This window comes from Vanacampus margaritifer, chromosome 6, assembly GCF_051991255.1.
Source record: "Vanacampus margaritifer isolate UIUO_Vmar chromosome 6, RoL_Vmar_1.0, whole genome shotgun sequence".
In the NCBI taxonomy this organism is placed as follows: Eukaryota; Metazoa; Chordata; class Actinopteri; order Syngnathiformes; family Syngnathidae; genus Vanacampus; species Vanacampus margaritifer.
This window is the reverse complement of record NC_135437.1, coordinates 6,422,311-6,624,499: the sequence shown is the minus strand read 5'-3', so window position 1 is coordinate 6,624,499 and position 202,189 is coordinate 6,422,311. Positions and strand designations below refer to the sequence as shown.

The 202,189-nt window shown below is 40.6% G+C and overlaps 6 protein-coding genes and 3 long non-coding RNA genes across 17 annotated transcripts; 8 read left to right on the top strand and 1 right to left on the bottom strand.

Moving 5' to 3' along the window:
- The first annotated feature begins 11,306 nt into the window (after positions 1-11,306).
- znrf1 (zinc and ring finger 1) lies at positions 11,307-66,316 on the top strand. Its single transcript, XM_077567059.1, has 5 exons — positions 11,307-12,339; positions 42,262-42,357; positions 62,516-62,621; positions 63,113-63,203; positions 64,906-66,316. Exons 1-4 carry the CDS (start codon positions 11,946-11,948, stop codon positions 63,168-63,170), a joined length of 654 nt encoding a protein of 217 aa, XP_077423185.1. The 5' UTR covers positions 11,307-11,945; the 3' UTR covers positions 63,171-63,203; positions 64,906-66,316.
- Positions 66,317-68,012: 1,696 nt separating this feature from the next.
- Positions 68,013-76,781, top strand: LOC144053838 (uncharacterized). 3 transcript variants are annotated; one of them, XR_013294528.1, is made up of 3 exons: positions 68,013-69,971; positions 72,842-72,989; positions 75,114-76,781. It is a non-coding gene; the product is annotated as an uncharacterized LOC144053838 (long non-coding RNA). The 3 variants fall into 3 exon arrangements; XR_013294527.1 differs by lacking the exon at positions 68,013-69,971 and adding an exon at positions 70,529-70,852 and having other exon boundaries at positions 72,842-72,984; XR_013294526.1 differs by lacking the exon at positions 68,013-69,971 and adding an exon at positions 70,529-70,852.
- A 16,023-nt stretch (positions 76,782-92,804) lies between these two features.
- On the top strand, positions 92,805-99,644 carry LOC144053955 (uncharacterized). The gene is made up of 7 exons (XR_013294559.1): positions 92,805-92,969; positions 93,878-93,976; positions 94,168-94,266; positions 95,483-95,587; positions 96,093-96,155; positions 98,572-98,616; positions 99,189-99,644. It is a non-coding gene; the product is annotated as an uncharacterized LOC144053955 (long non-coding RNA).
- Positions 99,645-100,983: 1,339 nt separating this feature from the next.
- On the bottom strand, positions 100,984-105,845 carry LOC144053956 (uncharacterized). The gene is made up of 2 exons (XR_013294560.1): positions 105,140-105,845; positions 100,984-102,299 (listed from the first exon to the last, which is right to left on the bottom strand). It is a non-coding gene; the product is annotated as an uncharacterized LOC144053956 (long non-coding RNA).
- A 509-nt stretch (positions 105,846-106,354) lies between these two features.
- On the top strand, positions 106,355-109,131 carry gins3 (GINS complex subunit 3). The gene is made up of 3 exons (XM_077568917.1): positions 106,355-106,619; positions 106,981-107,214; positions 108,676-109,131. The coding sequence occupies exons 1-3, from the start codon at positions 106,419-106,421 to the stop codon at positions 108,904-108,906; spliced, it is 666 nt and encodes a 221-aa protein (XP_077425043.1). The 5' UTR covers positions 106,355-106,418; the 3' UTR covers positions 108,907-109,131.
- A 10,232-nt stretch (positions 109,132-119,363) lies between these two features.
- Positions 119,364-166,526, top strand: ndrg4 (NDRG family member 4). Of its 7 annotated transcripts, none has more exons than XM_077567447.1 (18): positions 119,364-119,529; positions 142,930-143,021; positions 143,727-143,882; positions 147,896-147,934; positions 152,164-152,269; positions 154,365-154,485; positions 154,647-154,709; positions 156,038-156,098; positions 156,188-156,274; positions 156,395-156,451; positions 156,536-156,639; positions 157,095-157,151; positions 157,346-157,397; positions 159,369-159,416; positions 160,665-160,700; positions 160,779-160,830; positions 160,964-161,002; positions 162,156-166,526. In XM_077567447.1, exons 2-18 carry the CDS (start codon positions 142,944-142,946, stop codon positions 162,308-162,310), a joined length of 1,311 nt encoding a protein of 436 aa, XP_077423573.1. In that variant the 5' UTR covers positions 119,364-119,529; positions 142,930-142,943; the 3' UTR covers positions 162,311-166,526. The 7 variants fall into 7 exon arrangements, with proteins under 7 accessions (XP_077423573.1, XP_077423571.1, XP_077423575.1 ...); XM_077567445.1 differs by having other exon boundaries at positions 143,724-143,882; XM_077567448.1 differs by having other exon boundaries at positions 119,383-119,529; positions 142,942-143,021.
- Positions 166,527-172,469: 5,943 nt separating this feature from the next.
- Positions 172,470-173,465, top strand: LOC144053882 (apelin receptor B-like). The gene has a single exon (XM_077568754.1). The coding sequence runs from the start codon at positions 172,470-172,472 to the stop codon at positions 173,463-173,465; it is 996 nt and encodes a 331-aa protein (XP_077424880.1).
- A 9,877-nt stretch (positions 173,466-183,342) lies between these two features.
- Positions 183,343-184,383, top strand: LOC144053138 (apelin receptor B-like). Its single transcript, XM_077567250.1, has one exon. It carries the CDS (start codon positions 183,343-183,345, stop codon positions 184,381-184,383), a length of 1,041 nt encoding a protein of 346 aa, XP_077423376.1.
- A 10,728-nt stretch (positions 184,384-195,111) lies between these two features.
- On the top strand, positions 195,112-196,203 carry LOC144053137 (apelin receptor B-like). The gene is given in 1 exon segment (XM_077567249.1): positions 195,112-196,203. A coding segment is annotated over 1 exon segment (1,092 nt).
- The last annotated feature ends 5,986 nt before the right edge of the window (positions 196,204-202,189 follow it).

Below are 202,189 nucleotides of genomic sequence, written 5' to 3'. Positions count from 1 at the left end.
CATCAATCATTTGATAGATCTTTCTGGAGTGAACTGTATCCATGTCAATTCTCTCATATGCCTTATTAAGGTGCCATTTTTGTCAGTATGTATAATGTTTATAAGGCTTATAATATTGCTTGGAGTGCATTATTATTGTGCTGTTACCAGCATTATACAGGTACCTGCTAACTCAATTTGGGCGGTATGATGTCTTTCTCCATTATGGTATTTGATGCAAATACTTATTTTACACACTTGCCTGCTATCATCGACTGAGGAAAATTTAATTATTGTGATGATTATATATTATTGATTAGCACATTAATATGGTCTGTTTATTCCTGCTGAATATAGTACAACATAGAGCTTATACTTACTTGTGTGGAGTTGATTATATCGTCGGTCGTTTGTTTTCACAGAGTAGAGGAAGTGTTTGCATTGCCTGTAAAAAATACCCGTTTGCCTTCTTGTAATGAACAACAGTCAATGTTATTCACTCTCATACCCTTGGTCTGTTTGGCTACCAATTTATCTATTTATTTACTAATTGTAGCAATAAACCTAGAAAGGAGAGGCTGAAAAAGGAAAGAGCAAAGGAGCTGGCAGCCAAGGGAAGCAGATCTCTCCTCTCTTGGATGAAAGCAAAGCCAAATGAAGATGTAAGGTCAGAGTCAAGGCCAGAGAGAGTCATGTTAACTGTTTAGCACCTTTTAAAGCTCCCATTTTAATATTGATTCAACATGTGTGCAGAATATATTTTTTCAATTCACACTTAAATAAGGTATTCCATATATGCAAAAGCGCTTGCCCCCCAAAATGTTTGTGCACGCCACTGGTTCCGCCCTCAAAGCGTTTGACAAGTATATCATTATTCATTCAGTTATTCATTTGGATTACGTTTGTTTAAAGCTTTGTTTGATTGCATTTGTAACATTTCATTTTTTTATGTAGTTTTGCAAATGAATGCTAAAGCATACATGAAATAACAATTGCAAAACAAAGAGAGAAAACTCAGAACAATAAAGAAAATGTAACACTTTGCTAATGAAAGACGATAATAATATATAACACTGGTCTGCACCCTAAAATAAAGAAGGATGTGGTACCATTCATGTTGCCCCATAATATGTTAGACGTGATATATATGATGATATACATTAGCTATGGTTTTGTAAGTTACTTCCCTTCAACTGCTGTTTTAGTGATCTGACACCAAAAAGTCAGTGACGTAACATTCCAATGGTTTATTTGAAGCATTTGTATGGTGCCCAGGGAATCCTGGGAATGTACTGAAAGCCAGTATCTCACTGAGCGGTGAAGGCTAGCGAGGGTGTGCGCATGTAGAAAGAGTTGTTTTGTTTTTGTTAGGGTTTTTTTCAAGATTGCGAAAACGTTGCCAACATGACACACACAAACGGGTCTTATGCTCGCAAACTGTTTTTCTTGTCACCATGCCATCAGATTTTTTAGTAGACCACTAGGCAGCCTAATCCTATAAGGCCAAATGTATCATATTAAATACAAGACATTTTGAGCCCTCTATTTCATGAGTATAATATGTTTTGCCCCATTAAAACCTTGATGTATATGATCTGACACATGCATTGCAGGGATAATTCGTTAGAGGTCAGTATCACCCAGCTGATGGCTTTTCCAGCAAAGATAGTGGGAAATGTTCTTCCTGATTTTTGGAAATACTCATATGTGTGATATGTCTGTTTATTATTATTGTTGAATTGTTGTCAGGTGTTCTTAATTGACGTGACCTACTTCTGGGAGCGTGGGCGAGGTTACACACCGGTGTTCATTCAATGAATGGCTGCGCGCTCATTCACAAATTGAGTTGCATGCAGGGGAAACGCAAAAGCTGTGTGTCATGTTTTTCCTCCATCTATCTATGGCTGCGCCAACAATGTTCTTTTTGACAGTTATAAATGTATGAATTTAAAGCATTGTGACCAGATATAATAAATATGACACAAATCAAAAGTCATATTGTGATTGAAGTTGATTTAAAGGTCCCATAGTATGAAAATGTACTTTAGTGGGGTTTTCTATCAATAATATGCATCTCCGCCCTGTCTACAATCCAACCAGGTATGAAAAAAGTCCATCCATGACTTCTTTAGCTTTCTCCTCCTTTCTAAAATGTGTGCTTCAAACGGGCAGATTAAACTTTCGTGATTTAGTGACATCAAAAAGACGACCCAGCCTCCTCGGGTTAGTGGCACCACCTCTGCTAAAGCTTTGTCACGCCCACTGAAATTCGAGAAGCTGGCTGCTCCTTTCTTTTTCTCCCCGTGCTCGCAAATGCTCCGTGGAGAGGGGAAAAAATGATCAGGAAAAAGTGGTTGCTTTCTTTGTCTCTAGTCTTTGAGAAGACAGTGGATTAGTTTTATTTTTGAAGGACGTGTACCGACATAATTTCTCAAAGGACTGTTCTGTCAGTGAAAGCCTATTCAGAGCTGGATTTGCAACACGTTTAAAACCCGTGGCCGTTATTTTATTTTGATTAAATTCTTGTAATTTTTGCCAAAATCAGGCATTTCCTTTGAAGTGAGATAACTTAGTCATTTATGAATATTTTTTTCACTTTCGACCGCTCAAAATGTTCACTGGCATCAGACTTATCTATACATATATAGTTTTTATTTAATTGAATTTTTTTAATGCCCCCTATGGACAATAATAGCGGTATTATGCTAATCGCAAGACTAACTATGCTGTATATATATATATAAAATAAAAGACTAATTTGAATATTTCATATGACATATTTAGAGGCTTGAATAAGTCCATAAGTCATAACAATATAATTTTTTCTGCATGCCCAGTTTTCACACAATGGCAGTTTTCCGAATAGCACAAAACTCTTGTAATTTTGCCAAAATCAGGCATTTCCTTTGAAGTGAGATAACTTAGTCATTTATGAATATTTTTTTCACTTTCAACCGCTCAAAATGTTCAGTGGTATCAGACCTATCTACACATATATAGTTTTTTATTTTTTTTAAATTCCCCCTATGGACAACAATAGCAGTATTATGCTAATACCAAGACTAACTATGCTGTATATATATATATATATATATATATATATATATATATATATATATATATATATATATATATATATATATATATAAAATAAAATAATATTTTGAATATTTCATATGACATAGTTAGAGGCTCAAACAAGTCCATAAGTCATAACAATAGATTTTTTTATGCATGCATTTTGTATTCATTTATTAGCCTTTGGCGCCACTTAGTGGATTTTTGTGTTAACACTCAACAGACAAATTCCTCTATTTTCATGTTTATGACTCATCAAAGAAGCGATTGCATCAGTAATCACGGAAAATGCATTATAACACATCAGGTTTACAGCATATCGAAAACTGTGATTTATAATGGGAGTCAATGAGCCAAAATCGGGCATTATTACAAGAATTTCATGTAAATCTCTCCCTCCTGTTTGGTAGTAATTATAAATTACAGCATGGCGCCAATTTGAACTTCTACATTTTTTAACAATCCTGGTAAAATGTCAGGTCCCGAGTGTATTTTTTTCAAATGCTTTTTCTTTGATGAAACACAGAAAAACATAAAAATGCCAGAAAATGGACAAATAACGCTCGGGGGTTAAACATAATGGATCGGTCTCAACAGTGTGACACTACGGCAAACGGGAATGATGTAAGTTTAATATTTTTGATTTAGCTTGACTTCCTATCCTTTCTAATAAGAGATGTGCAGCTTCTACCATATTACTGGTGGAAAATTGGAGACATTCACGGCAAAAATAATGTTTGTGGGAGATTTACTGGTTACGGCAAAATAACCATTGCCTAAACAATCACAAACTAACACTAGAAGATAGTCTCTGTAGTAACTTTATGCTACTTTTTCTTATGGTAAAACGTTATGCCACTTATCCACATATTAAAATAGTTGTCAAATGTGTAAAAGACATGTCTGTATTTTTCTGCTCCCATGGCCAGTCGTTTCCATTCACAACATTAGCACATGGCTACCATGACCGAAATCACTGCCCCTTCGAGAGAGAAGGGTATGGCCTAGGCGTGGCCTGGTGCAGCTATTTACATAAAAGTGACACAGGCTGTTTTGAACAGAGCGTTTTTTGGGTGATTTAGGGACGGCAAAAATATTAGATACAAAGTCAATTTTGACGAATGCATCTCACAGACATGTATTTTACACATTTGAGAACTATTTTAGTATGTTGAAAAGTTAAATGACATGACAGTTCCAAGAAGGCCACACTGAACAAGTTACAATACATGTATTACATGTTTCTCACGCAATAAATGTGTCATTGTAGTGCTATCATACTACTAAGTTGATTTTTTTGCAGTGTCCCAATTGTTTGTGCATTAAAATTTGTTAAAGTTTACATAGGTGTTAATGTGTTTGCTACCATATGCAAGAAACTTTTATTAGCTTTAATTTGGTATCACGTTCAATGTTATAGCATCAACTTCTGGGAAGCTACAATGAAAACAAGGACATAATATCCCAAATTTTTCAGCGTTTTTGAAAAATGTCAACAATAAAACTACATGGCTCTTGAGGCATTCAAAGCCAAGGTCCAAAATCACAGTAACTGGTATATTTGGTTAATTTAGACTTTGGAGAAAGGGAATATCAGTTTGCATATGTTTGATGAAAAAAGTCAAATTTGAAGTGTGTGTGTGTGTGGGTGGTGGTGGTGGGGGGGGGGGTCACCATTGTAACTAAAGCCTGGCGCCATAAGTGCACGTATTTTTGCTGATTTTTTTTGTCTTATGAGACATTGAGGCGAGTGTTTAATGTTTAATCTTGGTTTTAAAACAACACTTCTCCATTGTGAGTTATGACTTTTCGGCTGCCGTAATGTCGCACGTTTGTAGTGATGGGCAGATGAAGCTTTTTGAACACTCGATGTCACGGTGTGGTCATGGAGCGGAGTGGTGTCTGTCGGCGTGTGGAGTAGAGGTCCCAAAGTGCAGGGAGGCAGGAGAACCACGGCAGGAGTGCAGGTTAGACTGACGTACTTTATTTTACAACAAACACTAACCAGGGTACTGGTTAGTATTAAATAAACAAGGAACTGAAAATATACAAAATCAAAATGACAGACAGAACTCCGGGGGTGACCGTGACAAGTGGCAATGATCCCACACGGACTGATCACCACCCGGGAACTAAATACACCCACATTAATTGGGTAACTAGCCACACCTGGGGCCAGGCACAAGTGGCTGAGGGCCCGGATTGGTCAACCCGCGGAACGGCGGGAACCCACTCAGGGCCCTCAACCAAAGCCAGATCCTCCCAGACATGACACTCGAAGCTTTCCATCAAATTGGTTCACAAAAAGGTTCTGCTTGTGAGGCTTCATGTGCACACAAACCTCCCTGGTGGACGAAATTAAAACTGTTTTACTGATCTACTTTGCCTTTTTGCTTGCAAGTGTTGGTTTAGGAACAATTACACATGCTTTAGTTGCCAATTTGGGGCCGGCTCTGGGTGGCGAAGTGGTACCGTCACTTGCGTCCCCCCCACAATAAATATTGCCAATTTGTATTTTTTATTTATTCATCAGTAATTGAGTAATATTTGTTTTGTGTATTGTTACTTTGGGTATTGTTTTTATTAGTTTGTTTTAACCCTGGAGAACCCACGGGGTTAAATTTGGCCCCTATAAATTCTGCTACTCAAATAACAAAGACCTTTTTCTTTTTTTTACAAATTTAACTTCAAAAGTCCAGAGTGCCACTTCTGACCACTGCATGGGGCCATCTAGTGGATGAATATTGCACTTACATGAGCCAGAGTGGTGGTGACAAGATGGCTAAAATGCAACAAACAAAACAAAAAAATTACATTGTTCAATGTAGCTGTGTATTTGATTGATTATTTTCTTAATTTCTAAATAGTTTACTGACAGTTTTTGTTATTCTGATTTTTCGAAATGATACCCCTAAATACCAAAGGGTCAAATGTCACCCTAATCCTAAATTAGGGAATAAATTTAAAAAAACATTGAAAAAACATATATTTTGGTGTTCAGTGAACTTATAGCAGTCATTTAATGTATAATTCATAATTTTCCAAAGAAGAAAAGGGTTCATGGGTTCTCCAGGGTTAACATGCTGAAGTTGCTGAACTGTACGTTTGTTAAAAAAAAAAAGAGTAGGCTAACACTGTGTTACACTCATGCAGTAAATCAGTGCATTAATATTGTGTGAGAAATGCCATGTTATGAAAAAGAGTACAGTAATCCTATAGGAAAATGCCTATAATAGCAAATAATGAGTCATTGATTGCATGGAAACTGAATGGGGACTGTGCTTATGGATACTGAAGTGATGGGGATTAATTGTGTTTATGAGTACAGATAGTTTTGATAAATGAATGTTTAACAAATCTGATTGTTTGTGTACGCCATTAGCGCACAGCAAGCACTTCACCTTGCAATGCAAATGACATGTGAATTTGCAAAGTAACGCGTCATTCCATTAGTGTTGCCAAACCGAAGATAAGCCAAATTTGCGACGTTCAAAACACCCACTGACATGCAACTTTTGCAGAGAAGCGTTGCACTTTATATGCTGTGCGAAACTCTTCAAAAGTCGAACCACTTCCTGAACCCATGAAGTGTCTAACACCATCGGTGACGTCATTTGCCCGGAATGAATCACGCCTCGACACACGCTCCGAAGCCCCGGCATATTACGTCCCATCACTAGCGTTTTGTAAACTGACAGTACACGCAAGTGTGCGGCCGGCAGCAGCTGATAAATTTGAGTTTTCCTATATTTTGAGGCTAAATAGGTCTGTATGTGGGCATATGTTGTGTTGTCCGAATTCATGAATGAAAATTAGGACGGACAAAGTGATTATTACTCGTCATTTAGGTGCCGCCGCTGCCGCAATCTCTTTTAACGTACATGTATTGTAGCGTTGGTGAACTAATCAGGCCAAGCGGCGAACAAACAACAACTCTTTAAAGGTGCATTGTGCCGTTTAAAAAGGTAATTTTAAAGCTTTTTCTACATCATGCATGCTCCACCAATGCCCAGATGAGTACGAAGAGCCCTGACTGTTTTACTCTGACTGCACCTATCAGCTTTTATAGTGTGCGGACCCGGATAGTTTCTTTGGGGAGGGGCGGAGTTTTTCTGACCTCATTTGAAGTCATGTCTTTGTTTGTCAACTGTGGCTGTCGCTTTAAGATCGTACTCGCACGTGCACCATGAACGAGCCTGACACAGATGCTGCAGTTACACTGGGCCAGAGGTGGCAGTCGTGAGTAAGAAAGTGACAAACTGCACAAAGATCCTTTAATGAAAATTTGCAAGTTACTGTCGGCCATAACCACGCCAGAACACAGCATCTCAGAACGCGCTTAACTTCCCAAAACAATAATCTGTGTTGCGTTTATGGCCCACGGAAACTATGCCCAACCCACGACTCACCCACTAGGATTGCTACAGAATGCTAGTGGTTTTTGAAATCAAATCCGAAAATGTTACGTCATATAAGCAAGTATAATTTTAATTTGCCTACACTTTAGCACAGCCTATGCCCGCGCAAACTAGGTGGTCGCCTAGGGCGCCATCTAGTGGAGGGGGGCGCCAAATTGCAGGGCAAAAAGATGTATTGCAGAATTGCGTTGTTTTATTGTGCTATGATAATATAGTTGATACTTTTATTTTGAAGGATACAGGAAAAGATCTCATAAACCGGTAGGAACTGACGTAAGTATTCGACGTACTTAGCAGCGCTGTTTTCTAAGTGCAGAGAAGACGTGTGGAAATCAGAAAAACTGAAGTTTACAACTAATTCAGTGAACGATTCTTTAGCACCTGGTTGAGAAGGGAACGAGGTTCGTATTGGAGCAATGTTTCATTGTTGAACTAATGTTGCTATATTTTATGTTCATTGTGTAATTTACTGCATAGTAAAACATTACCGTTTTTGTCCACTGGAGTGTGCTAACGCTCTTTGATAAATATTTAGCAATGCTATTGCCTAAGAGTCTGTTTTATTGCCTAAGAATCTGTATTTCTGTATGGTTTATTTTTGTTTTAAGGTATTTATAAAGGCAAAATTAAAATGTTTATTTACAATATCAATTGTACTCAAGAGATTGTCAAGACTATAAAAGGTAATAATTTAAGACAATTCATTTATAGTATATGGGTGACCAAATGTGACCTCATTTAGCAGAACAGACCATTTTCTTAAGTTCTGTTGGGGCGTCTGGGGGTTTTAGAAATTCATCAAAATGTCCGCTTGGTATTACATGACTATTAGGAGGTGAACTACACTGTGTAACTGCGACTGGTCCCACAATTTCAAGGCCGGGATAAGTGTCCTCTTTTTTTAGAAATAGGAATATGGTCAGCCTAGTATCTGGCTTAAATACAGTAAAAGGATACGCAAAACATACAGGTTGAGTTATTAATGGAAATTTTGTTTATTTGTATTGTAGCTCTTACAGTGTGTTCACACAAAGGAAGGTTTAATAAAAGTTGTGAACCATCAGTTGGAGAGACCACCTTTATTTCAACCGAGGATGCTACATAATAAAATAAATAAATATGAGATCATGACCTGGCACCCTGATTCTGACCTGCTGCTACTGTTTACAGTGAAATGTAGGTGGATCATCTCAGAGTGTTAGCGCTATTGATAGATGGATGGCTCGCTCATGTTGTTGTCTATGCATCAAAAACCTTTACAATGAGTAGGTCCAAGCCCTCAGGTACTGAGTTAAGAAAGCGGCGAAAGGAGGAGGAGGAGGAGGAGGAAAAACGGGCCCAGGGTAGAGGCATGTATGTCAGTCGATCAAAATTGTCTATAAAAATAAACATTAAAATAGCATTAATTTTCGTTAATTTTTCGAAGTTTCCCGTCAATTGTTAACAAAATGGGCGTCCGTCATTGACCTCATTATTTGTATTACTTTTTATATGTATCTTACACAAATATATTGTACATAGTTTGAAAACATTTTGTAGTTTATAATGTCAGCACAAATTGCACTGTACTTATGCGATTTATTTGTATTACTTGTAATTGTCTGGGGGGGCGGGGGGGGGGGGGTCTACACTCTACACTTTCGCCTAGGGCACCAAATCACCTAGGGTGCTTTAGCATGTGTGAGTTTACTGACTGGAGAACGCTAAGTTTTCCATCCATCCATTTTCTTAACCACTTAGTCCTCACAAGGGTCGCGGGGGGCACTGGAGCCTATCCCAGCTGGCTTCGAGCAGTAGGAGGGGTACACCTTGAACTGGTTGCCAGCCAATCCAGGGCACACAGCGACGAACAACCATCCACACTCACAATCACACCTAGGGACAATTTAGAGTGTTCAGTTAACCTGCCATGCATGTCTTTGTAATGTGGGAGGAAATCGGTGCACCCGGGGAAAGCTCACGCGAGCACAGGTAGAACATGCAAACTCCACCCAGGAAGGCCGAAACCCGGACTCGATCTCACGTCCTCTGCACTGGGAAGCAGATGTGCTAACCAGTCACACAACGCCGCAACGCTAAGTTTTATTTTTTAAATATGTATATTGAATTTATTTATTGATAAATGCAGTGTTTAAATGTCATGTTTCATTCATTATGAAAAGTTGGATATGTTGAAGTGGTAAATTGTAACTAAATATAGTGATTTTAAGGCCTCATTTGACTTTATCTTAAAATCCTGTAATCTATAATAGGTCTGATATTGTTTATTATAATTACATTTTTGTTGGGTAAAAAATTGATTTAAAAGGACCTTGAACAAAATCATCGCATATGATATCGCAATCACAATTTTGGAGGGAAAAATTGTAATTAGATTATTTTCCATAATCGTTCAGACCTAGATGAAGCACAACAAATGTTCACACACTAGACTTGACTGTAGTTTGATTTATTTTGATTTAGTACATATATTGTGTCTTATAAACTGATTGCAAGTAAATCATAAAAAAATGTGATAGGATTATACTTAAAGGTACACTTATGCTCAATAAACATGGAAGCAAGTTCCAACATTTGTAAAATGAGTCTGGTTGCTGGATTTAGATCAAGTAATCCAAACACGTTGATTACTAATCTGGTAACTAATGACAATTAATTTTTGACAATGCAAGCAGACCGTTTAATCTTTAAATTGAAGTTTGCACAAAATGTGCATACCAATAAAATATGAGACTCAGACAAAAACACCTCACCTTTAGGTTTAAGGTGACAATACTGTGCAGCACTTCAAAAAAAGGGGCAAAATACATTCAGGAGAACACCATACCCCCATAACCCCCCGCCCCCTGGGCAGTTTGTGTTGAAAGTTGACTTCATACAAATTCTCCACTCCATGCAAATGATTGAGGTGTTTGTATTCCATGCAACGTTCTATCCTAACGCCTTGAACTTTACATGAATTGTACAGTTTAAAATGTAATCTTCCATGACAATGTACTTTCCATTTTCAACAAAATCACGTTCTTGTTTCTGTGTCAGTCCCTCGGTGCTCAGAAAAATAATAATAAACAAATCTAGTGGCGGACATTTTTTTAAAAGTGACTTCAGCTAATAGCTCTTGATTCAAATGATCAGCTCATCAGATCCTCACCTATGTTGGAGGAGGGAGACATCTAAAACACGCAGGACTGCGGCTCTCGAGGACCGGGGTTGCCTGCATATGATGCAGTGATGAACAAAATACTGGCTCTTGAGACCACTAGACAACAGACCAGTACAATTTGGCGTTGTGACATTGTTTTTAGTTCAGGAGTGGCTTGAGTCATGGAGTTCTAACCCATGTCTGTACACCACATGGTGGTTCTTGATGCACTGGCACCAACCTCAGTCTCCTCCTTATGAAGCTAATAATTTAGCACATGGTGAGAAATTTGCCATCATGGAAATGGCGGAAATATGAGATGAGATAAGAAGCATGAAGCAAGAGAGTACCATTGCCACTTGATGATGTCCTCCAAAATCAAGTATTCCAATTCATTGTACTGTAAGGTTGGCATAGGGCCTAATGTAGGCTCTAAATGTATGCCCATTTGAAACAAAGGTGGATGACACCCAGTCCCAGTGACAAGAAGTCTACTCCTCAAAGTTACTTTCCCCTTGAAAGTTAATTTCACTGGCATGTTGATTTTTGCTATAGAGGCTGGCCTATCACAGATTTTGCCTAATCTTGACCAGTAGTTTAATAACCTGAAGTGATGCCTTTTTGCATCTAGGACAGTCTAGTATTCAGGCCTATCTATATTTATTATCGGAGTTTGCGCACTGAGCGCTTGCTTCCATTGTCTGGCGGGTGGCGGTGGCGGAAGGTGCACGAGCCGAGCGCGGGGGAAGCGATACCAATTTACAGTACTACTGCATGCTTGGAGGCTGCCAGATCGAAGAGAAAAAGGCCATCGCGGACATATTGTCGTGTCACGGCGGCCAGACAGACAGCAACAGTTGTCACGATGTCTGAGCTGAGATGAGACGGGAGCGGCGGAGCGAAGATTGCGGCGCTGCTGCTCGGCTGCCGCGTCCCGCCTGCTGAGGGGCAACCTCGTTTATCACCTGGGACGGCCACGGCAGCGTTGTGTATGCGTGCGCGTGTCTTCCTGGGATATCTGCGTCATTTAGCGTGTCAGCCTCCTCCCGGTGTTGTCTGCGGGGAGAGCTGAATCCAGACGCCCGGCTGGCCAATGATCCGCTCAGCGGGGAAACGAGCTGTTGCGTCTGCACAGAGTCATAGCTAGCTGACGAGCCGTCGGAGTCGGACACACACAGGCGCCAGGACAGACAGGCAGACAAACGGACAGGCGGGCCGAGACAGACAGGAGCAAGAGGAGGGGGCGACAGCCTGTTACGGCTCTCTCGACCCTTTGCGGTTCGAGCCGAGCCCCCTCCCGCTTCGACCAACAACCTCCCGTTTGTTGGATGGGGGGGAAGCAGAGCACGGCGGGGCGGTCCCGGGGTGCTTTCCCCGGCGTTTCTACGGATGACAGCGCGGTACCACCATCGGCCCATTTCGGCCACTACCGGTCGAGCGGCACCATGGGCCTGCGGAGCCGCTCGGTGAGCTCTGTGGCCGCGATGGGCATCGAGCAATCCCCCACGGTGCCCTTCGGCTTTTACACCCCCAGAGGCACGGACTCCGATCGAGCTGGAGGAGGGTCTGGGGGCACCCCCGCCGCATCTCACGGAACTGGCTACCAGGACAGTGGCGGTGGACGGCATCACACAGACGGGGTGCTCTATCTGGGGTCCCGGGGGTCGCTGGCTGACACCTTGCCCCTGCACATCGCTCCCCGCTGGTTCAGTGCTCACAGCGGTAAGAGCGGTCGGCACACCTCCGCACATGAGAGTCAATCAGGCGTTCGTTGTCGCGCGTGTAGACTCCCCTCACGCCCCGTTCGGTTGACATGCTGGGCAGGCGGCATGCAGCCAAATCGTTGATGCACTTCAAAGGTTAGACTTGCCCACAGTTTGTTTGATGCAGACTGAAATGAAAATAACTACAGTAGTGTTGCAAATTGCAATTTTGCTTTGTGTCCCTGTAGGCTACTATCATGCGGTGAGGTTAAAACAGGTACTATACATGGCATATATTTCAAATGTTTAATTTGCAATGTGTTTGCTCAGTCTTGATGGACACCATGAGATATTAATTTAACAATGTTTTTTTTTGTTTTGTTTTTAGCATGGGATGTACTGTAGTTTGCAGTGACCTTGCATTATAGAATTGTGTCTAATATTTATTTTTGGCTCATAGTAAGCACTATATAAAAATAAACAAATCCAAAAACATACACTTCCAGTCCAAAGTCCACCCTCAGTAATAAACCTACCATTAAACAATGTCAAGCTGTCTGACATTAGCAGAATTCAGCGTTAATGAGTCAGTGTTTGACCGGGTTGTGTTGAACTTAACATTGCATGTGCGTTCTGTGTGAAAAGCACTGTTGCACTGCCTGTATAGGTCATCCCTTGTTGTGTGAAATGACACTAATAAGCCTGTTGCTAAATCTGGCTCAGTCAATTAGCTCAACGATTAGAGTCCAAGGAGGGAGGGAGCAGAAACTGGAGATGATGGAAAATAGAGTGAGGCGTGCAAGGATGAAAGGGAGGGAGCAGGTTGAGGAGGATAAAAATATTTCCGTGTGTGACTTGTCAAGCGCAGGTTTAATTACTAACCACATGGTCACAGTAACTTCAGTGCATGTTATGTACAATGGATGTACAGAAATCCACAAGGGCGGCGCGGACCAACATCCACAGCAGACACAATCAAGCCCCCAGGCTCTCATTACTGAGGCCCCAGCCGGCGTACAGCAGGGGAATAACAACTTGAATGTCAGCAGCTCAGTTGTTTTGATTTTGCCCTGCCATTGATCTTATAAGTGTGAGGGGAAGCAGTCAGTAGGTTTGAAAAGACCCCCTGTTTGAAACCAGTCCATCCATTCGCTGCATTGTTATACTATTATAATGATTATTATGCATGGGCGAGTACTGAGAGCAGGCATCGGTATCAACGGTCTTATTTGAAGGTATTGGTACTTGCGACGGCAGCCGAGATTCTTGTGGCTGTTGTATGATAAGGAATTAGAAATGAGTAGAATAGGAAATTGAAAATTGCTATTATTTTCATGCAAGTTTAAAGAAAAATACGATATTAGGATATGTAGGTCTTATTTTTAAAATTATGTGTCGTTTTGAATATTTTTATCGTGTTTTGGTAGCACAGAAATGACTATTTCTTGTTGAACAATCTACAAATTACATTGTTTCCATGTTTACATTTTGATCCTTGAACATTTTAAAGTCGGTATCGTAAAGATGGCAAAAAGTAGTATGGCATGGACTGGGTATCAACTTTTGAGAAATGCAACATGAACAATTGTGTGCATACTGAACTGAACAGTCCCTGTCTGTTGTAATATCAGATCTCGGACCAGGTGCACAAGTTATATGCGAGTACTTTGGGCTCCTCCCACATGAAAAGAAAAAAAAAGAAAGACGTGTGTTGACAGTAGTGCCGCATGGGCGATATGGACTAATTTTTCAATGATGATATAGGCTATTTTATATCACAATAACGATATGCCACAATATATTTTCCGTTATTCTTTAAAAAATTCTACAACACACTATGACTGTTTACGTTTTCTCATTTTATGTTTAAGTGACATTAAACAGATATGTATCAAATGAGAAATGCATCCATTAGGAGTGCTGCTATATATAAAATTATCGAATGCAAACAGAAGAGGGACAGTGACATATCTTTAACAAAATTTATTCATCTAAATAAGAGGGATTTAAAAATGTTCAGACAGAAATTGATTAAAAATAATACAAAATCATGAGCTCTACTGTGTAAGGTAATTTTGAGAATGTTTATTGTGTAGATTTCAAAAGCCAAAATCAAAACTCAGGACTACATTGTGAAAACAAATAACATTTAGTGATATTAAATGTATTCACTTTAGTATATCCATCAATTTTCGGACACGCTTATCAATATTAATAAACGTTTATCCCGGCTGACGTACATGACGCCGTAACAATCACATCTTATCTAAGTGTGTAGCATGAATTTGCTAAATGTGTATCATTAGTTTCTCTCTCTTAAATTGCCTGCTATTTTGCTGTTCAAAGTTAGACACGCTCCACTTTAACGCAGTTCCAACGAGGCTTTTGTGAAGTATAATCGATCACCCGAGCACTTATTGCCACGTCCACAATAGCATTAGCTGGTTAGCATAGAAGCTAGCACGGCTTCTCCGTCTTTCTTGCTTGTTAATCACTCCTCATAATCGCTTTGTGAGAATGTCGGTACTTGCAACCTTTATACGCCGCCATGGAGGCTGTCATTATAAACTCTAGGAGCGAAAGCGCAACCTGTTTACAGTATATGCAGTTAGCCAACTGAAGGTTGTTACTATGCTAGTAGAACCGATCTTGTCTCGACTTGAGTAATGAGTAACCGTGTGTAGGTAATGTAAACATCCCAGCGTAGCTTTTGGGGATGCCCTCGCCGTTCACTTTTTGGAAAAACTCAAAAATCCTTGTTTTAATGAGGCTAAAAATGCACATGTCATAACGACAAGCAAACTGCTATGCGAAACAGATTATTTGAAGTCTTGTGTTGGCCGAAAGGAGTACCCAGCATTCTTTGAGGTGGCTTTTCTTTTTTTTCTTTTTTTTATGTATTCATTTTTATTTATTATTAAAAATTAATTCACTGCCATAAATTCATTAAAAAAAAAGATTATTAAAAATTAGGGGCAAGAAGCGATTACATTTTTTAATTGTAATTAATCACATGACTTCACTAGTTAACTCACGATTAATCACAAATATTATATCGGTTCTAAATGTACAATAAAAAAATTATAGGTTTTCATACTCTTGTTAACAAAAGTGGGAAATAAATGTTAAACTAATAGAAATAGTTAAAATTATTTTTGACATTTATAGCCGTCAATGGCAGTGAATAAATAAAAATGTATAAATTTTTATTTATTATTAAAAATTCATTCACTGCCATAAATTCATTTAAAAAAAAGATTATTAAAAATTTGAGGCAAGAAGCAATTACATTTTTGAATTGTAATTAATCGCATGACTTCACTAGTTAACTCGCGATTAATCACAAATGTTATATCGGTTCTAAATGTACAATAAAAAAATTATAGGTTTCATACTCTTGTTAACAAAAGTGGGAAATAAATGTTCAACTAATAGAAATAGTTAAAATTATTTTTTGACATTTATAGCCGTCAATGGCAGTGAATAAATAAAAAAAAGAAGAAAAGATAAAAAATTAGGGGCGTCAGGCGATTACAATTTTAATTGTAATTAATCTTATGACTTCACTAGTTAACTCGCGATTAATCACAAATTTCATATCTGTTCTAAATGTACAATAAAAAAAATCTAGGTTTTCATACTCTTGTTAACAAAAGTGGGAGAAAAATGTTAAACTAATATAAATCGTTAAAATAAATTTTTAATGGCAGTGAATGAGTAAATAATTATGGGTTTGTTGTTTTAGTTAAGTTTTTCAAAGTAGTAGGATTCCTTATTTGCATTTACTCACCTTGTTTTCTATAAATTTTCATTGACTCTAAGTGGTTCAAATAATGGATGGATGGGTAGATCATAGTTGGCGCCGTAAGCTTTTAATGTATGACCACACTATGTATCATCATGATTCACTGTTATATGTTGTTAAGGCTGCCCCCTAGGGACAGCTATGTGAAAGAAGCATGCATATGAATGCTTTTGTCTATCAAACAAGCATTCTGTCACTTATTTTGTTTGCTGTTAGTGAGAAATCCTGATTGACACAATAGGAAAAAAATGAAATGTAAATAAAGACTATAAACTGGCCATTGGTGTAAAAGTGAAACGTCGATGTATGTTTGTTTATACGTGCCCTGAGATTGGCTTGCCTAATGTCAGCTGGGATAGACTCCAGCTCACCCACAACCCTAATAAGGACAAGTGGTCTAGGAAAAAGATGGATGTCCATCATGTCCCCTCCGAAGTTTTTGCTGTGTCTTAATGCAAAGGCATCCTAAACTGGATTTTTCTGGGTCAATTTAATAAGTGAAAGTGCCCATGCTAGGTGAAATGTGAAGGCATTTCTGATGAGGTGTGTGGTTTTCAAATATTTTGGCTGCATTCCTTCACAGGTTATTTCCCCCTGAGGAGGCCCATGTATGGTATACTAGTCACATAATGCAATGCAATAGAGAAGTAAAGTCACACATGACTGTATGTCTTTATCAACACAACAGCAGTATCGCATGAAAAAATAACTTGAAAAATGAAACAGAAAATTATCAAATTCAGGCATTTTCGGGGTCCAACAGAAGTATAAAAAAAATGAAACTTTGCTTTAAAATGCCTTAAAAGGTTTGAGATTTCATTGTACTGTTCACATATTAAAGAGGACCTCAAGCCCCCCCCCCCCTTAAAAAAAACCCAAACAACCCTACTTTCTGTAGTAAACCAGTTCGCATGTTAGCTGAATTAGCATGATGTGATGCATAAAGTAATTTCAAACATGGTGGTTTTAACGCCACAAGTAACATATATAACCACATATAACCTTGTGGCTTACCGGCGGTTTAGGAATTCCTGGTGAACTTGCATCCATGAATATTGCCTTTAGCCAATTTAGAATACTAATTTAACAACAGTCCAAAAAACAAGATAAAAAGAACCAAACAAACAATAGAACAAGACTCGACAAGACTCGACAAGACTCGACATGACTCGACGACATCGGGACGACGTGACTACAGACAGGAACAGAGACAACCAACCCAACGTGACTTGGACTGACTACGTTAACCAGAACACAAACAATTTGTCAGAATCAGCCATCTTTGTTGTCTACATTTGCCACGAAGACTTTGAGGTCAGACCTGGGAGAATCCAAGTGGGATATGTCCGATTTCCCACCTTCCTGGAATAATACAACAAAAACACAGATCATGACAGCCACCTCTGATGCATTTGTCTATGTACTTTATACTGTATACACATGGGAATAAACTATATCGATATGCAAAATTTAGAGTGTCTTGAGAATAGAAGAAAGACACGGCAAGCTATATTTTAGCGGAAACAAAATAACAATATGGGCTGTCCATATCCTTGGCTGCACTGTGAACACATCCATCTGTTCTTGACTATGTCTAATCTACAAATATGAGTGACTTATTTAAATGTATATATATATATATATATTAGAGCTGTCAAACGATAATTTTTTTTTAAATCGGATTAATCACATCTTAGAATTTTGATTAATCACGATTAATCGCTGAATTAAAAAGGCTTTTTACCAACATTTTTCCCCCACCAAATTTAAAGAAACCAGTTATGTGTCAATTATTTGGATCCGTCCGTCCGTCCGTCTTCTTCCGCTTATCCGGGGTCGGGTCGCGGGGGCAGCAGCTTTAGCAGGGAAGCCCAGACTTCCCTCTCCCCAGCCACTTCAGCCAGCTCATCCGACGGGACCCCAAGGCGTTCCCAGGACAGCCGAGAGACGTAGTCTCTCCAGCGTGTCCTGGGTCGTCCCCGGGGCCTCCTGCCGGTAGGACATGCCTGGAACACCTCCCCAGGGAGGCGTCCAGGAGGCATCCGAACCAGATGCCCGAGCCACCTCAACTGGTTCCTCTCAACGTGGAGGAGCAGCGACTCGACGCTGAGACCCTCTCGGATGACCGAGCTTCTCACCCTATCTCTAAGGGAGAGCCTGGCTACCCTGCGGAGGAAACTCATTTCGGCCGCTTGTATCCGGGATCTTGTTCTTTCGATCACGACCCACAGCTCGTGACCATAGGTGAGGGTAGGAACGTAGATCGACCGGTAAATCGAGAGCCTTGCCTTTCGGCTCAGCTCCTTCTTCACCACAACGGACCGATACAGCGTCCGCATCACTGCAGACGCTGCACCGATCCGCCTGTCGATCTCCCGCTCTAACCTACCCTCACTCGTGAACAAGACCCTAAGATACTTGAACTCCTCCACTTGGGGCAGGACCTCCTCCCCGACCCGGAGAGGGCACGCCACCCTTTTCCGACTGAGGACCATGGTCTCGGATTTGGAGGTGCTGATCCTCATCCCAACCGCTTCACACTCGGCTGTGAACCGCTCCAGTGAGAGCTGGAGGTCACGGCTTGAAGAAGCCAACAGCACCACATCATCTGCAAAAAGCAGAGATGCAATGCTGAGGCCACCAAACCGGACCCCCTCAACGCCTCGGCTACGCCTAGAAATTCTGTCCATAAAAGTTATGAACAGAATCGGTGACAAAGGGCAACCTTGGCGGAGTCCAACCCTCACCGGAAACAAATTCGACTTACTGCCGGCAATGCGGACCAGACTCTGACATCGGTCGTACAGGGACCGAATAGCCCGTATCAAGGGGCTCGGTAACCCATACTCCCGAAGCACCCCCCACAGAACTCCCCGAGGGACACGGTCAACGCCTTCTCCAAGTCCACAAAGCACATGTGGACTGGTTGGGCGAATTCCCATGCACCCTCGAGGACCCTGCTGAGGGTGTAGAGCTGGTCCACTGTTCCACGGCCGGGACGAAAACCACACTGCTCCTCCTGGATCCGAGATTCGACCTCCCGATGGACCCTCCTCTCCAGCACCCCTGAATAGACCTTACCTGGGAGGCTGAGGAGTGTGATCCCTCTAAAGTTGGAACACACCCTCCGGTCCCCCTTCTTAAAAAGGGGAACCACCACCCCGGTCTGCCAATCCAGAGGCACCGTCCCCGATGTCCACGCGATGCTGCAGAGACGTGTCAACCACGACAGCCCCACAACATCCAGAGCCTTTAGGAACTCCGGGCGGATCTCATCCACCCCCGAGGCCCTGCCACCGAGAAGCTTTCCAACCACCTCGGCGACTTCGACCCCAGAGATAGGGGAGCCCACCTCAGAGTCCCCAGACCCTGCTTCCTCAAAGGAAGGCGTGTTGGTGGAATTGAGGAGGTCTTCGAAGTACTCTCCCCAGCGGTTCACGACGTCCCGAGTCGAGGTCAACAGCACTCCGTCTCCACTATACACAGTGTTAACGGTGCATTGCTTTCCTCTCCTGAGACGCCGGATGGTGGACCAGAATTTCCTCGAAGCCGTCCGGAAGTCGTTTTCCATGGCCTCACCGAACTCCTCCCATGCCCGAGTTTTTGCCTCAGCGACCGCCAAAGCCGCATTCCGCTTGGCCAGCCGGTACCCGTCAGCAGCCTCCGGAGTCCCACAGGCCAAAAAGGCCCGATAGGACTCCTTCTTCTGCTTGACGGCATCCCTTACCGCTGGTGTCCACCAGCGGGTTCGAGGATTGCCGCCACGACAGGCACCAACCACCTTACGGCCACAGCTCCGATCGGCCGCCTCAACAATTGAAGCGCGGAACATGGTCCACTCGGACTCAATGTCCCCCGCCTCCCCCGGGACAATGGAGAAGCTCTGCCGGAGATGGGCGTTGAAACTCTTTTTGACAGGGGATTCTGCCAGACGTTCCCAGCAGACCCTCACAGTACGTTTGGGCCTGCCTGGTCGGACCGGCATCTTACCCCGCCATCGGAGCCAACACACCACCAGGTGGTGATCAGTTGACAGCTCCGCCCCTCTCTTAACCCGAGTGTCCAACACATACGGCCGCAAGTCCGATGACACGACTACAAAGTCTATCATTGAACTACGGCCTAGGGTGTCCTGGTGCCAGGTGCACATATGGACACTCTTGTGCTTGAACATGGTGTTCGTTATGGACAGTCCGTGGCGAGCACAGAAGTCCAATAACAAAACACCACTCGGGTTTCGATCGGGGGGGCCATTCCTCCCAATCACGCCCCTCCAGGTATCACTGTCATTACCCACGTGAGCGTTGAAGTCCCCCAGTAGAACGAGGGAGTCCCCAGGGGGTGCGCTCTCCAGCACACCCTCCAAGGACTCCAGAAAGGGTGGGTACTCTGAGCTGCTGTTCGGTGCATAAGCACAAACAACAGTCATGACCCGTCCCCCCACCCGAAGGCGGAGGGAGGCTACCCTCTCATTCACCGGGGTAAACCCCAACGTACAGGCGGCTAGCTGGGGGGCAATGAGTATGCCCACACCTGCTCTGCGCCTCTCACCGTGGGCAACTCCAGAGTGGAAGAGGGTCCAGCCCCTCTCGAGAGGATTGGTACCAGAACCCAAGCCGTGTGTGGAGGTGAGTCCGACTATATCTAGTCGGAACTTCTCAGACTCGCACACCAGCTCGAGCTCCTTCCCTGTCAGAGAGGTGACATTCCATGTCCCCAGAGCTAGCTTCAGTAGCCGGGGGTCAGACCGCCAAGGCCCCCGCCTTTGGCTGTGAAGACATTTAACATTTTCAATTTGATGTTTTACTGTTTTTGAATTTACTTATAGGCATATCAATGTGATATAATCATGAGTGTTTAAAAGAATACAGTGGGTCGGTGATTTGGTGGACTTTATTTGATCTTCGTACCCTCAATGCTGTTGGAAGGGGAATGTGCATGATGTGTCAGAGTCTCTTAGGGACTGAAGGTTTGGGGTCAGATCAATATTGCATCTGTTCCCCCAATCAAGAAGGGGAACTGTATAAAGATGTCTGTTTACCATCAACCTTACACCTTTGTTCAATCTAGGAGATGACATGTCTGCCCTTTGTTCAATCAAGAGCCGGGAGGAGGAACCTTTTATCTTTTTTGTATAAATGAGTCGATGTTCTGTAAATTGTCACACACTTGGGATCATCACTTGGATTCAGATGTGATGTCCTGACTGTGTCTTTAGAGGCCTCTAAATAAATTCTTGCAAGAAAACTTCTTCATCAGATCCTGAATACAATTATTTGGACAGGCAAAGATTATAATTAATATAGTAATTTAAATATTCCTTCAGCTGCCACCCAACTCACTGCGCACCCGACCCCTTTGGCCCCTTCCACCGGTGGTGAGCCCATGGGAAGGGGGACCCACGTTGCCTTTTCGGGCTGTGCCCGGCCGGTCCCCATGGGTATAGGCCCGGCCACCAGACGCTCGCCTTCGAGCCCCACCTCCAGGCCTAGCTCCAGAGGGGGGCCCCGGTGACCCGCGTCCGGGCAAGGGAAACGAAGATCCAAGGTTTGTGTTCGTCATTGGGGTCGTTTGAGCCATGCTTTGTCTGGTCCCTCACCTAGGACCTGTTTGCCTTGGGTGGCCCTACCAGGGGCATGAAGCCCCGGACAACATAGCTCCCAGGCTCATTGGGACACGCAAACCCCTCCACCACGATAAGGTGATGACTCACGGAGGGAGTTATTAATTAACTCAATTAACTTAATTAATTAAGTTAATTATTTGGATTTTAATGTTATGAGGACGTCTTCAACATTTTTTAATCCATTAAATGGGAAAGAATGACCCCGATAGTTTGACATGAACAAATATTCTGAATGTCATATGTCCGTCCGTCCGTCTTCTTCCGCTTATCCGGGGTCGGGTCGCGGGGGCAGCAGCTTTAGCAGGGAAGCCCAGACTTCCCTCTCCCCAGCCACTTCAGCCAGCTCATCCGACAGGACCCCAAGGCGTTCCCAGGACAGCCGAGAGACATAGTCTCTCCAGCGTGTCCTGGGTCGTCCCCGGGGCCTCCTGCCGGTAGGACATGCCCGGAACACCTCCCCAGGGAGGCGTCCAGGAGGCATCCGAACCAGATGCCCGAGCCACCTCAACTGGTTCCTCTCAACGTGGAGGAGCAGCGACTCGACGCTGAGTCCCTCTCGGATGACCGAGCTTCTCACCCTATCTCTAAGGGAGAGCCCGGCTACCCTGCGGAGGAAACTCATTTCGGCCGCTTGTATCCGGGATCTTGTTCTTTCGGTCACGACCCACAGCTCGTGACCATAGGTGAGGGTAGGAACGTAGATCGACCGGTAAATCGAGAGCTTCGCCTTTCGGCTCAGCTCCTTCTTCACCACAACGGACCGATACAGCGTCCGCATCACTGCAGACGCTGCACCGATCCGCCTGTCGATCTCCCGCTCTAACCTACCCTCACTCGTGAACAAGACCCCAAGATACTTGAACTCCTCCACTTGGGGCAGGACCTCCTCCCCGACCCGGAGAGGGCACTCCACCCTTTTCCGACTGAGGACCATGGTCTCGGATTTGGAGGTGCTGATCCTCATCCCAACCGCTTCACACTCGGCTGCGAACCGCTCCAGCGAGAGCTGGAGGTCACGGCTTGAAGAAGCCAACAGCACCACATCATCTGCAAAAAGCAGAGATGCAATGCTGAGGCCACCAAACCGGACCCCCTCAACGCCTCGGCTACGCCTAGAAATTCTGTCCATAAAAGTTATGAACAGAATCGGTGACAAAGGGCAACCTTGGCGGAGTCCAACCCTCACCGGAAACAAATTCGACTTACTGCCGGCAATGCGGACCAGACTCTGACATCGGTCGTACAGGGACCGAATGGCCCGTATCAGGGGGCTCGGTAACCCATACTCCCGAAGCACCCCCCACAGAACTCCCCGAGGTACACGGTCAAACGCCTTCTCCAAGTCCACAAAGCACATGTGGACTGGTTGGGCGAATTCCCACGCACCCTCGAGGATCCTGCTGAGGGTGTAGAGCTGGTCCACTGTTCCACGGCCGGGACGAAAACCACACTGCTCCTCCTGGATCCGAGATTCGACCTCCCGACGGACCCTCCTCTCCAGCACCCCTGAATAGACCTTACCTGGGAGGCTGAGGAGTGTGATCCCTCTAAAGTTGGAACACACCCTCCGGTCCCCCTTCTTAAAAAGGGGAACCACCACCCCGGTCTGCCAATCCAGAGGCACCGTCCCCGATGTCCACGCGATGCTGCAGAGACGTGTCAACCACGACAGCCCCACAACATCCAGAGCCTTCAGGAACTCCGGGCGGATCTCATCCACCCCCGAGGCCCTGCCACCGAGAAGCTTTCCAACCACCTCGGCGACTTCGACCCCAGAGATAGGGGAGCCCACTTCAGAGTCCCCAGACCCTGCTTCCTCAAAGGAAGGCCTGAATGTCATATGCAAACATTTATTAAATGCTTTACTTTAATGCATGTAGTTTATTGCTCAAACACAACCTTTAACATAACCATCCACTGTCAGCTAAAGGATCATCTGCGATCAAAATTAATTGTGCGATTAATCTTCATTAAGACATGGTTAATGCGATAATTTTTTGTGATTAATTAATTAGTTAACGCTTTATATATATATATATATATATATATATAGAGAGAGAGAGAGAGAGAGAGAGAGAGAGAGAGAGAGATAGATAGATAGATACATCTATATCTATATATATATATACATACTTTTTTAAGAAACTCTAAGAAACAAACTGCACAAATTGCTAGATTATTATTTTTTTCATTCTCAGCATCCTTTGAAATGATTTTCAAAAGCGACTTTGAATGATGCATCCAGTAGGATGTGCATACTGTTGATACAAAGTACTTTATTGTTTATCTTGCACGGCTTATTTTTTAAATCCTCTCAAATGTTTGTGTTGTGTTCAATATTTGATCAAGAGAGCCTGATGGCTCTTTTTTTTTTCATAACTGAGCAGCCCTAGCCTATGAGTCTTTTTTTTTGTGTGCAAAAAATATTTTTTTTGCCTAAATCATCTCCTCACAATGCAAATGGTTGATTTTTTTGTGTTTCCTGGAAAATCTGAAAAAATGATTTAGGCGATTATTTTAAGAAGGCGTCGATATGTTTGTCTTGGCTTTAAAAGTTAGCACAATTTCCAATATTCAGATTTTCTAGCCTGGCTCGCGCTGACTAGAACATCCTGTCACAAACAATAATTCACTCTCCTCACCCTTCTAAAATGCTCTATCAGCTTTTGTAGCTCTCTAATCTCTCACCATCCATCCATTAATTTAGCAAAATACTTGTCTATTTATGCTCTCATGGTTATTAAATTGACAATTCCCTTGAGTCTGAAATAGTCTAACACAAGAGGAAATACAGCTTTACCCATCCATTCATTTTGTATAACGCTTGTCATCATCTGGGTCATGGGTGAATAAAGCCTTTCCCAACTGATTTTGGGAAGTTTTCATACTACTTAACATAAAAATGGGAAAAACAATTTAAACTAATAAAAATATGGTCGCACCTTTGAGTCATTGATACAATAATTTCCTAATAATTCATAAAATTTAGTTTAAAAAATCGACTGTACTGTAAAAAACTAGTGCGATATTGATTTATGTTGAATTCATATTTCTGCCACTAGATGGCATAATTGCATTTGTAAGACATTGGTGACAGCTCAGTGCATTTTTATTTTCATATTAAGAGCTATCTAATGTTTAACATGAACATTTTCAAAATTGTAAAATACAACTTGACCCCAGTCTTCACAAATAAATGCATTATTATTGCATTTATTACTGCTAAATTTTGAAGTTGACGTCCCCAAGTAAAGGGTAGTCATTAATCGCAGGTTATATTTTTTTTATGGTGGTGTTAAAGGAACTTTAAATGAACTCAAAATTAATTTTGACACCCCTAATTATTACATTTGGTCTGCAGCTGGACTCAACCATGTACCTGCCTAGCTCCAAAGCCCAACTCCTTACAGACGAGCGACTGCCGCCCAAAAGAAAAAAAACATCCTCTTAAAAATGGTGGGGTGGGGGGCAACCCTTTAGTGGAGGTTTTTATTCTCTGAGGGATCTTGGCAATATTCTGTTTTTCCTTAACAATAACTGTCAGGAATAAGGACTGATAAGGTGTCTGACGCCTAGAAGAATCCTCCATTACTAAATTCTACACGAGGGAGTCCGTAGCTGGCTTAGAAATCATCTTTCCCGACAATGCCACACGCTAAGAAATGGCAATGTCACTAATGTATGTATGTGGGACACGCAGACATCGTGTTGTGTTGCATTGTGTTCACCCAGACTGATGTTGTGGCTGGACCACGCATTGGAGGCTTTCAGGAAGACGAAACAAATATCTGTGCTTCTTTGCGGTCTGGGTGTGGGATTCAAACATCCACTGCAATGTTTTTCTTCTTCTCTCATACACATGTATGAGGTGCATCTGCATACTCACGATTAGGGGTGGGAATATTTGAATGTCTCACGATTCGATTCCGATTTTTGGGTCTGCGATTCGATTAAGAATAGATTTTCGATTAAGAGCGATTTTTGATTCAGAATGATTTGATTGACTATGATTTTTGCTTCAATCTATAGATGTGCAAGGAATTGTAATGATCTACTCCAGTCTGACTCGCTAATGCTAATTAGCGTGCTACTCGCGGCACTTTCATCACTCAAAAGAACGGCTCTAGCTGCAAAAAAACAACTTTTATTGGAATAACTTGATTGTGACTTTTTCCTTCTACTCTCTAATGTGGCTACAACTTAACAGTGTATTAGACCGCGTGGAACCACATACACTAAGTGGCCAAACCGGGTACAACATGAACAGCGCTCCAAATAAAGGCACACACAGACAAAGGCAAGACAGTATAAAATAATTTAAATAAAATTGATTTTGGGACATTTAAAATCGATTCTGAATCGTACTAAATGAGAATCGCGATTCTTATGAAAATCTTTTTTTTTTGGCACACCCTACTCACGATGCCTCTCTGTCTTCTCCGTGGCTTCGCTGAGCAGTGCAATTCACAGAAAGGGGCACACACACATTCTACATTAAAAAAAAGCTGCAGAATTCTATCAAGGGTAAAGAAGGAGGATGAACTGCAAAGTGGCTGCATGAGATTTGATTGATGTGTTTTTGTTGCTGTGACAACAACATAAAAAACAATGGCTTGTTGTTATTTTCATTGCTAATACGCACACAGTAACTGCATTTCATTTTAAAAACGTATTCACTGCAACGATATTCAGTGATTCATCCATTTTCTACCACTTATCCGCGGTCGGGTCACGGGGTAGCAACTTTAGCAGCTAGGTCAGACTTTCCTCTCCCCAGCCACTTCATCCAGTGCCTTCCCGGGTCAAATATGAGACAGTGGTTGGGGGTCGGGGGGTATTTGTGGCGGGGTGGTCACTATTTTTTAACAAGTGAACGGTATATGCTGCTTTGAACACCCCCTTTTTCTTTTATCGCTCAGACAGAATCCGGTCACTTTTCAAAATATATATTTTTTTAAGCCTCGGCCAATCAATTAACCGGAAGTACAGTACATTTTTTTATTCTTTCAACTGTGTAAAAGGGCCCACGGCACGGTACCGGTCCACGGCCCACTGGTTGGGGACCACTGTTTTAGATGATTTTTGTGGGCTATATTTACCTCTCTCCAAAATCTTTTTTTTAGAGTGTAGTGTACTACTCAATGTTATTAATTTAACTTGATTGATTGCAGCACTAAATAACTTCTTCCTTGTTTGTTAAGTAAACTCACAGTACAATCAGCGCTGAAAATATTTGTTGACAGACCTGGTTGGAAACATGCAACACCTTATTTTTAACTGCCGACTCTCAGGGGTCCCGCATAGCAGCTTGTGTGAAGCCACCTTTTGATTGCTGCTTTGCCCGAGAAATGTTGTTAACGAGTCCGCTGTGCTCTCTGTAGAATATGTGTGGCGCTGACTGAACGTTCATAAACTCCTTTGGATTCCAACGACCTAATTTAAACCCTGATGGTGCCAGATTATACAAATGCAAAGCACAATCTACGTCGTCTTCAAACTAGATGATTATGACCTTCCTTTTGCGCTGTTACCGTTCTCCACGCTACAGCGTTTATCCATAGTAGGACTCATCGCCTATTTGACACATAAAACAACATATGTGTCGGCTCTCGCCAACATCCATCCTCTCCACTTCCTCCGTCTCCCTCTGTCTATTTTTCCCATTCTCTTGTTCTGTCCTGTTGCCATGGAAACGGCTGCTTTTTCCAGTAAGGTATTGAGAGGTTTTTGGTGAAGAGTTGCACGAGTTGTAAGGGATGATGTAATCGAGCCAGCAGTTTTCAGGGATGCCGTTTTTGGACATTGTGGCGAGCGGCGGCCGATGTTCAGCTCTGAAGGGCTTTCTGGAGTGTTGGTTTTGTGCGTGTGTCGATGTGTTTGTGTGTGCATCAGTGTGTGTGTGTTTTGAAGTGCTGTCTTGGCTGTGAGTACATTTATTTATATAGCGTTCCAGGCCACTTCCCACTTTGGTTAGGAACATTTGTGGGGCACTCCGGCTCACTTTCACTCATGTGTGCTTATTCTACTAAATGAATGAGAGCTTAACAAATAATGACATGAAGTCAGACACACTAATTGACGAGCTTTTCTCCAGAATATTATGAATTAATTTTGTCAACATGTCCAACAACAGCAAAACCTAATGAGGAAATAACAATACCCAGCCATTTTCTACACCTCTTGGCTTTATTAGGTTGGTGCGTGACCTAGAACCATCTGACATTTAGTAGTTGACAGCCAATTGCAGGTGACACTGAAAAAAGAAAACACTAGATGAACTTAAAAATATTGAAGTAATCCGTCATGGTCAATACTTAGGCTTCAATCAATTGGTGTAACATGAAAGTTTTACTTTCTATTAATGCCGTATATTTTGGCCAGGCAAACCCATTATTTTTGGTTGTCCTAACTTAAAATAATTTGGATCAATTAAATAGTACGAATCCTTTTTGTTTAATTTAATGTTTAACATTGGAGCAAAGTAGATATTTTTTCATTGTTTTCAAAGATTTAAAAGTGCCATAATGTTGAGGTTTTTTTTTTTTTTAGAGTGTTAGGCAAGGCAAGGTAACTTTATTTATGCAAAGCAATACACGTACGTACAACATTTAAAAGCATGCAAACAAGAGAGCTAAAAACATTTAAAACAAAGTACAAAAAAAAATATGTTACCAAAATTACTTAAAGAACACACAGTGCAAGAAAAGTTCTTTTAATTTAATTTAATTTTTTTAACTAAAAAATGCTTTATAAGAGCTCAATCATAGGCATAGGAAGAATAAGCATATAAACAAACAAGATGTCCAAACCTTCTTTGTTACGAGTTTTCAATTTCAATTATCATGTGAGAGGCAAAAAAATCCATGCAAGCAAGGACAAGAATTAGCTGTGCATTTTGTGACATGCAGGAAATATAATCTCAATAAACTACATTGCTGTGCCTGATAGCTTAGTTTTTGATTCATTGTCAAGTCTTATTTTTGATAGTTTTCCACAGAAAAGGGAATTACTGTTGTATTGTGTTGTATTCTAAATGTGCATAACTTTTTTATCAGCTGTTGTTGACTTACCAGTAACACTATTCTACAACTACTACTTTACTAACTCTACTTTAAGTATTTATCTTTAAAGCCACAGTGTGTGTCTTTAACGCCATGTAGCGGTGAACTAATAATTCATTTAATTGAAAAACCCACTATTGAATACGCAAGAAATATGTTCTACCACATCAATGTACATTTTGTTTATATAATTGTAGGTCGAGTAATCGATAATTATATTACATGGCTCAACTTTTAAGAGGCTGACATGTTTCGCCGCCATCTTCCTGCTACGGATGCCCAAAGGACAACTTTGATGAGTCAAATGATTTGGGCTCCCGTCACTTGTCACCTTCTGCTTTGCTCTTGCAAGCTTTTACTAGCTTTTTTTTTTTTACTAGCTTCTCCTGCTAGCCACCCGTGTTAGCCACTCCAGCCTCTGGCTCTGACGAACTCCCGCTAGCCACCCTTGTTAGCTACTCTAGCTAAATCCGGCTCGCATCGAGTGTCTCGACCGCCGCGCACCTTCCACAGCTGGGGGCCTGCAGGTGGTCGTCGATGAGTCACATGATTCGGGCTCCCGTCACTTGTCACCTTCTGCTTTGCTCTTGCAAGCTTTTACTAGCTTTTTTTTTTTTTACTAGCTTCTCCCGCTAGCCACCCATGTTAGCCACTCCAGCCTCTGGCTCTGACGAACTCCCGCTAGCCACCCTTGTTAGCTACTCTAGCTAAATCCGTCTCGCATCGAGTGTCTCGACCGCCGCGCACCTTCCACAGCTGGGGGCCTGCAGGTGGTCGTCGATGAGTCACATGATTCGGGCTCCCGTCACTTGTCACCTTCTGCTTTGCTCTTGCAAGCTTTTTACTAGCTTTTTTTTTTTTACTAGCTTCTCCCGCTAGCCACCCGTGTTAGCCACTCCAGCCCCTGGCTCTGACGAACTCCCGCTAGCCACCCTTGTTAGCTACTCTAGCTAAATCCGGCTCACATCAAGTGTCTCGACCGCCGCGCACCTTCCACAGCTGGGGGCCTGCAGGTGGTCGTCGATGAGTCACATGATTCGGGCTCCCGTCACTTGTCACCTTCTGCTTTGCTCTTGCAAGCTTTTACTAGTTTTTTTTTTTTTTACTAACTTCTCCCGCTAGCCACCCGTGTTAGCCACTCCAGCCTTTGGCTCTGACGAACTCCCGCTAGCCACCCTTGTTAGCTACTCTAGCTAAATCCGTCTCGCATCGAGTGTCTCGACCGCCGCGCACCTTCCACAGCTGGGGGCCTGCAGGTGGTCGTCGATGAGTCACATGATTCGGGCTCCCGTCACTTGTCACCTTCTGCTTTGCTCTTGCAAGCTTTTACTAGCTTTTTTTTTTTTTACTAGCTTCTCCCGCTAGCCACCCGTGTTAGCCACTCCAGCCTCTGGCTCTGACGAACTCCCGCTAGCCACCCTTGTTAGCTACTCTAGCTAAATCCGTCTCGCATCGAGTGTCTCGACCGCCGCGCACCTTCCACAGCTGGGGGCCTGCAGGTGGTCGTCGATGAGTCACATGATTCGGGCTCCCGTCACTTGTCACCTTCTGCTTTGCTCTTGCAAGCTTTTACTAGCTTTTTTTTTTTACTAGCTTCTCCCGCTCGCCACCCGTGTTAGCCACTCCAGCCTCTGGCTCTGACGAACTCCCGCTAGCCACCCTTGTTAGCTACTCTAGCTAAATCCGTCTCGCATCGAGTGTCTCGACCGCCGCGCACCTTCCACAGCTGGGGGCCTGCAGGTGGTCGTCGATGAGTCACATGATTCGGGCTCCCGTCACTTGTCACCTTCTGCTTTGCTCTTGCAAGCTTTTACTAGCTTTTTTTTTTTACTAGCTTCTCCCGCTAGCCACCCGTGTTAGCCATCCAGCCTCTGGCTCTGACGAACTCCCGCTAGCCACCCTTGTTAGCTACTCTAGCTAAATCCGTCTCGCATCGAGTGTCTCGACCGCCGCGCACCTTCCACAGCTGGGGGCCTGCAGGTGGTCGTCGATGAGTCACATGATTCGGGTTCCCGTCACTTGTCACCTTCTGCTTTGCTCTTGCAAGCTTTTACTAGCTTTTTTTTTTTTACTAGCTTCTCCCGCTAGCCACCCGTGTTAGCCACTCCAGCCTCTGGCTCTGACGAACTCCTGCTAGCCACCCTTGTTAGCTACTCTAGCTAAATCCGTCTCGCTCTGTCTTTTGGTGTCGCTCACCGGGCTCTACATCGGCTGCCAAGTCGCCGTCGCTCGCCGAGATGTTCGTTTGCTCGCGCAAAATAAGAATGGCTTGCGGAGTGTGGTCTCTCTGAACCACGGTGGTGTTCATGCTTCTAATGCCTTCTTTTGACATCTAGTGTTCACATATTACACACTGTGCCTTACTTTCTTATGGGGGCAGCCATTTTTGGTCTTTTTACTCTCCTCTCATGTGATTCACAAGAATGCGACGTATGTTCTCCAATTCCAGCCAACAAAGAAAACCATACAATTAGTAAATATTTAGCAATGAAAAGTGATGTACAGTATTTTATGTCATTACATGTACAATAGCTACATAGTAAACCATGATCATAAATGTGACAAAATGTCTGTCAGCTGACACAGTTCAATATGGTGATTTTTTTTAGCGGGCAAGTCGTGCTTCAACACCGCTTCTGGTCTGCATCTGATGAGGGTTTTGTGGCCCTTATGTGGATGAATTATTCCATTTAATTCTTACTTGTGATTTGGCTGGGGCTGGCACAAGCATTGTATTGTTGTAAAAATAATTTGGAATATTGCCTATAAACTAATGGGAATGTTTATCAGTTTTTAGTGGTACACTGAAAAGTTTTCATTTCCATGTCATTTTTCAAAATGAAATGGCCTTCCTTTGTCTTCCTCCCTCACTTTATATCTCCTATTCTTTCCTCTGCCCTACCTCATCATTCCCATGATTCACTCTTTATGTAGTCTTACTTTTCTGGATTGCTCCCAAGTGCACTCATTTCATCAGTTACACCCTCAACTTGACGCCTTTGCTAGGTTTTCTCTTCTTTACTGTCGTCCTATATTTTTTCCCAGTGCCCACCTCCTCCTAACTAAGGCAGCATAAAGTAGATGAATCATCTCCCTCCCACTGCCCCCTTCTGATCCTTATTTTACAGCACAACTTAACCAGATCCCCCCTTCCTCCCATGTCTACATGTCCTCTTCACTTATTGACAATTATCAGCCATGTCTACTTTTTAAACAGATAAGAGGCTGGTCTAAGAAGTAAAGAAGACATCATGTGCTTGGTATATGATATTTTATGTAAGGTGTAATTACGGTCAGGCTTTTACAGTGCTATAATTGATCATGACCAGGGAGAGTTGTTTGAGTATCTGTTAGCCTCCCAGGCACTTTTACTGTTCTAAACTGGCACCGTTTGTGACTGTGCCTCTCTACGTATAGCTAATATAGCCAGCATGTGTTTAGTTATCATAATTTTGAGCCAGGGTGAAGGCCAAGTGTAGATCCTTTTTCACATCATGTGAGAAAAAAAGATGAATGGACCATTTTCATATTCATAAGAATTGTTCTCCGAAATATCCTTACATAAAAATAAGTGTTTTTAATTAGGGATGCACGATAATATCGGTGGCTGATAATCATCGGCAATTATCAACCAATTTGACGTCATACAGATAAACCAGATAATAAAGAAATCCGCTGATAATAGACATGCCACGTTGGTCCATCTGTTGTGTTTGTGGCTCAAGTTGTGCCCAACTCCTCAACCCCTCCCCTCTCCTATGGTGGTGTTGCATATTTGTGATGTCATAATGCGTGCGACCTTGTGTTCACAAAAGATGCATCATGGCGACATTGCAGTCGCCAGCGTGGGCTTTCTTTACTGCGTCTGCCCAAAATGTTACCCAGGCAGTTTTTTGTTGCATTTTTAAAACATGATTGTTTTGTTTTGGCAAACTCAAAATGAGTTACTGGTTGTCTTTGAAGCAGAGATATCAATAAAATTCAGCTTCATGGTTCATTATAGAATGTTTCAATGTATTTGTACACGTTAGAACTTGAAAGTATATATATTTTTTTATCTGTTTCCGTTTTGCTACAATTCGCATTAGAATATAGCTAAGTTTCATCATTATTCACAAACCTGTTTGTGAGCTTGTTGCAGCATGCCCCCGACTGATGTATTATATTCTGCTGCCACCTGCTGGCCGTTTTTTGTAATGACTATCATCGCTTTAAGCAACCTCTTCGGGTCAGTGGCTGCATCAAAGCCTTCTGTATGCTCTAGCATTAAAAACAACAACATAAAAAAATTTCATAAACACGTTTTTGGGACCATGGCACAATTTAAAATAGAACGTTTTTATACGTTTTTGGGAGCAAATGAGTTGGAATCCAGTACATGGCCTTATATGAATTTATACTGCAAACTTTATGAAATTTCTCATATTTTGGTTAGACATGATCATTTTCATTATATTCTAATATATTCCAGTACCAGAGTGCTTGGGTAGTCTGCGCTTGAGTGACACACTCATACATGCTACACTGATATACAGTACATAAGCACATATAAACATTTGAACAGAACGAGGTTAAACGTGAGAGGTGTCCTTTTCATGTTTTTTAGGACATTAGTCAACTCATTAGCAAATTCTCAATTTAGGTTATTACTGTTAAAATTATTCTTAGTGTTTATATATGGCTGTAGTTCCAATATGTTTGTGTATATTGGGTAACATGTTTTATTATTATTATTATTATTTAATTTTTTTCCCTCTAGGAGTTGGTCCATCATTATTTGTGTATACACATAGTCTGAGGCAAATTCAAGTGCGACGATAACGATGGATCACATATTTGAATCACAATTTTTGCATACATACGTTTACGTAGTAAATTATAGCCACTGTGTGTACAGGTCAAAGTGAAATTGGAGTTATGATTCTTCTCCACTTACACTCTATTTGCCTACATTTTGATTTCAAAGTCATTATGCTCAGAGCCCACCTCCAAAGTGTTTTAGCTCAGCATATGTTTGTCTTAGATTTAGTAGGAGCAACCACCTCCAGATTTTCCAGGTGAACTTGTCCAGAAGTTCGTCAACCGTCTCTGCATTGAAAGCTAGGATTTCCATAAACTTAGGGCTGGTTGTCTAAAACCTTTAGGAGTACAGTATTTATAGTTGCGAGAACACAGAAATAATCCGAGATAGCCGCATCCTTTACGTCAACAGATAAATGTCAACATATTTAGAGATAACCAGGTCAAGAATGTGTCTTTGAGTGTGTTTCGGACTTTTCACTTGTGAGAGACCAAAAAGTACCCAGAAAGTGCATGGGTATTCCTAGCCAAATAGTTGTCAGCACCATTGTTAACGTTATGTTATGACTAAAAAGTCATAGTCAATATAATAGTCAACTGACAGCATTTCTTCAAACTCCTCCATTAATTTGCTGTTATGTTAAAAAAGTCCATAAATGATCCCCTTTGGATCTATTTTTTTTTTTTTACTAAAAAAAAAACATACACAGAGATATTCAAAAGAGTTCAAGTCACCCAACAACATTTATTGACAGTGGATAATATCTTAGAGACATTATTGTAACTGTGCTGGCTCTACAGACTTGGGCCAACTAGTGGAACCCAGAGTTCAAAGTAAACATGGTGAAGCTGCATTTAGCTGCTATGCTGCACACAAATGCCCCAAGATGCCAGCAGAACCAAAGAGTGTAAATACTTTTAAATCCAGGTTAAAACTTTTGCTTTTTTCACATACCGTTGATTAAGGTCTTTTAAACATTTTTAAATCATGTTTTTTTTCCTTTTAATAATTAAAAAAAATACTTCCTTAGCCTAAATGTTTTTAACTCATTCACTGCCATTGACGGCTATAAACGTCAAAAATTAATTTGAACTTTTTCTATTCGTTTAACTTTTTTCCCACTTTTGTTAACAAGAGTATGAAAAGCTAGACATTTTTTTAAATTATCTTTTTTTTTTTTAAGAAAATAAAATAAAAAATTAGGGGGGTCAGGTGAATAGATTATTAAAAATAAGGGGCGTCATGCGATTAAAATTTGTAATTGTAATTCATAGCATGATTTCAATAGTTAACTCATGATTAATCACAAATTTTAGATCTGTTCTAAATGTACAATAATTTTCTCTTGTTAACAAAAGTGAAAAAAAATGTTAAACTAATAGAAATAGTTCAAATTAATTTTTGACGTCTATAGCCGTCAATGGCAGTGCCTGAGTTAAAATGTAATCCATTACAGTAACAAATTACCTGCTAAAAAAAATGTAGTTAGTAACGTAATCCAAGTACCATAATATTAAAGTAATGTAACTGGATTACTTTTAGATTACTCCAATATTGAGTATGCTCTTGAAGACAAAAAAATATCACCACAATATATATTCTATACAATGTGTCCCTGCTAATTGCGGGTGATAGGGACCCGGGCAGCCTACACATCACAAATTTTAGATCTGTTCTAAATGTACAATAATTTTCCTAGGTTTTCATACTCTTGTTAACAAAAGTGGAAACAAAAAAGTTAAACTAATAGAAATAGTTGAAATGAATTTTTGACGTCTATAGCCGTCAATGGCAGTGAATGAGTTAATGTTTGTGGTCTGATGTTTTAACATTGTCAATGTATGCTCTTTTAGTACATTTTGTTACCTACTTTTGTTTTCTCTTCTTTGCTTTTGAATGTTGTTTGTTAACTGCTGTGTTTGTTGATGCTTATAGGTGTTGTCTTTCTTTGTGTAAAGCACATTGAGTTGCCTTGTGTAGGAAATATATGAATACAAATAAACTTGCCTTGCCTTTGATAGGAATGGGAGAGTCGAGCTAAAATTAGGCTCCATTATTGGTATGTGTGTAAGGAAGACAGTTGCAGAATACAGATATCACAAGACAACGTCTAATAGAAATGTGGGAAGATTATTATTATTATTTTTTAATTAATTAAATAAATTATATATATATATACTGTATATATATATATATATATATATATATATATATATATATATATATATATATATATATATATATATATATATATATATATATATATATTGTAGTGCTAGTAGCACAGACCACTTGAACACATTCATTCAGATTACATGCGCTCTCACTTTATCGTATGACCTCAAATTTATTTTTATCCCAATTTGACAGTATGCACACTCTGAGTAATAACTGCTTGCTTGGGTTTGTAGCATGAGGCTCAGTTAAAAGGAGAAACTATACTGCATGCAGTCCACGAGGGGATGCACTTCCACACCTAGGCATGCCCTGGCTTTTTCTTATGTCCTAATGATGCCTCCCTCTGTTACCATCTTCTCTGAGGAAATTCAGCCCTACCTCGAGTTCCCCGTTCCATCGGGCCATTGCTCCCAGTTCTCAGCAGGATTCGCCCAATGAATGCCAGGTCATTGACAAACTAAACTTTTATTTAGAAGGATTTTCATTTGTGACATAAACTTGGTTTCAGTGAACTTTTGCCACCTGACTGTGTTTTAATGGGTAATTGGTCTTTCACTTGTGCGCTTTTCCACTTTATCACTGTCTTCATTTACCTACTGTTGATGCGGCATCAGGAGCAGCTGGTAGTTCAGTATCTTGTTTTTGGGTCTTCCACCTCAGCCATGTTAAGATCCCAAACTGCTGGTCCATGATATTTTAGCCAGGGAGATTTTTTATATCAGTTAAGCTTTCCTTGTTAAATAATAATAACAAGGATGTTATTATGTATATCAGGATATATATTGCCATGTCTGCAATCTGTCTTTGATGCATGTAAAGTTGTTGTCTTCTTCCGATACAGTGTAGGGAAAAGGAATTTTGATCAATCAATCAATCAATCATAATAATAATAATAATAATAAAGGAACACTAACAATGGCTGTGATAAAATAGATAATAATAATAATCGTAATAATAATAAACTATAAAATGAGCCCCTAGTGCACATTAGACAAGAACATTCACTATCTATTTTTTTTTTTAAATGCCTTAAAGCACATTTTTAATCCTTGGCTTTCAACACAGCTTGAGACTCTGCCATCGTTTTAGTGCCTAATGTGGTTTTATTGTCTTAACTTTGTTTTTGTTTTATTGTTTCTATATTGTATTATGTTCAATTCTCTTATGTCTGACTTGCATTTATGTACAGCGCTTAGTTTCAGCTGCGGTCAGTGCGCTAAAATGAGTTTAGTTGAGTTCTCCTGCTGAAAAACCTGACACATAGGGATGGGAATTGATACGATTTTTACAATTCCGTTTTTGATTCTTTAGCAATTCTCTTATCGATTCTTTTGGGGGGAAAAGCTGAATAAACATAGATTAGCATCCACTTTTTTATGTCTTAGTTGTATCTGTAAACAAGAGACATGTTTAAAAGTGAAGTTTTAAGATCCACATTCGAGGACTATTCAATGGGGTTCCCAGAAAAGAAAGAAAGAAAGAAAAATTGAAAATAAACACAACAATTTTTTTTTAATCATCTTCTGTAGAAATCTACAAAATACAACCTAGATTATTTTGTGACAATAATGTCCAACGCTGAGCACTCAAAAACTCCTCCTCCCTGCCTCAGTCAAAACCGACGCAGCCAGTAGAATGTGTGGAAGAGCAAGTGTTGCTTTTAAGTCATGGTTCGTTCTGTACATCTTTGCACGTTTTGCAACCTTGAATGAACCCTGATGAAAAACAACAACACAACACTCGCGGGCCCCGGTGTTTATCCTTGCAAGCCGGTGCTGTTTAGTGAGATACGGGATTTAACATTAACAGTTACTAACGGCATGTTTCACTTAAAGGCAAACTGGCGCTAATATAGTTACTACCAGTACCTGCGTGTTGATAGGAGAGAACTCTTGCATTGCTGGTGGGCATTGCTGCTGGTTTGATTCCACCGGGACTCTGGAGCGCTCACAAACATGACAGACAGTCATTGCATGCTGCGTGTGCAATTGCGTTTGCATTGTGGTAGTGTTTCCTCCCTTAGACGAAATATCCAATTTGCAAACATTGCAAGTTGGCCTGTTGTTAGCTTTTCTTGGACGATTTCAACAAACTGTGTGGCGCCATGTTTGTTGCTCGGCGCGAACGGAAATGTCGCGCGACTCGCGCGCGTGGTGACGTCATCGTCCCACACCAAACCGATAAGGGAATCGTTAGCATAAACGGCAAACGATGCCAAGGAATTGAAACACTGGGAGATGGTGCTCAACAAGAACCGGTTTTCGATTCCCATTCCTACTGACATCCCAGTCAAGCTTAACTTATTCACTTTCAGCCATTTTCACTGAAGCAACCCCTTTTGCTCCCGGCTGTTTTACTGGATTTTGACAGATTTTGCAAGGCTCACAGAATATTGTGTTCTATTGCTCTAAAAACATGGAACCTACCAAAAGAAAGATTAGAGTCTCTTCTTTCATCAGGAAAAAAAAAGGATATTTCTATCTGTTTCCGTAATTAGCATTAAATATATGTCTAAGTTTCATCATTATTCACAAACCTGTTAAAAACACTAGCAAAAAGAGCTTTTTGGCCCTGGTTTATCTCTTATGCTCTGCTGCGACCTGCTGGCCGTTATTTGTAATAACTACCATTGCTTTAACCAACCTTTTCATGTCAGATGCTGTATCAAAGCCTTCTGTATGCTCTAGCATTAAAAAACATTTTAAAAAATCAACAATGTATAAATATGTTTTTTGGTAGTGCAGGACAAAGTATTAAACATTTATTTATACGTTTTGGGGTTTGAATGAGTTAAGCACACTCTGGAGCAGGTTTTCAGCCATTATGTCTGTACATTGCTTAAATCATATTTCCCTTAATACTGACTACTAGTCTCCTAGTTCCTGCTGCTGAAAAACATCACAGCATGATGCTGCCACCACAATGCTTCACTGTAGGCATGGCATTGGCCGGGTGATGAGTGGTGCACGGATTCCTCCAAACTTGGTGGCTGGCATTTATGCCAAAGGATTGACTCTCATGGTCTAAGATGCATCCTCCAATGAACAATACTGAGCTCTCTCAGAAAAAAACAGATGCATCCTCCAAATGCTTTTGGGCAAACTGCAGGTGTGCTGTTATGGAGTTGTCATTCTGGAAAGCTCTTCCATAGAGAAAAGCTGAATCTCTTGACAGTCTCACCCAAAGGTTCTTCAGCTCCTCGACTAAGGTCAACTCTTCCCAGTCGCCTTGCTCTGATGATCTATGAGAAGTCTTGGTGCTTCTAAACTTCTTCTATTTACAGATGATTGAGGCCACTTTGATTGGGACTATTAGACATTTTCTGTACCCAGTCTGTGCCTCAATAAAATAAGGAATACAAATAAAATACCATTTTTAAATCCTGTCAGAGGTCTCCAGGCATCCATCCCTCCATCATCTGCCTCTTATCCGGAGTCGGGTCGCGGGGGCAGCAGCTTAAGCAGGGAAGCCCAGACTTCCCTCTCCCTAGCCACTTCAGCCAGCTCCTCCGACGGGATCTTAAGGCGTTCCCAGGCCAGCTGACAGACATAGTCTTTCCAGCGTGTCCTGGCTTGTTCCCGGCGCCTCACCTCTCCAGGAAGGCGTCCAGGAGGCATCCGAACCAGATGCCCAAGCCACCTCAACTGGTGGAGTAGCGGCTCAAGACTGAGTCCCTCCCGGATGATCAAGCTTCTCACTGTATCTCTAAGGGAGAGCCCGGACACCCTGCGGAGGAAACTCATTTTGGCCGCTTGTATCCGGGATCTTGTGCTTTCGGTCACGACCCACAGCTCGTGACCATAGGTGAGGGTAGAAACGTAGATCGACCGGTAAATCGATAGCTTTGCCTTTCGGCTCAGCTCCTTCTTTACCACAACGGACCGATACAGAGTCCGAATCACTGCAGACGCTGCACCGATCCGCCTGTCGATCTCCCGTTCACTCGTGAACAAGACCCCAAGATACTTGAACTCCTCCACTTGAGGCAGGATCTCATCCCCGACCCAGAGAGGGCACTCCACTCTTTTCCGACTGAGGACCACGGTCTCGTATTTGGATGTGCTGATTTTCATCCCAACCGCTTCACACTCGGTTGTAAATCGCTCTAGTGAGAGTTGGAGATCACGGCTTGAAGAAGCCAACAGCACCACATCATCTGCAAAAAGCAGAGATGCAATGTTGAGGCCACCAAACTAGCGCCTAGAAATTCTGTCCATAAAAGTTATGAACAGAATCGGTGACAATAGGCAACCTTGGTGGAGTTCAACCCTGTCATGTTTATTTTCAGTCTTGTTTACTCCCTGTCATGTTTTCCTTGTGTTTTCCCCTTGTCTTGTCATTTCCTGTTTTATTGTGAAAAGTCTGACTCCTCTCGTTTCTGGTCACTTGCCCTTCCTCATGTGGTGTCTGTGTCAACCCTGATTGTGTCCACCTTTCCCCATTACCCTCATGTGTCATCCAATCAGTGCCCTCAGCCAGGTGTGTCTTGTCATGTCATTAGTGTTGGTGTATTTAGTCGGTTGTCTCCCCCCTGTCTGTGTCGGTTCATTTTTGCTGTTGCAACTGTCGTAAGTCTTTCGCCACGTCACGCTGACCTCTTCGCCTGATCAGGATCCATGTCATGTTGTTAGTCTCGCCTTAGTTGTTTTGTCATGTTTAGCTTCATGTTTTGTTAGTTCAATTTATTTTGTATTTTGAAGTTAGGTTTTTTTATTAGATATTAAAACGTCTTTTTGGACTGCACCTCTGCCTCCTTGCCCTGCCTTCCCGCATCTGGGTCCTAAAGCCCCCACCTTACTGACAAACCCTTACTGGAAACGAATTTGACTTACTGCTGGCAATGCGGACTAAACTCTCACATCGGTCGTACAGGGACCGAACAGCCCGTGGTCTCCAGACAATTCCTTTGAATTCATACTTTGACGTGTACTGTCAACTGTCTGACTTTATATGTAGGCAGGCGTGTAACTTTCCCAATCATGTTCAGTCAACCACAGGTAGACTCCAATTAAGCTGTGGAAACTTCTCAAGATGGGTAATAGGTTGACTTTTCTTTGTTTTGTATTTGTCATAATTTGTTATAATCTTGAAAAAGATAAAATACAAAAAACGTTTTTTTTTTACATTCTTATTTTGGGACATTGTGTGTAGCATTGTAAAGGAAACATGAATTTATAAAAACATTTTGAATAAGGCATAACATATAATGTAAACAATAAGTGAAACGGTGAGAATATTTTCTACTGTATTGTTCATACTGCAGGAGTGGCCGTTGACGTTTGAGGTGCGCAAAACTGACAAAGGAAGAGAAAAGCTTGGCTGTTCAGCAATTCATCAATGCCAGCTCCATGGGTGCAGATGTTATGATAGTAACCAATAGAGTTCATATAGCGTATTTAGCTGTTTTGCAAGAACAGAGTTGGTAGCATTACTCCCATTACTTTATGTCCTAATCAATTTGTGGCCAGGTGGAGGGCATCCCTGATGATTTTATAGCAAAACATTTTGACAGTCAACCTGTTTTTATCTCAGATGGTAATTTTCCATGCTCCACAAATAGCTGTTCCTCACGATGTGACTCATTTACTTACTACAATGTTGTAACTTGTAATATATACTACATTTTGAATACATATATTAATTAATCATAGCTTTTATCCTATATTTTGTGATTTAACTGTAATGAATATAGACTAAGCGAGTAAAATATGTAGAGTTCTGCTGTACACACAAATAACATTTGCATTAACAATTCACTAGTGATCAATTGTGCTAAATGTGACTAATATACAGTATGGGTCAAAATGCATCCACTAGTACATATTAAATTGTAAATATAATTCAGCGTTGTAAAACGATTATGTTTATTGTATATACTGTATTTTTATGACTTTGGTGCTGGCTGAAAAAACACAAAATGGGCGTTTCTTCTTCTGTAGTTGCTTCAGGTCTCTCCGGTGCACACCTGTTGATATAGCGCCTCCCTATGGGCGCAACGCTGCAACTGCAGTTAAAATATATTGCTGCCGGGCTCAATCAACACAGCTCAAGAGTGCATAGCTGGAGCGCTGTGTTGAGCAATATCAGTCGCTCAGGCTGGAGGCAACAAATTAATTAGGTGGAGGTGGCCGCCTCCGAATTTTGAACACGGGAAAATCCCTGCACACATTATCCTTGTTTATTCAATGTCTTTAATGAGCAAGAATTTTGAACGTCTGTTGCTATGTATGTGATGTCAACAGTCAGTATCACTTTATAAGCAGGGTATCCTTAAATTAGATGATCTTCAACAGGGTATACAATGCTGAATAAATCAACACATCATACTGGCTTATCTACAAAAAGACACAACAAATAAAACAAGAACTAGACCTCATACAGTTGGTTTCTATTAAATAAATATATCTCAGTAAAGTCACTGTATGTGATTTTTTGTGTGTGAGTGTGACTATTCTGTGGTATTCTTTCAGGATTCAAGTGTCCTGTGTGCTCCAAATCTGTGGCGTCCACTGAAATGGAAGTTCACTTCATCATGTGTCTCAGCAAGCCTCGACTGTCATACAATGGTGAGCCTCAGCACTTTATTTGGGTTTCTTATTAGCAAAATTGACTGATTTACTCTTGAATGAAGGTCTTGGCGGCTGCACTGACACTTATCCATGAAAGCAGGTCTGGACTGGGACAAAAAATTGGCCTGGCATTTTTACATAGGCGTGTCGGGCCTAACATGTAGTTCTGCCACTGATGTGTTTATTGATGATGTTTCAGTTTGCAATCTATATTTGAGTTTCTTGGGTTAAAATGTAATAATCTAAAAGCACTGCATCGGCCCCAAAAGAGACCGCTCTACCGGGCATCTGCCCTGTATACCAGATGGCCAGTCCAGCCCTGCATGAAAATAAGTGTGGACTAAAACTTGGTGCAAGGGGGCATATAGTTTTTAAGTATTGAAAAACACTCTTGGTTTTCTTACAAACAAACATGTGGCATGCTATTCTCATAATATACTGAAGATTAAGAATTATAACACACTCATTCATTTAAATGGGCGTGGCAAATAAAAAATTTAATCAGAATTTGTGGACTTGGATCAGATGGTGTGACGTCACAGGAATCTGTGTTTTGTTTACATGGTAACTGTTTAGCGTGAGTCCACTTTCTATTAATCCAGTTACAAACTGAAACCATTTAGAAATGCCAGTTGACACATCTTAAAAGAGGATGTGTATGGAGTCCATACACATGAAAACATACTAGATCTTTTGTTCTATTGACAATGCTATGAAAATCTTTTCCGATTATTTGACGTATAGCAAACATGCGCGTGTTGACCCCAAGGCTTTATTCCCCCCCGGATATCAATTCAAACGGCAACAAGTTGCCAAGCCATGCAAGACATTTTGAAATGCTATGTGATCGTTTAGAAAATCGGCCACCGGCATAGATATCTCTACATACAGTGATAGAGCCCTCACTCTAAGTGGCTGCTGTGTTGAATAAGGAACCCAATTGATTAGTCTCTATGTTAAATCCCCGATTATAAAATAATATTATAGCTGCACATCTGGTGTTTGCAACAAACCAATCCGTGTCAAAATTGCTAAAGAATTTAATGATTAATCAAGAACTTATTGTAGCCAACTCACGCTAAGGTTTGCTCTATAGCAGGGGTCCCCAACTAAATTGGCAAGAGGTCCACTAACCCGATCAGCCCAAGTAGACATAGAAAACGCCCAACCGCACTAATTTAATTTTCTGCTTTTTTTATTCAATTGTAAACATGTCAATTAATAGACAAAAAAATAAATTTCTTAAATACTGTAATTCAACTTATTTTTAGTCTATTGTTCAAATATTTTGTTCATTAATTTCTTTTTTGTGCAAATATTCAATTGCTAAATCTTTCAAGGAAGGGTCCCCATCACGAGTTATGAATACAACAATTTTCACATTATGTCCTTTCTCTTTCAGCATTTCCTTTACGACCAAATATATGTCCTCTCCTCTCGTATGTGTTTTCAAAGCTGTGATACCCAAAATGTCCTCTATAAATGTTTTGGTCTACTCGTGCTAGAATCGGACATACACCAAAAGCTGAGGATTGTCACTTACATCAGTTGATTGATTTATCCGCAAGTAACGCAATACACCGGGTACTTTGGATGGCGCTGTCCATCTGGGGATGCACATCGTCCGAGTGCAGCGCTGCTCTTGTTGTTGATGTTGTTGTTGTGAATGACAAGGGAATTTGACGGACCTTAAGTTGCTCTCCTTTCTCTTCAAATTGCTTTAAAATATTCCTCGGCCATTCCGAAGTCTAAAAGGATTTTTGTGTTGCGCCCAAAATCTGCTGCACCCGTAGTGAGCACACGTAGGCAGATACACAGGGCTCGTAGCGCTCGATGCCGGTAAAATTAAAGCATATGCCTCAGTCCATTCACTTTGACAACGCCATACTTCATCACGTTTGTCCTGAGAATGCGTGTACCCCTAAAAACAAAACAAAAGTTTGCGAGCTTACCGGACTCTGTCAAAGGACCCCGGCTCAAGCACAGCTGCCCTCGCACGTGCCTATTCAAAAATCGGCTATCGATAAAACTGAATATATCCACAAATACACAAATTTACAACTTATCCAATATAAAATTATCCATAGAACATACATTACTCAATATATGATGAAGAAAATGGGACTCTCCGACTCCGACATTTGTCTCCAGTGTTTACAAAACACTACAGACACTTATTTTCATGCTTTATGGTTATGCACTCCGGTTATGTATTTCTGGACTAAAGTCTTAGAAAAACTTTCCGCTATCTTGGACTGTAGGATATCTCCAAACTTGTATTTGCTAGGTGACCTAACAACAACTGACTTACCACATAAACAATTTCAATCTACACTTGTAGCCCTTACTATCGCTAAAAAAACAATTCTTGTTAACTGGAAAAATAAACAAACTCGGAATATCGGCCAATGGTCTAACCTCCTCATAAATCACATTTTAATGGAAAAAATATCGGCCTCAAATAAAAAACAAATATCAAAATTCATAGAAATATGGTCTACGTATATAGAATATTTTAACCTAATTCTGGTTATTTAATTCTGCCTGTTAGCGAGAGCCACCACATCGTGATAACTAACATTGATGTCTCTGCATTTGGCAGTTTGTAACTAATGGTTGTGTTTTTATAGTCAGAACCCAGTTGCTGACAACAGGATCGAGCAGATTCACCTCCAATGGGCACTAAGGGCTAATATTCGGATTCACTGCATGCCAGGGGACTAACTCTACAGGTGCTGTCCCCCTCTGGCTGGGCGTGGGCGGGTCTGCCCCTCTGTTGGCTGCTGGGTGGCGGCTGCGTCTTGGTCGTTCCCTGGGTCTCGTGGGGGGTGCTGTGTTGCGGGGCTCTCCCTGGTGTTCGGGGCGGCGCCGCCCCGGCGCGGTCCGTCGCTCTGGGCCCGGCGACGCGGTTCGGGGCCTGTGGGCGGCCGGGGTGCCCCGTCTCCGCTCTGCAGCTCCCCTCCAATTTTAATGCACCACACAACTGGGGGGGGGGGGGGGGATAGGTTGGGGCAGGCCGCAGTATGGAGCAGTGCTGTGGTCCCCCCATCTCCCCTTCTGCCCCTGGTGTTCTGTCCCTCCGCGTGGTGGGGGGTGGGGTGGGCGCGGATGCCCTCTCCGCCCCGCTGCCCGGCCCCTCTTCGGCGCCGATGCCTGGGTGCGGTGTGTCTCTGGGGGTCGGGGGCTGTCGGTTGGTGGGGGTGGGGGCGGGGGGCGAGGGCGGCTTGGTTGGGGGGGTGGTGGTGGTGTGGGTGCTGGGGTGGGGGGTGTCTGGGGATTTGGGGACCTGGGGGCGGTTGGGGCTGGGTTGGGGTGGATGGGGGGCGGGGGGGTCGTGGGGGGAGCGGGGGTGGTGGGCCGGTGGGGTGCCTGGTGGGCCTGCAGTGCCCCGTCCTGCTTCGTTGGGTTGGGGGCGCGGGCCGCGTTGGGGTGGGGGGCGCTCCTGCTCCTGGGTTTGCTCTCCGGCCGGTGGCCCCTGCGGGGCCCGGGGGTCGTCCTTTGGCGCTGCCGCGGCCTGGGGGGCCCTGAGGTGTTGCGCTTGCTCTGTCCTGGCGGGGGTCGACGGCTCCCCTCTTTGGTGGAGATTTTCATGCATGCCAGATCCACCACACCAGCATCTATCGAAACTCAGACACAATCTGTTTCTCCCTCAGGTCATTGAATCGGTGGAGGCTGGTGTCTGTGGATCTCACTCTGCTTCGTCTGTCCTTTCTACCTTTCCTGAGTTTCTCCTTTGGGCCCTTGAGGTCTCCCTGATTTGTTGGAATTTAGATGTCTCTGGGGTTGGTGAAGGACTCTGGTTAGTGGCCCGGTGGGTGGTGTCTGGTCGGTGCTGGGCTTCGCTTTTCTTTGGTCCCTCTTCGGGTCTCCTGGCGGCCCCACGACAAGTGTTCGGTTTAGGTGAACGGTATGGGATTTTTTTTTTTTTACACGCACGCACGCACGCACACACACACGCACACACACACGCACAAACACACATTCCCATACAAAAAAAAAAAAAAGGGAGAACAATGATGATGACATGTCAAATGATCAATACTGAGCTCTCCCAAAGAAAAGAAAAAAAAAACTGAATATATCCCCCCCCAGTACATATTCTTGGAGGTCTGGATGAAAGAGGTCTCCAGATCTGGACCACAGTCCGCCATTTTGTGACCCCTGCTCTATAGCAATTATATCTTTGGTCTCTTCAGCACTAGCTAGCAAGTGGTACCAAGTAGCATGCAGGCTAACACATTCAAGATGTTTGCCACAATGACTATTTATTATAATATAAAGACCCTGTAAAGCGACAAAAATATGTATGCCACAACCCACAGAAGAGTAGTATTAAAAAGTTTTTAAAATTTGAATGAATAAGACAATTTGCCAAGTCGGCATATTGTAAAGTAAGGCTCTAAAATCATGAAAAATGGAAACCACCTTCCACCTGAAGGACTGTGTGGGCTAGGGCTGTCACAGGACAATAAATTTTTTAAATTAAGTTTCCTATCAATTATTCCAACAATTACTCAGGTATAGGCTAACCCTAACCCCGACCCTGCATTATGATTCCTTATGTGTGTAAAAATGTATGTGAAGTTGGTGAACCAATGTCTAATGATTGTGGCAGGTGAAACTATTCATTAAAAATATATTTTAATACATTTTCAACAACATGACGTAGGTAGTTTTATTAATAATAATAATTATGTCAGAAACAGCAAAAATTGTACCTGATAATTAGCATGGGGGTGCCCAAGCATCTGATACTTACTCAAAGAAATGATCCAAGAAAACACAAGTGACACTGATCGCTCAAATTGTATTTTTGTATAATTGGGAGTGTGTGGATTTACTTGATGATCCAAGAAAACACAAGTGACACTGATCGCTCAAATTGTATTTTTGTATAATTGGGAGTGTGTGGATTTACTTAAAAAAAAAAAGTCCAAACACACCTATTGTGTTTTTTCTCTTGTTGGCTGTTTAGATGCTGAGTTTCCCTTTTTAATTAGGTGCTGTGTTCCCTCCTCCATGGGAGATAAAGTATGTGAATGACAGCTGCCATGCTAATTCATTGTCCCAAGCAACTCTGTGGTTGACAGTTACTTGGTTGGCTCAAGACTGTGCAAATGTACGTACCCTGATATGAACCAGAAGGTCATCTTGTCGATGCCAGTGTTCTTGTATTTGTGCTAATGTTGGATTTCTGATGATAATTCTAATCATGTAACCTCACACAGTAAAAGTGTGTGTGTTGGGGGGGACTCTACAAACAGCTGCCAGTGTGGCCCATGAGACCATTGCTGTAAAAAAAAAAAGCAATACAAGTTTAAGGCCTACAGCTGAATTCAGGATGTGAGGCAAAAGTGAGATTGAGTGACAGAGACAGAGCGAGCAGTGTAAAACTGTCTTTAAGAGGATGGGATCCACAGTGATGGAGTGCCCTGATGGCTGATAACGAATGAGACAAGAGGGGGTAAAAGGAGAAAGTGTCCCATTACTCCTCTTTTTGGTCTGAAGCTCTATCTATCCACTCATTTTTAATTTAACCTCTGGAATTCCTGTTTCTTTTCTTTTCTTTCCGTTGGTTGTAATTTTTTGGTTTTCACTCAGAATGAGACCAACAAGACAAGCACAAGCTTATCTTGTTTCCCAGCATGCACAGGGGGTCTATTGTCGATCACCTGGGACTACTTATTGTTGTTGTACATCCATTATTCCCACAAAGACATTCCTTGTAAAATAGGTGCTGGAATATAATAAGGCATTTAAATGACTATAGCCTACCAATTTTCTTGAAAAGATGCACTGTTTCTCATTGTGAGTATCTAATTTGCATATACACACATAACAGGGACTGTGTCAGCGCTTTTTCCAAAATTGATGTTGTCTTAGATATAGTCTTTAACTCTTTGACTGCCAGACGTTTTCAGAAACGGGATGTCGCCAGTGCCAGCCGATTTAAGCATTTTGACTGATCTTTCAAGGTCCACAGAAAATGTTGTGTTTGGACTATGGAAACACACATACTACCAAATGAAAGATTGAACTCTCATCTTTCATCAGAATTTTTTTTTTTGTTTCTACCTTATTCCGTTCTTCAGTAATCAACAATAGAAAATGGTTAGTTTCACCGAAATGCTCTGTTTTGAAACAAAAAGCGGAGAAAAAGAATTTTGTGAAACGATGTTATTTCATGCACTCTAGTGAATTCTACACTTCTTTTTGTCCATGAATGGTGCCACAAACACATTAAATAGTGCTTTACTTCTGTAAAACGCTATCACCAACAAGGAAAAAGTGTTTTTTGATTGCAAAATACGTTTATTTCCATTCAACAGTGTAACAATTTGACAAAACAATTTCGCAAACTATTTACAAATGTGTGCAACTGTGGTACTATTTACAATTATGTGGATGTTTCAAATACAGTTTTTCTTTTTGTAACGCTCCCATGCGTGCAAGGAGACGCAGCAGGATTTGCACAACAGATTAGTTTCACTTGCGATGGCTCCTTTCACGTGCAGACGTTACACTTTCTTGACGGCCTCTTTTTCCGGGCAATAGCAAATAGCAGACTGTACCCACTACTCCGATGAATATGCATTGGACTCGGGGCACTCTTCGTCGTCCGATTGAACGTCCGCCTGAGCGTGCTCGGTTGTGCTCTGCGTTTTCCGGTGTTAGCATCGCTAGCCCGTGAACCTTTATGACGTCGTCATAGCCGCCGCGTCAACGCTTCCAACTTCGGCGTCAACCTCGGAGTCACCATCATCATCATCGATGATGATCATCGTCGTCATCAATGTGCTCTTTAGCGTTGGTCGATGCCTTTCGTCTTTGAAAAAAATTCCCAAGTGTGAGCTGCTTGCAACCGGTCGCCATTGTTCGCTTCTTCAGCCATCTAGCTCCGCCTCACGTCTTCTACTGCCGCGTCAATGCTTCCAACCTCGGAGTCACCATCATCATCATCGATGAAGATCATCGTCGTCATCAATGTGCTCTTTAGCGTTGGTCGATGCTTTTCGTCTTTGAAAAAAACTGCTCCAGCGTGAGCTGCTTGCAACCGGTCTCCATGTTCTCTTCCCTTCCCCAGCCATTGTCCCCTCTAGCTCTGCCTCACGTCTTCTACTGACGCCTACCCAATCTTGTCAAAAGAGAGTCATTGCTGCCATCTAGGGGCCAAAAATAGTCATTAGGCTAACTAGATCTACTTGAAACTTTCACCACAGCTGGCGAAGGCTTTCCTCCACCCGTTTCAAAATTATTATTTTTTTTAAATTGGATGACGTCTTTTAACGTCATTGGCGGCCCTCCGTAGGTTTTTACTTGACGTCTTTTAACGTCCATGGCAGTCAAAGAGTTAATATGTATTTGTGCTATTTATGAATTAAAAAATCTTCTTTTTTTTACATTGCACAATATTGACTGATCAATCAGCTTTAATTACAGACTCATGATCCAGACATATACAACAATACACAAGACACCAAAAATAATCATAAAAAAACAATACAATACTTATTATACAAAACAAACAGGATGGAGCTGGGACTGGTATTGGCGTAGTAATTCAACTTATGTTTGACAAATACCTAATGAATATTTGAAGTTATTTATCAGATATATTTGTTGCTCCACTAATCAACGAACGTGCTCTTTGCTACAATAAAGGGTTCATTTATTTCTACAGTTCTTTTTAACAAAACTCCTAAAAAACACAAATTCAACATGATTTGGTTCTCAAGCTTCAACTGATGAATTCTATTTCCATTCATCTTGATGGGAATGATTGCCAAGACAATGTTAACTTCACCGTTTACTTTACTGACAAGATAGTCAAACATTAACAAAGATTCACTGGTTTCACGAGTACAGATACTGAGTGCAATTATATGTTGTGACGGTACAAGATTGTATGACTTGCTTGATTTTTGGTGACTTAGGACTTGCTTGAATCTTGCGGATTGCGACATGAGACATTACTTGTTCATATTGTATGTGACTTATTCCCACCTCTTCTGATGGCCCTTTTTTTTTACCTATCCGTGTTCTGTACCACTTATCCTTTTCAGGTTCACTGAAGCTGTAGCCAATCCAAGCTGATTGAGCGAAAGGCAAACTACACACTTTACTGGTTGCCACTAAATCATAGAATGTCTTAAGACAATCTCACTACATGGCAGTGACGTGCAGTGAGCTCTATGTTTGGGTAAGCAGGCAGTCGCAAATTGAGACGCACACACCAATGACAAATTTGTGTGTCGGCATGCGAGTGCACAACGTATCCTAGGATGAATTTTAATTTCCCAAAAAAAGAGGACACTCAGCCTGACCTTGAGATACTTGATACTCAGATACAAGATGCCATACAATCATTCTATTTTAACATATGCCTCCTCTGTATGGGTATAAAATAAAACAAAAAATCAATACTCTCGTTTGAAGTCTTACATTTTTTGCTCCGCAATCTTTTTTTTAAAAACTTTTTTTTACTTCGAGCGGGGTCCGTACCCATCGCCTCCAGTGCGGCAGCTCAACACTTGCCATTCAGCTGAAGTTCAGGGCCACCGTCAGCCAGTGCGCTGCCAGCCACAGTAAACGTTGTGCCTTCAGGAGAATAATTTTTGCAGCATTTTTGCCTGCAGGCCAGATGAAGTAATGAGTCATTTTTAATTGAAGTATAAAAATCACCAAATGTTGTTACTTTTAAACCTATAGGTAGTGTAGGCCTTCTGAAATAAAATAAATAATTAAAATAAATAGAAAAAGCCAAACCGTTTCAACTTTCATTTCAGCCTGGGGTAGGCAGTGCCTACCTTGCCTGACCGCACGTCACTGCTACATGGACAAGCTATCATTGAGGTGGAATTAAACCCAGATACTCAGGAGACTGAACCACATAATCTCATCAATTAATGGTTACTCGAGTTACTTACTTGAAACTTAAAACATTTATAGAAAACATTACTTATTGTGTTACAAAATAAATATTTGTGCTTTCAAATATATCTGTTAGCCTATTAACCTCCTACACTTTGGGCAGCAGCAGCTCATCCGTCAAGTTTGGGCTTCAGAACCAGAACCGTTGCAGGGATGCAACTTGCAAGTCTGCTTCCTGACTTGTGTCCATGTGACCTTGGGCAAGTAAATGATCCCACAGCCCAGCTCAAGAGATGCTGCACTGCATGCTTGTGATCTGATTCTGTGTGGGTTACAAAACAATTATACTGTACAGCAGTAGTGTAGTCTCAAATTCCCATTGAGAGATTACGATGAGTATAATTAATTGAATAGGAAAAATATGTATGATAGTTTAGAGTAGCTCACTGTTGGTGTGAAGAACTGAGACGAGGGAAACTATTTTCTTTGTAAAATATATGCGATACAAAATGCAACTTTATATTCGTTTACATATATATTTTTTAAGTTATTCTTCAGTATTTTCAGATTATTGTAAATGCAGAGATTCATTTAGAAAGGGAAATCAGAGGCTGGTTGATGGCTACAGACGATAGCACGTAAAGTGACCGCCAGATCTTTTTTTGGCTCCGACTTTGCATGATGACATTTTAAGGCCTCTCCGCTAAATATAACCACTCATACGGATAGCAATGGCCGGGCGGGATTCTCATTCTAGCAAACTGTAGAAATCAGGCAAGGAGAGGCAAGAAAGGATTTCATGTGCAGGTGCGGTCATGCGAGGACAGGCTTATTGGAAAGTTGGGAACATAGTGTTGGGATTCAGGAAAACACAGTGTGTCTTTGTTTCAGTTGAATTTATATAAAGGTGCTGGTTGCCAGCCTAAAAGTCATAAGTAGGACAGGTGTGGGTGGGCAGCCAGAGAGAAAGACAAATTGAGTGCCCATATGTGCAGTTTCACTCACAGTGTCTCCAAATGAAGTCGCCATTCTTGTGACTGGAGAAGCATCAGCAAAAGTATAACCTTGCTCTGTACACACGCAACCAGAGGTGATGAAAATGGAGCAGCAGTTAGCATCACTGTAACGCTCCCAGCTGTGTTGTAGAGCAGTCAAATCTAAAATGTTTGTCATCTGGATATCTGCCATGATCCAGCAGGATTGACATTCTAACCTACGGTATCATCAGTGTGCACTGGAGAGGAAGTGTGACGTGTTAGCAATACTGAAATATGTTTAGAATGAAGAACGTCTTCATGTTCTCCATGCTTGTGTGTGTTTTCTCCAGATACTCCAGCTTCTTCACATTTCCACAAAACATATGTGGGGGGGGGTTAAATTAAGTCTGCAAATGACACACAAGTGCAAATGTGGCTTCCTCTCTATGTGATTGGCAACCTGTTTAAGGTGTACGTACCTCCCCTCTCGTCAGCTAACATTCCTAATTAGGGCAAACTATGTCTAGTGGTTCATGCTTATGAGACAGGGCAGTAGATGCTTTCCATCTAAAAGCGATATGTCTGATCTGTGGTGACACAACTTCTCATTCTCCCATACATATTTGTAATATTTATCACATTTACATAAAATCAGATTTTTCTTATTTTCTACAAGATTGTGCAAGAATTATTTTTTGTAGAATAATTAGAACTGGCTTCCTCTTTTCGCATGTCGGTCTTGCTAAATACAGTAATCAGACCAGTGGCTGGTCTGCATTTGGGGCAGGAGGGCATAGACCTACCACATCCAGACTAGTTACATCAACCTAAGTTTGCCGTTTAAACAGTCTTGTGGATAAACACATTTTGTTATTGGGCTTTGAGGCACAGATGTGCACCAAATTCTGCAGCTGCAAATGTGTGGCGTGACGAGTAAACACAATTTGTTTATCTACATTGGTGCATCTGGTAATTAGCTATCAAGCAGTTTTTGTTATGAATTTGGGTCTTTGATGGATCAGGATTTCACCAGACCAGCCCTCGAACCAGCCTAAGGACACTACAGCGGCGTGTCTGGGGGATGGTCTTGAACGGTGTCCCCATGATGGCATCTGACGATCTTAACCGCTTGGCCATGTCTGCTGGCCGTCCATGGCCATAAAACAAACTGTATTGTTGATTCTATACCCAAACTAAACAACCATTTTGTTTCCCAACGCATACCGGTAACAAAAGGTTTTGTACAAAACCATTGCAAAACACATAGGTAAGGAAAACACAACTGCTGCTACTACCACTACTACCGGTACTGGTAAACAACAAACACAAACCACTTGAACAATATACTTGCAATTTCTATTACTGGTTACAGTCCAGAGTCAACTCCTGGGCCCAGTATATCAAAACATTCTGAATCAAATTGGTCTGGATAGAGTTAAATGTCAACATTTGGTAAGTGAAATCGGATATGTGATCATGTTTCTAGTAAAGTTTGGCATATGGCCTTGGCAGTGCAGTCCTACCCAGAATCTTGATCAAATGCTGTTCTGGGGCATTTCAAATCTCCAAGGTGGAGATTCGGATAGTTTTGATGCTAAAGATCAGGAGTATCCTGATCCTACTGGAAGGGGGCATCAAGTAAGGATTCAAGGGTGTTATGATGAGTCGACATTCACCTTGTATCCTTGAAACCTCTTATCATGTGTGAGATGTTAGGACACATGATAAATTGTACGATGTACTTAACGCCAGCCGTCAGGCTTGACAGAGGGATACGAGCATTATTCAATTTCCAAGAAAAGATTGATCAGAAATCAAATGCATGGTATTACGCCCCATTCAAAGGACCAGTTGGCGCAACATAAAATTAAGTCACATAGTAATAAAGTGATCAATAAAAGGAGGTTTATTACCTCTCACACACAGGACAAAAGAACAGTCAGTACAACAATTTACACAAGAAAAATAAAACGTTTTTTTCAGTGTAATCAAAGGCCAAAATGACAATGTAAAACATATCGAACTTCCACCAACCAGTCATCTACTGTAAACCGTACTTGAGAGAAAATGGAACCAAAAGATATTCACTCAACTTAACTTCCTATAAAAGAGAACAGGAGGAAAAACTGTTTAAAGAAAATGTCAGCTTACCCTTTTGTTTTGTGCTCTATTTACAGGTAATATATATATATTTTTAAAGTGCTTACCAAATTCTCTTGACTATTAACTAACAGGACACTGTGTGTGAGAGTTAATGGTGTTTTTTTCAAGTGTGCGTCCACAGTGTTTCCCTCAAGGTTGCTGCTATTGTCACCGACATCCTCTTTTTTTTGTACACTAATACGTGCCACAGCATCTTTAGTAACAGACACCTTTTAAAGTTAGCTGATGGCACGATTGTTGTTGTAAGTCTGCTACAGTGGAGTGAGCACTGAGCAGTGCAGGAACATAGGCCTGGTGTGTAGTGCGACGCGTTCTCTTTTGAATTCAACATGTCGAAAACCAAAGCCATGATTACTGATTTGGGGAAAATTACCTGTATTCCACCTTCTTCTTTTCCTTTCGGCTTTTCCCTTCCGGGGTCGCTACAGCGAATCAGTTGTCTCCATCTAACCCTGTCCTCTGCATCCGCTGCTCTCACACCAGCTCAGTGGCCGAGTGGTACAGTGTCCGCCATGAGACTGGGAGGTCGTGGGTTCAATTCCCGGCCGGGTCATACCAAAGACTATAAAAATGGGACCCATTGCCGCTCTGCTTGACACTCAGCATTAAAGGTTAGAATTGGGAGGTTAGAGCACCATATGATTCCCGAGCGCGGCTGCTGCTGCTGCTCACCGCTCCCTCAGGGGATGGGTTAAATGCGGAGAATGAATTTCGCCCCACTTAGGTGGGTGTGACAATCAGTGGATGTTATCTTTTCTTATCTTACACCAACTACCTTCATGTCCTCTTTAACTACATCCATAAACCTCCTATTCGGTCTTCCTCTAGACCTCCTGCCTGGCATTTGGAAACTCAGCAACCTTCTGCCAATATACTCACTATCTCTCCTCTGGATATGTCCAAACCATCTCACTCTGGCCTCTCTGAGTTTATCTCCAAAGCCTCTAACATGTGCTGTCCCTCTGGTGTACTCATATCTCATTCTATCCATCCTGGTCACTCCCAAAGAGAACCTCAGCATCTTCATCTCTGCCACCTCCAACTCTGCCTCCTGTCTCTGCTTCCTGTCTCTTCCTCGGTGGCACTGTCTCCAGACCAAATAACATTGCTGGTCTCACCACAGTTTTATAAACCTTTCCTTTCATTTGAGCTGAAACTCTTCTATCACACATCACACCTGATTTTTGGGCGGCTTTTCTCCGCCCTTGCCTGCACACGCTTCTTCACTTCTTTTCCACACTCTCCATTGCTCTGGGCAGTTGACCCTAAATACTTAAACTCCTCCACCTTCTTGGTCTCTTCTCCCTGTAACCTCACTCTTCCACTTGGGTCCCTCCCATTCACACACAGATACTCCGTCTTGCTACGACTAACCTTAATTCCCCTCCTTTCCAGGGCAAACCTCCACGCCTCTAACTTCTCCTCCACCTGTTTCCTGCTCTCACTACATATCTCAATGCCATCAGCAAACATCATAGTCCATGGTGATTCCTGTCTAACCGCGTCTGTCATCCTGTCCATTACCATAGCGAACAAGAAGGGGCTAAGAGCTGATCTCTGATGTAGTCCCACCTCCACTTTGAACTCCTCCATCACACCTACAGCACACCTCACCACTGTCTTAAAGTCCTCATACATGTCCTGCACCACTTGAACATACTTCTCTGCCACTCCAGACTTCCTCATACAAAACCACAGTTCCTCTCTGGGCAACCTGTCATAAGCTTTCTCCAGATCGTTAAAGACACAATGCAGCTCCTTCTGACTTTCTCTGTACTTCTCTATCAAAATCTTCAAAGCAAATACTGCATCTGTGGTACTCTTTTTTTTTTTTTGGGGGGGGGGGGGTGGGGTTATGAAACCATACTGCTGCTCACAAATGTTCACCTCTGCCCTCAGTATAGCTTCAACTACTCTTTCTCATAGCTTTAATGTGTGGCTTATCAGTTTTATTCCTCTGCCACAACTCTGCACGTCTCCCTTGTTCTTAAAAATGGGCACCTGCACACTTCTCCATTCCTCAGGCATCTTCTTACTATCTAAGATCCTGTTGAACAACCAAGTCAGAAATTCTACTGCTACCTCTCCTAGACACTTCCATACCTCCACAGGTAACCCTAACCCATTAGGACCAAGTGCCTTTACACACTTCATCCTCTTCAATGCCCTTCTCACTTCATCCTTATTAATCTTTGCTACTTCCTGGTCCACAACAGTCACCTCTTTTATTCTTCGTTCTCTCTCATTTTCCTCATTCATCAACTCTTCAAAGTACTCTTTCCATCTTCCCATCACACTACTGGCATCTGTCAATACACTTCTATCCCTATCCTTTATTACCCTAACCTGTTGGACATCCTTCCCTTCGCTGTCTCTTTGCCTTGCCAAACCTGTATAGATCAGTCTCTCCCTCCTTACTGTCCAACCTAGCATACAAGTCATCGTAAACCCCTTGTTTAGCCACTTCTACTTTCACCTTACGCTGCATTTCCTTGTACTCCTTTCTACTTTCTTGAGTCCTCTCAGTGTCCTACTTCTTCTTAGCTAACCTCTTTTTCTGGATCCACTTCTGCACCTCCTCATTCCACCACCAAGCCTCCATATCCCCTTTCCTTCCAGATGACACACCAAGGACTGACCTACCTGTCTCCCTGATCACATCTGCTGTAGTTGTCCAGTCATCTGGAAGCACCTCCTGACCATCCAGAGCCTGTCTCAACTCCTTCCTGAGAGTCATACAGCACTCTTCCTTTTTCAGCTTCCACCATTTCGTCCTCTGCTCTGCCTTTGCCGTCTTTGTCTTCCTCACCACTAGAGTCATCCTACACACTACCATCCTATGTTGTCTGGCTACACTCTCACCTACCACTACTTTAAGTCGCTGATCTCCTTCAGATGACATCGTCTACACAAGATGTAGTCTACCTGTGTACTACTACCTCCACTCTTGTAGGTCACCCTGTGTCCTGCATCTTCTGGAAGAAAATATTCACGACAGCCATTTCCATTCTATATGACGCATACCCACTAACAACATTGATCATCACACCTTCGATTCCTTCAGGCTTAGAGTTAGAGTTAGCCTCCTTCACGATAACTCCTACTCCATTTCTCTTCCTATCCTACACCATGATATAATAACTTGAACCCTGCTCCTAAACTTCTAGCTGTGCTCCGTTTCTACCTGGTCTCCTGAACACACAACCTGTACCCTACACACAGTATGTCCACCTTCCTCCTCTGCATCATGTCAACCAGCTCTCTACCTTTTCCTGTCATAGTTCCAACATTCAAAGTCCCTACTCTCAGTCCTAGACTCTTGGTATTCCTCTTCGACTTCTTCCTACAAACACACCTTTCTCCTTTTCTTCTTCGACCAAGTGTTTCCAACCTCCACCCCCAAAAAGGTTCATCAATGGTTGTATACTTCCGAAGAGAAATGAGAGCCTTCCAAGTTTCTTCTAAGATGAAGACTCTCTATTACATAAAGTTTATTGAATCTGTCTTATCCTTATATAATGCTATTGTGAATTGTCCTAATCATCCACTGATTTGAGCTTTAGCCGTCAGGCCGTCAGGTTTAGGGCTCCTAGGGCAAAAGGCTTCAGGTTTCATTTATCCCCAGTGCAATTGGTTTACTTAATGGCAACTAGCGCTTAGGGTAATCATTCACTCCCAGCCATTTTTACCTAAGCAACCCCCTTCGCTCCCAGCTTTTTTTGCAACATGGCCCTGGTTGATCTCTTATACTCTGCTGCCACCTGCTGGCCGTTTTTTGTAATAACTACTATTGCTTTAAGCTTCAGGTCAGAGGCTGTATCAAAGCCTTCTGTATGCGCTAGCATAAGAAAAATAATATTAAAAAAAACATCTAAATACGTTTTAGGAACAATGGCAATATTTAAATTAGAAACATTTTGGGGAGAAAATTAGTTAATCATGTTCTCAGGTACCATTGCTTACTTTGTATTTGTACATCTGCAATTGTGTTTTTATGGTATTAGCTCTGGACTGAACGTGTCAGCAATCTTGTATACAAACATTTTCTTTTTTGTTGTTGTTTTTGATTGGGTCTGGCTTTTGGTTTTGTCCTCACTGTTGATGTTGTCATTTTAGCACTAGGGGTTGGATAAAGACACTTGAGAAGGTGAAATGTCTTAAAGGGGTCACATGCACTAGTATAAACACTGCAAAACACATGACACGACATGACCACGACATTTCCACTAAAGGTATTTTTTTACTTGAACCCGCGAGGAGCTGTCTTCCAGCCTCTCCTGACTAAAACTATTTACATGACTTCTTGTATAAGTCTAATACAAGTTTGGCAGCACATAATAATTGTAAAAATAAAAATATCAAAAATTTTAAGCAGGCGTCTTTTATATTTAGGTGAAAATGACTGTTTATCACCCATCATTGTGTACCTTGTCCTTTGTGACTTTCTGATCCGCTTAACTAAACAAACAACAATCTTACTAATGACAGGCTTGAGAAAACTCACAAGAAGTACAAATTCATAGCGATGATGAGGAACATGACGGCTGTCAAACGAGCTTCTCTTCCCAATGACAGGAGCACGATTTGAACATCGTGTCTCCTAGCAGCAGCCAATCACACACACACACACACACAGACCCTCACAAGGAGATGACGTCCCACTCCAGTCCCTAATCGAAATTGGCTGGAGCCGTAACACACATTGCACAAATATGGGCCTACCAACCAACCAATTCAAACTTAACTCGAATATTCACTAATTATGCATTTTTCGATCTTTCTTTCTCAGAGGTGATTACCTCTATGTACAGTAGATTTTTTTTTTTTACCCTCTGATTGAGCTAGGTCCGTTAGATCTGCTCCTTTGCTGAAGGGATCTGCAGATTCCTCTGCTGACTGCTTCCTTCCTCACAATATCCACATAGCCATTTAGACATTTGGATGTGTCTCGAAGCGGCACGACTTCTGTACTGACGCTCATCTTGTCGTATTGTGGGAGAGGTTTTTGTGCTTTGCCTCCTCCAAAGTTGATTGGATGAATGTCTCTGTCTCTTCTGACTCACTAGAATCTCTAATGAAGTTTCCAATTCATACAGTCCAGACACACCACTTTCAGAGACTGACTGAGATCTTTCTCCACCAATGCTGTCACTGAACACCACCCTGCGTTATGGCTCAGACACAAAGAAAGATATTAGCCGGGTTATTGAAACAATTTGTTGTCACGAACGATCCTCCAGATCGGGCCTGACATATTTTGCCTGAAGTGACAAAACTCCTTATAGTGTGACATAAACCACAATCAATGATTTTGCATCGGAGAAGCAATACAATGCTAAAATGAAAAGACTAGCATGTTTGATTTTTTTTTGTATACCTGGCTTCAAATGAATGAATGAAAAGCCGTGCCCCGAAGAAATGGGTGAATAATTGACACATTTTCCAGTATTTTTGCTTAACTCTTTGACTGCAAGACGTTTTCAGAAACGGGATGTCGCCAGTGCCAGCCGATTTAAGCATTTTGCCTGATCTTTGAAGGTCCACAGAAAATGTTGTGTTTGTGTTTGTTTCTACCTTATTCCGTTTTTCAGTAATCAACAATAGAAAATGGTTAGTTTCACCGAAATGCTCTGTTTTGAAACAAAAAGCGGAGAAAAAGAGCTTTTTGTGAAACGATGTTATTTCATGCACTCTAGTGAATTCTACACTTCTTTTTGTCCATGAATGATGCCACAAACACCTAAATAGTGCTTTACTTCTGTAAAACACTTACCACCAACAATTAAAAAGTGTTTTTAGATGTAAAATATGTTTATTTCCATTCAACAGTGTAACAATTTGACAAAACAATTTCGCAAACTATTTACAAATGTGTGCAACTGTGGTACTATTTACAATTATGTGGATGTTTCAAATACAGTTTTTCTTTTTGTAACGCTCCCCTGCGTGCAAGGAGAGGGAGCAGGATTTGCACAACAGAGTAGTTTCACTACCGATTGTCCCTTTCGCGTGCAGACGTTATACTTTCTTGACGGCCTTTTTTTCCGGGGAATAGCAAGTAGCAGACTGTACCCACTCCTCCGATGAATATGCATTGGACTCGGGGCACTCTTCGTCGTCCGATTGAACGTCCGCCTGAGCGTGCTCCGCGTTTTCCGGTGTTAGCATCGCTAGCTTGTGAACCTTTATGACGTCGTCATAGCCGCCGCGTCAGCGCTTCCAACTTCGGCGTCAACCTCGGAGTCACCATCATCATCATCGATGGAAAAAAAAAAAAATCATCGATGATGATCATCGTCGTCATCAATGTGCTCTTTAGCGTTGGTCGTCTTTGAAAAAAAATGCTCAAGCGTGAGCTGCTTGCAAACCGGTCGCCATGTTCTCTTCCCTTCCCCAGCCAGTCCCCTCTAGCTCCGCCTCACGTCTTCTACTGACGCCTACCCAATCTTGTCAAAAGAGAGTCATCGCTGCCCTCTAGGGGCCAAAAATAGTCATTAGGCTCACTAGACCTGCTTGAAACTTTCACCACAGCTGGGCAAGGCTTTACTCCACCCGTTTCAAAAAAAAATAAATAAAAAATGGGTGGACGTCTTTTAACGTCTTTGGCGCTCCTCCGTAGGTTTTTGCAGAACCTCATTTAACGTCTTTGGCAGTAAAAGAGTTAATACATTAATTTTATCATGTATTGCTAATTGGGGACCAAAGAATGATGGCTGGAGTAACTCTCCTGAGTGTAATTAAGAACATAAAGACAAAAGAGGATATCTGTCTCACCCATATACTATCTACATCTATGATGAATGTCTTCAAAATCAGCACAATACTTCACCTTTAACAACAGATCAACATGAAATTGTCCAACTAAAGTTATGATTTACACATTTAGCCTTTTTAAAACTTGTCAAATATAATTTATTTCGACATCTGGAAAGTAGGACTGTAGCCTTGTTTTTATTTGAGTGCAGAATGCTACCCTCTGTATTTCTGCAATGACCCAGTTTCAGAACTGAGAAGGATATTTTTAGGTCACTTGTGAGTCAAAGAGGGGTTAACAGATGAATGTAGTTGCAATGAAAGGCTTTATAAATTAGCTATTACATCTTTAAAAAATTTAAGATTTCCGGGGTCAATTGATGTTGATTTGAGGCAATCAATTCACTCTTATCTGCTCTATTTAAAGGAGCAATTTGGACCCACAAAATGATGTTGGATGTTTTTTGCTGAGCTTCTAACTTGATCTAAATCACACTGAGATTTTTTTCTAAGGCAAGTGTAAACGGCCTGAGCTAGTACCTTCAATTGAATATTAAATCTCAGGTCAGTCAATCAATAGCATTTGGGGAGTGGATTAATCTCTGTTTCCTATTTGGATTTGCACACTAGAGAAATGTGGATGGGAGAGGGGGCCTGCTGCATAGACGATGTGCTACTGCAATTTCGTTGAGGTGTTTTCAGGGGGATGAGAGACGCTGAGGGAGAGCTACCGTGAACAATAGGAAATGGGAAGAGAGGGAGAACAGGTTGATGGGAGCTTGTTTGAGCAACTAAGCTGATTTGCAGTCAGAGCATATGTCTCTTGTCTCTTAGTGCATCTCACAGTCTATCCCCCTGTCCTTATCTGCCCTATATTCTGCCTGGAACGCTGCAAAACACCTTCTGTTTATCTAGCAACCTGTGAGTTACAATTATGCTATGATGATATGGTATGATTTATATGAAGAGGATTTTTTTTTCTTTTTATTGTGTTTTTCTGAGCAGTGTCCTGGTTATATTGACGGCAATGACAAAAGGTCCATTTTAAACCATTGTGTGACGAATACCTGGTATTACATTAACTTTTCATTTTCGATTATGAGCAATGGTATTGTTATGCATGGTAGCAGTCAGACTAAAACATGCTATTAGCTTACATCTCAGATGCTAAGTTGCAGTTTTCAAAAATATCCAACCAATAAAATATAAAATAAAGCAATAGTGGTTGACCTCAAATTTATTTCTCTCAATCTTAACAATGTGCTAGTGTGTATTGTACTGCTTGTGCTTTATCTCCATACGGCTAACTGACCCATGTGTTAATTTTAAAATTGTTGCTGTCTGAGCGCATGTATCTGGTTTGATCTGTTTGTGTGCTCTCGCCACCTTAGATGACGTGTTGGCGAAGGATGCTGGCGAGTGTGTGATCTGTCTTGAGGAACTGCAGCAAGGAGACACCATAGCCAGACTGCCGTGCCTCTGTATCTACCACAAAAGGTGAATGCAAAGAGAAAAATAACACCTGTTGCTATTTATCCTAATTATGCTTTAATTTTACTGGCCCGGCCCACTTGACAGCAATTTAGGTTGTGGCCCCTGAACTGCACTGAGTTTACAAGCCTGCTAAATTACACTGTCCTAGCGTATGTACTGTATGTTCAAATATGAAGTAATGTAGCAATTTAAAAAGGTTTTAAACAGTTGTTTTTTGTTACAACATATTGGTAAATAATTACTATAATGTACCCTTTTTGCATCTCCTCCTTTTCACTGCATTGTCTTTAAGATGGTAGTGCATCTTGATTATGTGCTGTATGTGTTGAATTAATTATATTTTTAGGGAAATGTAGATGCTAGTATTTACTCACAGCTTTCAATACATTAATTGCGCATACATTGTCCCATATATAACTTGTTATAAGTTCCTGTAGAGCCACCATTTCACGGTAGGTGTGGTTTTGTGTGTGGCTATGTGTGTATCTTTGCAGCTGTATAGACTCGTGGTTCGAGATTAATCGGTCCTGCCCTGAACACCCATCTGAATGACTGACCACAGGCCCATTGACAATATTGTTCAAGGTGAGGAACACATGTGCACTGTGAATACAAAAGCTGCACTGAATATGTAACCAACACACATAGGTAGACTTTAGCTTTGCATATTATGTCACAGTTCATTTCGCCTGTCCTAACTGCTATATTAACCATGTATCGAAGGAACTCATTAATCAGAACCTATTTTTCATGCTAAGTCACCGCTTCACAACCTCGACATAACGCTACCATGTAAAGTGAAAGCCAAGTACCAACAAACAGCTTCTCAGGGCCTGAGCTCATCTGAGATGGATGACACAAGGTAGTGATGGTAAAATGAAGCTTCATGAAGCACTTGCGATAGTTTCTTACTCTTTGTTTAAAGATGCGGTGGATGTTTAATCAATTTCCATTGGACTAGCCTTTATCTTCAAAACAAGAGTACCATCTAGAGGCAAAGAAATTAATAAATTGCAGTGTGTGGCTCATGAAGCTTCATTTAACCATCACTAAAATCTAAAAGAGTCCTGTGGTCTGACGAGTCCACATTTCAAATTGTTTTTGAAAAGAAGAGATGGTCATGCCCTCCAGGCCAAAGAGGAACATCTGCATTTTTATCAGAGCAAAGTTTAAAAGTCAGCATCTGTGATTGTAAGGGGCTGTTGGTGCTCATGGCATGGGTAATGTACACAGTGAAGGCACCATTAATGCTGAAAGGTACATACAGGTTTTGGAGCAGCATTTGTTGCCATCTAAGCATTGTCTTTTTCAGGGACATCACAGCATATTTCAGCAAGACAATACCAAGACAAATTATGCACACGTTCTAGACGGGCCTGCCAGCAGTCCAGACCTGTCTTTCATTGAAAATATGTGGCACATTGGAAGCATAAAATATGACAATGGGAAGACCCTGAACTGTCAAGCAACTCAATGTTGTACATCAAGCAAGAATGTGAAAGAATTCCACCAACAAAATGTTATCAATTTATGTCCTCAGTTCCCAAACACTTACTGAGTGTTGTTAAAGAGACACTTGACGCATTGAGCCTTTTTTTTTGCAGTAAGAACATAAAAACATTTTTTTTTAATCAATTTTCTACTTGACTTCGACTGAAGATGACATCACCCGTGCTCAGGAAAAAGGTAACCAATCAGGGCTCATTTTGCTGACCAAGCCCAGAAAAGAGGTGAGCCGTGTATGGTCATGACCTATTTCCTCAGCTTGCGTGATGTCATCCTTAGTCGACGGCATATGGAAACGTGTTTTAAAAGGTATTAATTTTACATGGAAAAATAATGAATAACTTCAATTAATTCCGGACAAAATATTAACTTTTTACTGCTGAAAAGGGCTCAATGAGTCAAGTTCCGTTTAAAAGGAAATGTGATGTAACACCATTATGACCCCCAAAAAGTTTCAGTATGAACATTAGGATCTTATCTCTGTAGGTTGAAAAGGATTTTCAAATCATTGTACTTTTTAGTTATGTTTATTACACAGCATCATAACTTTATTTGAATTAGAGCTTGCATATTAAAATTGGAAATATTTATGTAGGGTAATGCCATTTGATTTCAAAGCCCAAAAAAATGAACAAGAAAGTTATTATTAAAAGGTCCAAAAACCTATGTAAATGTGGTAGAAGTGTTTTTTTTTATCCATCACTATGTCGTTCAATCTACCTTGTGTATTTGATGTGTTGACCTCCAGACTTACAGCACTCTTTTCTCTCTCTCTACCTAGGATGGCTCACGGTCATGCCATGGATGTCGACACTGGTGCAACTAAATCAGAAGAAACAGTAAAACAATTATGTATAAAAGAATCTTTTACCCTAGGAAGATAACTACACGAAACGAACCAACCAAAATATTTGCCACATGAAAAAGTGGCTCATCATGAGACCTTCCTTTCTGCCAGAGACCTTATACAGTATCTGCTAAATAAACTGAAGACAACCCTAACAGTCCTACAAAGGGCTTCACCTGCCTCATCTCCCTCCCCAAACGTGTGCGTGGCAACTTGCCTCTCAAGATGGAGGTCTGCCAGGACTTTGTCTCCAGCCCTCCTCATAGCCTTAACTTGAAAACGGAGAGGAAGCAGACTGACAGGAAAGGCAATTGAGCATGGCAGGAATGAAATCACACCAGGAAGCGGGAACAGGAGCACAAGACAAAAACATGTTTTCATGAACGAGACCGAAGTAACTTGTACTGTACATTATTCAGTGGGTCGCTCAGCTGTCAACTCCTTCTCAATGATGAATCGACGCCATAACATGGGCCTCATTGTGCAGCCATTCTTTTTCCCCCCCATACACACTTCGACGCTCTTCCTTGCCAGTTTGACAAAGAATAATCTGAACGCTCCTTAAACAGCGAGCGAAGTTGATCAGGATCGAGGGGAGGTCTGTCAAGAAACAGTCTGAACATGCACTGTTCCAACTTCCCATTTAAAAGAAGGCAAGAAAGGCCAGCAATGTAGTACGCTACACTCTGCGTAACATTTTTGGGATACTGTCATGTCAGGCTTTCGTGCATGTGTGTCTGAGTGAAAGATTGGAGGTTGACTGGGGCAGTGCTTTGCGTGCCTGTGAGTCGGTCTGCGTATTCAAATGTTTACAGCTAGATGTTGATGTTCCCTATGTGTGACTGGCAGTCCTCCCTTTACTTTGCTAATGTTTACAGCTACTGAGAAGCGATGTGGCATATTGTACACATTACACATGTACCTCTTTTGGTTTGTCTTTCTTTTTTTTAGACGAGCCAGACTTTTCATATGGTTGTTTCCTTGTGAAAGCCTCACGAGTACGAGTGTCGCAATGTGTGTCACTTTTTGTGTGTTTGAATCAAAAGGCGCTTTTTGATTTATGCTACTGTTTGCTAGCGTAGGTCAGACTGCTCGAGGCTGAACCGGAAATGTGAGCCACTTGGACCCCAAAATGGACTCTGTAGTCCCATTGTAGGTGGATCTAAAGGGGCTTCTTTGCTTATTTGTTCATATTTAACAATATTTGTTTAATATTACAATCATGTGAGATGTTACTCACTCTTCAGAATGCCAAGAGCTGATTTACGAAGACTATTACAAAAGAAAAACATGCATAAACAAAGCTACTGTAAACAAATGGTGGAATAAATTGTGCTAGAAGACATTCTGCTTTGATTTACATGCGCTAAGTTTCTCAGTAAATGTCTTAATCGTGTACTCGCTGAAATCTTTACATCTGCCATATATCCAGACGATTGATCCACTTTACAGTACAACATATGGAATAGTAAATTATGTACTCACTGTAATTGTTGATAATGCATGAAACACAAACCTACAGAGAGGAATTCTGCATTTATTTGCCTAGGTGATGAGTCAATTATACGTTTATACTGACATCAATGTATGACTTTGGACAGTAGCCTGTATGAGGGTAGTTACATTCAAATCAGGTGAACATTGTAGGAATTAATCCCACTTTTTAAGGGATCACAAGTTAACTCTTTGACTGCCAGACGTTTTCAGAAACGGGATGTCGCCAGTGCCAGCCGATTTAAGCATTTTGACTGATCTTTCAAGGTCCACAGAAAATGTTGTGTTTGGACTATGGAAACACACATACTACCAAATGAAAGATTGGACTCTCATCTTTCATCAGAAAAAAAAGTTTGTTTCTACCTTATTCCGTTTTTCAGTAATCAACAATAGAAAATGGTTAGTTTCACCCAAATGCTCTGTTTTGAAACAAAAAACGGAGAAATCAAGCTTTTTGTGAAACGATATTATTTCATGCACTCTAGTGAATTTGAGACCTTTTTTTTTCCATGAATGATGCCACAAACACCTAAACAGTGCTTTACTTCTGTAAAACACTACCGCCAACAATGAAAAAGTGTTTTTTGATAGCAAAATATGTTTATTTACATTCAACAGTGTAACAATTTGACAAAACAATTTGGCAAACTATTTACACATGTGTGCAACCGTGGTACTATTTACAATTGTGTGGATGTTTCAAATACAGTTTTTCTTTTTGTAACACTCCCCTGCGTGCAAGGCGACAGCAGGATTTGCACAACAGATTAGTTTCACTGCGATGGCCCCTTAGCGTGCAGACGCTACACTTTCTTGCTGGCTTTTTTTTCCGGGGAATAGCAAGAATATACTACAGTGTGTGTTTGGCCATGTTGCCATCAAGTCTACTCTCAGGATCATGATACGGTGACATTACGGTGGTGTTACGTCTGGCTTCCTCATGTCCTTCAGTTCCTATACCGGGTGGTTGATCCATCTTATCCGCTCCATTCATGGTGGCATCGTAGTCCATAACCAGTGTCTTCTCCGTGATCAGACTGTACCCACTCCTCCGATGAATATGCATTGGACTCGGGGCACTCTTCGTCGTCCGATTGAACGTCCGCCTGAGCGTGTTCGGTTGTGCTCCGCGTTTTCCGGCGTTAGCATCGCTAGCCGGTGAGGCTTTATGACGTGATCATAGCCGCCGCGTCAACGCTTCCAACCTCAGAGTCACCATCATCATCATCGTCGTCATCAATGTGCTCTTTAGCATTGGTCGATGCTTTTCGTCTTTGAAAAAAATGCTCAAGCGTGAGCTGCTTGCAACCGGTCGCCATTATGGCTTCCTCAGCCATTCTCCCTCAACACTCTAGCTCCGCCTCACGTCTTCTACTGACGCCTACCCAATCTTGTCCAAAGAGAGTCATCGCTGCCATCTAGGGGCCAAAAATAGGCATTATACTAACTAGATCTGCTTGCTACTTTCAGCACAGCCGGCCAAGGCTTTCCTCCACCCGTCCCCCCCCCCCCCCCCCCCAAAAAAAAACTTGGTGAACGTTTTTTAACGTCTTTGGCGCTCCTCCGTAGGTTTTTACTAAACATCATTTAACGTTTTTGGCAGTAAAAGAGTTAACAATTATAAATCAAACTTTCATTTTTTTAATACTTGGTAGAAAATAAATTACTGCCTCAAGCCTGGAATGCATAGACAAACATAGACACTAGACAGCAGATTTCATCCCTGGTGATGCTCTGCCAGGACTCTGCAACCGTCTTCAGTTCCTGCTTGTTCTCTGGTTTTGTCTTCAGCAGTTTCCGGTCATGTGACTGATTTGGCTCGTGCACAACATTACACTTATTTGCCTTAAAAAACATTTATATAGAACTTTATTACCTTACCAGGCACTCAAAGGGCTTCACATTCACCTACTGATGACGCAGCATCAGGAGCAACTGGTGGTTCAGTATCTTGCTCAAGGATACTTTGATGTGGTCACCATGGCATGGGATCGAACCCACAACCTCTAGGTTGGAGACAACCACTCACCCACTGATCCACGCCGCCCCACTTACAGACTACATGGCTAGTCTCTCTCCCTTGTATAAATCATTAATTTAGCTGGAGTTCTGTCACAGATCACCTGACACTTGCGCCATCCATTCTATCGTGCCTGTGCTGGCTTCTTCACCTCACTCCATTTCGATGGGAAGCTGATCCCGAATACTTGAACTCCTGCACGTATAGACTACCTCTTCTCTTCATTGACATGCCTACTGAGGACTTCTCCAATTACCACTCTCCTTTCTGGGAATAGGCCTACTCTCTCTCTACACTTATTCAACTCACTCCAGAACTTTTCATTCCCTTCAACTCACATCTAACCTGTGGGGCACAAGCAGACAACATTCATCATCACACCTTAAATGTCAAGCTTCACAGTCAGCACCCTGTGTGACTCTCATTTCACCTTGATAACATTCCTTGCATACGTTTCCTCCAGAATCACTGCTCTTTCTATCCAGACCATGATATTACAAACGTAGACATAAAATGTCTACCCTTCACCACGGCGTCTTATCAGTCAGAGTAAGATCTCGCCTCTTTCCTGTTATCTTGCCTACATTTAATGTTCCAACTCCTCTGGGTCAGTGGTGTCCAAACTTTTCCCTCCACATACAGAACAGGATGCCAGGGCTGCTTTGTAAAAAAAACAAATCAATTTATCAAGCATAACAAAAATAAATAAACAAACAAATAAATAAATAAATAAATAAAGCCGTTGCATATTCTTACAGTGTTTTTTGAAAAGTTGATACCTGAACAGCTTTCAATAAGGCAAAAAGTTTAGGATGTTATTTTATTGGTCGAGACACTGTAAACCACCAGAAAATATCAGCCCCTGCACCGAACAGCAGCAGAATCCGATCTTTACATTCAGAACCAAAACAGGAGCAATATGTCATAAGATGACAATTTTTAAAGCAGTTACTTGGGAACAGTGACGTCAGGATAGGCAAGGTAGGCACTGCCTACCCCAGGCTGAAAGTTGAAACCGTTTGGCTTTTTCTATTTATTTTAATTATTTCTTTCATTTCAGAAAGCCTACACTACCTATAGGTCTAAAAGTGACAACATTTGGTGATTTTCATACCTGAATTAGGCCTGCAGGCAAAAATGCTGCAAAAATTATCCTCCTGAAGGCCACCGCTACTGTGCTTTTCCAAGCCCTGTCCGCTTAGCGATGTGTGTTTGCGCATGTGTGTTCAGTTTCCCAGTAGAAAAGTCCTTTACGCAAATAGGCAGATCGCTAGCAGCCTTTTTCCGTCGCTGGATTATTCCTATGTGAACGTACGTTCGCGCAGTGCATTTGTGAATTCAAAACACACTTAGTGCACAGCAAAGCAGTAAGATGATGCCACGTTGGAGAAAATAGAACTATTTTCACGCCTTTGTTTTGAGGAAAAACTTCATCTTTTGAAGGATGGGAGACCAACGCCTTTGCTACCTGATCTTCAGCAAAGTAAGGGACAAAGAATTATTTGTACTTTTCACAAAGAATGGTGCAAAAGGAAAGATTGGCTTTGTTGATGTGCTTCGATTAACTGGCTGTTTCACTTTACATGGTGTTTGGCATTGCTATTGCTAGCTTGATTTTTTGAGGAATTAGGCTGTTTTACAGGGAGATATTCACTTTATCCCTTTTAGTACTCTTATCATAGCAGTCCGCCTGTTTTTATTTTTTATTTTTTTTTCTCTCGACATAAAGCTCCGCTCCTCTGCTTTCAGATACATTGCGAGCGCAAATGGTTCCGTAGATACGTTGATTTGTAAGACATGCGTCGTCTCCTGTCTCCTTGGTCACGCTCCTCTATGACACAGCGCTTCCCCTCCTTCACACATGAAAGTCTGCTAGCTACTGTAATGTATGTAGTATCAATGCAAAGCTCTGCTTCTCCGCTCTCAGAAGCCGTTGGAATTGCGTTACTAGCACAAACAGTTCCGGAGTTACGGTACTTTGAAGTTACTCCTCTCTATGACGCGGGACTTCCCCCTCCTCCACACGTGACAATCTGCTAGCTACCGTAATGTATGTGGTATCCAAGTAAAGCTCCCTTCTCTGCTTTCAGAAGCCGTTGGAATTGCGCTGCTAGCGCTAGCGGTTCAGGAATTACGGTGATTTGAAAAACAAGTGTGTTGTCCTGTCGCCACAGACAGTTTCGGATTTGAAGGGATTACGTTCTGTCCGGGCGGGTTTGAAATGGTCAGTTTTTCGTTGTGCGGCAAATGGGAGGCAGAGTGCACTGCAACGTTTACTGTGGCTGGCAGACTGCGCACTGGCTGACGGTAGCCATGAACTTTAGCTGAGGGGCAAGTGTTGAGCTGCTGCACCGGAGGCGATGGGTACGAAGCGAACCCCGCTCGAAGTAAAAAAAAAGAAAAGTTAACTTGTTGTTGTATTGCCGGATGGGTCAGCATTACAATGATGGTCAAAAGACTGTCCGTGCAATTTTCAGTGTGTCCTTGGCTATTGAACAATAAATGTGCTGCACCCCTTAAAATTAAGTTAATGGCATGGATAGCAGCTTTGGTACTTGAGCTATTAACTTTGTTGTTTTTTATTTTTCATTATTATCAATGAGAATTTAGGACCATGTTTCAAATTAATAGTTGTTTAATAGTTGCAAATAGCAATTAGTGTTGTTCCGATACCGGTATCGGGAGAGGCCCTAATACTGCATAAAAACAGCGGTATTGGCATGGGCAAGTACTAACAAGTAACATGCCGATGCCATTATTTCTAACGCTAATATAGGACTTTGGATTCAGCATCTTGTGTCTTGCTTGTGCACGACATTCACTGATGTGTGACGTGTTCACTGCATGCCAAGCCAATAAACCATATTCTAAAGTAGGAGTTTCAATGACCAAACATCCAGCGTGACAAAACAGCCAAGTGATTGACAAACAAAGGAACACAACAAATGGCACTTTTGCGGCCATCACAGTAATGTTTGAAAGTAAAATAAAAACTTTTCAAACATTTTCAAATCGCAGGAATTAAGAAAGTGGAAGTGCATTTTAGCTATATATATATATATATATATATATATATATATATATATATATATATATATATATATATATATATATAATATACCCAGCTGGCTACGGGCAGACGACGGGGCACACCCTGAACTGGTTGCCAGCCAATCGCAGGGCACACAGAGACAAACAGTCATCCACATTCACAAACACACCTATGGACAATTTGGAGTGTTCAATTAACCTGCCATGCATGTCTTTGGAATGTGGGAGGAAACCGGAGTACCCGGAGAAAACCCACGCGAGCACGGGGAGAACAAGCAAACTCCACCCAGGAAGGATTCGATCTCATGTCCTCTGCACTGGGAGGCGGACGTGCTAATCAGTCAGTCACGTGCTAACCAGTCAGTCACGTGCTAACCAGTCAGTCACCGGGCCGCCCTTTTATATATATATATATATATATATATATATATATATATATATATAGTTATATTAGGACTGTCAAAGTTAAAGCGTTAACTAATTAATTAATCACAAAAAATTATGCGCATTAACCATGTCTTAATGCAGATTAATCGCACTATTAATTTTGACGGCTGATGATCCTTTAGCTGACAGTGGATGGTTACGTTAAAGGTAGGACAGGTTGTGTTTGAGCAATAAAATACATGAATTAAAGTAAAGCATTTAATAAATGTGATATGACATATGACATTCAGAATATTTGTTCATGTCAAACTATCGGGTTCATTTTTTTCCCATTTAATGGATTAAAAAATGTTGAAGACGTCCTCATAACATTAAATGTTGAAAGAATTGACCCTTAACTGGTGTTCTTTAAATTTGGTGGGGGAAAAATGTTGATAAAAAGTATTTTTAATTAAGTGATTAATCGTGATTAATCAAAATTCTAAGATGTGATGAATCCGATTTAAAAAATAATAATTGTTTGACAGATCTAATATATATATATATATATATATATATATATACACACATTTGAATAATCAATCATATTTGTATATTAGATATAGTCAATAACAGATGGATGTGTTCACAGTGCAGCCAAGGATATGGACACCCATATTGTTATTTTGTTTCCGCTATAATATAGCTTGCCTTGTCTTTCTTCTATTCTCATATATATATATATAATATAGCTTGCCTTGTCTTTCTTCTATTCTCATATATATATATATAATATAGCTTGCCTTGTCTTTCTTCTATTGTCATATGACAACAGAAGAAAGACAAGGCAAGCTATATTATAGCGGAATATATATTGTTTATTTAGAGTATTTTACTTCAACCCATGAATCCTTTATTTCGAATAATTATTTCCAGACTTTCTACTAACCACACTCCAGTAATGTACCTACACACTGGTTTGCCGACTGCCGATCCCGCAAAGCAACAACAATAGGAAGAAGAATCTTCTCCCTTGAAAACCCCCGCCCACGCCCATTTCTCAATCACTGGCGCTGCAGGTGTGGTAAGATAACGTTTAAGTTGAAATATGGTCAGACAGCATATTAAAACTTAAACCATGAAATGCTTTTTTTATCATAGAAAATAGTTTAGCTAACGTCAGCTACTTTTGTGCTAACTAGCCAGCTTCTTATGGTATTTTTAACACTGCACCGTAAACCTAAAACATATGCAGCCTTTTTTTAATCATAGAAAACAGCTTGGCTAACATTAGCACGTTAGCTTCTAGCGCTAAAGCACTACTAGCTAATGTTAGCCGCTCTAACTCAATAGTTAGCGCTTGTAGCTCATTTTAGCCTATAGAAAATTTAAAAGAAACATACATTTAAAAGCTAGTCACATGTTTGTAACACTGTACAGTATATCTAAAGCGTACGCAGCCTTTTTTCTTTTAGCATAGAAAACAGTTTGGCGAACGTTAGCACATTAGCTTCTAGCGCTTTAGCGGCCAAAGTAGTCCCTCACTGGTAAACAATTCTCAGAGAACTTTTTGAACATCATGTGCCGTAAGTTTTCATAAAGTTAACCGAGCAGGATTAAAAACATTTAAAATTATCCTTATAAAGTTATGTGTGGAATGTGTATGTAAAACAAAGGGGATTTTCACTGTAAATTTACATTGGTCAACTGTTTATTTGCTTAGAATTTTTAGCTCTTTGGAAAAAATATTTATGTGCTGAATTCAAATACCACTTTGGCTTTGCTCACTCAGGTCATCTTTTCAAACTATGGCCATTTTCAGATTTTTCTATTTATACTTTTATATTTCTAAGTTTTTAACTTTATTTGCTATTTTTATACAGTTGCTAATTTTTATCTGTGTCTATTCAGTTAACAGTAAATTATGTTTGTAACATTTGACTACTAAACTTGGCTAGAAAGATATTTATTTATTTTCAAGTCAGAAGTATTAACAAAAATCATCAGATATTGTCACAAAAATGTAATTAATTTTGTCATTAAATCTGATTTAAATTGATTTGTTTAAATTGGTCTATTCAAAATCGGGACCTAGAGTAAAATGGCAGAATTTGTGTAATTTTATTTTAAGATTTAAACATTTAACCTTTAATAAGAGAGGTCAACATATATCTATGAATATATCTGCTGTATGGATGCTCCAAATTAAGTTTCATTGTTCCCTTGTGACAATGACAATAAATATTCTGAATCTGAATTTGAATCTGTCAAATATACACGCTGGTGAAAATAAAAATTAAACAAACACTTATTTAAAGAAAATATGTACTACTGTAAGTTACAGTTAATATCTATTGAAATAAAGCATGTACATCAATATACAAACATGGAATCACAATAAACTTGAGGTTGCCAAAACATCTTCGACTTGAAACATATCGAAATATCAAATCAGCAAATGGGGGATGGGAAAAACCTATCAAGCACATTTTGAGTCACTTAAATTATGAAAAATATTGCCAAACACGTCAGGTAGCCTTCCCTCTCAGAAACAATTTCTTAGTGCGCTGCTTTCTTCTTCTTTTTTCCCATTGCACATTGTTCTGTTTTTTTTTTCTTTGCAGAAAGATTCTTAAACAAAAACAGAAATGAAATGATGAGCTCTAAAGCCTCTATGGCATCCCACAGAATGCCTTGCGCTGTGGTTTTCACACAGATTTTTTTTTTTTTTGGGGGGGGGGAGTGTAACATTTTTATCGAACACATTTTCTTTTAATATTGATCACGAGTCTGTTGCGATATGTTGATATTGATTTTTGTATTGCCCTTCCTTATTGTAAAATTTACTTAAATGCAAGTGTGACTTTAAAAAAAAGAAGACGAGCAAAAACAGGGGCACAATTGTTAAAAAAAAATAAAAACATGAAAACTTGTGAGCTAGTATTTGTCGACCAGGCTCTGTGGAAACTTATGTGGTCCTTGGGCTCCATTTTGCCTTTGTGCACCATTTTTGTTGACTCTTATTCCAAGCACGGTGCCAGCTTCATCTTCTCATTATACCTGTTGTAGGACATTCTAGTAAATTTTGCATTTTTGTAGCATTTAATTGTTTGATGGGGCTGATTAGATGATTTGGCTTTTTTGGGGTGGGTGGGGGCGGGGGGTAACTTTCTTTAGCCTGTTACTCATTGTGTGTTGTCTTTTTCAGCTTCCTACAAAGAGTGGCTCCAGAATAATAATACATGGCAACGGTGGAAGCTTCAGTGGAGAATATGGACATAACTGAAAACATCTAAAACAGTGGTTCTGACCCGCTCAATACCCTGCGACAAGTAACAATTTTGCAGTGTTGTTATTGTTATTATTATTATTGTTGTTTAATATTATATAATGTTGTTGTTGTAATTATCAATGTTCTTGTATTAGTTTTGTTTGAATGTAATCTTCCTTAAAACATCAAACCATACTAATTGTTGCCAAATATGTCATGAGTATTGATAAACGTGCAGCCTAAATCGGAATAATTAAATAAAATAATAATTATGGTCATGTAAATCTGAACTTTTTAACTAATTCAAAAATGCTTCTGTGATTTTATCTCACTGTCCAACTGCTATCGCCATAGAATGTTGTTCAATGCTAGTTGACAGAACTATACCAGTAGGGGAATCTGGTACCTGTTGACTCCAGTTAGACCAGCATGCTCTTGATCAGCAACCAGCAGAGCTCCAGCATATGCTTGTCTATGATAGCGTTATCAGCTACCAGCATGGACCAGCACCAGCATAAACCAGCATTTGCTGGTCTATGCTAGCGTCACCAACTACCAGCATGGACCAGCACCAGCATGCTATTCACAAGTAACCAGCGCATGCTGGTCTATGCTGGTGTCACCAGCTACCAGCATAGACCAGCACCAGCATGCTAACCATGCTGGTCTATGCTGGTGTCACCAGTTTACCAGCATGGACCAGCACAAAAACACAACATATGCTGGTAGCACCCATGCTGGTATATTCTTTTTTAAATTATTTTTATTTTTTTAGCACGGTTTCCTTTTTTTTTCTTGAGAGCTCAGTATTGTTCATTTGGTAATTTTACAGATTCGACATGTCATCACCATTGCGCTTTCTTTTTTTCTTTTTTTGTATGTGCCTGAGTATGTGCATGTGCGGTTGTGTGTGTGCAAGTGTGCGTGCGTGTGAGTGTGTACTCATTAATTCACCTAAAACCTATTAAAAATCCCATCACGTTCACTTAAGCCAAATACTCCAGAATCCAGTTAGAGTCGTGAGGTTGTCAGGAGACCCGAGGAAGGATCAAAGAAAAGAAAGGAAAGTGAAATCCAGCACCGACCAGACACCACCTTCTACCCACCGGGTTACCAACCAGAGTCTTTCACCAACCCCAGAAACATCTAAATTCCAGCAAATTAGGGAGACCTCAAGAGACCAAAGGGGAGAGACTGAGGAAAGGAAGGAAGGATAGATGAAGCAGAGTGAGATCCACAGACATCAGCCTCCACCGATTCAATGACCAGAGGAAGAAGCAGATTGTGTTTGAATTTCGATAGATGCTGGTGTGGTGGATCTGGCATGCATGAAAACCTCCACCAAAGAGGGGAGCCGTCGACCCCGGCCAGGACAGAGCAATCACAACCTCCCAGGGCCCCCCAGGCCACGGCAGCGTCAAGGCACAACCCCTGGGCCCCGCAGGGGCCACCAGCCAGAGAGCAAACCCAGGAGCCAGGAGCAAAACCCCCCCACCCCAACACGGCCCGCGCCCCCAGCCGAACGCAGCAGAACGGGGAACGGCAGGTCCACCAGGCACCCCACCGGCCCACAGCCCCCGCTCTACCCATTACCCCCCGACCCCCACCCACCACAACCGGATACTGGGGCCCGCCCGAGATGCCAGGAGGCTCACTGGAGTGGGGCAGGCACAACACCCCCACCCGCCCGCTCGGCCCCCCGGGCCATGGATGGAGCCCAGGGGAGGGGGAGGAAGGCGGACAGGGGAGGGGGATGGGACGGGGGGAGGAGACGACAAGAAGGGCAAGGGGCGGTGGCAGGGCAGCAGAGAGAGGGGGAGGAGGAGGGTGACGAGAGAGAAGGGATAGGTAGGCGGAGGTCGGGTGGGGAGAGGCGAGGAGGGAGAGACGGCAAGGGGGAGGAAGGGGGAGGGAACCACAGGGCACCCCGGAGGCCCACCTGCCCGGAACCGCGTCGCCGGGCCCGGAACGACGGACCGCGCCGGAGCAGCGCCGCCCCGGACAGCAGGGTTTCCTGTACTGTATAGTATTCCCGAACATTTATTCTTGTGTATAAATGCCAACAGGTAAGGTAAAGACATAATACGTTTTCTCTCAAGTGCCAGTGCGGATATTTGTTTGCCTATATGTGTTGTCGCGTCAGTTTGTACTAACATGTTATTTAACCTAGCATGCTAGCTAACATTATTGATGAGCCTCATGTGAATGTGTGAAGAACAAATGGCAACCTGAACTTGAACTATAATGAATGTAGAACTCAGAAAAACTCTTTCCTCAGTGTCATTCAATTTTCTGTACATCTATCCAGCTAGTGCAATATAAAGAAACCACGGCATACAAATACAGCACACAATACAAGACCACTGGTCTTTTTCAAACTATTTATTCAACAATATTTAGAACCGTTATAATATTCAAGGCTTTGAGGATTTATTTTTATTGTCAGTCTAACAGCATCCAGAAAACCCTCTTTCCGCATCTGCTAGTAAAGATGTCTGTGGTTGTGAGAATGAAAGCTGTACCTCACAATATTCTGAATAGCCTTTACTATCCCTTGAAAAGCCATTTCTGCAGCCATGCTCGTGGCAAGTTACTTCATGAACCACTTGCGTTTTTGTGTGTGTGTGTGTTTTTTTTAACTCTTCTAGTCTAGATGGCACTCTTGATTTAAAGATGCGGTGGAAATGTAATTAATTTCAATGCCACTAGCCTTTATCTTTAAACCAAGATACATTGCAAGCGGACAGGTTCATGAAGCTTCATTTTCCCACAAAAGACACAGCTACCCAGATGGGCACAACGAGACTTCCTAAGTACATTGGCGAGCCATCTTCAGCAGACAGGAAGTTTTGACTGCAGAAATCCTCAAAAAGGTGGACCCTGAGATATTTGAAGCAGGAGACTACTTCAAATCCTGCTCCACAATTGTGTAGGGAGACGCTGAAGACCACCACCATCTCCTTAAGTCTTTTTCTGGTGAAAAAATAACAAGATTAGCATGTGATGTTCTACCTCCTCTCCGTACTCGGACTCATGGTTGCCTGTGATGTGTTCCACTGCCGCTGTGTTGTCCGCAAGCTTGACTATACAGTACATATACATACAGTGTAACAGTTCAGAATTTCACAGAGAAGTAATAGGTCCATAGCGTGATGAGGAGTGGGCTCAGTACACACCCCTGGGGGGATGCCAGCCTGAGGAATATAGGGGAGGCGAAAGTGTAGTGGATCCTGACAGTTGTTGGTCAGAAAGTCCAAATCCAGTTTCCCAGTGATGGACTTAACTCAAAAGTGTTTAGCCTTTGCATCATGTTCGGTGTGATGATGAGTGGTTGTTGAATGTGGAGTAAGCCAGGAAAATCGGGCGGACATTTTCCTATTTTCTCATTTTTGCCAAAATGTCTGGTCTCTTTTTATTTTTTACAATACCGTGTGTTGTCTTTCTTGACTGGGCATGGCACAGTTTACTGAGAAGTTAGACAATATGCATCTTTCATGGCAGAGTGTGTGTGTGTGTGTGTGTTTTCATTTTTGCTACATCGTGGGGACTTTGACCTGACTGGACACTGACCGGTGGGGACTCATTGCACGGTGGGGACCAAAAATGTGGTCCCCAGAGGCAAATCCACTTTAGAGGCTTCCAAACACTGTTATAGATGCCTGATGACGTTTTCTAAAAAGTCCTCACAGAACAGCAAATGTGTATGAGTGTGTTATTTCGTATGTGACCCCAGTGGACAATGAGCAGTACTGCAAGTCCACACCAGGTAGGTTTTCTGGTTTTGCGTATCACATCTGGTCTACTCAGTTGCATCCCCCCTGATCCATGGTCAAAAGTGGTATTACACGTTGGAAATACATTTTAAACCTTGTGCTTGTTTGACCAAAGATCAGTGTTGGGAATATTACTTTAAAAAAGTAATTGGGTATATTTGCTCATTACATGCTTAAAAAAAGAAGCCGAGTTAGTAGTTAAATTACTTCATAATAAAAGTAACATTATTATTACCATTATTGTTGATACTATAATAATAATAATAATAATAAAATATAATAATTCTATTTTTTATAATAAGTAATGCAAATTATGTCCACGCTATATAGGGTGTTTTCATTTATTTTAGTCACTATGCCACACAAATCCCTCACTCTATAATGACATAACATATAATAATAATAATCATTAAAATTGGAGTCGTGATGCGTGTTCTACCACTGCCAATTACTACAGCAATCATAATAATAATAAAAGATAAAAAGAAATCGCCAATGCTATGAAATTCCTCCTCAAAATCATCAGCTTCCACTTGGGCTCTCTGAAAAACATACTTTTGTACACTTTCAATCAAGAGAGTATGGTGATATATCTTCAGTTTATAATTCGACACATTTAAAGACATGGTTAAAGGTGCATGACGCAACATTGACGTGTTAAAATAACCATATTTTTCACCCACACATGTTTTAAGAATTGTATAATGGACAGGAGGCACTACTGTGGCACAATGGCTGTTGCGCCTATTTTCCTGTAGAGTGAAATAATGATCGGATTCAGGACCAAAACTTTAAGCTTTCTCCCTGTCAGGCGCGTGCACGCGCTCAGTCTCGCTCCGCGGAAGCGTTGGGACAGCAAAAATGTTTGAGAGTGTGTGGACAAGTCCGTGGTAAAAGACAAACGTGTGCCACAGCGGATATAAAAGTGTGCCAAATAATAATAAACCAATACTGCAGTATGCCCCACCACTCCAACTGTGTCAGTCGCACCGCCCCACACGCATCCGCCACCAGCCGTGTGAAGTACATTGACTACTATGCAAAGGCTCTACCTGAAACACTTCTCACGCTTTTGGTGAATGTATCAGAGGGCCGTTTCCGAAGGTGAAGCACGTTGATAAGCGAAACTCAGAGAAAAGAAACTGAGAATTACAAAGTGAAGCGTCTCTACATGTATGAGCAAACATGAGATTTTTAGCTAAAGTACCAAAGCAGCTAACGTTAGCTCAGCCTCAGAGGAGGGACAGAATATAGATAAAAGAATTACAGATGAGCAAGTAGATGTTTTTCCCTCGAGAAGTAAGGGCAAGTAAGTATGTGCAATATGTGGAACTCAGCGCTGTTATATGATGCAACCTCTGTTATAATACTAGCTAGCTAGTCATACCTGGTGGCCTGGGGCATTTTTTTTACCTGGTGCAAATAGGCGATTAACTATTACACTGCCATGCCGACCAGTGCACCGGCGTTAGCTAGCTAGCTTTTTTATATTATTTAACCTTTACACAAGGATAATGGCTTTGAATGATGTATGTTAAATCTGTGATGTTGTATTTTCATTAAAATGTAATATGTGCAGGACAAGTAAATACTGCATAAATCAAGGTTAATAAATAAAAATAAATTGATTGACAAAAAAATCAATTGGGTACATAAACCTGCCAAAAAAAACAACAACAAAACGAACAAACAAATCAAAAAATATATATATATATATATATATATATATATATATATATATATATATATATATATAGGCTCCAGCACCCCCGCGACCCTAGTGAGGAAAAGCGGCCAAGAAAATGGATGGATGGATGGATGGATGGATATATATATATATATATATATATATATATATATATATATATATATATATATATATATATATATATATATATATATATATATATATATATATATATATATATATTCCCTTTAATGGTTTCTTTAAATTGAGCATAGAGGAGGGCAGAATTAGAGTCAAGTAAAATTTAATTATGGAGTTTCAAGACTATAATTTAGTATGCACTTACAGCAACTAACTTAACATATGATTTGTTTGAGCTGGGAGCTCACGTGTGGACGAGCAGGGGGGAACGCCAGTCAGCCAAACCCTGACTAAGGCAAATTGGTTGATCTTGCCAACTCACCATTGTAGAACAGCACAACTTTTCTGCTTCAGCCGTTGCAATAAGAAAGTGCCCCTGAGTCGCGCTGCTTGATATACAGAAATGTGAGCGCTAGTATTGGTGGCGGCATTGGACCAAACCATTTCTTCTTGGAAGAAGGGGGGTTTCAGAATGGGAATAAATTCTAAACACACTTTTTAAACACACTTTTGATGAATTTTAATGAATATTTATAATAACATTTTGACTTTTTGTATTGTGGCGTCTAATTAAGACGCCACGACAGGCTAAGACGTGGTCTGTTGAACACTGCTGACGGCAGCTGCCACCACTTGCCATCATGTGAAACCACGTTGATATTTTTCTTTCATTTTATTTACATTAATATAATAATTTAGTTTTTTGTTTTTAATTATTTTTATTGTGTATTCTACATGGTGTTCATACAGTCTGGACACAGTTGAAAATACAAATGGCCTTACACATTTAATAAATCGTGATGAAATCAACACTTAATATATATAATATGCAATATTTTTTAGTTATCTTTTATTATTACTATAAATCATGTAAAAGATATAATTTGCATATTATGTTCGTGTTTTTTCACGGAAACTTGTAACAGTTAGGGTAATACTTTGATAAGCTATACATTATAAAAGGGTAGGAGTTAAAAAAGTTTATACTTCTTCCTACTCTTTTTCCGAACATGTGCAAATGCTTTGTGTTGTTGATGTTTTTATTTAATTATATATATATATATATACACACACATACACATGTTCGAAATAAATTCATTCATTCATTCATTTTCTTTTTATTACTTATAGTTATCCTATTGGGGAATAATTTGTAACTAATGGTAAAGATTTTATTTTTTTTTAATATAAAATTGACCAAATCATGATATGTGCGGTATCTTACCAAGCCAGCGATATACAGGGCCAGTGCTGGTTCTGGCAGGGCCACCACAATTTGGCTGTCGAAAAGTTTCAACATAGAACCCTGCGTTGACTCGAAGCAGCAGCCAAATGAAAGAGAACGATGCTGCAAACTTGCAGGGAGGAACAGACTGAGGGGGCCCAGTCCACCCCAATACTGGTTGGGAGGCCGCGGAAGGGTACTCGGCGACACCGTCGACCCACTTCCTATTTGTGGGACTACATACTGGAACGCTACGTTTGCTGAGGACAGCTAACCAGCTAAGTGGAGGCTGTGTAGCGTCGCTGGGAGTCCGGAGGCGCTCCTAGCATGCTTTGCGGCACTAATGATTAAAACAGTGTTTAAAGTGCATGTTCTTTGTTATTTCTTTAGTTAGTGGTCTAGTGTTTTAGTTACGAGTGATGCTATCTAGTTTGCTGTTATGTAGTTATTTTTGTTTTGATGTGACACAGTGATTGTGCATGATCTGTAAAATAATGACTTGCCTACATTGCGTTGAGTTGAAGCGAATGTAAGAGAGATCTTCTGTTTACAGTGAACTGTTCCTCACTGCCTCGTGAGCGCCACAATACACATCCATGCTTTTTAGTCCCCACCGTGTCTATGCCCATCCCCCACCCCATTGCGTTGATCAGCAGCAGAGCCAGACACCGTGATTGTGCATGACATGTAAAAAAATTACGTGCTGAAGAGGTTAAATTTATTTTTCCTCTTTGCGTGTTCCAAAAATATGAAGACAGATTTAATGTAAGAAAAAACACCTTTGCAAAAATGATTTAATAAAAAACAGAGATCTCTGGACATCGTGACAGACTCCAAACATCACGTAACAGGTGGAATTTCAGAGTGCCGAATGTGTGTCTTCCGCGGGGAAGATGGCTTCTTATAGTTAAACAGACCGCCTCTCTTTCATTTGTAGACAAAACATACTCTCTGGGTACTTTTCCGTGAGCGATGGCGCAAACAGAGTCAGGGGTGTGTGTGTGTTCGAAGCAGATTCTGTTCTCAAGGACCAAATGTGTTTTCGCACAGAACGCTGAGAAGTAATTTTTTTAGACCAAACAATATGTTCCAGCTTAGTTTAAGGTCAAATTATACTGAGTTCAACACTATTTCACCCACATTACACATCTACGAAACACTTCAACATGGTTAATATATGAAATAAAGAATTAAAATGTTAATAATGTCTAACAGTGCCTAAATTGTGTGGAGTTGAAGCGAATGTAAGAGAGATCTTCTGCTCATAAAAATAAGTGTGAACTGTTCCTCACTGCTTCGTGAACGCCACCACATCCATGCTTTTTAGTCCCCACCGTGTCTATGCCCATTCCCCACCATGTGTTGATCAGCAGAGGAACCTTAATTGTGTCAGGCAGGCTAATATACAACAACATTTATATCTAGTGAAGTTGTTGCAAGATTCAGCAAACATATGTTTGCATCAAAAACAAAATATGTAGTTTTTAAATGTGATGATTTTCGACGTTTAATCCCATATTCATCATACTTTAGTATTGATCAGCACAGTAACAGCATGACACTCATACAGTGTAAAAAACCAAACATGCATTATTTTTGATATAATTTAAGTGTATCCATTAATTTCACATCCTGAAGTTGTTGTTGGTTTTATTTCTAATGTAAATGCTTATTTACTATTTTAGAGGTATTGGGTGTATTGTAAGTCGTTATAAATCATAAAAGTCTTAACTATACATTTCTGACTTCTGACCAGTAATGGCTAAAATGACTTGACAGTTGGTGCACAAAATGTATTAGAATTTTGAATGTGTAAAGACATAATTTTAATGAAAGTTTATAATGTAGTTTAAAATGTGTAATTCTTAATCATACAACGTGAGGGTTCGTTGGTGGTTGATGGAACACTAGAAAAAAGATTAGATAAAATAAGATGAGACATAAGATGAAAATGCAGGATGGAGCATTCTGGAACAACGCTGTTTACTTGTCACATGCGGCTGCAGCGGCAACACTTCCTGGCAACACTAACCAATCAGGAGCTAGCCAACTATAGGTAAATGTAAGTGAATGAGAAGAGCAGAGTCAACACGTCAATTTAGCTACTTGTATAACAAAACTTTTTTTTTTTTTATAAATGTGTAAATAATTCTGGAAACAAATTTATAAGTACAAATATATTTTAACAAATTAAGTTAAATCTTACTCATTACTGAACCTTACAATTATAAATCATGCCAGTAAAATCACCCAAACAGCCCAACCCCCTCTGTCCGAACTGTATGAACGCTCAGTGATGAGGAAAACCACACTCATCACTGATGACCCTTGCCACCCACTCCACCACTCCCTTCATGCTGCTGCCATCAGGTAGACGCAACAGAATTCCACTGGCCAGAAAAAACATTTACAAAAAAATCCTTCATCCTCTCTGCAATAGCCACTCTTATAATACAAAATGAACGGCACTATGTTTTACTCATGTTTTATTGGTTGTTTTTACCTGTTTCATTTTTAAATGTGTGGGATGTTTGAAATGTTTAAATGTGAGTTTTAAACTTTCTTTTACAGCCGTGGCAAAAAATAGAAACATTTCTGTTTTCACCTGGAACAGACAATAAAGCTATCTATCCATCTATCTATCTATTGAAGACTTTAAATATATTTGTCCTCTTTTGTGTGTTCCAAAAATATGAAGACAGATTTTTAATGTAAGAAAAAACACCTTTGCAAAGATGATTTATTGAAACAGAGATCTCCGGATATCGGGACACCCTGAACATCACGTAGGAGGTGGAAGTTTCAGAGTGCCCATTGTGCCCCCTCCCTTGTGAGAGAGGGCTACTTATAGTATCGAGCTTGGAAAGTGAAACGCCTTTTTAAAACACGTTATACAACAGATTTGCAGCTGTGCCGGTCTCCAGACAAAATACATTCCCCGGGTACTTTTTCTCAAAACAATATCTCACAAACAAGATGAATCAGATTTAGAGTGGCCGTGAGCGATGAGGCCAACAGAGTCAGTGTGTGTGTGTGTGTGTGTGTGTGTGTGTGTGTGTGTGTGTGTGTTCGAGACAGATTCTGTTCTCACGAACAGAATGTGTTTTCGCACACTGAGAAGGAATTTTAGACCAAACAATTTACCAGCTTAGGTTAAGGTCAAATTATACTGAGTTCAACACTATTTCACCTACTTTACACATCTATAAAACATTTCAACATGGTTAATATATGAAATAAACAATTAAAGTGTTAATGTCTAACACTATCTATCTATCTATCTATCTATCCATCCATCCAATTGAATTATAACTGTTTTGATTTAGTTATAACTATTTAGAATTGGACATAATTGCTTTGATTTACTCAGTATAGTTCTGTGTGAGAATTCAAATGATGTGAGGGGGTGGCTTTCTCTTTTCACACATTCCTGAACCATTTTGTGGGGGTAAAGCAAATTTGTTAATTAGATCCCTTTGTGTTTTACAATCAGCGCCAGCAAGTCTGGCTCTGAAAACAACGTCAATCTTTATCTGATCTCCTGTGTTCCATCATGTGACTGCGTGGGGGAAGGAGAAGGAGGAGCATATGGTGATTTGTATTGAGGTATCATGTGACTGTCTGAGAGGAGAGCAGAGAGAGAGGAGGGACTTTTAGAAGGACTAAAGAATATTAGTGACTAGCTCTGGGAGGGGCGTTACAGATGGGAAGGAACATGGCGCCGCTGCATTCTCCTCTGTCCATAAGCTTACAGTATGACAATAAATCCTCAAGGAAAAGCCTGAATTCACCATTGTCTGTTTTGATAATCAACATCATTGACACAACGAGGCTGTTTTGGACTCAGACGCAGAGGAAGCGGTGGAGGGTTAAGCAGCTTTTAATTAACAAAACAAAAGCTCTTTGTGGAAAGTGAGAAAATAAAGGCTATTCAAAAATTAACTGAAAGCGCTCCAAAAGGGAGGAAGTTCAAACTACATTCAAAAACAAAATCACTCTATGACTAAACAAAACTAAGCTATACAACAATTACAAACAAAGGTTCTCTCACGAGACAGGGCAATAAAGGCAACAAGGCAAAAAGGTAACAAGGCTGTGGTCTATGGCAGGCTTCAGTGGCTCAAACGAAAACACTTCGGCACAAGACAGGGGGAACACAGACTATTTAACACATGAGGGTAATGGGGCACAGGTGGACACAATCAGGGATCAGGGTTGACAAAGACACCACACGAGGAAGGGCAAGTGACCTGAAACGAGAGGAGTCAGACTTTTCAAAATAAAACAGGAAATGACAAGACACCCTCACCGCGGTGTGACAGTACCCCTCCCCCTAGGGCCGACTCCTGACGGCCCAGGCCGGTCAGGATGACCCCTAAAAAAAGTCTTTAATTAGAGAGTCATCCATGATGAAGCGGGAAGGTATCCATTGTCTCTCTTCGGGCCCATACCCCTCCCAGTCCACCAAGAACTGCCTGTCCCGGCCCCGCTTGCGGACGGCCAGCAATCGCTTTACTTTGTAGACGGGCCCCCCATCCACAATCCCAGGAGGCGGCGGGGGCGTAGGAGCCGGAACCAGAGAACTCTCCCTGACTGGCTTGACTTACGTGGAACGTTGGGTGAACACGCAGGGACCGAGGCAGGCGAAGACGGACCGCGGCCGGGTTGATCACCTTTGAGATGGGGTATGGGCCCACAAACCGAGGCGCCAACTTTTGGCATGGCACCTTTAAGTGAAGATGTTTGGCTGACAGCCACACTTTGTTCCCCGGATGGTATACTAGAGCCGGTCTCCTCTTCCGATCCGCTGCTCGCTTGCCTCTGTCCCTCTGGCGCTCCAGAACCTGCCCAGACGCGTTGGCAACGACGGACCAAGGCATGGGCTGAAGGAACCGAGGCCTCAGACTCTAGGTTAGCAAAAAAAGGAGGATCGTATCCAAAAACGCATTTGAAGGGGGTGAGTCCAGTGGCAGAGGTGGGCAGGGAGTTATGGGCAAACTCAACCCAGACCAGGTGTATACTCCACGATGCAGGGTTCTGAGAGACAAGGCACCGTAAACCGGTTTCCAGCTGCTGGTTGAGACGTTCCGACTGACCGTTAGCCTCAGGGTACCGGTTAGGCTGGCTTTGGCGCCGATTAGGCGGCAAAACTCCTTCCAAAAGCGTGACACAAACTGGGGCCCCCGATCCGACAATGTCTCTAGGGAATCCGTAAACTCAAAAAACGTGTTTAATCATGACCTCAGCCGTTTCCTTGGCTGAGGGAAGCTTTGACAAGGCTAAGAATCGGACCATCTTTGAAAAACGGTCGACTACTGTGAGAACGGTGTTTTTTCCTTTGGAGAGAGGAAGTCCCGTGACAAAATCCAGGGAAATTTCTGCCCATGGTCTGGATGGAATGGGAAGAGGCTGTAGCAGACCCATGCGTGATCTGGTGGATGTCTTGTTTCAAGCACATACCGAGCAGGCCTCGATGTACTCCCGGACCTCCGGCTCCATGGAAGGCCACCAGAAATGCCGAGAGATGGCGTAAATTGTCCGTCGGACTCCCGGATGACAGGATAGAAGCGAGGTGTGACCCCAATGGATCACCTGTGAACGCAGCTGCTCTGGAACAAATAGTCTATTCGCCGGGCATCCTTTTGGTGGGGTTGCCTCACCGTTGGCTTGTTTCACTTCCCTCTCGATTTGCCATGTCACGGCTCCAATCACACAGTCCGGCGAAAGGATGGTCTCTGGTTCCTTAGTTACAGGCTCGGGGTCGTAGAGACGGGACAGGGTATCGGGTTTGACGTTTCGAGACCCCGGCCTGTAAGTGAGAGAGAAGGAAAAACGGTTGAAGAACAGTCTCCATCTGGCCTGGCGTGAGTTGAGTCTCTTGGCTTTGCGGATGTATTCCAGGTTCTTGTGATCGGTCCAGACCACAAATGGGTGCTTTGCCCCCTCAAGCTAGTGCCTCCACTCTTCCAGAGCAAGCTTGACAGCCAGAGGCTCTTTGTCCCCAACGTCATAGTTCCGCTCGGCCTTGGATAGTCGTCGTGATAAGAATGCGCAGGGGTGCATCTTTCCATCCTTCTCTGCACGTTGAGACAGGACAGCCCCGATCCCCTCATTGGACGCATCCACTTCCACCATAAATTGCCGCTGTGGATCTGGTACTATGAGGATCGGAGCTGTGACAAATCGTTTCTTGAGTGCTTGAAAAGCGGCTTCAGCCGCTGGTGGCCAACTGAACTTCACCAGAGAGGAGGTGAGGGCATGCAGAGGGGCAGCTATTGCGCTGAACCCAATGATGAATTATCTGTAGAAGTTTGCGAACCCGAGGAATTGCTGAACCTTCTTGCGGCTAACAGGAGTGGGCCACTCCGTCACGGGCCCTAGTTTTAGCCGGGTCCATCTGAACCCTTCCCGGGGCTATGACAAAACCCAGAAAAAAGACGGTTTCAGCATGAAAGACGCATTTCTCGGCCTTGACATACAGTTTGTGCTCCAGTAGTCTTTGAAGAACCTTGGAAACATGGATCTGATGAGTGGCTAGATCTGACGAGTATACCAGTATGTCGTCTAAATAAACATACACAAACTGGTCCAGAAAATCTCTCAAAACGTCATTGATCATGGCCTGGAAAACCGCAGGAGCGTTAGTGAGTCCAAAAGGCATGACCAGGTATTCATAATGGCCACTAGGTGTATTGAACCCTGTCTTCCACTCATCCCCCTCTCGGATCCTAATGAGGTGGTAGGCATTGCGCAAGTCCAACTTAGTAAAGATCGTGGCTTGTTGGAGATTTTCAAAGACGGAGGACATGAGAGGAAGAGGGTAGCGGTTCTTTATCGTAATGTCATTAAGGAGGCTATAGTCTATACATGGCTGTAAGGAACCATCCTTCTTCCCCACAAAAAAGAAACCTGCTCCCGCTGGTGATGAGGAAGGACGAATCAGCCCAACCTTCAGGGAAGTTTCGATGTAATCCCTAAAGGCCGCCTTCTCTGGTCCTGAAACAGAATATAGGCGTCCCTTGGGAATGGTGGAACCAGGAATCAGCTCTATGGCACAGTCATAGGCACGATGGGGTGGGAGTGACATGGCCTTGGTCTTGCTGAAGATCTCCTGGAAGTGATGGTAGCATGGAGGAACGATGCTCAAATTCGGGTATTCTGCGTCTGTGAAGGATTTGACAGAAATGTGATCAACCGTGGTGATGTCTACTTCTCGATTTGGTGAACCAATCCCATGGCTCACACAATTCTTTCCCCATCCCAGAACTTCGCCAGTTACCCAGTCTACATGGGGATTGTGTTTACACAACCAGGGGTGCCCTAGGACCAGGGTCCGTGAAGGAGACTGAAAAACGTGAAAAACTAGGTGCTCCTTATGTTTGTCGACTTGGAGCTGAATGGGTTCTGTGATGTGCGTAATAATGAATAATTCACTTCCATTTAGTGCCCTAGCCTTAATGGGCTTGATTAGCGGCTCAGTCTTGGCTCCTAAATGTCTCACCAGCCCCCAGTCAATTAGGCTCTCGTCAGCTCCAGAATCTATCAGGGCATAGTTCTGTAGTCTGTTCGTGTGGTGTGATGATTGATCCTCACTGATGTGAGTTTTCGTGGAACCGCCGCTGGAGTCGTGACTTGACTCACCATTTGGGTCCTTTTGGCTGGGCAGGCGACCACGAGGTGATCTCGGTTCCCGCAGTAGAAACACAGCCCCTCCTGCTGTCGACGCCGTCTCTCCTCCAGCGAGATCCGCGCTCTGCCCAGTTGCATGGGCTCCTCCTCTGGTTGCCGCTGCACTGACAGGGATCCGAGAGGAGCTGACACACCTGATGTTGGGAAGCGCGGGGATCCCTCCATTGTCCTGGCCCGGCGATCGCGGCTCTGCGTCACCTCCTGCAGCCGATGATCCGTCCGTATGGCCAGGGCGATGAGAGAGTCCAAATCCGGTGGAAGATCGACCGCGATGAGAAGCTCTTGGATGGACGTTGCCAGTCCCTTGAGGAAAACGTCGTAGAGCGCCGTGGTATTCCAGCCACTCTCTGCCGCAAGAGTGCGGAAGCGTATGGCATAGTTACTCACTGAGTCCCTCCCTTGGAACAGGCTTCTCAGCTGTCGGGCCTTTTCCCGGTCGGAACAGGCTGGGTCAAATACTCCCTGAAGAGCGGCTCGGAATTCCGAGACGGAGCTGCAGAGTGGGGAACTGCGGGCCCACTCTGCCGTGGCCCAGGCTCTGGCTCTCCCAGTCAGGTGGGAAATCATGAAAGCCACCCGTGAACGATCTGTGGGAAAAGCCTGGGGGGACTACTCAAAATGAATGTCACAGTCTGTTAAAAAGGCTTTGCATTGTCCTGGCTCTCCAGAGAATCGCTCAGGAGAGGCTAGCTTGATCCCCGATCCGGTATATGGCACGGATGGGATCGGCAAAGTAGCTTGAGTCTCTGGCTCGGACGGAGGGCTATGGGTGCGACTTCGAGAGCCCGGAATCTGAACTGAAAGCTCGGTCATTTGCGTTGCCATGGCGGCCTGAAACTCCTCTTGCCGGCGTAGACGGGCCTCCTGGGCCCGCAAAGCTGCGATCAATTGCTCTCGCTCTGCTGGGTCCATGCTGGCCGAAGTGTTCTGACACAACGAGGCTGTTTTGGACTCAGACGCAGAGGAAGCGGTGGAGGGTTAAGCAGCTTTTAATTAACAAAACAAAAGCTCTTTGTGGAAAGTGAGAAAATAAAGGCTATTCAAAAATTAACTGAAAGCGCTCCAAAAGGGAGGAAGTTCAAACTACATTCAAAAACAAAATCACTCTATGACTAAACACAACTAAGCTATACAACAATTACAAACAAAGGTTCTCTCACGAGACAAGGCAACAAGGCAACAAGGCAACAAGGCAACAAGGCAACAAGGCAACAAGGCAACAAGGCAACAAGGCAACAAGGTAACAAGGTAACAAGGTAACAAGGTAACAAGGTAACAAGGTAACAAGGTAACAAGGTAACAAGGCTGTGGTCTATGGCAGGCTTCAGTGGCTCAAACGAAAACACTTCGGCACAAGACAGGGGGAACGCAGACTATTTAACACATGAGGGTAATGGGGCACAGGTGGACACAATCAGGGCTCAGGGTTGACACAGACACCACACGAGGAAGGGCAAGTGACCTGAAACGAGAGGAGTCAGACTTTTCAAAATAAAACAGGAAATGACAAGACACCCCCACCGCGGTGTGACAATCATGAACACGGGAAACAAAGAAACATTTCATTTCACTATCTATCTATCTATCTATCTATCTATCTATCTATCTATCTATCTATCTATCTATCTATCTATCTATCTATCTATCTATCTATCTATCTATCTATCTATCTATCTATCTATCTATCTATCTATCTATCATATCATATCAACACGTTGCATTTCCTTGAAACAATACAATATGCTTTTTAATAAATGCATTAAAAATATAGAGCAACATCTCAATGTGTCTTTCCAAACTTAACCCTGGAGAACCCAAGAACCCTTTTCTTCTGTGGAAAATTATGAATTATACATTAAATGACTGCTATAAGTTCACTGAACACCAAAATATATGTTTTTTTTTTCCAATTTTAACCCTTTTTTTTTTAACTAGCTCAGAGTTGCTAATTTATCAAAAAATATATATACAGACGCTCCCCACCTTACGAACGAGGGGTCGTGGGGGGAGCGGGGGCTGTGGGCCGGTGGGGTTCCTGGCGGGCCTGCAGTGCCCCGTCCTGCTGCGTTGGGTTGGGGGCGCGGGCCGCGTTGGGGTGGGATGCGCTCCTGCTCCTGGGTTTGCTCTCCGGCCGGTGGCCCCTGCGGGGCCCGGGGGTCATCCTTTGGCGCTGCCGCGGCCTGGGGGGCCCTGAGGTGTTGCGCTTGCTCTGTCCTGGCGGGGGTCGACGGCTCCCCTCTTTGGTGGAGATTTTCATGCACGCCAGATCCACCACACCAGCATCTATCGAAACTCAGACACAATCTTCCTCAGGTCATTGAATCGGTGGAGGCTGGTGTCTGTGGATCTCACTCCGCTTCGTCTGTCCTTCCTTCCTTTCCTCAGTCTCTCCTTTGGTATCTTGAGGTCTCCCTGATTTGTTGAAATTTAGATGTCTCTGGGGTTGGTGAAGGACTCTGGGAGGTGGCCTGGTGGGTGGTGTCTGGTCGGTGCTGGATTTCACTTTCCTTTCTTTTCTTTGGTCCTTTCTCGGGTTTCCTGACGGCCTCACGACTCTGGCTGTAAGTGTTCGGTTTAGGGAAACGGTATGGGATTTTTATTTTTTATAGGTTTTAGGTGAACTAATGAATGCACACACGCACGCACGCACGCACGCACATTCACATATTCACCCACATACAAAAAAAAAAAGAAGAAAAAAAAAAAAGGGGCGAGCAATGATGATGACATGTCAAATCGGTAAAATTACCGAATGAACAATACTGAGCTCACCAAGAAAAAAAAAAAAGAAAAAAAATATGGTTTTGTTTGGATTGATTTCCAGCTCAACAAAACAGCATGTTGCCAGCCATCTTGTCACCACCATTCTGGCTCATGTAAGTGCAATATTCATCCACTAGATGGCCCCATGCAGGGGTCAGAAATGGCACTCTGGACTTTTGAAGTTAAATTTGTAGAAAAAAAAATCTTTGTTATTTGAGTAGCAGAATTTATAGGGGCCAAATTTGACCCTGTGGGTTCTCCAGGGTTTTAATCACAACAACCCACCCCTCCCCCAACCGCTCCCAAAGTTCCATATTGCACTGCGCGATCGAGGGTTGGCTTGCATTGAGAGTCGGACGTCCCTGCATTCTTCTGTTTGCGGAGAAATGCGTTGATGCTCTGGTGTGAGCTGTATCGTAAATCGAGCGCTTCCTCTCATTTGGGCACGTGTTGTTGAAGACGAGATGGATAAGGCAATGGAAGACAGGATTCAGAAACCCCACTGTAGAAAAATGGTGAGTACATATGTTTTACTTGCATTATATTTCGGTGCTGTTAGGACACGTTGTGACCGCATTTGCTGCGGTGTGCTAGAGCTAGTGTCCAGCAACGAGTGCTTCTTGCAATTAACCTCGCAAACCACTGCAGGTGGATAATGACTAAACGTTAATGCCATAATGGCTCCGTCTACTTTATGTCTTAATAAGATACTTTGTATGTTACTTTATTCAACATTAGGAACATATTTATATTTATTGTGAGTACATGGTTGGCCTATTAGGTGCATACGGAGGCGCTTCAATCGGCATGTTTACCCCAACGGCAGCCATTTCGCTACCGTGGAGAGCTACTTTCAGCCTGGTTCAGCAGGCTAAACAATGTTGACATTAAACGGGCTACAAAAAAATCTCTTCGCAAGACTGCTGTTTCCCACCGCACCCGCCAGGGCTAGAAAGTTAATATAGTACATTTAGTATAGTCCATAATAAAGTCTCTGCACAAAATTTTTATTCTGGAAAATAAAGTACAGTATTTGAAAAAAGCTTATATGTGAATTATTTACAATGTTGTATTACAGAGTAAGGAGTCTAGGAACTGATATTAGTTGTTGTTGGATACTTGCACATTACCAGTAAAGATAAAGCATAAGTCAAAGCAATTAATTAAAGAAATTAAGATGGGGCAAAATCAATGGAATAGAGAAAGCATGGGAAGAGACTTATTTAGTATCAACCCTTTCATGGGAGAATTAAGACCGGAAGTTCAGTGTGAAAAGGAAGCCGTTTCATAAATTAAGCTTTCCTTTACTCCACACGTACCACATTGATAGTCTATGTATAGTGTGTTCCAAAAATGACACAAGGGACACTAAAAACAAACTACGTAATTACCATCTCTAAATATGCATTTTGTGTGTTTTCAGGCTGAAACACGTTGGATGCGGCGCATTAAAAAATTGAAAGAACACCATTATGCATGTGAGAGGAGATCTGAGAAGGCTCAAGCAAATGTGTCAAATAAGGTGAGTAAGAAGTCTTTGTTTTTATACTGTGTGATCAAGTGCAAAAATACTTAGGTCTTCAGTTGCTGTGTTGCTTCAGACGTCTGCCACCTGCATGAGGTGGTAACATCTGAAGAGAGAAACCCATCTGTACTGTCGGTGAAATTTCTTTCATTGTGAAGTAATTTGATACATTTTGAATTGTTTTTCAGACATTTCACAAAGACAGCAAAGTGATACTTGACCACACTTCAGATGATGTTGGTAATGAGACAAGTGTCCCCGAGCTCGAAAGAACACGCAGCGTCATTGTGAGTACCGTATACTCTTTGTGAAATGTAATATGCTGACAAGTAGTGTCATGATATTGCAAGGCTTTCGTGCGAGTGTCTACTAGACATGGGCTGATAAGAGATTCTGATGGTATGATAACTGAGCAAAAAATATTGCTGTATCACGGTATTAAAATTACAAATCTAAAATGTCTCTTTAAAAAAATAAAAATAATTGGGTAAATAAAAACAGCATTTTTCTCTCATTGAAAACAATATATTTCACTTTTACACAAAATATAGACTATTTGGTCCACTAAGAAAAGTGTAGCATGTTAAGGTTAAATAAATAAATGGCAATTTTTTCAGTTTTTATTTTTTCACGGAAGATGTGAAGAAGATGCATGAATATCTCAATCTCCAAAGACAAGCGTACCAAACTAAACTGAAAGAAGACCCAAGTAGGAAATACTGGGGAGAACTAGCAAAATTAACGCTTTGTGAAATTATCCTCTTTAATCGCACAAGAGAAGGGGAAGTATCAAAGATGCCACTGACAGCTTTTACTTCGAGGGATACCTGATCGACTCATCCAGATGTCGAGATGGCTCTGTCTGATCTTGAGCGAAAGCTTTGTAAACACTTTCAAAGACTGGAAATAAAAGGGAAACGAGGGCGAAAGGTCCCTGTTCTGCTCACACCGGAAATGCAGTCATCCATGGCGTTACTTGTCAACACCCGCCATGAATGTGGTGTGTTGAATGAAAATGCATTCTTCTTTGGAAGACCACAAGCTCACAGTTACTTCAGAGGATCTGATGCAATTTGTCAGGTAGCCCATAGCTGGGGGGCAAAAAACCCAGAAGCATTGTCTTCCACGAAATTGAGAAAGCACATGGCCACAATGTCCAAAGTTTTGAATTTGAAAGACAACAAAATGGATGAGCTTGCAGACTTCCTTGGCCACGACATCAGAGTGCATCGTCAATATTATCGGCTGCCTGGGGGGACATTGCAGCTCGCAAAGTTGAGCAAGGGTCTCATTGCTCTAGAAAAGGGAAAGATGTTTCAGTTTAAGGGCAAGAATCTAGACGAAATTAATGTTGATCCACATGGTAAGAACATGCCTGCATATCTTTAGAAAATAACTGGACCCAGTAGTTTTTCCTTATATTTCTTTAAATGTAAATTTATACATTTTGGTGTTCATGTAATGTAATCTAAGTTTGATCGATTTGTTTGCTGTGTTACTCAGAGACCGTATCTGTAGACAGTGATGCATCAGACACCGAAGATAAGGATGGCAAAGCTATGATACATGATACACTTGCTACATCACCTTCATCTCCACAATCAACAGGTATGGAGATACGTTTTTACATTTAAATTCAAAGACTGTCCTGTTCATTGCCTACCTGAAAATGTAAGGCCCCTTGTATGTGTGTATTGGGATCATACACAATGCAGGGTTCTGACATGTTCACGCTGGCACTGAACAGAACATCTATAAATGCAAACTAATACGGCACTGACACGCTAATGAAAAAGGTATGAATGGTTTCCACAATTTATCAACGTGACAAGATTTCCCCAAAATGACAGTCTAAGTCTATCGGTGTTGCTTTGGAAGTGGTTAGAGCGACAAAGCATTATGGGTTATCGAGAAAGCTATTGTGCATGTTATGTACTGTACTTGTTTGCAATGTTAATAAAACCCAAGTAAGTAACCCACTTGATAGATATAGAATGAAAAAGATTTGGCCCTGGGCAGTGGGAACCAACATTTAACCACTTGGCCTGTTTGAATGTTTTGGCTGATTGGGTCAAACTGAATGTGCTTTTCTCTGTGTTCATTTGTTTGATAGATAGGTCAGATGAAGAGATGCTGCCGGTCAGGAAGGAGTCTGTTACACCGAAGCAAAGACAAGGTATACTACTCTCCAGTGGCTTGTGAGGGGTTATTGTTTTACATGAAACAGGGTGGGCAAAAATATATCTCTATTATTATTATTTTTCAATTTGATAATTTGACGATATCCTACAAAAAAATGTTTAAATCTTTATTCGCTTCCCAGGACATTTATGGATAGACACAGCATTTCTGAACAGCTCCTGTTTATTCTTTGAAACGTTGCACAACAATATTCTATGGCAATTTCAACAGTAAACAACTTCAACTTATGTCCAGGCTGTATATAAATCACAGGAGAATATGCCAAATCAGCTCAATATCTTGGTTGTTACGCTAAGTGAAAAAAATATCCTTAAATTAGGTGATATCAAAATGTAAAAAATGTTAACATTTTAAACCAAATTGACAAGTGTATACAAATGTGTGTATTAATGACTAAAGAAAATTTAAGAAAAAAATAGTAAAATAAGAAAATTCTTACTTCAAATAAGCAAAATTATCTGTGAACACAACAAGAAAATTTTACTTAAATTTACCTGTAAGATTTTGAAAAATACGAATATAATACTAAGCCCATATCAACCACACCAGTCTTGAAAATAGTATTTTGAGACTAAAAACAAGTAATATTGACTTTTTTCAAGCTGTAATACATAGAACTACTTTCTTAAAATACATACGTATTCATTTACGTTTGACTAATTTAGCCTGAGTGTCAAGCTGGGCAACAGGTCCCATTTTAATTGTGTTTGGTATGACCCAACCTGGGATTGAACCCACAACCTCCCAGTCAGAGGGTAGACACTCTACCACAAAACCACTGAGCTGGAACTAGAAAGAGGAAAAATGAGCTTAGTAAATATTACGAAACAATCAACGTGATGATTTTTTCAAGAAAAAAATTGCAAGAGCTCTATTGCACTTTTGATTTGTTTGAAAACTTTTGATTGTTTTCATACTTGCTTAGGCGATAATCTACTAATTAGAAGATATTTGAGTCATAAATGGTCAAATGAAAAGGCTATTGTAAAAATATATTTGGGCAATTTATTACCTGCTGCATTTTTAACATCGACCAAGGCACTGGCATCATATCTATCTATCTATCTATTAAAATCTATGATTATGGTAAACCCACTTGGTTGCTAGAAGGCATTATGTGGTGCAACATATTTTAATTAATAACATAAGGATGTTAATTAGTTTGTTTGTGTTACATACTGTTTTGTGGAAAACACTACTTCAACTTTATATTTTTATGCAGGATCGTGAGTGATCGGCGGTAACAATGAATAGAATACACAGAGACTGATTTACTGTGCTAGAATAATGGTGCCTTTTATTCCCAGCAAACAGCAATCAGGGCAGCACGGTGGCTGACTGGTTAGCACGTCCGCCTCCCAGTGCAGAGGACGTGAGATCGAGTCCGGGCTTCGGCCTTCCTGGGTGGAGTTTGCATGTTCTCCCCGTGCTTGCGTGGGTTTTCACCGGGTACTCCGGTTTCCTCCCACATTCCAAAAACATGCATGGCAGGTTAATTGAACACTCCAAATTGTCCCTAGGTGTGAATGTGAGTGTGGTTGTTCGTCTCTGTGTGCCCTGCGATTGGCTGGCAACCAGTTCAGGGTGTACCCCGCCTACTGCCCGAAGCCAGCTGGGATAGGCTCCAGCACCCCCGCAACCCTTGTGAGGAAAAAGCGGCCAAGAAAATGGATGGATGGATGGAAGGATCGTGAGTGATCGGCGGTAACAATGAATAGAATACACAGAGACTGATTTACTGTGCTAGAATAATGGTGCCTTTTATTCCCAGCAAACAGCAATCAATACACTACAACATTAAGCAGCAGAATATGATCATCATCAGCGCTTACCTTGACACGAGACCGGAGAGCCCACGGTCTGGGTAGAACGAGCTGTAGAACGGCTGGGCAATCGTACGTATTCCACAGCTGACTCTGCCCGGACCGTGTGCCGCTCCGTCTTTTATTCGTTAACAAAAAGTTGTGAGCGTGAGAAACCGAGCTAGCCAAGCCCTTTCTTAGACACTTTCGAAAACATGTTTTGCAAACAGGGAAAACTGTAGTATAAACAAGGCATTTCACTCCCAGGCTGATTCTGCCCTTTATTTACAAATTGTTGGGCACCTGGATTCATACAACAGTTCAGGACAACAACATATCCTTATATAAGAGGTTACATGAGGACATATCAAACCATGGTTATTTTCCCTTCACGTACACATCCTCAAATTGATGTCAGTCAGTTGTCAGCCTTGCATTCCTTTAGTTCCTGATCAAAAAACGACCAAAACTAGTATTGATCCTCATTGTGAGTCCCAATACCTGTACTCGCCCATCCCCAATTGAAATATAAAGGTACAACTGATTGCGTTAAACTGAATGTGCTTATGTCTGTTTGTGTTTTGGTAGGTAGTTCGGATGGAAAGACACTCCTGGCCGGGAATACGTCTGAAGGTAAGCTGTTATCTAGGGGCTTGGGAATGGGTCATCTTTTTCTGGGTATAAAAACTACTAAGTTGTTACAGAACTGTGTGTGTCTTCTTTCAGTGGCATTTTAAAGAGGATATTTTAATCATTATGCAATTTTCAGGAGTAAAAAATAAATATTTTGGCTTTAAACAACTTGATAACGTCATTATTTTTCACGTACTTTGTACAATTAACACTTTTAAAAAGACATTTTGCCACTTGTTGTCGACTGAAAATGACATCACGTGTTGAGGGTTCAGGTAACAACCAATCACGGCTCAATTTGTAAATGTTAGGTAAGCCATGATTGGTTGTTACCTGAGCCCTCAACACCAATCACATTTACAAATTGATCCGTGATTGTTTTTTACCTGAACCCTCAACACATGATGTCATTTTCAGTCGACAAGTGGCAAAATGTATTTTTAAAAGTGTTAATTGTACATGGGAAATAATGACGTTAGCAAGTTGATGATAGCCAAAATATTAACTTTTTACTCCTGAAAATAGCAAAAGTAGTAAAGTATCCCTTTAATTTACTGTTCCCATTTATCTAGGGAAAGCAGAAGTCAAAAAGAGGAAGTGGACAGAAGAAGAAATCAAGGCTGTGGAGAAAACTTTGATGGACTGCATCAGGTCTGCCAAGGTTCCACAGAAAGAGGAGTGCATTAACTGCATTGAGACATCACCAACAGTACTGAATGGGAGAACTTGGAAAGGAGTTAAATTTTATGTGAAAAACCGCATTGATGCCTTAAGTCTGGGTTTTCTATCTTGAATGTTCAAATTCAAGCACTTTTATTTTAACAGTGTTTTCTATCTTCAATGTTGAAGTACTTATGGACACACTGCGTTTCTAGACAAAAGCACTTTTAACACAGTCAGGGTTTTCTTTCTTGAATGTTCAAATTCAAGCACTTTTATTTTTGACAATCAGTGTTTTCTATATTGAATGTTGCTGACGCAGTGTTTCTCCAGTTGCTCATTTGAAAACAATTTTCTCCTGCCACTGTTGCATGCACTTGTTTTGGTTGGCAAATGTGCAATAAAAAGACTAGAGGTCTTCGAAATTGAAAAACCTGAACAGTATTCATTTACTTTATTCTGTGCAGTCTACATTTTTAAATGTGCAAACAATATTGTGCACTTCACTTGTTGCACATAACTTTCAAATGAATAATTTACCCCAAAAATAACATTGGAATTTGTACTCTGATATGCACAGATTAGGGCTGTCAAAGTTAAAGCGTTAACTTTTTTGTGATTAATTAGTTATCGCATTAATCATGTATTCACGCAGATTAATCACACTTTATTTTGACCACAGATGATCCTTTAGCTTGACAGCGGATAACATAACTATATACATTAAAGTAAAGCATTTAATAAATGTTTGCGTCAAAATATTGGGGTAATTTTTTTCCCCATTTTAAATTATGCAAGTAATTAACTGATTAGAAAAGGACAAGGATGAGCGTGTGCAGTTGATCAAAAAATGTTGAAGATGTCCTCATAACATTAAATGTCAAAATAATTAACACATAACTGGTGCCCTTTAAATTTGGCGGGCAAAAAAATAATGATAAAAAAGTATTTTTTGTTAAGCGATTAATTGTGATTAATCAAAATTCTAAGACGTGATTAATCTGAATACTGTATATAAAAATATATATATATATATATATTTTTTTTTTTTAAATATTAAAATATTTTTACAGTGACATCTGCTGGTGGTTTATGACATGACATGTCCCCATGAGGTCACAAAAACCTAAAAAAAAAACTAAAATAAGAAATATGGCTTTTGAAGGTGATTTCTGGGTGAGCACAGACCCCCAAAAAATCTGTGTCTTAAAGTCATTTTTTTTATGAGTTACATAACAGGGATGTGATTTGACCAAAGTGAAATTATCTGAAAATTTAGCCGGGGCCTGGGGGCCGCTGGCACTCGCTCATGGGTTTTCCGTGTTTTTAAGTACTTTCAATGCACTCACATGACAAAGAAATAGACAAAACAACAGCATAAATTTTCAATGTATATTGAACTATCCCATATAAAATGGCAGTTTTAGTCAACTCAAAATCAGTCATATTCAAAAACATTGGACTGTCTTTGCTTTTAAAAACTATCACTGAGAATATCATCATATCTAACTAATGTGATTACTAAGTTAACACATAAATAATGTTGAAGAGTTCAAATTTCATGAACAAATAATTGTATCATGACCAAATGAAAAGTAACTCATATTAGAGCATACCACAAATGTCTTTGTTATAGCAGAATATGTTATCTGTCGGAGTCATGTGCATACACAATGAACTACAAAAAAAAAATTTTTTTTGGGGGGGGGGGGGGGGGATAAAAAAAGCGGAATTCCGCGAATTAGCGGAAAAATCACATCCCTGATAATAAGTTTTTTTTCATGTTTCAAGAGAAGTGCTCACGTTGCACTTAAAAAAAAAAAATCCCTTGCACACCAAGTCCCCATTCTGTAGCAAAAACGTGTGTTTGTGTGTGTACGTACGTTAGGGGATAGCTACACTACACTTAATAGACTCTTTGACCTTTTTGTTCTGTTCTGTGATTTGAGTATTTTCACAAATACAAAACAGTTGGATAAATGTATATCACAAACATACATGTTTCCATTTAAAACAGGTGAAAGACAGTGGTAATCATGCGCTGCATCCAGCATGACGCAAAATCAGGACCAATAGCAATACCGGCATATGTCTGGGGAATAATTTCTACCAGGAAGGAACAAGGCTTTTTGTGACCAGTTAATGCTGATTGTATAGCTAACATTTTCCATATTTTTCTATTGTCAATCATGCAGTAAATATGCATTATTTTTTCTTCATGGTATTTCCTTTTTCAAACGGTTCTTTGCGATGGGACAATTCCCTCAGCTGAGAAGAATGATGTGAAGGCTTCCCTAAACCTTCATAGCCTTCTTGGTGCAGGTGGTGCCAGGAAGATTTCTCAGGCCTGGCAGTGATTCTGCCTCGTCAAAGTGCATGCTTGTACTCACATCAGATTCAGGTCCCTGGGTTTTCCTCATGTAGTTATGCACAGATAGTCTTAACACAAATCTCTTTTAACTTCGCGACGCACCACTATGGGACGCCTGTACATTCTCCACTGAGCGGACAGGATCCCAAAGGCTTTCTCCGTTACCTGACAAGCTTGAGAGAGACAGTAGTTAAAGATGGCGTGCTCTCTTGGAATGATGCGTCCCCGGAATGGTCTCATGAGATGTTTCAGCAGTGGGAAGGCCTCATTTGCAACAAAGACATGTGGCAGGGGTCCTTGATGTTCAGCTCCTGGTAGTGGCTGGTCAGCAGGCAGGGTGCCAGCGTACAACGCATTACCAATAGTTGAGACGGCCATAATCCCACTTTCTCTAGTTCTTCCGTAGTCTCCAATATCTATCACTCGGAAACAACAATCAGTATCCACAACTGCCAGAAGAACTAATGAGAATGTTCCCTTGTGTTTGAGAGGGGCTCTATTATACTGCTTCTCAAACTTCTCTGCAATTGACGTCCACTCGTCAGCGGTGGGCACGGCCATGAACTTTATTCCCAAATAGCTGATGGAACCGTCTGGAACCATCTGGAAGCTAATGCCGATTGATCCGAAGGCTTCACCTGTGGCCAAGTACCTGCAGCACAGAAAACATCGCATTAAAATGAGGTGCACCTAAGATACATCTCATTCTGTTATTTTACTTTTAGGGCTGCACAGCTGATGTCATCAATCATATATGTATTCTATTTATATGATGTTGTACAGTGTGTAGATGAATGTGTATAATGTAGTCTATGACTGCCTATCTTCTTCCACTTTAGCAGAAAACTATTACTATATAATTTTCTATCAGTCAATATCGTCAAATATATATATATATATAGATAAATATATCGTATCAATAGTCTTTTTTTCAGAGTAAAAAAAAAAGATGATTTTATGTAATTTTATTTTAACATACAATCTTACCTTTAACTCTTTGACTGCCAAAAACGTTAAATGACGTTTAGTAAAAACCTACGGAGGGCTGCCAAGGACGTTAAAAGACGTTCTCCAATTTTTTTATTTTTTTAGGGGGAAACGGGTGGAGGAAAGCCTTGGCCAGCTGTGGTGAAAGTTTCAAGCTGATCTAGTTAGCCTAATGACTATTTTTGGCCCCTAGATGGCAGCAATGACTCTTGACAAGATTGGGTAGGCGTCAGTAGAAGACATGAGGCGGAGCTCGAGGGGACAATGGCTGGGGAAGGGAAGAGAACATGGCGACCGGTTGCAAGCAGCTCACGCTTGGGAATTTTTTTCAAAGACGAAAGGCATCGACCAACGCTAAAGAGCACATTGATGACGACGATGATCATCATCGATGATGGTGACTCCGAGGTTGGAAGCATTGGCGCGGCAGTAGAAGACGTGAGGCGGAGCTAGATGGCTGAAGAAGCGAACAATGGCGACCGGTTGCAAGCAGCTCACACTTGGGAATTTTTTTCAAAGACGAAAGGCATCGACCAACGCTAAAGAGCACATTGATGACGACGATGATCATCATCGATGATGATGATGGTGACTCCGAGGTTGACGCCGAAGTTGGAAGCGCTGACGCGGCGGCTATGACGACGTCATAAAGGTTCACGGGCTAGCGATGCTAATACAGGTAAACGCGGAGCACAACCGAGCACGCTCAGGCGGACGTTCAATCGGACGACGAAGAGTGCCCCGAGTCCAATGCATATTCATCGGAGTAGTGGGTACAGTCTGCTACTTGCTATTTCCCGGAAAAAAAGGCCGTCAAGAAAGTGTAACGTCTGCACGCGAAACGGACAATGGAAGTGAAACTACTCTGTTGTGCAAATCCTGCTCCCTCTCCTTGCACGCAGGGCAGTGTTACAAAAAGAAAAACTATTTGAAACAGCCACATAATTGTAAATAGTACCACAGTTGCACACATTTGTAAATAGTTTGCGAAATTGTTTTGTCAAATTGTTACACTGTTGAATGGAAATAAACGTATTTTGCAATCTAAAAACACTTTTTCATTGTTGGTGGTGGTGTATTACAGAAGTAAAGCACTATTTACTGTAGGTGTTTGTGGCATCATTCATGGACAAAAAGAAGTGTACAATCCACTAGAGTGCATGAAATAACATCGTTTCACAAAAAGCTCTTTTTCTCCGCTTTTTGTTTCAAAACAGAGCATTTCGGTGAAACTAACCATTTTCTATTGTTGATTACTGAAGAACGGAATAAGGTAGAAAAACTTTTTTTTCTGATGAAAGATGAGAGTTCAATCTTTCATTTGGTAGCATGTGTGTTTCCATAGTCCAAACAACATTTTCTGTGGACCTTAAAAGATGAGTCAAAATGCTTAAATCGGCTGGCACTGGCGACATCCCGTTTCTGAAAACGTCTGGCAGTCAAAGAGTTAATAAAAGGTCAACGCAACTATGAAAAAGTGAAATAAAGTGGTCAATATAAAGATTAAATAAACACCTTTTTAAACAATGTGCTTAGTAGGGCTCGCTATTGCTGAAAAAATGTTTCACATAAGCATTTTATACGAGTCAATAGACAACAAATCAATCGAAATGACAAAAACAATCTCCATGTTAACCTGGCAAATTATATATTTTTGGCAGTACTTATTTTGCTGTGACCGACAACTAGTCCTGCTAGCGTTATTTTACTGTGAATGGCTGATTGGACAATCGCTAGAGCAAGAAATTCTTGGCCTGTCGTAAACCGGCTTTTACCACGATTAACTAGTCTTGCTTCACCCCCTTTTCTGTCTTTTTTCACAAAGTTTTCAATTTGTTTTGTTACCAAAGTAAAAATATTCAGTTATGTGAGCCGCACAGTGACCTAAACGTGCACATGTGTTCATTATACGCTGGTAAATTCCGGGCATTTCTGATACTTCCCCAATGTAACAATGCAAATTTAAATGCTTCCTTTAAAACAAACGTTATATTGTATTGCTTTTACCTGTGACTATCATAAAAAACACACAGAGATTGTTGTAAGTAGTCAAATGACATCTCATCCCATTTTAAAATAAATAATCTTCACAAATCACATTACAACGATCCAGTCTTCTTCCACTGAATTGACCGCCATTTTGACTTGTGACGTCATCTCAGCTCTCTTTTGCAATTTATTGTCCTTCCGAATGGCTTAAACTTTCAGTGTTGCTCATGAGAATAAAAGAAGAGCAATATGGCTGAAAGCAATCAATGGAGGAACGCTGAAAACCATACAGATCAGTGGCGAAAACACAGACACCGGTACCGTGGACCATTTGCATCGTTGGGAACATAACTCCCTATCAGCTGCTCTTGCGATAACTCAACATTTACAATACTGCAACCAATCAGAACCATTCACGGCAAAATAGCGCAAGCAGGAGAGATGCCAGTCACGGCAAAATATCCACTGCCTTCATATATTGTGATACAACAATTAAGACATGAAACGCCGACTCACCGGAGAGTGATGGCCAGGCGCTCCGCAGCTGGAATGGATCGCCTGTAATTGGTGTCCATCCGGGAAATCCTGGCACCGACCCGAATTAACAGGTCCTCAAAATAGGCACAGGTCAGCCGCATCGTCATCCAGAAGACGCTCCAGTTGAAGGCGGTGAAATTCACGTTGGTGTGTGTGCGCCTCTGGAATCTGGGTGGTGTCGTTTCCACACTTGTCGTGCGTCTGTGGTTGCTCGTGAAATGAAGAAAAGTGATTGTTCTTCTGCTGTTTCCGCCTCTTCTCCCATAAGAACAAATGAACACCAGCGGTCAAACTCCCGCGTCTGGTGTGAACTTCACTTAACTACTACTTGTAGTATTAGTCGTAGAAGTGAGAGTTGTATTCAAAATACTTCACACGCGCAGGTTTTAGATTCGTAGTCACAAGAAAGAAATTCAAACCCTCAAAAGTTTGATTTGTACTCACAAGGAAACATTGAAAACACACGGATTATTGCTATTGCTATTGCTATTACGGATACATCTTTTTGACAGTGATCTTACTCCATACTACACTGCCATCACATTGTGGTAAAATACATATTTTTAATTGAGAAAACCAACACAGACTACCGGCTATCACTCACTACGCGTTGTCCCCACGAATACAAATGAGCTGCCCAGTGCCCACCAGTTTGTCGGTTCCTTTCCGCCTTCCACTCGCTCCACAGACCACATCTTCAGCAGTCAGCACTTCCGTTGTGTTACAAAATAAGAGCATTGTATTTTCAAATCGTATTAGTTTGACAACACAACAACATAATTTTAAAGTCCTATTTATTTAAAAATAAATAACCCCAAATCAAACAAATGACCAATTAAGTACTGTAGTCACTAGGCAAACTTTTTGCATACTATCTAAGTTACTGGCTATTAAACCTATTGAAGACCTGAGAACGAAATGAAAACAGTTGTCAAAAAAACAAGGCTTTTCCAAATCCATCTCCAGTGATTGCCGTTATTAGTAATTAAATTGAAGTAGTGAACATGGAAATGATTCATGAAAGTCGAATAAATGTAAATGTTACATTTACAAGTAACAAGTAACTTTTACTTCCTTTTTCAAGTTTACGACGCAAGTCTGACACATCCAATATGTTGGCTGTAATGACGCATCACAGCGACCAGCCTATCCGCTGATGGGGCTGCGCTGGGCGCCAAGAAACCAGGAAGTGCTAGTTGTAAACACAGATAAAAGGAGGTTCCTTTTACTGTTGTCCTGGTGATTTCCACAACTCTTCATGTTTTTCGGTGTCAGGCTGGTTTCGAAAATGGAATCACAGTCGTATTTGCCCGTACAACCCGGTGTGTGCATGGAAGAAAATTTATTTTCCTTGGATGACATTTTGCTTTCGCACGAGCGACTCCCTATCAGCACAGAAGTTTCTTTTCCTCGGCTTGGTTTCCTAGATAAGTCGAGTGACTCGCCGGATATTCCGATGGTAGGCAACCACTAAAAAGGGGTTAATTGAACTCGATGGAGAAAAGGGGAAAGAAGGTCATTATAAAAATGTAGTTTGGGCCTTTTTTCCCCCATTCATAGGAAATAAGTTAAATGTTGCATCATTAACTGAGGTGGCCTATCAGTTTGCATGATGGCACATTTTTATTTATTAAAGTCCCCTTTATATGGTTTCTTTCACTGAAGGAATCAGAAATGTATGATGGTACTGCCATTGTCTTAATTTCAGATGTTTAATTTAAAACACCACACCCAGCTTTTAGATGCAGTGTGACTGAGGGGGATCTTCATCTGACAGTTAAACAGTTCTTACAATAATATTAACAATGTCTCCTTCACAGGGCACAAAAATGGAGTTTCCTTTGTGGCTGTCCAAGGGTTTGTATGAGCAGAATAAAACGATGCTGTCAGTCGAGCTACCCAAAGTTTATAGAGAAGGCTGGAGGACGGTGTTCAATGCAGACCCCAACGTGGTGGATCTACACAAGTTGGGGCCTTATTATTATGGCCTGGGATCCCAGATGCTGCGCTTTGACAGTCCAGAGAACCCAGAAATAGCACAGACGTTGCTTCAGGTAATTTGGCAATAACTACAAATCTACTATAAATTTAGCTACTACAGTTACTAATTTGTTCTGTAAACCTCTTGATGCATTCATGGATACAATTACTGGTATTTCCTTATCATGGACATACTGTTTAGCTTACATCAGTAAAACTAAAACAGTAACTGTGCATACTGAGTCAAGGAGGAGAACATACAGTTTTTTCATTTTTTAAAGGGACAGCTAGGGGGTGCAATCGGATCAGAATATTTTGCATGCTGAAGGGTTGCTGCATCTGTTACCAGGTAGATTGGCATAGCAATGCAATGCAATGGCAATGAAACAATAAATTAGCAAGAAAATACATGTGATTATTCGTATTGATAATTTACCTTGATTTCAGAAATTATATGTACAGTACTGTACAGTAAAGCAAGAAATTAGAAAGAAATTAATTATGAGGTTGATAACCGCTGCAGTATGTCCGGTTAGAACATAGATTGTCCAGGTTAGGCAATGATCAGACCATCTTATCTCTTTCTGTTGTTTAATTGTGGGGAGGGGTTGGGGGTTTATGTGTGTGGTTTCTGCAAAGCCAATACAATACAAATCAAAGAGGAGCAATTGCGTGGCTGTAATACAATGCTACTTAGCTGGGCTGCTTAGTGATACATAAAGTCCAAAATAGAACAAGTATCATTAACTTGAATGAATATATGACTTAGAATTACTGAGAACGTTACATTGAGGCACCTACCCGCGAATGCACGCACACATTGAGAAATGGGGATTTGTAGCAAAGCTTGAACATGTAGCGACCAACTTCGTCTGCCTGTCGGTTAGCGTGGGTCTTAACAAGCAGCATAGGTGGCCAAGAACGTGCCTAACTATAATTGAAATGGGGACAATAAACTGACCAACAGAGGGCGCTGCAACCTCACAAACAGTTCAACCTGGCTTTTTTAACAGCATTGTAAATAGTGAAAATGTGTTTATTAGGGCCCTTTAAAGATGAGGATATAAAAGACATTTGCAGCGCTATGCTAGCATGGTAAAGATAGCATGGCTGAAGGAAAGATTCAGGGAAAGATTAAATTGAGATTTTTCTGACAAGCACAGCTCGTAACTGACTGCTTCGTATGACCAGTCACGAGTAGCGTGCCACTTCTGATTGGTGAGCTTGGCGGATTAAGAGGGAGTCTGCATTTATATGTGAGATAGTTGATAAAACAGATTCTGGGTCACTCGGGAGCGCTGAAAAAAACAACAACCTGAAGCTATGACGATTACGTGATTCCATTACAGTACTTGGAATGACGATTTTGATCAAAAAGCAATAAATCGTTCAGCCACGTTGTATTTTGGCTGGTAAAACACAGAACCAGTTCTAGCTCAGTCTCTGCTTTAAAAATGAGGCCACTGAACACAACAGTTGCAATTTGAAAGTAAATTGCAAATACTGTGAAGTAACTTTGTTTATTGTTCTTTTAGACATTCATTGGGCGTTTCAGACGGACTATGGACTCTTCCCAGAATGCCTACAATGAGGACACCTCAGCACTGGTGGAGCGTCTGGACAGTCTCGAGAAGGTGCTATTCGTGTCAGGGCAATGTGGCCTCAACAGCTTCCAGGGCTGGGAGAAAGGACAAGCTTCCCAGCTCTCTGCCTCAAGCCTGGTGCTCAACTACCGCAAGAGGAAGATAACAGACATGCAGTCGTGACCTTGCCTACCAGCTGGAAGAAACCGCTGGCCTAAACGTCAGCAACAGACTCGTCACAGTGCATTCTTGTCCTGCAGAGACTCTACTAATCAGATCAGCTGGGATAGGCTCAAGCCCACCTGTGACCCAAATGAGGATAAGCGGTGTCGAAAATGGCTTGCGTGTATGTTTACTTGTCAAGTGTTTTTTTTTAGGGATTCTTAAAATAAAATGGAGAATATTAAAGTTCCTTTGTAATTTACACTTCTTGCAGTAATAATTTATACATCCATGATTGCAAATAATGTTGTACTTCTCTTGTAGCGTAGTCTTTTAATCGTCATCTTCCTGGAGATGATCAATTTGTCGTTTCGTTTTTTAATCTTTTTTATTCTATTACTAATGCTCCATTAGCAAAATGACTGTGAGGTGGCTGCATTTATTAACAGTAATTAAGTGCGAACCTTTGTTTGCAGAGCATGAATATTGATTAGATTGAGATTCTGCTCATGTGGCAGTTTTAATGCACTCATCACCACCACCCTCTGAGGGCTTTCATTCTAATACCAAACATTTAAATATTTGTTTGTTAAATTACACTGGAGCAATTTGATGAGAACATATTGAACAACCTCAGATCACACAAGAACAAAAAGGGAGACAGATGATGATCAAGACTGGGACGATTCGTGGATAGAATACACTGTTAAAAAAAAAAAAAATCGTAAAAAAATGGTAAGTTTCCGGCAGCTGGGGCGCCAGAAAATACTGTGAAATAACAGAAAGTTACCTTCTCGTAAAAACAGTTTTTTTTCCATAAAGTACAGTTTTTAACTAATTTTAACAGGATTGTATGTAATATAACAGTATATGACAAAATAATAACGTGATTAATCTTACAAAACATGGGCAATAACTGTAAAAAAAACAAAAAAAACTATTGGGTTTAAAATTGCAACAGGTTATTGTTAGGGTAACTCATTTACACAGTGTAGCATTTTTCCCCCTACGAGGCTCTCAAACCGCTTTACATTTTGACTCCCAGTAGTCACTCACCTTTTGATGACAGCATTAGCTCAGTATTTTGCTCAAGGATACTTCATTGTTCACCAAGGGGATCGAACCCACAACCTCAGTGATATCAGATGGCCACTCTACCCCTGATCCATGTTGCCAATGGTGTTTTTCCAATTTACATCTCATGAAATGTATACTTGATAGTGCTGATTCCTCAGCAGAGGCAGCATTCATAAGTCCAATTGTTGGCTTTGCGCATAGTTCTCCCTCTCAAGCTTTCTATTACCGTTTTTTTTCACGAGAGAGTAATTTTCTGTTATTTGACAGTATTTTTCTGGCGCCCCAGCTGCTGGAAAATTACCGTTTTTTTAACTATTTATTTTCTCATTAGATGTCCTTTCTAAATAGATGTTAATACAATGAATGCTACCACTTATAGGATAGGTGACAAACTGCGGTCCTCGAGGCCCGCAGTCCTGCAGGTTTTGGAGGTTTCCCTCTTCCAACACAAGCTGATTCCAATCAGCAGGATCGTTATCAGGTTTATGCAGAACTTGCTGTTGAGCTGATGATGCTCATATATCACCTGTGTTGGAGAACGGAAATATCCAAAACCTGCAGGACTGCAGCCCTCCAGGACCGAAGTTTGACACCTATGATGTATAGGACATTACAGAAATTGTAGTTATTTTCACTTAATTCACAATGAAATTATGGTAAAATTACAAATTTTCAATGTCCATTTCTCAGTATATATCATTTTTGTAATATAATATTTTTAGGGTTTTTAAAGTTGAATTTTACATTTTATTCCATTAAATAAATAACAGACAAATATTTGTGAAATTACAATACAATTGTGAACGTATTTTAACAATCAATATATGTAGCTATTTCTAATGGAGTTTTTTTTCTTTTTCTCTTTTTATAATTCAAAAGTGCTCTGTGCCAAAAAGTACATTGGAGGATTCAAATGGAAAGTGGCTTTTCTCGTAGCAGCCTCCCACACTGATGTTATGGGGAGGTTCAAGTCAATTGCATCAAACCATCACAACTCCACAGGTGTAAAACATTAGCTCGTTAAACTACTGGTAAGTTCAAACCCTTCAAATCAAAACCATAAACTAAAGAAAAGCTAACAAACTAAAGACCAAAACCACCTTAACAATAAACTAAATCCTAAAGTGGAATATAATCCATTCACAGTGACCACCTGCCACATATTCCTCCATTTGTTCTGGGCCCGGAACCTCTTAAGAGGTGTCTGGTGTCTGTCTCTGTTGTTAATGTTCCAGATAGATGTTAATTATTCCCTTATAAGAGCAGCAGATTTATGTTTATGTTCACGTTATGTTAAGGTCCTTTTGTTGAATGATTGTAAATTCACTGTTTGTGTATTTAATTCAGCACCATCATGTCTACATATTGTATTTAAAGTAGAGATGTCAATTTTTTTTTTAAATCAGATTAATCAGTATTTTAGGATTTTGATTAATTACGATTAATCACTTCATTAAAAAGGCTTTTTATCCCCCCCAAAAATTGCCCGCCAAATTTGAAAGGCACCTATCATGTGTTAATTCATTCAACATTTAATGTTAAGAGGACGTCTTCAAAATTATTGATCCACTGCACACTCCCATCTTCTTCTTTTTCTAATTAGTTAATTACTCGCATAATTTAAAATGAAAAAGAAATTACCCCAGTAGTTTGACATGAACAAATATTCTGAATGTCATACTCAAACATCTATTAAATGACTTTACTTTAAAGCAGGGATTCTTAGACTTTTTTACCTTGGGGCTAAACTTTTCCTGTAAAAAGTGGCCTGGGGCCCATTTAGAAATTTTGATTTATGTTGACTTATTATTATTTGTATTTAATAACTAAATTTAATCTAGTTAAGGTTTATAAAATCAGAATAAATTAACATGATACAATGTGGTCATCAATGACATTTATTTATGAGTAAACACCCAATAAGATGCCCAACAAGCCAGAATCAACTTCTCAGGGGGGGGGGGGGGGGGGTGGGGGGGAGCACAAACATCTTTACCAGATAAGAATGCACGAAGCGCCTTTCGCTGTTCAACATTTAACAAGGAAACGGGGAGGTATTTCCGCGAGAACATAATTAATTGCAGCGTCCATTCATCTATGGGTGTATTCAGACCAGAAAAGTCCTTAAGTCCACTTGTTTGGTCCGTCCTAAAGCGGATCCCCCCCTACCCCTTTTGGCGCGGTTCACTGTGCTTTTTGCAAGCGGGCGATAAAGTATTGCGTAATCACGTCGTCCCGCGTGACAATCTGTGCTCCCATTGGACAAAAATGACGTGATCTAGACGCTTAACGAAAACCGGAAATAGAAGAATACATGAAATACCGACATGCTGCATTACCTCCCTGCATATTTTTTGGCCGTTATTAGATGAAATATATTTGCGAGCGTCAAGAGCAGCTCATTCAACGCAGGTTCCGCCATGTTGTTTCTAATTTTGGAACACCCTGGTCGATTGCGTAGAAGGAGCCATTGCGCTCTGCGGCCCCGCCCCACACCATGTTGATAATAACGTGGCTAAACTGAATGAATCAATTTAGCACCATACTAACGTGCAATATTACAGATTGTTTTTTTTTTTCTACACGGGGAGAGTTGGGGGGAATATTTGGTTAAAAAAAAAAAAACCTTCTACATGCGTATAAAGCCTGCGGCCGTCTCGGCCCAGAGTTACAAAACTGACATTACTTTACGGTCCACTAGTCCACTAGATGGCGCTCGCAGCCCAACCTGGCCCAATGTTTAAGAATCACTGCTTTAAAGCATGTAGTTATATTTATTGTTCAAACACAACCTATGTTTCCTTTAACATAACCATCCGCTGTCAAGCTAAAAGCTAATCTGCGGTAAAAATTAATAGTGCTTTAGAGCCGACGTGTTGTGATTTGGGGAATTTTTAAGTGCTAATTACGACAATGAAACACATTACATTTATGTGATTAATCAATGAATTAACGCTTTAACTTTGAGATTTGTATAAATAACTCAGACAGTAAAGAGAACTGATTTTAAGTTGAAGTCAAGTACGTCTTCATCTAAACTATTATATCTGTTATACATAGTTCCTGTTGATAATTGATTGTATGCTTGAGTTTTCAGAGAAATTATAGTGTCTCGTTTTTTTTTTTTTTTTACTTACTATACTGCTGTGTTGTGCTCGGCTATGTAACTTATATTGCATAACACAATGGCACACCTTTTGTTGTGCTTTTAAATGAGGTATTTCTTACACGCTTAGAGGAATGACTTCAACCTTAATTTTATCCACTATGGCTCCATTATGGTTCAGTTTTAAGTGTGAATTTTGTCTGTAGGTGGAACAAAATAACACTGACAGTAAATGTCTGTGGGCACACAGTGTCTATTGCAAACCTTTGTGATTGTGTGGCACAATCTCAGCCAAGGCTTTAGTGAAAGCAAAGGGCAGACGAAGGGCTTCAATCCAAGAATCTGTCAGACATTAATGCTGCCTCTGGCTACTTCCTACTTTAAGGACGTCTGACGTTTGGTATTTGCCGTGAAACATTTTGTATACACAAAGGCTGAATAGACCCCAGAGGCTATTCCTTTGTTCCTGTCTGCCTTCCTTGTCCTTTCACTTGTACATACAGTATACGCGTCTACATTGTCGTGACTGTTTACATGTATTCTCCTCTGTCTCTTGTGAATCTCATTCATACAATTACATTTTCTTCATGGGATAGTGATATTGTGCTGGAAGTGTTGCTATTCAATTACCTCCAATCATGGCTATAGCCTATCATGTTGATGTTGAATGTTACTCATTTATGACTTTGTTTTATTCTTGCAAATATTATTTTATAGGGTTTAATTAGCCAAATGTGGCTTTGGGCAAGTGCCTTTCATTTGCCGTCTCGACTAGAAATTGAATTGATTTTCTTTGTGGTGGCTTGTGTGTGCTTTGTCACTTTTAAGATTCGGGGCAATCAGGCCTATCTTCACCCGTGGTTGTCAGGCTAATGGTAAATGGCATTCCATGTACATAGTGCTTTGCTTTTTCACCTTACAAGGCCCTCAAAGCGATTTACATTTGGACTATATTCACCTACTGATGACGGCAGCAGGAACAACTGTGAGTTCAGTATTTTGCTCAACGATACTTCGACATGGTCACAATGGCCTGGAATTGAACCATCAACCTCAGGGTTGGAAGATGACCACTCTACCACGGAGCCACACCACCCTTAATGAAATCTATACATGTCATTGACCCATAGTAGGTGGGCTGGGATGAATGCTGATGTCTCTAATCATGCAATAATTTGAAATACCTGCAAAGGCGTCCAGGGTTTATTGATTTCTAAGCCGTGTCCAGGAGACTTGGATGAGGACAAGGTAGTGGTCTGTGGTCACTACCTGCGTTCGTTTATTAGTGCTGCCCCTCTAACTGCCTCTATTTATCAATTGTTGTTGATCACTTTTGTTGCTGGACAGATTGATATCCCCAAATTGTGTTTAACTTTTAATTACCGGTACATAGTCATTGCTGGTTTGGGGACTTCTTCAGGTTGGCAGACTCACAAAACACGCCTTTGTGTTTAGAATTTCTTCTTCCGCTCTTGTAATTGTGACACAAATCTAAATGCTATATGCCTTGCAGTTCGAGATCAGGGTTTACATGAGTTTTTTTCCCCTCCTGATTTATTCATCATGTGTCTATTGCCCTAGCCCTACTTTTGTATGTTCATTATTAAAAGTCCTTCTTCTGTGGTTTGTCTAACCTAAATAGGCTATTAATGTAAATATCTATGAGTTGAAACACCCAGTTAATTTAACATTGCGCACAATTAGATTGATTCTGTGATGTAGATATTTTGTATCATCATTTAAATTGATTCTTTTTTGCCTTCCCTGCTGATTTTTAATTCTATTTCCAATACTGTATTAAACTAAAACAATTTCCTGGTACAGTATTCACATCTCCTTAAATCAAGCCTCTCTCCTCAAGTCTCCTGAGTTGTAGCCCCAGAAGCGTGAGTGTAAGAAAAGAATTAGAGCTGAAGACAAAGAGAGCAGGAGAAAGAATGCATATCAGGAGGAGCAGAAAAAGGGAAGACGAGAAGAGTAACAGGTGAGCGCTGCGTCAGCCGGCCACATCTCAACAATGAGGTGTGAGGATTAACTGTATCTGAAGCAACGCCCCCGCTATGCTCTCAAAATGTGTATTATCTCCCCTAACAACCTCAGGCCCCATCGGAGGAGCAGCTCGTAGCCTATGCCATATTGTCAGGACCGGGAGGAGAAGGAAGTCCTTCACGCTACTTTTGGCTTCACTTTGTTATCTGTAGCAGGTGGCATACAGTCATGAGGACAAAATAGGCATGCTATTTGCTAGCTGGTGATTTACTGTATGCGTCTGACTATGCAATATTGAGTCAAGGGGGTGATTTATTTTGGACACATTGCTAAAAGATTAGGATGCATGATGATGCAATTTGCAAACAGGAATTCACATGTATAAATTCAGCTATGCTAGTCCGTGGTCCTTGTTCGGCTCTGTGTGCCCTGCGATTGGCTGGCAACCAGTTGAGGGTCTACCCCGCCTACTGCCCGAAGCCAGCTGGGATAGGCTCCAGCACCCCCGCGACCCTTGTGAGGACAAGCGGTTAAGAAAATGGATGGATGGATAGTTTGTGGTCCGTGCATTTGTTACCTAAATCCAGCGGTGGCTAACCCTACAATAAAAAACGGCCTTGTCCATAAAGTGGTAGTAGTAATTTACAGCGTAACATAGTGATGAGTGATGATAATAATAAGACCAGCAACAGCTGTTAACACCCAGAGGTCAGTCTATCTGCCTGTGTTCTAGCTCACTGTGAGTTCCAGTGGCATTACTGCACATAGTGTGCTTTTAAGCAGAGTCAATAGAAATTGATTTGGAGGCCACTCATGCCACAGGGTGGTAGTTGTGTTTGGCAACATTTTTAATCTCTGCCTATATGTTTTAATTGTGTTTCTTTCATATTGCATTATTAAATACTTACAGTTTTTCGGCTCTGGAACCAAATGCGGCTCTTCAGTCCCTCTCCTGTGTCTCCCTGAGGAGCTCTAATTTTTTTTTTATATATACTGTGTATATATATCCATCCATTTTCTTATCCACACAAGGGTCGCGGGGGGCACTGGAGCCTATCCCAGCTGGTTTTGGGCAGTAGGTGGGGGTACACCCTGAACTGGTTGCCAGCCAATCGCAGGGCACACATAGACAAACCACCATCTGTACTCAAAATCACACCTGTGGACAATTTGGAGTGTTCAATTAACCTGACATGCATGTCTTTGGAAATCGGAGTACCCAGAGAAAACCCACGCAAGCACGGGGAGAACATGCAAACTCCACCCAGGAAGGCTGAAGCCCGGACTCGATCTCACGTCCTCTGCACTGGGAGGCGGACGTGCTAACCAGTCAGCCACCGTGTGTGTGTGTGTGTGTATATATATATTTAAATAAAATATTCTTTAAATGAATTTGTGACAACATTTTTAAAAACATGATTAATTAAGTATTCAAAAAATGTCCAAAAAGAAAGAAGAAAATCAGAAATTACAATAAAATGTCCATGAAATTGCTAAATGTCAGAGAATTTAATAATAAAAAAGGCAGAAAGAAAATGTTCAAAAAGTAATGATAAAATGTCAATAAAGGAAAGAAGAAATCCCTAAAATTACCATAAAATCTCAAAAACTCATAGCAGAAAAAGGCAGTAAAATATGTCAAAAATAGCTACAAAAATGTCCAAAAAAGGAAGAAGAGACCACAAAATTGCAAAAAAAAAAAAAATCTCAGAAATTTGAAAGAAAGGCACAAAAGTCGAGAAATGTATAAAAAAAATAAAGTATGGGGGGGGGGGGGGGTGGAATCTAAAAACGGTAGATGAAATGTGGAAGAAAATTAATCTCAAAGTATTGGAAGCTGCATATTGTTCTGTTTTGGTGCATCTCTAATTAGCTCTTGGGCCCTCAGTACATTAGGCTAACACTAACATACTGTTTCATTCATCACAGTGTTCAAATGTTTTTTTTGTTATTTATTCAGCCCTAAAGTGGCTATTTTGACAGCAAAGGTTGCTGACCCCTGGTCTAGGTTGATATTGAGTTTGGTTGAGTGGTTTGAGTCTGAGGGGGTTGCTAGCAACTTTGTTTTAATATCAACAGATTATAAACAGGTTGTGGCGATTTTTTAATTTTTTTTTATGCCATGTTACATACCAATTATTGGCCGGGCCGATTATCAGCGTCGATATTCTACATTTTGATGAACACAAGAAACCTCCTCCATCATCATTTTACAGTCAATATACAGTATAAGAAAATGTTTACATTTTGTTGCGAGATAGTGTGACATGCATCAACCGATAGCGATAGAAGACACAGTCTGAAAAGCTGCTGTCACTTTATTTAGGATGGATCCAACTGAAGAGATACTGTAAGTGGCCATTTGTAGCAGCAAAACGCTTTGAATGTGATACTTTATTTGTTTTGCTGCTGTAGATGACTTTTGGAGCACAAATTAATTTTGATGGACACACTGAGAGATTGCAGAGATTGAGTTTGTGGCTGCCAAGTTACAGTTTCTATTGCTGTAGGGCGGTCCAAACCTAGTGACTGATTGACTATTAAATCTCAACAAAAACCTCTTCACACAGAGAAAATAAATAAATAAAAATACTGAATGACTTCAAATTCAATTCTGCAAACCCCAGTTCTAAGGAAGTCGGGACATTGTGTAAAACATAAATAAAACAGAAAACAATGATTTGATGATTTTTCCACTGTAAAATCAAATGAATACACAACAAAGACAAAATATCCAATGCTCAAACTGATACTGAAACTGAGGCTTCTTATAAGGCTTTAAAAAAAAAATTGCGGCTCCAGCTAGATTTGTTTTGTTTTTGTTGTTTTTTGGTCCAATACCTGTATTGCTCTTTCAACATTTTTGGATTGATGACCTTTGGTATAGTATTAATTAGGGGGTGTTAGAAAAAATCAATTCGGCAATATATCGCGATATTACAGCGCGCAATTTTCGAATCGATTCGATATGCGGCTGGCTGAATCGATTTTTAAACATACATTTTTTATGGGAATATTCAACAAAACGTCTTACTTAGGGTTAGGATTCACACATTAAGCATGGAAGAATGTTATATTAATGGAACATTAAGTGTTAATATTTAATTTCAGTGCTGTTCAAACATGAAACAAACTGTAACCTGTTTGTTAAATGCAGTGGCTTGGTTATAAGCCTGAATTTTCAGATAAATAAATACATTTTCATCCAAATCTTACAGTGTACATGTACAAGTTTACTGATTAGTATTTTCAAAATTTGAGTTAAAAAAATCGCAATAATCAATTTATAGATTCGTATCGGGATTAATCGTATCGAATCGAATCGTGACCTATGAATCGTGATACAAATTGAATCGCCAGGTACTAGGCAATTCACACCCCTAGTATTAATAGTGGCAATAGTAAGGTAATATGTAATCCACAGTATTGTCTACACCCAATATAACTGAAATACAGTGGAGTTTATTAACTGTAAATGGAATTGCTCTATTGATCATAAAAATCTGATTACAATTAAATGTGATTAGTATTTGAATCATAAATGTAACTGAGAGTGCACTGTTGCGCCACTAAAGACTACTAATCAGATGGACATATTTATATAACCAACCGTCAGCAGGCGCTTTTAGAAATGTCTGTAAAATCAAATCTAAACAAATAAAAAATGCTGCACGTAATTTGTGTACATATTTCGAGAGTCCAGCATCCCATTATGGTCTTATGCATGCAAGATGGATGCTCCATAGATTACTGATGCCATTTGTTCTATAGATGATTCCCCCCCCCCCCCCCATCCATGTTCCCATCATTTAATGAAAGTTACCCAAACATGGTCAGCTCCTTTAATGGCAGCGTCAACGAGACAAAAAGACCCTAGTGGGTGCCTGCAGGCTGTTGCACGTTAGCGTGTGGGTGTGAGTATGTCTCAGTAACACTGTGTCGGAATTGGATGTGCAGAACAAGGCAGTGTGCTTCTTACGTGAAAAAAATATTCTCTAATTTTCATAGTATGCCGTGAAAGGCATTATCAATTTTAGAGCTTGCCTTCATCCGCCAACTCACAGCTGCAGTGCCCTGCTTTTGAGAATGAGATTAACGCACAAATATGTCACCAGGCAACGCGCTCACTCAAACAGCATTCCCTCCGCTTCGGCTCCATCACTTTGCCTTCATCTCTTTCGGGTCTACTTCTCCCTTCGCCTGTTGTGCTCTGGTATTCATAGTGCTGCATTTCTGCTGAAGCCACGTGTTCTCTGTTTATCATCAAAAAGAAGAGAGGGAGAGAGAGAGAGAGAGAGAGAGAGAGACCATCTCTCTCTTTTTTTCTCTTCTAGTGCATCCATTGCCCAGACAGACCCACACACCCTCAGTTACATATACTCTTCCAATCCTCAGCAGCCTCAGGGAGATATATTCGACAAGAGCAAAATCGCAGAATCTACCGATCAGAGAAACTCTTCGCAACACCACAGGTAAAATGAAGCGTTATCTCTTCACTATATGAAAATAGCTTCAGTTGATTCCTGATCGTGAGCATGATATTTTAAATGATATATCGAGGAAGGTGAACATGGAGCTATATACAGTATATGACTGAGGACAACAGGCTAAGGTTATCAAAATGAGGAGCATATTTTGTACATTTTTTTAGCAAGACGTATGAAAATCGCTGCTGATTTTTTCTTCTTTTTTTTTGGCAGCTCAGACTCCACCACATAAAGAGCTCTCAATGCCAAACTCTGCATTGGCACGAATAGGGTGTTGACAGTGAATGTATTGAACTATGGAGCACCATCTATCTACAGCACACCATAGCTCTCATTAAACACAAAAATAAAAATAAAAAAATAAATCCAATGAAAGTCTTTTAAAATTGTTCCCAAAGAACGCCACGCTAATTCCATTGGTGTATAATTAATATGATTTAAAATATGGTTTGGGTTTAATGCAGAGAGAAGAATGATTGATCAGGTGTTTGCATAAGCAGCCCTCTTGCCTAGTTTTTGTTTCCATAGTTCGGTTAATCAAACAGGGTGAGAGCTATGTTTTTTCCATTCACACACAGAACCTTATATATATATATATATATATATATACATCTTATAGATGTAAAAAAAAAAAAACATTTTTTTTTTTTAATTTTACACCGACTGTACTTTCATTCCATGAAATTGTCCCAGAAGTTGAGCCTGCCACCTCATCGCAGATCAGTTTTTTTTTTTAGCTTGAAGTTTATAAATAGAATCATAATGAGTGTACCCTTCTGTTTTTGCTCCAACACAATGCTTGACAGAGCCGGTGAGTGATTATACCTCACCACTGTTCTACGTACACCGTGTATAGACGGGGATTTTTGTTTAGCTCGAACATTATAATAGACATCATTTGTTGTTGATCGCATGACCATATATAACCAGAATGTCACAGCACGGACCTGTTTTTTTTCTTCTTCCATATTTACAGACTGATTGCTTGGCTTGTAGAATGATAAACAGACAGGCATCACTTCAACTTTGGACATGTGACAAACCATACTGTATACATTGACACTGATGGACAGGTTGAAGTGGAGTGAATTTTGAAGTGATTGATTTGTGTGGGTTTTAACAGGTAAATCAGAATTTCAGTATTGTACCACCAGCACATTGTTCCACAACATACCAGGCAGAATCGAGCTCTACTGGATGCAGTAATTGTTGTTGTTCACCAGAAAACAACATATCGTTGCTGCTATGTGAAAAACACTTACCTGTATGTCCATTTAAAAAAAATAATATTTTTAGGTTTTTGGAATGTGTGCATTCAGTTTCAACCCAAAAACATAATAAAAAAAAAAATTGACATCAGTTTTTTTTTCACATAGCAGCGACGATATGCCTCTAAATAATGTCATATATGCTCTACTACACTTGTGTGTGGTATAGTAGTTGTCGGATCCATCTCTGACTGCCCGTTAGCTTTTTATGCTAGCATTAAGCTAGTAGAAAATTGCATGGTTTGGTTGAACAGTTTGGTGTTTGAAGACAAAATGTTTACTGTACATATGCTCTCTGTTTAAATGTGTTGCTGCCCTGCGTGAGAGAGTTGGAACAGGCAATACTTTAAAGTGATACTTGAAAACACAAAACAGTGATTTTCAACTGGTGGGTCAGGAAACAAAATCAAGCTATGGACACATTTTGGATGGGTTGCAGGCAGCTAGTAAAGAATTAAATGCATTTGAATTCTGATTTTTATTTTTTTCAGAACATTAGCGGTACCAAATTCCTACAATATTGGGTAAGTGTCAGAAAATGTGACACATGCTCTAGTCTGGGTCTTCAGCTAGTGGACGTCATAGCTAGCATTATGCTTTTCGGCGGTATATGTCAAACTCATTTCAAACTTTATCTAAAATGTAACATACATGTACTTTCAGAGGCTAGTTTTTGAACCAAAAAACAAAAGCTTTATTATTTAAAAATGTGTCTTATTAAGTTTGAATATGGTTAATTTTTTTGGGGAAGGGTACTATTTTTTGTCAATTCTTTAGTGGTCTTTTATTATAATTATTAACTGAAAGGCAGTTGACTTTTGTTCCCCCTCTGTCCTTTTATGTTTTTTGTTCAAACCGTCTTTAAAAAGATTAGAATTCAATTGAGTTATATAAGGCAAGCAGATCCACACACTGGGGAGCCTTTTAGCCCCTTGCACTTGCAAATGTTTCCTGTCAGGACCATTTTAGGGTTCGGAAAATAAAGTTGCTTTGCTTGCTTAGTAATAAGAGGACATTTAACACAAGTGTCCATATTTGTTAGTGTTACTTACAGAACATATACTAGTGTTTTTCAAGCTTTGCAAGCTTGCTGACAGTTAGTTGTGTTTGGAAGCAACTCTTGTTGCTACTTGAAGCCCACTTTCAGTTCGCACCTCCACCCCTCCTCCACTGCATGGCATTTGGAACAGCTGAACAATGGAGGTTGGCAGCGAGTGAGCTGCTTAGAAAAGCATTGTTATTAACGTGTTTAGCATGCTGATTCAGCCCCTCTATGCTTGATGCCAATCTACACTCTTCTCTAACTAGTTTTACTGCTTCTTATATGGTGTCAGGGCTGGACTGGCCGTCTGGTATACTGGGCAGATGCCTGGTGGCCCAGCCTCTTTTGGGGCAGATGCATTGCTTTTAATTATTATTTTCCAACATTTCACCACAAGAAACTGGCCTGCAATTTAGAAGGTCCAGTCCATTAATCCATTTTCAATATAGATAGCACCAAGGCTGGGCCAGGCCGGCGGGCCTAAGACAAAATGCAAGGGCTGATTTTTTTTTGTTTGTGCCAGTCCAGCTCTGTATGATCTGACACAAACTTAAATCCAGTATAACTTGCCTGTCCGTTGTCCAGGAACCTGGAAGCCTGGTCATACAGAGGATCTAACAATATTATTATTAAATTAATCACAACACAGAGACATATTTTTCAACCAGTGGCGTTATTGTCTATTTGTCCCATTGTGTCAAGCACAGTTGTCCATCCTGCATTGGTTCGGCTGCAGAAGTAAACAATTAAATAATGCTAACAAATCCCTTGAAAATTCCCCATGGTTATGCAAAGGGCAAAAACAGGACAAAAATACAACAATCTATTTTAAAACAGTTCTTCAGCCACAACAGACACTGGAACAGATCACTGAAATAAGACTGGGAGAAAAGCCAGGGCCACTGAAATACAAAATTCCTTCTTGGTAGCAACCTACACTAAGCGTGATCGTAGCCAGGACAGAGAGGCCCTGTGGAGGGTCCCAAGAGGGCAACCATGTATTTAAATATTTACTTCTTTCCTCATTTATCAAAAACTGGTATATAGCTCTCATTCTCTTGGCATTTAATGCCACAGTTAAACTGGTATATGTACTTTTATGCAGTTTTGGCTAATATACTACATAAAAACATAAATAAGACTATCAGTTACATTATCTGTATTTGTTAGTTATTTTTTATTGTTTATTTTCCAAGTTTAATTTGTTTTTTAATTAAAAATTGATGCAACCATACTAATACAATAACGAGCTAACGAGCTATATACTTGAGTGAAAATGTTTGCGCATGAGGGGGTTTGGTAGCTCTAACCTTTACATGAATATGTTTATATAATAGCACAACCCACATTTATGACACAACCTAATTCAGACCTAATTCAGTTAAAAAGAAAGAAGAAAAAGAATAAAGCCTAGTTTTTGTCAGTTTCAAAAAGTTATCATCAGTCGTCAGTTTCTAAAATTATTATTTGAGTAATTTTTTATTTATTTTAATGTGCAGTTGTGCTCATTTTTTAGACTGGCCTTTTTAGATAATTTGTAGGTCCTTTTGGATTAGCTGAGCCATTATCATTACACGCAATTCATTCTGGTCCCCGTGTCGACGGGTGTCAGGTGTTGAAACTAGTGACAGCGCCTGCACGGAAAAAAAGGCAGCACCGATAATGGGTGAATGTTTTCCCAACTCGTCACTGCTGGTTTGGGTGTTGTTATTTTCTGACAACTGTCGATATGAGGCATTCTCTGGTCATAATCACATGATGGATTTGTAATCAATGTCAATCAATCATTTTCTGACTGTGATCAATTTCAAATTTGTTTGTAATAAAACCTTTATCAATAGTGCAGGAAATGTTTTGACATTGTAATTGTAAAAATAACCACTATAATAAGCCACTGTAATTATCTAATTAAAACAGCTCTTCATTATTGCATAAGATTTGTTATCCTTCAGCTGCATTGTGGCAAACTTTACATTTTTCGTCTCTATTTGTCAGGACAAAAGGACATGACCAGATGGTTACATTTTGAAAGTTGTGTTATATTATTGTACTCTGAAAGCAACCCCCCCCCCCCCCCTCCTACATATTCACAGTATGTTGCCCATTGTATCTGAAATTCCATCTTAGCTTGCAACGGTCCGTTTTTATTATCTGACAGAATTAAAAAACCTGTTACATAAGTTACTCAACCCCAATTAATATCATAAATTTTGTTGTTTTTTGCAAAGTAACTTTGGTGATAGAGTAGGAGATTGGGTGGAGTGAGGATTATGTTATTTTATTTTGTGTGTAGGCCCATCACGATAAGAAATTTTGCTTGGCGATAAATTGCCCCAGAAATTATTGCAATAAATATTAATATTGCGGTTTTCATATAATTTTTCAACTAATATAATTATAATGGTATAATAAATAATTCCAAAGAATTCCCACACATGAACAGTTACGTTCGGCTTTCCATTTGTCCGCATTATTTCCAAATGATGGCTGTTTCTACTATTCAGGGGCCCTCACGTTGAATCTGATGCACCAAATGCGCCGCTGTTGTGCCAAAGTAGTTACCCCTGAAACATTTTTTATCCCCCGCCGCGGGATCTTATAACGTTTACCACATAAAAGTGGCGATTTTTTGTAAATGTTCCTTGTTCCTTGTTCCTAACCCTGACCTTAAACTTCAAAAAAAAAACATTAACATTTATCAGTCGTTTGAGCTTTTTCTATGTATTCTGGGATTTCCTACTTCATGCGTGGTCATTGAACGCACCTAGAGTCCATTGCATAATGCAAGCGTGTTCTTGCTTTTCTTTTGTTTACCTGAGATAAATATTATTTTTCTTGTTACAAAAGCTTGTTTCTAAAACTCAAAAACACACGTGTCTTCTTGAAAAACAAAACACAAACAGCGGCACGGGATACAGATTTTTTCGGGGGTAACTACTTTGGCACAGCACCGCCTCCAAGAGTGCATGGCAAGATGATTCACTCCTCAATATGCTAAGCACGGTTTAGGAGTCAGTCGTGACAGGAAAGTTAACTTATTACCCACCCAGTGTATTTGGTAAGGCCCGTATCTCACTGAGCAGCACAGGATTGCGAGCGTGTGTGCATGTAGAGATTGTTGCTTTTTCGGCAGGCTTCGAAGCACAAGCAATTCATAAAAACAACGCAGATAGCGGTGGTGCGCTGTTAGCAATAATGCTATATAGCTATTAGCAGCGCTACCCCTGCGGGCCCGCGGCTCACAAATGAGAAAGAGAATTGCGTGTGCTTATGAAGATGGGTAACATGCGAACCCAAATGTTTGAACTGCTTTTAAATTTGGCTTTACGGGCTCCGAGTGGCGCCGTGGGTGCACGCGGCGCGGGTTCGCTTACCCGCTCAGGAGACCATGTTTGTGTGTGTGCGTGAGTGAGTGAATCGAAGGAAGGGAAAAAAAGCCCAGGAGACCTTGTTTGTGTGTGTGCATGAGTGAGTGAATCGAAGGAAGTAAAAAAAAGCCTCCTTACGTGAATGCGTGAATGTCGCTGACATATGTAAACAAACACGCACGTACATGGCTGAGAATTATCGCACTCGGCAAATTTATCAAGCAAATTTTTTATTATCATGCAATTAATCATTTTTTTTGCTTATTGCGGCAGCCCTATTTGTATATCAAAATGTCCTTTTCCTTGGCGACCTGCTGTATAATGACTGATATCTGCTTCATTCAATGATGTGATGTGATGTGTCAACAGTGACAGCACAGTCAGACCATGGAGTAAGGGACTTAAATAGAAACCCAGTGGGCATGTCCGGAGAAAAGCCAGTCGACCATGTTAGTCATTTGCAATTGGTGTTGAGGGCTATTGCTTCCTCCTCTGTGGACTCGAGTAAAACCAAGAAGCAATCGAGGTTTATTCGGAAATCCATTCATCCTATCAGTGCACTTAACTGAGCATTGATAACTTGACATCTGGTTGTCTGTTCAGTTCAGGAAGGACTCCAACATTCACTACCTTCCCCCTTCAGTTTATTACTGGTAGCTACCTACTGTGACCGTCTGCCCTGCTGGCATACACACCGCTTTCCTGTCAGTGAACCACGAGAGCGTTCGTGTCGTTAAAAGATTCTCACTGACCATGTTAACATGCACAAGTTAATTAAAAGAAATGATTGCTTCTCTCCAGCTTCACACACACTTCTCCATGAAGTCCATTCACTGTGTAGTATTGTGTTTTACACTAGTTGATCTTTCCCCAAACTATGTCCGCCTCCACAGACCCTTGAAATTTGCTGCAGGCACCCTTAACCCTTATTCCCTAACCAGGCTTGGGGAGTAACGGAATACATGTACCGCCGTTACGTAATCATTGCAATTTTTTTTTAACTGTATTCCATTACAGTTACAAATGTCTAAATGTGTGTGCTCTTTCTTACGTCAAAGTATGTTTCATTTAACACTGCTGTACTTTTTTACGGATGGCCTTGGTACTTACTGATAATTCTCTTACTGTAATACTAATTTAGGCCGACTTTCATTAGGGTGACAAGCGCACTAGAAGACATTTGTTTTCCTTTTTTTTGGTTGACATTGACTAATAAAAGCGACTTCTATTTATGTCCGTTTAAATTCAAATGTGAATAGGGAAAATGCAGTTTTGATGTATGTGTGCCTATTTGTGGTGTGGATTTGCTTAAGCCCGTATCTCACTGAGCGGTGAAGACTTGCAAGCATGTAGTGAATGTTTTTTGTCACGGCTCGTTTAAGGTTGCAGAAGCTTGCAAATACATTTGCCAAGCATTTTAAACAGTTTTGACGGTGGCAAACATTTTTTCTTGTCGCCATTAAATTTTGAACATTTCAACCATTTTTTTTATTTTTTTTTACTTTTTATTAATTAGTGAAAAAGAAAGATCAGCAGCAACAGTCGTAACAGCAGCAGTTATAACGACTGTTGTTTTTTTTATTTTTTATTTGATGTGCTCTCTTCGCATTCTGTTGCTTGGCAACCTGGTCCATTCTTAATTTGCATCGTTTCCTAAGTGTCCAGTTATGACCACGGTATTCTGATTAAATTGCTTATATTGGATTTATTAAAAAGTTAATACAAATGTATTAAAAAGTGAATACAAAAACACACAATCCAAAGTAGCCTGTAGATGAGTCGTGCACATGTCACTGGCGACGATTAGTGTAACTTGAGGATCCAAGTGAATTTCGCTATCAAAGAGCGACATATTTTACAAATGGATCTCCATGGATTACAATCAGAAGTGGGTAGAGTAGCCAAAAATGGGCTTTTTGCACAAATCCACTACCTCCTGAACTCAATTGTAAAATTCTTAATTGAAATAATGTCTAAACAATACACATAATGAAACTGTTGATGGCTGCAATGCCAATGCCAATCACCATAAAAAAGTTTTGGACATTTCTGTATGAAGAATAATTTATGAACAACAAATTTACATAAATAAAAATGTACGTAATGTATGTATGTAAAATCTACATGAAATTTACATTTTAAATAACACAATTAGGATTTTCCTATAGCGCAAGTAGCATAAAAAATGTCTTACTTTACATTTAGCTTGATTCAGGTAAGCACAAATGCCTTTTATTTTTCTGCAGGTGTATATATATATATATATATATATATATGTTAATATTTTATTATTGGGACTGTATCCAACAATTAATTGCCACATCTCAGCAATCTACATTGTTTGCTTTTGATAAAACGCTGTGATTGTTGTTTGTTTTTGACAAAACGCCGTTTTTTTTTCCTTCTTTTTTTTTTTTGGGGGGGGGGGGGTTCTTCATTGTCCCGCTAATTTATGAACACACTGCTACCTGTTTCTTATTAGGACCTTACTCTGACCACAAATCGCCAAAACGAGCTGTTAGTTAAAATAAAAGCAAAGATCGTGTAGCAATTTCCACATATATTTTGAAGTATATTTCAATTCAGCTCTCATTGAGTACATGCTACAAGTTGGAGTCTTCAAAAGGATGTTACTAAAATTCTGAGCGAGGGTTCATCGTAGTTGCGAGGCTGATTACAACTTGTGTTACATTTCAATTGAAGCTAGGCTAGCACGCAGCATGCTCTGAGATCATGTTGACAAGATCTATCAAATAAAGGCATTGATTTTGCTCGAGTTTTATGCATTCTATGACCTTGGCTTTTGTTTACTGTGAGTGGACTACGCAAATACAAACGGAGCGAGCAACTTACCGACCGCAGGTGTAGTGGCGACTGGCGAGCGACCTGGCAGAATGGGGCGCATCTCGTATGCCGTCATCCAAGGATAATAATAATTTGTTTTATGTAAATTATGTTGTTGAATTTTAGTTTTGGAAGGCAATAAAACTACTTTCACAAACAATTTTTTAAATATAAAATAAATAAATGGACAAAGGGGAACTTTGGGCATCAGTGCTAAAAGGGGATGTGACCCAACCCCCACTCCCCCCTTTCACTTGCCTGGTTAGACACACCTGGATTAATCATGTCCAATCATGAAAGACAGGAAATGAAGAAGTGGTACTGAGTTCGGGAAGTAGTGGATTTGTGCAAAGAGCCCATTGTACTCAAGTAAGAGTAGTGTTACTTCAAAATAATATTACTCAAGTAAAAGTAAAAAAGTACTTGCTGAAAAGAATACTCAAGTACTGTGTCACGGCTTGAGAAGGGAGGACCCAGATGCAGTGAGGTAGGAGAGCCACGGCAGGGATGCGGATAACTTCGGTTTAATTGACCAACAAACGTAAACACAAAATCACGCACACAGGCGGACAAAAGTAAACACAAACTCACGCTCCTAAGCGGATAACAAACAAAATCAAAATCACGCACACAGGCGGACAAAAGTAAACAAACTCACGCTCCTAGACGGATAACAAACAAAATCAAAATCCCGCACACAGGCGGACAAAAGTAAACACAAACTCACGCACAGTGGCGGCAAAAAGGTAAGTCATGGGGAGCAGGAGAAATTCTTGTAGGAGCTAATCCAGTCGGGTTAGGAGAGCGGCATCTCGGAGTAATCACCCGACACTCCTTGCTGTGTTCGTCAGGCTTTTATCCAGGCCTGATTAAATGATGGGCAGCAGGTGTGTATGGTGGGCTCCGCCCACCAGCTGTTTCTCCAGTGCCTGAAAAGGAAACAGAGCAGCTGACCCCAATCATGACATACTGAGTAACTGCTTGCACGTGAAGTCTGATTTAGCAAAACAACACAAAAACAATGTCATTAGATAGACAAAAACATAAAATTAGGGGAAATGCTGGCATCTTCAAATCATAAAATACAAAAAAATTAACTTTTTGAGCTTGTTGTGTTTTAACTTCTTCTATGGTGTTAAAGCAGGCATGCTCAATGAGAAGTGTCCTCTTTTTTGCTTGTTTCAGAGCTTATTGTTAATTGTTTGATTGACTCTAATGGTCAAAGATGACACTCCCTTGGGGGGTTAGAGGAGGTTGAATGGGTCTCTATAAAGACTCGGTTCCCATGTCACATTGAAGAGCCATTCAAAAGACTCAATTCGTTCGTGAACGTCACATCACGAGTGTCCGTAGAAATGCTCCCACACAGTCAGTCAAGCGGAGCGCTTACGTCAAAATACGGTAAATCTAATGTATAAATGGGGAGGCGAGTAACGACTCTAGTGTAGTCCAATATAGCGGAGTAAGAGTAGTGTTACTTCTTCACACATCCACTCAAGTAAAAGTAAAAAGTATGGGGTATTTTCCACAGAGGAGGTGAGACTTCCGACTTCCTGGTTTTCACACATCAGCTTTGTTTCCGTTTCCTGTTTGCGACGCGTGGGCAGTTCTTGCGCTTCCGCCCCTTGGTTGTGCGCTCCCGTCGACGGGTGCGAGTGTTTAGTGTGTCTGTCTCAGTTGCCCGAAGCATTTCAGAGAGTTAAGACACTCTGCGCGGTTGGAGGGGGGCGCAGCGGTGGGGGTGCGAGTGATGGAACGCGGCCATCAGTGGCCGGAAACGACACTGATGTGTGAAACCCGGAAGTCGGAAGTTCCTGGCATCTACCCCCTTGTGTGGTCAAACTACTCTTAGAAGTCCATTTTTTACTCAAGTAAATGTAATGGAGTAAATGTAACTCGTTACTACCCACCTTTGATTACAATTCACATATCTCATGAAAACTCCATGATCCGGAAATTAGGGCTTCCCTTGGACTTCACACTTCTTTGGTGATTGCGCAACGGGAGAATATGGTCCCATAATGTCTATACTTATTATGTAAGCGTATAACGACAAAATCATGAAAGCTCTGACATTTTACAACTACTCCTAGATCTAACTGTAACACATAACACATAACACAATCAGTCCACATCACCCCATATTTGTTACATAACAAGCCTCGAGCCTCAGGGAGAAATCAAATAACGCTGCACACTCTGACAGTTGGCGTCTCGTCAGTACGATTTCCTTCAATTCCTTCCTTGATTGAACTCAGCACTACTGTATGACGTCAGCAAATATTTTATGTCATAAAGGTTGAATACTCTTTTTTTAACTTTAACTTCTCTCTCAATCTCTTTTAAACTATACAGCAGAATCATGTAAATTAAAGTAAGTGAATATCACCAAACAAAAAGGTCATAAAAAGTATGAACCGTGCGTTGAAATAATGATAATAATGAAAATGTCTCTGTTTGGACACAAGTGTTCTTACTCAGTGTGAAATTTGAGTTGAAAACACACCTAACGCTGTTGTATGAATGGCAACAGGCGGATACATGTTAATTGTACCTTCTGCCATCTAGCATAACATTGAGCGACTGTATATGTCATCATGTTATTTTTATCTGAATCCCAAACCACGCACTGAACCTTTGCCATATAGCGACTGTTTACGAGCAGCCTTGTGTTATGTCTGTGCACTTGACACATTTGCTGTAATTTACTGCTTATATTACTATTACTACTATTATCCTGGGTATATGTGACTGTTTTGTTGTATGCTTCTCTGTGTGACCTGCTGCAAACCAATTGCCCTACAAGGGACAACTCAATACAGTGAAGTGAAGTGAATTAACCTCAGCACACCTATGATCTCCAATGGGAATTACTGATTGACATAGTTGCTAGACCCTTTTTTTTCAAGGTCAATTTAAGTGCAATTCAAGCCATTTGCAATCTGCTGCATTCACACCTTTGCTTCATTGCACTTTTGCACACGTTTAAAACTAGGAATAGGCAGCTCCCGTATCGTTTTATAATATTTACTTACGGTAATTTTTGTTTGTTTTGGGAGTTGCTGGGCTAACCTGGGATTGTTTTCTTATCATGTGGAACATCTGGTTGGTATGATAATACAATTCCTTGACTCCTTTAATCATGGCAATGAGAGGATCATTAATAGGAATTGGAATCTTTGAATGTCTCACAATTCCATTCAATTCCGATTTTTGGGTGTGCGATTCGAATCAGAATCGATTTTCGATTAATGACGATTTTTGATTCCAAATGATTTGATCGACAATAATTTTTGCTTCAATTCATAGAAATTGTAATGAGTCCAGTCTGACTCGCTCATGCTAATTAGCGCGCTACTGGCGGCACTTTTATCACTCAAAAGAACGGCTCTAGATGCAAAAAAACAACTTTTATTTGAATAACTTGATTGTGACTTTTTTCTTCTACTCTCTAATGTAGCTGCAACTTAACAGTGTATCAGACCGCATGGAATCACACTGCCCCTAAGTGGCCAAATCGGGTACAACATGAACAGCGCTCCCAATAAAGGCACACACAAACAAAGGCACACAAAAACAAAGGGAAGACAGTAGAAAATAATTTTAATAAAATCGATTTTGGGACATTTAAAATCGATTCTGAATTGCATTAAATGAGAATCACGATTCTTATGAGAATCAATTTTTTTGGCTTACCCCTAAAAATTTACATTTAATTCTTCACTGTGACATTTATCTCTGTCCTCTAATTCTAGCAACAGGGGACGAATTAGGAGTTTCATTTGTTACTAAAAAAGAAAAAAAACCCGATAAGAATGTAATTTTAAATTTTGATACTGATATATTTGAAAGATTTTGTTTTCAATTTTAGGATTTGTAGCCCGTGTCAATCTTGGTGAAAAGTTTAGTTTAATGGGAGTTTGACAACAATCAAGTAAACCAATGGCCACTAAATACAGAAAAAAAAGAATCATTTAATCTTTTGAATTCCCAATTTAGGGTCCTATTTTCATGCCAAGCACAATTCTAGCGCACTGTTTAACTGTGCGCATGGGTGGAGTTTTATTTCTGCTGGTATTTTGCTTGACTAGCATAGATAGAATAGGGTTTTTTGCACCATTGTGGGATGGAACGCAGCCGACTTCTGTCCAATTGAAGTAGTTCCCTTCATTTCCATTATAATCAGGTGGTCGAAGTCCACACAGTGTTTAACATTGCGGATGCAGACATTGACACGCGGTTGTCCGTGCGTGAGATTGGTGAACTGCAAGATCTCCCCTTGCGGATGATGCAGTTGGACGTGGGCAATTGGAGACCCACTGGCACCCCCAATTATGCATGTGTAAAACTCCCCCCATTCCACATAATTGTGTCGTGAAGTCATGTGGGTCAAGTCAAGTCATCTTTATTTATATGCCGCTTTCAAACAGCCCTAGCTGTGCCATTGACATGTTTTTAATATGATAAGAATTTGTTCAATAAATTGATTTCTACAATGATACAGAGGGATTTCCCACGCATTTGTCATAGGAATTAAATACGATGACATTGACCACACACATCCATTTAGCGCCGAATCTGTCTGTCTGCGCCCCAATCAAATCCACGAAAATTGCGTTACAGTCCTCCCTCACAACTTCGCGGTTTACTTTTTGCGGATTTACTCTTCCGCAGATTTTTAGCCCCCATTTCTTTATTCATGCTATTTTTTCCCTTTTTGTAATATTGCAGTAACTATAAACAGCTCTTTCTATCATTCAACACAATCTATTACACTTTTAATGAAAATATGGAATATTTGGTAAATTAACTCTTTCACTGCCACTGACGTTAAAAGACGTCAAGTAAAAACCTACGGAGGGCCGCCAATGACGTTAAAAGACGTCATCCAATTTTAAAAAAAAAAATTTTGAAACGGGTAGAGGGAACCCTTCCGCATCTGTGGTGAAAGTTTCCAGCAAGTCTGTTGTGCCTAATGACTATTTTTGGCCCCTAGAGGGCAGCGATGACTCTCTTTTGACAAGATTGGGTGGGCGTCAGTAGAAGACGTGAGACGGGGCTAGAGTGTTGAGGGGACATTGGCTGAAGAAGCCATAATGGCGGCCGCTTGCAAGCAGCTCACCGTCGAGCCGTTTTTTTCAAAGACATCGACCAACGATAAAGAGCACATTGATGACGACGATGATCATCATCGATGATGATGATGGTGACTCCGAGGTTGACGCCGAAGTTGGAAGCGCTGACGCGGCGGCTATGACGACGTTATAAAGGTTCACGGGCGAGCGATGCTGACACCGGAAAACACGGAGCACAACGCTCAGGCGGACGTTCAATTGGACGACGAAGAGTGCCCCGAGTCCAATGCATATTCATCGGAGCGAAAGTGAAACTGATCTGTTGTGCGAATCCTGGTCCCTCTCCTTGCACGCAGGAGAGTGTTATAAAAAGAAAAACTGTATTTGAAACATCCACATAATTGTAAGTAGTACCACAGTTGCACACATTTGTAAATAGTTTGCGAAATTGTTTTGTCAAATTGTTACACTGTTGAATGGAAATAAACGCATTTTGCAAACTAAAAACACTTTTTCATTGTTGGTGAAAGCGTTTTATAGAGGTAAAGCACTATTTAGGTGTTTGTGGCATCATTCATGGACAAAAAGAAGTGTACAATTCACTAGAGTGCATGAAATAACATCGTTTCACAAAAAGCTATTTTTCTCCGCTTTTTGTTTCAAAACAGAGCAACCATTTTCTATTGTTGATTACTGAAAAACGGAATAAGGTAGAAACAAACCTTTTTTTTCTGATGTAAGATGAGAGTCCAATCTTTCATTTGGTAGTATGTGTGTTTCCATAGTCCAAACACAACATTTTCTGTGGACCTTGAAAGATCAGTCAAAATGCTTAAATCGGCGGCACTGGCGACATCCCGTTTCTGAAAACGTCTGGCAGTCAAAGAGTTAAGAAACGTATATCATGATAATTTTTTTAAAAAAGTTGACATTTTACTTCTTTTAATTCTTCTCAGCACGTCTGTGTCCCATCAGTGGTGAGCAATTAACTTCAAGGCCACAAGTTAACGCAACTCCACAAGGAGAGCTCAATAAAACTCTTTTACTGCCAAAGAAACAAAAAACAACCGCTGCATGCCAGCCAATTTTAGGCATTTTCACTCATCTTTCATGGCAAACAGAATATTGTGTGCTATGACTACATAAACACGGTGGATACCATATGAAAGATTAGATTCCATTCTTTCATGAGAAAAAAATAGTACGATTCTACCTTATTCCGTTTTTTAGTAATCACCATTTGAATATAAGTAATATAAATGACACCAAGCGAAAATGGGGAAAAAAGGAGAAAAATAAGCTTTTTGTGAAAAGAAATATTTTCTGTGCAACAGTGATTTTGACACTAATATTTTTTGTTAGTGACACTGTGAATTAGATTTAATGTGACAAACGCTTTGATCACTCACCTCATCCTTGAAAACGTTCTATTTTCGCCATGTTTTCATGTAATTTGATACATGGGAGCCCATTGAAAAGAAATATAATGCTGCCATCTGCTGGCCATAGTTAGTGGGTGTTTTTTTTTTTCCACCTCATTCACAAACGAGAGCTGCACAAGATGTTGCGATGCCTATTGAGGAAAAAAAAAACCTAGTTGACGTCAATTGACGTTATTGGCAGTACTCAAGGGCGTGTCCTTAACGTCAATTGACGTTTTTCGCGGGGAAACTGTTTTAAGGTGACAGACAGTATTAGCATTATTGAAAGGAGGGTGGGGGTGGGGATTTCTTCTTTTAAAAAAACACTACTTTGCGGAAATTCGCCTATCGCGGAACGTATCACCAGCGAAAAGTGAGGGAACACTGAACACCACTTGCACCAACAATTAGACTTGTTTTTTGCAAGTCAAAAATCTGGTCACCAAATTTGTATGGGGGGCGCGGCAGCTACGTCGAAGTGCATCTGTTTTTGCACCAGGTGCATTGGTGTCTTTCTAAAAAAAAAAGAAGGCCCATAGTCTTAATTAGACTTCCAATTTTTCTTTAAGTATATTCCGCTTTCAATCGTTGTTGTGCTTGTACATTTGACATTCATTCTGCTAGCATTTGCAGCCCCCATGGACGTCAGTGAAAACGCATTTTTGTGTTCTTTAAGAATTCTTCATCACAGTATGTCCGCACAACAAGAGGTTGTGTGTCAGTGTCGGTCAGGATTCACGTTCCTGCTCTTCTTCACTGAGAATCAACGTGCTGTGCTAGTAAAATGCGAGTAGACTTTCCGCTATTTTGGACAGTAGGATACCTTTATCTCCAAACTTGTGTTTGCTAGGTGACCTAACAACAACTGACTTACCACATAAACAATTTCAATCTACACTTGTAGCCCTTACTATCGCAAAAAAAACAATTCTTGTTAACTGGAAAAATAAACAAACTCTGAATATCGACCAATGGTCTAACCTCCTCATAAATCACATTTTAATGGAAAAAATATCTGCCTCAAATAAAAACCAAATATCAAAATTTATAGAAACATGGTCTACGTATATAGAATTTTTTAACCTAATTCTGGTTACTTAATTCTGTCTGTTAGCGAGAGCCACCACATCGTGATAACTTACATTGATGTTTCTGCATTTGGCAATTTATTATTATATTATATTATTAGTATGGGATTTTTTTTAATATGTTTTAGGTGAACTGATGAATACACGCACGCACGCACACACACACGCACATTCCCATACTCACCCGCATACAAAATATATATATATATATATATATATATATATATATATATATATATATATTTTTTATTATTATTATTTTTTTTTTTTTAATTTAAAAAAAAAAGGAGAGCAATGATGATGTCAAATCGAATGAACAATACTGAGCTTTCCTGAAAAATAAATAAATAAATAAATAAATAAATAAATAAATAAATAAACAAAATAAAATAAAAAATAAAAAATAAAATGCGAGTAGGCCTACATACATGAGCAGACTGTATATTTTAAGGAGTGAATGTTAGCTTCTTTTTTTTCTTTTTTTATCCATGTGTAGGTGCAATGTTAAAGAACCCAATGGGTCATTTTGAAGGTTAATATGTCTGAGTTTAGGCTAGAGTGGAATTTATACAGTAAGTTAGCTCTCATGACCCAACAGTATGTTAACCTGAGAAGCAGGAGGAGGCGCAAGCAGTGACAAGGGAAAGCATGAAAAGGTTATTATGATACAAATGGGATGTTTAAATTGGCAAGGACTTGCTAAATGAAAGGAAGACGACTGAGAACTGAGAATGTTAGAGCAATATTGCCGTTCTAAGTTGTCATCTCTGCTTTTTCATTCGTACACGTACAAGGTGTGTCAGAAAATCTCAAGGCTAGTGTCACAAAAGATATTTTTCAATCCAAACTACAAACTATGAATTTCCCCCCATCGGGCTGGGACAAACGATCAACCGGCATGTCCACAAAGAGATGAGGCAATGTTGGCTTCATTTGCGAAAAGAGACGAGCGTTGAGGCGCAACAGCTCATTGCTTCACTATGACAACACCCTGAGCATCTGACAGTTCCTGTCCAAGAGGAACATCGCCGTCCTAGAATAACCTCGCTACCCAACCAACCTAGTAGCTTCATGTATTTTTTTTCTATTTCCCAAGTTCAAGGTTCGTATGGAGAAAAGAGGAGATATGAGAGTGTTTTTGTGTGATAGTAAGAAAATAAAGCAAAAAGCAGTGAAGTGAGCCTGACCTAAAAGAATCATGCTGGGTTGTCATAGCAACACTCTGCGTAGAATTACAAGCCAGAAGCAAGGAGAGAAAAGGAAGGCAAGGACAGTTTGGTTGTTGGTAAATCGGTGCAAGCTTGTTTTTTCTCAACTGATGAAATGTATTTGCAAATGTGCTCAGCAGAAAAAGCAATAATGCAACTATCATCTCACCCATTGATCACTTTGTTTCAACAGTTGGTGGAGTCACGATAAAATACAGGACCTTCATTGTTCAGGGAAAATACCTTCTTACATGACTATATGGATGCAACTGGCAATATAAAGCTGCAAACTAGTATAATAAAGTAATTATATGATACAGTTTTTCTTGTTTAATTGTTAACGTGTAAAATGCACCCCACAGTTTTTTATTTTATTTTGTTTTTTATGGTAGCAAGCACAATGACACAGATCTACTGAATTGGTTGGATTGGATTTTCCTGGTCACGTCACACATTTTCCAAGCGATTTGTTGCCATGCTTTCCCATAGGTCAAATGAAAATGTCACGTGCCATTCACTGTCACGAGGCTGCTTTAAAGGCCAGCAAGCGGCTGATGGCTTTGGTGAGGAAGTCGGACAAAGACAATTAAAAAAAAGAAGAAGAGACAAATATTCAAATTTTTTACAAGTAAATCGTTACTCTGTATTACTTTAGTAATGAAGTGCTGTATATTTTATTATTATTATTCATTTCTAGGATATGGACTTGGAAGGAAAAAACAGCCCAGGCTGCTTGATCTTTCATCATTCAACAGTGAAAATTGCAACTTTAAAGACGTTTCAGGTTGATTGTAGTAAATAGGGATGAGCAAGTACCAATACCTGGTATCAGTATCTGTGCCAATACCAGCCTTATTTTAAGGTGCCGGTACTCGTGGAGGCTGCTGATACCAGTATCTTACGATGACTCACAGATGCCTATTGAGATGCAATTTCTGTAAGTATATCGGGGTTTTTCCTGTGTACAAAATTTGGAGGCGGCCACCTCCACCCAATTTGCTATTTCTGATATCACCCATTTGAGCTTGGCAGGAACGCATTTTAACTGCAGTTGCGCCATTATGGAGACGCTATATCAACAGCAGTGCACCGGAAAGACCCGAAGCAACAACCGAAGAAGAAACATCTTTCGTTTTTTTTTTTTAACTTTATTGTGTCGAAGAAGAAATGGATCATGGAGCAACCGTTGCACACGCCCATTTCCTGGTTATGAGGCAGAGGTGGCGCGCTCCAGCCATCGCCAAAGTCATAAAAACACATTATATACAATAAATATAATAATTTTTTACACCAACGTTGAACTATATTTACAATTTAATATGTACTGGTAGATGAATTTATGAATAATGCATGATGAATAATGATTGTAGTTAAAAAATGGCAAAAATAGAACTTTGTATTAATATAATTTCTCATTTCTAGTTTCTAATGGCTGCGGGAGGGCGGCCGATAATGGTATCGGTCACCGCCGCGAATACTGATACCTTAAAATAAGATTGGTAATCCATCATAGTCAGGATGATACCACCTCTGCCTCATTTTGAACCAGGAAAAACCCTGTATATGTATGGATAGAAATAAAAAAGTTTCGGTTTAAAATTGTCTGTCATTGTTTATTTGGAAATTTTATGTATCAAAAGTACTAGTTACGAGTGGTAAAGGTAAATGTGACTACTCAAGAGTTGACAATTGAACATAACTTGTAATGAGCTTGTGAGATTTTTTTTTTCTTGGTAAATTGTTATTTATAATCGTTGTTTATAATCTCAGGCAGGTTTGATAATGTGTGTTCCTATAATCCTAATTAATGAAAAATTATTTTAAGTAGGTTGTTTCAAATTTAAAGCAAACTTTTTTTTCTTGTATGGTTAAAGAAGTTTTTATGTCCAGCAAAAAGCACAGATCTTTCAATGATTTTTGCTTCAATTTATAGATGTTGAAGGAATCGTAATGATCTACTCCAGTTTGACTCGCTAATGCTAATTAGTGCTCTATTCGCGGCACTTTTATCACTCAAAAGAACGGCTACACGCTGCAAAAAAACAACTTTTATTGGAATAACTTGATCGTGACTTTTTCCTTCTACTCTCTAATGTGGCTACAACTTAGCAGTGTATCAGACCGCGTGGAATCACACTGCCCCTAAGTGGCCAAATCGGTTACAACATGAACAGCGCTCCCAATAAAGGCACACACAAAGGGAAGAAAGTATAACATAATTTAAATAAAATTGATTTTGGGACATTTAAAATCGATTCTGAATCGTACTAAATGAGAACCGCAATTCTTATGAGAATCAATTTTTTAGCACACCCCTAATGGTCATGTTTTCATTTATTTATAGTTCTAACAAAGCTCCTGTAGTCAAAAGTAACAGGCTGCGGGGGCTGTTGGTGACCATCTATGATTGGTTGTTGTTTCTCATGCAGGCAGTGTTTCTTAAAAATCCTTTTTTAATGTACAAGATTGGGCCCTAGATAGCCTTTTTTTAAATTTATTTTTTCACAGATCATTTTCCCTTGAAATATTGTTAGGTCAAAGTGACAGTTTTACCAATTATAGCAAACATTTATTTGTTTTCAAAATTGCAAACACCCCTTACTGAAAAGCATCCCATGCATTTCATTTTAAATCAAAGTACACGGGAAGTTAAGTCACTGTTTGTCTTAACAGTTTGTTTTCCATCAGCTAGATAGATTGTTTACATATCTAATGATGTAATAGGTCATCTGAAAATAGCCCAATGCTAAAAGGGTAACAGGGGACACAGCTTCACCCATGTTGGCCGTGACCTACTGTAAAGTTACACAATTCAACTCCATGAGTTAAATTATTCAGTTGAGCCATTGTTGTTTCTTGACTTAGCGCATGTTAAGTCTTTGTATACTGGTCTTCTTACTCCACAGCATCATTTGTCCTCTATTCTTTCTTTGGAACCCCTCCAGCACAATGTGCGTTTTTATCACAGGCGCTAAAGCAACAAAGCCCAGATGTCACTTCTAGTAACTCCCAGCAGCTGATGAAGTGTGTTACCCTACGGTGTCAGTGCCAATTCTTACAACGGAAAGTACACAGCATTCCAGAAATCTTTTGCATATTTTAAAAGTACAAAATATTAATTCTTACGCTAAATATAATTCATCTAAATTCAGAAGAGTTATCTTAAACATACCCGAAAGGTGGTGTGATTGAACAAGATTAACATTTCTGTGAGTACAGTGTGTAATAGTTGACCCCTAGATGTCACCAAATAATAGAATACAGCCGAAGTGCATGTATTTTGAAGTGTCAAAATAATATATATAATTCCTTCATTTTAACAATATGCACAAAAAAAATGTTCTTATCAAATCATCAAAGCTACTGTTCATTTAAAAAAATAAATTGTGGGTCTAGTAATCTCTAATTGTATTACATAGACCCCTGTGCACCCAACAGGAGGCTGACATGGATCGCCACCATAGTTCTGCTACAGATTTCCAAAGGAGGAAAACTTTGCGAATGTGGTTAGCCTCTAGTGGGAGCTGCATCTCAAGTCGAACACATCAGTTGGACCGCAATTTACCTTCCACAGCTGGGGCTTGCAGGTGGTCATCGCAAAGTATCGTATTTCCGCCTCCATAGTTTTTGCTAGCTTCTCCTGCTAGCTGCTTTTATTAGGCGCTCCACTGAGTTCTTGCTGTCCACCCTTGATCCGCGCTCACGCTAGCTCCTGCTTGCCAGGTTGCTTGCTCACTCGCTCACTCATAATTGAAGATAGGCTTGCAAAGTGTGGTCTTTCTGAGGCACTGCTTCATAATTGTTACATTCTATTAGTTCACCACTAGATGACACTAAAAAAGACACACTGTACCTTTCAAGAGTTTTTTTCAATTGTTGCATTATTTTGTGATCATTTACATTTGTAAAAATCTAACATATTTCCAGACACTCTGAACTAATAATCTAACATGCATGTGAGGACACAACAGCAGCAGCAATAATGACCTGAGAATGTTACTTTATGCCACATTATCGATGTGTCACATTATTTTGAACTGATCATTTACTCTTTCATTGCAATTCTGGTCGCTTTATCTTGTTAAGAATTCTGAGACGAGGTGCCCAGGGGAGAGGCCCCTGTCAGGGAAAAAGTATCCACCATGGAATTCCTTGCCATGCTTCTAGGTGATATTGTGTCTAAATGAAATTCTAAATCACTAAGCTTGTCTTCGATTATTTAATAAAACAAACAGGAAATACAAAAACTATGGTCGAGTAGAAACCATACGTCCGTCTCCCATGGGATCAGGAAGTCAGGACACCCTTTCTCATGAGATAATGGGATATAATCAGTGCCAGCCCCTCCTTCACAGGAAGAGCTGCCTCATGTCTAAAACCTTTGTTTCTATATGTGATTGCATTATTGTTTAGTGTCATCAGCTTTATCAAACAGCTAATGTGTGTGCTTGTGTGTTTAATAGTTTTGATAGTGATTTGGCTGAGAAGCTGAAGGGACCACAGGGTATAGTGAACTGTAATAGCACCACTGTGCACCCTGCTGCTGCTGCTGCTGCTGTTTTTTTTTGAAACGTGTAATCAGGATTATTCCTTCCAACCAACGTTTGATCTTTCTCTACTGGCGATTGCTCCCCCGCTTGCAATGAGAAGAGGTTCGCTCAGGATACAATTACTCAAAAAAGTTTGTTTAATACGTTTATGTATGACATTTTTGGCTTTCTCTTAATTGCTGAAATGAATGAATCTTTTCCAATTCAAAGTTGATTTAAAATGTTACAAGTATGTCAGAGCACTGTCTCTAATAGTTCACAAGGTGTTGCCCAGTAGTTATAGTAATGATGGAAAGCAGACAGTTAACGCTCCTTCATATAATAGGATCTCCACACATACTGTGTTAAGTTTAGACAACCTTCCAAGCCTACTGTGAAAGAACAAACTAAGCCTTGGGCCAGTCTTGTTTGAATTCTGCTCTTCTTTGTTCTTGAGTTGGTTGCCCGTCCCTTTAGCAGTGTCATTGTAATCTGAACCCACTCAGTGAATTTATATGGAAGTGTGTATTCACTGATGACAGTGTGTGTGTTTTGTCTGTGCCCTCAAACACAAGACAATCTAATTAGCCTCAGAGGCTTTGTTATTGTGAGGACACTGGACTGCACTTCCACGGGCCTCAGACTACAACATAATCTCGGGTCAGTGAGCAATCAAAGTCAACAATTATTTTAGTGGAATAGATGTGGCCAAGAGCAAATCTTAACATTGTATTTAATTTTCTCTTTTTATTAAACATTTATTTAATTCCTCACTTTTTTATAATGTGTAATTATATTGATTAGCTACTGTAAATTTATACATCTTTGTCCTACACCCTAAAACATTTATTAAATGCTTTACTTTAATGCATGTAGTTATGTTTATTGCTCTAACACAACCTGTGCTACCTTTAACGTAACCATCCGCTGTCAGCTAAAAGATCATCTGCGGTCAAAATTAATAGTGAGATTAATCTGCATTAATAAATGATTAATGCAAGATTTTTTGTGATTAATTAATTAGTTACTGCTTTAACTTTGACAGCACTAATTGTAACGCACGATAGCGGCAATAACATCTTTTTTTCTTTCTGTCAGCTAATAATTAAACAGTTATTATAACAATTAAATAATTTAATAATAAAAAATAAGAATGAAATCACAATTAAATAATAATAATAATAATAATAATAATAATAATAATTAAAAGCAAGTACATGTGGACATTTATCTTATTTTTGCTTCCTGCTTGGCTATCCAGTAGCACCCATCCATGACTGTACTCGGCCGAAACCAATCACGTGTTACACTGTGTATAGCATTAAATTAATGAAGTCACTTCTATTTGCATTTTTTCCCCCAGAAACTATGTTTGATCATTTCAATGCTTGTATTTTTTTGTATTAATAGGCCTAGAGAAAATCATCTGCCCTAGCCAAAAATCCAAACTGCCTTGAAATAATGTTTGTGGGCAAAATAGAGTGATGACTGAGTGTGTGTGTGTGTGTGTGTGAATGTGTGTCACATGTGTAATGATTTCAGGTTACTGCCTAGGGATGGCGGGGATGAAGGAACAGCAGTTCCCTGAGGAAAAGCCCTTGCTGCCAGAGCAGAGAGGAACAGATTCAGACATGGTCAGTAATCTTGCTTGAAAACACTATTATTACTCTTTTATTTCTGTAGCTATATGTTTTCGGCCCTAAACTTTAGGCTATTTATCATTTATTTTCAATAGTACTATATTTCTAATTCCTACTTATAGTACTTTACTTGAAATTTATTTAGCATATATATGAATTTATGCAGTCTGAGCTAACCGAACTTTACATGTGACTTTACTAAAGACATAATTTCCCTCACAGTTTAGAATATTTTATCATAAAAGACAACAGTATAACAACGCTAGAAAATGACAAAAAATACATCCTAACTGCAGAATAGTATTGAAATAACTTGTGATAATTCTGTCAAGCCAACGAATAGAACAATCCTAATTATACTGTATGCCACTCATCAACCAGAATGACACAATCAGCCAATAATCGGCTCATCTTGTAAAGTTGGGGCGACTCAAACATTATGACTTCCTGTTCATACAGTAGGTCATTGACAGCCTGATTGATTCAGTGTGTTGTGAGTGCCTGACCCATTTCATTGTTAGAAGCTGACACGAATAAAGTTGACACGTACCTTTTTGAAGGACCAGTCTAATATTTTCCTCCCACAGACTCACTAACTCATCTTTCATGTCACTCATCAATCGCTACAGTTTTATGACGTACAATTGTATGTAACACAAAATTGGATGTTTTGTATTTTCTTGTTTCTCAACACAGCAGGAAAAAGGAGAGGAGGCATCAGGAGGGCAGCCGTGTCCTGCGAGCCCGAAGCCCTTCAACAACCCCCCTCCACACAGTCGCCCCACTCATCGTTGGCATGTCATCGCACGACATTGGCTTCGCCAGACCCGCCGTCGGACCACCGGAACCCTTCCGGTAACAACCACAACAACACAAAATACAATGCAAGATATTGACTTCCGAAAAAAAAATACACAACACAGAGAGGAGATCACTTCTCTTACATCCAAACATGTTTGGTGCATGTGATTTATACCAAGTCCTGGGAAGACAATGTTTTCTTGTTACAAATAAAAAAAAGTAAAACATTTCAACTGAAATTTAAAGGGTACAATTAGCAGTAGTAACATTTTACTTTAGTAGTTAGGAATGAAGAAATAATTAATTAAAAAAAGGTTGTATTGCAATTTATTGTATTTTTAATACTAGCCTCCTGTTAAGGAATGATAAAAACAACGATGGTCACTAAAATAACTTGTTGAAGCTGACAAAAGTTTTATTAAATTTACCATGAATTAAATTACAGAATTAGTCTAATGCCTTTTTTATGGTGCAACAGAATGATTTCAAAAACAAAAAGGCCTGAACTACATTCATGGTATAACTGTAAGTCCTAACATACACATTATAATGGAAAAGTGACCCAAACTCAACTTGCCGAGAACACAGACTTTAAATAAGCAAATTGTAATTTTGGGGTTGGACGACAAGCTTGAATTCCATCCATCCATCCATCCATCCATCCATCCATCCATCCATCCATCCATCTTCTCCCATTCATTGGGGTTGGGTCACGGGGGCAGCAGCTTTAGCAGGAAAGGCCAGACGTGCACCTCCCCCGGCCACTTCTTCCAACTTGCCTCTCCCCCAGCCACTTCTCTTTTTTAATTTTTTTTTTTCTAAGGAGAGCTCAGTATTGTTCATTCGATTTGGCATGTCATCATTGCTCTCCTTTTTTATTAATTTATATATATATATATATATATATATATATATATATATATATATATATATATATATATATATATATATATATATATATATATTATTTTTTTTGTATGTGGGTGAGTATGTGTATGTGCGTGTGTGTGTGCGTGCGTGCGTGCGAGCGTGTGTGTATTCATCAGTTCACCTAAAACCTATTAAAAAAAATCCCATACTAATAATATAATATAATAATAAATTGCCAAATGCAGAAACATCAATGTAAGTTATCACAATGTGGTGGCTCTCGCTAACAGGCAGAATTAAGTAACCAGAATTAGGTTAACAAATTCTATATACGTAGACCATGTTTCTATAAATTTTGATATTTGGTTTTCATTTGAGGCAGATATTTTTTCCTTTAAAATGTGATTTATGAGGAGGTTAGACCATTGGTCGATATTCAGAGTTTGTTTATTTTTCCAGTTAACAAGAATTGGTTTTTTTGCGATAGTAAGGGCTACAAGTGTAGATTGAAATTGTTTATGTGGTAAATCAGTTGTTGTTAGGTCACCTAGCAAACACAAGTTTGGAGATAAAGGTATCCTACAGTCCAAAATCCAGCCACTTCTGCCAACTCTTTGAGGATGAATCTGAGGTGTTCACATTCACAACACAATTGGGAGACATCGTCTCTCCATTGGGACATGCCCGCAAAGTGTCCAGAGGTCCATTTCACAAAGCATGTTCAACAAACACCGAGACTCACCCTAAACAGCGAGTTGACATACACTGGAAGAGGAAACTCTGCGTTTTCGGTTTTAGGACAGCTGATTTGAGGTAATTATATCAAAGCAGAGTAGTTTCACCTGGCGTTACCGCTACGCTAACAAGACCACATCAATGGAGCCCCGATTTGTGGAGTCACCATGGAAATGGGGAGCGCAGAGCGCTTCCGCGTTTTTTACCCCTCTCAACTGGAAATGCGATCATAAGGCGAAAGTGAACATGTCTTTAGAAAAAAAGTGCAACACCAAAGTGGCTTCCCATAGGAAGGCGGCGTGAGAGAACGTTGGTGCTCGGGAATCGGGTCAATGGGTACATTTAAATGTAGTCCTTTGGAAGCACAATAATATTACAGGGGAAGCCTGTTGAATGGTCATTAATTCATTTCATTTAGGTGCAAACCTGCGGGGGAGAAGCACACTCGAATTAAGATGAAATATAAAAACATTATTTAAACGGAGCGCAACACACAATATATGCTGTGATGTGAGCGCATGACTACGGTTGGTAATGTTGCAAATGTAAGGACGGATTAAGTTGTGTATGTAGATGATGGACTGTGATGTGAAATGGTACCGTTCAAAAAGATAAATGCCAGCATATCTATGCGCCGTCTAATAATCTCACGATGAATATTTAATTCCCTGCGCAATGCGGCACCTTCATCAATAGGGTCATTGTCAAAAGAACATGACATGTTCGTGACAAAAGTGGACTTTACGCTATAGACTACTGTATAAGCGTATTTACGCAAAAACTCGCCACAGCGGACTTTATGAGTGAGGAAATGAAATGTCGTGCATGTGGCTGAAAGGAGGCGGAGACAGAGAAAACCTCGAGGTTCATTGTGGAAAACCTGCAACCGACCAGGTTAGGTTCATGGACACTGTTACTATGGTAACTGACCGACAGCTTAAATTACCTCTTTTTATGAAACAGGCTAGAGTTACCGCTTTTTCTCTGGTTTCAGTTACCTCCCTTTCTGTAATGGAAGACGCAGAGTTTCCCACATTTCAGGGTTTCTTGACTCAGAGTTCTCACCAAATCTGCTTTGTGAAAGCACGCTAACCGATGTCTGAGCCACCTCATCTGGCTCCTCTCAACGTGGAGGAGCAGCAGCTCTACTCTGAGCCTCTCCCAGATGATCGAGAGACTCACTTTATGCCGAAGCAGTGATTAAAATGAAGTTTAGTCAAGTTCAGTTCATAGTTCATAATTAAAATTCTTAAGCTAAGTTCACTGTTCCCAAAATGTAGTTCATAATTATTTTGTTGTTATTATTATTAGCAACAGGTCGCTGCGAGTACCCACAAAATGTCATTTCCCCACCGTTGCCATCCATGGAGTCCAGACAAGTAGGCAGCTACAACTTTCATCCTACAGCCTCAAAAAATGTTGAGAAACGTGTTGCTTGAACACTCTTTTTCAAAATGACAAATTAAAACAAATAGCTGCCAGACTGTAGTCCTTTATGTGCAAGCACAAACAAAATTTGAGGTATGAACTAGAATGATGTGGGAAATTAAACAGTTTCTTTCTCTGAAGTACGCATCCTCTCACCACCGTTGGAGGTCGAATAGCATAGAGAAGAGTGCCACCTGCTGGTGCAAACGCTACTCTACAATCCGTCTAGCCACCCCATTATCTACATCGCTCGTGCCTCATCAGGCTCCTTAAATTTCTTCGCTCCAGCAAGCTTTATGAGGTCACTGAGAAAAAAATATAGGTATTCAATACCTGTGCTGGAAGAACAGAGGCTAGATTGTGTACCGTAACTACTTGTGCCTAACATGACAAAAAATAATAATAAAAATTATATTGCTGATAAACATATGTTATTTGTCAGCATATTTGAATTGGGACAGGAGCAGATTTCTCCATAACCAACTGTGAAAGCAATTACTGATTACTTATTAAGTCTATTTGTCATTAAATTATTAGGTAGCCTACACATTCATACAGTATTTTTGGGATTTTCAAATGTTGGCTTTTTGCTTGTATTTTGAAGCCAGCTTACCCTTAGGCTGTGCCTTTGAACATTTAATTGTATTTTGGCTGTGAATGACACCCCCTGCACTGTTACCAAATGACTAAATGTTATTTTTACTCCTCATGTTAAAATCCAAGCACATCTTCATTTGCTAAATGTTACAAAGCAAATGTCATAGCATTTATGAAACAGTCAGACACATTCATGCAAACAATATTTTGTGAGGTGCAAACTGACCAGCAGCCAGAGTGAATGTTTTGGTCTTCATAACATCCATTAATAGTTCTAACAAAAAGGTGATCAAGTGGTTCAAGATAATCATGCACAGATTATGATGACCTACGAAGAGTCACAATCATTTTGAATGTGTAATGAGTTTCAGGTTGAAAGAAGAAAAAAAACACGTTCCACCATTAATTTGTGTTTCTCTTTGTCTGTCTCTCTGCAGGAGAACTGTGAACAGCTGATGCCAGTAGGCGATTGGAAGGTATGCTGCTATTGTTATCATGATCTCTTAATCTTTTGTGGCTCTGCCATCTGTTGAATGTCACATCAAATATATTTTGTCATTTCAATCCTTCTGGTTTCCTTGGGGGTTTCAGTATGGGTCGTAGTGATGAAAAATAGAAAGCAAGGTAGAAATTAAAATTGCTGACATGCATTCTAATGCACTTTTTTTCTTTTCCTTTTTCTTTTTTTTTACATTATTTCATTGAAATACAAGTTTATATTCCCTTGATTTTTTTTTGCAACTTTAAAGAGACACAAAAAAAGGCTTTTCAACCCTAGTTAAAAGGTTCTTATATTATGTCAATAGTGTCCATAGAATGTGTTTAGAATTCAAAACGTGTTTTGAGTTCACCCTATTGTGCCAGTGGCACCACCTGTTAAGGAAGAAAGAATGGAGAAAAAAAACAATGTTTTGTGTTTGTGTTGATGTGTTTACACCAACAGTACAGTAAACATATTCAATAAAAAATAAATACTTGAAATTTTAAAACTTATAATCCCCGTATGTTTACAGAACTAAGTATGACCGCAAACTGACATAGCCTACCTTGAGTACAGAGAAAGCACAAGCCAGATGTGTTTTTCACTCTTTCCATCGTGTGTAGTTGGTGCATTTTGTGTATACTAATATGAGGTTTGAAGAGGTAATAAGCAAGACCTATTTGCTTTTGCGACAGAACTATGTTGTCTTGCCAAATTTGTGAAAGGTTTTCTTATTTGCATGAAGAGTTTAGCAAAAAATAGTCAATATTTACAAAAATTGCACTTTAGCCATAAGAAAAAAAACTGCATTAAAATTTGCTTCATGTCTGAGAACAGTGAAATATGTTTAAGTATTTGTTCTGGGATTCATAGATACACGTACTATAGTGCAGTTTTCTGTTCCATTTTAAAATAATAATAATAATAATAATAATAATAATAATAATAATAATAATAATAATAATAATAATAATAATAATAATAATAATAGTGAACAGCAAAGCAAGTAGACCTTTTATTTTCTCACATCCTTCACTACATCATAGAGTAGGTACTTATTTTATATTATTAATTTGCTGAGGTGGACTTTAATTGATTGTGATAGATTTTGAGGTGCAGGGGGAATTAAATATTTTGTCAAACAGAATGTGGTTGAAGTTGGAGGTTTAAATATGGGTATATCGTGAACATTAATGCAGGTAACAATCAGAGGTGGGCAATATACAACATTTTACTGGTCTATCATTTGTGAGCACCCTGGGGACCGTTAAGACATTGTCAGGCCGTCATTTTTTTAAGCCAAACTGACGGACTGAGAGTACCTGATGATCACACTGACAGACGAAAACCCACTTCCATCAGTGCTTAGTTTGTCACCCCCCCCCCCTTTTTTTCCCCTCGTTATTCGTCAACAAAATGGGCGTCCGTCAGTACTGACAAAATGCCCACCTCTGTTAACCATCACATTACAAAAACAAATGACTGCAGCATAGTGGTGGATGTGGGATTTAGAAATGAAGATTCTCAGCCAAAATCCTCTGTGATCCTGATCCCGGGTAGGCGTTTTTCACAACAACATTCCTTCTACCTCCCTGGGGTTGCAGTTCAAAACATTGTTGTTGTTTTTTTGTCACAGATTCAACTTCTTCTTGCTTGTTCGTACACGGTGACTGCTCCGTGACACAACACCCGTTGAAACAAATAGCAAAATATGGCCGTAAGCCTGAAAGCCGAAGTCAGGTGCCAAATCGTTTACCTATGAGAACCCTCGGAAATAAGGTGGATTGTACACTCTGTGTTGTCTAGATAGGTTAGGGTCATGTAAATAAAAACATGGATCACAGCCTACATATATGCATTCAAGCTTAAAAAGAAAGTCATACCAGATTGTCTGAGTGCAGAAGGCCCCCAAATTTAGTCATTTTATTTTTATATAATGTACATTATAAATGTTCATTTTTGCCATTACGACATTAATAATTAAATATGTCAAGTAAAAAAAGACTATGGTCTAGAAAGACTTCCTTTATTTAAAAAAACAAACAAAACACAAGTAGCCCGTTTATGTTAAGTGAAATCCACAAAATACTTTTTTTTTTTAATTAAAATAATTATGTTGAAAAAAATGTTTGTCTTCATTTTTATTTGTAATAATAAACAACTTATAAATATAATATATAAAATAACTTGTAATCTAACGTAGTTACTTTTGATAATGTTAGTATTAAGTAAAGCAACTAAGTTACTTTTGAAAGCAAGTAATCAGTAAAGTAACTAAGTTACTTATTTAGAGTAACTGCGGCAACACTGAAGTGGTTAGTACCTCTTCTTTTCCCTTCTTCAGCATCATCCTATTGAACACCAAATTCCCTCATGTCTCCCCTCTCTACATCTGCCAACCTGATTGTTTGTGCTAACTATCATCATTACTTTATTAGATGAGATGATTAACTTGTTGTGAAAACCAGTGATGCAGATTTTATGACACATTTGCATTGTCTACCCCTTTTGATACGTTTTTCCTATCTGACTTATTTGACCCACCGATTGTTCAAGTAACAACCGCGACAATCAATAACTGCTGCAGCCGATTTGTCTGGATGTGAATGCATTCTACCCCCCCCCCCCTCCCCCACCAAGCCACAGATTGACAATGTGAAGCAACCTTGTACCAAACGCCAGCAACATAGCCTTGAAGCTGATATGTGTCAGTGGTGCTGATGAGGGAGGATGCACAAAAGACTGCCAATACATGATATCCATTTGTGTGATGGAGAGGTTGTGAACCAATCCTCGCCAGCCTGCACCACCCCCGTGGTATTGTTGCCTATCGAGCATGAGGCGAGTGCAAACTGAGGGGGAGGGCATCAGCTTAAATGTGCGGGTGCGGGTAGGTCTCAAGCAGACAAAGACACTGCAGGACTGTGCAGCATCCATCTCCTAGCATATTTGCGTTTCGCAGCGGGTGCTGACCAGAACCTAGTCCTACATAACAGGAGAGGCCTGGCTGCTCATCTGCATCTTCTTCCTTTTCTTTAGCCACTGAGAGAACATTTAGTGTGGAATCATGCCTGAATGCTGGGACGGGGTGAGTGGACTGGATTCAGGTTATAATGTACGCTGCGGCGAATGACGCATGTGATAAAGTATGACTTGCTTTATTTGTGAGTTGCTTGTGACTGGAATTTGTCATTGTAAATAATTTGTATTTGATGACAAGACAAGTTTAAAAAAATGCACACAGAAGAGTTAGTTGCAGAATGCAAAAAAGGCTGTTGTGTATGATGCTGTTTTACACTTTGTTTCCATGCAAAGCTGAAACTGCAATGTCACAGAGAACGATGGGCCATTCTGTTCGTTTGGCCCACTGACACACTTCAGTGCGCCATCACGGATGCTCTTTTCTTCTGCGGATAATAAATGTGTGTACATGTGCCTATGTGTCACTCCGTGTGGGCGTACGTGCACTGCAATAGTCCTCTTGGTCGACATGTTGTTAACCTTGAAGTTAAGTAAATGTGCAAAAATTGGATTGCTGCATGCTGAATAAAATGAAACTAGTTAATCTGTCTCTATAAATATGATCTTAATTGAGCTGTTTTGGCTTTACACATTGAGAATGTGTAAAAATATAGCATTTCAAGAGATAAATGCAGAAAATGATTTTCTTCTGCGACAATTGCGATGATTCTCCCTTCTCAACATCTGAAGGTCATCATGTCACCTTAATTTATTTACCATTTGCAAACTAAAATCTGTCTTCTAACAAGTCTGATGCAGTAACTGCATCAAATAGAACGCTTAATCTCATTGAATTACTGTAGGTCCTTTGCTGTATGACTGCAATACTATCTGTGGCTAAGGTAGAGGTGATTGCGCAGTGTTTGTCATCCATCATTCATAGTGAGCCATTTGGATGTTACACACTGTAAATAACTCCATAATGTGTATCGTGTTGAATTGGAATTGCGGCCACGCAGCATTCAAAACGCTACATTGAGTCGTCAATCAACAACAGGTGGTTGGAGAGATTCATAATCACCTCTTCTTTTCTTTTTTTGGTGGAGTGCGAAATACAGGAGAAACTATGAGAATGAAGCCTCATACCGACCGTCTGTGTCATTTAGAATTAATAATATATTTACTGGCTTTCATGAATGTGTTAAAACACTAATGAAGGCCTTTGAGTTCGGCATGAGCGGATATATTTGTTTTCTTTCACAGGAACATGATGTTGAGACCCCTTACGGGATGCTGCATGTGGTTATCCGTGGGGCGCCCAAAGGGAACAAGCCTGCTATCCTCACCTATCATGATGTGGGACTTAACCGTGAGTCATGTGGATTTCTTCTGTGACAGATGTGATAGTTCATACATTTATATATATGGGTGTTTCTGCACTTGCTTCTCGTGATAATTAGCTACATTGGCAGCTGCTCTCATTCACACTCATGCACACAGCACAGTCAAAGTGAGAAATTTGTAGCACAAGTGTGAAAAGCTATAAAGATAATTGGAAACACAAAAGCAAACTATTTTTAAAGGTGGAAAAATTCATTTGTTTTTTTTCTGTGGAAACTCATTACAGTGATATGTGTTCTTACTTTTCTAAAATTTGAATTAGGGTCTGTGCATTATCACGGATCATAGTCATAGGCTAATTTCCATATGTAAGAAAGTAACAAATTAATCATAAATTTTCTTACCAACAAATGATTTGCATTTGATTATGTTGTTGTTCTCACTAAAAGCATAATTTGTCAGTTGAGAGTTGGCTGTCACACTGTAAAATTTCAAAACTGTGAAAAAGACAATTAACATTTGAGCAGGTGCAAAGATATGACAAAATAAATAAATAAATGGCACCATAGTAGGAATGACGAGAATACAAATGTTGAAAAAATGAGGAGACGAACGAGTGAGTAGGAAAAACAGTGATGAAAAGTAGGTCAGAAAAACATTCATGTCCTGTGGAGGGAGGTGGGGCGGAGCCAGCAGCAATGCAGATGCTTTATCGAGAGAGGTTTGGGGGGTTGAGAATAGCATGCGATAATGGAAGCGACGCATACCACGACTCTAAAATAATCTGCCTTTTGTTGTTTGTTTCTGAAGGTATTGGCAATCTTAACAGAAAAAGTAACTAAAATTTATAAAATATCAAATTACTCGTATGAACCAGGGGAACGTATAATGTACATAGAAAAAAAATATACAGTAAAGATAACAAAAAATATGCAAGTGGAACAGTTAAGATGATTTGTGTAAACAATCAGGCAATTTGAAAATAAATTAATATTAATCGTCATTATTACATTGTCTGTTCAGTAAAGAGGAGAACAAAGAAAAAAATGAAAGAGGATGTGAACGTAAAAAGGAGAACATTTCAATTGATTTAGAAATGAGGTCACAGACCACAACAGCTAAATTAATACATAGATGTGTTTTTGCGTGGTGGCAGGACTGCAGAGAAAGAGGAGGATGAGTAAGAGAGAGAGAGAGAGAATCAAAGTGAGAGAAGGAGAAAGTGCTGAAGGAGAAAGTAGGTCATAGAGTCAATGAAAGTGCAGACTGTAAGCTGCCAATGGATGATACAACAGGAGAAATATTTTTACAGTACGTCCTTATGCAGCATTGGCGTTCTTGATGGAATGGAAAAAACTGACACGTTCCTGGAAGAAAAAAAGAACAAAGTCGCAGCCTCATCTATTTTCTGTCCTTAACCCAGATGTCAGGCTAATTAAACCATTTAATTAACGCTGCTCATTTCAAGCCTGAGGAAGATACAATGTTGCTGCATGGCTTCACAGAGTCTGACACGCATGCACGCTCAAAGCCAGCACATGCAAGGCTGACATCTATCATACATGGAATTGTTTCACAATTTGTATCTTTCAATAGGCTGAAAATATTCAGATTTTTATATTTGAAAGTGCTCATCAAAATGTAAGTTTTATTTGTCAGATGTGTATTATTTAACATTATTTTAATCCACTAGTATGGCACTTAAGTACAGTAAAAAACTATATATATATATATTTTTAAAGATTTCAATAATAATTCAACTAAATTGTATTGCACGTAAAGGTTAAATACCAATTGTGGCTAAATAAATGTTTAAAATCCAATTGTGTTGGGAGGTTAAATGTAAAGGGTTTTAAATTGACAGGATTTTACGGTGGTTGACTTTTTTTTTTTGTTGCCTGCTGCTTTCTGTAAAAAATTAAAAAATAAATAAAAATCATGAACTGAATATTTTTTAACCACCTTTCTACTAATAAGCATGATGCCCACTAAGATAACTAACCCAAAAGTGGTTAACCAAATCTCACAATCAGAATTGAAACATTTGATACACATCCTATGGGATCACATTTCTCGTCTCATTAGACTGCACGTCTGCTTTTTCCTTTTCCTCGCTCATGCAGACAAGCTGTGCTTCAATTCTTTCTTCAATAACGAAGATATGCAAGAGATCACCAAGCACTTCGTGGTTTGCCATGTCGACGCTCCGGGGCAGCAGATTGGAGCGTCACAGTTGCCACAAGGGTACACAAAAGCTGATTTGTACAAATGTCATCATTGCACTTGACCTACTTTATTTAATAAAGGAAAAAATCCATTTGGATAGCTGAGTCACCAATGCAACAGTTTTCCAGCTTGGTCTTTGACATAGGGATGTAGTACATATATGTCCTTTCCCTCCACAGGTACCAGTATCCCACTATGGACCAGTTGGCGAGCATGCTGTCCACTGTGGTGCAGCATTTTGGGTTGGTGCATTTTACAGTTCGCTGATACACGCCATGATTTTATTCAGTCAGCCTTGTCGTTTACTGGGACATTGTGTCCTTGTTTTGTTGGCAAAGATGACATACTGTATTTCTGTGATGCACTGCAGGAAATCTATTAATTAGAATGCTTTTGAGTTACACTGTCTCACACATACACAAAGTCAGGATTAATTATTTGGAATTCACTCCAGTCTCCTGATTGAATTCAAAGCATAGTCTTTCCTTCAATGTTTTACTTAACACAAATGATATGAAGAAAATATTGAATACATCATCATTGCATCTTTTATTTAAATGTATAATATTGATATCGATTCATGTAGATTTTGGAGATGTAAACAGACTCAGTCATGCTAGTAAGAGACTTGAGTACAAGTACAAGTATCCAATGTTGGAATCAGCAATTACAATAAAATGTTCTATGCAGCCCTACTAGTCTAAACAAGACATTCTGATAAACCCTGGATTTGTGGAATATGACTTAAGCAGCAACCTGTTTGAATCCATCTCAGGTGGCGGCCATTTCGCCTCTTGTTAACTGAAAATGACATTGCAGTTGCTCAGAGATCAGGTAACGACCAATCATTGTTCATCTTACGAATGTCACATGACCAAACTCAGAAAACAGGTGAACCGTGATTGGTCCTTGCCTGAGCCTTGAGGAAATGTGAGGCCATTTTCAGTTGACAGCAAGTGGCAAAATGGCCGCCCCCTATGATGGATAAAAAACAAAAGTTGGATATTGCTGCTTAATTTGTATAACAAACACACAATATTAATCCAAATGTTGTGTTTACGCTAGTGGGGGCACATACAACATCTTATTAGAAAGACAATGTTTGGGTTGACCGCACATTTTAACAAAACATTAGTAATATAGAAAATAATGAGCTGGTCTCTAGTAGTGCCAATATTTTACAAATTCTGCCAAGGTATGTAAACCCATGAGCACAACAGCATAAAGACTTCCTGATGACCTGCATTCCAATTTCATGATCTCTCTGCCACATTAGTGCTGGGGCAAGACTATTCTTCCAAATTGTGCAAAATCCATCAATGAAAATTTTTGTTGGATTTTATTTAGTAATAATAGAGTATTGTTATTCTGGAACCTGACAAAAAAAGTTTGCTTCAATTTTATTGATCGAGCCTAAACTTGATTACACAAGAACCCGGAGCAGCAAAATCTTCAAATTCAAGTTGTGCTGCAAGTGGGCTAATTCTTGTCACAATATATTGGTAAAAAACAAAATTCAGCAAAGGCAGTAACACCCTCAAAATATGACATTTTTATTGAACTGTCTTAGATTCAAGAGTATCGTTGGGATTGGAGTTGGGGCTGGATCGTACATCCTGGCCAAGTTTGCTGTGAGTCCAGTTCACAAATTTATATTCACAGTATTTCCTGAAAGGAAAGGCCAACCTGTGAAACAACAACAAAATATTTCCATCTTTAGCTGATCTTCCCTGACCTTGTGGAGGGTTTGGTTCTGCTCAACATTGACCCCAATGGCAAAGGATGGATCGACTGGGCTGCCACAAAGGTCTGGAAAGAAAGTTTTCTGTGACTGATTTCAAAACCGTGACACACATGGTTTTGGAGTATTTCAAAGCATACGGTAGTTCTGCTGTCTTTTCATATGAAATCTATTTCCAAACTCTAGCTGTCAGGACTGACGAGCGCCCTGCCAGATACTGTACTGCCACATCTCTTCAGTCAGGTATGTTGAGGAGTCCTTGTAGCAGCAGCAGCAGCAGCCCTTGCCTATTAACCAGAAATCAAGTAGGCTTTTATTTGTGCACAGGAGGAGCTGATGAACAACACAGAGCTGGTACAGAGCTACCGGCAACAGATCAACAACACCATCAACCAGTTCAACCTGCAGCTTTTCTGGAACATGTACAACAGGTGGAATAAATCATTTGTCATCATTTTGTGATGTATTGATACATTGCCCTGGAAAACTGAGTATCTACATAGGCAACCTATTCATATTTATTCTGTTACGCTAAATTTAATCCTCGCTCTCTCAGCCCTAAACTCAACTTCAGATGATAATGGCATCAACTTTAAAGCTGTGGTTCTTAACTTGGGTTCATTTGAACCCCAGAGAATGTAAACAGTAAACAAACAGTAAAACAGTACAGCCACTGCACATGTCCACAATTTGGGGTGGGTGGTCGGGGAATTAATCATATTTAGTTTTTCAATAAAGAAGGATTAGATAAATGCTCATATGAAAATTGGTGGGTTCAGTAATTCCAACAAGGTTAAGAGCCACTGCTCTAAAGTTATCCAAAGGTGCTTTTCATATAGACAACCAATCAAACAGCATAATAGTCAATGAATTTTGTCATTTCTAGTCGGAGGGACTTGGAGATGAACCGCAGTGGGGCTGCGCTGAATGCCAAAACCCTAAAGTAAGTCTAACACACCTGTATATCATGATACAGCGTCGGATTGAAGTTTCAGCCTATGAAGTTCTTAATTCAGTCATTAAAGGAGAGAAAACACGTTTTTTCAGTGTTGATTGTTGTGAAATAATTATATTAAAACTGTAAATATACACATTAGTTCACTAAAATGATTACCATAAATGATGGGTTTGTTTTAGGTGTCCGGTTATGTTGGTTGTGGGAGACAATGCCCCTGCTGAGGAAGGCGTGGTGAGTCTATCTATGTTTCCTTTCCACATTACCTAACTGATATATAAAAAATAGATCAATAAATGATTGTTCAATTGTCTCCTCTTCCATCCATTCTCAGACATGACTCATTTAGATCTTCTAAGAAATAGTAACTACAACTAATGTAATTGTTTACTTTACATATTTGAATAACATGATTAAAGTAAATAGCGTATAATGACAATGAGCACTGTTTGAGCTCTGGATGCAGATATTAAAAACATAACAAAAAAGATTTTGTCTATCAAACCAAAATGCTTCATCTGACAAAACAAAAATAACAATACAGCACATAATTAATACTAATATATTTTATAAATGAGGCAGTGTTATCCTTACATAGTACTGGGAAATAATTTTTAAAAAGTAGTTTTGAATATTTTGAGTTATGAAGGATATTCAAGAACTGTAATTCTTGAATTTGCACCTAATGGGGCTGTGAAGCATAAGAACATTGCTGAGATTTATAACATACAGTAATCATATCAGTGGTCACAAAAGCTGCGGGTTTCTTTGAAGAAGTGACCAGTGAGTGACATTGTGATACCCTGATCATTTTATAGAGGTAAACATTTAAAAATGTAAACACTTGCTTTGAAATAGAATATAGCATATGGGTATTTATTATCTATTTCCTACAAAATCACTGTTGATGATATTGTGAGAAATTCTTAACATGGTAAATGTCTTTGCATGAAGACAAATAATTAAAGGTAATTTGATCAAATTTATTTCAAATGTGTGTATCATATTGATGGCCCTTCGCATTCATCACTACCCAATAAGTATCTCTCAGTTTTTAAAAGATTCTTGATATAAAGAACAGCAGGACAAGCACCCGTTGCATCCAAAATAGTATTTTCATGTTTGTGATTTTAATAAATTGATTTGATATACAGTAGTTGTCATTGAAAACATAATGTTTGTGAATAAGTGTCACATTAAAGGTGAATATGATGCCATAATGTACTGCATCATATTTACATCGATCGTTAAGATTGTTGCTGTATACAATGTATTAAGATATTCGCATCACTAAATTGTGAATCATCTTGAAATCTTGGATAAATTGCAAATTGGTCACTCTTTGTGTTCTACACAATGTGATCTATTTTTCTACATCGTATGTAAATGCAGTTAATGACTTCATTTCCCACACAAAGCAGCTCAGACAGACAGCTTTGGTAGAACTCACCACAAACCCTCTTACTGTCATGTTTGTTTGTTTTGTGAGTGGGTGTCTGCTGCCTTCATAAGCGTGTGTCTATGTGTGTGTGCATGCATGCGTGTGTTCTGCTGGGGGCCAGATGGTCTCGTTCTGACTCTGAAACCTCTCGATTCGAAATTGTCCAAGTGCATAGAACCTTAAATCAAACCTCACTTCTATAACAGAAGGAATTAGATGGAGTCAGGGTGGGAAATAAGAATGAGTATTGATGTTGCTTGAGAAGTTGCAGAATGATGGTGAGACGTTAAATACATAAATAAATAAATGGTTTGTTTTTTCTTAGATGTGACAGATAGATGTCATATCCACTGATGTGAGCAGTTGAGACAGTGTTTGCTTCTAAATATAAGACAAGCTTTTCCTTGGAATCAACAAAGGAAAAAGAGAAGGGAACATGTAAAAGTGATTTGCCAGTCTATTTGGGTGATTTGGATCAAACACAGCAGGATTTAGTAAGCAATATCATGCCCTCTGCGAATAGCACTGTTTATACGTGTGTGTACATGTGAGCATTTGTGCGTGTATGTCTTCTCATCCCACTGGAATGAGTCATCACTGCAGCACGCTGCAGTATCTGGGTCACTCGTAGACCCTTCTAAAATGGACCCTATACCGTGAATATAGTCTCATCACTACCAATGTATTGTCTTTTTAAAAGTTACTGTGCAATTACATCTTTCCTTGTTAATGAGGTTGCTTATTCTGTTTAACTTGCCTTTAAGGTTGAGTGCAACTCCAAGCTTGACCCAACCAACACCACCTTCCTCAAGGTAATCACAGTGTTTACTAGGGATGTAACGATATCCAAGCATCACGATACAATATCACATTATGAAGCTCACGATACGCTAATAATCACGATGGCGATATAAAAAAGGTCCCACTATTGTAACAAAAAAAAAGCTCTTAATTAAAAAAAAAATGAACAATATTGTGCTTTTGTACATAACATCAATGCATATAAACCACCTACAATCTCTAATAAGACTTAATATTGAGGCACTTACTTGCCAATGCAAGCTCACATTGAGTTCCTCCACATATTGACTTGGTTTACAAGCATATTACGTTCCCCTTCATCTGACCTTTAGCGTGGATTTTAAACATAGATGGGCCAAAACATGACTTATGAAAATTAAACTGCACTAAAAAACTAGCCACCAGAGGGTGCTAGAACCGCACAAATGGAAATTAACCTGACTTTTTGAACAGATGTACTGCTTTTAATATTGTGACATGACGACGATGCTGTGGCAGTTTTAAAATTGTGATATCACGATATTGCCGTTATAGCTACATCCCTAGCCTTTACATATGGCAACCTGAATAATGTACATCATAATGTGTATAATATAATGGCCATTATAGGAAACAGCTTTTATTGTCATAAAAACATTAATACATTTTTCAACAAATTATTTCACTTTATCTACAATGAAAGTCAAGTAACAGAATAAATATTACACATCTTCATTTCATTTACTTCATTTTTTTCTTCATTACACACCCCAGATATAAAGTAGACTAGGATTTAGACCGGCTAAAAGCATGTCTAAGTTGTGGCCCCCTGTGCAATGAGTTTAAAGGGAATGAAAGGAGTCGCTGCCAAATTGCCTGTGTTCACTCCCACATGGGCGTTTCCAACTGCAGCTGTCTACAAAAATACCAAAACAAAAAAAACTCCACCCATGCACACATTTACACCACACTTTGCGTAAGACTTATGCTGGCAAAAAAATAGTGCCCTTGGATTCAGCGTAAATTTGTAAAAACATATGAATTTGAACATACTTATATTGGGTGGTACACATTTAAAAGAAAAAAATACTGTAAAAATTGTCTTGATTGTCATAGATGATGTTAACCAAGGTGATAGATGGTGAATGATGGAAAAATTACTGATACAAGCAGAAATGCCTGAAGTCAGCGCATACAGAATGAAGCCACTAAAAAGTGCAAGAATGGGTTTTCACCTTTAAAAGAACATGATTTATGACTATTTCCTTTTGTTGTGACAGATGGCTGACTCTGGTGGACTACCCCAGCTTACACAGGTAACATTCTAACTCTTATCACAGGACATGAGGCACTTGAAAAAAACTTTTTTTTACGAGACTGTCTTGTTTTTACAGCCTGGGAAGCTCACTGAAGCATTCAAGTATTTCCTTCAAGGAATGGGCTATAGTAAGTATTCACAAACAACTATTGAAGGCGATATTTTATCTTTATATCTTCTGTCACAAAAATAACAGTTTGTAAAACGACAGATTAGCAGCAGTTAATGTTGGCCTCTGTCTCCCTTGCCCTGTTCTCTCAGTCGCTTATGTGAAGGATCGGAGGTTGAGTGGAGGGCCAGGTACTTCCTCCTCCACATTCACCTCTGACCTCTTATTGCTGCCCTGGATGATGCTCTTTTCAAACATGATTTTTATTTTGTCTTAAATGCCGTATTTTGGGATGTTCCGACCGTTTTTATTATTTTTTAATTTTTTTTTGCAGCATTTGCAAGACCCTTTTGCAAGGCCCTTCATCTCTGAATAATTTTTCCTTCAATGGAAAAATATACCGTCCTTTCTGTCCCTCACCTCATCATATCATTTTCCAAAACTGCTCTTTGCATGACCCTTAACTAGCTTTGGCAAGGCCTGGCTCATTGTATTCATAAATGCAAATATTTTAAAAATCTCAACATTAAGAACTGCCATTTCAATATCCTTATTTATATTCTCATATACGTCTATCACAGGCCCAAGCGCCAGATTTGGTCCGCCACATCCTGTTTGCCAATGCAAACCGTGTGCGTCTAATTTTTAAATTCAATTTATTGAACTGATTATAAACTCTTAGAGGGGAATTCTATTTACACTGTGCTATTTGTATTTTGTAGTACACTTACACACAAAGAACTTTCATGTTTCCTTCTAAATTTGGTACCAAAATTGCAAATTGTCTTTTTAACTTTTAATAATATTGAGGGATTTTTATTTTTTAATTTTTTTTTACCAAACCCCCCTTTTATAATTGAACAATATTTTAACAAGTTATTGTCCTTGATTTTAAACCTAGTTATCTGTTTTGCATATATAATATGAAATTTCAATGTTTTCACATGTTTAACACAAGCCCTAATTTACATGGTAATGAGAAGGTAACGGAGAAATATTAAAATTAGTTAGCTCAACAAGGAGCCACATTTATTTCAAAGCACCTCAAGAGACATAAGAAACAAAAAAGGCAATCTATTCTATTGTCTTTTCAGCAACAAGCTCCACATTATTAGTAAAAACCCTGCAAGCTCCTCAATTGCATGCCGCTCATAATGCATTTGTGAGTAGACCGACAGCACCAGCAGCTACATTGACCAAATCCAGGCTCATGTTTGTTCATCCGCAGCACAAAGGGGACATCTTGATTCCCCAAAGAGCATGACCTCCCTTCATATCAGCAATGCGAAACTAATAAACACAAAGTTAATGTTTTTTTCTTTACCCATCTGCTTCTCCTTTCAGTGCCTTCCGCCAGTATGACTCGCCTGGTTCGCTCCAGGACCGCCTCCCTGACAAGCGCCAGCTCCACGGATGGGTCACGCTCTCGGGCCTGCACCCATTCCGACAGCACTGAGGGAGTCGCTGCGGTCACCCAAACTATGGAAGTTTCCTGTTGAGGTGTCAGGAAAAAAAAGAGGGGAAGAAGGGGTGGAGGGACACAGAGGGAAGCCATAGGGGGTAACGGTAAAGGAGACTGTATTAGGATATCAATCTGACGGAATGAAGTAAATAGCCATGATCGCTCTCTCTGTCGTCAACCTCGAGATCCTTTGTCTGCTATTCTCCTATATTGTAACAGAACAGTTCATGTGCAGTTACAGTCAGAACTTACATACATTCATCATGGGCATGAACATCACATTCATTTTGTACCTTTAAAGGGGAAGTCAACCTCCCAATAATTCTTGATAATAATATGTTCGATACAGCCCCACTAGTCTAAATACGGTATTCTTGTTAATATTGTGTTAGTGGAGTACGAGTTAAGCATCCAATCCAGCATTTTTTATCAATATCAGAAGGCGGCCATTTTACCACTTGCTGTCAAGTGAAAATGACATCACAATTGCTTAGGTCTTAGGTAACAACCAGCAAGTAGCAAAATGGCCGTCCCGAGATGGATAAAAAAAATTGCTGGATTTTGCTTCATAACTCATATTCCACAAATGTAATATTAATCAGAATGTCATGTTTAGACTAGTGAGGTCACATATAATATATTATTGTCAAGAAATGTTTAAAGCTGACTTCCCATTTAATGATTAGAAGTTTCCTATTATTCTTCAACATTAATCTTCAATTAGTTTTAAGAACATGAATTGAGTGCACATGTTTGAATTTATTTAAATTTTTTTAATTCTGTAATCCACACAGTCAAAATTATTTACACTATACAGGCTCTAATATATGTACATATGGTCTTTTAAATGGGCCAGGCCTATTAACTTGTTGTTAATCACAATTGACTGCAGCTGCTAGTTTCTCTTTGCCATTATTGAGCCTGACATCAACCCTTTTGAACATTTGTGGTTTATGCATAAAAGCCAGGTTTGTGCCTGTAAACCAATATCTCCAATTGTGCCAAGAGGTGTGGTCAGATATCAAGGCGGAATTACGCCAGAGGATTGTGGATGGCTACGAAAATGGTCTGGTTATGGTAAAAAAAATAAACATGTTAAAAAAATCACTAAGTGATATTTGACCAATACTAGTGAGTGTTGTTTCTGTATGTACATCCTGTATGTATACTTTTGACCTGTGTGGATCAGAGATATTCAGAAATAAATAAATAAAAGATGTGCACTAAATTCTTGTTTATAAAACTCATTGATGAAGACAGTTCCAATCAACCATTAAAAGCCCCCAAATAAATATATATATATGTTCATGATGAATGTTTTGAAACTTCTGAATACAACCATAGCCTATTGCTATTCCCAAACCCACTTTAATAATACTTCCCTCAAACTCACTCGTGTTTCCCAGCACTTATATTTGTATTGCTGGCTATCTCCTATATTTGTTTGCTAAGTATCCCCTTACTGAGCCCCTTTCACCCCCCTCCCACCAGCACATACACTCAAACACATCAACCATTTCTGTAGCAATATGAAAAAATGAAAGAAAAAAAAAAGCTGCTCAAGTAATGGCATAAAAAGGAGAACGTGATTAAGTCAAGGGGTTCTAAAATGTGTTTTATATCAGCACTTTAGGCTATATGGTGGTCACAGGTTGTCCAGAATTTGAATGACAGACAGCAGAACACAGCCTTTGCATTGTCAACAGCATTGTCCAAGTACTGCTTAGACTACATGTAATTTTGGCTTGTTAGCATGCTAGCTACAGTAGACCATACACGCATAACATTGCTTTAAAGCTTCACATAGGTTGTGTGTGTTTGGGGTTGTACAGACTAGTTGACTTGTGGACTTTACTCCAAAATGACTTCAGGACTGTGATGTCAACTAGTTGCTAATCTTTGGCTTGAGGAGGAGGCAGAAACAGATGAGTGCGCTGAAAGAAATTCGAGCTTCATTGATTTAAGTTGTCTTTTGTTTCTGAACGTGAAGCTTTAGTAAGTGAGGAGGGGGGGATGGGGGGGGGGCTGGCTTGAGTGTTATCAAAGTAGATGGGGAATTATTCGGAATTATTCCACCTAAATCCAGTTCAACATGAATGCGCTTGTGTTCTAACGTTTATTTTTTGGTGTAAATTTGATGTATGATCTGTACATTGTGGGTGAATAGAGATGATTGAAAATCATTCCATCCTCATATTTTTTTTTTTAAATGATAGTACTTCACTGAAAAACTGCCAGCTGAAGCCAGCTCATATTTTTTTCTTTTCTTCTTTCTAGACATATTTTGCAATTAAGTGGCCCAAGTATATTCAACACAAACACATACTGCCTGATTTCAAGTGAACTGACATTGTATGGTTTGTGAGTTTATGCATTATGAACACATCTAAAATAAATATTGACTTCAAATACAATTTATTTACGTGGTTAACGAGAGCGGCTTTAAGATGTGTGCCATTTATAAGTCAAAGACAATCCACAACAGTAATATAGTGTATAATTGTGTTTAGTAAAATCTATATGCATGTGATGTGTAATTTTAGGATGCTTTATAATATGGGGAGTCTAGTGTTAGGGTGTTAGACCTCACATGTCGTTACTTCAATAGAGCCATAGTTGTAATCAATATTGTCAGTCTGTAACTCCAGTGCATGGTTGTGGTTCTGGTTGTAATCAACTTTTTGTGGTCTCCACTATGACAATCATTGTGATCTAGACTAAACCAGTGGGGCTGAGGCAGCACCAGGAGTGTACCCCTCTTTTTGCTTGGTCCCCACAAAACAAAACAAATAATCTTAATTGACTTTCATTATTGCAACTAGCCCCTCTACTTATATGTACCAAAGTTTCACTCACTCACTCTTATGACCAGGAAAAAAGGCTTTAATAGTAACACACCTTAGATTAGTTCATCACTGCAGTTGATGGTCAGTTTTCGTTTTGATGTACTATGTAACAATAAACTCCTCACTTTAGTATGTATGCATTTAGAGCTTTAGAGTTGTGTGCTGTTGCCTGCTCTTATACTGGACCACAATGAGTTATTGGATTATCCATGTACAGCATTGATGCACCATAGTCATCAATGTCTCCTGTCACAAAAATTCTTTGGTCAGTTCAGACATAGCATTCAATTGCTGAGGTGTGCACATTTCTGAGATGGCCTGTGAGAAGCGGGGCTGTTTTGGAGCCATTTGGGCACCAAGCTCAGAATGTAGGGCAACCCCCAACCACATAAAAAAAAAAAAAAAATACTCCCACTCCCTAAAAAAAGGTGCCCCGATTCTCACAGGTGAACCCGGTTGCACCCTAAAGGGCTATCAGCTGAAGTCACTTTTATATAAATATAGATTTAAAAAAATGTCTGCCATTAGAAAAGTGTTGTTTTTTCTGAGCACTGAAGGGACTGACACAGACAGAAATGAGAATGTGATTGTATTGAAAATGGAGAGTAAATTGTCATGGACGGTTGTGTTTTAAACTGTACAATTCATGTAAAGTTAAAAAATATTCATAATGTGAAATAGAAGCGTTAGGATAGAACATTGCATGGAAAACAAACACCTCAATCATTTGCATGGAGTGGAGAGTTTGTATGAAGTCAACTTTCAACACAAACTGCCCAGGGAGCGGGGGGTTATGGGGGTATGGTGTTCTCCTGAATGTATTTTGTCCCTTTTTTGAAGTGCTGTATAGTATTGTCACCCTAAACCTTACCCTCCCACAATTTCTGCACTACACTTTGTACCTCCACTGAAGCCAACATAAATTACTTTATGATGTCCCCTCAACAACAGTAGTGTAGTTGACTTGTGCTTTGGCACAGAATGGCTTTAGACCTTGGCCCTCCTTGCACTTGTAATTATTAGTATTATTTTTTAATTGTTATCATTGTTATTATTTCTAGAGCAGGTTACTAACACCAAACACTGATGTTACCTAACAGTGAAATTTTCCTTCCTCTTGCCTTTGGTGAAACCTTATTTTAGTAAAGTGAAATGTTCATGTATATTAATACAGTCATTCTTCTTACTGTCTTTCAATTAAGCAATAAGTGTTTGTTTTTTTCTTGTTTGCGTTTCATACGTCTTCCCTATGAGCGGTCACAATAGTAGACAGACTCTTACCTGCTTGGCTGTCATGTGTGATGTAAAGTTCAAACATGTTATACATACAAATATATATACAACATAAGCTGTCACTGTCCTATGTACTAAACAAGTAACAAGTTATAAATAAAGACCTAATGTCAACATTTGCAGTTCAGGTGTTGTGCTTTCAACCAACCTAGCTTAAACATTAGTAGTGGGCAGTGTTCCCTTTAAAAAGGCTGAACCATGAATTATATATGAGAGAAAATTCTGATTCTTTGTAAATAGAGTCTTTATCGGTCCTTTTGAACGAACAAAATCTTTTTTTTTTTCAAAGGTCTCATGTCACTTTTCAACATACTAAAATAGTTCTCAAATGTGTAAAAGATGTCTGTGACATGCATTCGTCAAAATTTACTTTGTATCTAAGATTTTTGCTGTCCCTAAATCAGCCAAAAAACGCTCTGTTCAAAACAGCCTGTGTCACTTTTATGTAAATAGCTGCACCAGGCCACGCCTAGGCCATACCCTTCTCTCTCGAAGGGGCAGTGATTTCGGTCATGGTAGCCATGTGCTAATGTTGTGAATGGAAACGACTGGCCATGGGAGCAGAAAAATACAGACATGTCTTTTACACATTTGACAACTATTTTAACTCTTTCACTGCCACTGACGTTAAAATACATCAAGTAAAAATCTACGGAGGGCCACCAATGACGTTAAAAGACGTCATCCAATTTTTATTTTTTGAAACGGGTGGAGCGAAGCCTTGCCCAGCTGTGTTGAAAGTTTCAAGCAGATCTAGTGAGCCTAATGAGTATTTTTGGCCCCTAGATGGCAGCAATGACTCTTTTGACAAGATTGGGTAGGCGTCTGCAGAAGACATGAGGCGGAGCTAGAGTGTTGAGGGGACAATGGCTGAAAAAGCCATAATGGCGACCGGTTGCAAGCAGCTCACGCTAGAACAGTTTTTTTCAAAGACGAAAAACATCAACCAACGCTAAAGAGCACATTGATGACGACGATCATCATCGATGGTGACTCCGAGGTTGGAAGCATTGACGCGGCAGCAGAAGACGTAAGGTGGAGCTAGATGGCCGAGGAAGCGGACAATGGTGACCGGTTGCAAGCAGCTCTACACTTGGGAATTTTTTTCAAAGACGAAAGGCATCGACCAACGATAAAGAGCACATTGATGACGATGATCATCATCGATGATGGTGACTCCGAGGTTGACGGCGAAGTTGGAAGCGTTGACGCGGCGGCTAAGACGACGTTATAAAGGTTCACGGGCTAGCGATGCTGACACCGGAAAACGCGGAGCACAACCGAGCACGCTCAGGCGGACGGGTCAAATCAGATGACGAAGAGTGCCCCGAGTCCAATGCATATTCATCGGAGGAGTGTGTACAGTCTGCTACTTGCTATTCCCCGGAAAAACGCGAAACAGACAATCGAAAGTGAAAGTTGTCAGTAAGGTGGGGGCTTTAGGACCCAGATGCGGGAAGGCAGAGGTGCAGTCCAAAAAAAGAGGTTTTAATTTCTAATCAAAATAGCTAACTTCAAAGTACAAAACAAATGGAACTAACAAAACAACTAAGGCGAGACTAACAACATGACATGGATCCTGATCAGGCGAAGAGAGACAGGGGGGAGACAACCGACTAAATACACCAACACTAATGACATGACACACCTGGCTGAGGGCACTGATTGGATGACACATGAGGGTAATGGAGAAAGGTGGACACAATCAGGGTTGACACAGACACCACACGAGGAAGGGCAAGTGACCAGAAACGAGAGGAGTCAGACTGTTCACAATAAAACAGGAAATGACAAGACAAGGGGAAAACATGACAGGGAGCAAACACGACTGAAAATAAACATGACAGAACCCCTCCGTCGAGGGACGGCTTCCAGACGTCCCTTAAAAAGTTCAAAAACAGGGCGGGCGGAGGGGGCGCGGAGGCGGGAACCTGACACATCCCTCCAGTCTAGTCCGGGGGACGTCCCGGACGCCAGACGAGGGGAGCCCGGCGGCGCCGATCTGGAGGGCACCCCGGACGCCACACCGGAATAGGACGGCCGTGGGATGAACATCTCCTGTCCACCCCCATTGGCCTGACGCCGCCATGGAAGAAGCGAAGAGACCCCGCACGAGAGCGGCCGAAGCCAGGAGGCCCGGGGCTGCAGAGGCGAGGACGCCCGGGGTCCTGAGGCTGCCATGGAGGCGGCCGACGAGGCGCGAAGACTTGAGGCTGCCGCGGAGGAGGCACGGAGTCCGGGGGCTGCCGCGGAGGAGGCACGGAGTCCGGGGGCTGCCGCGGAGGAGGCACGGAGTCCGGGGGCTGTCGCGGAGCCGGCACGGAGTCCGGGGGCTGCCGCGGAGCTGATACGGGAACTTGGAGCTGACGCGGAGCCGGTACTGGGGCCGGAAGCTGCTGTGGAGCTGATCCGGAATCCTGGGGCTGCCGCAAAGGAATCCTGGGGCTGCCGCAAAGCCGGGACGGAAACCTGGGCCTGACGCGGAGCTGATACGGGATCTTGGGGCTGACGTGAAAACGGCACGGGAACCTGGAGCCGGCACGGGGTCCTGGGGCTGCCGCGGAGCCGGCACGGGGTCCTGGGGCTGCGACGGCCGACGTGGCTCGGGGACCTGGGGCTGCGACGGCCGACGTGGTTCGGGGACTTTGGCTGACGTGGTTCGGGGACTTTGGCTGACGTGGTTCGGGGACTTTGGCTGACGTGGTTCGGGGACTTTGGCTGACGTGGTTCGGGGACTTTGGCTGACGTGGTTCGGGGACTTTGGCTGACGTGGTTCGGGGACTTTGGCTGACGTGGTTCGGGGACTTTGGCTGACGTGGTTCGGGGACTTTGGCTGACGTGGTTCGGGGACTTTGGCTGACGTGGTTCGGGGACTTTGGCTGACGTGGTTCGGGGACTTTGGCTGACGTGGTTCGGGGACTTTGGCTGACGTGGTTCGGGGACTTTGGCTGACGTGGTTCGGGGACTTTGGCTGACGTGGTTCGGGGACTTTGGCTGACGTGGTTCGGGGACTTTGGCTGACGTGGTTCGGGGACTTTGGCTGACGTGGTTCGGGGACTTTGGACTTCGGCTGACGTGGCACGATAGGGACTTGAGGCTGCGGAGCCAGAGCCTCATCAGCCTGCCACCATGGGGAGTGAGGAGCAATAGGGAGACTATAACCCGAGGATACAGAGAGTGAAGAATCGTGACGTAAACTAACGGGAGTGGGTAAGGAACCAGGTAAAGGGGAAACTATGTCATGACGTGGCGGTAACGGTGGGCTATGAGGTGCATGCGATGGGAACCGGTGTGGTGAACACGGCGGAGACCCAGGTGAGGAGGGGTGACATGACCCGGTGTCAAAATAATCCCTAAATGAAAACTATGAAGAAAACATGTGGGGAACTAAGCTGGTGAAAAAGTCCAATTCGGAGTCAGATTCGGAACTGTAATCCGTAACTGCATTAATGGGAAAGGGACCTTCATTTTCATCATCGGAGATGTCAGAGTCTAAAAAACATTGAGGCGACAAAATGGTGTCGTAGGGCAGAGATTTGAGTGCGTTTTGCTGATCGCGTGAAAGGGGAAGAGAAGACAAATACCGCGAAAAGGAGCTTACTTGGATGGAATGGGATTGGATGGCAGGCTGATGGTGCTTCCGTGTCGACCGACGACGAGCCGGTCGCTTACGGAAGCTTCCCGCTGGGTCTGGTCTGGGTCGGTTCATTCTGTCAGTAAGGTGGGGGCTTTAGGACCCAGATGCGGGAAGGCAGAGCAAGGAGGCAGAGGTGCAGTCCAAAAAAGAGGTTTTAATTTCTAATCAAAAAGGCTAACTTCAAAGTACAAAACAAATGGAACTAACAAAACCTGAAGCTAAACATAACAAAACAACTAAGGCGAGACTAACAACATGACATGGATCCTGATCAGGCGAAGAGGTCAGCGTGACGTGGCGAAAGACTTACAACAGTTGCAACAGCAAAAATGAACCGACACAGACAGGGGGGAGACAACCGACTAAATACACCAACACTAATGACATGACAAGACACACCTGGCTGAGGGCACTGATTGGATGACACATGAGGGTAATGGGGAAAGGTGGACACAATCAGGGTTGACACAGACACCACACGAGGAAGGGCAAGTGACCAGAAACGAGAGGAGTCAGACTTTTCACAATAAAACAGGAAATGACAAGACAAGGGGAAAACATGACAGGGAGTAAACACGACTGAAAATAAACATGACAAAAGTAATCTGTTGTGCAAATCCTGTTCCCTTTCCTTGCATGCAGGAGAGCGTTACAAAAAGAAAAACTGTATTTGAAACATCCACATAATTGTAAGTAGTACCACAGTTGCACACATTTGTAAATAGTTTGCGAAATTGTTTTGTCAAATTGTTACACTGTTGAATGGAAATAAAAATATTTTGCAAACTAAAAACACTTTTTCATTGTTGGTGAAAGCGTTTTATAGAGGTAAAGCACTATTTAGGTGTTTGTGGCATCATTCATGGACAAAAAGAAGTGTACAATTCACTAGAGTGCATGAAATAACATCGTTTCACAAAAAGCTATTTTTCTCCGCTTTTTGTTGCAAAACAGAGCATTTCGGTGAAACTAACCATTTTCTATTGTTGATTACTGAAGAACGGAATAAGGTAGAAACAAACTTTTTTTCTGATGAAATATGAGAGTCCAATCTTTCATTTGGTAGTATGTGTGTTTCCATAGTCCAAACACAACATTTTCTGTGGACCTTGAAAGATCAGTCAAAATGCTTAAATCGGCTGGCACTGGCGACATCCCGTTTCTGAAAACGTCTGGCAGTGAAAGAGATAATATGTGGATAAGTGACATAACGTTTTACCATAAGAAAAAGTAGCATAAAGTTACTACAGAGACTATCTTCTAGTGTTAGTTTGTGATTGTTTATGCAATGGTTATTTTGCCGTAACCAGTAAATCTCCCACAAACATTATTTTTGCCGTGAATGTCTCCAATTTGCCATCAGTAATATGGTAGAAGGTGCACATCTCTTATTAGAAAGGATAGGAAGGAAAGCAAAATCAAAAATATTAAACTTACATCATTCCCAGGCGTAAACAATTTCCTCGAGGGAGCAAGTTTATATTATAAATTTTGTTTTATTTATATTTAATGATAACTAATTGTCACAAACATCCAAGTACGCTACGTGTATTTCTTGCAAGTTTCTGAATTTTTTTCTCGCAAATCTGCAAGTTTATTTCTTGTAAATTTATTTAAAATTTTTTTTAAAAAATTTAAATTTTAAAATTGCAAATTTGACACTTTATAATGTCTGTCGCAAATGTGTTAGTTTATTTCTCGTAAATTTGTGAGTTTTTTCTCTAAATATTACCCCCCCTAAAGAAAATATGTTTATACATGGCCCTAATACTGGCTTAAGTGCATTCTCAGGATGTTAAAATCCCCTGGGCACCAAAGAAATGCTTTAAATAAGCCACTGGAATGTTAGGTCACTAACTTTTTGGTGTCAGATCACTGAAACAACAGATAAACAGAAGTAACATGAAATCATAGTTAATATATACATATATATACATACAACAGAAAAAATGGAGCATAGGACGGTAATTTTTTTACACCTCAGACAGATCATCCAATCATGTAGTAGCCAAATGTCTGAGCGTCAGAGAGGCGGGAAAAAGCCCAGCATTTATCCAATAACTGTCCACATTGGAACAGTTGAACAATCCACTCTTCAAGCAGTGTCATATTGTGTAAATAAATCATTAAAGTGCCGTGACACTTCAGGTATGAATGAGAAGGAAGTCGATCTGTGATAAGTAGCTGATTCTTAACAAAAGATGACGCCACTCTAGCGCATAATGAATTGTACACACAGCAGTGCATATTTCATCACTTTCTTTATTTATGGGTCCAATCGCCACTGGTGGGAAGAGGTGTTGTGAAAAGAGGCGGGGGGCTACTGGGAGGATTCTCGACACAGAGGGTTGTCTTACATATGAGGCCAGAGATGAGATGAGCAGCAATACACTCCGCCACTAGCCTTAAAGAGAAAAGCCATGGCGCCTACAGAGAGCCCTCCCGATTACTACTTCTCCGACAAGGAGATGGAGGACGTCAGATTGTGCAGCCGCTCCGAGCCTGCGATATACCAAACGCTCTTCCCGGTGCTCTACGTGCTCATCTTCATCTTGGGCCTGTTTGGCAACGGTGCAGTCATTTTCACAGTTTGGCGGACGCAGGGGAAGCGGCGGGTAGCCCTAGTCTACATCGGTAACCTGGCCTTCGCCGACCTGACCTTTGTGTCCTGCCTGCCCTTGTGGGCGGTCTATGCTAGCTTGGGCTCCCGCTGGCCCTTTGGATGGTTCCTGTGCAAGATCAACGGCTACGTGGAGTTCTTAAACATGTATGCCAGCGTCTTCCTCCTCACCAGCATGACCTGTGACCGCTACATTGCCATAGTGCACCCGCTGTCCAGCAGGCAGGTGCGCACCCGCAGCTGCATGTACGCCTCCCTCGCTGCCGTCTGGACGCTATCGGGTCTTCTGGCTTTGCCCCTCCTCGTTTTCCAGACAACCCGGCACCTCAACAACCGCACTATGTGTGCTTTGGACTTCCGCCTAGTGGGGAGCAGCGAGCATCTGCAGGACCTGTGGAGAGCCGGGATGAGCTTGTCAATATCCGTCCTAACGTTTCTGCTCCCCTTCCTTGTCATGATGGTGTGCTACGGGCTCATTGTCTGTACATTGTTCAGCCACTTCAACACCCGCCGCAAGATGCACCAACGCAAGCGGCGACTCTTTAAGATCATCATCGCGCTAGTGGTGGTCTTCGCCACCTGCTCGATCCCCATCCATGCTCTGGGAAGTGCCATCGCCTTCTTAAACTTGGGCCTGTTTCCAATCACCTGCGCTTTCCTGCACTTCCTGCAGCTGGCCTATCCATACGCCACCTGCCTGGTCTATGCCAACAGCTGCCTCAATCCATTCCTCTACGCCTTCTTAGACCTGAATTTCAGGTCGCAATGCCTGCGTCTGCTTCACCTCAAGAAGTGACGCCAGATACCCACAAGGTGCCTGGAAAACTCAATCAACACTAGGTGTTTACTTGCCGAGTGACTGTTGAGACCAAAAGTGAAGTAAGCTTTGAATGCAGGGACATGGACTTTTATTAAATCTGGCTTACTCACTGACTTCCCACGCAATTTTTGGAGTGGGAAGGAAATGAACAGTACTTTCCCTTTCCCCTCCAAAAAGTGCGTAGTAAGTCAGTGAGTAAGACAAATCTAATAAAAGTTATTCAAAGCAGAAAAGGACTGCAATAGTAAAATATAAACATGTCCTAGCCCTAATTTTTTGGGGGAAGGGTACTCTTTTTGATACATCAGCTCCTCAAAATACGCATTTACAGTATGCATGTTTCTGCAGTAAACCAACCCCCCACACGTTACAGTGAGTACAAAAATGTGCCTTGTACTTGTTTTTTGACTTTTCTTTGAAATGAAACACATGTAAAACATATGAACAGAAATTAACTTAATACAGAATGTTTGTTTCCACACTGGGTCTGGTAACAACAAACAAAACCTTTTTTTCCCCCAAAGGTCTCATGTCATTTAACTTTTCAACATACTAAAATAGTTTTCAAATGTGTAAAAGACATGTCTGTGACATGCATTCGTCAAAATTGACTTTGTATCTAATATTTTTGCTGTCCCTAAATCAGCCAAAAAACGCTCTGTTCAAAACAGCCTGTGTCACTTTTATGTAAATAGCTGCACCAGGCCACGCCTAGGCCATACCCTTCTCTCTCGAAGGGGCAGTGATTTCGGTCATGGTAGCCATGTGCTAATGTTGTGAATGGAAACGACTGGCCATGGGAGCAGAAAAATAGAAAAATACAGACATGTCTTTTACACATTTGACAACTATTTTAATATGTGGATAAGTGGCATAATGTTTTACCATAAGAAAAAGTAGCATAAAGTTACTACAGAGACTATCTTCTAGTGTTAGTTTGTGATTGTTTAGGCAATGGTTATTTTGCCGTAACCAGTAAATCTCCCACAAACATTATTTTTGCCGTGAATGTCTCCAATTTGCCACCAGTAATATGGTAGAAGGTGCACATCTCTTATTAGAAAGGATAGGAAGGAAAGCTAAATCAAAAATATTTATCCCGTTTGCCGTAATGTCACACTGTTGAGACCGATCCATTATGTTTAACCCCTGGGCGTTATTTGTCCATTTTCTGGCATTTTTATGTTTTTCTGTGTTTCATCAAAGAAAAAGCATTTGAAAAAATACACTAGAGACCTGACATTTTACCAGGATTGTTAAAAAATGTAGAAGTTCAAATTGGCGCCATGCTGTAATTTATAATTATTACCAAACAGGAGGGAGAGATTTACACGAAATTCTTGTAATAATGCCCGATTTTGGCTCATTGACTCCCATTATAAATCACAGTTTTTGATATGCTGTAAACCTGATGTGTTATAATGCATTTTACGTGATTACTGATGCAATCGCTTCTTTGACGAGTCATAAACATGAAAATAGAGGAATTTGTGTGTTGAGAGTGTCAACACAAAAATCCACTAGGTGGCGCCAAAGGCTAATAAATTAATACAAAATGCATGCATAAAAAAATTCTATTGTTATGACTTATGGACTTGTTTGAGCCTCTAACTATGTCATATGAAATATTCAAATTAGTCTTTTATTTTATATATATTTATACAGCATAGTTAGTCTTGCTATTAGCATAATACCGCTATTATTGTCCATAGGGGGCATTAAAAAAAAAAAAACTATATATGTATAGATAGGTCTGATGCCACTGAACATTTTGAGCGGTTGAAAGTGAAAAAAATATTCATGAATGACTAAGTTATCTCACTTCAAAGGAATGCCTGATTTTGGCAAAATTACAAGTTTTGTGCTATTCAGAAAAATGCCATTGTGTAAAAACTGGGCATGCATAAAAAAATTCTATTGTTATGACTTATGGACTTGTTTGAGCCTCTTACTAAGTCATATGAAATATTCAAATTAGTCTTTTATTTTATATATATTTATACAGCATAGTTAGTCTTGCTATTAGCATAATACTGCTATTATTGTCCATAGGGGGCATTAAAAAAAAACAACTATATATGTATAGATAGATCTGATGCCACTGAACATTTTGAGTGGTTGAAAGTGAAAAAAATATTCATAAATGACTAAGTTATCTCACTTCAAAGGAAATGCCTGATTTTGGCAAAATTACAAGAGTTTTGTGCTATTCGGAAAACTGCCATTGTGTGAAAACTGGGCATGCAGAAAAAATTCTATTGTTATGACTTATGGACTTATTCAAGCCTCTAAATATGTCATATGAAATATTCAAATTAGACCTTTATTTTACATATATATATATATACAGCATAGTTAATTTTGCTGTTAGCATAATATTGCTATTATCGTCCATAGAGGGCATTAAAAAAAAAAAAAATTTAAACTATAAATGTATAGATAGGTCTGATGCCAGTGAACATTTTGAGCGGTTGAAAGTGAAAAAAATATTCATAAATGACTAAGTTATCACACTTCAAAGGAAAGGCCTGATTTTGGCAAAAATTACAAGAATTTAATCAAAATAAAATAACGCCCACGTGTTTTAAACTTGTTGCAAATCCAGCTCTGAACAGGCTTTCACTGACACAACAGTCCTTTGAGAAATTATGTCGGTACACGTCCTTCAAAAATAAAACTAATCCACTGTCTTCTCAAAGACTAGAGACAAAGAAAGCAACCACATTTTCCTGATCATTGTTTCCCCTCTCCACGGAGCATTTGCGAGCACGGGGAGAAAAATAAAGGAGCAGCCAGCTTCTCGAATTTCAGTGGGCGTGACAAAGCTTTAGCAAAGGTGGTGCCACTAACCCAAGGAGGCTGGGTTGTCTTTTTGACGTCACTAAATCACGAAAGTTTAATCTGCCCGTTTGAAGCACACATTTTAGAAAGGAGGAGAAAGCTTAAGAAGTCATGGATGGACTTTTTTTCATACCTGGTTGGATTGTAGACAGGCCGGAGATGCATATTATTGATAGAAAACCCCATTAAAGTACATTTTCATACTATGGGACATTTAAATCAACTTCAATCACAATATGAGTTTTGATTTGTGTCATATTTATTACATCTGGTCACAATGCTTTAAATTCGTACATTTATAACTGTCAAAAAGAACATTGTTGGCGCAGCCACGTCATAGATAGACGGAGGAAAAACATGACACACAGCTTTTGCGTTTCCCCTGCATGCAACTCAATTTGTGCCATTCATTGAATTAACACCGGTATGTAACCTCGCCCACGCTCCCAGAAGTAGGTCACGTCAATTAAAAACACCTGACAATAATTCAACAATAATAATAAACAGACATATCACACATATTAGTATTTCCAAAAATCAGGAAGAACATTTCCCACTATCTTTGCTGTAAAAGCCATCAGCTGGGTGATACTGCCCTCTAACGAATTATCCGTGCAATGCATGTGTCAGATCATATACATCAAGGTTTTAATGGGGCAAAAAATATTATACTCATGAAATAGAGGGCTCAAAATGTCTTGTATTTCATATGATACGTTTGGCCTTATAGGATTAGGCTGCCTAGTGATCTATTAAAAAATCTGATGGCATGGTGACAAGAAAAACAGTTTGCGAGCATAAGACCCGTTTGTGTGTGTCATGTTGGCAACGTTTTCGCAATCTTGAAAAAAACCCTAACAAAAACAAAACAACTCTTGCTACATGCGCACACCCTCGCTAGCCTTCACCGCTCAGTGAGATACTGGCTTTCAGTACATTCCCAGGATCATCAAATCTCCTGGGCACCAAATAAATGCTTCAAATAAGCCATTGGAATGTTATGTCACTGACTTTTTGGTGTCAGATCACTAAAACAGCAGTTGAAGGGAAGTAACTTACAAAACATAGCTAATGTATATCATCATATATATCACGTCTAACATATTATGGGGCAACATGAATGGTACCACATCCTTATTTTAGGGTGCAGACCAGTGTTATATATTATTATCATCTTTCATTAGCAAAGTGTTACATTTTCTTTATTGTTCTGGATTTTCTCTCTTTGTTTTGCAATTGTTATTTCATGTATCCTTTAGCATTCATTTGCAAAACTACATAAAAAAATTAAATGTTACAAATGCAATCAAACAAAGCTTTAAACAAACGTAATCCAAATTAATAACTGAATTAATAATGATATACTTGTCAAACGCTTTGAGGGCGGAACCAGTGGCGTGCACAAACATTTTGGGGGGCAAGCGCTTTTGCATATATGGAATACCTTATTGAAGTGTGAATTAAAAAAATATATTCTGCACACATGTTGAATCAATATTAAAATGGGAGCTTTAAAGGGTGCTAAACAGTTAACATGACTGTATCTGGCCTTGACCCTGACCTTACATCTTCATTTGGCTTTGCTTTCATCCAAGAGAGCAGAGAGCTGCTTCCCTTGGCTGCCAGCTCCTTTGCTCTTTCCTTTTTCAGCCTCTCCTTTCTAGGTTTATTGCTACAATTAGTAAATAAATAGATAAATTGGTAAGCAAACAGACCAAGGGTATGAGAATGAATAACACTGACTGTTGTCATTACAAGAAGGCAAAAGGGTATTTTTTACAGGCAATGCAAACACTTCCTCTACTCTGTGAAAACAAACGACCGACGATATAATCAACTCCACACAAGTAAGTATAAGCTCTATGTTGTACTATATTCAGCAGGAGTAAACAGACCATATTAATGTGCTAATCAATAATATATAATCATCACAATAATTAAATTTTCCTCAGTCGATGATAGCAGGCAAGTGTGTAAAATAAGTATTTGCATCAAATACCATAATGGAGAAAGACATCATACCGCCCAAATTGAGTTAGCAGGTACCTGTATAATGCTGGTAACAGCACAATAATAATGCACTCCAAGCAATATTATAAGCCTTATAAACATTATACATACTGACAAAAATGGCACCTTAATAGGCATATGAGAGAATTGACATGGATACAGTTCACTCCAGAAAGATCTATCAAATGATTGATGATTTTGGACGATGTTTGAAGGGACATAATCGGCCGATTTTATCGGCAGGCTGATTAATCTACTCCGTTGGGCCCAAATCATACCGCGCCCAACATTTCAGTTTGGGATGTAATATCACAATAGCCTAAAGGGTCTATATGGAGGCCTTGCTCTACAAACCCAATTCCCAAAAAGTTAGGACACTATACAAATTGTGAATAAAAACTGAATGCAATTATGTGGAAGTGCCATATTTTGTTCAGAATAGAACATAGATGACAGGTCAAAAGTTTAAACTGAGAAAATGTATCATTTTAAGGAAAAACTATGTTGATTGTAAATTACATGGTGCCAACAAATATCCAAAAAGTTGGGACAGGTAGCAATAAGAGGCTGGAAAAGTCAATTGCACAACAGCTGGAAGACCAGTTACCACTAATCAGGTCCATTGGCAACTTGATTGGAGTCCCGCCCAGACGGAAGCAAAGACGACTTCGTTCCTCAAACAAATCTTGTACACACATTTCAAGACTTGCGTGTGTCCAAAAGAAGAGGCTTAGGACGTTTAACGGCTGTAATGCATATGCGAAGTCGGGAGTGGCGCTGTAGCGCAGCCACAGTGAGTTAACGGAAAGCTTAGAAGAAGAATCAGCGAAGAAGACGAACACTTTTTTTTTTCTAACTTTATTGCAATCTACAGAACAAACATGACTTTGCATGTATCAAAACAACATGAAAAAGACGAACACAAGCAAAATATTTTGCTGCAAAAGCATAAGCAAGCTAAGGAGGTTGAACAAAACGACTACGACACGGCTATCCGCCATTGTTGTTGACAAACTGAAGGCTCCTGCAGTGGAGACGTGCACATATGGGGCTGGCCCCGTAAATTTACCCCAAAGCTCCTGTGGTGGAAACGTGGCTAATGTCATCCCACAGACCCCCGGCCCAGATTGACTGCGGCGCACCCCACACAGAGTGAAGCGTGCCACAGTCCCTCGGGGCCAAGGGGCTCCCAGGACAACCGTCCGGCCGCAAGAGAAGACTAGCCACTCCTCCCAGTGCGGAGGCCTTCCTATGAGGAAACACTGGAGCTAAGAACTAAGTGACAACCAAATAAGAACAGTTAAACGCTAGAAGAAAACAGTTAAACACTAAAATGAAACAGAATAAAAGGCAAAAACAAAGCTAAAAGACCTAATGATAAAAGGAACTCAAAAGAAATAAAAGGGGTAAAACAAAAAACATTTAATTGCCAAACTAAAAAGGTGTGTCTTAAAAAGATAAAAGACAAAATAATAATAACAGAATCTGTGAAAAGGGCAACCTTGACTGAGTCCAACACCCACTGGGATCGAATCCGACTTACTGCCAGCAATGCGGACCAAACTCTGTCACCGAAAGCGTCCAAACAGTCCGTATCAGGGGGCTCGGTAGACCGTACTTCCGGAGCACCCACCTCAGGACTTCCCGAGGGACAAAGACATTTTGAACCTGTTAAAAATTTGATAGCATGGCGAGAAGGAAAACGGTTTGCGAGCATAAAAACTGTCTGCGTGTCTGGTGAACGTCTTTGCAACGTTTGCTGCTCAGCGAGATACTGGCTTAAAGTGCGTTCCCAGGATGTTCAATTCTCCTGGGCACCATACAAATGCTTCAAATAAGCCTTTGGAACGTTAGGTCACTGACTTTTTTGGTGTCAGATCACTGAAACAAATCATACACAGTCTTAACTCAATAATATATTGATTCTGAACAGACATTTTTTGCTTTGAAGGATCCTTGTGAAGTTTGTCACTTTTTTACTCATGACTGCCACCTCTGGCCCAAAGCGCAACTGCTGCATCTGTGTCAGGCTCGTTCATGGTGCGCGTGCGAGTACATGCACGATCTTAAAGCGAAAGTTGACAAACGAAGACATGACTTCAAATGAGGTAAGAAAAACTGCCAGCCCAGAATTTAACATTCTCACCCCATGCCTCACTGTAGGGTGAAGGTTCTTTTGCTGGTATGCAGTGTTGACTTTTCACCAAACATGACTGTTTTAGTTGTGACCAAACAGCTTAATTTTGGACTCATCTGTCCACAGAAGGGACTTCCAAAAAGCTTCAGGTTTGTCCAGGTACTCGCTGGCAAAGTTGAGATGGGCAGCTTTGATTTTTTTTTTTTAAGCAGAGGCTTCTACTTACTAAGCCTTCCATGAAAGCCTTGTCGATGGACTTTTCTTCTGATTGTTGAAGCATCCACATGTGTCCCCGATGCAGCAAAAAAAGGTCTGCAAATCCCTTGATGTGATCCATGTGTTGGCTTTTTACCTGAACTATCATTTTTCTTGTGGTTCTTGCTGATATTTTAGAAGGTCGTCCACTTCTAGGCAGGATTGTAGTAATTTTCAGTGTTCTCTAGTTGTAGACGATCTGCTTCACAGTGGAATGATGAAGCTCAATTTTTTTTTTAGATGACTTCATAGCTTTCCCCAGACAGAGAAGTTGCTGTCACTATCCACTTCCTGAGGTCCCCTGAGATTTCTCTTCCTCTCAGCATGACTGACCTGTATGGGTTCACATGGGTAGGACTAAAGTGACGTGGTTTTGTCTCTGTTTCAGTCAGTGATGCACAAATTCTTTGCTAAAACTCTCATTTCATTGGTTACCGTAGTTTAGCTACCAATTTGTCCTACCTGATCCTACTTGACTGCTTGTTTTAAGCAATACAGCTCAGGGTTCACTTACTTTTGCACCTAGATGAATTGACCAAAAACGTTTTGAATTTAAACCTGTACAGGTGAAATGAATGTGAACTTCTCTAAGCTTTTGAATGCACAATGTCCAACTGTTAAATGTTTCAGTACTTTTTGCACAAGTTGCTGTTCTCTAACAAGGAGCTCAACGGCAAAATTCACAAACGACAATGCTCCAGCTCATCGAGGTCGCATCATCAGGGAATGTCTGCAATTGAAGCTCAAGGGCACATGACAAGTTATTGAGACGTTGACATTTTTTTGTTGTGGTGTAACCACCATTGTTGTTAACTTTTGTTTCAATGAATTGTTTAGGATGAGGAAATCACTAGTGCATCCTTCTACTTAAATGTCCTACTTTCATGATATGATATCACTGTAGCGTGAACTTTTTACATTTTTCATTAATTTCACCTGAAAGTCAAATATTGTAAACCAATATGTGTACTTTTCTGTCTTGGTGGTGTCTAGCGGGTGGCTCTTTCTCACTCACTTCAAGCCATTATGCAGTATCTTAACACACATTTATTTTGTATTCCACCAGAAAAACGTCAAGTGAAAACAAAGGAAAAATAAAAGTTAAAGTGCAATTGTTTCCCAAATGAAGACAAAACAGATCCAAGATTAGTCAGACTGTCGTACATGTTCACAGATCCAACAAAAAATGATGAGTGGCTGCTTATATATATGACAATGATATAGTCAGGTTCTATTCAAATTGCGTATCTGATCCAGATGTAAACAGCTGGAAATATTCTGAATTGTTGATCCCCTCTGTTTATTCATCTGTTGATGTCTAATAAAAAAAAAAAACTTCTTTATTCCTTAGAAAGGAATTAGCTTCACAGTTCCAATATTTTTTGGGAGGGGAGTGCACATATACACAATTTTGTTGCTTTGTTCACTGAACTCTTCAAGGCTCTCTTGGCAATAGGACCTTCCCTGGATTCATTAAGTTGTTTACTCGCCTCAAGGTCTCATAAGACAAAAAAAATCACCAAAAATACGTGCACTTATGGCGCCAGGCTTTAGTCACAGTGGTGGTTGTTCATTTTGTGGAGAACTGAGGTTGCCAGTTCATAGGGTATGACCAAGAGTTCTGGGCCTAGTTGAACAAGACTTGAAACAGAAGATGACAAGCACAATTGCAGTCGTAAGCAATTTCCCCGAGGAAGCAAGTTTATATTATAAATGTAGTTTTATTTATATTTAATGATAACTAATTTAATGATAACATCCAAGTACGCTATGTGTATTTCTTGCAAGTTTCTGAATTTTGTTTGTTGAAATCTGCAAGTTTATTTCTTGTAAATTTACAAAAAAAAATCTCTTGCATAATTGACACTTTATAATGTCTGTCGCAAATGTGTTAGTTTATTTCTCGTAAATTTGTGAGTTTTTTCTCTAAATATTACCCCCTCTAAAGAAAATATGTTTATACATGGCCCTAATAGTGGCTTAAGTGCATTCTCAGGATGTTAAAATCCCCTGGGGACCATAGAAATGCTTTAAATAAGCCACTGGAATGTTAGGTCACTAACTTTTTGGTGTCAGATCACTGAAACAACAGATGAACAGAAGTAACATGAAATCATAGTTAATATATATATATATATACAACAGAAAAAATGGAACATAGGACGGTTATTTTTTTACACCTCAGACAGATCATCCAATCATGTAGTAGCCAAATGTCTGAGCGTCAGAGAGGCGGGAAAAAGCCCAGAATTTATCCAATAACTGTCCACATTGGAACAACCCACTCTTCAAGCAGTGTCATATTGTGTAAATAAATAAATAAAAGTGCCGTGGCACTGCAGAGATGAATGAGAAGGAAGTCGATCTGTGATAAGTAGCTGATTCTTAACAAAAGATGAAGGTACTCTAGCGCATAATGAATTGTACACACAGCAGTGCATATTTCATCACTTTCTTTATTTATGGGTCCAATCGCCACTGGTGGGAAGAGGTGTTGTGAAAAGAGGCGGGGGGCTACTGGGAGGGTTCTCCGCACAGAGGGTTGTCTTGCTTATGAGGCCACAGATTAGATGAGCAATACACTCCGCCACTAGCCTTAAAGAGAAAAGCATGGAGCCTACAGAGAGCCCTCCCGATTACTACTTCTCCGACAAGGAGACGGAGGACGTCAGATCGTGCATCCGCTCCGAGCCTGCGACATACAAAACGCTCTTCCCGGTGCTCTACATGCTCATCTTCATCTTGAGCCTGTTTGGCAACGGTGCAGTCATTTTCACAGTTTGGCGGACGCAGGGGAAGCTGCGGGTAGCCCTAGTCTACATCGGTAACCTGGCCTTCGCCGACCTGACCTTTGTGTCCTTCCTGCCCTTGTTGGCGGTCTACACTAGCTTGGGCTACCACTGGCCCTTTGGATGGTTCCTGTGCAAGATCAGCAGCTACGTGGTGGTCTTCAACATGTATGCCAGCGTCTTCCTCCTCACCAGCATGACCTGTGACCGCTACATTGCCATAGTGCACCCGCTGTCCAGCCTGCAGGTGCGCACCCGCAACTGCATGTACGCCTCCCTCGCTGCCGTCTGGACGCTATCGGGTCTTCTGGCTTTGCCCCTCCTCGTTTTCCAGACAACCCGGCACCTCAACAACCGCACTATGTGTGCTTTGGACTTCCGCCTAGCGGGGAGCAGCGAGCATCTGCAAGGCCTGTGGAGCGCCGGGATAAGCTTGTCATTGTTAGTCCTGTCGTTTCTGCTCCCCTTCCTGATCATGATGGTGTGCTACGGGCTCATTGTCTGTACCTTGTTCAGCCACTTCAACATCCGCCGCAAGATGCACCAACGCAAGCGGCGACTCTTTAAGATCATCATCTCGCTAGTGGTGGTCTTCGCCACCTGCTCGATCCCCATCCATACTCTGAGAAGTGCCATCGCCTTTTCAAACTTGGGCCTGTTTCCATTCACCTGCGCTTTCCAGCGCTTCCTGATGCTGGCCTATCCGTACGCCACCTGCCTGGCCTATGCCAACAGCTGCCTCAATCCATTCCTCTACGCCTTCTTAGACCTGAATTTCAGGTCGCAGTGCCTGCGTCTGCTTCACCTCAAGAAGTCCCGCCAGATACCCACCAAGGTGACTAGAGAACTCAATCAACTCTAGGTGATTACTTACAGATTCGGAACTCTGTGGGTGACTGACTGTTTAGACCAAAAGTGAAGTAAGCTTTGTGGAATGCAGGGACAAGTCATGTTTATGTAAAATTATTTTTCCATTTTAGTTTTCCGGTCTTTACACTAAATTTCCTTTTTAATCAAATAAAATCCAGGATGTTTTCATTTAAAATTGGTGAATTAGCATATTTCCTGTTAAAATACATGGGGAAAAGCACATTTCAACAGCACCATCAACTGGTAAATTACTGTTCTAAAGCACTAATGAAATTAATATTTGAGTGTTTTGTATAGGTGCAGGTCAGAAATTTTAATATTAACTCTTTGACTGCCAAAAACGTTAAATGACGTTTAGTAAAAACCTACGGAGGGCCGCCAAGGACGTTAAAAGACGTTCTCCAATTTTTTTTTTGGGGGGGGAAACGGGTGGAGGAAAGCCTTGCCCAGCTGTGGTGAAAGTTTCAAGCAGATCTAGTTAGCCTAATGACTATTTTTGGCCCCTAGATGGCAGCAATGACAAGATTGGGTAGGCGTCAGTAGAAGACGTGAGGCGGAGCTAGAGGGGACAATGGCTAGGGAAGGGAAGAGAACATGGCGACCGGTTGCAAGGAGCTCACGCTCGACCAGTTTTTTTCAAAGACGAAAAGCATCGACCAACGCTAAAGAGCACATTGATGACGACGATGATCATCATCGATGATGATGATGATGGTGACTCCGAGGTTGGAAGCATTGACGTGGCAGTAGAAGACGTGAGGCGGAGCTAGATGGCTGAAGAAGCGAACAATGGCGACCGGTTGCAAGCAGCTCACACTTGGGAATTTTTTTCAAAGACGAAAGGCATCGACCAACGCTAAAGAGCACATTGATGACGACGATGATCATCATCGATGATGATGATGATGGTGACCCTGAGGTTGACGCTGAAGTTGCAAGCGTTGACGCGGCGGCTATGACGACGTCATAAAGGTTCACCGGCTAGCGATGCTAACACCGGAAAACGCGGAGCACAACCGAGCACGCTCAGGCGGACGTTCAATCGGACGACGAAGAGTGCCCCGAGTCCAATGCATATTCATCGGAGGAGTGGGTACAGTCTGCTACTTGCCCCGGAAAAAAAGGCCGTCAAGAAAGTGTAACGTCTGCTCGCGAAACGGACAATCGAAATGAAATTACTCCGTTGTGCAAATCCTGCTCCGTCTCCTTGCACGCAGGGCAGTGTTGCAAAAAGAAAAACTGTATTTGAAACATCCACATAATTGTAAATAGTACCACAGTTGCACACATTTGTAAATAGTTTGCAAAATTGTTTTGTCAAATTGTTACACTGTTGAATGGAAATAAACGTATTTTGCAATCTAAAAACACTTTTTCATTGTTGGTGGTGGTGTATTACAGAAGTAAAGCACTATTTAGGTGTTTGTGGCATCATTCATGGACAAAAAGAAGTGTAGAATTCACTAGAGTGCATGAAATAACATTGTTTCCCAAAAAGCTCTTTTTCTCCGCTTTTTGTTTCAAAACAGAGCATTTCGGTGAAACTAACCATTTTCTATTGTTGATTACTGAAGAACGGAATAAGGTAGAAACAAACTTTTTTTTCTGATGAAAGATGAGAGTTCAATCTTTCATTTGGTAGTATGTGTGTTTCCATAGTCCAAACACAACATTTTCTGTGGACCTTGAAAGATCAGTCAAAATGCTTAAATCGGCTGGCACTGGCGACATCCCGTTTCTGAAAACATCTGGCAGTCAAAGATTTAAGAGAAAGTCATTTTAATTTAATAAATTGTTTAAAAAAGTGAATGTGACATGTTGAATTAAATTCCTACACACATTTGCATTTGATGTCATAAGGCACCCAACCTTCCGGTGCAGGGGGATTTCAGCCCAGCGCACTATTGATGTAATGTAAAACCCTAAGCCCCTTAACCTACTCAAAACGAACAGCGGGCGCTCTTTGCCTTAACACTATGTCTATCAGAATTTTAAAACTACTAATTAGATCTGAGCCATAATTTTGACGGCTTGAGCTCTGGTAATGACGCCATTGCTTAAAAATGATTATTACATGGAAATACAAGCCGTTTGAGTAGTTAGCTAGTAAAGCTATTTGGATTAATTTTGGTCACGATTCATAGCATTTTGTGTCTTTAAGCGACATTTATTTTTTGTACATTTCCAGTTGTGTTCATAAGTTTACAAACCCCAAGGGTACCCAATGTAAACTTTCAAGCACAACTGTACTAAAACTCCACTCCGTTAGTGTGAGCTCAATCGATCCGCGCCTGAGTACGGTTCGGATCCCCAGTTTAGCACGATTGGGAGAGGTGGGCCAGAGAACGGTACGGTTGGCCGCACATGCGCATAGCCGTTGAGAGTAGTCGCCGCGCGAAACGTAACCATGACGTCACGTACATACGTGCGAAGTGTATAGCGAGCGACCTGAACTGTTGACCATACAACAACCAGAGTGTCCCTAGCAAAGAGATGGCAGCAGCAAAGGGCTCACGATGGTGAGATGATGAAGTGCAGTCCCTCATGATGGCGTCTTCTTCTTGCAGGAATCAACGTGATGACGTATATCTCGGAGGCACCTGGACCTGGTTTGTTTAGAGTAATGTGAGTGCGGGCCGGAGGGGAACAAGGCTTCAGTACGGTACGGAAGAAATGCCCCTAGTGTGAGTGCATCCTAATTTCGTCTCTGTAAAGCACTTTGTAGCATATGAAAAGTGTTGCGTAGATAAAATGTAATTGAGGATAAGTGATCAGAGTTGGATGATTCTTCTGAGCTAAATGTGAATAGAATTTTTCAGCTACTAGGTTGCAGTGCTTTATATTGGACATTCATGACGTACTTCGTACTTCCAACAAATTGAAAGCTGAGAAAATGAGGCAACTCGTGGCCTCGTGCCCATTTTGTAAATTGAACCAAATAATCCCCACTCCTCACAAATGTATGTGATGTGTCATTGTTGTTATTGGAAAAATGTGTTAAAGTGAAGCCTTGCTGAATGGTGATGCCTTTATTTTGTTAAGCCCCAAAATAATACACACTCTTGGAGGTGACTTCAGGTTATGGAGCCAGACAAATTGATTCTACGTCACATGAGCTTTGTATGGAATTGCTAAAAAAAAATAAACTTTGTGACTGAAGAAGAAAAAGCCTGTTCAGTGTTTACAACAAAGACACAAGGCAGACATACACACAACCTCACTCCTCTCACTTCGTTGAACACTTTAGAGCAGTGTTTCTCAACCCTGGTCCTCGGCGCCCACTATCCAGCCTGTTTTTAATGTCTCCCTATTTGACACGCAGCTGATTCCAATGACAGCTCATCAGCAAGCTCTGGAGAAGCCAGATAACGATCTTCACCTGCGTTGGAGTCGGGAGACATGGAGAACAGGCTGGATAGTGGGCCCCGAGGACCAGGGTTGAGAAACACTGCTTTAGAGCACACTAGAGCGATGCTAACTGCTAACCAGCAGTCCAGGGGACTCAGGCGACTCCAGGCTTCCTACCTCATGTGCCTCGTGGTCTCGAAACAGGAAGAGATGGCCGCATGTGCAGAATTTATGACTAAAGTTAGTTTTCGGGACAAATTTTGTCCCGGAAAAATAAAAATTTCTCCCGGGTCACAATTTGTCCCCAAAAATACCAAAAGCTAATTATAATCCTTCATTCTGTAACCTAAAAATCTCGCTTTGTCACAGAGCGTTTAGGTGCACTTTGGATTACCGTAACTCTGACACCGTTTGTGCTAGCTTGTCCACTGTAGCCTGTCAAAGCACAATAACAAACAACTTAAACAGCGTTTGCGGTGTGCGACCATGTCTTGCGTCATCATCTACTGACTCGTCTATCGACCGAGCATGAAAACACTTCTAATAGAGCCTATGACAATCCTATGGCTACAGTTACACAATTACATTCACATACAGAACAGTTTCAGTTTTCGCAAAATTGGTTAACAAGAAAATATGTAGTTCCTGTTTAATCCAAAACACAAAATGTGGACTGTTACGGCGTCCATCAGTGGCTAATAAATGAATTAGTGCTGATACAAACCCACACATCTGCTCATTAGCTCAATCTAGCATAACTACGCTTAAAGTTAAATAGCTTAGCGAGTAGCTCACACATACAATTGGTCTCTGCCAAGTGACGTTTACTCTGTCGCGGTGCATTGTGGGTAAGTCACCATTTTTTGTAGAAAAGGCTTCATGTTTTATTTTGAAAATTCTGACTCCTTTCGTTTCAGGTCACTAGCGCTTCCTCATGTGGTGTCAGTGTCAACCCTGATTCCTGATTGTGTCCACCTGTTTCTCATTACCCTCATGTGTTAAATGGTCTGCGTCTCCCCTGTCTTGTGCCAAAGTGTTTTCGTCAGAGCCACTCAAGCCAGTCACAGTCCTTAGCCTTGTTGTCCTGTCTCTTGTGTGAACTTTGGTTTGTAACTTTGTATAGCCACAGTATAGTTTTAGTTAAGGAGTGATAATGTTTTGTTTGTAGATTAGACATCCTTCCTTTTGGAGCGCCTTTAGTTAAAAATTTAATAGCCTTTGTTTTTCCCTAGAGATGGGAAAATGAAGCCTTGTGAAGCTTCTGAGGCTTTCGGCTGATTGATTTGGAAAAAGAGTCGAAGTTTCAAAGCCCCATAAGATAGATCGTACCGGTGACATCTGGTGGTCAGCTGGAGTCATAGCAGCTATAATCTTCAAAGTGATTCGCCTGATTGATTTATATTCCAACATAACACCAGTACATTCAGTCTTACATTTGTGTCTGTCTAATGATCATCAGGTACACATGGAAGTGTTGCAATATTTTGACACTGTACCAGTACTATGGTTCAATGTGATGTCCTGTTACTCATTCGATTTTTATAAACATGATTTGGATATGACACAAGTGCGCTGTGAAGCCAGATGACAAGTATTTCAACATCAGTCTTTGGGAGATGTGACTGAGGGTCTTGGAGAAGCGCTTATAGCAACTCGGTGGAAAATACTTGGGTCAAGCCTGTATCTTCTACACACGATTTAAAAATAATGCATAATTGGAAACTTTAAATGCATCATTGTGGGAGTACTTTTGTTGGAAACATACCGAATAACTAACTTTTCCAGATGAACATAGAGTGAAGCAAATATCTACATGAGGGAATTGTGCGCCTGACACCGCGCCAAAAGGTTTGAATCAGTTACGTAATTTCCGGTATCTCATTAGCGCACATAAAGCCGCATACGTCATCAGTACGTGATTACTGAGGTTTCATCGGGGCTTTTAATACATTGTTTCGAGCAGTCTGTCTCATTCGGCTGACACATGCTCCGGAGTCTCAGTGTCAAACGTCCCATCTCTATTTTTCCCTCTAAACGAGGAGTTTTTTTTGTTTAATAAATATCTGCCTTGGCCTCAAACCCCTATCTCTGCGTCTGAGTCCTAAATCTGCCACGACGTGTCAGTTGGGTGAAAGGCTGCCAATCATGAAGCAGCAGACCAGGGGACGAAGGTATACGTTTCTTTCTTGGAAAAGATCACATGGACCTCAGGCTGAGGAAATAAGAAAGAGATGTCACGTCGGATGGCCGGGATTTCAGCAGTGAGAAGAAAGGATCTCCCTTTCAGCAAAGCGTTTTCCCTAATGCGTGTTTGTTCTCGGCATTCTCATAAAGGTAAGGAAAACATTTAATGGAATTTTGAATAATCTTACAAATTAACTGAACACACCAAAGTCACGTAGAGTGCTTTTATTTCTGCATTCCTCCACACTAACATCCAGTCACTGAACACACTTCCTAGGCAACACTGACATCTATGGGTGTAGCGATACAATTTAAATTAATTATTATCTTTATTATTTGAAAGACACATGTAAACAACCATACTCAGGTATCAATCAGCCATGTGGAAGCACTGGTTTGACTGCCTCTTACATTCTTGCGCGCCTGTGATGTTTTGCTTCTCTTGTTAGTTTTTTTTTTGTCTTAAATAGACCCAGAGTCTAAATACTCTATTTTTATAAAAATAAAATTAAGGATTGTAGTTGGAGCATAGTGTGATACAGTGTGAACTTTCTCTCTAAATCAAACCTAATGTGTGTTTCAGGTGAGCCAGCTTATAAAATGATGGATAGTGACCCAGACTGGGACCCATCCCTACATCTTGGACACACATCATCATCGTGGTTTTCTTGACAAGTTGTTGCCTGGGGACCTAGTCTTGGCTGACCGGAGTATGTGGGCATATTGTGCGCTCAAGTTAAACTTTCTGCATTCACAAAAGGCCGCTGTCAATTAGCAGCTAGAGACGTGGAGGAAACAAGCAAAAAGGAAAATAGCACATTTAAGAATCCATGAAGATTTGGTGATTGGAAATATATGCCAAGTATAACATTTTAAATAGGACTATTACTATAAGCATGGTTGTACCGTGTGAAGGAGAAGAGGTCACATTGTTGGATAAGGTTGTCACTGTGTGCTGTGCCCTGACAAATCACTGTCCAACTGTCGTGTATGACCAAGTTGCACAGGTGTTTTTATTTTTTTTAAATTTTATTTGTGCACAACCAAAACCTGTTAACTTGCAAGCATAAAAAAAAAAAAAAAGTTAAATTTAAAAAAATTCACCAAGACTTGCAAACATTCCCTGCAACTGATTATGGCCTCCAACTTGAAGAGCAAAGCAGTGTACATGTCTCTGATATTTCTGCCATGCATGTGCAGTGAGCAGATGATGTGGCTCCTGATAGATCAATGATGGCCCAGGGCTTCAGTGGTGTGTCGTTTAATCTTTGGGAGTGCATGACCTACAAGTACAGGCACATAACAGACACAAACGTTTTACATCAGTGTGTTGAGATTCCTAAATACACACAGACTGATGTTAGCTGTAAAGGTTAATCTTAGATAGGTTGCTAGGTAAACATGTGGGCATTTTACTTCAGTAATGTAGATCATTCATAAGCGCATTTAAGAAGCACTGAGGGAGCTTACCTTTGCAGTGACGACTGTGTTGTTGCACATCTGCGGTCGGTACATAAACAAATCCTGAACCCAGCCATTTGAGAAGTGTCCGTGAGCTTCAAGTGACTTATGCATTGAATTCTTTAAATGTATGAGCACTGACACCAAACCTAAGAAGGTAATGTCCACAGATGAGGTAGAAGGCAGTAACGTGGCGTCGGAGCTCCAGTCTCTACTTCGGCGGTCATAAGGAGCTACATTGTTAATGTCGAAAATTTAGACATGTAACTCCCTGGCTTCCTTGTTTTTCCCGGTAAGGTTTTTTCTCATTCTTCTTACTTTTTCCCATATGGGCAGTGAAACAAACGTACTTTTTTTTTCTGGAGAGCTCAGTATTGTTCATTTGACATGTCATCATTATTGCTCTCCTTTTTTTTTTTTTGAATGTGGGTGTGTTTGTGCATGTGTGTGTGTGTGTGTGTGTGCGTGCGTGCGTGTATTCATTAGTGCACCTAAAACCTATTAAAAAATCCCATACCGTTCACCTAAACCGAACACTTCAGAATCCAGCCAGAGTCGTGGGGCCGTCAGGAGACCGAAGAAGGACCAAAGAAAAGAAAGGAAAGTGAAGTCCAGCATCGACCAGACATCACCCACCAGGCCACCAACCAGAGTCCTTCACCAACCCCAGAGACATCTGAATTCCAACAAATCAGGGAGACCTCAAGGGCCCAAAGGAGAGATTGAGGAAAGGTAGGAAGGACAGACGAAGCAGAGTGAGATTCACAGACACCAGCCTCCATCGATTCAATGACCTGAGGAAGAAGCAGATTGTGTCTGAGTTTCGGTAGATGCTGGTGTGGTGGATCTGGCATGCATGAAAATCTCCACCAAAGAGGGGAGCCGTCGACCCCCGCCAGGACAGAGCAAGCGCAACACCTCAGGGCCCCCCAGGCCGCGGCAGCGCCAAAGGACGACCCCCGGGCCCCGCAGGGGCCACCGGCCGGAGAGCAAACCCAGGAGCAGGAACGCCCCCACCCCAACGCGGCCCACACCCCCAACCCAGTATAAGCTATATGTTGTACTATATTCAGCAGGAATATACAGACCATATTAATGTAGTAATCAATAATATATAATCATCACAATAATTAAATTTTCCTCAGTCGATGATAGCAGGCAAGTGTTTAAAATAAGTATATGCATCAAATACCGTAATGGAGAGAGACATCATACCACCCAAATTGAGTTAGCAGGTACCTGTATAATGCTGGTAACAGCACAATAATAATGCACTCCAAGCAATATTATAAACATAATACATACTGACAAAAATTGCACCTTAATAGGCATATGAGAGAATTGACATGGATACAGTTCACTCCAGAAAGATCTATCAAATGATTGATGATTTTGGCCGATGTTTGAAGGGACATAAACGGCCGATTTTATCGGCAGGCTGATTAATCTACTCCGTTGGGCCCAAATCATACCGCGCCCAACATTTCAGTTTGGGATGTAATATCACAATAGCCTAAAGGGTCTATATGGAGGCCTTGCTCTACAAACCCAATTCCCAAAAAGTTGGGACACTATACAAATTGTGAATACAAACTGAATGCAATTGTGTGGAAGTGCCACATTTCAATATTTTGTTCAGAATAGAACATAGATGACAGGTCAAAAGTTTAAACTGAGAAAATGTATAATTTTAAGGGAAAACTATGTTGATTGTAAATTTCATGGTGCCAACAAATCTCAAAAAAATTGGGACAGGTAGCAATAAGAGGCTGGAAAAGTCAATTGCACAACAGCTGGAAGACCAGTTACCACTAATCAGGTCCATCGGCAACTTGATTGGAGTCCCGCCCAGACGGAAGCAAAGACGACTTTGTTCCTCAAACAAATCTTGTACACACATTTCAAGACTTGCGTGTGTCCAAAAGAAGATGCTGAGGACGTTTAACAGCTGTAATGCATATGCCAAGTCTGGAGTGGCGCTGTAGCGCAGACATAGTGAGTTAACGGAAAGCTTAGAAGAAGAATCAGCGAAGAAGACGAACACTTTTTTTTTTCTAACTTTATTGCAATCAGAACAGAACAAACATGGCTTTGCATGTATCAAAACAACATGAAAAAGACGAACACAAGCAAAATATTTTGCTGCAAAAGCATAAGCAAGCTAAGGAGGTTGAACAAAACGACTACGACACGGCTATCCGCCATTGTTGTTGACAAACTGAAGGCTCCTGCAGTGGAGACGCGCACATACGGGACTTGCCCCGTAAATTTACCCCAAAGTTCCTGCGGTGGAAACGTGGCTAATGTCATCCCACAGACCCAGATTGACTGCGGCGCACCCCACACAGAGTGAAGCGTGCCACAGTCCCTCGGGGCCCCCAGGACAACTGTCCGGCCGCAAGAGAAGACCAGCCACTCCTCCCAGTGCGGAGGCCTTCCTATGAGGAAACACTGGAGCTAAGATTTAATTGCCAAACTAAAAAGGTGTGTCTTAAAAAGATAAAAGACCAAAAAAATAATAACAGAATCTGTGAAAAGGGCAACCTTGACTGAGTCCAACGCCAACTGGGATCGAATCCGACTTACTGCCAGCAATGCGGACCAAACTGTCACCGAACGCGTCCAAACAGCCCGTATCAGGGGGCTCGGTAGACCGTACTTCCGGAGCACCCACCTCAGGACTTCCCGAGGGACAAAGAAATTTTGAACCTGTTAAAAATTTGATAGCATGGCGACAAGGAAAACGGTTTGCGAGCATAAAAACTGTCTGCGTGTCTGATGAACGTCTTTGCAACGTTTGCTGCTCAGCGAGATACTGGCTTAAAGTGCATTCCCAGGATGTTCAAATTTCCTGGGCACCATACAAATGCTTCAAATAAGCCTTTGGAACGTTAGGTCACTGACTTTTTTGGTGTCAGATCACTGAAACAAATCATACACTCTGAAAAATGATTCATAGTGAGTAAAGCTTCAAATCAAGGGCTTTATATGCTTAAAAAAATGAGCTTGTTACATGAACACGTTATAATCAATTGAAATAAAAAAATTAAAAAATGTATACATATATATATATATATATATATATATGTATGTATGTATGTATGTATATATATATATATATATATATGTATATATGTATGAATATATATATATGTATATATATATATATATATATGTATGTATGAATATATATATATGTATATATATATATATATATATATATATATATATACACACAACAGAAAAAATGGAGCATAGGACGGTCATTTTTTTACACCTCAGACAGATCATCCAATCATCATGTAGTAGCCAAATGTCTGAGCGTCAGAGAGGCGGGAAAAAGCCCAGCATTTATCCAATAACTGTCCACATTTCGCACAGTGGAACAACCCACTCTTCCAGCAGTGTCATATTGTGTAAATAAATAAATCAATAAAAGTGCCGTGGCACTGCAGGGATGAATGAGAAGGAAGTCGATCTGTGATAAGTAGCTGATTCTTAACAAAAGATGAAGGTACTCTAGCGCATAATGAATTGTACACACAGCAGTGCATATTTCATCACTTTCTTTATTTATGGGTCCAATCACCACTGGTGGGAAGAGGTGTTGTGAAAAGAGGCGGGGGGCTACTGGGATGGTTCTCGGCACAGAGGGTTGCCTTGCATATGAGGCCACAGATTAGATGAGCAGCAATACACTCCGCCACTAGCCTTGAAGAGAAAAGCCATGGAGCCTACAGAGAGCCCTCCCGATTACTACTTCTCCGACAATGAGACGGAGGACGTCAGATTGTGCAGCCGCTCCGAGCCTGCGACATACCAAACGCTCTTCCCGGTGCTCTACATGCTCATCTTCATCTTGGGCCTGTTTGGCAACGGTGCAGTCATTTTCACAGTTTGGCGGACGCAGGGGAAGCGGCGGGGAGCCCTAGTCTACATCGGTAACCTGGCCTTCGCCGACCTGACCTTTGTGTCCTGCCTGCCCTTGTGGACGGTCTACACTAACTTGGGCTATCACTGGCCCTTTGGATAGTTCCTGTGCAAGATCAGCAGCTACGTGGAGTTCTTAAACATGTATGCCAGCGTCTTCCTCCTCACCAGCATGACCTGTGACCGCTACATTGCCATAGTGCACCCGCTGTCCAGCAGGCAGGTGCGCACCCGCAGCTGCATGTACGCCTCCCTCGCTGCCGTCTGGACGCTATCGGGTCTTCTGGCTTTGCCCCTCCTCGTTTTCCAGACAACCCGGCACCTCAACAACCGCACTATGTGTGCTTTGGACTTCCGCCTAGTGGGGAGCAGCGAGCATCTGCAGGGCCTGTGGAGCGCCGGGATGAACTTGTCATTGTCCGTCCTGTCGTTTCTGCTCCCCTTCCTGGTCATGATGGTGTGCTACGGGCTCATTGTCTGTACCTTGTTCAGCCACTTCAACACCCGCCGTAAGATGCACCAACGCAAGCGGCGAGCCTTTAAGATCATCATCACGCTAGTGGTGGTCTTCGCCACCTGCTCTATCCCCTTCCATGCTCTGGGAAGTGCCATCGCCTTCTTAAACTTGGGCCTGTTTCCAATCACCTGCGCTTTCCTGCGCTTCCTGCAGCTGGCCTTTCCGTACGCCACCTGCCTGGTCTATGCCAACAGCTGCCTCAATCCATTTCTCTACGCCTTCTTAGACCTGAATTTCAGGTCGCAGTGCCTGCGTCTGCTTCACCTCAAGAAGTCCCGCCAGATACCCACCAAGGTGCCTGGAGAACTCAATCAACACATTACTTCCAGATTCTGGATTATGTGGCCGAGTGACTGTTGGGACCAAAAGTGAAGTCAGCCTTGAATGCAGGGACGTGGACTTTTATTAAATCTGTCTTACTCACTGACTTACTACGCACTTTTTGGAGCAGGAAGGGAAAGTACCGTTCTTTCACTTCCCGCTCCAAAAAGGGTGTGGGAAGTCTGGCTTACTCACTGACTTCCCACGCAATTTTTGGAGTGGGAAGGAAATGAACAGTACTTTCCCTTCCCGCTCCAAAAAGTGCGTAGTAAGTCAGTGAGTAAGACAAATCTAATAAAAGTTATTCAAAGGAGAAAAGGACTGTAATAGTAAAATATAAACATGTCCTAGCCCTAATTTTTGGGGGAAGGGTACTCTTTTTGATACATCAGCTCCTCAAAATACGCATTTACAGTATGCATGTTTCTGCAGTAAACCAACCCCCCACACGTTACAGTGAGTACAAAAATGTGCCTTGTACTTGTTTTTTGACTTTTCTTTGAAATGAAACACATGTAAAACATATGAACAGAAATTAACTTAATACAGAATGTTTGTTTTCTGACTTTCTGACTATTGTGTGTCTTTGTCTACTCTGTGTCTGGCTCTCTATGTACTATCAACCAAAGGGCAGATAACCACACACGTGCGTGCTCACACACACATGTTAGTGAGCTAGCCAATAGCAGCACAATAGGCATTAATATAAGCGAAATGCACATGTCGGCAGCGTGGTGTGTTGTGCGTAGACTGGCTAGTAGCCTACTACCAACTTTTCATTGAAAACTAATGGAGTCTGTCTAACGGGAAGCTCTGATTTGGACCGTTCAACGAAAAGTTTATGTTTTTTATTTAATCTATTTTAAACATGCATAGCATGTCATTACTGAATGCCCTCTGTTGGGACACAGTTAAGCTTATTTAAGTGCTTAATATTTGGCTGAATGTGTGCACTTTACCTGGAGTCGGACCGAGGAGGGACACCGGGACGCAAAGGAAGAGATGGGTAGGATCTTTCTTTACTGAGGAGTAAATTGGGGCTAGAAGCAGGTTCTTAAATGACTGTCAGTCCATTAGTTTCGCTACACGTACACGTACTGCTGCTTGTGATGCTTCCGTCTGTTCCCTTGGTTTCAGGATATTGACAAAATAAATGTGTCAAAGACATTTTCTATTTTAGCCTCTTTTATATCTGTTTGGATCTTTCTTTTCTGTCTGGAAATTGGGAAGAGTTATTCAGACGTTGACATTTTGTTGTTGTGGTGTAACCACCATTGTTGTTAACTTTTGTTTCAATGAATTGTTTGGGATGAGGAAATCACTAGTGCATCCTTCTACTTAAATGTCCTACTTTCATGATATGATATCACTTTAGCGTGAACTTTTTACATTTTCCATAAACGTCACTTGAAAGCCAAATATTGTAAACCAATATGTGTACTTTTCTGTCTTGGTGGTGCCTAGCGGGTGGCTCTTTCTCACTCACTTCAACTCATTATGCAGTAGCTTGACACACATTTATTTTGTATTCCACCAGAAAATGTCAAGTGAAAACAAAGCAAAAATAAAAGTTAAAGTGCAATTGTTTCCCAAATGAAGACAAAACAGATCCAAAATTAGTCAGACTGTCGTACATGTTCACAGATCCAACAAAAAATGATGAGTGGCTGCTTATATATATGACTATGATATAGTCAGGTTCTATTCAAATTGTGCATCTGATCCAGATGTAAACAGCTGGAAATAATCTGAAATGTTGATCCCCTCTGTTTATTCATCTGTTGATGTCTAATAAAAAAACATCTTTATTCCTTAGAAAGGAATTAGCTTCACAGTTCCAATATTTTTTGGGAGGGGAGTGCACATATACACAATTTTGTTGCTTTGTTCACTGAACTCTTCAAGGCAATAGGACCTTCCCTGGATTCATTAAGTTGTTTGCTCGCCTCAAGGTCTCATAAAACAAAACAAAAAATCACCAAAAATACGTGCACTTATGGCGCCAGGCTTTAGTTACAGGGGTGCCCCCCCCCCCAAAAAAAAAAACCCTCACCACCCACACACTTCAAATTTGACTTTTTTCATCAAACATATGCAAACTGATATTATTCCCTTTCTCCAAAGTCTAAATTAACCAAATATATCAGTTACTGTGATCTTGGACCTTGGCTTTGAATGCCTCAAAATAAGTGGCATAACGTTTTACCATAAGAAAAAGTAGCATAAAGTTACTACAGAGAGTATCTTCTAGTGTTAGTTTGTGATTGTTTAGGCAATGGTTATTTTGCCGTAACCAGTAAATCTCCCACAAACATTATTTTTGCCGTGAATGTCTCCAATTTGCCACCAGTAATATGGTAGAAGGTGCACATCTCTTATTAGAAAGGATAGGAAGGAAAGCTAAATCAAAAATATTTAACTTACATCATTCCCGTTTGCAGTCGAGTCACACTGTTGAGACCGATCCATTATGTTTAAAAGTGTTGCAAATCCAGCTCTGAACAGGCTTTCACTGACACAACAGTCCTTTGAGAAATGGTGTCGGTACACGTCCTTCAAAAATAAAACTAATCCACTGTATTCTCAAAGACTAGAGACAAAGGAAGCAACCATTTTTTCCTGATCATTGTTTCCCCTCTCCACGGAGCATTTGCGAGCACGGGGAGAAAAATAAAGGCGCAGCCAGCTTCTTGAATTTCAGTGGGCGTGAAAAACCTTTAGCAAAGGTGGTGCCACTAACCCAAGGAGGCTGGGTTGTCTTTTTGACGTCACTAAATCACGAAAGTTTAATCTGCCCGTTTGAAGCACACATTTTAGAAAGGAGGAGAAAGCTAAAGAAGTCATGGATGGACTTTTTTCATACCTGGTTGGATTGTAGACAGGGCGGAGATGCATATTATTGATAGAAAACCCCACTAAAGTACATTTTCATACTATGGGACCTTTAAATCAACTTCAATCACAATATGACTTTTGATTTGTGCCATATTTATTACATCTGGTCACAATGCTTTAAATTCGTACATTTATAACTGTCAAAAAGAACATTGTTGGCGCAGCCATGTCATAGATAGACGGAGCAAAAACACGACACACAGCTTTTGCGTTTCCCCTGCATGCAACTCAATTTGTGAATGAGCGCGCAGCCATTCATTGAATTAACACCGGTGTGTAACCTCGCCCACGCTCCCAGAAGTAGGTCACGTCAATTAAAAACACCTGACAACAATTCAACAATAATAATAAACAGACATATCACACATATTAGTATTTCCAAAAATCAGGAAGAACATTTCCCACTATCTTTGCTGTAAAAGCCATCAGCTGGGTGATACTGCCCTCTAACGAATTATCCGTGCAATGCATGTGTCAGATCATATACATCAAGGTTTTAATGGGGCAAAAAATATTATACTCATGAAATAGAGGGCTCAAAATGTCTTGTATTTAATATGATAGGTTTGGCCTTATAGGATTAGGCTGCCTGGTGGTCTACTAAAAAATCTGATGGCATGGTGACAAGAAAAACAGTTTGCGAGCATAAGACCCGTTTGTGTGTGTCATGTTGGCAACGTTTTCACAATCTTGAAAAAAACCCTAACAAAAACAAAACAACTCTTGCTACATGCGCACACCCTCGCTCGCCTTCACCGCTCAGTGAGATACTGGCTTTCAGTACATTCCCAGGATCATCAAATCTCCTGGGCACCAAATAAATGCTTCAAATAAGCCACTGGAATGTTACGTCACTGACTTTTTGGTGTCAGATCACTAAAACAGCAGTTGAAGGGAAGTAACTTACAAAACCATAGCTAATGTATATCATCATATATATCACGTCTAACATTATTATGGGGCAACATGAATGGTACCACATCCTTCTTTATTTTAGGGTGCAGACCAGTGTTATATATTGTTATCATCTTTCATTCGCAAAGTGTTACATTTTCTTTATTGTTCTGGATTTTCTCTCTTTGTTTTGCAATTGTTATTTCATGTATCCTTTAGCATTCATTTGCAAAACTACATAAAAAAATGAAATGTTACAAATGCAATCAAACAAAGCTTTAAACAAACGTAATCCAAATTAATAACTGAATGAATAATGATATACTTGTCAAACGCTTTGAGGGCGGAACCAGTGGCGTGCACAAACATTTTGGGGGGCAAGCGCTTTTGCATATATGGAATACTTTATTGAAGTGTGAATTAAAAAAATATATTCTGCACACATGTTGAATCAATATTAAAATGGGAGCTTTAAAAGGTGCTAAACAGTTAACATGACTCTCTCTGGCCTTGACTCTGACCTTACCTTGCCTTTTACAGGCAATGCAAACACTTCCTCTACTCTGTGAAAACAAACGACCGACGACAGACTATCGCGAGACCTACAGCGAGACCGGGAAACCCCAACATGGCGGTGCCCTGCTGCTAAAATAGAATTAGCTCTATTATACTAAACTAATCCAAATTTAACCATCATATATCTTGCCTTACTTTTTTTCCCCCTCTCTTTTTCATCCGACAGATTTGGAATACCACCCAACGTGGAGGACCTCGAACGCTTCATCGACGCATATTTTTACAGCTGCGCGATGGAGAATCCTTCCGTCGAGAAACTGTCGAGAAAACCTTCGAAAAAGAGGAAAATGATTCAGCGACGGACACAGAGAACCTAGCCACTACGGAGGTTTCGGTCAGTATGCTGGAGTCCATAAATAAAAAAATTAGAGGTCCTCTCCCTAATCAGCGAGGACGTCAAAGAATTAAAAGTAAGTATGGAATTCTTCAGCCAACAAGTAAGTGATCTCCAACGAGACAATGCCGAGTTACACTCTACACTCGTGACTGTTTCAGCCGAGTTAGAAACTGTTAAAAAGGAAAATAAAACGCTAAAAGAAACTGTTCTGGATATTCAATCCCGTAGCATGCGGGAGAATTTAATATTCTCAGGAATATCCAAGAATACGTCTGACAATCCAGAGGTTGAGATAAAAAAATTTATGACGACGTCGTTAAAAATTCCTCAGGAGTCGGTAAATAACATCTCTTTTCACCGGGTACATCGGCCTGGAGCCCCTAGGGGATACAGACCCCATCCTATTATCGCCAAGTTTGAGCATTTTAAACAGAAAGAATTTGTTAAAAGTAAAGGACGGGAGCTTAAAGGGACCTCATTTGGAATGAACGACCAATTCCCGAGAGAGATTAATGAGCGGCGAAAGGTACTGTTTCCTATAATGAAACAAAATAGGCAGGAGGGTAAACAGACTGCGATGGTCGTCGATAAATTATACATCGATGGCCAACTATTCCGGAACCCCAACTCCACTCCCTGGCTGTTCTAAATGGCATTGGTGGAACTAAACTTGATCATTAGATGTATACATATACTGTATATGTGGTTATAAAACCTTAAATATGAATACTCATTATGTTTAGGCGATATTATAAATATATTATTAAATACATAACTATATCTAAAGTATATTTAAACAAAAAATCTCGCTTAGGTTACCAGTTATTGGTGTATTTTTATGTTTAATCCCCCGTTAACTTCCTTTACTTTTACCTCCCTACCTGTTTTTTCACTGTTATATTTACTTACTCGTTACCTCATATTTTACACAAATTACATAAACCACCTAACCACTTTGATTCTATCCTATAACATACTTATACTGACAAATGGCCTATGCAGATATATACAGAGGACTGAGTCTATATTGTTTGTATGCATAAATTAGTTCTGGTTTCCTGGAATGTTTGTGGCGCTCGCTCAGAAGCAAAAAGAATAAAAACTTTAGACCATCTCTTAAAATTAAAAGCAGATATTTGCCTCCTACAAGAAACCCACCTACAAAAATCTGAAGAAAAATTACTTATTGATAAGAATTTTAGCCAAGCGTACTCTGCCCCTTATAACAGTAGACAAAGAGGAGTCTGTATACTCATACATAAGAATTTACTCTTTACTTTAAATAATACAATAACAGACCCAGAGGGCCGATACATTATTATTCAGGTGACTATA

Bases quoted from the DNA above. Each gene is read 5' to 3' on its own strand.
- znrf1 (XM_077567059.1), top strand. From the start codon at position 11,946: ATGGGGGGGAAGCAGAGCACGGCGGGGCGGTCCCGGGGTGCTTTCCCC. The intron at 42,358-62,515 runs GTGAGCCTCAGC...TCGCCACCTTAG, and splicing joins GCCTCGACTGTCATACAATG to ATGACGTGTTGGCGAAGGAT. The intron at 62,622-63,112 runs GTGAATGCAAAG...GTATCTTTGCAG, and splicing joins CTCTGTATCTACCACAAAAG to CTGTATAGACTCGTGGTTCG.
- gins3 (XM_077568917.1), top strand. From the start codon at position 106,419: ATGTTTTTCGGTGTCAGGCTGGTTTCGAAAATGGAATCACAGTCGTAT. The intron at 106,620-106,980 runs GTAGGCAACCAC...TCTCCTTCACAG, and splicing joins ACTCGCCGGATATTCCGATG to GGCACAAAAATGGAGTTTCC. The intron at 107,215-108,675 runs GTAATTTGGCAA...TTGTTCTTTTAG, and splicing joins TAGCACAGACGTTGCTTCAG to ACATTCATTGGGCGTTTCAG.
- ndrg4 (XM_077567445.1), top strand. From the start codon at position 142,944: ATGGCGGGGATGAAGGAACAGCAGTTCCCTGAGGAAAAGCCCTTGCTG. The intron at 143,883-147,895 runs GTAACAACCACA...GTCTCTCTGCAG, and splicing joins GGACCACCGGAACCCTTCCG to GAGAACTGTGAACAGCTGAT. The intron at 157,398-159,368 runs GTGAGTCTATCT...CTTGCCTTTAAG, and splicing joins CCCCTGCTGAGGAAGGCGTG to GTTGAGTGCAACTCCAAGCT.
- LOC144053882 (XM_077568754.1), top strand. From the start codon at position 172,470: ATGGCGCCTACAGAGAGCCCTCCCGATTACTACTTCTCCGACAAGGAG.
- LOC144053138 (XM_077567250.1), top strand. From the start codon at position 183,343: ATGGAGCCTACAGAGAGCCCTCCCGATTACTACTTCTCCGACAAGGAG.